The sequence below is a fragment of the Colossoma macropomum genome, unplaced genomic scaffold (genome assembly GCF_904425465.1).
Source record: "Colossoma macropomum unplaced genomic scaffold, Colossoma_macropomum, whole genome shotgun sequence".
In the NCBI taxonomy this organism is placed as follows: domain Eukaryota; kingdom Metazoa; phylum Chordata; class Actinopteri; order Characiformes; family Serrasalmidae; genus Colossoma; species Colossoma macropomum.
Window position 1 is genome coordinate 28,463,403 of NW_023494807.1, and position 272,682 is coordinate 28,736,084.

The 272,682-nt window shown below is 39.7% G+C and overlaps 8 protein-coding genes and 1 non-coding gene across 10 annotated transcripts; 4 read left to right on the top strand and 5 right to left on the bottom strand.

The window, feature by feature from the left end:
- Positions 1-21,069: 21,069 nt before the first annotated feature.
- On the bottom strand, positions 21,070-22,900 carry LOC118796903 (somatostatin-like). The gene is made up of 2 exons (XM_036556052.1): positions 22,716-22,900; positions 21,070-21,288 (listed from the first exon to the last, which is right to left on the bottom strand). Exons 1-2 carry the CDS (start codon positions 22,842-22,844, stop codon positions 21,070-21,072), a joined length of 348 nt encoding a protein of 115 aa, XP_036411945.1. The 5' UTR covers positions 22,845-22,900.
- Positions 22,901-29,556: 6,656 nt separating this feature from the next.
- On the top strand, positions 29,557-37,870 carry cwc25 (CWC25 spliceosome associated protein homolog). 2 transcript variants are annotated; one of them, XM_036555910.1, is made up of 9 exons: positions 29,557-29,721; positions 30,898-31,070; positions 31,608-31,844; positions 32,234-32,303; positions 32,398-32,543; positions 33,017-33,083; positions 33,782-33,984; positions 34,995-35,159; positions 37,364-37,870. In XM_036555910.1, exons 1-9 carry the CDS (start codon positions 29,704-29,706, stop codon positions 37,476-37,478), a joined length of 1,194 nt encoding a protein of 397 aa, XP_036411803.1. In that variant the 5' UTR covers positions 29,557-29,703; the 3' UTR covers positions 37,479-37,870. The 2 variants fall into 2 exon arrangements, with proteins under 2 accessions (XP_036411803.1, XP_036411804.1); XM_036555911.1 differs by having other exon boundaries at positions 33,020-33,083.
- Positions 37,871-38,503: 633 nt separating this feature from the next.
- Positions 38,504-40,480, bottom strand: sst2 (somatostatin 2). The gene is made up of 2 exons (XM_036555921.1): positions 40,284-40,480; positions 38,504-38,901 (listed from the first exon to the last, which is right to left on the bottom strand). Exons 1-2 carry the CDS (start codon positions 40,419-40,421, stop codon positions 38,722-38,724), a joined length of 318 nt encoding a protein of 105 aa, XP_036411814.1. The 5' UTR covers positions 40,422-40,480; the 3' UTR covers positions 38,504-38,721.
- A 3,570-nt stretch (positions 40,481-44,050) lies between these two features.
- Positions 44,051-112,104, bottom strand: LOC118796904 (collagen alpha-3(IV) chain-like). The gene is made up of 51 exons (XM_036556054.1): positions 112,000-112,104; positions 105,537-105,593; positions 93,896-93,985; positions 93,257-93,301; positions 92,676-92,720; positions 91,358-91,420; positions 91,212-91,262; positions 89,893-89,919; positions 89,725-89,793; positions 89,181-89,243; positions 88,039-88,074; positions 87,904-87,951; positions 84,677-84,751; positions 84,452-84,496; positions 83,193-83,376; positions 82,798-82,828; positions 79,904-79,945; positions 78,161-78,240; positions 75,031-75,066; positions 74,721-74,897; positions 72,979-73,065; positions 71,267-71,353; positions 71,086-71,156; positions 68,746-68,934; positions 67,622-67,793; positions 67,449-67,532; positions 66,684-66,788; positions 64,790-64,884; positions 63,346-63,496; positions 63,075-63,185; positions 62,582-62,746; positions 62,387-62,473; positions 61,478-61,606; positions 60,016-60,114; positions 59,823-59,915; positions 59,204-59,343; positions 58,191-58,317; positions 57,998-58,078; positions 57,257-57,355; positions 57,032-57,079; positions 55,166-55,348; positions 54,732-54,862; positions 53,249-53,321; positions 52,548-52,622; positions 51,081-51,206; positions 50,564-50,659; positions 50,264-50,473; positions 48,472-48,649; positions 47,272-47,386; positions 45,842-46,014; positions 44,051-44,732 (listed from the first exon to the last, which is right to left on the bottom strand). Exons 1-51 carry the CDS (start codon positions 112,075-112,077, stop codon positions 44,654-44,656), a joined length of 5,001 nt encoding a protein of 1,666 aa, XP_036411947.1. The 5' UTR covers positions 112,078-112,104; the 3' UTR covers positions 44,051-44,653.
- A 213-nt stretch (positions 112,105-112,317) lies between these two features.
- LOC118796798 (collagen alpha-4(IV) chain-like) lies at positions 112,318-173,204 on the top strand. Its single transcript, XM_036555908.1, is given in 50 exon segments — positions 112,318-112,425; positions 122,693-122,845; positions 124,645-124,687; positions 127,419-127,490; positions 129,141-129,275; positions 129,488-129,532; positions 131,108-131,224; positions 131,300-131,362; positions 133,220-133,255; positions 133,879-133,941; positions 134,080-134,115; positions 134,234-134,275; positions 135,814-135,894; positions 135,978-136,022; positions 137,733-137,795; positions 138,885-138,929; positions 139,118-139,171; positions 139,255-139,306; positions 140,454-140,558; positions 142,885-143,049; positions 144,973-145,059; positions 145,143-145,288; positions 146,996-147,068; positions 147,162-147,268; positions 147,605-147,751; positions 147,753-147,789; positions 151,232-151,300; positions 151,404-151,511; positions 151,589-151,807; positions 152,843-153,004; positions 153,086-153,253; positions 153,369-153,512; positions 156,448-156,549; positions 157,145-157,326; positions 157,424-157,487; positions 159,605-159,679; positions 159,787-159,795; positions 163,322-163,429; positions 164,111-164,215; positions 164,383-164,454; positions 164,672-164,800; positions 165,101-165,208; positions 167,405-167,560; positions 167,659-167,766; positions 169,955-170,092; positions 170,186-170,302; positions 170,407-170,462; positions 170,464-170,596; positions 171,933-172,216; positions 172,816-173,204. Coding segments are annotated over 49 exon segments (5,010 nt in total). The 5' UTR covers positions 112,318-112,425; positions 122,693-122,798; the 3' UTR covers positions 173,104-173,204.
- Positions 173,205-175,767: 2,563 nt separating this feature from the next.
- On the bottom strand, positions 175,768-204,600 carry nyap2b (neuronal tyrosine-phosphorylated phosphoinositide-3-kinase adaptor 2b). The gene is made up of 7 exons (XM_036556299.1): positions 204,467-204,600; positions 196,520-196,719; positions 184,502-184,797; positions 179,784-180,890; positions 176,375-177,304; positions 176,108-176,205; positions 175,768-176,005 (listed from the first exon to the last, which is right to left on the bottom strand). Exons 2-7 carry the CDS (start codon positions 196,696-196,698, stop codon positions 175,775-175,777), a joined length of 2,841 nt encoding a protein of 946 aa, XP_036412192.1. The 5' UTR covers positions 196,699-196,719; positions 204,467-204,600; the 3' UTR covers positions 175,768-175,774.
- Positions 204,601-214,718: 10,118 nt separating this feature from the next.
- On the bottom strand, positions 214,719-214,791 carry trnav-aac. The gene has a single exon. It is a non-coding gene; the product is annotated as a tRNA-Val (tRNA).
- Positions 214,792-215,053: 262 nt separating this feature from the next.
- Positions 215,054-227,073, top strand: mffb (mitochondrial fission factor b). Its single transcript, XM_036556551.1, has 7 exons — positions 215,054-215,283; positions 217,674-217,880; positions 217,982-218,157; positions 219,964-220,052; positions 220,741-220,905; positions 224,574-224,658; positions 225,504-227,073. The coding sequence occupies exons 2-7, from the start codon at positions 217,685-217,687 to the stop codon at positions 225,633-225,635; spliced, it is 843 nt and encodes a 280-aa protein (XP_036412444.1). The 5' UTR covers positions 215,054-215,283; positions 217,674-217,684; the 3' UTR covers positions 225,636-227,073.
- Positions 227,074-228,861: 1,788 nt separating this feature from the next.
- Positions 228,862-240,013, top strand: bpnt2 (3'(2'), 5'-bisphosphate nucleotidase 2). The gene is made up of 5 exons (XM_036556364.1): positions 228,862-229,283; positions 231,447-231,606; positions 232,096-232,191; positions 234,819-234,980; positions 237,340-240,013. The coding sequence occupies exons 1-5, from the start codon at positions 228,945-228,947 to the stop codon at positions 237,606-237,608; spliced, it is 1,026 nt and encodes a 341-aa protein (XP_036412257.1). The 5' UTR covers positions 228,862-228,944; the 3' UTR covers positions 237,609-240,013.
- The last annotated feature ends 32,669 nt before the right edge of the window (positions 240,014-272,682 follow it).

Genomic DNA, 272,682 nt, shown 5'->3' on the forward strand with positions numbered 1-272,682 from the left:
ACTGGCCATGTTATTAGAAACACCTACCTTGTGCTTTCACTAACTGGCCCCTTTATTAGAAACACCTACCTTGTACTTCCACTCGCTGGCCATTTTATTGGAAACACCTACCTTGTACTTCCATTCAGTGGCCACTTTATTAGAAACACCTACCTTGTGCTTTCATTAACTGGCCCCTTTATTAGAAACACCTGTATATATATTGTGGCATGCGCCCGCCCCCTGGGCCCCAACGATGACGGCCGCAAGGGCCAGCAAGAAGGCAGGGCCCGAACATCGAGCGGTGACGAACACCGGCGAGGATGGCGGGGTGAGAGCCGCGAGTGGGTGGGGGACGGATCGCAAAGCCCGTGCTCCGAGTGACGGCGGGAGGAGGAGGAGGAGGAGGAGGACGACGACGGTGCCGGCCACAAGAGGCACGAGGGCAAGGAGCGAGTCCCGACCTCCGCCGCCCAGGCCCCGCCCCCTGTTACACAGCAAGGCCGCATAATTACACCTCACGTTCGACCCGGGCAGCCGAGGGGGACGGGACGAGCAGCAGGAACAACAGGACGGAGGATCAAGCTGAAAAGCTTCCTTTAAAAAAAAAGACTGAAAAGTCTGTGGCTAGAGGTCACTGAAAAGTGGCCAGCAAAGTGTATCTTTTGGTTTTGGTTTGTTTAAGTTTGTGTTGTTTGTTTGAACTTAGAATTAAAAATATGGCTGCTGCAACGCTGAACCCTGCCTCCAGCGTCCTCCTTGAGCCCGGGGTGGCACATGCCGTGCTACAATATATATATATATATATATATATATTATAAAGGCAAGGCAGAGGATCTCTCTCCTCAGGAAGCTGAGGAGGTTTAACACCAGCAAACATTCTTTGATCATGGTCTACAGGTCACTTGTAGAGAGTGTTCTCAGTTTGCGTGCTGGTACGGGGGCCTCTCAATTAAGCAAAGACACAAACTGGCCCAGGTGGTCAAACAGGCCAGTAAGATCATTGGAGACAAACAACTGTCACTCCAGAGCTCATACATCCAATCCATAACCAAAAAGGCAACCCAGGTCTACAAGGACCCTGCTCACCCCTTCACCCATTCATCATTCCAGTTGCAGCCAACAGGCAGGATATTTAAGGTCCCACCAGCCAGAAAGAATGGGTACAAGAAATCATTTGTGAGCATTCTGAATAAGGACATAAGAAATACCCTCCTACATAGTTGATGTGCATTGTTGCTGTAAGTTTTTTTAAGTGTTTTAAGTATGTGTCTATGTATTAATGTGCCAGATTGACAAAGACAAATGTCCATTTCTTGCAAATTTAATGGACAATAAAATTTTCTTATCATAGATAGATAGATAGATAGATAGATAGATAGGTAAAATTTATACTGGTCATATGCCCAACACTGTAGTTAATATGGTGCCACCCTAATCCTAACCTCATGTAACTTGCTAGCTTCAATGTCACAAAAAATACCATGACCACCAACAAAGGTAGCTTAGTTGGGGCCCTTCAAACATTTGTGCCCAGAGGGCCTAAAACTTAATGAACCAGGGCTGACTGAATTATGTAGAAATTTTGAAAAATCAGTGGAATTCCCCTTTTAAGTACAGTTCCTGTCATTAGGCCCTAAAGCAGCCTAAACCCCACCCTCTAACTCACCCTACTCAGAAATAAACACAGTGTGGCAAAGGTTGCATTTTCCTAGATGAAGGCGCACATGGTGGCGGGCAGACTGAATGGAAACTGGCCGCTGAAAGCAATGCTCCCCTCGGCCAAAAATACTACAGCCACAGCTGCCAAGTTCGACTATAGCACCATGGACCATGAACCACAGTGAACCATTCAGATAAAACCCACTGCAGAACAAATCAGCACCTTATTTGCCAAGTTACAAAAAAACGGGGACAGTTTTTGCTGCAACTGACTCGGCGATAAAAGTTTTATGGCAATAAAATGTTACAAGGAGCTGTAATAAAAAACTGCATAATTCAGGAGGTTGTTGCAGTGAGGCGGGTGTCGCTCTGGCCTCTCCGAAGCGTTTCTGATCAGCACTGTGTGAACTCCAATTCTTCTGCACAGAGACAGTGGTCTGAAGTCATTGTCTCGTGTCCTCTGCTTGTCTTTCAGTCTGTTCTTTCAGCGGATCAGTGACGGCGACCTGAGCAGAAGATAAATTAGATCTCCGAATTTCCAATCCCCCTCTCCAAAAAAGGTCACAGACAGACGGGCAGCGAGAACAAGAAAGTCTGCTAAATAATTGCTGCTTTTGAAATCTATTATTTATTGATTTGCTTTCTTTTCTGCTTTGATGCTTGATTGAACCCGGCATGTTAGCTTCAGTCTGTGGGTTAGACGACTGAGAATGATTTCATCTTCGTGAAGAGTTTGGAACTGAGATGATTTGGCATTCTGCTTAGGAAAAAGCAGACTTCATTACACTTTCATGTGGCATACATAATGTCCTCATAAGGCATTTATAAGCATCTGTGTACACAGATCAGGCATAACATTATGACCACCTCCTTGCTTCTATGCTCATTGTCCATTTTATCAGCTCCACTTACTATATAGGTGCACTTTGTAGTTCTACAGTTACAGACTGCAGTCCATCTGTTTCTCTGCATACTTTGTTAGCCCCCTTTTACCCTGTTCTTCAGTGGTCAGGACCCCCTTGGATGTAAGCAATGTGGTTTTCACCAAGCCTGACGTTGTTGAGTAAATTGAGATGCAAGTCAACTTTCGCAACTTTATTAATGTCTTAAATTACTTTCAAAGCGCCCATATCATGGAAGACCCTTCACTTTTTTAAAAATAGGTTTAATGTAGTGTGTAAACATTGGCAAAGTTTCATTCCTGAATCCATACAGTCCACATATGGAAACTAAGCAGCAAAAACAGTCCAATTGCTTTTGTGATGACACTAAAATCAATATATTTACATAATAGTTATTTCCAGAAGATTAACAACTAAATATAATTTTTCAGTGAGTCACTCTTTACCTTTATTGCAGCTGCCATTGTTTTCAGGAGACTCACTTTCAGTTCCTCAAAGAATCTGCAGACACACCTCCTAAGTTCAGTCTTAGAGGCTGGTTGATCATTTTCTGAAGTAATCAAACACATTCAGTGGTGTTGAGGTCTGGACTCTGGGGTGGTCAGTCCATTGTTCAGCTTCTTTGTTTGATGTGTCCGTCTCCTTTTCTCAGTAAGGTTCTTCTTGACCGCTGCACATCCTTTCAGACCCACAGCGCTGAGTCGTCTTCTCACAGTGGAAGGATGGACAGAAACACCTGTGGATGTTTTCAGATCTGAAGCAGCTTGATTTTCTCCTCTCTCTCAAAGATGAAAGCTTTCAGTGCTGTTTATCTGATGGGGGCAGTTTTGGTGTCTACCGGGTCTTCCAGGTGGTTGTTAGGAGCCCCATTTTCTCTGGAGCTTTTAATCAGTTTTTGAACTCCAGTTTTGGAAACTCCTGTTTTTTCCTTTGACTTTCTCCTTCATTGTGCCAGTGGATTATTTTGTCTAATCTCCTCAGAAACATCTCTTGAAAAATGAATAACTTGTACTTCATGGCTGTTTTGACTGGAGCTGGAAATTGAGCAAATGAAGGGTTGTCTCTGACTTGTAGGTATCATGTTATCATTTTAGCTAGTTTGAAGAACACAGTTAGGTTCTCCTGGATGCCTCCAGTCATCACATGGAATTTGTTACATTTCATCAGTTGCACACCTGATTTAATTTAATGAAATATTGATTCATCAAAACAATTGTTGGACACTTAATAACTACAAATGAGCTGCCATGAGGAGAAATTTGTCCTGTTGTGTTAATGTTATTAGTTTAAATGTGTTTTAGTTCTAATTAATAGCTTTTTAATTCTAAGTTCCTCAGGTGCCTAAAAGATTTTCTAAGTAATACACACACACACACACACACACACACACACACACGCACACACACACAACACACACACACACACGCACACACACACAACACACACACATATATATATATATATATATATATATATAGAGAGAGAGAGAGAGAGAGAGAGAGACAGAGAGAGAGAGAGACAGAGAGAGAGAGAGAGAGAGACAGAGTTGCTGTCATTAGAAAACCTTGTATTTACAGAACTTCACAGCAGAGGAAAAAACATTCTTAACATTTCATAGAATGCTGAAATTATTATTTTATCCTGGTAATTTTGGACCTTTCCTGGTGGCCATTCATTAAGAAATTTTGACACACAGTAAAAGGTCACGACAGCATCAATATACAGGGTGAAAGAAAAAGATTCATCCAATTTCAAAATGATTTATTTCACTTATAAATCATTTCAGAACAATGCAGTAAACTGTAAATGGTTTAGTTGTGCTCAGTATGAACCTCCTCCAGCTGTACAGACAACATCAACACCATAGTCAGATTCATCCCGTACTCGATTGAGCATGTCGGGTGTCGCTGCACTCACGGCTCTTTCAGTGTGATTTCGGAGATCATCCAGTGTTGTGGAACCAACGACGAACGCTCTGAGCTGTTGGAGCTTCACTGCCCACGAAAATCACACTGCACAGTTATTACAGATTCACTCTTATTGAAGTGGAGAACGCAAAACGCTTTCTGCTCAGAGGTCTCATCTCCTTGCAGGCTGAAGGGAGCCATCTTCCAGTGACAGTCAGAAACACTATCACCCCCTCGTTCAATTGGATTGTGATTGGTTCCTAGACGCCTCACGATTGTAAAAATAGGCACTTTGAAATTGGACTAATCTTTTTGAATCATCCTGTATAATAAGTTCATATGGCTGCATCTTAATTAACAGCCAAGCTAAAAAGCTTTTAGCCTGCATTTAAAAAATCATTCTGTGAACTTCTTCACACATTAATTGATAAATTGTTCCATGAATGTTTTTTACAATGGATTTTATCCTCCTGTATCCTCTGTTTGTTGTGGACTCTTGGTATCACTAACACATTTAAGCAACCTGTTCTGAGTAAAGAAATCTTTCACCAGTCTTTTAGATCTCTACGTCTGCTTCCTCGCCCCGAGGCTAATCGGCTGGTGAATGTGAGAACGTCCCTGGACCGCAGTGTCCTGACTTTCAGATTATTAACATAACTGAGGTGTATTAGGCCAAAGCACGGCCTAAATCATGACCCACTTTACACAGCATGAGACAAATAAGCCTGTGTGTTTAGGAAAACCCAGTAAGAAACCTCCACCAGATGCCAACACTGTGGGTAAGAACTTCAGCAGAACATTTGAAACATGAAATTTGCTTTTCATTTAAGCTTCATTATAGATATTTAGGTAAAGGTGGTGAATAGATTCACTGAAAATAGAAACCAAAGACATTCTGAGTTGTAATATTGTTACCTACAACTTAAATCCTAATAAGATGATGTGACTGGCCTACATTTGCATGTCTGAACTCCTGCCTGTGATGATGGCAGATTAGAGTTACTGTCTGAAGGCTTTTCTGACTGCTAAGTGAAGCTCTGTTAGGATCTTTAAAGCATTCACTCCTCCTGCTGGTGAGGAGGAGAAACTGAACACACACACAGAAACAGTCATGAGACTCGGATTATTCATTTTAGTCATTTTCATGGTTTTATTTCCACAGTTTTCATTATATATTGTGGCATAATATTCTATTCTTTACAACAAATATAGTTAAATGAACATATTAAATCTGTTAAACTCTAACAATTTGACCTCATGTCACATGACTGTTTCTGAGTGTGTTTAATTTGAGTTTGTTGAAACGTTGATGCTGAACATTTCTTCCTGTAATGGTATGATGGTCTCTAACACTGCAGCTGGACTCGGGAGCAGAAACAGCGCTAAGCGGCTGCGCTGTGGCTTCATCTCTATTAAATATAATCATTAAAAAGTGCAGTTTAGTAATGAGCATCTCTGTCCATTACCACATCAATCGAACACAACATTTATTTTGTTTGCACACGAATAAAAACAATGTGCAAACAATAAAAAGAAAACAAGCACAATTAAAAGAAAACGGGAGAATGAATTAAGAAATCATGATCACGAATCAAAAAAAACGTACCCACGAATTAAAGAAAATGTGAGCGCAATTAAAAGATAGTGAGAGAACGAATTTTACTCATGGGAACAAATTAAGAAATCGTGACCACTATTAAAACAAACATGCACTCGAACTAATTTTCATTTTAACCTCCGTCCTCTCCGGGGCTCCATAGCTCCAGACCACTGTTGCTCCCAAAATCCTCCAAGCAGGAGTCCAGTACAACACAGATGCTACGCTTATCACTTGCAAACATATCCACTACTAAGGAGTTTGATCATCCTTCAAAACAGCTCAGTAACACTGAGATCAATAACTGACCATCACATTGATTTATCAGTCTACTCAGGTTTTAGCAGAGCTCAGTAACACTGAGATCAATAACTGACCATCACATTGATTTATCAGTCTACTCAGGTTTTAGCAGAGCTCAGTAACACTGAGATTAATAACTGATCATCACATTGATTTATCAGTCTACTCAGGCTTTAGCTGATCATCACATTGATTTATCAGTCTACTCAGGCTTTAGCAGAGCTCAGTAACACTGAGATTAATAACTGATCATCACATTGATTTATCAGTTTACTCAGACTTTAGCAGGAACTTCAGTGTTTGTAAAGAAGCCGCTAATTGAGGTCCTCTTTAGAATTCATCAACAAGCATGTTTGCTATGGTTCTGAAACAGTTAATAAACAAGTATTGGTTGTATTTCTTTTGAAGATATTCTAAAATCATTCTTCTAAAAGTGTAAGTACAGATACAGATATTTCTGTATTCTGAATACTTATTCTCAATGCTTATATTCCATTACATCCCAACCCTGCATAACTGACATTCTTCATCGTGAGTCTGGGCCTCATTCATGTTTGTACATTCCACATTTACATTCATGACATAAGAGATGCTCTTTGACTCTGTTATGTCTGTTAGCGACCTGTATGCTATTCACACACAGCCAGACGAATCAGAACATATTTATGGAGAGAATTTCTGCAGGTTATGCAGTGCATGTAGTTGAGACATGCCTTCTAGTGCTGCCCCTCAGTGCAGCCCAGCCGGTACAAGTGTCGCTAGGCTGGGTGTGATTTTATTAGCGTGGGGGCGTTAAAAGGTCACCCTCATTCAGACAGGCCCTGGCACTGACCGCTGAGTGCTAATAAAAGCAGCGAGCCCCAGTGGTCCCCTTAAAGTCTCACTCCGCTGCAACATGCAGGTTCAACACTTAGTTCAGTGCCAAATACACAGGGAAAGTTTTGTTTTATTAAAAAAAATGAGGGGAAACAGGAGAAAAATGTCTTTCAGTGTTTCTACGGAAGCTATCATAATTTCATCAAGCTAACCAGCTTCTCTGGGAAGGGCAATTCTGATGTCATCTGAGTCGAGGCTGCTGATTGGATGAACATGAATCCAGGGAAATCTATAAAACAGTTATTACTCATATGAAGAAGAGAATCAAGATAACGCAAGTGAGCATCACAAGAGGAGGGAAAAGGACCATTAACTGAAATTTAATCATCTTCCAGATACTGAAATAAAGGTGAGAGAGCTGAATGTAAATAATGAACATTTTCATATAATAACTTCTTGATATAGTAAATTCTTATGATGTAATATTTTACATTCTAAAATTCTTTTATTTATAAGATATATATATTTTTCAGTTTTTGGCATAATTTGAAAATCCTTGTTGCCCTTTACATTGTTTGTAAATTTCATGATGAATTGACCAAAAGATTGGTCTGTTTGTTATGAAATTTTGACAAATTTTTGAGTGCACAGTATGAACCACACCTGGTATTTTCAAATTATGTAAAAAACCTAAAAAAAAACAATGTTCTGACAGTTATGATATCAGTGTTGTGCAAAAATCTTTCATCCTCACTTTTGTTGTTTTTTTACTTTCTTGCATAATTTGAAAACTCTCGTTACTTTTTGCACCGTGTTAAATTTTCACAATGAACTGACCAATAGAAATCGTCCAAAATTTGCTTGGAAAATATTATCTTACATTACATTAACTAAAATTACCATTTTGGAGATATATAGTTTTGTTCCAGCGACAATCTACAAAGGTCATTTCATCAGTAGTTGGTAAACTTGGTAACACTGTAGGGTAGTGTTCATAAGACAACATGACACCTGTGTAACAACTGACAAATGCTTATGTAAGCATTTTTAAAAGCTTATATTCCAACAAGCATCAGTTGTCGTAACAATTTCTGGGGTGAAAGTGACTAAAGAAGCCTTTATGGCAACTGATGCTTGTTGGAATAAAACTTTGTAAATGTTAATGTAGGTTTATGTCAGTTGTCATAAAACATGGGCAGGTGTTGTGTAGCTGTGTGAATGCTGCCCTTCAGGAAAGTGTTAGCATGAACTTTTAGTTTGCTGTCATGTTGTTATAAATAAAAAAAAACCCACTAAATTTATATACTGAGAGCTCATCACTAATCTAATAACGCTAACTTCTTTTTTTGCTTTAAAGGAATTTTTAAACATTTTAAACTTTCAAGGAAAACCAATACACCAAGCATTTATTTATTTATTTATTTATTTGTTTGTTTGTTTGTTTGTTTGTTTGTTTGTTTGTTTATTGCTGCCCTTTAATAAAGTGTTACCATGAACTTTTAGTTTGCTGTCATGTTGTTATAAATGAAAAATCTACACTAAATTTATATACTAAGAGCTCATCACTAATCTAATAACACTTTTTAAACTTTTTTTTTACTATTTTTTTTACATATTTTAAACTTTCAAGGAAAACCAATACACCAAGCATTTATTTATTTATTTATTTATTTATTTATTTATTTATTGCTGCCCTTTAGTAAAGTGTTACCATGAACCTTTAGTTTGATGTCATGTAGTTATAAATAAAAAGCACATGAAATTTATATACTAAGAGGTCATCACTAATGTAATAACACTTCTTTTTTTTTACTTTTTGTTTGCTTTAAAATGAATTTTTAGATATTTTAAAGTTTCAAGGAAAACGTATACACCAGGTACTTTTTTATTTATCTATTTATTTATCTATTTATTTATCTATTTATTTAGTTATTTAATGCTGCCCTTGAGAAGAGTGTTACCAGAAGCTTTTAGTTCGATGTCATGTTGTTATAAATGAGAAAACTACACTAAATTTATATACTAAGAGGTCATCACTAATGTAATAAAACGTTTTAAACTTTTTTTTACTATAAAAGGAATTTTTTTACATATTTTAAAGTTTCAAGGAAAACCAATATACCAAGTATTCATTTATTTATTTAGTTAGTTAGTTAGTTAGATAGTTGTTGGTTTGATGTCATGTTGTTATTTACATTTAAAAAATCTAAAAAAAAATAGATACAATTTTATTATTAGTAATTTATTTATTTATTTATTATTATTACTTCTCTTTTTCTGGGTTTTTTTCTTTGTTTTGTTTTGTTTTTGTTTTTTTGTTTTAATACATTTTCAGGTATTTTAAAGTTTCAAGGAAAACCAATACACCAAGTGTCTATCTATCTATCTATCTATCTATCTATCTATCTATCTATCTATCTATCTATTTTATTTTTACCTAGAACTTTTACATTGGAAATTTAAGAACATATTTTTTCTTTCTGGCAGTTGAGTCTTTGTAAGATCTACTAAATTGTGGATCTGTCTCATCATTTCATCTGTGGTTTGGTATTTTACTGTTTAATTGTTTTGTTAATTCGTTCATTCATTCATTATTCATTTATTCATTCATTCAATTTTTTATTCTGCTTTTAGTTTGAAATTACTTTGACTTAGTTTTAAATTCCCTGATTTGGCCTAAAATGTTATTTTAGCCAAAAAATTAGTGCACATTTATGCAATATTATAATATGAACTATAATCCATTCTAACGGTCCAACAGTAATGCAGCTGAAACCACATAGTTATTTTATATGTATTTCTGCATGGTCAGTGTCAGTTTTATTAGTAAGACCCCGTGTGTGTCTGAGCCCACCTAATTGAATTTCCAGCGCCTTTTTTTAAAGCAGCATTTTCCTGTAAACTATTCCTGGTGTGGGGTCAGTCAGAGTTGAGCTGATTAGCGCTGCGTCTTCTGCCAGGATGAGCGTTTGATAAATCCAGCGATGCCGCTCTGATGATTGCGCTGATCTGCCTGCTATGGGCCGGTCCCTCACAGGGGGATTCTCCTGGGGAACATGGTGCCCCCCTGTTCAGAAATAGCCGAATTATTTCCATCTCTTTGACCTTTTTAATGAAGATGAGACGCCAGGGTTCGGACACATGTGACTGTCTGGGCAGAGCAGGGCTAATCCCGTCAAAAAGTGTCCTCACGCAAAGGGATGTGTCTTAGTGTCCAGTCATGTCCAGTGACGCGTTCACCTGTCGTATTTGTCATTTTTGTGGCTGTCAGAACAAAAACCTCATATCTCTATGAATCATAACTGTCCAGAAGAAGGAAAAAACATACTTAACCTTAAATGGACATCAATGCAAAGTTTAAACAAGGAGCTGGTGTTTTTAAATGATATAAAAAAAAAACAACAGAAATTAAGATTTTGTTCTGACAGTGACGATACAGTGATCAGGCATAACATTATGACCACCTCCTTGTTTCTACACTCATTGTCCACTTTATCAGCTCCACTTACTATATAGGTGCACTTTGTAGTTCTACAGTTACAGACTGTAGTCCATCTGTTTCTCTGCATACTTTGTTAGCCCCCTTTTACCCTGTTCTTCAGTGGTCAGGACCCCCATGGACCCTCACAGAGCACGTACTATTTGGGTGGTGGATCATTCTCAGCACTGCAGTAACACTGACGTGGTGGTGGTGTGTTAGTGTGTGTTGTGCTGGTCTGAGTGGATCAGACACAGCAGTGCTGCTGGAGTTTTTAAACACCTCAGTGTCACTGCTGGACTAAGAATAGTCCACCAACCAAAATTATCCAGACAACAGCGTCCTGTGGGCAGCATCCTGTGACCACTGATGAAGGACTAGAGGATGACCAACACAAACTGTGCAGCAGCAGATGAGCTATCGTCTCTGACTTTACATCTACAAGGTGGACTGACAAGGTGGGAGTGTCTAATAGAGTGGACAGTGAGTGGACACTGTGTTTAAAAACTCCAGCAGCACTGCTATGTCTGATCTACTCGTACCAGCACAACACACACTAACACACCACCACCACGTCAGTTTTACTGCAGTGCTGAGAATGACCCACCACCCAAATAGTACCTGCTCTGTGAGGGTCCATGAGGGTCCTGACCACTGAAGAACAGGGTAAAAGGGGGCTAACAAAGTATGCAGAGAAACAGATGGACTACCGTCTGTAACTGTAGAACTACAAAGTGCACCTATATAGTAAGTGGAGCTGATAAAATGGACAATGAGCGCAGAAACAAGGAGGTGGTCATAATGTTATGCCTGATCGGCATATATGTACACACTCCAAACTATATGTTTAGATGTTTTTTTTTCAATGTTTAAATAATTAAAAATATTTTTAAATGATAAACAATTATATGATTATCTATTTACAAATGTTTTCAGTCTTGAGATTTGATCAGCACATTTGAAGTATGAGGCATTTTTGATGTTGTATAGCTTTCTCAGTCATTTTAGTCATTCTGCACACATCCAGCATTTCTTCATGTTTACAGTGTAAAAATTTTACATACATAAAAATTGTACATATGTAAAAACTGAAAAGACCTCAGGACGATTAAACATTAAACAACAATTAAAAATAAAAAAACACTGTTTCTGTTTTCACCGCAACACATTGACTTATGTGATCCCACTGCTAAGCAGAGGCATAGCTATAGGGGTTGGGGGCCTGTGGGGGTCTAGGCCCTCTCACCTGGAAGCCACGTCCCTCCAGATTTTTTTGACTCCTAAAAACAAAAAAAGCCAGTGATGCCACTGAAAATGTTACAAAATGTACAGGAGGGATGCAAAAGCACTGAGTTCTCGCATTCTGGTGTCTTTTTTCCACTTTAAACAAATAAAACTGAGCACACGACTGTAAAAACTATTTTACACAGCCACTATGACTTCAACAGAATAAGACAGTAAGGCACGGAGCAAAGCTGAGCTGTCCTAGTTCCTACTGTAGACTCCTACTAGTGAACTAGGTAAGTAGTAATTGACAATAATAAAGAAAATAAAGCCAAAAACACAACAAGACGAACCCCCCACACGTCTACTGCTAGTGCTGTAAGAACCTGATTAATTAGCCTCTGTGGTCGTTAATGCTTCCTAGCTGGGCTTCTCGACTTGTAACCATACCCACGCAAATGAAATTCACAAAATGTAGAGAAAAACGAATTAAAAAAATTATTTTATGGCCATCATTGATGAATTAATGAGTGGTCCCAGGCCTATTGTACATAATATTATGAAATATGGATCATTGTACTGAATCCACTTTTCCATTTCACCTAAGTCCATTTTAAATGAGCCCCGGCCCAGAGAAGGCAGCAGCGTTTCTGGATTCTGTTTATATAGGCTCAAGAGCAAAAAATAGCCATTCTCGCATAATGATGCTTTAATGCCTTCGGTTCAGAGTCCTTGTAAATATCTAAGGTCTAAATACATCATTGTTTTTTTACATACTTGGAATTAATTCAGTGGATTGGTCCATATATGTATCTGCATGGGTTTTATTTTATTAACAACACTTTGATTACGTCTATATGCTACGTGTGTTTTTCAGATGCGTGTTGCAGAGTGTGTGTTACTGTCCATTGTCTTCATGGTCAGCCCGCCACACTGCAGCTCCTCTACCATCCAGCAGCAGGTAACAGAGAGGACACCAGTTCATCTAGATAGAGGATGATTCTAATCAGTAAAAAACCTCCTGAGTTACAACAAAGTCACAGATAAGTGTCAATCTGTAAGATCTGATCAGATATCAGTAATGAATTTCAGAACAATCCGGACGTGTTTGATGGCCTTCTGCACTAGAACTGGCTCTGGGAAAGTTTGGAATGTGGTTTATACAGCAGTTAGTTCCGGCCATGCAAGCTGATTGGTTGAGTAGCGTTCTAACATTTTTTCACAAACACTGTGTCACTCTGCTGAGATGCCATTGCTAAGCAACGACTTTGACAGGTGCAGGAGACGCTCAAGCCATTTGAATGTTTTCACTCCTTCTTTGAGCACAAACAGAAAATAGGCACTTTTAAGATCACATTTGACCGACAGCCGATTTGGTCAGACTCTGAAGATGAGACTACACTAAATTCCCAAACTGTCATCACCACTGAGCAGCTTTTCAATCGGCAGCTGTGACAGAAGAACAGCTAAACAACCTGGAATCAACCAGAAATGAACCCAACACCATTCGCCAAACTAAATGGGCTGTAAGATGCTTTACAGACTGGCTGGAACAAAACAACATTAATATTGATCTCGCAAAAATTGACAAAACTGAGCTAAACTTGATATTGCAGCAGTTTTATGGCTCAGTCTGATTTGATCAGACTCTGAAGATCAGACTACACGTTTGGCGAATGGTACTCGGTTCATTTCTGGCTAATTCCAGGTTGTTCTGGTGTTCTTCAGTGGTGATAACAGTGTTCTATTGCTTAAGTATAAAATCCCAAACATAACAATGAGCAGGTTTGGGTACATCATATTTTAGGACAATAGATCAACTCAGATTAACTCCACATGCTTTTTACACTTGATGTCAGACTGTTTCATTTTCTAAACCAGTGGATTTTAAGTCATTTCAGAAGAAGTGGGTAGAGTAATTTAAGCCCATAGTCAAGTAAAAGTGTTGTGAAGGAGTACCTTCAGGAGTAATATTAGCCCAGCAAAAAACAAGTAGAAAAAAGCCATTTAAGGAGTGAATCCTGCATATTGGCTCAAAAATCACAAACCTTCCTACATCAAACTTGTCAGATCTGAACAATGAGGCCTTTTTAAGAAAAGCTTTTATAATAATACAAGACTCCAATCATCCACTGCATCCTCTCTTCACTCCCATCCAGCCATAGACAGATCCAGCCTGTAAAAAAACCTGTTTTACAAAAGGCTTGATTCCCTCATCCATATCAGCTCTTATACTACACATTTTTTGTATTGTATTTTGCTCTGAGGTCTACCTACAATGCTTGTGTGGTTTTATGCATCAAAAACAGTCAAAGGTCATTTGTATATGAAAAAATTTCAACCTCTGTTTATTTCTTATTTCTATTTATGTAAATGAGCTCTGTTCTGATTGGTTGCCCTATCGCCCTATACGGTTTTATAGCTTCAGAGTGAATGGGCGGGGCTAAACTGCTGCCAATCAGGCAGATATACTGTCCTATGCAAATGTTTACCCCGGTCAATTTACATTTTGTAAGTCAAAACAAGTTAACACATATTTAGCTGCACAGTTCTTGTTTATTTGCTGTGAAATAAACATAAAAAATATGAAATGTGTCAAAACTGCAGAAGTGTGTTCTCTGTAGAGGACGTGTAAACGTATTTTCACTTAGAAAATCAACAAAACATGTCGTTTGACCAAGGCCGCCCAAATCAATCAATCAATCAATCAATCAATCTATGTGTGTTTGTATGTATCTATCTATGTTTCTGTCTGTCTGTCTGTCTTTCTGTCTGTCTGTCTGTCTGTCTTTCTGTCTATCTATCTATCTATCTATCTATCTATGTTTCTGTCTGTCTATGTATCTGTCTGTCTGTCTGTCTATCTATCTGTCTGTCTTTCTATCTATCTATCTATCTATCTATCTATCTATCTATCTATCTATCTATCTGTCTGTCTGTCTGTCTGTCTGTCTGTTTTTCTGTCTGCCTGTCTATCTGTCCATCTGTCTGTCTGTTTATCTATCTGTCTGTCTGTCTTTCTATCTATCTGTCTGTCTGTTTATCTATCTGTCTGTCTGTCTGTCTTTCTATCTATCTATCTATCTATCTATCTATCTGTCTATCTGTCTATCTGTTTATCTGTCTGTCTGTCTGTCTGTCTGTCTGACTGTTAGGCTCCAAAGTGAAAGGTGTAAGCAACCGTAAATCATTTTTAAAGCTGAACCAACCCAATAGAATGACCTTAAACCCAACAATTAAAAACAAATGTAACTGAGAAAAAGCAGATTCTATTCCTCACTAATACACTTTATACTTTAATATACTGAAATCTGAAAAATATTGTCCTTTTTTTCATGTCCCCAGAGAACAGCATGTAATATGAAAAAAGCTGACATTAAACCGCAGCAGGAGTATTGTAAGGAATATTGTAAGGCCTCCTCTCTCCAGTGTTTCTCTGTGTCTCCTCAGAATCGAACAGCACTCCCTGTCAGTGCGGCGCTTCTGGCTGATGCCACTGCGGAGCGGTGTGGTGATGCAGACAACAACACAAAAGTGCAGCAGGCCCAAAAGCGGCTGAAGGGCTTTCCTGGGGGCAGGACCCCTCTGGACCCCCTCTCTGTCAGCCCTGTCAAACCAAAAAAAGAACGGCCAAGGTACTACCGCTGTCAAACAACCTTCAAAATCATGCTTACAGAACGTCCATTCACTTGTGATTTTTCTGCAAAAAACCATCATACAGTACACAGTGGAGAACCTGGACTATCAGGACCGCAGCTTCAGGTTATGCCATACATGTCAAGGTTCAAATCACCAGTTTTTATCATAACTTAATTTTATTATAATGTTAGTCTCACTTTTATTTTTAGCCATTTTTTTTAATCATCAACAGCTCTGTTCATCATTCTAGGCACAGCTAACAATTCTTAGTTTTTACAGCTTACAATCCTTTTCTACAGTCATTTGCAACAAAATTGGTTTTATATTATTAGAAACATTGATGTCAAATGTTTGTACTGAGGAGTAGATCAGAGGAGGCTGCAAGTCATGTATCTGCTGATGGATCACACAGTATCTAATTAAGGTGCTATGCTACCAGACGTTATGTTATGATAACAGAGTGAGACAGCCGCAGCTGATCCGTCAGAATAATTCCCTCGAGAGAAAACATTTCCATACAAGTTCAGTCATCTGCCATGAATAGATCAGACAACCACCCTGAGCTGTAAATTAAAAAACAGATCAAATTAATATGTATTCATTTTCTTATATGAATCACTGCTGTTGGAACAACTCATATCTCCAAAATGGCAACTTTACAGGAGAAGGAAAAAACATACTTTACTTATAATGTAATGGAACCAGACTTTTCTCCAAGTCATTTTGGGCCGTTTACTTTGGTCCATTCATCGTTAAATTTACACACAATGTAAAGACCAACAGGCATTTTTAAATTATGACAAAAACGTAAAAAATGACAAAAATGGAGATACAAGGTTTTGTTCCGACAGCAGCAATATATTTACCTATCTCTATTAATAATATGCACCATATATATGTATGTATATAAGTAAGTATAACTATACATAACTTAAATAAGGCATTTTTCTGCAAATTTTAGTGTGCAATTTTTATTTATTTGCTGGCTTTCACATAAAATGTAAAATGTTCCATAACTTTCACATAGATCACATTGTTTTGTTCAGCAAATTTCAGTAAATTCATCATTATCATTGCTGTCAGAACAAAACCTTGAATCTCCATCGTTCTTGTTCTGCAAACGAGTTCACAACATCTCAACTACTTTTTGGGAAAAAAAGTCTTGTTACTTTTTCACTGTATTGATGTTTGTTTGCATTTATTCTAATGAGATTGTGATTTTACAGGCAAAAACCAACTTAACGCCACACTTAATACACACTTAATAATAAAGGTAAATTGTTTTAAATCATGTGTTTGGGTGCCTACAACCCTTGCACATTATGTTCCATATGTAGGGGAGAGTGGGGCACAACCTAACACATTTTGTTTTTTCTGAAATAATTTTAAAATATTTAAGCTGGAATAATCATGTTTTTATACAAGCAACATATACATCTCTGCTACAAATGAACACTTAAACTTTGTTTCTAGCTCCTACAGTTCATGTACAATTCCACCCAAAATGAGGGGAAGTGCAGTGATATGGTTTAGCCCATGGGTGAGTTCACTGTAACAGGCAGAGGGTCAGTTTAACACTTACTAGAAATTTCTGGTGGATTAGTGCAAACAAAGTTAATTCACTGTAATTCTATAAGAAACAAATGTATTTTATATATAACTGTACTGCATTATATCTTATCTATCTATAAAACAGGCAGACAGATCAATTGGTAGATACACACATCAAATTATATATAAACACTGATATGAGACTGTGTGTCAAACAATGACAGATTCATTTCTTGACCTGTTTGGACAGCAAATAAAAAATCACACATCAGTAAATATGGAACATTGTTTCTGAATAACTACAGCTTTACCAACTGTTAATATCAATTTTATTAATATACTTATTTACGACTGAAATACTGACATCTGAAAGACACAAATAAAGTAGACGAAAAACCCTGTTTTCAGATGTTTTCTCTCTTTCATTTTAAAATCTGTGTAAAGATATGGAATAAAAAGACAAAGTTTATTTTATTTGTCTTTGTTCACTAAAGGTGGCTTAGTTGTAGTGCAGTGTTAGAACTAACCCGCAGTATGGAGGCTGTACTTAAGCCTAACTAGCACTTGCTGTGAGCTTGTCAGCTGCTTCAAAACAGTGCTACGTTGTTGGAAACAAGATGGTGATTAAAGTAATGTAAGGTTGTATTTTGTGATTTACACAAACAGCTCAGTAACCGAAAAAACTTCTGTTGAAAAAAAAAAGATTACATGCCCTGAAAACACTCTTTGGCACAGATCTCATTAAAACATTGATGAATCACTCTGAATTTTGGTGGGAGACCATGGCTTGGAAGTGTGGTGATGTGGTCAGAAGCACAGCCTCCTTGACCTCGTATAACAACGTAAACAGTCTGTGTTAAATTGTCCCCCGCGTTAGGCTGTTCCCCGCGCTCCTCTATTATGGATTACTATTTAACCTAACCCAAAAAACTCTTTCTGCATTTTCAGTTTTGAAAAATAAAACAATGAGTTTTTGTTTAAAAAAGGGTTTTTATGAAACAGAACCTACCTACCATCTATGTCCATAAAAGATATGAACAACAGCCTGAACAGTTGTGATTGAGACTATATTAACATGTGAAAGAAATAATGCAACAACAACAATTTGGTTCAACCACATTCCTTCTAAAACCCTGCTAAGCTGCGTTCTCTCCCACGCAGGCGGATCAAACCGTCTCAGAAAAGACGACCGGCAGCAGGTTCACTTGACCAGATCCCAACCATCCAAGGTGGTTCAGTCACACCGGTCAGATCTGGAGACAGCAGCTCTGCAGACCAGGCTGAAAACAACAGAAGCAGCAGCCGGGAGAAGCTGGAGCCAACTCAGCGCTCGGTGACCACAGAGAGAAGCCTCTCAGACCACGTCAGAATTAGACTTCCCAAAGTGAGCTCCAGAACTGGCTTTGGTCTTCCAATCGATCGCATTGGGCACGGACGGCTGCCCAGCGGACGAAGATAGAAACATTTTTACCACAAACTTTCTTCAAGGTTCGGTCAAAAGGCTAATTTACACAATCCTCTCTCTTACCCCAAATATAGCCGATCAACCCAGACACAATCTGTTCTGAAGTTTGCTTGTTTGATTTGGAACTGAAGCTAATACAAGTAATAGAAGCCTACAGTACCATTAGCATCATGCTAACTGCATGAAATCATCGCACGCTTACCTTGAACCGTGCAGAACGGTTAAGCAATCTCTAATAGACTTGCTTGTGGTTTCTATCACTGTATGATACACTGTAATCTATAAAAATAGACAAAAGCACAAACAAAATTCAAGCTTCGATGTTGCTGATACTGTATTTAGTTAGCATGACATACTTTTGTCCATGTTGGTGGGCAACAGCGCATCATACAGAGTCAGAAACCACATAAACAAATCCATTAAAGTTTTCTTAACAACTGGACACGATGTGAGGAAAGAGATAATTTAGGTATGTTAGCAAGATGCTAATAGGTGTGGTCTAGCTTGTTAGCTACATTAGCCTAATAGCTTACGTTTACATTTACAGCATTTAGCAGACACTTTTATTCTAGCAATGTAAAAAGTGCTTTGTTGCCCTATCAGAATATCTAATTTCTAGCTAGTGCAAATAGGGTAGAGACTAAAGACAACCTTGAGCTAAGATGCCACCAGAAACAAGAGTCAATAAAAAAATAAACAGTATCTGATACCCAGATAAAAAATAAGACATTTCATGCAGCGTCTTGAAGGATGGTGGGTCAAGCCGGGCCATATTTATAACTCGAAGGACTCCAGGTGCAGATAAAGTTTTATCTATTGCCTGGCCCTTCTGGGTTTGTCCGACACATGAGGGCGCATGAGTCCACAGTGAATGGGCTCCTATGGAATCGCTCATTTTCTCAACGAAGAACAGCATAAAATATTTCAACACTGCTGTCATATTTTTGAGTGCTTTTCAACTCCAGTTATAAGACTTTCTAACAATGTCTTATATGCATTTATGACCTCAGTGAGCACAAACCACTTTACTCCGAAAATGAGCTGATCAGCTCACCAACCAATCAGCTCTCAGAAGCAGTAAGGCCAACCAAACAGCTCTCAGTAGCAGTAATGCAAGCCAGTCAGGTTTCAGTAGCAGTAGTGCCAGCCAATCAGCTCTTAGTAACAGTAAGGCCAACCTGTCAGCTCTCAGAAGCAGGAAGGTCAACTAATCAGCTCTTGGTAGCAGTAATGCCAGCCAATCAGCACCCAGTAGCAGTGAGGCCAACCAATCAGCTCTCAGAAGCAGTAATGTAAGCCAATCAGCTTTCAGTAGCAGTAGTGCCAGCCAATCAGCTCTTAGTAGCAGTAAGGCCAACCCGTCAGTTCTCAGAAGCAGGAAGGCCAACCAATCAGCTCTTGGTAGCAATAATGCCAGCCAATCAGCACCCAGTAGCAGTGAGGCCAACCAATCAGCTCTCAGAAGCAGTAAAGCCAACCAATCAGCTCTCAGAAGCAGTAAGGCCAACCAATCAGCTTTCAGTAGCAGTAGTGCCAGCCAATCAGCTCTTAGTAGCAGTAAGGCCAACCTGTCAGCTCTCAGAAACAGGAAGGCCAACTAATCAGCTCTTGGTAGCAGTAATACCAGCCAATCAGCACCCAGTAGCAGTGAGGCCAACCAATCAGCTCTTGGTAGCAATAATGCCAACTGATCAGTGCCATTAAATCAGATTTTAGTAGCAGTAATGCTAACCAGTTAGCACTCAGTAGCAGTAATGTTAGTGTCCCACTGCCCAAAACCTGTTTGCTAGAAAAACGGAAAGATACTGGTATGTTTTATTTGTTTTTTAGAATACATAATTTTATCTTTGTAAAATTGAAAACTCCCACATAAATGGCTAGAAACACATTTTTCCTTTTTTCAGCCGTTTAGCTCCACTTACCTGCATTCACTGAGAACTCACTTGCAGACGCCCTCTAGTGTTTGGCAGTCTATTTTCTTGTTATAATGGGAGAAATAGGAAGGGGCCAGGCTCCCCTGAATGTGGCTCTGCCGTTGCCATCAGGTAGGAAGGGGCTGGTCCAGGGTCTTCACATGTGAGCATCAAGCTTTTAAATCTGATTTGGGGTAAGGTGGGGGGGGGTGGGGGGGGGATTGGGAAGATTTGATTTTTGTCCAAAACACTGCTTTCAAATTCTCTCCAGAATATGTTTCTGTTTAAAGTGAATGTCTCCTTGTTAAGTTGCTAAGTGTTTGCAGTGGTAAATGTATGTGTAGATCTTGCCGTGATCCTGGTAGATAAAATCTCACTGAACACATGTGGGTTTAATGTGCTTTATTTGATGCAGAACTCACTCTCCAAAATCAGTTTCACAAATCATTTAAATAGCATTATGATAAAATTAAGAATGCTAACAAGCCCAAAAAGAAAGAAGGCAGAGTTTAATAGTTTTAAAGAAATGCAAACATAAATAAAACTGTGTCAACATTGTGGCAATATGAAAAATAAAGGCACCATTTAGAGGAAACCATGAAACCGTAATCAGGTGTCAGACCAAAAGGGTGGTCAGCAAGCTGTCCATGATTTCCAGTAGTAATTTCTACACCCAGGTTTGCGCTTTTTCTCCTCCGTTTTGGTGTTGAAAGTTGCGGCCTCCTCTTGTCGCTTCATGACGTCCCTCTCGTCTGATGAATGTTCTCTGAAGGGTGTGGCGCTCTCCAGTTTGTTTTGTTTTAAGGCTATGCGCCATATGACAAAATCTGGAAAAATGTAGCCGTCAGGTGCCTAAAAATCAAAACAGATCATTATTTTACACTTCTGAACAATCTAAGGGAGGATTATGTGTGAAAAACATACGCAAAAGTCATCAGATCACTAATTAACGTCTATGGGCCAGATTTACTAAGACAGGCCCTAATCAGACCGTCTACTTTGCGCTGGTGGGGCGGCCAGTTTAGCAGGTTATCTCCTGAATGTTTCCAATAGAGGTCAATGGCAGAGGTCAATCTGTCCATAAACTTCTAGTACACATGTGTTTAAAGAGCTCATGTACTTTTCCTTGCATTTCCAACCCCTTAACAAGCCTTGGGCCAGCTGGCAGGCCCAAAGTCTTATTACACACTTCTATAACCTAAGAATAGCTCCATTCGTTTGTATTGAGGTCCCTGTAGTTACTGAATAATAAGACTTTCTATGAAATAAATCTGGATTGTTTGATGTGGAATATAAACTTTGATGAATTTTCAAAACATATCACACCATCCCCAGTTCAGATATGTAGACTAGACTGCAGAAACAGCCACCTTGGAATTAAGTGTTTTTGTGATGTCACTCATTTACATATGTTCATCTATTCAACCTCCAGCAGTTTAGCCTCGCCCACTCACGCTTAGGTTATAAGGAGTGTTTCAGCCTTGATTTTGAGTGATGCACAATACAGGCCAGCCAATCAGAACAGAGCTCATTTGCATACACCAATCAGGCATAACATTATGAACGCCTCCTTGTTTCTACTCTCATTGTCCATTTTATCAGCTCCACTTACTATATAGGTGCACTTTGTAGTTCTACAGTTACAGACTGTAGTCCATCTGTTTCTCTGCATACTTTGTTAGCCCCCTTTTACCCTGTTCTTCAGTGGTCAGGACCCCCATGGACCCTCACAGAGCAGGTACTATTGGATGGTGGATCGTTCTCAGCACTGCAGTAACACTGATGTGGTGGTGGTGTGTTAGTGCGTGTTGTGCTGGTCTGAGTGGATCAGACACAGCAGTGCTGCTGGAGTTTTTAAACACTGTGTCCACTCACTGTCCACTCTATTAGACACTCCTACCTTGTCAGTCCACCTTGTAGATGTAAAGTCAGAGACGATAGCTCATCTGCTGCTGCACAGTTTGTGCTGGTCATCCTCTAGTCCTTCATCAATGGTCACAGGACGCTGCCCACTGGACGCTGTTGTCTGGATATTTTTGGTTGGTGGGCTATTCTCAGTCCAGCAGTGACACTGAGGGTTAGGGTTAGGTTTAAAAACTCCAGCAGCATCGCTGTGTCTGATCCACTCAGACCAGCACAACACACACTAACACACCACCACCACATCAGTGTAACTGCAGTACTGACAATGATCCACTACAGATGCAGCAGATACAGCTTAGGTAGAAATAATACTGCAGTTTTCCTTTAAAATTCCAGCAGTGACTTTAATGACTTACTTGTTCGTGGTCAGAAGCGATGCGCACTGCGTCCACATCTGGATTCAGCAGCAGACGTGAAGACTCTATCAGCGTACAGTCGACTGTCAGTGCCAGGCACACGAGCAGGAAGGCGCAGTGGAACAGCATTATTCCCGTCTTCTGCTGCACTACAGGTTCTGCCTAAAGAAGGGACTGTAAGTGTTGGTTCTAATTCAGAAGGTATGGGTGGTCTTTTATGCCCACCCTGACGTCATATGGGACATAATGGGGATCAGTCTCAATTTCCAAGAATTTCAGTCATCATTAATTTGTCCATAAAACTCTGGCGCATCACTTTTATTTACAAGCCTAGTTTCACGTGAAGTCATTAAGGAAAGAACACATAAAGCAGGGACCACTTGCCATAAAACATCTTGGGCCAGTATTAAGCCTAGTTTGGGACTAAATGTCCCAGTGCATTTGAAATTCATTTTAGTCTAAGATTCGCCTAAATCTGGTTCTGGGAAACTGGTCATTTCAGTGTTTATCGTAAGGGATGAATGTAAAGCTGTTCAGATAGTAAAAAACATAAAGGGTTAAAACATACAAACCTAAAATTGAATGTAAAATTAAAGCTTTTTTCACTTTCCACTTAAACATTTCACTGAAGCTCACTTAAAATAAAGAGAAACACTTAAAGAGCCCATGTCCAGCATTCTTATTGTATTTTCCTCCACTGTGCTGTGTGTCACTGTGAGGCTGAGAGGCTGGTCAGTTGATGATGGAGTGACGTGAACACACACACACCGTTTGTGGACGGTGAAGCGGAGGGAGATATATATATATATATATATATATATATATATTTATATTTATATACAGAGAGAGAGAGAGAGAGAGAGAGAGAGAGAGAAAATCAGGATTCCAGCAAATAATAAATCAACTTTCAGAAACAACAGAAAATTAAAATATTGCAGTACATTTTTTGACAAAATCTGTTTTTGTTTTGTTTTTGTTTTTTTTTGGCAACAAATCATTAACAATAAAATCCTGTCCCACCCACAACTATTTCCCACCTGAGTATCCTGTTTCACTTGAAAATATGTCACATTAATAAAGAAAAATGCGTTCTGATTTCTGTTTACTTCACGTTTACTTTGTTTTTTGCGAAGATTCTGCTCCTCATGTGGTTTAAATCTAGGGTCATTCAGTGTACAGTGACCTCATGCGAGTCCGCACGTCACCGGTACGTTACCAATGTTTGAATAAACGTATAAAGTGCTCACTCCTGAATACCTGCAAGACCTTATTTCCCATTATGAGCCACCACGATTACTCAGATCACAGAGTGCTGGCTTTTTATTAGTTCCCAGAATTCAGAAGGTTTCATCTGGGGGAAGAGCCTTTTCTTATAAAGCCCCCAAACTCTGGAATGATCTTCCAGAAAATGTTCGGGACTCAGACTCAGTCGCAATCTTCAAATCTAGGCTGAAAACTCACTTGTTTAGTTCAGCTTTTGGTAGTTAATGTTCCCCCTTAGGTAAAGGCAGCAGATCCAGGGGTCCATGGACGCAGGGAATTATAGTAAACTGAGACGCTGGTGCTGTCGTCCCGCCGCTCGCACGCGATCACTCAGGTTTGTGGACGGTGGAGCGGAGGGATATATATATATATATAGAGAGAGAGAGAGAGAGAGAGAGAGAAAATCAGGATTCCAGCAAATAATAAATCAACTTTCAGAAACTACAGAAAATTTAAATATTGCAGTACATTTTTTGACAAAATCTGTTTTTGTTTTGTTTTTTTTTGGCAACAAATCATTAACAATAAAATCCTGTCCCACCCACAACTATTTCCCACCTGAGTATCCTGTTTCACTTGAAAATATGTCACATTAATAAAGAAAAATGCGTTCTGATTTCCGTTTACTTCACGTTTACTTTGTTTTTTGCGAAGATTCTGCTCCTCATGTGGTTTGTTATCATTTTCTTAATGATGATGGTAAATAAAGTGAGGCATCTTAAATTTTACAACGTCCTACATCATAGGTGGGTCTAGCCCTTTTTTAGGAGTCCCAGCACCCCTACATTGAGTCCCAGCACCGCTAAAAAATAAGAGTAAAAAGTCGTTCTTTAAAAAAAAAACGTAAGTGTGACTTTGTGGTGCTGTGGCTCCAGTCAGTAGCGCAGACGAGGATTTCTTATCACTCAGCGCCAAACATTACAGTCATTAGCAGCAGGCCTCATTTCTGAGTACTGAATAACAGATCACTGTTTATGTTGTTATCCTTAGCTATCTGGTGTTTTTTTATTCAACAAGCTGATGTTGCAGGTTGTCATTCAATGACTGTCCACTGTTTGAATTCGAGTGAGAGAAGCTGGCTGCTGTATCATTGGTAGGCCTATGTGTTCATATTAAAGCCAAGGTGCCACACTAGGACTGTCTGTATCTGTATCAGCTAATTAATGTTACAGAATGATAGAAGATATGATGAGAAAAAAAATGTCTGGTTTCATTGATCCTAGAATCGCCCCTGCCCTACATGCACCTCTCTGCCATGAATGAAATTAAAGAATATGTATTAAGCCTAAAACTATTGCACAACAATGTCTCAGACATCATGCAGCGCATTCATAACCAGTTCATGTAATCATTTTCTGTGAGGGAGCTTTTAGAGGTGGATGTCTGGTTCCTATCACCACCACTGTGAACAATTCTGACTCGGTAAGTTTCTCTAAAACAAAGTGTTTCACACCAAACCACTCTGAATGACCTCATATCTTAGCCATTTAGTTCTGCAGAAATATAGAAAAATCAGTGGACTTCCCCTTTAACATCATAAAACTGAAAGCAGGGCAGTGATGCAGAATGATGAGAACAGCTGGCCCTAAAAACAAAAACAGACCGACAGAGTAAATCACGCCACATTTCCATTTCGCAAACTCTTCTAAGTAAACGACGCAGTGATGTGTTCCTAAGGTGAGCTTAGTGTTGACATTTCAACCTCATAAAGTCTGTGCTAACATTTACAACAGCAGGGCTCGAACTGGACTAAACCTAGGGTCATTCAGTGTACAGTGACCTCATGTCCACACGTCACCGGTACATTACCAATGAGTGACCTGAATGTTTGAGCAAGATACACTGTATGGCCTAAAGTATGTGGACATGTGACCATCACACCTATATGAGCTTGATGGACACCTCAATCCCAAAACCATGGAGTTGCCCTCCTTTGCGGGTCATAACAGCCTCCGCTCTTCTGGGAAGCTTAACACAAGATTTTGGGCTGTGTCTGTGGGCATTTGTGAGGTCAGGCACTGATGTTGGACGAGATAGCCTGGCTCACAATCAAAGTTCCAGTTCATCCCGAAGGTGTTCAGTGGGGATATGGTCAGGGCTCTGTGCAGGCCACTGGAGTTCCTCCACACCAAACTTTTTGGAGTCTTTATGGAGCTCGCTTTGTACACAGAGGCTCAGTCATGCTGGAACAGGAAAGGCTCTTCCCCAAACTGCTGACACAAAGCTGGAAGCATAGAATTACCTAAAATGTCTTTGTGTGCTGTTGCATCGACATCACCTTTCACTGGAACTAAGGGGCCCAAACCCCAACAAACAGCCCCAGTCCATTATCCCCCCTCCACCAAACTTTACTGTTGGCACTATGCATCCTGGCAGGTAGAGTTCTCCTGGCATCCACCAAACCCAGACTTGTCCATGAGACTGCCAGATAGTGAAGCATGATTTATCACTCCAGAGAACACATTTCCACTGCTCCAGAGGCCAGTGGCGGCGTTCTTTACACCCCTCCAGCCACGCTTGGCTTTGCACATAGTGATCTTAGGCTTGTGTTCTGCTGCTCGGCTATGGAAACCCATTTCGTGAAGCTCCTGATGAACAGTTCTTGTGCTGATGTTGCTTCCAGAGGCTGTTTGGAACTCTGTAGTGATCGATGCAACAGAGGGTAGATGATTTGTATGCACTACGCGCTTCAGCCCTCAGCATCCCCTCCCTGTGAGTTTGTGTGCTCTTCGTGGTTGAGCTGTTGTTGCTCCTAGACGCTTCTGTTTCACAGTAATAGCACTTACAGTTGACTAGGGCAGATCTAGCAGAGCAGGTATTTCATGAAATGGCTTATGGCAAAGCTCCTGTGACAGTGCTATGTGTAAAGTCACAGGCAATCTGATTGAATACATTCCTATTATTGATTAAGAGTGAGGTGTTTATGCTCACTCTACTCAACAATCTGATGGAATATCTCTATTTACATCCACACAACAAGTAATTATAAGTAAAATAAAATTATGCACATGCATTGAGAACCACTTAGTGTAGATGTTCCCATGACAACAAGCATCACGTGAGTCCAGTCAGAGTGAGATGAGCAGCAGTGAGCAGTGCTTGTGTTTTTAAATTACTCAGGAAAACGTCCTTCACATGTCTTTATTAAGAAGGCCGAGAGGAAGACGTCGAGACACATAAGCTGGACGTCCGTCCCACCGCCGTCTTTTAAAGATCAGAGCATAAACTTCGTCTCCTCTGCAGACCAGTTTCTGCTCCACCATGTTGAACGGTATAAACTTTCTTGCTACTTGCTATGACGTGACGAACATGATCAGAATGGACTTAAACTTTCTGACTGGGAATGTATTCAGATACAGGCATGTACATGGTTATTATTCTTCTGCTTAACTGATTATTTACAGGATTACCCACCTCGTTCAATCGGATAGAAACTGTATTCCGAATGGCCTCAATCAGACTAGTGTATTCCCACTGAGGTGTTTACATGGACGTATTCTGTTCTTATTGAGCTATTAGTCAGATTACTAACGGATTATCAGGCTGCATGTAAACGTGGCTACTGAGCGCTTCAGTGCCCATTTTACTGCCAATGTTTGTCTATGGAGACTGCATGGCTATGTGCTTGATTTTGTACACCTGCTAGCAGTGAGTTTGGCTGAAACAGCTGAACTCAATAATTAGGAGAGGCGTCCAAGCAGCCTACGCATCGGCTACACATGGTCGTTTTAGGGTCTGACATGTTTTGTTGATTTTCTAAGTGAAAATAAGTTCACACATCCTCTACAGGGGACACTCTTAAACTGACATTTCTTATCTTAGCATTAATGCTAATTACTTATTGTTATTACTATTACTTATTATTATTTGTATTATTACTAATTACTTATTATTATTAATTAATGAATTATGCAGCTGGTACGTCTTAGAAGTTCTGAACACACAAGGTTGCTTTAAGGTTGTTAATATTTGTCCAATGGCACTAAAGGGACCACAGATTTAAGAAGACTTTCAGCATTATGACTGACAGAGTTGGTCCAAACTGTCCTTCTCACCTGTTCTGAACACAAAAGCGTGGACAGGAATCACTGCGCACTTATTTGTACGCCCACCGGGGGGCGATATGCAACGTTATCTTCATTCTCACCAACTGTATAACGCAGAAGAAGGAGCTGTGCACCGTGGTGCGCTAATATACGTCCCCGCACAATCCTGCATCCCTTGGCTTCTTGTCGAATGTGATTGGATGTGTCGGGGGCAACGTTCCTGGATGCCGCGTTGCCTGTTGTTCTGAGGCGATACGTCTGCGCGTCCGCCATGTTGGAGCGGTCACGATCCGCTTGTGAACAGATTCACTTGTATTGAGAGATGAAGAGTCTCAGGTTTAAATCAGCCACAACGTCCTTATTACTCAACCGATTTTCACCACATTTGTTTTGTTATAATCCTCAGACACAGAGTAATCTAGGCTGCACGGATCTGCTCTCAGTAGCTTTTATTTATTTAATAACTGATCGTGCTAATTATCCATCCGGACCAGCAGGAAAGTATTCAGTCTGCACCTGACTTTAAAAACAGAGTTTAGCACTCCGGTAAAAACACAATAAGCAAATCCACCAATGTGTGAATCACTTCTAATCTTTATAAACATTAAAAATAAAATAAACCCAATAAAACACAGCAAGAAGGACGAAGCTTTAGTTAGCTTCCTCTCAGCCAGCTTCTTCGAGTTTTCCCGTTCCACCTTAAATGGTGCAGCAGTAACTTTCTGGTGCCTGAAGCTGCACCATTTAAGGTGGAACAGGGAAAATTCAAACAAGATGCTGGCAAATAAGAAGCTGATTTCAGGTTAGTGTAAGACGGTGCTAACGTTAATTTGTTATGAATATCTACACGGATTAAGGAATGCTATAATTTACCTACAAAGCAGTAACCATCATTGTAAATAAATAACTACTGCATAAAGTTAAGATCTCCTGAATAGACCATTAAATGAAATGAGCTTAATATAAAAACAGAGGAAAAACAATCACATCAACAGGTTCTCTGTGCTTCACCAACCACACAGCCATATCTACACATAAACATCATACAGACATGAGCGTGGATCACTGCGTTCCCTCCGTTAAATAACAATAATCATATCTTGCTTTCTGACAGCAATATTCTTGAAACAGTGTAATTTTGGACAGTATTTTTCTTAAACTGCTGCTCTGTAATGGTACTGAATGCAAGCCAGCAGTGACGTTGACCGCCCTAAAATGGCGGCGCCGTTGACGCTCCTGGCTGGGCCCATCTAGGTATGTATATCTATGGTATGAGGGGGGGGATTGTTAAACTAGCTCTGGCAAGTTAGAACCATGAGTATAGAAACTTCAGAAATGTATAACTATTTAAAAGCATTTTAACCTTTTGAATCTCATCCCATTACACCTTCATTCAGTTCAATTCAAGTAGCATTTGGAGTAGTACATTTAGAGGAATACCAGTTTGGCGTTCACTGCTTTAAATCAGGCAGACGCCGCAGATACCACATGGGTCCTTGGGGTGCAGGCTGCGGAGGGATGCGCTTGTTGATGCAGCACCGCTGGTGTACGTCCGCTAACACTTTCACAACAGAGATGGCGGCTGTGTGAAGGAAATCGACCGTCGCTTTGGGCTTTTTCTGAGTATTTTAGTACACAGTTTATTTTATATCGCATCTTCGTTAACCGTCTTCGTCAGTATGGGAGGCGGTGATCTGGTAAGAACCGAACTAACTGAGCTTTCTGAGGTTTTTGTCCACTCTAAGGCCCACATTTGGGGTGCTAGCTGCGTTAGCTGTGTAGCATTTCCATGTTTTCATGTTTCTGTAAAGCAAAAAATGGGTTTTTTAAAACCCATTCGAGGTTTTTAAAAGCAAGACCCGAAGGGAAAATATGGAAGCCCGTTTTCGCCACTGGAAAAAATACATTTAGTAGGTCATAATAATGAGGAAGTTTTCAGTAATTATGACTTTGTGTCTCATAACAATAAGGAAATCTTTCATAATTGTGAGATACCAAGTGATAATTATGAGAAAATAAGTCAAAATTAACAGATACTAAGTCATAATTACGGAAAACATCTCATTATTACGACTTAGTATCTCATAATAATGAGATTCAGTCCCAGTAATTAAGATTTAATGTCACAGTTACGATTTAGCATTTCGGTCATTACGACTTAGTATCTCGCAATAACGATTTAACATCTAATAATTATGACTTACTGTCTCAAATTTTCAGAAAACATAATACTAGCATATGAATACTAAATAAAAGTGGCCCAAGTACTGATACCTGTGGAACGCCATAGATGACAGTAGTTGGAGTTGGCTGGGTTCAATTAATCTCTCACTATCTAGTTACTCAGTTAAGACTTACTAAGACAGGGTCAGTAACACTCCCGTGACTGTGTAGGCGCTCAAGAAAGGTTGGGTACGCTGTTTCAGATGCTGCTGTGTGGGCTAACAGAATAGGAATGCATAAACAAACACAGTCAGCCTTAAGAGGGGGGAACGCTGATGACCCTTACAAGCTCAGTTACCTTACATTTAAGCTTACGGGGGGCTTAATCTCTTTAGAGCACCTATTTTACCCTCATAAAAGATTTGGAACTGAACTGATGGGTTGAGCTGTGTGTGTTCAAGCTGGAAAACACTGCAGCAGTAGCACTGAGAAACACATCACTGTACTATGCAGCTGGATATTGTCCAGCCCAGCTTTCCCTACGTTTGACCACTTTTAATCAGGTCTAATATATATGATCAGATGTAATTCATGATAACAGGGTGATTTGGGAATATTCAGGCTTTTCTTCTGTAAACTGTTCTGTTGAAACGTGTCATCATGGCTGGAGTTTGGAGGTTCAGCACTGTTATTTTCTTCTGTCTGTTCAGAACTTGAAGAAAAGTTGGCATCCGCAAACGCTGAAGAACATCGAGCGGGTGTGGAAAGCGGAGCAGAGACACGAAGCCGAAAGGAAGAAGATCGAAGAGCTGCAGAAGGAGCTGAAAGAGGAACGAGCTCGAGAGGAAATCACCAAATACGCTCAGGAGACGGGCGCTTTAAAGTGTGTGGTATCTCGTTGCACCTCATTCGTATGCAGTGTCATTTATTGAAATTTAAGACATCAGGATAACTGTAGACAGTAACTGCTGTCAGTTTGTCAGACTTATGCTCAACACATAAAAAATACTACTTTGAATTTGCTTGATTGAAACGTGCAAATCGTTTTTACACCAGTAAAATATGTTACATCATCACAGACGTTGTCAAAAGTAAGTAAACTCAAAGGTAGAGTCGTGTTCATGTAATATGTTTTATTCATGTGGAAATTGTGTACACGTTCAAGTATGTTTAATGTGTCACAGCCCATTTTCTTTTCCACCAAATTGGTCAATTTCTATTTTATTATTAGTATTATATACGTTTTTTAACCTAAAGCTCACATTGTGTGGGCAAAATGAACACATGAAACACAATATCACATTACTAAAACAAAAGCAAAAGGGTTTTGTTGCGTTTATTATCTCTTTTCAGAACCCATCAGTTTAATATTTTCTCTTTTGCCCTGAAAGGTGTCCAGTAATCTACTTTGACATTTCAGAAAGAAAGATGAACGTCTGGACTGGATGTATCAGGGCCCAGCGGGACAGATCTCCCGTGAGGAGTACCTCCTGGGCCGTCCCGTTGATAAGCAGATCATGCAGCAGTATGAGGAGCCAGAGAGCGGCCCTTCCACCGAGACTGGTCTTCTGCCCGGCTCTATATTCAACCCCAGCACCTCAGTCTCCAGCCTGGACATGGCTGCTAAGATCAGGGAAGATCCGCTTTTCGAGATCCGGTGAGTTTCTAGGAATTTTTTTTTCTTTACTCTTCACATTTATCCAACATGTGTGCATTTTTAAAATGTACAATTTGAGACTAGATTTGCCAAGATTAGCATTACATATATATTACATTTACTTCTTTAGGGTTAAAAATGCAGTAAAACTGATAAAATACAGATATTTTCTCATGCAGTAACCTGGGGTCACGTAAACATTCAGCTCTTCTGAAGTACATTAAATACATCATCAAATATCAGTGAGAAAACATCAGCTAAATTGAAACATCTGTCTGATGATGTTTAAATATTTTGAACACTTAGCTGCCCATACTGATATGGTTCTGATATTGTGCATCCCTAAAAACTGGTGCATTAAGGTGAATGACTCTTTCACCCTTTTTCAGGAAACGAGAGGAGGACAAAAAGAGAAGCATTCTCACAAATCCTGTTAAAATGAAAGAAATCCAAAAAATGGTAAGACATCTGAAAGCGTGTCAGAACATACTGCACTGTTTACTGCACTTTATTAACACCAAGTGTGATATTAATTCGCCTTTGTGCTCCACAGTTGCGTCATAATCTGGAAAAGGAAAAAGAGAAGAAGAAGAAGAGGAAGAAGGACAAGAAGGAGAAGAGGGAAGAGAAGGAAAGGAAGAAAGATAAGAAACACAAAAGGAGGAGTTCCAGCTCTGATGAGGAAGACAGAAAGCACAGGTAGGAATAGAAATAAAACTACAACATTGTTATGTTTGTATTCGAACACCACATTAGTTACGTCACCTCATGTCACACATCACACACTGCTAGTTACTGTGCACCTTAAGCGTCTCTCCAGCAGCACTGCTGTGTCTGATCCACTCAGACCAGTGCAACACACACTAACCGGCAGTGTTACTGCAGTGCTGAGAATGATCCACCACCCAAATAGTACCTGCTCTGTGAGGGTCCATGGGGGTCCTGACCACTGAAGAACAGGGTAAAAGGGGGCTAACAAAGTATGCAGAGAAACAGATGGACTACAGTCTGTAACTGTACAACTACAAAGTGCACCTATGTAGTAAGGGGAGCTGATAAAATGGACAATGAGTGTAGAAACAAGGAGGTGGTCACAATGTTATGCCTGATGGGTGTATAAGTAAAACTAATTATATGAAACTTATTGAAACCATTTTTTATGTTTGTTCCAGCAGATCAAAGGAAGAAAATGGAGTTGGAAGTTTTCATTCACACCAGAAATCTGGCTATGGACTCCAGGTGTGTCTTTAAATCAATTTTTCCTTTTTAATTGATTGCTAATGACAACTGGGTCTTTTTAGTAATTTAACTCATGGAATAAATAGTCACAATAATTTGATATTCTATAATAATAATAATAATAATAATATGATATTTGATCATTTGAAATATCTCTATAGTTATTGTGTGCTGATGGTTTCCTTTGCCAGTGGAAAAATATAATATAATATGCAACATTAACATTAATAACAAGTTATTTACACCCTTCGGCTTATATGTACTGGTGCTTGCTAGGAACGTGATAAATTTGTCTGCCCCACAAAATATATCATTTCATAGCAATATGTCAGTTTGCGCTTATATGTGTTGGTTTGTGTGTATGTTATTTAAATGTCGGATTATTGTGACAAATTATTTATCATTACTATATATATATATATATAAATCTATCGCTGTTGTTGGAAGAAAACCTTGTATCTCCAAAATGGTAACTTTACAGGAGATGGGAAAACACCTGCTTTACTCTTAATGTAAGTCAATGGAACCAGACTCCGCCCCCCCAAGTCATTTTGGTCCGTTTCTTTTGGTCCATTCTTCATGAAATTTACACACAATGTAAAGAGCAACAGGTCTTTTCAAAATGTGTCAACAACTGAAAAACAACAAATAGATCTTAAGCACTGAACAGCACTGATGTTTTATTTGATTTGTTGCAGTTACCAGCAAGCAGATCTCACCGTTCATCAGACTCGAACCATGCAGATCACCATAGAGACAGGAGCCGCTCTCCGCTGCGTCACAGAGAGGACAAGAACAACCATTCGTCTTATGAATCAGACAAAAGGTCCAAACCCAAAGCCCCCAGCCCCCCCACACAGAGAGACCGCTACCGCAGACCCCAGAACACCAACTACAGCAAGTAAGTCTGTGCACCCTCTTACGAACGAAGCTGCGTCTGACAGGATCAGCTTTCAAGACACAACTTACACCTATTCATCATTAGGTACTCTATGTGCTCTGTATAGCGATTGTTTAAGATACTTTGGGGAGAGTAGGACACAATCTAACACCTTTTGTGTTTTTTTGTTTATTCATTTTATAAGTATTTGAGCACAGTTATTGTTTTTATACATCTCTGCTGAAAGCGCAAACTTTTTTAATAAACAGTTCAGCCGAAAGCAGAGTGAGTGCAAATGTTATGAACTTGCCCTGTAGGTGCTCAGGAGTTAATTGTAACAGGTGCTTGCTGCAAAACACACTTACCTCAGTACAGTTATATATTGTTTTGAACCACATGAGCTTTACAGCCTATATACATAAATAAAAAAACATGTTAATCAAAGGAAATATGATTTATTGAAAAATGGCCAAACCCTGGAAAATTTATTTTGACCACAAAGTACATTTTTGAAGAATTTGTTCATAAAAACATCCAAAAAGCTACAAAAACAAACAAAAAAAAGTTTTGGGTTTTTTTATGGGAGGAATATGGACTTTTGTCATTGTTTGTTTTGGGGGTCTTAGTTGTAACACCCTGTTAAACTAACCCCACTCACTGTGTGGAGGCAGTACTAGCTTAGCTAGCTCAGTGAATTGTTTATATTCTTATGTTACAGACAACAAAAGAGTGAATAAAGTAATGAAGGTGTGAATTCTGTGACTTACGCACATAACTTAGTAATCAAAAACACTCATGATGAGGGGGAAGTTAATGCTTCACAGTACTGTAACGATAAAGAGTACTGAGTGAAATGGCTTTGGACTCTGAAATATGCAAAGATAAAAAATAGTAGTTTGTTGATTGTTGTGTGATGCTGGCTAACTGGCCCTGAGAACAGTGTGTGGCATAAAATAATCACAGTGTGGCAAAAATACATTAGCATGCAGCGTCTGTCCTCTTTCTTAACTTGGAACTGTCTTTTCTCTCAGGCGTCTCTCAGCTGAAGAGCTGGAGAAGAAGAGGAAAGAGATGCTGGGCTTTGCTCGTGAAAGAGAGGAGGAGAGAGAGAGCAACGTGAAGAGGTACAAACGACAAGACGAACAGGAGAGAACCCGGGATGATGCGAGACATGGCCACCATGCCAGCTTCATACAGTGAGTGTCAATTCAGTTAATCAGATGTGCTTTAAACTAGGGCTGGGCAGCATGACTGTAGTGACAAAACTGTGTCATAATATGTTCTTCTGAACACATTCTAGATATCGTCAGTACTTCTAGAACACCACTGCCTGAGTCGTAAAAGTGTATAGTGTATAATAACTATGTAATAGCAAGTTACTGATTGTATGTGATTCCACTGTGGTCTCATTCTGTACAGTCACTGCCTGTATCTGTATGTCCAAATGACACCTGCTCCTCCAGCGTTTCTTCTGAAATGAAGGGTATTAATAGGGAGTTTGGCCCTCTTTGCTGCAGTAACAGCCTCTACTCTTCTGGAATGGTTTTACAACAGATGTTGGAACATTGCTGTGAGGATTTGATTGAGCATTAGTGAGGTCAGGTACTGATGTTGGGTGATCAGTTCTGGCTCACTCCAACTCATCCCAAAGGTAGTGGATAGAGCTTACAGGTCCACTCCTCCACAGCCCAATGCTGGGAGACTTTATACCCCTTTAGCCCATGCTTGGCATTAGGCCTGGTCACCTTAGACTCATAGAGTGTCCTACTGTATGGGCCACTGCTGTACTGTGGAGATTATACAAGATGTGTGCACAGCTGAACACCTGTGTCAGCAATGAGTGCACATTAAAATAGCTGACTTAACTAACTGCATGTCTGGATACTTTTGGACATATAGTGTTTTTTTGTGGTCGTTTGATTTTAAATGTTTTTTCCATACATTGCATTTTAAATAATCATTATGCACATAGCGTTTTATCTTTAAACTTTATGTATATGTACATATACATGTACACATACTCATATTTGTTCTGATATTGGGTTGTCCTGACCTTTTTTGGGTGAAATGACATAGCACATTATAACAACTATATATGACAATATATCGTTATCATGATAAATTATGTCACAACACAATACAATATGCCTTCCTGAACATATCGTCTATATCGTCCGTACTTGTAGATACTGACCACCTGCATGTTTCTTAATAAAGAGAGCAAAGTTAGTCGCGTTTACCTGGATTTAGTGCGACGCAGTGTGCCAGATATTGAATAAAAGTCATTGTGTTCACAGTTTTGATAGTATTTTTTAAATGTAGAACTACTGGTTCCTTTTTCTCTGTTCCAACTGATCAGATGTCCGAAAAAATATTGTGACATATCGTGTATTGTGAAAATTTCTTGAAGTATCGTGATATTATATTTTTACCATCTCGGCCAGCTCTACTTTGTAGCTTATGTGTATCACAGTGACAGTGCTGATGATGGGACAGCTTCTCCAGGGTATATTTTGGTTTTTCCATCTGAATTTACCTGACCAAATCATAAGGCAAATTATTCAGTAACTGCATGAAATAAACGTAAATTTTTATTTTATTATTTTTTGTAAAAGCTCCCCTCAAAATAACAGAACATGTGTTTTATGATCATACACATGTTGCTATATGCTTACAATTTACTGCTGAAAGCCAAAAATCTTAGACGCTCTTTGTATTGTTTTATAAAAATAATGTTTACAGAGCAGATCACTGAAGAGACGCCATCTGTTCATAGTTTACAGCCCAGATTTGTGGAAAAATGGGTCGACTTTCAGTAGACAAAAAAAGTTGTGAGTTCAGCTTCTTTTATTATAAGGGTTTAAAATCACATCACCCATCTATTTGACTGGAAAGAAGACAGTTACAGCTCTCATACGACCCCCACCTTTAGAATGTAGCTTATGAAATATGAAAGTTATGAAGAATATGACAAAGTGCGTTTTGGAACCAGCGGTGGTCTCAAGGAGTTGAAGAGGTTAAATCTTAAAAATGATCAAATGAAACTCACTTTAAGGTCCCCAGAAAATGCAGTTTTGTTCAACCATTTTGACCTACCAGCATTTTGTCACTGTGACATGGGATGAGATATAAAGCTCGTCATTTCAGTTATGACGATACCTAATGTCAAATTTGGCAAAATTTTATGACAAATGACTCCCATTGGAGTAAGGGTTTAGAAAAGTTTATGTATGTCTATGTCAGCATGTTTGTCAGTTGTCATCAAAGGTTTATGTAGGTGTTGTGTAGCCTTATAACCACGACCCTATGGTAAAGTGTTATGGATTATTTCTTTTGTATGGTTTAAATTATGATTTTTGGGATACTTTAAATGTCTTTTATGTTGCCTTTCTTTATACAGCAACATGAAGCTGGAAAGTGCTGCCACTTCATCAGTGGAGGACCGAGTCAAAAGAAACATTCACTCCATTCAGAGGACCTCTGCCTCCCTGGAGAAAAACTTCATGAGAAGATGAGCGCAGAGAGAGAAGGACACCTACCACTATTCCAGTTTCTCTGGTTTCTCTAAATAAAAGAGGGCCAGTTTATTATTCTGTATATAGAATTTGTTGTAGGCAAGCCCTACCTAACCTCATACTGATCTGAAGATGCCTCCCCTGACAGAGAACAGATAACAGATGTGTGATCACCAGCGCTGATGTATTTACAATGTACAGCATTTTAAATGTCTTTCTTTTCAATTTCATTAAATTAGATATAATGTGCTCAATGGCCTATTGTACAGTAATGATATACACCGATCAGGCATAACATTATGGCCACCTCCTTGTGACCACTGATGAAGTATTATAGAATGACCAACACAAACTGCAGCTGCAGATGAGCTATCGTTTCTGACTTTACATCTACAAGGTGGACTGACAAGGTGGGAGTGTCTAATAGAGTGGACAGTGAGTGGACACAGTGTTTAAAAACTCCAGCAGCACTGCTGTGTCTGATCCACTCGTTCCAGCACAACACACACTAACACACCACCACCACGTCAGTGTCACTGCAGTGCTGAGAATGATCCACCACCCAAATAGTACATGCTCTGTGAGGGTCCATGGGGGTCCTGACCACTGAAGAACAGGGTAAAAGAGGGCTAACAAGGTATGCAGAGAAACAGATGGACTACAGTCTGTAACTGTAGAACTACAAAGTGCACCTATATAGTAAGTGGAGCTGATAAAATGGACAATGAGTCTAGAAACAAGGAGGCGGTCATAATGTTATACCTGATCTGTGTATATTAGCCTAGTGTTTTTGGTGATTACCTTTCAACTGTCTTTTCTGTGAATTTTGTATTTTTAATGAGGTCAAGACGTAAGAACTTTTATTTTATTTCTTTGTTAATACAAATGCTATGCATTTGCTTTACTGAATTGTCTTATTACAAATACACAGCTAGCCGTAACTCCGGCTTGGCCTCATTCTTTGCAAATTGATGATTTCATTCAGATGATCAGAGTAGACCAGATTTTAGCACACAAGACAGAGCGATTTGTTGATGCTGTATTCACTTTATTTCAAGCATTTTGTGCTTTAGAGCAGGATAATACTGAGGCCTAGGAACATTAGTCCTACAGTTGCTACAATTACAGAGGCTCAGCTGTGCTACATGTCAGCCTGTTTCAGGGATGGAGGCTGAAGGGGAGGGAAAGAGAGTGTGATTGGCAGCATATTGACAGAGGAAATGCCTCTGGGTCCTGGCTGTGGTCAGCAGGCTGTCCTGGACTTCCAGAAGTAGTTCATGCAGTTGACTGGTTTGGCCGTCACGGTGTTGTCTCTCCGTACCAGCTCCATCCTGCTCTGAGGGGGGTCCTCTGCCTGCACAGGGGCCAACTCGGCGTTGCTGAGCATCCACTGGAGCTCAGGGATGCTGAATCTCTCAGGTATCTGCATGTTCAAAAGAGAAACAACCCAAAATGAAGCATTTAATCATCGCTACATCTGTAAAAATGCCTGTTTGCCTCCTACAGGTGCTGCAGAAGTGTTTAGAGCAGAGTTTCCCAGTTTAAAGGTTAGGAAAACCCCCTTCTGATGATGTTTGTTGAAGGTGGGAAGAACTGCTGATTTTTGTGCTAACCGGCTAAGGAATATTACTGAAAGGAAGCCAAATGTCACATTAGTATTTATAAGTTTATAGTCTAGGGTTGAAAGATGAATCAGTTTTATATTGAAATTGCAATTTAAGAGAGTGCAGTTTTCAAATTGCAAGAGCTGCTAATTGTTTGTCATAGCCTACATTGACCTACATTCACTTAAGTTTTAAGTGGGGAAATTTAACCTAGTAACGACGCTTATGAACTGCCTGTAGACCAGTTAGACCAGTCAGAGGCAACCAAACCTACATGTGTTGTGACATCACAACCGCAACTAACAGCCAGTCTGGCAAACTACATTGAGGGATCAAGCCTTAAGTCAGAAAAAGTGGATATTCTGGTCGAAAAAAACAGGCCTGAACCTCAATTTGTTAAAAAATAATAATAATTTAAATTAAAAAGAGGAGGTGGGGGGGCAGAGTCAATGAACATTGTGTGCACCAGTGGTCATGTGACATTCACATAATGCATGCTGGGTATTGCAGAGAAATTGATGAAAACACCCAAAAAAGAATACGATGTCATGAATTCTATGAAACCACCAAAACTGAAGGATGTTGTAAAAACTCTAGTTTTAGGCCATCAGAGAAGTGTAAAATTTCTTTGAATTCATATTAGTGGTATGAAAAGAAGTCTACAGCAATAGAAGATTAAATATAGTTAATAATAAAGGTGTAGGTCTTTAACTGCACAATTATTAGATTCAATCATAATGCTTTCCGAAATTATTTAGTGTATCAAATCTCAGATTTCACCGTGATTTCGGTTTAGAGATATATTTAGAAGCGCAAAGAATACTCAGAGAACTCAGATGTAGTTGTAGGAACTATTTACACAGTAGTGGAATAATAAAGACTAAATTTTACATTGAATTTTATGTTTATTTTGAGTGCATGCCTTATTGAATATCTATGTAATGGATACTGATCATCTAAAAGTGGTGCACTTGATGAATGACCACCTACCAAGTCTCTAAATCAGGCGTGCCTATCCCTGATCAGGTGGGTCTGGAGGCCCAGCAGAGTTTGGCGATTTAGCTGCTTGAACATACCCGATCCTACTCCAGCAGTTAGTCACCAGGGTTAGTAGGTGTCTTTGAGCAGGAAACTCACCAAGCTGTGCTGTAAAATGTATGAGATAACTAAAGAAACTCATGTTCTTGTTTGTGGCTCTTACCTCTTCTCCACCTGGACCACCACGAGCGCCTTCCAGAGCAGAATTCAAAACCATGTGAGACCGGCCACATGATATGACGCCCACGGCCACGAGTAGGCACATCAGGGAAAGAGAGAGACGGATTGATGAGGAGGACATTTCTTCTGTCTGTAGCAAAGAGCTGGTGGAGATTTCAGTCTTGGCAGAGCCCCTCGGGTGCTGTTCCTCGTCTGTCTCCGCTCACCAGGCCCAGCATTTATACTGCTGCTCAAACGAAATCATTTTCGCCTGGAGAAGTTTTACAACACAGGCCCTTAAAGTAAACCATAAAGCTCTGCTGGACTTCAGTGGGTTACCAATCAAGGTTTCATCATTTTTCCATCGTCAGCCACTTTTCTAGTGGTTTCCCCAGGCGTATCTAATGGCTCATTTTCCACAACCCAAACAAAGTGTGCGGGCCACCCTAATAAACTGCTAACAGCAGTCCATCGCATTACAGTGTTGCCACGGTGACCTCTGTGCTGACCTTTCCAACTCATTAGGTATAGACGGCCCCTATGTGAGCATAATTTCTTTGTGGTTTCCCGTGTCCTAATAGGTCCTGATGTAATTTGGAATTCTATTTTTTTGTCTTATATCTATGGGACAGTGACTGTGACAGCGGTGAATGACTTCACTGGAACTAATGAGCTTTTTTAATGGCTTTATTGCTCATCTTGCTTTGTCCTCACAGCAACTCTTGGGTTGAAAGTGTTCAGGCTGTTAAATAGAATTGAATTGCAAGAAAATAATGTGGAACATGAGATATACTCAAAGGAAAAATATAATTGAATATTTTTGTTACAGGTTTTAGCAATTAAAGTTCCACTGAACACCTTTAGGTTAAGTTAGAGTGACAAAGCTCTGTTGAACGTTTTCGGGACGTGTAGGAGTGTAGAAGTTCCACCGAACGCCATTTGGATGGGCTGGAGTGATGAAACACCATTAAACAAACTTGAGGTGAGTTGGAGTGATGAAGTACCATTTAACACCTTTGGGATGAGTTGAAGTGATGAAGCAGCTTTGAGATGAGTTGGGGCAATGAATCTCCATCTAACACCTTTGGGATGAGTGAAGATCTAGTTGAGTGATGAAGCTCCATTGAACACCCTTGGGATACGTTGAAGGTTTGAATCTCCATTGAACACCTTTGGGATAAGTTGAAGGATTGAATCTCCATTGAACAGAATAGTTTGAATAGTTTGAGTCCGAGTGATGAAGCACCATTGAACACCTTTGGGATGAGTTGCAGTGATGAAGCTCCAGTGAACACCTTTGGGATGAGTTGCAGTGATGAAGCTCCAGTGAACACCTTAAAGATTAGCTGGAGTGATGAAGTTACTTTACATTTGGGATTATTTGGAGTGATGAAGCACCATCAAACATGTTTGGGATGAGTTGCAGTGATGATTAACACCTTAAGGATTAGCTGGAATGATGAAGTTACTTTACCTTTGGGATTATTTGGAGTGATGAAGCACCATCAAACATGTTTGGGATGAGTTGGAGTGATGTACCATTTAACAGCTTAGTGATTAGTTGAGAATGATGAAGTACCATTAAACATCTTGGGAATAAGTTGGAGTATTGTATCTTCATTGACCACCTTTAGGTTACGTTAGAGTAATGAAGCACAATTGAACACCTTTGGGTTGAGTTGGAGTGATAAAACATCATTAAACAAACTTTTAAGATACCTTGGAGTGATGAAGCTCCATTAAACACCTTTAGGATGAGCTGGAGTGGTGAATCTCCATTGAACATCTTGGGGAAGAGTTGGAGAGATGAAGCACTATCGAACACCTTTGGGATGAGTGAAGATCCACTTGAGTGATTAAGCTCCATCGAACACTTTTGGGATGGGTTGGAGTGATGAAACATCATTAAACAAACTTTTAAGATAACTTGGAGTGATGAAGTGCCATTTAACACCTTTGAGTGGTGTGATGGAGTGATGAACCTCCATTGAACACCTTTGGGATGAATGATGATCCAGTTGAGTGATGAAGCTTCATTGAACACTGGGATGAGTTGGAGTGATGAAGCACCATTGAATACATTCGGGATGAGTTGGAGTGATGAAGCACCAATTAACATCTTTGGGATAAGTTGGAGTGATGAAGCTCCATTGAACATCTTTGGGATGAGTTGGAGTGATGAAGCTCCATTCAGTACCTTTGGTATGAGTTGCGGTGATGAAGCTTCATTCAGTTCCTTTTGGGATGACTTTGAGTGGCGATTCAGTTTTGATGCAGACATCAGTACCTAATACTCTTGTGGCTAAAAGCAATCAAATCCTCATAGCAATATTTCAACATCTAGTGTAAAACCTTCTCAGAAGAGTAGAGGCTGTTACTGCAGCAAAGGAATACTAATTCTCTGTAAATACTCTTGATTTCAGAAGAAACGCTGGAGGAGCAGGTGTCACATGTCATCTAATAGCTTTCTGTGATGGAGTTTTTAGAGGCATTCAGACGTCACCACCACTGTGACCAATTCTGACCCTGTAAGCTTCTCTAGAGCGGAGCGTTTCACACCAAACCACTCACGGCAGTTGTCTTTAAGCATGACGGAGATGTTAGATCGAATCTGAGGAGTAGTTTGTTGTGACATTCATTGATTTGTAGAACATCATCACAACCTCTTCATATAACCATACGACCATGTGTTCAGTGAAACTTCAACCCAGACAGTATTTCTGATCCTTTTATTTGCAGAAAGAATGAAAACATTTACAGTTAAAAGATACACTTTATATCACCTGAACACCCAGACATCAGCAGAGTGGCATAAGAATGAAGAACCCAGCTCAAGGTGTCAGTTTAAACTGAGGGATACAAGATTAGCTCATGTGTCTACCTATGTGGAAATTTAGCAGATACTCCACAATGCCTTATAGCAGGGTTTCTCAACCTGTGGGCCATGAAGCACCCTCTAGCGGTCTGAGGGCCTGTACTCTGGGGAGGCAGTAGTTCGTACTGGGCCAGTAACGTCACTTTAAGTCATTAAAAGTGGAAAAATGATTAACTTTATAATTAAAAATCTAAGAATCAGACGTTTTCAAACAGCTGAAGCGGCAAAACCTGCAGGTCTCGGTCTGCTTCCAACAAACCCTGGTTCAGTTGGAAAAGCGTTCTGTGATCCAACGAGGGAATTCGTTAATAGAGCACTTTCCTTTTCATCTAGTGCAGTCAGTACAATCTGCCCGTTTCAGTGGCTGACTCTTTACAGACTCTTATCTGCCCTCATGTCGTTCCTACAACTCAAACAACAGCCTTTAAAAATAGCTAAAATCCGCGTTTGATTTCGGTTCATCGACTGATTAGCTAATGACAAAGCCTGGATATCAAGTATGATTTAATATTGTTGATTGTGACCACGCTAATCCAAAAGCACAGTGAGAGAAGTGTGGTTTGGCTATTTCAAATGAGTCACAAAAATACACAAAACTAAAGAGACATCCCGAGACCAAACAATATGAAATATTATAGCTGTCATTTTGGTTTCTGTGATTGAACCGGTCTGATCTTTTTCAGGCCCTGGTTCTCAGGTTTTCAGTGTCGGCACTTAAGCAAAGAAAAAGAAAATTGCTTTTTAATGCAGAGGTTTATTTTAGTTTTCCTGTGGGTTCGTGTGCATAAACAGGAGGGTTTTGGGGTGGAAAAGGTCGAGAACCCCTGCCTTATAGCCATATGCAAAAGTTTGAACACCCCTGATCAAATGACGTGTTGTTGACTGTATAAGTGAAGATAAGTTAACACATCCTTTACAGGGAATAAACTTAAATATGGCATTTTTCTGCTTATTTTAGTGCACAGTTTCTAAGGATTGCTGAGTTTAACATATTGGAACTGTTGCACAGGTTACATGAGCTAAAATCAGGAAATAAACTGTAACTGTGCATTAAAGGATGTGTGAAAACCAACCAAGCGTCATTTGATCAGGGGCGCCCAAACTTTTGCATACGACTTTATCTTGATACCCTAGTACTATATTAGCGGTAGCATGTATAACGCTGTTAGATCGTGTTTACTAAATGTACTCAGTCCAGCCATACAATAAATTGTGCAGTAAAAACATACCTGGGTGTGGGAAACAGATGTAAATGTAAAATATTTATTTGCATTGTTTAAATCTTGTTGGGACACAGTTACATAGAAACTTAGAAGTGGAGACGGGAAACATCAGGCAGAAGAGTTTAATCAGGTGCTGGAATGAGCAAAGCACACATGGCACGCTTCTCTACAGAATTCATGTTAACTTTAAATGCAGAATGTCCTGCTTATAAAGTCAAAATGTAACACACCAAAAATATCTCAGCAGCTTGCAGGCTGGTTTTAAGTGTGCAGGTTTCATGCTTTCATGCAGACACGACAGCGACTGATGACCCTCGTCACTGCAGGGCCTTTCACGGTTTCGGGCACGGGCTTACTGTGAGAGAACACCCAGACAGAAACAGACATTTAACATTTAATAAAATAAGTAGAAAATAAATCAGTTCATTATTTAATTATGCCACACATTTCCATTCAATCGAACAGTAGCGTAAGCATATATACACCGATCAGGCCTAACATTATGACCACCTCCTTGTTTCTACGCCCGTTGTCCATTTTATCAGCTCCACTTACTATATAGGTGCACTTTGTAGTTCTACAGTTACAGACTGTAGTCCATCTGTTTCTCTGCATACTTTGTTAGCCCCCTTTTACCCTGTTCTTCAGTGACAGGACCCCCATGGACCCTCACAGAGCAGGTACTATTTGGGTGGTGGATCATTCTCAGCGCCGCAGTAACACAGATGTGGTGGTGGTGTGAAACAGATGGACTACAGTCTGTGATTGTAGAACTACAAAGTGCACCTATATAGTAAGTGGAGCTGATAAAATGGACAATGAGAGCAGAAACAAGGAGGAGGTCATAATGTTATGCCTGATCGGTGTATAATATGTTATATAATCACACTGCTAAACATTGCTTTATAAGGACCTGTGGAGTTCCTGATTATCATTCAAGTTGCAAACAAATCACTAAAATTTTAATCCATTCATTTCGTTAAGCCAGTAACCATGATAGCCATACAATAAAGATACATTCACTAGATTCACTAGAAAGAGGCCCCGAATTTTCTGTAATAACTCTCGCTAGGATGAAGCAATCTGAACGAAACAACATGCAACATGCTCCTCAGTATATGGAGCTTCTAACAAGCTGGGAGGCGCCTGTGTCGGAGCGATGAGGTAGGCGCCGGACAGCCGCCACAACGTTTAACCTCCCTTTGCAACTTCCGGGTGCAGAACCCGTACCCCTTCGTGTGTCTGGCAGAAAATTGAGATCACTTCCAGCATCGCATGTAATGCAGTCGATTACACACACGTCAAGGTATGTAGTGTATTGTTTTGGTTCAGATTGCTTCATCCTAACGGGAGTTACAACAGAATATTTGGGGCCTCTTTCGAGTGAATCTCCCTATATTATTGCCAACTGTTTGGTTATAGTTCAGCACGAACCATGTTTTCAGGAGAACCGAATGAGCTCACCTGAACATCCGTTCTGCATCGAGGGAGGCCAGCCAGTAACTGTAGGAGTCTGGGTAGTAGTTACATGTTCCACGGCCGTGACACTCGATGAAGGGAACCTGTCGGAAGTGCTCTAAGCAGGAACCAGGAGAGATCAGGGGCTGCCCAGAGCCCTGAGCACCTGCACCAGTTTGCTGAAATATAGAGGATTTTGAATTGAACATGCTTCCCTGATGGGAAAAACTCAGAGTGGCAGCCCATCACAACAGCAAACACATTCAAAGATGAGGAATACGTGTGTATGTCCTTCCGTCTTCTGTAAAGTTTACTAAAATTAATTTCATTTAAGCTTTAATTTAATCAGACAGTCATCAAGACTGTGTTCTTCTTTACTATGGTGGCCTGGCAAACAGCAGAAGCTACTGGAGGGGCAGAATCTACTTGAGGGGTCTACTTGAGTCAACACTAGTGAGAAAGAAATGATATACAATATAAAATAGCAACATTATGCATTTGAAGATCAGTAAAGGAAAACCAATGATTGCTATTTTATTTTTATTATTAATATTTTTAAAGTGCATTAAGCCAATTTTAGACTAATAAATATCAAAATGCATTTCTCTCTTAATCCATGAATTGGTGCCGCTTCTCTCTGGTCAGACCAAGGTTTCTGTCAGAGGTGTGGTCACTGGTCATTGGTCAATGGTTATTAGTACAAGTGTAAATACACATGCATATATTTAACAGTAGAATTGTATAGGACTCTTATTGTGGTTGCATTAAAGAAGACAGAATTCTGACATATGCTGTACATATTTCATTAATATTTCGGTCTAAATTAGAATATTAGCCAAGTTAGTCGTGGCTAAATTAGTGGCAGTGTGTGGTATTCATGCTGCGTCAGCTTTTCTATGAATAGTTTTATTTAATGCAGCTCTTTATTTTTGCTTTTACCAATGTAATCATCAGTCTGAGCTGATTTCATCTAGCTTATGTTAGGTAACCAGCCCCAGTGTGTGGTGGGTGATGCAAATCTGTAAGCAGATGAAAATATGAATACTATATTATTATTATTATCATCATCATCATTATTATTATTATCATAATAATAAAAAAAAGTGCAGGCCAGATTTGAGGATAAATTGTAAGCATATAACGAGCCATATGACGATGCCCCCTACATCCCCCTTCACCAGTATGCTGGTAGTTTGAGACCCCTGATATAGACAATCCATGTAGATAATCCATGTTTTCTTCTCTTATGATGGTCTCAGTAAATAGCTGTAAAAGTTGAATCAGGAGACGTTAGAGATGTGGAAGGCGTACGTGTCCTGAATGGTGGCACTGTCCCATATTAATGAACAGCTGTGTACTGTAAACTTTTCCATATTATAAATCCTCCTGTATCTCCTACATAATATACACTATTGATAAGAAAGCCTGGCTCGTACCATAGCAAAGGAGTAGCCCGTCCAGAGTGAAAGCCAGCCTTGGGGACACTGAGGTGTCTGTGTGGTTTGGCTGTGGATGGCGATGGTGTTGGTTGAGCTCTCACACACTGAACACCTGGCAAACAAATAAAACATAACTCAGTATTGTGATGGACTGACCTGAAGGTGGTGATACAAATACACTGACTTTGAAATATTATAGTTATAATAAATGTTATATGGTGGCCTCTTGTTCCTGTTCCTCCTTAAGTGGTGCAGCAGTTACGTTTTGGTGCCTCAGGCACCATTTAAGGTGGAACGGGAAAATTCTAACAAGAAGCTGGCGAATGAGAAGCGACTTCAGCCTCATATAAAGTCGAACGTTGAGAGACAAGAAACTGTTCTACTTTTAAGGAAAAGTTTCCTGCCAGAGATGTGAGAAAAGCAGTTATAGCTGAGCTAAAGCTTAAAGCAGAGCAAAATAAGTCTGAGTTTTCGTTTATATTATATTTTTTTAGTCTATACTAGGACATCAGCACATACTGAGACATATTTTCAGCCAAGATGGTAAAACATTACTTCAATAAAATGGACATACAATGCTGAGGCTCCCAAGAGGGTTTAGTTTTTGTTGAAAGGACAAAACGGCTCTTAACATTTGGGTTGCCGACCCCTGGGCTAAAGTGTGGGTTCATTTTTGGCCAAAACAAATATCATGCACGATTTTCAAATGTAAAAACCCAACAAATGGCTTGATGTGGTTGTCACTTATTTTCTTCACAGTAGTTTTAAAATGCAATGTTCTACCTATTTTGGAGATCCGACAACTGAAATGCATTTTTTCTTTGGTAACATTGATAGAATAAATTTCAGTGTGGAGTGTGAATACTTTTCATAGCGGGGGGGGTCTCACCCTTCCCCTTTCACCCCTCATTACTCACTAGCAGCTTAACACAGAGTCACAACAGTGTCCTAGTTGTCCAAAGTTACCAGGAAAAACATTTTATTTGATTATATTAAGTAGAAATATCAATTTCCACTAGGGGACCTGCAGAAAGAGGCCACAACACAACTGATTCCAAAGAAACAGAATCGAATCATGGTGAAATTTGAGATTTCATGATGTATTTTTACAACTATCTTTTCCAAAAGTATCACAATTGAACAAAATCTTTATGAGGTCACCCTAAATCTCCAGTAATGTGCTTCGTAATGATGCACCTGCTGATGTATTTGGCCAGAACGTCCCCCCTGATTGGACCCATGTTCATGGGCATGGGCTCCTCGGTGCTCAGCCAGTAGGAATAGTCGTTACGGGAGGCGTAGCGGCAGGTGTCCTCTGTGTCGCAGAAGAGGAAGGGCATGGTGGAGAAGCGAGGCAGGCAGCTCCCCAGAGTACCTGAGCAAAACAACATCAGACAGTGACACCATGTTCACAGACTGACAGCTTTGCTTTAGGTGCCTTCTACAGACAAGAAGGGGAAAGAATGACGAAGGAGGATGGAGTAGGTTTAACCCTTAGATATCTAGACTCAAGCAGGGGACTTCTGCTTCTGTTGTTTTGCTGTCTGAGCAGTGGTGGACAGTAACTAAGTAAATGTAATTCGTTACTGTACTTAAGTAGTTTTTTGTGTATCTGTACTTTACTGAAGTATTTCCATTTTGGGCGACTTCTTACTTTCACTCCACTACATTTCAAAGACAAATATCTTACTTTTTACTCCACTACAAAACGAAAGACTCCATGTCAAAACAAAAGAAGCGAAAAGTAAGAACACCAATCAGGGCACAGCGCGCACTTAGTTTTGAGCTTGTTTTGACCTGTTGGACATACCGACCCCGTGCAGCACACAGTTCAACATCAGTGCAGCAGCGTAAAATTGTGGGAGTGTCTATTCAACATAAATGATGAACTAACCTAACTTTGTGTAAATAGACCACAATATAGAAATATGTACACATATGCAGTTGTGACTGACGTGTCTTTTTTCTGAATTTATACAAACACTTTCATTTTATACTAAATTTGTTTTGGCTAGTTTATGTTTATGAACAGAGACCTACAGATGCAGTTTAGTAAAGGAACTTAAACTTGTAACTAAGTTGCAAATAAACCTTAAACTGAAACTTTGCTTGTTTGCAGAAAGTTATTTCAGAGCCACTCAGTTCTGCCTAATGGAAACTGTTTGCCTTCAGTGTTTTGTGCTTATAATAATTTTAATAGACATCAGCATCACTAATTAATGACATTCTATTACAAGACTGGTTTACCAAGAGTGACACTGGAGTATTTTCACCTAAAATGAGTTGATGAAGCGAGTCTTGTTATAAAAATGATAATAGGACATCAGAGTCATAATTAATCTTTTAGTACTTTTACTTTTGATACTTAAGTACATCTGAAGGCAAATACTTTTGTACTTTTACTCAAGTGGAGGTCTAAAGGGAGGAACTTCTACTTTTACTGGAGTAATATTTTACCTTGGGTATCTCTACTTTAACTCAAGTACATGATTTGTGTGCTTCGTCCACCACTGATTCTGAGTATCAGTGTTGTGTTTTCAGCTTGTATCAAAACTGTAGTTTTTGAGTGCTGTATCTCGGGATGAACAATGATTCCAAATCCCTTGTCTAACATCCCATGTAGAAACCATGAAATAGATCCACACGCCTTTTTTTTCCCACTGTTTATTTGTCAAAAACCGATTATTTTCAGATTAAATGTTTGCTGCCACTTTTCAGGACTCTCAGAAAGAGAGAGATGTCCAGAAGAGGCCTGCAGCCTTTCTAAATAAAAAGCGCTCACATACATTTTTGTGACCAATAAATCAAAATTTACATGACAGCTGTTTTTTGCATCATTACATAAAGCATTTTTACTGCAGTTTGATGGAAACAAGCTTTTCCATTTAATTGCCAGTTTGCAAAGAAAGTCAGTGGAAGCGTAGCTACTGTGGAACACATGACTGCTGGAACTGGACCTGTTTATATGTGGATGGTGTGTGTGTGTTACCTAGATCCTGTCCATTAGCTTGCTCATTCCCACTGATGAAGAGCAGGGAGTATCCTGAGTAGATAAGCGTGGTGCCCCTTGGGCAGGTGGGCACCAGGATGCTCTGGCTGTGTCTGGTCAGCAGGAAGCTGTCAAGAGATCCTTCAACTACTTCTCCTGGAGGTCCATGAATGCCCTTAGGCCCTTGCTGCCCGACACCACCAACCGGCCCTAAAAACAGTTTAAATAGTTACCATCCTGTTAACATTCACATTCAATTACGTTTACAAGATTTATGAAGTTTGAAGGCTGTGGGTGTACCAGAATTCCCAGGTACTCCTTTATCTCCTTTCCGTCCAGGAAAACCTGGAAAACCAGGAACAGACCTCCCTGGAAAGCCTTTGGGACCTTGAACACCTGTTAAACATACAAATAAACAGGCCACACAACTCAACACACAAAAGTATTTGCTTTTGTGTTGCTACACTATTTAAATACAACTACATAATTGCATAATTCATTAAACTTTTACATGAATTACATGTTCATTTAATGTACATATGTGAAAAGAAATGATAAACATTTGGCAAAGACATAAAGGATGGGATTCATTATGTAACACAAGTTGCACAGTAATAACGTCTCAACTAATTCAAATTCAAATCTTAATGAAATTTCTGCTCTTCTACGCACAAAAATACATGTAGTTTGGATTAAAAGTTCAGAATAATTCATATCAAATTACGCAATGCTTTTGTTTTTGCTCACGATACCTGCAACTTCCGTTTGTTAATCCGAGAACTGATGTAGTCAGAAATATGAAAAGTTGTCACCACACCTGCAGGCCCTGATGGTCCAGGTGGTCCAATATATCCAGGTAAGCCTCGGATTCCAGGGCTTCCATCTGGCCCCCGGTCCCCGGGCACGCTCACGTAGGGCTGTGGAAGGCTAGGTCCCTCTGCACCTAAAGGAGACCACAAAACAAAAACACTAGGATGCCAGACTGTATGTACTGTAACATAATATGGCTGGAACAAAATGGAAACTATTAATCTACAGTACTGTGCAAAAGTCCTTTCATTGGTTTAATTTACAGTCAAAACAGCCATTATATATATATATATATATATATATATATATATTAGGGGTGCAGGAAAAACTCGATTCTTAGATGCATCGCGATGCGGACGTGAACGATTCTGAATCGATTCATTCAACGTCAAAAATCGATTTTCTAAATATTTAATTTATAACGTAATGTTGACGGAACGCAAAAGGCTGAACTGGAAGTGGGAAAGTGCAGCGCCCGGGCAGTCTGTGGCAGCACATAACAAAAACACTACTGGAGGAGCGAGAAATTCAACCGGCTCCCTCTGCATTAAAGCCAGGTTAGGTCAGGAGTCACAACACAAATGTTAAGAAGAGCCATTTTGCCTTTCAACGAAGTCAAACCACCTTGGGAGCCACAACATTTAATGTCCAGTATGTGTTAATGTCCTAGTATGGGCTAAAAATATAAACGAGAGCGCAGATTTACTTCGCTCTGCTTTAAGCTTTAGCTTTAGCCGCTTTCCTCCCATCTCTGCCAGAAAACCTCAAAACTAGAAGAGTTTCTTGTAAAATGTCTCAGCATGCGGCTGTTTTACGAGGCTGAAGTCGCTTCTCATTCGCCAGTTTCTCGTTCTAATTTTCCTGTTCCACCTTAAATTCTGCCCCCACTCAAATTCTGCCCCCACTCTCTACAACGAGACCAAAAGGGTGGCTGTAACGCGCTGCGTGGACACCCATTGCCACTGGGTCTTATTTCAGGGCAACAGCGCATTTTATCGCAGATGAGTGGCAGCAGCGTCTCTGAATGAGAGCCTTCTAGTTCACTTGCCACATCACTTCCATTTGATTTATTAATTAAAGATATTTTAGATATTTAAAGCAAAGTATTTGTAATGATCCGTAATGCATTTACATTATGGATCATTACAAATACTTTGCTTTAAAACTACCAAGTCCTCAGACAGTAGGAAGATAGAAATCATGTATAGAGAAAAAAGATGCATCGATAATCGTTTTATAATCGCATCGCAGCCCTCTGAATCGTAATTGAATCGAATCGTGAGGTGCCTAAAGATTCCCACCCCTAATATATATATATATATATATATATATATATATATATATATATATACACCATGTAAAATGTAAAATACATCTGGTAAATGGTAAATGATAATAAAAGAAGTTACTCCACTCAGTTATCAAGTTTGACAGTTTGTGATCTGACAAAATGTTGCTGTTTGTGGGTGTTAACCTGGTGGTCCAGGGGGTCCTTTAGGTCCAGGTAAACCCTTGTGGCCAGGGTTATAGTTCGGGTCTCCAGTCTCACCTCATCATAAGACAAAACACAAACATAAACACAAACAAGCTGCTTCTTTATCCTCGACATATCAACATATCACCATTTCATCAAGATGCCTGAAAATTGCTGAATGTCTCCACATTAAAACAACCAAACTGTAAATGAACCTTTAAAACCTATGAAACTATGACCCAGCACCAACAACTGTGTGTAACTGATGGGAGTTTCAAGAACATTCTCCCCCATTCACACTGTTCTAGAGTGTTGTCCACATTCACACTGTTCTACAATGTTCTACACATTCACAATGTTCTAGGATGTTCTCCACACTCACAGTGTTCTACAATGTTCTTCCTTATTCACTCCACAGCCACGCTCTTCCACAACATTCTACCATTCACACTGTTCTAGAACATCTTCTCTGCAATCACATCATTCTAGAATGTTCTACAACGTCCTCCGCACTCACAGTGTTCAAGAATGCAGTGCCACATCACAATATTCTCGAATTTTCTCCTTCATTTACACTGTGAATGCACTCGAATGCTGGGTGACAGACGAAGTATGTTTGGTCAGCGTATTCCAGCCTTTAGAAGGAGCTTTACCAATATAGAAGGTTTTAGTATGTGAGTTATGTAACAGCAGTTGCTCACCTTGTAACCCAGGAAGTCCAGGTGGCCCAGGGTTCCCTCGCACCCCAGGACTGCCCCGTCCACCAACAGGTCCCTGTGCAAAGTTAGACATGGTAAAATGAGAATCAGGTACTGTGAGCATCACTAGTTTCCTTTAAGAAAAGGGAAGCAACCCACATACACAAAGAATCGAATCTGAGCTGATCAGATCTGAAAACATCCCCAGGTGTTTCTGTCCATCCTTCCACTGTGAGAGGACGACTCAGCGTCAACAAGCTGGCAAGAATCAAGCTAGCAAGACGAAAATGTGCACTAGAACACTTAAACTAGACATTTGAGATGTGGAGTGAAGTTTTATGGACTAAATAATCCAAATTTGTAGTTGGGAATACTTGAATCATAAGAAGCAGAAAATGCAACCAACTTCTAAGACTGAAATGTGGAGATGTGGAAAAATATGCCTGCAGACTTCTTTGAAAAACTGAAAGAGAATCTCCAGAAAACAACAGAAGCAAAAGTGGCCACATTAAATACAGAAAAATGTATATATTATATTTAATTGTTGAGGCTTCTGTATAATTTTATTGAACATTTTTATGTATCTGCTTTTTCCCTCATGCAAAAAATTAACAACTTGTATTTAATGGTTGTTTGGACCGGAAATTAAATAAATGAAAGGCGGTCTTTGGGATAGTACTGTGCCTTGGTCGTCTGATACTCAATGGGCAAAAAACTGGTGTCCTTCACACACTTTTCGATAATCTCTCCCAACTGAACACAATTCTGCAGTATGGAATTAAAAACAAAACAGAGAACTCATATCAGCCCTATTTTGAAAGAACTACACTGACTGTATCAATATATGTATTATATATCGAGACAGGTTTTAAAGTTCTGCTCCAAGTTTTTAAGGCTCTAAATGACCTTAAAGCACCGCTTACATCACTGAGTGTCTGTCTGTTTATGTTCCAGCACGAGATCTTAGATCTGCAGATACTGACCTTCTGAACACCTTCTGTAAAATACAGAAAACATGGAGAGGCTCGTTCAGTTATTCTGCTTCTAAACTGTGGAGCTCAGTTCACCTTTTATTAGACAGTCAAACTCAGTGCTCACTGTTAAGAAACATTTTAAAACGCATCTCTTTAATTTAGCATTATTTAACATTCTATGTCTCTTTGGTATTTATCTTTTTTATTTGATCTGTGTCACTTTGTTATATGATTTTAAATTAATATTCATAATTTCTTCTATTACTGCTAAGCTTTATCACCTGTATGTAATACATAGCACTTTGAGCTGCCACTGGTATGAAAACTGTTCTATATATAAATGTATTATTATTATTATTATTATTACTATTATTATTATTATTATTATTATTATTATTAACTGTCCACTCTGATTGACCTAAACTCTGTAGAATAGAGCTGACCAGTACAGACTCAGCCAGTCTGAGAACTGGGGCTAAAATCTGGGTAAAAATCATTCAAGAACAATTTACCTGATCCCCCAAGGTTCCGTGGTCTCCCCTACCTCCAATACGACCTGGAGGACCTGGCAGCCCCCTGTCCCCTTTGTCTCCTTTGTATCCTGGCAGAGGTGGCCCTAGAGGGCCCCTGGAGCCCTGTGGCCCTGTGAATAAAATGTAAATTACATTTATGTTTTGGTAACTTGTACATTGAAAAAAACAATTCATTGTATTTACATAATTAAAATGTGTCTTTGGTTTGCCCACAAATACATTACGTCAGTGAGCTTGCTGACCTTCAGCTTATGTGCTTTGGCAAGAATCGTGCTGAATCAACACATTTTGCGTACTGCGTGGCAAGCTAAACAAACTGAGGTCCTAGAAGGACATTATTTTGTTCCACTGTAATCTTTTACATAGATGGGATGAGAACAAGTTCTTCTTGGCTCTTGACTTGACCTCCTCACCTGGATCTCCAGGTCTGCCTAGAAGTCCAGGTTCTCCTTTCCTCCCACTGAAACATTCTCCTGCAGCACCAGGGTAACCACGTATACCAGGAGGTCCTGGAAGCCCAGAGTATCCTTTACTTCCCGCAGTTCCATAACCTGGAGTACCAGGAAGTCCAGGAAGTCCCTGATCTCCTTTAGGACCTGATGATGTGATACAGTACAAATAAACCTAGTATTCTGACATCACAGACAGAAGCACATTCCACTGAAGCCACTGCTGATGACAAAGTGTTGTAATTTGATGTTAAGTATGTCTCAAACTCACTAAAGCATAGAAACTCTATTACTACTAGTTTCTAGTACAGCAAAATAAAAGTAACAATCTCAGCCTCTACAGGTTAATACATGTAACAAGAATCCAAGAACAGAATAAAGGCAAATTCTTTATTTCTAAATGTCGGTATAATAAAATGATTAAGGTATAAACACTGTCATTCAGAGTGGTCTTATGGAAATGTTCTATTCCAAAGACACTCACCAAGTCATAACCGTTCACAGTGGTGGTGATAGGAACCAGACGTCTGAAGCATTTAATGCCTCTAAAAGCTCCCTGACAGAAACTTATTACATTAAATAATTACAAACATGCTCCCGCATCCGTAGACATTGATTTATTATAGCTTTGAGATGTTTAAAACACATGGAAAACAAATAAAAAAATCATGGTGAAGACATACATGCAGGGCGCTGTAAGGCAAACCAGTCTTTAAAACTATTTTTTTCAGATTTATGACTATTTTACCTTCATCAAAGTTACATATGAAAACTCAGAAGACACCTGAAGGTTCGCTGGTGGTTTTGGATAGTAAATAAAATGGCTATATTTGTGTTGTAGTCATGGTGACTCCTGGTTCCTATCACCACCACTGTAAAGACATCTGAGTCAGTAAGTTTCTCTACAGTGAATTATTTCACATCAGACCTCTCTGAATGAAGTTGTTTACATCTCAAACACTGAATAATGGAGAAATTTTGGAAAATCACCTCGATAATGCCATCACCGACAAAACTCATGAAATAATCATCAAATAATTATTTCTTCGTGATTTAACATCAGTGGACGTCGGATGTTTAATGTGACGTGTTCGAGCACTGTCAGAAATTTTCATAATGTGGTCTCATAATGTGACTGCCGTATGTCACATATCTAAAAGTCAACCAAAAGGGAGCTTACTTTATATTTTAGCTCACATACATTAACCTGGACCAGCCTTCAGGTCACTTACACAGTGACCCACCTAGAAAAGGCAATGACTGTGTAATGGACAGACAAATCTGGAGAATAGACCACGAACTCTGCTTTATAGCTGTTTAATATGTTTTTCTTCAGACAAAACTTTCAATATTTTGTCAAGTGCTTTTTAGATGTGAAGCACCTCATGGAACTGATTTGTAACTCACTCAGTCACTCACATTTAGCAGGCTAAAGACTTTCCACAGGGGGCGCCATTAGCACATAAATAGCTTTTTATATTGTTATGACACTTGAGCCACAATATAATATAATTCAAAACCAATTTTTAAAGATGTGTGCTAAGGGAAGTATTATATGATATTTTGCAATATATTGTGATCGGTTACTTTCAATCGTAAATTATATAAATTACATGGAAGGATTTAATATGTATGATTATTATTATATTAACTATTAAATACAAAATAAAATATGGATTCCTGGGCCTCCAAAGATCAATACTATTTCTAAAAACAAAATATTGTGATAGTATGTTGTATCAATCTTTTGTCTATTAGCTGAGAGTACTCTATACTAGCTGCAGATCTACTGTAACGTCTATTTTCCATTGTAAAAATGCAGTTAGTCACCTGGGTGTCCCTTGTCTCCTTTTCTGCCTGGAAAACCCCCTATAATCACTGAAAAGAATGTAACACAGGCTTATAACAGAGGCTCATAAGAAATACATTACACTGTAAACATCTTGAAACTTTTAGTAATTTCCATATAACTCACTCACTGCAAGGCCAGTGCAGATATTCAGCAGGTTTAACCAGTTAATAATATTAACAATAGCAATAAAAGCAGGCTTCTACCTGTGTCTCCCTTTGCTCCCGGTGGTCCAGGAATGCCATCCCTCCCTTGGTTGCCTTTCTCACCTACAGGTCCTTGAAAACCAGGAGGACCAGGAGGCCCTGAGGCAGGAAGCAGAGTTCATATCTCTCATTCAAATTTCCATACTGATAGAAGGTTGATTGACATTCTACATTTTCTTTTCTTTTCCCATCAACCATTGTGTGGTTTTACAAACCAAGAGCAATTATTAGAATTAAACAGGCTGTTTTTGTTACTGTGCCTTTAAGATCAATATATGTTAAATGACCTCTGATTGGCTGCCCTGTTCAAAAAGGCTGAAAATGCAGCGGTAAAAAAAAATTCTGCAGCTTCATTCAGATTTGTGATGCTTTGGAAGGCTGTAATGAGCCATTTGCGGTCTGCAGGAACAACACTCCACATCACTTTAGCAAGAATGGGGGTCATATTAATGTGCTCATGGTTGTGACATCACAACCACTACAAACTCCAATTGGACTGTTTTTGCAGTTTCTATATAAGGTCAAGAGTGAACTGTACTGTGTGTCTATATTAATTAAACTCTTTCAAACTGCAAGCAGATATATGTTTTCCATTATGTGACCCCTTTAAAATGCCCAAAATACCTTTTAGCTGGACGAAAGTGTGTCAGCTGCAAAAGGCCAGCTTCAGGAAATTGATTTAAGTGGTATATACAGATTACTAAAAGTTAAGCTGCCCTCCTAAAGCATATAAAAAAATACCCTGTGGTCCTTGTAACCCTGTAAGTCCAGGAGGCCCAGGGGGACCAAAAGAGCCTGGTGGACCAGGTGGGCCTGGGGGTCCTGAGACAGAAATATAAGAGAAATAAGGGAAGATAGAAGGTGAATCATACGAAGTACAGTTATCCTAACAAAATATGCACTACAAATATCCACTACAACTAAATCAATTCACCTTGAAATCCAGGGGCTCCGATGTCTCCTGTAGGTCCTCTTGGGCCATAGTTACCTGGTTGACCAGGAGGTCCAGGATTTCCCTTCTCTCCTTTATGTGCCATACTACCTTTAATTCCGGGTTCTCCCTGTAACGACAGAAAAACACATGCACTCTCTAAACTACTACTGTAATGAGCTGTAGAACATGTGTTGAATAGTGGTCCGCAAATAAGTGAATGCAGGCCCATTATGTATGCCTTTTACATCCTACATATAAAGAAATCTGATATATGGCCATATATCCACATGTATCATAAAGGGTTGGGCACATAATTCCAAATATATAGTCATATATGTAATGTAAATACACTCTCCACACACTTTATTAGGAACACCTTCTTGTTATTGCACTCATTGTCCATTTTATCAGCTCCACTGACCGTATAGGAGCACTTCATATTTCTACAATTACAGGCTGTAGTCCGTCTGTTTCTCTGCATACTTTGTTACCCTGTTCTTCAGTGGTCAGGACCCCCATGGACCCTCACAGAGCAGGTACTATTTGGGTGGTGGATCATTCTCAGTGCTGCAGTAACACTGACGTGGTGGTGGTGTGTTAGTGTGTGTTGCGCTGGTCTGAATGGATCAGACACAGCAGTGCTGCTGGAGTTTTTAAACACTGTGTCCACTCACTGTCCACTCTATTAGACACTCCCACCTTGTCAGTCCACCTTGCAGATGTAAAGTCAGAGACGATAGCTCATCTGCTGCTGCACAGTTTGTGTTGGTCATCCTCTAGTCCTTCATCAGTGGTCACAGGACGCTGCCCACAGGACGCTGTTGGCTGGATATTTTTGGTTGGTGGACTATTCTCAGTCCAGCAGCGACACTGAGGTGTTTAAAAACTCCAGCAGCACTGCTGTGTCTGTGCCTATAATATGATAAAAACCCCTTTCCCTACCAGACAATGACAAGCTTGAGTTTGTGCCTGCTGCAAAAATGTGGACCAAAGTTATAGAAAATATGTTGTACCGTTTGCCCTCTTTGGCCAGGGGGACCCAGAGCACCTGGACCTCGATCTCCTTTAACTCCCTTCACTCCTGGTGCACCAGGTTCTCCTGAAGGCCCTGGGATTCCAGGAAAACCTGGCTCTCCCTTACTCCCCTGAGAACCCTTATCAAAGAAGATATGCCACCAGTTAAATACAGTGAATGTTAATGGACCCTGTAAAAATGTGTAATTGATTTTATTTGTTTTATTCAACAATACAATACATAAATACAATACTCAATATTTAAAGTTTATAAGGAAGTTACTAAATTATTAATAATAAATGGTAATAATCTATTTACAGTATTATCTTTCATCTGCCTAAAGATTTGATCATCACTTTTCAAATGCGAGGCAGAAAACTTTTTTTTATTATAATTTTAATTGTTTTAGAATTCTCCACAGCTCTTTTCATAATTTCATTTTCTACAGCGTCCAATAATTATTCGAAATCTATTTATGACAACCAGCATCATATCAGAATCATTTTATATGCATCTCCAACAAAATTGTTTTTATATTCATGAAAATAGTTACCATCAACTTTTGAACAGTACTGTATGTGTGTGTATGTGTTACTGTGCTTGTAAAAGACTCTAACCTGGGAAGCCTATGTGTCCAGGATCTCCTCTAGGTCCAGCTGAGCCTGGTGCACCAGGAACATAGCTGTCCTCACCTCTATCACCAACAGGGCCTGGGAAACAAGCACTCACAACTGATGACCTCAGAGAAACCAAGAGTTTTGAACAGTAGCATGATGTTCCCTCGCATATAAAGCACAGAAACATGCACACCTTGTCGTCCAGGCTGCCCAGGTATCCCATCTGTTCCATCAGCTCCTCTAGATCCTATAGGTCCTGGATCTCCTCTTTCACCATGTAAACCATCTGGGCCTATTAAAGGTCAATACAAAATAGCTTTTTACAATCAAGGACGTTCTGAGAACAGACAGACTTGCTTCTAGTAAAGAAATACTATCAAACAAGCAGCACATGATTGAAATGTATCTAAAAATGTATCTGTATTTATTTTTTCTATCCATTTTCCCCTAATTTAACCGTGGCCAACTCCAGCCCCTAGCTAGATGCTTCCAAGCTCAGAGGGTAAAGGCTAGCACAAGTTTCCTTTCAAGACACAAGAAAGTCCACCACATCTTTTCAAACTGCTGCAAATACAACTTCATTGGACAGCTTAGCAGGCTTGGAGAAGACCATGAGCATCGATAAGGAGTTTTATAGAGGTGTTCAGTGGGTGAGGTCACAGCTTTGTGCAGACTACTGGAGTCCCTCCACACCAAACCCGTCAAACCATGTCTTATTGCATCTCGCTTTGCGCACAGGGGCTCAGTCATGCTGGAACAAAAAAGGGTCTTCCCCAAACTGTTGCCGCAAAATTGGAAGCATATAATTGGGTAAAATGACTTTGAATGCTGTAGCAATAACATCACCCTTCACTGGATTTAAGGGGCCCAAACTCTGAAAAACAGCCCCAGCCCATTATCCCCCCTCCACCAAACTTTACTGTTAGTACTACGCATTCTGGTAGGTAGCCTTCCCCCGGCATCCGCCATTCCCAGCTTCGTGGCTGAGTTGTTGATCCATTCTTCTGCCAGTGTTTGTCTAAGGAGATTGCATGGCTATGTACTTGATTTTATACACCTATTAGCAATGGATGTGGCTGAAACACCTGAACTCAATAATTAAGAGTGGTGTCCACACACTTTTGGCCATATTGTGCATTTCAACACTACTATGTTAATAACGAAAAATTTTTTCAAGTAATTTTTTAGTATTTCTAACAGTCCATTCACCATTATTAGTCAGAGACAAACTCCAAGATATAAGCAGTGGATTGTCAGAAGAGATGTTTAAGTGTTGGCCTGATCATCAGGAGATAACCTGGAAACCCAGAGATAAAGAGAATAATCTCTTTCTGGGAACGTAGGATGGTCCTCCCTCTCCCCATCACTGAACGCAATGCTAGCCGACATGGACGTCTCTTAGCTGACATGACGGAATTTTCAGTTAGTCTTCTCCAAGTTGTGTTGTCCCATAATTTTACATTACCAGCATTTTGAAAAGGTGAGGCGGAGCTTAACGTGCCTCAGAAGAAGCAGATGTCTGTCTTTACCCTCCTAGTTTTGTAGCATTGCGTGATAGGGGTACTAGTAGGTGGAACTGGACATGAATAAATTGGGGAAACAACTGGGCAAAATATAACATCTCCTTGTAGAATGGAACACAAATACTACTTAACCTGGTGGTCCAGGATCTCCTGGAGGTCCAGGTTCATTTCCTGAAGGACCTGGCAGCCCACTTTCTCCAGCATCTCCAGGAACACCATGGGGACCTCTTGGACCTTTCACTCCAGCCACACCCTGAAATCCTGTCACAAACAAATTAAACTCTAAAAGGTGTTTGTATTTAAAGAATGCTATCACTAGAGGTGTGGACTCGAGTCACGAATTTGATGACTTTAGACTCGAGAAAATCGTGAAAGACTTGAGACTCGACTTTGACTTCAACACCAGTGACTCGGACTCTGACTTGGTCTTTGAAGACTCAAAGTGGAAGAAACATGGAGAGTCTGACCCGATTTTTCACAGTCGATTATTTTTCATGTGAATGAATTCGTTTCCTGCCGTAAATTGAGTAAACAGCAACGTCGTCAAATGTCTTTTCCTCTGCTTACTCAAAGATTAGGACTATTGACTTGGGACTCGACTCAAGACTTGCCTATATTGACTCGGGACTTGAAACGAGGCTTGACTATCTTGACTTGGAACCTGACTCGGGACTTGAGTGTGAAGACTTGAGACCTACTTGTTACTTGCAACTTAGTGACATGTTCCCACCTCTGGCTATCACTAATACCCATGGATCACAAGGAAACAGTGGCTGTAGAATAATGGAGCAGCTACTTTCCCTCCTCTGTCCAAAATTCTGTTTATCAAAGGCACCGTAAGGTTAATTCATGTTGACTTTTTCAAACTTTAACCACCACCATCCAGTGCTTCACACTGATAAAAATGCCTTTAAAATGTTCTAAAACCAGACAATACATATCAACCAAATTGCTTTTAAAACATTGTAAGGCTCACAGGTCTCATTGGATAATTGTTCAATACAACAAGTGTGTGTATGGCCATTTGTATTAGTGCCTGACCTTTAGGTCCAGGGGGTCCAGGTGGTCCACTGGCACCACGTGGGCCACTAGATGATGTCCCTGGTAATCCTGGATCTCCAGGGGGTCCTGGAAAAATAAAACAGAAAATCACAATCTCAAGACAAGTTCTGTCAAAAATGAAAGTATTTAGTGTTTTGTTTAAAGTATGCAATTGCATGTTCCACTGGGCATAACCTGGCGTTCCAGGACGTCCAGGTGACCCTTTGAAACCCTGTCCTCCAGGAATCCCAGGTGGTCCCTGCACTGAAGCTCCAGGTGGTCCAGGATATCCAGCAGGACCAGGCAGAGCGAAACCTGGGACACCAGGACTCCCCTGAATGCCTTTCAGTCCACTTGGTCCTGAAAATTGTGATAAACATCATTCTGTAATTTAACTAATTACCGTCGAGATCTGTGATTTAAATCCAGTATAAATCTGCAGTGTGTGAGGTTTTTACAGTCTGACAGTAATAAATGTGGAGTGATTTTAATCCAGAATGAATCTGTAGCATGTGTAATTCTTACAGTCTGACAATAATAATTGTGAAGTGAACGGTCTTCTGTTATTAAACCCAAAGCTTTAACATTGCACGATCTCCCCTGGGAAAACTAATACAGCTTAAATAGGGTTTAAAACAGATATTTTCTACAAAGATTAAAATTGTGTTGGTAAGAAGCATGGACTAACCTTGGGGTCCTGGTTCACCTGGGGGTCCTGGTAGACCTGCTGGACCTGTCGTTGCCCTGCAGTCACCTGGTGGGCCTGGTAGACCATGATCACCCATTGCACCTTTATTTCCTGTTTCAGAATCACAAGGTAAGTATGGTCACTAATCCAAAAATATGGACAAGGTGGTTGGGGGGAATTATTAAGTAGGGGCAATAAGAGGGAATTAAGCATTGAAGAGTATATGAGTGATAAACGGTTTGAATTGGTAAAATACTTGTTGCTTGTTTACCTTTTGGGCCAAGTCCCCCTGGTGCTCCAGGTGGCCCAGGCAGTCCAGGCAAACCAGCGAGACCTGTGTCTCCTTGAGGACCTACAACACCTTGCTCTCCTGGAAGCCCTGCAGGACCTTTTGGTCCTGGTGGTCCATATCCAGCTTCACCCTAGCAGAGATATGTTTTCATAGTCTAGTCTTTAATCCTGTATAGCTGAACAGTAGTAAATGCACAGTTGCATTAAGTGATATACACTATATTGCTGAAAGTATTCACTCGCCTGCCTTTACACGGATATGAACTTGAGTGAGATCCCATTCTTAATCCATAGGGTTTAATATGATGTCGGCCCACCCTTTGCAGCTATAACAGCTTCAACTCTTCTGGGAAGGCTTTCCACAAGGTTTAGGAGTGTGTTTATGGGAATTGTTGACCATTCGTCCAGAAGCGCATTGGTGAGGTCAGACACTGATGTTGGACGAGAAGGTCTGGCTTGCAGTCTCCACTCTATTTCATCCCAAACGTGTTCTACCAGGTTGAGGTTAGGAGTCTGTGCAGGTCAGTCCAGTTCTTCCACACCAAACTCGCTCATCCATGTCTTTGTGGAGTTTGCTTTGTGCACTGGTGCACAGTCATGTTGGAACAGGAAGGGGCCGTCCCCAAACTGTTCCCACAAAGTTGGGAGCATGAAATTGTCCAAAATCTCTTGGTGCTGAAGCATTAAGAGTTTCTTTCACTGGAACAAAGGGGCCAAGCCCAACTCCTGAAAAACAACCCCACACCATAATCCCCCCTCCACCAAACTTTACATTTGGCACAATGCAGTCAGACAAGTACCGTTCTCCGTTCTCAGACCCGTCCATCGGATTGCCAGACGGAGAAGTGTGATTCGTCACTCCAGAGAACACGTCTCCACTGCTCTAGAGTCCAGTGGCGGCGCTTTACACCACTGCATTCAGCGCTTTGCACTGCGCTTGGTGATATAAGGCTTAGATGCAGCTGCTCGGCCGTGGAAACCCATTCCATGAAGCTCTCTACGCTGTTCTTGAGCTAATCTGAAGGCCACATGAGGTTTGGAGGTCTGTAGCGATTGACTCTGCAAAAAGTTGGTGACCTCTGTAGAAGCAGTCTGCATGCCTAGGTGCTTGGTATTATACACCTGTGGCCATGGAAGTGATCGGAACACCTGAATTCAATGATTTGGATGGGTGAGTGAATACTTTTGGCAATATAGTGTACGTTGCTCGTGCTTGAGGTGACCAGTAACACTTTTAAAATACTACTTTACAGGTGTGATTATTCACAAACTTATTTATTTACACTACTCTTTAACAACATATAAGATGCTACTGACATCAGGATCAAATCTATGTAGACACCATATTGGTCATACGCATAACAGTTACTTCTTTACATTTCTGTAAACATAAGAAATGTGAACTTTGCTGTATTTGTTCTGACCTTTGACCCTGGTACTCCTGGAGGTCCAATTGATCCAGGTTGCCCATTTAAGCCTATTCCAGGAACACCTGGAGGTCCAGGCTGACCCTTGTTACCTATGGGAATGCACACCACATATTTGCAAATAGCAACTTTTATTCATTTTATTCAGTGCTGAGCAAAAGTCAGAGACCACCCTCTCTGGTGGTAGCTCTCCGTTCTGTGTGCACGCTGGAAAAAATCGGTGTTCATACATAGCCCTGGCTTTGTAAGTGGGAGATAAAGAAAGTGTCTCAGACCAAGCCACACAACACTATTCCAGCCAATCAGCAACAGGGGGCCGAGAAACAGCCAAAGAGGAGAAAATCTGAAGAACCAAGCTTGAGAAAGAAGTACTTAGATCAGAAGTACTTAGATTAAGAAGTACTTAAATCCAGGCTAAAGTTTCCTATTCGGCTTCCTATTCGCATTTTCCCATTAAACCTTAAATGGTGCACCAGTTACATTCTGGCGCCTAAGGCACCTGAATGTAACTGCTGCATCATTTAAGGTGGAACGGAAAATTCAAACAAGGAGCTAAGGCACGTGAATTTAGCCTGGAAAGGTGGAACTGTGCAATGTTTGCAAAGGATTTTATGGCCACAAAGACCTAAAATAACATGTCTGCTAGCTCAGCGTCGTTTGCCTTGGCAATGCGTGTCCATGAATTTGAGATGAAGGGAGTGGAGTATTTGTTTTGCTGTTGAGTTCAAATATCAACAATCATTCTCCAGAATCATATACTGTGCCTTTAAGTTATACATTTGTCAGGAGATATTTCTGAGGAGATTAGATATAAAATAATCCACATCCTTGTGCACAAGGAGGGAGAATGTCAAAGGAAAATAAGTGAAGAAACAGACGTTTCTAAAACTGCAAAAAAATATGCACTCCTAACAACCGTGCAAGATCTGGTAGACCACCAAAACTGTCCCCATCAGATAAACAGTACTTCAGCAAGCCTCCTGAAAAGAATGGAAGCTGTAATAATGAAAGAGTAGACACATTAAGTACTGAAAATTTATATTATATTTAGTCACTGAGGCTTCTGTGTAATTTTCCGTTAGACGTGTTTTCTTTTTTCTGATGCAAAAAATGAATAACCTGTATTTTTTTAATGGAAAGTAAACAACTGTAGGGTGGTTTCTGAACTTTGCATTGTACTATATATTTGGTGTCCATCAGGAGTGTTTATGTGTCGCGCATGTAACGAACTCTCAGGGAGAGTCGGACTCCATTTCCCAGAATACTCTGGGAGATCATGTGACAGAGAGACTTGCCGAGTCGGAGTCAGAGAAAGACTCCAATGCCCACAAGTCACTCAAGGATCACGTGACTTCAGACAATGTTTTATGCACCTGTCAACGATTAAAGTCTCCTGAGTATTAACCTGTTTCACCTGTGCTTTTATCATGTGATCTGTTTAGCTTAGTATTTAAGCCCGGGCTGTAGGTAGAGTCAGTGCGAAGTATTGTTTCCCAGAGAACTTACTGAGCGTTTCTTTCTATCTGTATATTTCTGATTATCCGACCTTTGCTTCGTTCTTTGAATTTGCCTCTTGCCTGCCCCTTTTGTACCATTGCCCTGTGTTTTTTGAACTTGCCTGCCTGTTTTTCGACCACGTCTTTTGCCTTGTCCCTTTGGTTTTGTTCGCCTGTTGTTATGATCACCATTGTGATCATACTCCGCTTTGTGGTTTTGATCCCTGCCTGTGTATTGACAACAAGCCTGCTTAGCGATCATAAAACCTTTTTTAGTCTGGATACTGCTGTTTGGTTACATTATGTACCACTGTGTCCTTTAAGAACTGTTGATCAATGTGCTACTTTTAATATTATTATTTGTAAATTAAAGTGAAATTTGAGTACATGCACACCTTTGATTCCTGGTGGTCCAAAATTTCCAGAACAACAAATGCCACTATCTCCCTTTGGACCTCGTAGACCTGGACTTCCTTTACTGCCGGGCCACCCTTGACTGCCTGTGAACGATGCAGAAGGCTAGTCAGTTTTTACATATTACTTTGTTAGCTGACAGTTTGTCAGTTGAACATGTTACACCAACTAGAACTTTTGAAACAACAAGAAATAGCTTTGAAACCAATATGTGGTGTAGCATCACAGCCTTAGCAATATCAAATCAATTATTCAATGAAAAAATTGAACTTACACAATTTCCCCCTTACCCTACATGAAATCGATCAGCGAAGATGTTTGCTGTCGAAAGTTCGCTCCTTTGTTTTTGCTCTGGAGTTACAAGGCTAATGTAGCTAACAGGCCACGTAAAGTCTGAATTTTGTCCATACTTTTATCCAGCTTCACACACAACAGCATTTCACATGGTGTCATAAACCACATTATCAAGTCTATTAGAGATTACCTAACAACTCCACACAGTTTGAGGCAAGTGATGATTTAGGCATGCAGTTAGCATGCGGCTATGAGCTTCCATTTTTATGTTAGCTACATTAGCCTTGTAGCACCAGTGCAAAACTTAATAAGCAAACTTCAGACACCAAATATTCATCTGCTGATCAACTACATCTGATGTAAGGGGGAAATTCTGCAAATGTCAAACTCTGTTTCTTTAAGTTCAGAAAATTATGACCGTTCCATGCTAATGCTCTTGTCCCGGCACTTACCTTGTCGTCCAGGTGGCCCTGGAAGGCCCTTCTGCCCTTTAGGGCCTGGACTCCCACTCCAGCTACTAGGCTCCCCTTTCTGACCTAATGAAGAAGCGCAGAAGTTGTACAAGGGCAGTTGATATAAAATGAATGTTAGCAATGACTGTAGAATTCAAGCTTATGTTCCTTGCCTGGAGATCCAGGTGGACCACTGAGGCCATGCACTCCGCGGCTGCCTTTCGGTCCAGGAGACCCAGGCAGTCCATATTCTGGAGGTCCTGGTGGCCCAATCGGCCCTGGGTGTCCTTGAAGCCCTGGGGACCCAGGAGGCCCTGGATCTCCCCTGATACCAACTGTCGAATCCTAATCACAAATATTTCATCATCTGCGCTTTGGCTTCTATTATAAGTTTGTTTCGAGTCAACAGAGTCAAGGGAAAAATGATTGTCTAAAGTAAGTGATAATATGTGGCAGAGATTAGGCAGAAAAACGCTGAAGTATTCCTTTAAGATGACCTGCTTGACGAAGTTCTTTAACAGCTACTGAAGTCTAGTAGGTGTGAAGGGGCGTTCACCCAATTTTTTATTTACAGAAGTCAGAGACCACCATTCATTTATTTAATTTCCAGTCAAAACGGCCATTCAGTACAAGTTATTATAGATAAGAGACATTTCTGAGGATATTCTATTTAAGATAGTTGCATAATGAAGGAGAAAGTCAAAGGAAAAAAACCTGAAGTTCAACAAATGCTTAAAAGCTGCAGAGTAAATGGGACTCCTAACAACCACCTGGAAGACCTGGTGGACACCAAAACTGTCCCCATCAGATAAACAGCACTTAAAGCTTTCATCTTTGAGAGAGAGGAGAAAATCAAGCTGCTTCAGATCTGAAAACATCCACAGGTGTTTCTGTCCATCCTTCCACTGTGAGAAGACGACTCGGCGCTGTGGGTCTGAAAGGATGTGTAGCTGTCAAGAAGAACCTTACTGAGAAAAGGAGACGGACACATCAAACAAAGAAGCTGAACAACGGACTGACCACCCCAGAGTCCAAACCTCAACACCACTGAATGTGTTCGATTACTTCAGAAAATGATCAACCAGCTTCTGACTGAACTATTATCTATACAGTTTTAGCTTTTTCTAATACTGAACAATTAATAACTTGTACTCAGTGGCCATTTTGTCATGATATTAAATAATTGATGGGTAGTCTCTGACTTTTGCACAGTACTTTTACTGTAGTTGGTAAAAGTGGACAATGCAAATGTTTATCCAAACAATTCAAAATACAAAATAACTCTTTAACCACATACTGAATCGCCCTTAGGCCCGGGTGGTCCCTTAAGCCCAGGGGGTCCAGGTGGGCCATGGTGACCAGGGAGTCCAGATGGACCTGGCAGCCCTGGAGATCCTTTATTCCCCTTTTCTCCCTCATCACAGAACCTTCCATCACTGCCTTTAGCTCCTGGTTCACCCTGAGATCCAGGTAGGCCTGGAGTGCCCTTCATGAAAAGGTAAAGTCATCACAACCAAATATGAAGAAACGCTTTATTTATCAAATTGATTATCTACTATCTGAGTAACTATAGTTCTTATTAAAAAATAAATTAATGTTTTCAATGATGTAAACCGAATGTTGTTGCAGATACATGTATAAAATGATGCTAATATGACACTAGTACTCTATAATGATAGCCTAAATAATGCAAGACTAGGTTTAAATTATTGATGTAATAATATAAATCAATGAATTACACATTGATGAACAGAGCGGCAGACGATAATAACACAACCGAGAAAGCTTTACAGCACTGAGCATGAAATAATAATATAATTACAATGCAGAATTTGTGTGGTGATGGTCAAATCTTGAAGCAGATAACTTCACAAGAAGCTACTATCAATGAATATGTACACTATAATAATAATAATAATAATAATAATAATGATAATAATGCCCTGCGATGGACTGGCGACCTGTCCAGGGTGTATCCTGCCTTCCGCCCAATGACAGCTCGGATAGGCTCCAGCACCCCACCGCTACCCAGAAGGATAAGCAGTTTAGATGATGGATGGATGGATGGATGGATAATAATAATAATAATAATATTAATAATAATAATAATAGTAACTTAATAACTTTATTTATCTGCCCAGTTTTCATACTGGTGGCAGGTCAAAATGCTTGATAGACAGGTAATACGATTTTACAATAGTAGAAAAAATACAGTTGAGTTTGATTTCTTGTGTTATAGTTATTGTTACGTATCTACAAACTCAATTCCAAAAACTTGGCACGGTGTGTGAAATGCTAAAAACAGAAAGCAGTGATTAGTAAATTCTGCTTGAAAACAGTACAAAAACAAGCTATTTTTAAATGTTTATATATTTTACCCTATGATCTTTATTGTTTTTGTGCAAATATATGCTCATTCCAAATATGATGCCTGCAACACATCCCAAAGAAGTTGTTAATAAGCATTTTTTTTGTTGTTTTTCTTCAGTTATACAAGTTTTCAGCTTCACACAACTGTATGGGGCATTATTGATGTATTTTGCAATATAAAATGCACGATATGTTTTCAATATGAGACAGGCAGGTCAGTCTAGCACGCACGCTCTGATTATGCAGCCATGCTGTTGTAACACGCAGAATGTTTCTGGTCTTGTCCTGCTGAAACAAGCATGGACGTCCCTGAAAAAGACGGCATCTAGAAGGCAGCATACGTTGCTCCAAAATGTGTATATATCTTTCAGCATCAGGGTGCATTCACAGATGTGCAAGTTACTCATTAATATCCCCTCATACCATGACAGACGCTGGCTTTTAATCTTTACACTGGCAACAATCTGGATGGTCCTTTTCTTCGCTGGCCTGGAGACCACAATGTCCATTATTTCCATAAACAGTCTGAAAGGTGGACTCATCAGACCACAGTATATGTTTTTCCACTGTTACTACAGAATGTTATAAATAAAGGCTGTCCTTAAGCTGTTGGATTATCTGCTGATGCGGATGAAGTGGTAAGCCTCAACCCTTCATTTTTAAAAAGGCACCCTTTCCTGAATGCTCCTTTATACCCAAACATGATGACATCAACTCTTTTAAAATGTTTTCTAAACCTTTAACAACATTCCTAGTTTTAAATTTTCCCTGTCCCAACTTTTTTTGGAACGTGTTGCAGGTATGAATTTCAGAATGTATTTACAAAAACATTTAGATTAATAATTAATAAGATACTAAGATAAGATAATGAGACAAAGTGTTAAATATCTTTAGTTTGGATTTGAGGTTTATGGAAAAAATATTAAAATATTAAATAAATAAAGTTAAAAAAGAGAGGTACAATTTTAATAATAAGAGATTTCAATTAAAGAGATTCCAACATATAAGGATCAATATTTCATTTTTTTCTTAATTTAGTTGGAGAAAGTTTTGTGACATCCACTAAGAAACTTCTGACACAACCAGTAACAGAGACTTGATTTTCAAAAGGAATGGAAATTTGTACTTGCCTGTCATCAACATAGCTATAAATTTTTCTTTAATATTTAATATTTATCGTTTATCATTTAAGAACGTCTTGTTGACAGCTACTGTATTGGATACAATAGTAGTATATTAACGTCATCATCAGTCATCAGTACTGTACCTGAAAGCCTGGTGAACCCGGGAGTCCTTTAAAGCCCATATCTCCCTTTGGTCCAGGTGGAGCATTTGCACCTAAAAGGGTAAAATAACATTACGGTAACCTGCATTCAATCTCAACATTCTCCAAATAAACGTTAACGTTTGCATCCTGTTGTAGCTGTAGGTCATGAATGTACTCTTACCAGGAATACCAAGTGGGCCTGGTGGTCCTGGTGGTCCTGGTAGTCCTTGGCAAGAAGGACAGTCATAACAGGGCTCCCCCTTTTGGCCTTCAATGAAAAAAATAACATTAACGAAAAACACTAAACCCACCACTAACATACAGTTGTACACAAAGGTCAGTGCGCTCCTCTTCAAATTACACGGTTTTTGTTGATTTTTTATGTGAAAATAAGTAACACATCCTCTACAGAGAAACACTTCTGCACACTTTAATGCACAATTACTGTTTATTTGCTGAATTAAACATATGCCATAATTTAAACTTTATATTTTATTTTTTTCCCAATATGTTAAAAAAATGTCCACTAAAATTTGCATAAAATGTCATATTTACATTAGTTCAGTATAGAGGATGTGTTAACTTCCATTCACTTAGAAAATCAACAAAACATATACACAGATCAGGCATAACATTATGACCACCTCCTTGTTTCTACGCTCATTGTCCATTTTATCAGCTCCACTTACTATATAGGTGCACTTTGTAGTTCTACAGTTACAGACTGTAGTCCATCTGTTTCTCTGCATACTTTGTTAGCCCCCTTTTACCCTGTTGTTGGTTAGGACCCCCATGAACCCTCACAGAGCAGGTACTATTGGGGTGGTGGATCATTCTCAGCACTGCAGTAACACTGACGTGGTGGTGGTGTGTTAGTGTGTGTTGTGCTGGTATGAGTGGAGCAGACACAGCAGTGCTGCTGGAGTTTTTAAACACCTCAGTGGCACTGCTGGACTGAGAATAGTCCACCAACCAAAAATATCCAGCCAACAGCGTCCTGTGGGCAGCGTCCTGTGACCACTGATGAAGGACTAGAGGATGACCAACACAAACTGTGCAGCAGCAGATGAGCTATCGTCTTTGACCTTACATCTACAAGGTGGACTGACAAGGTAGGAGTGTCTAATAGAGTGGACAGTGAGTGGACACAGTGTTTAAAAACTCCAGCAGTACTGCTGTGTCTGATCCACTCAGACCAGCACAACACACACTAATGCCACCACCACCACGTCAGTGTTACTGCAGTGCTGAGAATAATCCACCACCCAAATAGTACCTGCTCTGTGAGGGTCCATGGGGGTCCTGACCACTGAAGAACAGGGTAAAAACTACACATAATGTAAAGAATAACTGGTGTTTTCAAACTATTTAAAAACAAAACAAACAAAAAAAAAAGAAAAAAATGGACATACAAGGTTTTGTTTTAATGGCAACAATGTAAAAAACACAGTTCTTTCTCCTAAGAAGGATGTCAAGGATGGTTTCATGACAAGATGAGACCTTCAGTTTAAAATATTAGAGAAAAATAAAGCATAACAAATAAAACATTTTGTGTTTTATTTTTTCCCAATATGTTAATTTCAGCATATAAACAGTAATTGTGCATTCAGATGTGCAGACTTTAGAGGATATGTTAACGTCATTTGACCATGGGTGCCCAAACTTTTGCATATGACTACACAAGCTGAATTCTGTATTAATATGTCAAGCTATCATGTTGTTTGGCAACCATAGTCTATGGCTGACTAACTACATCACTTTTTGGAAGAACTGTTTATTGGCCTGTTACTGATAATAAATGAATTAACGCATTGGCGACGGTAAAATCACCGTAACGTACGCCATTCTGTGCTTTATTGCTTTAATAGAATTTCATCGTGACAGTTTGCATACCCTTCACTCCATAATTGCCTTTATCTCCAGGAAGACCCATAATACCCTTGATTCCTTTCAGACCTGGAGGCCCCTGTTTGACATAATCTGTAAATGGGGAACATCAGTGAAGAAAGAGGCACAGATACCCCTAATAAATTAATAAAACATGACAATCATATAAACTGAGGCATGCTTGAAAATGAACAAAGATGTACAGAACACTGTAGTGGCATTTACTAATATAATAAAAAAAATCATATATTATATTTTATACACATTATTATATTTACCCTCTTTGATCATCCATATAACACCTCTTCTGAAATTTCTACATTAGTTTTCACTCATAGCTCATTGAAATAATCATTGAAAAACTGCAGATTCTAAACTTTCAATCCATACCACATTTGTGTTTGTGAGTAGAAGAGCGTTTTATCATGATTTGAGTTTGATGAAGTTATTGTTTTGTGTATAGTTATTTTGTGAAAAGAAAAAAAAAACATCCTTTACAAATATTTGTCATGATCTTGAAAAATAACAAAACAAAAAAAGAAAATTGTGGTCCCACTTTATGTTGTGTCTCTAATAACTGTGTAGTTACATGTGAACAACATATGCAACAACAATGTAACTACTGATGATTTAGTCACTGTTACAGTTGCCTCATGTAATTACACAAGTGTATCTTAATAGTTGTAACAGCCTATTCTTTCATGTAATTACACAAAGGTAATAATACAAATGTAATTACATTTGTAATCAGACTGGAACGACATTTTTTTAGAAGTTTTTTTTTTTCCAGCAGTAAAAGGAAATATCTAATAATGTGCATTAAGGCATTATTTACACTGTATCTGCCAGCTTTCCTAACATGTAGCTAGCATTTATTGCTAGTGCTGCGACACTGTAACCAGTTTCAGCTTTAAACCATTCTGTAATGTGATGGTACAGCAGACGACCCCTTATCTTAACATGTAACTGTTATGACATTAAATGTGTTGCATTACCTCCAAAGCAATGTTTATATTACCACTCCATTATTACACAGTAACTATATAACAACTACACAGGAACTGTCCACTTATTATAAAGTAAAACTTTAACACTGCACTGCAGGAAAGTTCCTATTTAGAAGATACACTTGTGTAATTACATGAGGCAAAAGTGAAGTTGATACACATGTGTAATTACATAGGCTGTACTTCTGTAATCTTCTGTAATCCATCTGTAACATTGACTAAATCATCAGTAGTTACAGTGTTGTTGCATATGGTATTCATGTGTAACTACACAGTTATTAGGGACGGTTAATATAAAGTGGGACCAAAATTGCTGATTCAAAATGTCAAAACATCAAATCTAAATGAAATTCATGTAACATAAAACACACAATATTATTTATGTATTGTACATTAAGTGTGTTTCAAAGCCGCAATAATAACCCTAAACCTCTAAGAGTTGAACGTATTTCTTCAGTGTTCTATAGGGCAGCATTTTTCCCTCAGCTTAATATGTTTGACAGAATTCATAGCTTTACACACACAGCTAGTTCCTCAGACCTTCAAGATACATCATCAGAAGGAGGGTTTCCTAGTCTTTAAACTGGAAATTTTCACTCTAGAAACTACTGTGGCACCACTGTAGATACATAACCATGTTCACTCCAGACGTAGTGACTGTTATAGTTTTCATTTTGGTTGGAGTGCCCCTTGAAATGCAAATGGCAACCAAAAGTGGCATGAGTAGCAAAGTTTTAAAACCTGAAGGCGACAATGTGCCTATGGGTCCTGGCTCTCCAGGGGGCCCTGGGGGTCCTGGAGGTCCATCTACACCAGGAGGTCCAAACTGATGTGGGCCTGGGTCACCCCTCTCTCCTTTGGGCCCTGTTAGTCCTGGTGGCCCGCTTGGGCCTGGAGGTCCAGGGACAGAATGATTACCTACAAATACAAACAAAAAACAATTTATCATCTATTTATGTTTGGTAATGACTGTGTCTGATTATTTTATAAGCTTTAGAAGATGTTAGGGGCAACCACCATGAACTAGAGGTAGAATTTACAGTTCATCTACCTGGTACGCCTGGAGGTCCAGGAAACCCTGGGACACCTTCAAAAGATAAAATGAATTGAAATCACCTAATAAACACTGGCAAATTAGACATCGCCTTCTATTTCAGTATCAATGTGACATAAAAAAAAAAAATCATAAGAATTTAAGAGTTTAATGTACATTTTTAAAAATATTTATAGAACCCCATTTTCAAAAAAGTCAGGATGCTGTGAAAAATGTAAATAAAAACAAAATGCAATGATGTGCAAATCATTTAAACCCTATATTTCATTGAAAATAGTACAAAGACAACATATCAAATGTTGAAATTTTATTGTTTTATTTTTTAAATATATGCCCATTTTGAATTTGATGCCAGCAACAAGTTATAAAAAAGTTGGGACGAGGGCATCAAAAGGCTGGTAAAGTTGTGTAATGCTTAAAAAAACACCTGGTTGTTAATTGGCAAAAGGTCAATAACATGATTGGGTATAAAAAGAGCATCTCAGTGAGGCGGAGTCTTTCAGAAGTAAAGATGAGGAGGGTTCACCACTCTGTGAAAGACGATCAAATAGTGCAACAATTCAGGAATAACGTTTCTCAACATAAAATAGCAAAGAACTTTTGCTTTTCATCATCTACGGTACATAATAACATTAAAAGATTCAGAGAATCTGCAGAAATCTCTGTATGTAAGGGACGAGGCCAAAAAAACAGTATTTGCTGGCCGCGATCTTTGGGCCCTCAGGCAACAATGCATTAAAAACAGACATGATTCTGTAGTGAAATCACTGCATGGGCTCAGAAACACTGCTGAAAAACACCGTCTAGGAAAACAGTTAGTCGCTGCATCCACAAATGCTAATTAAAACTCTTAAACGCAAAGAAGAAACTGTATATAAACAGGATCCAGGAATGCTGACACCTTCTCTGGGCCTGAGGCCATTTAAAATGGACTGAGGTGAAGTGGAAAAGCGTCCTGTGATCTGACAAATTAACAATTGAAATTCTTTATGGAAATCATGGACACTGTGTCCTCTGGGCTAAAGACCACTCAGCTTGTTATCAGTGCACAGTTCAAAAGCCAGTATTCATGATGGTACAGGGGGGCATTAGAGCACATGGCATGGATGAAGTACACATCTGTGAAAGCACCATTAATGCTGAACAATATATACATGTTTTGGCAGCATATGCTGCCATCCAGACAACGTCTTTTTCAGGAAAGGCCTTGTTTATTTCAGCAAGACAATGTCAAACCACATTCTGCATGTATTACAACATTGCATTGAAAGAGTCCGGGCGCTAAACTGACCTACCTGCAGTTCAGACCTGTCACCACTGATAGCATTTGGCACATTATAAAATGAAAAATGTGAAAAAGGAGCAGCTGAAATCCTATGTTAAGCAAAAATGGGAAAACATTTCACTTTCAAAACTACAGCAGTGTCTCCTCAGTTCCCAAACGCTTACAAAGCGTTGTTAAAAGAAGAGGTGATGAAACACAGTGGTAAACAGGCCCCCGTCCCAACTTTTTTGGAAGGTTTTGTTGGCATCAATTTCAAAATGGACATATATTTTTCAAAAAACAATCAAATTTCTCAGTTTCAACATTTGATTTGTTGTCTTTGTACTATTTTCAGGGAAATATAGTATGTGGTATAAATGATTTGCACATCATTGCATTTTGTTTTTATCTACATTTTGCACAGGAACCCAACTTTTTTGGAAATGGGGTTGTAAAAATGAACATAACCTAATGACTCATAACACATTATAACATTTTTTTTCTACACCAGCTCCTCTTAACATTGTATTAACATTTCATGGTGAGTTGACCAACAGAAATCTAATTGCATTAATATTTATTATAGTTCAGTAAAGTTAAAGGGGAATTCCACTGACTTTTCTAAAGTTCTGCAAAATTAAATGGTTGAGATGTAAACAGAGTCATTCAGAGCGGTTTGGTGTGAAACGCTCTGTTCTAGAAAAACTTACCTAGTCAGAATTGTTCACAGTGGTGGTGATAGGAACCAGACGTCCACCTCTAAAAGCTCCCTCACAGAAAGTTATTACATGAAATGGTTATGCATATACTGCCTGATGTCCGCGACATTGTTTTAAGATAGTTTCGAGATTTTTTTGACCTTAGTTGTGTTTTTGTTTTTTTTAACATTTGGTAACGGTGGAGAGGTACACGTAGTGTGTTGTACAGCAAAGTAAGCCCCTAAGACAGGGTGTTGTCAACCCAAATACTAAGAACAACCATTTTGTCCTTTCAACAATAATCAAACCACCTTCTAAGCCACAACATTTTATGTCCACTTTACTACCTTGGCTGTAAATACGTCTCAGTATGTGCTAAAGTCCAAGTATAGGATAAATATATATAAAATAAATGAAAACGCAGACTTACTTTACTCTGCTTTAAGCTTGAGCTCAGCTATAGCCACTTTTCCTGCATCTCCAGCAGGAAACATTTCCACACAGGTGGAATAGTTTCTTGTAAAATGTCTTTTAATGTTCGGTTTTTTACGAGGCTGAAGTCTCGTTTGGCCAATTCTTGTTCGAATTTTCCTGTTCCACTTTAAATGGTGCCTGAGGCACCAGAACGTAGCTGCTGCACCATTTAAGGTGGAATGGGACAATTCAAACAAGAAGCTGGTGAACGAGAAGCTGACTTCAGCCTCGCAACTTTTTAGTGTTTGACGTTTTTTTGCCGCAGATTAAACGTATCAGGAAACCGGCTGAGTGCTTACTGACAACAAGACTGTTGTCTGCGTTGCTATGTGACCAGCAGTCTGGGCGCCAACCTCCAAGGTAAAAGGGTGAATTAGCAGTGATACATTAACTCCAAGATTTTTTGTTTATTTTTTCACGTTTACTGATGTTGGTTCTCTGGTGGTTTTGGATAGTAAATAAAATGGCTATATTTGTGTTGTAGCTATGGTGACCCCTGGTTCCTATCACCAAAAGAATACAGTTAGAAGAACACAGGTTTAGTTCCTGACATCTCACTGAACTCACTGAGCGATTGCATGGATGTGTTAATTTCCATCACCTGATTTAATTTAATGAAGCATTGATAAGATAAATTATTTGGTGGTAACAGTTAACACTGTATTTCCTCATTAGTATTAGCTGCACTCACCAAGGGCTCCCAGGCACTCCAGGCAGCCCTGTAGGACCAGGTAGCCCCTGATATCCTTTGTGTGGGAAATACCCGCTAACCTGCAGAATGACAAATGAGTGTGGAGGAATGTTGTAGTAAGGTGTGTGTAGTTGGTGCAGGGCTTTTGAGTGTTTGTCTCTCAACATGATGGACTTTTGTTTAATGATATGTAAGATTTGGTGACACTGTACTTGAACCCTGCTACATAACATTGATATTATCATACCATATCATGTCATGGCATATGGCTGTCTTGAGCTGTGATGACAGATTATGTCCTGTATTATAACAGCGTCATGTAGGGCTGGGCATTATGATGATATTTTATCATTATCATGATACAGTATGTCACAATATGCTTTTCTGAATATTTTGTGGATATCGTCAGTACTAAAAGAACACTAACGACATGTTTCTTTACAAAGTGAGCATAATTAGGCTAGTTTGATTAACATTGAATAAAATTCATTGTACACTATAAGGGTACTATGCACATACATTTTACAAATATACATACAAATATACCCCCAAAGGTATAACAGTGGTTTTAGGGTCCAATTGTGCACCTTAAAGAAGTTTTTCCAGGTGAAAAGTACGTATTTGTACCATTTTCATAACCAAATGTTTTAAAACAGAACAATAAAATAAAAGTCCTGCAGACGAGACGGGGTGTGTGGAGTCAGTACAACTTACAAAATATCATTTCAGTGGATTATGGTACAGTTATGTTCCCTGACTAAATGTACTGAGCGTAAGGGTCCAGCCTGCGCCGCTGGCCGCCAGCAGAGGTGCTATAACTTCAGGGAACTCCAATTCCCAGAAGCCCTCGGGCTGATTAGGCCCAACCTGACACACCTGTGGACTCCTCTACTTAAGGCTGTGGCACACAGCAGCACTTTGTCACACCTTTGTAGAGGGGTGACCGGTACGATATGCAGCCCAGGTGGGTATTTAAACAAAATGAAAAGAATCAGTACATCTGTGGTTCGAGCCTGGCTCTGGGTCACCTCAACCCCAACGTGCCAAATTCACACTCCATTGCCTCAGTAAATTTATTTAACACCCTTCTTCAAGGGTTTTCATCTTTGCACTTGGGTTCTTTGCACAGTGGGTCCATCCCGTAACACTGAGATGTAACCTTGAGGGTTCCACCTCAATGACAAGAGGGTTACTGCCCCAGTGACAGTTTCATACCTTTATTTCTGAGAGTGTAGTCTTAGGTTTAATATTATCATTATTATTATTATTTAATTTTTTTATATGTGGCCTTACAGGTTCTATTTTGTCTGTATCAACTTATTAAATCTCAGAAAAACTAAATATCACAATGCTTATTGTGTATCGTGAAAATGTCTTGGAGGATTGTGATATTATATTGTTGCCATATCGCCCAACCCTTAGAGTCATGTTACCATTACTGGTAATTATCAAGACAGATATCTTAACATACGGCTAGTTAGAGCAGGAAAAATTATAACATAAGCTATCATAACATCACAAATTGTGGCTCATGTCAGTGTCACTGCTGTGCTGAGAACGGACCACCACCCAAGTAACATCTGGACAGCAGTCCTGTGGTGAGCCCTTTCCATTGATTGTAACTGTATACACACTAACTGCACCTGTATGGTGGGCGTTTCTGATAAAATGGCCATTGAGCATGAGTATTTCATGTGGTGTTTCTGTTATTCCCCTGTAATAAATAATAGATGCTTCACAGACCTCTCCAGGAGGACCCATTGGACCCCTGTCACCCTTCTCTCCCTGGAAAAGATGAGAGGGTTGAGTACAACACACACACATGATATTCAGCTGCATATTCTGAGATTAAATATGCATTTAAAACATGGCTCCACAATAAATCATATTTTTATCATTATAGCAACATGAGTGTCCATGATAAACACACATTGTTAATGGCTGTCAAGACATAACGGCTTAAGTTACCTCAGCACCAACCTGATGTGACTGGATTGGTGGCAGCATAGTGTTACTGTTAATAACAACCATTATTAGAACCAAACAAGTTCTCTTCCGCACTGGGATTAAATGCTGAACTCCTGTATAACCATTCAGCTAACAATCGATTACAAAACACATACAGCTCAAAAACTACTCTATACTAATCTACTAACCCATGAAAATACTTCAAACGTGATGATTATATACATACACTATATTGCCAAAAGTATTCGCTCGTCTGCCTTCACACGCATATGAACTTGAGTGAGATCCCACTCTTAATCCATAGGGTTTAATATGATGTTGGCCCACCCTTTGCAGCTATAACAGCTTCAACTCTTCTGGGAAGGCTTCCCACAAGGTTTAGGAGTGTGTTTATGGGAATTTTTGACCATTCTTCCAGAAGTGCATTTGTGAGGTCAGACACTGATGTTGGATGAGAAGGCCTGGCTCGCAGTCTCCGCTCTAATTCATCCCAAAGGTGTTCTACTGGGTTGAGGTCAGGACTCTGTGCAGGCCAGTCAAGTTCTTATCCACCAAACTCGCTCGTCCATGTCTTTATGGACCTTGCTTTGTGCACTGTTTTACATTCATGTAGCAACAGGAAGGGGCCGTCCCCAAACTGTTCCCACAAAGTTGGGAGCATGAAATTGTCCAAAATCTCTTGGTGCTGAAGCATTAAGAGTTCCTTTCACTGGAACTAAGGGGCCGAGCCTAACTCCTGAAAAACAACCCCACACCAAAAACCCCCCGCCACCAAACTTTACACTTGGCACAATGCAGTCAGACAAGTACCGTTCTCCTGGCAACCGCCAAACCCAGACTCGTCCATCGGATTGCCAGACGGAGAAGCGTGATTCATCACTCCAGAGAACACGTCTCCACTGCTGTAGAGTCCAGTGGAGGCGCTTTACACCACTGCATTCGACGCTTTGCATTACACTTGGTGATGGAAGGCTTGGATGCAGCTGCTCGGCCATGGAAACCTATTCCATGAAGCTCTCTATGCTGTTCTTGAGCTAATCTGAAGGCCACATGAAGTTTGGAGGTCTGTACCGACTGACTCTGCAGAAAGTTGGCGACCTCTGCGCACTATGCGCCTCAGCATTCGCTGACCCCGCTCTGTCATTTTACGTGGACTACCACTTCGTGGCTGAGTTGCTGTCGTTCCCAATCGTTTCCACTTTGTTATAATACCACTGACAGTTGACTGTAGAATATTTAGTAGTGAGGAAATTTCACGACTGGACTTGTTGCACAGGTGGCATCCTATCACGGTACCACGCTGGAATTCACTGAGCTCCTGAGAGCGACCCATTCTTTCACTAATGTTTGTAGAAGCAGTCTGCAGGCCTAGGTGCTTGGTATCATACACCTGTGGCCATGGAAGTGATTGGAACACCTGAATTCAATGAATTGGACGGGTGAGTGAATACTTTTGGCAATATAGTGTATATAATTGTTTTTGTAGGCATACGCTAGCATCCAAAAATTTGGGATCACTGTTTTCAATAGATTGTATAAAAAATGTTGCAGATAAATGTATTACATGATTCAGTTATGATGCTTCTACTCTACAACTTCACAGATTTCAAATAATCATTAGGAAGCTGTGAACAATTAAGATATTTCAGAGCAAATGACAAACAGAGCTGGAGATCATTTTAAAATGACTGAAAAAGTTGCAAAACATGAAGCATAAATTCGTTATGCAAAGTGCTTCATGTTTGAAACATGGTGATCAGGCAGATAACATCAATAAATTCCTATAAATAGATAATTATAATATTTAGCATTTAATGGCTTTTTTTATTAAATGTGCCACCAAAAACTTGAAATATTGAAAAAAACATCATAAATTATCTTCTACTGTTTAGCTTATAGTATTTCAAGACACTGTATAAGTTAGTATCAGACAATATAATAGCAATTATTAATATGGCAAAAGATTGCAAACCTTTGAATGCCAGTGTACATAAAAAAACATATATACATTTATTCGTTTTTTGTAGCCTGTTCAGAGAATGTTGAGTCTTTTTCAGCCTCATATTGCATAGAAATATGCTCGCACGTCTGCAGCTTTTAATATTTCATTATTTAATTGTCAATTGTTAATTGTTAAACAAATGCTTTTATAAATGTTGCATTTTTATTATTTTCCTAAAGGAAAGGTTAGTTAGGTTTGTTTACACTGTCTGTACTAGTGGCACAACCACTTACACTATATGAAATATAATTCATCGCTTCTCGTATTGTTATCATGACATCTAACAGCTTTACTGAGCCTCAGATTTTATGTCCACATCGTGCAGCCCTAATTTAACGTATTCACAGGTGTTCTACCTTCAGTCCAGAAGTGTTAAGCATCATTTATCATTATAAAAATGGTTTTTGAAAGCATTGGGAAAATTGTGTACATGTATCTGTTGATCTCTTTGCACTGACCTTGGCTCCTAAAGGGCCAGAAAAATATCCTGGAGGTCCAAGATGTCCTTTTTCACCCTTAAGATTAATAAACACATATTAACATATTCAGTTACGATACTTAAACAACTATAAAGAGCAATAAAAGGTCAAATTTCTCTCCTATTTCCAGTGTGAGACTGAGCTATTTAACCACACATCTTTTATGATCTTACCCCCCCCATCTTTACCAAAGGTGCTGACACTCCCCCACACCCAAATCTATAGATTCAGCAAATAATTAAAAACATTACCGTTAATCCTCTGACTCCAGGGTCTCCGTCCTTCCCAATTTTTCCCTAAATGTAAAACATTCAATACTCAATTCAGTAAGTGCTCCTCATTTCAAACAGCGTGTAATGTGGCTGATTACAGTACATGGTTACAGCAGCTACACAGTGTTGAACTGCAGCTCTATGACTAATGCAATAACTTATTACTTGCTTTCATCTACAGCAGTTACACTACAGCAAAGAGACACAGACAAACAAAAATATTGCTACAGTAAACCTTCCTTAATCTATTTTAATCGCAAAATACTTCAAAATTACAGCATAAGAAATGTTAATTTATAGTATTCATGCACTGAATTTAATAAGCATTGCAATTATATTGGATGATCTGTGGCAGTTTGTTTGTAATCTGCACATACAGCTTTGTAGGAGTGTTTGAAAAGAAATATGAAAACATTTTAAGTCAGTATTAACCTCAGGACCACTGTCACCCCTTTCCCCCTTCTCCCTTTTCTGCCAGGAAGAGCCAGGAGTTCCCTACAGACAAGAAAAATAACAGCACATTACATAAAGAAAAAAACAGGACTGCAACTATCAAATATTTTAATTTTCAAATATTCAATCGGATATTATCTCAGATATTCCAATATTCTTTAAGATAAAAGCTCAAGACATTTCACCTTAATGACTGAATGAAAAAAAAACATTATTATTGATCATTAATACTACTAACAATAATAATAATAATAATATTTGTTGATGTTGTTTTTGTATGCCTACACATACTATATATATATATATATATATATATATATATATATATAGTATAAATTATTTTTCCAAATCATATATATATATATATATATATATATATATATATATATATATATATATATGATTTGGAAATATAATATTAATATAAAATTATAAAATTGGAAAAAATAATATTAATACATTAATATGAATTTATTTAAGAATGTTTTTTCCTCCTCCTGAAAAGTTACTATTTTGGAGATATGAGGTTTTGATCCAACATTGATGATATGCTTCTTAATTGGAATCCTGTCCAATCTGGCAACACTGGTTGCTGGTACTGTTTGAGGGTATCACTGATTTCTGGTGTAGGAAATGGCGTCTTTTTAACCATTGTCTTAAATAAATTAAAACAACTTTTGTGCAACCAGCGTTGCCAGATTGGACAGAATCCTCAGTTTAGCATGCTACTTGCAATTTAAAATAGCAAAACTATTTTTTAATATTTTTAAATCAAATTTATCAAATATTATTTAATATTTGTTACAGCCCTAAAATAAAAATGAACACAATAACAGTCATGCTTAGTTAACAGGAATACCTGCTATTTAAAATGGCAGTAAATGGGGGAAAGCTGAATCACGCACAAACATCAGCCATACAGGTTTAGGGCCCTATGCAGTCTGAATATTTTTCTTAAATTTGTTTACCATTTTCAATTTTTTTTCATCAAAATTATCATTTTTTATTATTTGTTGGAGCCTTAGAAAAAAAAAAACAAACACAATAACAAGACTGCATAAATAAATGAATATTATATCTAAATATCTAAGATAAATATCTTTGTGAAAATACTCACAGGTCTACCAGGACAGCCTCTATCGCCTGGATCTCCAGCATCACCCTGGTAAATACATGTTTATTAGTTTTCTATTAATTTATCAGGGTTATATGTGCAGACAGTGTAGATATAGTGAAAAATGCACCAATATGAACCCTGCCAAAGTAAAACTACTATCTGTCCTAGTTTGTAGGTAATAGTATTTTGCTTTGCATGGTGTAGAACAAATGACTCACATCTTACCTTTAAATTTTTAGTGCCAGTTGCATAAAGTTTTGTTCCTTTTGGGCCAGGTATCCCGGGAGGTCCTTGATCTCCCTAAACACATACAGTACTGAGCCATGACATAAAAGTATGATAACAAGAACTCTAAAACAGCAGTGAAGGGTAGGCAGAACAGACCACCGCAAAGCAACAGCGAGCAGAATACAGAGGCTAAGCAAGTGACAGACAATATTCAGCTGAAGGCAATCAAATACAAATAACTGAAACATGTACGCTACTCTATCAAAGGTACTGGGACACCTCTCTAATTACACAAGAAACCATCCTCTAAAAATCTGTTTCATTTCGAAAAGGTTGTATGTGAACTGGAAAGTATTCCACATTATGAAAGTGGTAGATTCTGAAATTTAGGAGAGGGATGACATTCCAAAATGAACCATGTTCAGTATCTTGAGGACACGTAGCTTGCACTGAGAAAGAAGACTTGTTTGTTCTAAATGGGATTAAGTCAGAAGCAGCATCTGGCTGTGCTTAGACAACACACAGCATGGTTATGACATGACAACCCACACACAAGAAGCAGCACACAAGCTTAATCACAAATAAAGACTCGCTTCACTCAACAACATCAGTCTCTGGAGCTACAGTAAATGGTCCTCTGGAGCTACTGTAAACTGACCTATGGAGCAAATGTAAACTGTCTTAAGGGGCTACAGTAAACTCTCCTATGCAATCATGGAAATGATCCTATGGAGCGAAAACAAACTGGCCTATAGAGCAACAGTAAACTGTCTTATGCAACAGTGGTACACTGTCCTATGGCGCAATGATAATCTGTCCTATGCAGCAACAGTAAAAAGTCCTATGGAACAGCAGTAAACTGCCCTATGCAACAATGGCACACTGTCCTACGGAGCGACGGTAATCTTTCCTATGCAGCAACAGTAAAACGTCTTATACAGCAACAGAAAACTGTCTAATGAAATAATGGTAAGGTGTCTTATGGAGCTGCGATAATCTGTCCTATGCAGCAACAATAAAAGGTCCTAGTAACAGTAAACCGTCTTATGGTGCAACGGTAAACTGTTCTACGGAGCAACGAAAAACCATTTCATTCAGTAATAGTTAATGGTCCTATGGAGCAACAGTAAACCATTCCATGAAGCTACGGTAATGTGTCATATACAGCAACAGTAAAGGTCTTATGGAGCAATGGTAAACTGTACTATGGTGCAACTATTAACTATCCTATGGGGAACAGTAAACTGTCCTAGGAGCAACATTAAACCATCCCATTCAGCAACGTTAAACCATCCCATTCAGCAATGGTAAATGGTCCTATGGAACAAAGGTAAACTGAATCTGCAGTAATCTGTCCTATGCAACAACAAAATTCCTATGGCATAACTATAAACTGTCCTAAAGGGAACAGTAAACTGTCCTATGGAGCACTGGTAAACTGCACCATGGTACACTGTCCTTTGGATCAACAGTAAACTATAGTATGGTGTAACGGTAATCTGTCCTATGGAGCAACAGCAAACTGTCCTATGCAACAATGGTAAACTGTCCTATGGAGCAACCTAAAAAACCTTCCCATTTAGTAAAGGTTGATGGTTCTATGGAGCAACAGTAAATGATCCTATGTAAAAACAGTAAACCACATCATGGAGCTAACAGTAAAGGCCTTATGGAGAGATGGTAAATTGCCTTATGGTGCAACTATAAACTGTCCTATGGGGAACAGTAAACTGTCCTATATAGCAACAGTAAACCATCCCATTCAGCAATAGTAAGTGGAAAAATCGTAAATGGTCCTATGGAACGATCCTATGCAACAATGGTAAACTGTCCCATGAAACTACAGTAATCTGTCCTATGCAACAACAGCAAAAGTCCTATGGTGCAAATATAGACTATCCTGTGGAGCAATGGTAAACTGTACCATGACACTGTCCTCACTGTCTTTACTCATCAACAGGAAACTGTAATGGTAAACTATCCTATGGAGCAAACTGTCCTTTGTGTAATGGTAAACCGTCATATGGAGCAACAGTGATCTGTTTTAAGAAGCAATGAATCACAGTACACCGTTCAATTCAGATGGACGAGTGTGGGTGTGGAGAATGCCTGGAAAAGCGCTCCTACTAGAGCATGCAGTAGTGTAGTGGTGTTCTGATACAGGGTTGGTTTCCCAGACAGGGACTAAGGCTCGTCCTGGACTGTAAGTTTCAGTGCAGAATCTCCTTTTAGAACGCTAATCCATGCAAGATTAGACCTAAAACTAGGCTTAATCCCTGTCCAGGAAAAAACGACCCAAAGGGTGGACTGGCCATGACTTTACTAGTTATAAAGCCAGAAATCATGAACCATTATTATGGACAACTCTGCATGTCACACTACTGTGTAGCATGGATTAGGTCCACAAATGTTCCAGCAAGGCAATGGTCCTCATTCACCAACCATTCTTAAGAAGAAAACCTACTTATACAGTTTCCACAAAGATTCTGATATTCACCAATGTTTTCTTATTTGAGATTTGTTCTTAAGTAAGAACAAAATCTACACACACTTTTTATTAGGACCTTTCTTAGGAACAAATTTAAGAAAAAAACTTAGAAGATACTGGTGAATGAGGCGGACGGCACGGTGGCGCAGTGGGTAGCGCTGTCACCTCACAGCAAGAAGGACCTGGGTTCGATTCCCGGCCGGGTGACCAGGGTCGTTTCTGTGTGGAGTTTGCATGTTCTCCCCGTGTCTGTGTGGGTTTCCTCCGGGTGCTCCGGTTTCCTCCCACAGTCCAAAAACATGCAGTCAGGCCAATTGGACATGCTAAATTGCCCCTAGGTGTGAATGTGTATGTCTGTCTGTCTGCCCTGCGATGGACTGGCGACCTGTCCAGGGTGTATCCTGCCTTCCGCCCAATGGGATAGGCTCCAGCACCCCACCGCGACCCAGAAGGATAAGCGGTTTAGATGATGGATGGATGGATGGAGAATGAGGCCCAATGTCCTTTGTAATAATGCAGCTGCCAAAGATGGGCCTGTACATTTTTAATTTTTGCACTAACTCAACAGAAATACATGTCCCAGTACTTTTGGTAAGTGGGTACTAAGCGTAGCTATGTTAGAAGACTATATTTGAAAGAGTTCTTTTAACATAATGTGGTATCATGAAGTTTGTCTATATGAAAAGGAACATTAGCAGGCAGGGTGATGAAAGGTTAGAATATGATGAGGCTTGACCTTCTGACCAGGAGGTCCTGGAACACCAGATCGCCGTCCCTCTGTACCCTAAACATACATATACACATATACACACGTTCACATATTATAATGGTAAACAGTTTCAATTTTATTATTACGGTACTGAAAGCATACCTTTAGTCCTGGAGGTCCAGGAGGTCCTCTAGGCCCCTACAGAAACCGAGGCAACAACTCAGACAGCATACTTAGTACCAACTTGTGCTGAAAAAAGGTTGATCTACATATCTACACATCAAAAGACAGCAATAAACATTTACACCATGAGTCTGAATATTACTAGTAATATGTGTAGAAAAATATTATGAAATTTACATAATCGAAACTAATTTTCCTCCTAAAGAGTTTGAAGCACTATGTAAAAAAAGTTTCAAAACATATCATTCCCTACTTAGTCCATACAGCCTAAATATGGAAACCATGCTACAAAACCAGCTCATTTGATTTCATTATTTCTGTGATGTCACGAGAACCTACATATTCATATATTGCTGCTGTTGGAACAAAACCTTGTATGTTCAGTTTCTGTTGTTTTTCAGTTTTTCACATATTTGGAAAATGCCTTTAGACTTTTACATTGTATGTAAATTTCATGATGAATGGACCAAGAGAAACGGCCCAAAATGACTTAGAAAAAAGTCTGGTTCCATTGACTTACATTAAAAGTAAACTAGGTTATTTCTGTCTCCTTTAAAGTTACCATTTTGGAGATACGAGGTTTTGTTCTGACAACAGCGACATTATTTAGCCTACAGCAGTTTAGCTCCGCCCATTTACCCTGAAGTTATGAGAAGTGTTTCAGCCTGGAATGCTCTTTGAATGAGGCACAATACAGAACAGCCAGTCAGAATGCAGCTAATTTGCATATATCAGACACAGTAACAAAAACAGACTGTTTAATTCTAAGTGATAAAGAGAGGTTGGGAAACGGTCACGTAAAAAATGAATTATGACTACTTTTGGTACACAAAACCACACAAACATTATAAGTGGACCCCAAGGGAAAAAATAAAACACAAGAGCAATGTAGGATATGGGCCTTTAAATATATTGTACAGTTACATTTTATGGTACTGCAGCTACTGCATAAATGGTTTACAGTTCCAAATCTATTAAGAAGTGAAATATTTCAATTTGATGCTTTAATTATTTTGACTGTTCAAGTATTACCAAACGAACACGAATATGGATTCTCTTTGTTATCTGAATGCTGCTCTTTTGTCTGTGTTGTCTTGTTTACATTAGGCAAAGAAACTCACATCAGTTCCTCTGAAACCTTCAGACCCTGCCAATCCATCATGGCCAGGTGCACCTTGTAGTCCCTGTGAGACAGCAAAACCTTTCGTTTGTTTCATTTTTTCTACAATGGTTAAAAGCTACAGACCACCCGCAAGACCTGGTAGACCATCAAAACTGCCCCCATCAGATAAACAGCACTTTGAGCTTCCTTCTTTGAGAGAAAGGAGAAAATCAAGCTCTGAAAACATCCACAGGTGTTTCTGTCCATCCTTCCACTGTGAGAAGACGACTCAGCGCTGTGGGTCTGAAAGGATGTGTAGCTGTTCAAGAAGAACCTCACTGAGAAAAGGAGACGGACACATCAAACAAAGAAGCTGAACGATGGACTGACCACCCCAGAGTCCAGACCTCAACATCACTGAATGCGTTTGATTACTTCCGAAAGTGATCGACCAACTTTGGAGGTATGTCTGGAGAATGGAACTGCACAGTCTTGTATATTTTGCACTTCCTATGTAAAGAGAGAGATACAGAGATATTTGAGAAACAAGGAGAATTGCATACTTGAGCACCATCACGTCCAGGAGGTCCAGGGGGTCCTTTTAGACCCGGAACTGATGGACCAGAGTCACCCTATCACACAACACAAATAAGAAGAAGGAAAATGCGTTTGGGACTGTGATGATCAAAGTGATGATGATGATGATGATGACGACATGAGAAGGAACTCACCTTTGGCCCAGGTAAGCCAGGAGCTCCCTAGAAAAAAATGAAAATGCCACCTGTCACCTTTATGTGTGAATATTCCATGATGAACAGCCTGATAGAAATATTTCAGAATAACTTTACACATTTTTATTGTATGGTATAATGAAGTTACCCTTTCAGTGATACTGAACATGCCATATTATAAAACCGTTCTTAGTAGTAGTTCCGGTCCTAAAATCCGTTCGAAGCCGTTGTAAAATCCACAATATATCGCGGCTATGACCGCCTCACAGCAGCTGAACTCTGTATCACTGCGCCACAGCATGAAAAACCCTTCTGCTGTTAGTGGATTAATCTTTGACCTAACGCTGATCGCACGGAAGTAATTTTGTTTAAACTGAGGGGCTGAAAACTTATTTTCTTAGCTAGAACTCAGCTGGTCAGCTAGCCAACAGGGTAAAAGATAGCAAACATGCTAAACCACTCCAACATTAATATCACAGGCTTGAATTAAAGTACTTACGATATGATTCACTAAAAACAGCTATATAAAAGTCTAAAGAATGTCACCTGAATGTCTTACACACTTCAAATGTCCGTGTTTCAGTCAGAAGTAGCATCAAACCCAGGCTGAACCCCAAACGGCTCCGTACTCCCTAGCTGAACAGTGTGCTGTGTAACATTAAATTTAGAAATTCTAGCTTCTGCTGTAGAGTATGAATGTGGATGAATCCAAAATGACCATTTTTAGTGATATTTTGCATTGTTGGGTTGCAGGAGTCAGTATTTAAATTCCTATGTAGCTAGTGCACTATGTAGGGAGCAGGGAGGGGTTTGAGATTCAGCCCCAGCCTGAGAAAATTGGCTCCGTCAGACTGGCAGAAGACTCAGGGTGGTAATTTGGTGACCAAAAAGTACTTAGAATCTGAAAGTATTTGCATTAAACAGTGCTGTGTTATCATATGTTCACTGTTATACGAAAAATTGTTTAAAAATCACTAAATGTCTGCAGTTTACAGTGACGGGCAAACGAACGATCTTCTCCTCATTCAGTGGTCAATGGTTGCTTATCAACGATACTGTACTCTAAAGGAACTACATTTCTTGGCGGAATGCTTGTTTATGTCGATTATTATTAATAATGACTAAAATAATTATTTAAAACATTGTGTATTTTAACATATTTTATTTTGGCCTCCATTTTATAAAAGCTATAAGCCACTCGAATCAGTGCGTCACTGCGATTTTACACCCTTCGCCGTGATAGAATCTCAGTAACCCACAGCCTTTTGTGGCTTGTTGCTTTAATAATTGATACAGCCTTAATCAAGATGCTTTCTTACTTTCGGTCCATAGCCAGGAGGGCCGGGAAAGCCGGGTTCACCTACGTCTCCCTGTGTCCAGAAACAGATCATAATTAGTACTGTACATTCAAACGCATTTAATGTATTATAATTCAAGGACAACGTTGTTAATACTGAATTCATACCTTTGTGCCGTTGCACCCCGGGCTACCAGGTGGACCAACAGGACCTTGATTTCCTGGAATGCCCTGAAGAAAGAAAAAAACAAAAAAATGGCACAAACACTCATGTCGTCATGTACAGCTGTGTGCAAAAGTTTTGGCGCCCCTGGTCAAATGACGTTTGTTGATTTTATAAGTGAAAATAAGTGAACACATCCCCTACAGAGAACACACTTCTGCACAATTTAATACACAATTATGGTTTATTTGCTGAATTTAACAAATAGTGGTCTCACCCTGCTTGCAGGTGAGGGTATATATGCTTCAACAAGGTTGTGGGTTCTAATAAAGAGCGATGACAAACCACAACAGCACATTCAGTGCAAAGGAGTTTATTTAGTGAAAGATGTGGAGAAAAAAAAAAACAAAAATGTTGAAAAAGGGGGGAAAAAGAAGAAAATAAAACAAAAACTATTTACAGAATATATTTATGAAATGTGAGGAAGCAACATTTTCCCTCAAAATACATTGGTTCAACAATCAATCAATCAATCATCAATCAATCAATCAATCAATCAATCAATCAATCAATCAATACCTCCTCCCTTTACACAGAAATGGGGTGCTCATAAAAAGATTTCCACCAGTCTACCCAACCCAGCACATACCAGTCCTTCTCCTCTGCAGGGGGAGACAATAATGACCATAGACAATAACTGATTTGTCCCCCCCCCCCAAATGGATCACTCCAATAGGGTCCTAATGAGCATGTTTGAAGTTGCCCAGGCATTTTTTAAGGACAGCTAAAACTACACTTGGGCCTTTTCCCAGACCAGGAAGGTAAAGTGGAGCCCATGTAAGTATTGTAAGTTATAAATCTGCTGCTAGTATAATGATAAAAAGCCCAGTGTCATACTTTAACTGTAAAAGGTGACATTATGTACCAAGCTAGCAAAATGTGGTACTGCAGTGAGAAGTAAACAGCAGCATTAGCTGATAAAATGATGAGGGAAAGTTTATGAACTACGGTAAAACTAGAGCAGGGGCCGAACGCGACTGAAATAAGGGGGAGTATTTAAGGAAATAAGTTTAACTACAGAAACTAGTTTGTTATTCATCAAGTGGACAAAATAAAACAAAGTGGTTTGTGCAAAAGTTATCATTTAACATCATTAAAATATTTTTTCTAATATGTTAAACTCACATTTAATTTGCTCTCTGTAGAGAATGTGTTCACCTATTATCCCTCTCAGAAAAAATTAACAAACTTTTGCATATGACTGTATGATGCCAGTATGAGCAGCAGTAAAATTGCACTGGCAGAACTCTGCTGTAACCTTACCGGCAAACCTGGAGCTCCAAGGAAACCTAGATTTCCAACAGGGCCCTAAAAAACACAAGACTTTCAACACAAATGCTCAAAACAGTCACTTATTTCAGTTTTAGCGTAGCTGCTCTTTTCATTGTGTGAGCAATTCACGATGAATAAGCCAATAGAAATGGTTAAAGCAAAATATCATTACATTAATGTACATTAAAGTTAACTCCTATTCAGAGGTGCCATAAACTGCAACCCCTTGTTTTGGAGCTCATCAGCTGAACTATGCATTTTTAAAATAACATTAATGGAATATAATTGTATGATGGAAATGTGTACGAGTTACAAAACCAGCAGGGAACTGGATTTTCATTGTCGTAGGTGAGCAAGAACATCCACATTTCTAAGTGTTTTATTGTGTTTAAGCAATTAAAGCAATTTATTTTTGATTATTTATGCACAAGTGCACATTCATTCAAGTGCACTCATTTACTTTGTGCACACAGAAACAGACAGGCCATCAGATAAACACACTTGCACGCTCGCTTCGTCTCTCTCTCACACAAACATCTACAATGTTTATAACAAAAACACTGAAATATTACCCTGCCTCCTTTTGATCCTGGGGCACCCACAGGACCAGCATTTCCCTTAAACAAGAAAAATCCATTTTTAAAATTCAATTTAATAATCAGATGAAATATTTTGAAGCACTATTACACATGCCTCAAAAGCTTACATTTACATTACCATGTATTGAGGGTATATATAATTTACTGGTTGTTAGGGCTGCGCTATATAGACAAAATACCATATTATGATTATATTGCTACATATTGTGATGTGCTTTTAAATACATTATAATAGTAACACATTAATGAATCTTTGATGTGGGCAAAGATCAGACACCTACAGAAACTCACCTAAGCAGTCGGAAAAAAAGGGTACTGTACAGGTAGATTTTAGTTCCCCAAGACAAATATACCTTTAGGATACAGCAGTAGTGGCAGGCTGGACCACCCCACCCAGTCTCCCACCCACCCCAGAAGTGGGTCAAGACCACCCCCGTCCAACTTTTTATTTTTTTTTTTAAGAAAAATAAGTAAAAAGCCTGGAGTCAAGACAGTGTGTGGAGTCAGTACAAAGGCCAATGTTGTAATAATAATTCTCAATATATTGTGCGGCCCTATCAGATGCAGTGGTGAATAAACACCAAACAACTTAAGGTTTTTACAGCGTTTTACCTTTTCACCTGGAGGACCTTGATGACCCTCAGCTCCAGCATAGCCCTTTAATCCAGGAGGCCCAGGGTCACCAGGATATCCTTTTTCACCCTGTAGGAAATCAGCGACTGAGACAATCACTTGATGGAGGTAGTTTCAGCTGTATGAGAGATGAATGTACATAAAGAATGTAAAAACAGCTACAGATGTTGAACTATGTCTCCTGAGGAGAACATACTGAAGGACACTCAAAGGACACAAAATAAAATATCTAACCACTGCTACATCTGCAAACCTGTCTATTCACAACCTACACGTGCTGCATTAGTCTCTAGAGTAAGATTTTACAGTTTAACAATTAGGAAAAGCCAATTCTGATAATGAAGGTGGGATGAACTTTTTAAAAACTGCTTTGGGTTTTTTTTGGGGAGGTTGAGGCTTTATGTTTTGAAGCTCTTTTGTATATGTATATACTTGTAGCAACTGTCTTCAAATTATCATTACAATAGAGAGAATGGATGAATCAAATGACTGGAGGACAACAAGCTAAAAGCTACAGTTGCAAGGTGGCTATCTCAATACCTGACTTCTTTTCTTGGACTGAGAGTAAAAAACTCATCTCTGGCATCTCTACTTCTAAACAGCAATTCTATCTTTATTTTGAAGATTTTTCAGTTATGACTGAAGTAAGAGTTACAGTAATGCTAGCTGTATTTATTAGCCTATAGCTCAGTGGCTAGGCTAGCAGTCAGGACTGGTTGACACCACAGGGGTTCACAAAGGTTGTTTGATGTAGTTCTGTAATGCATGCTGGGTAGTGTAGTGAGAACACTGAAGAACAAAAACATGGAAATGGAAAAGCATGAATTTTGTCAAACTGATGCGGCTGAGGGTTATGAGGCTGCATTACAGTGTTCTGTACAACACTACAAATAACTAGACAGCTGTAGTTTTAGGCAAATGAAGGAAGGACTGAAGGAAGGACTGAAGGAAGGACTGAAGGAAGGCATTACTTTATGGATCCCGAAGGGGAAATTGCTGTGTTTCGGTAGCAATACATATAATTGCACATAAACTTGCATATACTAAGAAAATAAATACAAATAAAATAGACAGAAGTCAAAGTATAAGAAAGTAGGAATAAGTATATTTGCATATTTGCATATATGACAGATTTGTTGTATTTGCATGATAGCAGGCACTGAGTAGTGTGAGGTAAACTAAAAGCACAATGAGTATAGACATAACTAGAAGTTGCAGCAATATTACAGTGTAAAGTGCACAGTGAAATGTCATTACAGTAGTAGTTATGATGTATTGCACAGTGTGTATTAACAGTAGAGGTGATACAGTGATGAGGTTCAGCTCAGTTCAGACAGCAGGAGATCAGTACCGTCTCTGCAGTAAGGAGACTCGTTGTAGAGCCGTATAGCAATGGATGAGAAAGATCTCTCACAGCGCTCTCTAACACAGCACAGCTGTAATGGTCTGCCACTGAATGTGTTCTCCGTTTTTCCAGTGTAGCATGCAGGGGGTGTGAGGTGTTGTCCAAGATGGCTAACAGCTTGTTGAACATCCTTTGTTCTGCCACAACCAGAATGCCCCTTTAATTTCGAGTAAGTAATAAAGGTTACCCCTTGTCTCAGTCCTTACTGAAATACCATCATAAAAGTTCTGAGCCGTGTGTGTTAGCACACACTCCATTCCAGAGAAGGTAGAAATCTGCTTCACACACTGTGCACAACTTTACTTTAAAAGTCTAAAGCTGTTTAGATGTCGTGATGGAGATGGTCAGGCATTTTACATCATAAATACTATTCATCTGACCACGCTACTTTTTTCCATTGCTCAGAGGTCATACTCTTAACATCAGGTCACGTGTTAATGTGTTATTGAATACAAACAGCTTCTGAACGTCAGACCCACCATAAATTCCAGCTTGGTGAAGCTCAGAACGTACCATTTTTGGGATGTGGTCACAGAAAAGCTGATTCAATTCTGTGGTCATTTTTGAGGTTGTAGCTTTGTGACCTTGTTACCACTGCTCCTGCTTTCCTGTTTGTCTATATTTGGCATTTAATGCCAAGATTTTAAGGTTGTTCTCTTTAAAGGGGAATTCCACCAATGTTTCCAAATTTCTGAATAATTCAGTGTTCAAAGGTAAACAGTCATTCAGAGTGGTTTGCTCTGAAATGTTTCTTTGTAGAAAAGCATACTGACTCAGATTTCTCCATATAATGGTAAAACAGTGGTAAACCTGAAAAAGTAAGCATTTCAGGTCCTATTTTTCCTTAGTATGTCCTCTCTGCTATGAATAGATTGGAAAAGCTGTTTTAGGTCAAAAATATCATAATTGTTTCACATCAAGCCAATCTGAATGACTTTGCATCTTAACCATGAAATTATGCACAATTTTTTTTGAAATATTGGTAGAATTCCCATTTAACACATTTACCAGTTTGGGGTGGAGCACAGGATGTACTGGACACCCTGCTGGCCAAAGCTGAAAATTCTTTAACGCACCAAATTAGCATAACATAAAAGAATAAAATGTTTGAAGAATAATATCTGTGTATTTAACGTTGTAGAATGGTGTGTTTATGGGAAAATTAGTTTGCAAAGTAGTTTGATTATTTACCTAAATAACTATAAAACAACAGCACCAAACAGACACTGCCTATTTGCCCGGTGCCACTAGCCACACATTTGGGCCAGTAAAAATGCAGAGCCTGTGGCCTGAATGGCCTCTCGCCTTTGAGATTATTTTCCCTTTTATTAAACCAATAGACCAGTTGAATTTTCCCACATTTGCAAACATCCACAAATTATAAAACAATTACTTTTTACCCTCCTGTGTGAGATCCAGAGGCTGTCTGATCAGACGCTAAGTGAACTGCATCAAATCAGATTTTGTTGGAATCTGCCAACTGTAGCGTTTTTATTACCACCACGACTAACGTGATGACCACATGACCACAGTGTGCTGGATGTTTTTGGTTGGCTGCTCAAATTTTGCTCTTTTATGGCTCAAAAGACTCAAAGATGATCCTTCTAAAGCTCTTTAGGAGAAATAGCATTAGACAAAAAGGAGACATGAGATACTTCTGTCCCACATTAACATTATTATCATAGCAGAAAGATCTTAGTGTTGGATGAGTTGTTGAGTTCCTGTTTTTAGTTTAGCTGCAGATAAACATGAGTGTAATTATCTCAGCAAATCTCAGCACAGTGGCCCTTATCCAAGGGTCCAAGACCCCCTAATTAACTTCTTGGGTACCCTTATTGTCTCAAAATCAAAATTCTTGATAGGTCCCTGAAAATACAATAATGATGACTTCAAGCTGTCCATTAGAGAAAAACAGACGCTCAAACACAAATTCAGGGAAAGGTCATTGTTCAGCTGCTTCACCCACAATCAGTGAGCTTCTGTCTTTGGTATTCTTAACTAACTAGAGCTGCAGCACTGCTCTGCCTCAGGGTGGCGCTGTAGCAGATTGTTTCGCATAGTTGGTCCTTCACACCCTAGCAACGCTAACTATGCCCAGGTTACCTCTGAAAAACTTTAGTTTGTCTCAGTGTATGTGTAAATCAGAGAACATGCACAATTCCCCAAGAGATTGGTGTAAAAAATGAACTGCTACTCATTTCTTAAACTGAAAAGAGGAGCGGTATAAGATGTCTTAATGCGAGGAGGAGCATATTACCAAACTAGAAAAGAGCATTTGCAGAAGTAGAATTGGTAAACCTAATACTTTGTTACCATTAAAGCAGGCAACAGCGCCACCATGGCCAAAAAAAAGCCAAAAAGAGTTTATATTATGTTTACATCACGTCTTATTCTGTGAACTGACTGGCTGGTTGCAAAGCAGAAATCTGACAGTTGCCTGACTCATGTAGACCTGCAGTTTTCCCATTATCTGATTACCCAAGGTTCTGTAAACACAAACAAATTTCTCACAAAATCTGTTTTTTCTGCAGTTATCAGTTTAAGTGTATGTAAACACGCTTATTATTTTCTTGAGAACTCAAGAGAACATACGATATTACTAAGCCTTTTTTCTAGGCAGCAGCAGAGGTTTAAACAAATACTTAGGCCCAATCTCATTTCACCCCTCGCCTCTACCACTGAGCCCTTAGCCCTCTGTTTTGCACATTTATGTCCAGGGGTAGGGTGTCCCGATTCTTGTAGACATAGAGGGGTAGGGTGAAGTGTTAGTTTTTCAGAGACTCACTCCAAACAGAGTTATGAGAAAGAAAAACTGGCAAGATGGCTGAACAAAAGACCAAAGAAACCCACAAATGTGAACTTTCTCCGTTAACAAATTATGGTAGCCATTATATTAACTTAGTTTAATGATGTTTCAATGTGGGCGGCACGGTGGCGCAGTGGGTAGCGCTGTCGCCTCACAGCAAGAAGGGCCTGGGTTCGATTCCCGGCTGGGCGACCAGGGTCCTTTCTGTGTGGAGTTTGCATGTTCTCCCCGTGTCTGCGTGGGTTTCCTCTGGGTACTCCGGTTTCCTCCCACAGTCCAAAGACATGCAGTCAGGCCAATTGGAAATGCTGAATTGCCCCTAGGTGTGAATGTGTGTGTGATTGTATATGTATGTCTGTCTGTCTGCCCTGCGATGGACTGGCGACCTGTCCAGGGTGTATCCTGCCTTCCGCCCAATGACAGCTGGGATAGGCTCCAGCACCCCACCGCGACCCAGAAGGGTAAGCGGTTTAGATGATGTATGTATGTATGTTTCAATGTATTATGGTCCCTTTCTTCATAACAAGCATACAAAATCGCTAATCCTATGCTAACATCTCAGTAACTAGCGAACTAAATTTCCTGTTCCACCTTAAATAGTCCAGCAGTTCTGACACCTGAAGCGCCAGAATGTAACCATTTAAGGTGGAACGGGAAAATTCAAAAGAGAAGCTGGCGAAAAAAAAATCGCTTCAGCTTTTTATCACTGAAGAATTAGGGGTGGGTGATAATGAATCATTTTCACATCCCCCCCTCTTTGAAGGCATATGATGCCCTAAATGTAACTAAAGCCCAGCAGTGAGGAGCTGAACTTTACCCTCCTCTGCTGTCACTGCAGACTGGCAGGGTCGCCTACACAGCAGCACTAGTAGCTGTTAATGAAGTGATGCTCTTTTTTATTTGAGGGTCCCATTTCAGAGGGAAGATTTCAACCACTACACATTGTGTTTCAGTTCTGAGGGGCAAGGTGACACTCGAAAACAAGGGGTAGGGGTAAAAATAAGAAATGGGACTGGGCCTTAGACGTCTTTGTCTTTCCATTTGATCTTGTTGTCTAAGAGGAACCACAGTATTACGGAGATATTTGCTTTTTATTTTACTTTCCTATGGTAGGTGTTTCTGATTATGGCCAATGAGTGTCGCTATTTAATGTGGTGTTTATTTAATTTTATCATTTTGAAAACCGCCTGTAGATTTTACAGCTTTATCAGTTTATTTTATGACCACTAGATGTCATCCAGTCACAGCATGCAAGAAGCTCTGCAAATTAAAATCTGTCATACCTGCAGCAGCCAGAAGAGGGAGACATTTATCACTATACATAATGATGTGTTAATTGATGATGCTTTGCTCAAAAACAAAAATCAGTTCTCAGAAATGTCTGATGGATGATGGCACAGTTTGACAGTGAGGTAATGAATTTGCTTAGGGCTGTAAAATGCATTGCTGCATCATAATGGTGGTGATTAAACTGCAGTTCCTCAAAGGTTAGAATTTACAATCAATTATAATAATATTCAATAACGTATGTGCTCATTTTTAGGCCAAAATTCTTGGGCTGTTTTTTAAATTAAAAGCTCAACATATTGTTTTTATTGTCTACATTTCATTACTGTGTATCAAGATACATTTTGGTGAAATTTGGATTAAAGAATGAAGAGAACTAAAAAATGAAACAATCTTTTTGTGGTCAGATATTTACACCTGATTTTTTAGAATCTGCATAAATCAGTCATTGAGATGTAAACAGTCATTCAGAGTGGTTTGGTGTGCAATGGTTGATTGTAGAGACTGATTTCTTTACAGTGGTGGTGATAGTCATGGCGACCCCTGGTTCCTACAACGCAAATATAGCCATTTTATTTACTCTTCAAGACCAACATCTGCTATAAACCAATCAGGCATAACATTATGACCACCTCCTTGTTTCTACACTCATTGTCCACTTTATCAGCTCCACTTACTATATAGGTGCACTTTGTAGTTCTACAGTTACAGACTGTAGTCCATCTGTTTCTCTGCATACTTTGTTAGCCCCTTTCACCCTGTTCTTCAGTGGTCAGGACCCCCATGGACCCTCACAGAGCAGGTACTATTTGGGTGGTGGATCATTCTCAGCACTGCAGTAACACTAATGTGGTGGTTGTGTGTTAGTGTGTGTTGTGCTGGTCTGAGTGGAACAGACACAGCATTGCTGCTGGAGTTTTTAAACACTGTGTCCACTCACTGTCCACTCTATTAGACACTCCTACCTAGTCAGTCCACCTTGTAGATGTAAAGTCAGGACAATGGACAATGAGCTATCAGGCTGTGTATTCATCACCATTTCATGTAGTTACTTTCTGTTTCTGGGAGCATTAAACTCTTCAGACGTCTGGTTCCTATCACCACCACTGTGAACAGTTCTGACTCAGTAAGTTTCTCTAGAACAGAGCATTTCACACCAAACCACTCTGAATGACTTTGTTTACATCTAAACCAATTAATTATGCAGAAATTTAGAAAAATCAGTGGAATTCCTCTTTAATGCCTTTAGTAGCATTATTCTTTGACCAATAAAAAAGTGATGCACTGAATTTACCTAATGCAAATCTGAACAGCATTTCCACATACAGTCAGAGACCACCCTTCATTTATTTGTTTTTCAGAAATGGCCATTAAGTACAAGTTATGCATTTGTCAGCATCAGGAAAAAAGCAGAAAACACAATTGACCGAAATTAACCAGAAACCTCAACAACAAAATATAATAAATAATAAATATCAGTGTTAATGTGTCACTCTTTACCTTTATTACAGCTTCTATTCTTTTCAGGCGTCCCACATTCAGTTTTTCAAAGAAATCTGCAGACACACCTCCAAAGTTCAGTCTTAGAAGTTGGCTCTATTTTCTGCTTTTCACAATCCAAAAAGTCCCAAACACATTAAGTGATGTCGAGGTCGGGACTTTTTTCCACTTATTTTCCTTCGGATGTCTCCTTTCTTATGCAAGTGGATTATGTCATATTTAATCTCCTCAGAAACATCTGCTGAAAAATGTTTGTGTGTTTTCCCTGAATATGAAATAAAACAAAGGCGGTCTCTGACTTTTGCACAGTACTGTAAATAAATATGACATATACTATATGTCCAAACGTTTGTGGACACCCTTTCTTGTTAGTGAATTCAGCTCACTGCTGGTCACTCACTGCTGACATGGGAGTTCAATGCACACATAGCTTGTATAGTTTCCACAGAAAAGCACTGACAATAGAATAGGATGCTCTGGAGCAGCCACACATGAGCCTAAGGTCACCATGTCCAATGCCGAGCATGGGCTAGAGGGGTATGAAGCCCCCCGGTAGTGTGCTGTGAAGCAGCGGAATTGTGTTCTCTACAGTAACAGGGCACCAACCAGTACCTTTGGGATGAGTTGAAGTGATCCAGAACTGACCATCCAACATCAGTACCTGAAATCACTAGTGCTCCCGCTGCTAAAAGCAATCAAATCTTCACAGCAATGTTCCAACATCTAGTGTAAAGCCTTCCCTGAAGTGTAGAGACAGTTACTGCAGCAGAGGGGGCAAACTCCTTTTGTAATACTCTTGTATTTGGAGGAAACATTGGATATATTTAAAAATATTTTGGCCATCTAGTGTATCATTATTGTCAAAAGTACGTAAGCAAACTGAAAAACAAACTGTGCTGATCTAATTTTATATTTTATGTAACTGCACAGTTTATTCAAGAGGAATTGATGTAAACATTTGCCTGAAATCAAAAGCAGCCCTTCTGTGAGTGTAATAAATTTCTAGACAGTTCTGAGTGGTCCACTTGTGGTGGGAGTTTTCAGGACAGATGTGCGTCCCTTCACCTTTGCAGACTAGTCGCAGCACTGTGTGTGATAAGGGCAGCGCTGCGGTGGGAAATGACTGCAATTAAATTCAAATAAATAAAGCATGTTTATAAAACAGAAGAGAGTTCCAGTAGATCGCCATCTACTTTCCCTTGGAAGTGAAGCCATAACAGGATGTGCTTGAGTTCAAGGCCCTCAGGACCCCACTGTTTTCACAGCACACAGCCTGAAGGTCCACCAAAACTGGAAATGAAAGTTTACGAATGTGAAAAGATCTAAAGACACTTTTCTGCAGGTTTAGAGCATGTAGTGTAAACTGGTGGTGGTGGGGGCCAATAGAAGAAGTGATACAATAGAAGTTTGTCAAAAATGATTTTGCATGACACAGACTTCCATTGCTTGTTAGCTTCATTAGCCTTGTAGTGCCAGTGCAAAACTGAAGAAGCAAACTTCAGATACCAAGCATGTTTTGCCTGATCGACTATATTTGGGGAAAAATATAAAACTTGCAAATATGTTTTGTGAACTATTCCTTTAATAGAGTAGTGCTGCTGGTACAACAGGAAAATCAAAATCTTCTTCAAAGAGCACAACTGATTTGTTTATTACATTACATTATTTTTATTCCATTATTTCTTAATCCAGTAATTCAATTAAAAAAAATCTAATTTCTGCTGTGAGCCATATTTTCATAGAGATCCATACGTGATACAACCGATACGTTCATGGGACGTCACCTACAAGACGGATGGTTTACACTTGTGTACTCTTGTTAGGACATGCTACTGGTATTTATTATAAAGTACTACATTTTCATATTAATTAACTAAAAACAAAAAATACGATTTTTTACATTTGTTACATACACACACACATTATCCGTCTGGGTCAATTCTAGGGGCAATTTAGCGTGTCCAGTTGGCCTGACTGCATGTCTTTGGACTGTGGGAGGAAACCCACGTAGACACTGGGAGAACACGCGAACTCCACACAGAAAGGACCCTGGTGGTCCCTTCTTGCTGTGAGGCAACAGTGCTACCCATTGTGCCACTGTGCCGCCCTGTGTTACACACAACTTACTATAATTACATACAATACAAATGCTAAAAAAAAGAGTTCACTCTGTTGTTGGTTAATCAGTTTTCTCTCATTGGTGTCACTTAACAAATGCATTCACTGAGTAAATCAGGGTCAGCTGTGTTTCAGTGAAATACAGATTCACTTGATCAGTGTTTGTTTGGTCATCGTAACCTTATTGAGTAAAACTCATCATCTGTCCAGCAGGTGATCCAGCAGGTTCCTGTCAGAACAAGAAGTGAGTGCACGTTTCTGTTTGTGTATGATGTTGATAAACACTGAGGGGTTCAGCGATGATTGTAAGAGTGGCCCTTGTGTTCAAGATTTTAGATCAAACTACATGCTTTCTAGAGATGCATCAGTAGTGCATATTTTTTAATGCCAAGTCCAACACCATACTGAGTAACCAATTTAGAATAAAGCACTCATTAGTGCAAATGAGTGCAATGTACCTTACCAATTAAACTATTCAAGTCAAGCTGATTCTAAATTATGCTACATTAATTACCTTGGACTTCAGTGGAGAAGAGCGGCTTTTGTTGAATGTCGGAAAAGTGCTTCTATACAGCTGTAAAGTACTCTTCATAGTTTTGTATAGTGTGTGAAAAACCCCCTGGTATTCAGGGGGTCCCGTGTTGGCTGGCTGCTAACTCGCTCTCCATAGTGGCGCTGATGCTTCAGTGGCAACAAAATGTTTGGTTTAGCAGTTCTACTTCTGGAAATGCTATTTTCTTGCATGGTAATGTGCTCTTCCACACAATAACTGAGATCTTACACATCTCCTCTTTTGTCTTTGGTTTGAGAAATGAGCAACAAATCACACTTTCCACCAATAGTTACAGTTGCTAGGCCATGAAGGACCAGCTGGGTGGACCATTTTGCTACAGTGCCACCCTGAGGCAGACCAGTGCTGCATCTCTACTTAGCTAACAGTATGAAAGCTCACTGATTGTGGGTAAAACAGCTAAACAATGACCCTTCTCTTAATTTTGAGACATTCAGGGGGCCCAAGAATTGAATTAGGGGGTCCCAGATCCTCCAGGACCCCATGTATTTCATCCCTTAGTTTTGTTCTCATGCTCTTCATCTGTCTCTTTCAACAACACTCTCTGTGGCACAGTGACAGCAGGAACCACGTCTAAGGCTAACGCATCCGAGGAGCTCATGCTTCAAGTTTTACGTCTTGTTTTGATTGGCTGGTTGAACTGTAGCTAAATGTTCTTAAACACCAGATATACACTTGTACTCTAGTTCTTTGGTGACTCACACAACGCAGCCTCTACAGATGCCTCTGTCTACAAACAATTTCAAATAAAGCTGCTTCTGTCAAAATAACACGATAACACACAGAGTACTGAGCAAACACACTGAGAAACTGAGCTACAGCAGCTCTGCTGACTTGTGCCACACTGTGCATTGAAACTAAAGCCAGGCGGTGATGTACATGGTAGGACAATATAGTCTCTCTACAGCCTATTTTACAAAGACAATATACAGTCCTAAAGTTTATACCTTGCAATTCTATTCTGTCAACCAGAGTAAAGCCAGCATATACAGACTTTGCTAGCAAATATTGACTTTTTTGCCTCCATTTTGCTAGCCTACGTGCCTCCACTTGTATTTTAGAAGTGGTTGTTATGGTATTTGTGTGGGTTTATAAATGGGCTAAAATCACACAGTGTATTCCTGACAAGAAAAAGAATGTTTTAAGTGCCCAATGACTTTGTGTCTGACCTCCACAGCCTCAGCAGCACTTCCTGGTGTGAGCTGACCCTCATTCACTGGCAGCTTGAGTCGTTTGTTCATTAAGACGAAAGCATACACTCGGCTCACATCACATGGTAGCAGCTGGTATTGGATGTTAGTATCGCTGCATTCAGTTTTAGGAGGTTGAGTATGAGTAACTGAGCACAGTATTGGGCCGATACCTGAGACCAACATCAGTATCAATGCATCCCTAATGCTTTTCATGTCATTTTTCAAAAGCAGATTAATGCTGCAGCCCACATTAAAATAAAAGTATCAACGCAAACAGCTCTTTAATTCAATGTAAACACTTTTAAGAGATGTCTTTAGGTGAGAGTAGGAGAATCTGAGTTGAAAAACTCCATTCGCTCAGCTGTCATGAACGCAGCGTCAGACCACAAGGTCCGAGGCGGCTTAACGACTAGGGACTGTCCACTGCAAACACAAAAACTAGATAGCTTTTGAATAAATAATGAAAAATGAATGAAATAAAGGCTCCTCAGCCCACACCCTGCTTATCTATTTCCAGTATGTCGTTGTATATTCTATAATCTGTGTTATATTATGTAGGGTCATAAGTAGGTCATACTGTACGCTAAACCAAGGCCTGGATGCGGTTTGAGCAGGATGAGCAGATATTTTAGGGATGTATTTTTACAAGAACAATTCGGGCTACTTTGATGACTATTTTGAGTGAGTGTTTTGAGTGTTTGTTAGCTGCATTAGCTTTGTAAGATTTGCATTCTACTCACCTTTTGACCTTTTATTCCTTCACAGTGACATCTGGATTTGCTGTTACACACACATCTCTGAAACGAGAACATTCAGATTTAAACAATATGATTATCACATGCAGTAAGGTAAATGTGCAATATGTGTGAAATTCAAAGTGTACACAATGCTGCTGGGTCTCATGACAGACTAATCAAAGACGCACAACCACATGATATGATTCTAGTGGTGTTAGCCACTGCGCTCTCTGACCATAGCTACATTCTCATCCACTTTCTGCACTAACCGTAAGCAACAAAATGAAAATGTTTAAGAAAAATGCAATTTTCCTGCCCAGCAGCTTCCATCAACCTCACTTCTAGCGATAAAAATGCTTTACATAATGGCATTTTGCTAATCTATTAGTCTGACAGTGAGTTTTAGTGCATGTTAAAATGTAAGTAATTGAGCTATATAATATCGTTACTTGGGCCTGTGCCTATCAATGTTGTTTTAAACTAAAAATATCATAATATTATACTCTACTGATGTTTTCTACCACCTCTAGCAGTCACATTAACTTAAACCGTGATTAGAAACTCTCACTTCAGAAAGCAAGGTCTCAATTGGTGAATATTCCATGTTAAACTACAACCATTGTAAAATTACCAAGCTATAAGATAAAGCAATGGAATTAAAGTACTACACTCCATTTGTACAAAAATATAATTTTTACAAATATTTTAATAATTCAATTTCAAAATAAAGTGTAGTTGTAATGGGCTGGGATATTTAAAAATGCTGTTTTAAGTCATTTGTAAGGGGCACTTTATGCCTGTTTACCCCCTTACCAAGCCATGGGCCCAAAGTTTTATTAGACACTTCTATAACCTAAGAAAAGCTCCATTAGTTTGCACTGAAGTCCCTGTACTAAATAATAAGCCTTAGTATGTAATAAGCCTGGAATGTTAAGGGGTTAAATGTCTCACATTCACTTTACATACATAATTGCAAATGTTATTTCAGTGGAACACAAATGGCCCCAGTCACAGAATCATCCAGCTAACAACATGACATCATACATGTCGGTATTATCTCAATATCCTTTTTTCACCCTGATTTCCCTTTCAGTATTTTCTGCTGATATCAGACCAACAGTGCTACCTGGTATCAGATCAGTGCCGTCTATAACGTTAACCAAAGTACATTATTTTAAATGTATCACATGATAAATACTCCAGCCAAAGACTAAACTCATGGAGGCAGTGCATCCTAATGCATTGTAAACTCCTATAAGCAACCACATACAACAACATATACAACACTGCCTAACATCTGCCTTACTGGTCTCTCCCCAGCTGTTTATTCTTGTGTGTCAACACAGAAAAGACCACCAGGACTGAAGCAGAAGCATGCACAAGCTTAAGAACGTCCAGAAAAGCATTTCTGTGTGCACCATGTCTGTCACATACATTAATTATATAAATGATCTCAGAACCTCTACACTTTATTTATCCTGCATTGTTTACTGTATACCATATGCTACTCTCTGCCTCTGTTCCACTCCAAAAACAAAACATTTCCTCCTTTACCATACAGACAGGCTTATTATTCACATATTAATCTTAAGATTAGCTATTCAATAACTACTATTATTCAGTAACCACCATGAAGTATTAAGTGTCAATTATGAATTTTTAGGTACTATGTAAGTACTATAAATTATTTAGTAACCACTATGGATTATGTATTATTTATTTAATATTTAATTCATTAATTTATTTATTTAATATTTAATATACTATGTGTTCTTTAATTACTACTGTGAATTATTCTGTAAATACTATGAATTATTTAGTGTCTGCTATAAATTCTGTAATTGCAATAATTTATTAAGTTACTACTATGAATTATTCAGTAATCACTAGAAATTATTCTGTAAATACTATGAATTATTCAGTAACCACCATGAATCATTCTGTATGTACTAAGTATTAAGTGTCAATTATGAATTTTTAGGTACTATGTAAGTACTATGAATTATTTAGTAACCACTATGGATTATGTATTATTTAATATTTAATTCATTAATTAATTTATTTAATATTTAATATAATGTGTTCTTTAATTACTACTGTGAATTATTCTGTAAATACTATGAATTATTCAGTGTCTACTATGAATTCTGTAATTGCAATAAATTATTAAGTTACTACTATAAATTATTCAGTAATCACTAGAAATTATTCTGTAAATACTATGAATTATTCAGTAACCACTATGAATTTTTCAATATCTACTGCATGGTATTCAATTACCACTGTAAATTATTCAGTGTCTACTATAAATTCTGTAATTGTAATAAATTATTAAGTTACTACTATAAATTATTCAGTAATCACTAGAAATTATTCTGTAAATACTATGAATTATTCAGTAACCACCATGAATCATTCTGTATGTACTAAGTATTAAGTGTCAATTATGAATTTTTAAGTACTATGTAAGTACTATGAATTATTTAGTAACCACTATGGATTATTTATTATTTATTTAATTTATTTAATTAATTAATTAATTTATTTAATATTTAATATAATATGTGTTCTTTAATTACTACTGTGAATTATTCTGTAAATACTATGAATTATTTAGTGTCTTCTATAAATTCTGTAATTGCAATAAATTATTAAGTTACTACTATAAATTATTCAGTAATCACTAGAAATTATTCTGTAAATACTATGAATTATTCAGTAACCACTATGAATTATTCAATATCTACTTCATGTTATTCAATTACCACTGTAAATTATTCAGTGTCTACTACAAATTATTCAGTAATTATTATGAATTATTCAGTAAATACTACAAATGATTCAGTAACTTCTGTGAACTATTCAGTACCCACTATACAGTATTTAGTAACTACTATAAATAATTCAGTATCCACTATATATTGTTCACTATTCAGTATGAATTATTCCATCAACTAATATGAATTATTCCATTAACTATTATGAATTATTCATCTTAATCACAAATTATTCCATAACTACTAAGAAACTAATGTGAAAGTTCTGACCTTTAGTTTATAGGGTTAACAGAGTATATTTAGCTATTAAAATGATAAATAATTGCGACTCAATCTGCACATTACTGTTTCAGAGTGCTATACTGTGGAGATTTTATACTTACAGGTCAAAAGTTATCACTTGAGGTTTTCTATAGCAGCGTTTCTCAGCCCTGGTCCTGGAGGCCTACAGTCCTTCACACTTAGATGCTTTTCCTGCTTTAACACAGTCACTTTAAATCAATCATGGACTGTAAACAAGCTGATTGGTTGGATCAGGTGTGTTGGAACCCTGGATCCAGGGTTAAGAAGCTGCTCTATACTACCAAAATATAATTATGTTAGTAATACAGTTACAGCAATATATTCATTAAAACACAGCAGGGTTAGGCCCTTTACTGATTACTGCTTTGGAGCACTGCTTAGAGTTGCATAACGTTGCATTCATGTCTCTTTGCCATCCATAATCAGACCTAATACATATCAAATATCAATAACAAATGCCTTATTATTAATATAGTAAGACAGAATGTGTTTCTGTGCAATTTTGTCGGCTTTCTGCGCAACAAGAAGTTGACAAAAGCTTCTTCATATGTGTCATATGCTATAAAAATGCCAAAAAAAAAGAGTTGTCTTGGCTTGTAGAGTCACTTTATAATATTCATATTCTGTACAAAAGTAATGTTTTGTTAGGTCTCCAAACAGCAACCCAGTGGTCAGAAAACCTAATTGTGACAGGCACTGTGTTTGGAATGGTTCACTTGTTAACTCACACAGCGTTTAGTTACAAGTGTACTGACAGGAAAATGACCACAGGCCGGCTGAAAAATGTATCATTACAACATGGACAAAACACTACATGGTGCGCTATTTCTGTAGTATGAAGTGATTTCCAATGAGGCTCATGGAATTTAGAAAACCCTCCCAGTACAACTTGCCCACAATGCCTCACAACACCCAGTACATCACTGCATGCAGCACTGACTTCACTTAATGGTTCATAAAACTCTAAATCACATATGTAACTCTAAATCATGTATGTAAGGCTGAACAATTGGGGGGTAATAACTAATTGCAATATTTTCTGACCAATATTGTGTTGGTTTGCTACAAATTAAACTACAGGCCTTTTTTCCCTATAAAGACCGGCACATCCATTTTTTCAGATTTGAGGCCTGATTGCTGAATGTAGTGAACCAGCCTGCCAGTTCACAAGCTTCGTTATTAAGGTTAAATTTAAACTTATTAAGGCAATGTTGAATAATGTAGGATATCACAGAGATTTTGTTCTGACAGCAGCTCTTGCAATTTGAAGATTGCGCTCTTTCAAATTGTGATTTTATTATTATATATATATATATATATATATATGTGTGTGTGTGTGTGTGTGTGTGTGTGTGTGTGTGTGTATGTATGATATATACATATATATACGTATGTATGTATCGCTGCTGTCAGAACAAAACCTCGTATCTCCATTTTTATTGTTTTTCAGTTTTTGACATGATTTGAAAATACCTGCTCCTCTTTACACTGTGTGTAAATTTCATGAAGAATTAAATTATTATTAAATTACATTAGACATTTAGAGCAGGTGGCCAAAGCACACAGCAGCACTGGACATTCGACTTGCAGCAGGTGGCCAAAGGTGACAAAACACCTGTTCAGGTTCTTCCTCACGAAGAAATTCCACACGTTCCAGACATGAAAACTTTTTACCTTAACTTTCCAGGCTTTTTACTTCACTTTTGTAAAGATCATTTTGTATGCAATGGCAATGAGATTTGCACATCTAATACTAAACATTTACAAACTGTTGACTCTTCAAGCTGATTTAGAATCTTGATTCAGTGAAAAACGCTTTGAATTGACATGATTCAGATGTGTCAAGTGGTTGCAAATGAACCAAATGTGCCACATCAATACAATTCCTGCTAAAAAAAAATAACAAACTACAAATAAATACTATGAATTATTCAGTAACTACTATGAATTATTCAATATCTACTGCATGGTATTCAATTACCACTGTAAATTATTCAGTGTCTGCTATAAATTCTGTATTTGTAATAAATTATTAAGTTACTACTATAAATTATTCAGTAATCACTAGAAATTATTCTGTAAATACTATGAATTATTCAGTAACCACTATGAATTATTCAATTCTACTTCATGTTATTCAATTACCACTGTAAATTATTCAGTGTGTACTACAAATTATTCAGTAAATATTATGATTTATTCAGTAAATACTACAAATGATTCAGTAACTTCTGTGAACTATTCAGTACCCACTATAAAGTATTTAGTAACTACTATAAATAATTCAGTATCCACTATATATTGTTTACTATTCAGTATGTAATATTCCATCAACTAATATGAATTATTCCATTAACTATTATGAATTATTCATCTTAATCACGAATTATTCCATAACTACTAAGAAACTAATGTGAAAGTTCTGACCTTTAGAGTTTATAGGGTTAACACAGTATACTCAGCTATTAAAATGATAAAATAATTGCGACTCAATCTGCACATTACTGTTTCAGAGTGCTATACTGTGGAGATTTTATACTTACAGGTCAAAAGTTATCACTTGAGGTTTTCTATAGCAGCGTTTCTCAGCCCTGGTCCTGGAGGCCTACAGTCCTTCACACTTAGATGCTTTTCCTGCTTTGTTCAGGTTCTTCCTCACGAAGAAATTCCACACGTTCCAGACATGAAAACTTTTTACCTTAACTTTCCAGGCTTTTTACATTCACTTTTGTAAAGATCATTTTGTATGCAATGGCAATGAGATTTGCACATCTAATACTAAACATTTACAAACTGTTCACTCTTCAAGCTGATTTAGAATCTCGATTCAGTGAGAAACGCTTTGAATTGACATGATTCAGATGTGTCAAGTGGTTGCAAATGAACCAAATGTGCCACCTCAATACAATTCCTGCTATAATAACCACAAGAAAGAAATTGATTTAATGTGTTACTGTTATGATTTTATGTCAGCTGAGACATTTGAATTATGAACCATTATGAATCATTTTCAGTGGATTTTTTTATTTTACTACACTCTCTAGGGTTCAAGCGTTCTTTAGTAAAGGAAATGGTTCAATATAGAACCATCTGCAGCACATTCACCGTCAATCTGAAGAAGACTTTCAAAGATCATGCAAAGAAAGGGTTCTTTGAGTGTTCATGGTTCTTTATAGACCCATTTTCTTTAAGAACCATCCTTTTTAACAGTGTACCGTAATACTCTGACTACAGAATATCTATCCTTTCTCCACTTCCTGGATTCTTCCAGTCCGTTTTCTCTATTCCCAGACTATCCCTGGCCTCCACGCTTCTCCAGACATGCAGAAAGAGCTAATATTACACAAATACTATCAAAGTTCTGTCTGAGACAGTTTAAATCTCACCTCCTTTGCTCTAGCAGGCCACAGCACTACTGAGCTGAGGAGCGTTAGGAGCATCCAGGCTGACCTCACCATCACCATCCTCCTCTCCTGAAGCTCCTGGACCCCTCACACCACTCCAGTATGTGTTTCTGCATCAAGTTCGTCTCTCATTCTGTCCTTTGTGGAACCAGCTACCCTCCTGCTGTACAGTGAGGACTCTTCCCTGCACAGTTTTGGTGGAAATACAGACAGAACCGCGTTTTTCAGGCTCGTGTAGCAGATAATGAGCGCGTGAAGCTCCTATTAGCACTGCCCACTGTTAAGCCCACTCAGGACCAGTGCAAAGCGACTGCAGCTTCTCTCTGAGCTTCTAAACTCCAGAAAGTATGTTCTTTAGACTGTGAGAGCTGCTAAGTTCCCTCAGAGCCTGGAGCTTCAAAAAAGCAGGTAAGAGCTCATTTCCCTGCGTTCTGCTGGTGCTTTAGCTAAAACACTCGTATAGGTGGTTCTTTAAGGGTTCTTTCTGTTTAGAACCATGAATTCTATAACCATTTCAAGCTTAAACGGTTCTTAGCATTGTGAAATGGCTCTTCAGATTGATGGAGGATGTGTTGAACGCGCTTCCATACAGAACCTTTTTGAAAATGGCTCTATGTAGCACCAAAATGGGTTCTTCTACTGTTACTAGCTTGACGTCGTAGCGGTAGAAGAACCCTTTTTGGTGCTCTATAGAACACCTCAATAGAACATACATCGGCAGCTTCTCGTTCAACTTTTCCGGTCCACCTTAAATGGTGCAACTTGCATTCAGACGCGTGTACAGACGCCACAATGTACCACTGCAGCATTTAAGGTGGAACGGAGTCCAGCAGCTGGCGTCAGTCAGCCTCGTTCACGTTCTCAGTACAGGGGACTGCTGAGAGCTTTACAGTGCTGAAAAAAACATAGAACCCTTCCAGAGTTTTTGTTGGTTCCTGATGGTTTTGTATGTGTTTTGGTCTTTTTAATGGGTTGATATCACAGTGTAAAGGACTGTAGTGGTTTAACAGGTGACCAGTGCCTGATTCTGAATGCATCTAATGGTTTCCTAATGGGATCTAAAGGTGATCTACTGTGATAAAGTGGTCTCTACTGGAAAGCATTAGGGTAATTCTTATTAGAAATGCATCTGATGGTTTCCTAATGGGATCTAAAGGTGATCTACTGTGATAAAGTGGTCTCTACTGGAAAGCATTAGGGTAATTCTTATTAGAAATGCATCTAATGGTTTCTATGGGATCTAAAGGTGATCTACTGTGATAAAGTGGTCTCTACAGGAAAGCATTAGGGTAATTCTTATTAGAAATGCATCTAATGGTTTCCTAATGGGATCTAAAGGTGATCTACTGTGATACAGTGATCTCTACTGGAAAGCATTAGGGTAATTCTTATTAGAAAGCAAAAACATTACGTTTTAATGGTCCTTTTCCAGCAGGGTAGTGATGTTCATGTTGCAATAAATATGTGAATTTGTAGTTATGAGTAAGAAAGCATCAAGATTAAGTGACATTTCACATGTTTTTTGAGTTTTCAGAGGTGTAACGGTGCAAATTCAACCCCATATTCGATTCTGAGGTCAGTTATTGATATTTTGTGTTCTCCCTGCTGAAAAAACCCATAGAACCCATTGTGTCTGTTTGTTCCTGATGCTTTTGTGATGTGTTTTAGCTTTTTTAATGAATTGATATCACAGTGTAAAGTACGGAGCCCCGCTGGTGACATCCTGTATAAATGAAAAAAAAATGTGTGGCCACGACTTAATAAGCCGTGATCTCGTTCCCCACGCCCTACTAAGTCATGGCCACGACTTAATCATCTCATTCCCACGCCTTACTAATTCGTTGATAAGGTGTGGCCACGGATTATTTTTATTTATACCGGATCATCAGGGCTCCGTAGTAAAGGACTTAACAGGTGACTACGGAAATCCCTACGGAGAGGCCCTGAGTTGTTGCCATAATTTTCTGGATTGTTATCTTGAGATCACAAGATAATTAACTCATTATCTAAAGATAACAATTTTTGTTATGTCAAGAGAACAACATAACTAACTTGTTATCTCAAGATAACAACTTTGTCATCTTGAGATCACAAGATAATTACCTGGTTATCGCAAGAGAACTATATTATCTTAAGATCACAAAATAATTAACTCATTATTTCAAGGTAACAACTTTTGTTATGTCGAGATAACAACATAACTTACTTGTTATTTTCAAGATAACAATTCAGAAAATTCTAAGCGCCTTTTGGCCTCTCTGGACTTCCGTAGCTGACCAGAGGCTGATTCTAAATGCATCTGATGGTTTCCTAATGGGATCTAAAGGTGTTCTGCAGGAAACTATTGATCGCTATTAGTAATCATAAAGCCAGTTCCCATTAGAAAACAAAACCATGAGGTTTAAATCCTTATGGTTTCTAATGGTCCTTTTTTAAGCAGGGTAGTGTTGTTCATGTTGCAATAAATATGTGAATTGACCTGAATAAATAGGTCAGCATTAAGATCAAGTGACATTTGGGCACTTTCCCAGATAACAAGCATATATCAACCTGCTGGCTTTATAAGGTCAGCACCTCTCTGAATGTTTGCCACTGCTGGTCCACCCTCAGACCACCCACATCACTGTCCCGCATACAAGCTCCTTTTATTTTAGTCTTTTATTTTAGAAAATAAACTAAAACAAATACTACAAACAGAGAAAAAATGACTAAGCCTAATATAAAATGATTTAATTGAAAACGTTGTTGTTGACACAGTGCTAGATACAATTATTTTGCTGCTGTCAGAACAAAACCTTGTATCTCCATTTTTGACGTTTTTCAGTTTTTGACATAATTTGAAAATGCCTGTTGTCCTTTACATTGTTTGTAAATTTCATGATGAGTGGACCAAAGGAAATGGCCCAAAACGACTTTCGAAAAAAGTCTGGTTCCATTGACTTCCATTAAAGGTAAAGAAGGTTTGTTCCTTCTCCTGTAAAGTTACCATTTTGGACATACAAGGTTTTGTTCCAACAACAGCAATTTACTAAACTAATTTACAAAGTTTAACTAAACGAAGGAAGGAAAAATAAGTAAATAGGACTGTGAGTGGAAAATGAGCGATAATAAGTGGAATTTTGTCTAATTCACAGATGGGCCGCCCAGAAAACGCTGAGCAAAATGCCATTGGACCACCAGCTTTGCCATCAGCGGGCCAACGGTGGCCCACTGTCCTCTTGCTATTAGGGTTTTTTCATTTTTAGAGGTGTAACAGTACAAATTCAATACGATATTCGAGTCTTCGGTCAATTATCGATATTGTGTGTTCTCCCTGCTAAAAATCCCTAGACACGATAAAGTGTCTTTTTTTGCTTTCTAATGGGAACTGGCTTAATGGTTTTCATTAGAGGCCACTAGTTTCCTGTAGAAGACTTTTAGCTCCCATTAGGAAACCATCAAATGCATTTAGAATCAATTGGTCACTGGTTAAGCCATTAGAATCCTTTCCATTGTGATGTCCATATCATCACATTAAAAAAGCCAAAACACATTACAAAAGCATCACATCACAAAAGATTCACCAGTGTTCCCAGAGATCTCAATCTGTAGATAATGGCTCCAACTATGGGCCAGTGATGTCCATAAACATTATCCCACCCTTTCCAGGCTGATATATTTTAGCAGTTTTCTTTTTTCTGATCTATTTTGGATTTTCTTTCGAACATTGCTAGTGTGCATGTAAAGACTACACCACATCCATGGTAAACCTTAGTATGAATGAGATTAGCCTTCAGCAGGGCTCCGTTCACATTTGGTTCATTTGTTGCTTAAGTAACTCAGGGGGCATTTACGCTTTCACAAGCTGGTTGACTCGGCTCCATAAATAAGTGAAATAACAAGTGTTTTGTGTTTGATGAGGTTCTTTTTGTCTAATATTTCATTTTGTTAAAACATATTCACCGCAACAAATATGCACTAATAGAGAAAATCAAGAGCTAACACTTTTTCACAGCACCGCAAATCTCAAATGCCTTACTACCATTCAGCTGTGATAGAATTTGTTTATCCTGGCATTTCTTTTTTTTTTCTTCTTCTTTTTCAGTTTTTACCCAATTTGGTCATCTCCAGTTCCACCCACTAGTTAGGACTAGAGTGTAAGAGTGTCTGTTGGTTCCTGATGCTTTTGTAATGTGTTTTGGCTTTTTTAATGCGATGACAACACAATGGAAAGGATTCTAATGGCTTAACGGGTGACCAATTGATTCTAAATGCATTTGATGGTTTCCTAATGGGAGCTAAAAGTGTTCTACAGGAAACTCGCGGCCTCTAATAAAAACCATTAAGCCAGTTCCCATTAGAAAGCAAAACCATTAGGTTTTAATCTTAATGGTTTCTAACAGGACTTTTTCAGCAGGGTTTCTTTCAACAGAGCTCTAATGCTATAGAAATTGATTTGGCTAAGATATATACAGTTTAAAAAAAAGATCTATGAAAAAAACAAAAATCTGAACTGCCTCTTTTAAAACCGCCTCATACAGTCAGCAGGTTTTCAGTTATTTTCTAAGTATAGAGGGAATTGTGTCAAGATTGTTGTCTGCGGTCTTTTGTGTGCTACAAATGCAGCAGATTAGGTTAGAGAATAGGTTGAAAAATGCTGGGGTGTCCCTTTAATTATCTGTATCAGGTGTGATTAGTTAGGATTTAAACCAAACTCCATGGAGCAGTTGGCCTGCAGACACAGGCTTTGGCCCTTTACTGTTTACTACTTTACTCTCTGTGACTTTATGATCGTGTCTCGTTGCCATTCAGGACAGTAAGTAATCCCCCTGCCTTAAAATGAATAACTTATTTCCTGACCTTTAGCAACAATAACTGCAGCCAGCATAATGTGTTACCTGCTTTTCACATTAATGTGAGGGTAGTTTGAGCCTGCACTTCTTTGCAGAATCAGTTTAATTTGGATATATTGGTCCATTTCCACTTTGGACTGGACATCCATAAACATCATCCCAAAAGGTTTAGCCTTTTTTGCAAACGTAAGACAGGTACTGATGTTTTTTGGTTATCAGTGTGTTCTGCCTTGATGCCCTTTTTTGCTCTGTCCCTTTCTTACTGTGGAATCATGCACACTGACCTTAGCTGAGGCTAGAGAGACTTGCAGTTCCTTGAACATTCTCTAATGGTTTGCCTCTGTGCCCTTAGGCAACTTTTGGCAAGCCGGTCACTCTTGGGAAGATTCACCAATGTTCCCAGAGATCTCAATCTGTAGATAATGGTTCCAACTATGGGCCAGTGATGTCCATAAACATTATCCCACCCTTTCCAGGCTGATATATTTTAGTAGTGTTCTTTTTTCTGAGCTATTTTGGATTTTCTTTCGAACATTGCTAGTGTGCATGTAAAGACTTTGTGGTGACTACACCACATCCATGGTAAACTTCAATATGAATGAGATTAGCCTTCAGCAGGGCTGGCTCCGTTCACATTTGGTTCATTTGTTGCTTAAGTAACTCAAGGGGCATTTACGCTTTCACAAGCTGGTTGACTCAGCTCCATAAATAAGTGAAATAACAAGTGTTTTGTGTTTGATGAGGTTCTTTTTATCTAATATTTCATTTTGTTAAAACATATTCACCGCAACAAATATGCACTAATAGAGAAAATCAAGAGCTAACACTTTTTCACAGCACCGCAAATCTCAAATGCCTTACTACCATTCAGCTGTGATAGAATTTGTTTTTCCTGGCATTTCTTTTTTTTTTCTTCTTCTTTTTCAGTTTTTACCCAATTTGGTCATCTCCAGTTCCACCCACTAGTTAGGACTCCCCCAATCACAAAATACCATCAACGCTAGCTCTCTAGGACTCTAGGACTCTAGGACTCCCGACTACGGGTGGCTGTAGCATCACCAGGGACCGAAATCGCGACCTCCTGATGATAGGGCCAACGCTTAGACGGTCGCGCCACTTGGGAGCCCCTTCTCTGGACATTCCCAACTTTGTGTACTTTGTGGAAGCTGACAAAGTGTACGAGAAGTTGTACAAGAAATCCTGTCAGTGTATCGAAATTAGGCCTGTCATCCTTGTTTATTTTAGCAGTCTAGTCATTATTTTTGATGATCGAGTCAATTATGACAGCAAATGTTGCATTTTACTTAATGAATGTGAAATGCATACAAATGTATGCACATTCATGAGATCCTGCTGGTGTGGGTTGCCTCTCTTAGTGATGCACACAAATGCAATTTCAGCGCTAATAGCACCCCCTTGTGGAGAATGTTCATCCTGCCAAACATGGCTTTTAATGACCTGTGGAGTCCCTGTTTATGGTTCAAACTACAATCACTGTAATCAAGCTGATTTATCGAGAATGTAAACTTTGCTTGATTTAATTGTGTAACTGTAACAGACCTAATCAAAATTTATTAATGTCACTGATCAATGATATGCTGACCGAGTTGTCAGAATGAGCCAACGTTACCCTCACAAACATCACTAAAGCTCATCATGTGACATTAGTAACATTAATTACTGCAATAGAATTAGCCATGTCAGTTTCTGTTGTTTAGATGTTTTTAACAGCTACTTCAAAATCTGTTGAACGTTCGGCAGCTCGTCCTGTCACAGACTCAAATGCCCTCCGCTCATCCTGGAAACCTGTTCACACAGATCTTGTCTAGTGAACTACCACATTAAAATTTTAGACTGATTAACTGATCTACATATTTATTATTAACAAGCATAAACAAACAATTGCCAAACAAAATGACATATTTTTCTGTTGTGGTAATTTAGTTGGTGAACAGAATTTCAGATTTTTTTTAAAACACTGGGCCTCATTCTCCAATATCTTCCTAAGTCAAAGATCCTAAGAAAAAGTCTGTGTCAGATACATGATGTGTTCTTAAAGTGCAGAATTGTTCTCACCTTTGGGCTCTTGAATGTGTGTAGATTCTGTTCTTACCTAAGAACAAATCCCAAATAAGAAAATATTAGTGAAGGTCAGAATCTTCGTGAAAACTGCATAAGTGGGTTTTAAGAAGAAATTTCTTACTAACAGTGACAAAAGCTCAAATCCACCTGAGAGTCGTCTGAACACAAGCTTCTGTGGAAGTAATAAGATTTTAAAAAATCATAATTTTTTTTGTACAAAGGCCTTAAAATTTGAACTGTGCTTAAATTCGAACAGTGACCTAGAAATCTGAATCTTCACCATTTTTTCTTTTACTACTCATAACTTTTCTTTGCCATATTTTTTTAAAATTCTAAAACTTTGTCGTCTATTTGCAGAAATAAATGCAAATAATCCTAGATCTTTAAAGTGGTCTCAGACTTTTTGACCCAATAATTTATCTATTTGCTCTACAATGAGATTATAAAGCAATATAACCTCCAGGCTGGACTGCTGTAACACCATTTTAGCTGGATGCTCCAATACATTACTAAGTAAGCTCCAACTGGTCCAGAATGCAGCTGCTAGAATCCTTACAGGGACCAAAAAATTTGACCATATATCCCCAATCCTGTTGTCATTACACTGGCTACCTGTTAAATTTCGTGTAGAGTATAAGATCTTTCTCTTAACGTATAAATCATTAAATGGCCGCACAGTATCTTAGTGAATTAATTTAGTCAACCGACAGTTCCTAGAGTTAGAAAATACACAGCAGGTGGTCAAGCTTTTCCCTACGTAGCCCCAAAATTGTGGAATCATCTCCCGACCTCTGTTCGGGACTCAGACACACTCTCTACCTTTAAAACTAGACTTATCTCCTATAATAATGTTCGCAGACTTTTAAATTGTATTTTTACTTTTCAGAAAAGGGCTGTAGATGGGATGGTGATTTCATTAGATGCGGAAAAGGCATTTGATAGCATAGAGTGGACATACCTTAAATACACTTTACATAAATTTGGATTAGGTGGAAATTTTATTAAGTCAATCAATTTAGCAATAGAGCCATTAGCTGAGGCAATAAGAACAGATCTTAACATGGTTTGAATCCCATTATATGCTGATGATATTTCGATTTTTCTCTCTAAACCACACATATATATCAGTCCCTAGCCTCATTAGTATTATTTCCAAATTTGGTCTTTTTTCAGGTTATAAAATCAATTCAAGTCCATAGCTATGCCCATGGGTAGCTTAAAACACATGCCACAAAATCCATCACCTTTTCCTTTTCAATGGTCAGAGACAGGCTTTACATATGTAGGAGTATTCATAACCCCTAAATTTAATCAGATGTTCAAAACAAACTTCACTCCGTTGCTGGATCGTATCAAACTAGATGTGGAGAGATGGCATGCTCTCCCTATCTCTTGGATAGGCCGTATAGCATTGATCAAAATGAATGTCCTCCCAAGACTGCTTTACCCTATACAGATGATTCCAGTCCTTTTCCCAAGCAAGTCTCTTAAAACTCTAGATAAGTGGTTCAGTTCCTTTATATGGGCTAAGAAGAGGCAACGACTGAAAATGGCAGTTTAACATCTTCCCGACGTGAGAGGGGGTTTTGACTTCCCGAATAATAAAAAATATCAGCTATGTGCTTACTTACATTTTATATATGATTGGATACATGAAGACAACTCTTCTTTGTGGTTTGATATCGAAAATTCACAAACAAAATATCCCTTACGAAACTTGCTGTTTCTTAGAAACTTTAAGTCAGTAAGAAGCTCCTGTGAGAATCCCATTGGAATTAACACTGGTAAAGCATGGAGAGTTATTATGCATCTGGATAGATCCAAGCTGACTTCTGTTTATACTCCTACATGTGATAATCCTGACTTTCTTCCGAGTGTTACAGATTCTCATTTCCGTTTTTGGGCATCGAGGGTTTTTTCTCGCTTGAGGGATATATTTGAAGGGTCCACACTGATGTCATTCAGTCAGATATCTGATAAATATGCCATTCACAAACGTGACATCTTTCGCTTTTTTCAGATAAGGGACTTTGTAAGAAAGGACACAACGCTTCACCTAGATATGCAACCCTCGCAGATAGAGAGACAGCTTTTTCTGCCCAAACAGAATAGATCTACTAGCTTCTTTTATAATATATTAAGAGAATATTCCGACGCTAACACTCATTATTTGAGGAAGGTTTGGGAAACTGAACTTGATATAGAGATAGAGGAGGATGTGTGGAACAAGGTTTGGAAGAACGCAAACTCTATCAGTATAAGTAATAAAGCAAAAGCTATCCAGTTTAAAATCTTACACAGAGCGCATACATCTCCAAGTCACCGTAGTAAATTTAAAGAGGGTTTTTCTCCTATGTGTCCTAAATGTAAAGTGGAGGTGGGTAGCCTCACCCATTGTCTGTGGACTTGTTACAGAATTAAAAAAAATTTGGGGGGAGATCGCACAGGAACTGTACAAGATTTTCGGAACCGATGTAAGGATAGACCCATTGTTTTTATTGCTTGGGTTGCCAAATAATTATATTTCTGACAACTTTAAGAAAAAACTCTGCAATGTTTTAACATTCTGTGCAAGGAAATGTATTTTATTACAATGGATAACAGATAAAATACTCTATAGTAAGCTGGCACAGAGCTGATTTGGAACATGTATCTCTAGATTACTTCACACACCTGTTACGTTCAAAAACAAATGTCTTCTACGATACTTGGGAACCTTTTCTGCTGTATATTGGGTCAGATCTCTCAAGTATTCTGGTGAGAGCACTTGTATAGTTTACTGTGGCATTTTGATATGTTGGTCAGCATAAATATTTGTGTATGTAAGCTGGGGTTGTGGTTTTTTTTTGTTTTGTTTATTTTTTTTTGGTTTGTTTGTTTTTTGTTACGTGTGTATGGTGTATGCTTGTCATGCTGAGAAAAATTTAATAAACATAATATAAAAAATAAATAAATAAAAACTAGACTTATCTGGTTGCACAAGCATTTTGCTAATATTAGTTGTTGCACTATTAACTCACTAATATCTAGTAAAAAAATATCTATAAACGGACCTGTCCTGTTAATCAATTTCTCTCTCTCTCTCTCTCTCTCTCGCTCTCTCTCTCTCTCGCTTTCCCTCCCTTTATTTGAGCCCCTGAGCGACGTCTGCCTGAGTCGCCACATGGGAGCCACCAGAGCTGCTAGAGTCATCAGAGCTCCATGTCTGTTGGCTGATCTGCACCGTTTTGACCACCATGAATTTTCATGCTGTACAAAGCTGTGCAAACCTCACCTGCATGAACTGACCCTCCTGATGCTGCTGCTGCTGCTGCATAAACTCAAACTAATCTAATTAACCATCGCTCCACCTGTTTTCCCCGTTTTGTATTCTAATATTTTATACTAACACTGTTTGCTTTCCGGTGTTGACCAGAGGAGGATGGGTTCCCCTTTTGAGTCTTGGTTCCTCTCAAGGTTCCTTCCTCTTGCTCTTAGGGAGTTTTTCCTTGCCGCTGTCGCCATTGGCAACGCTCATGGGGGCTCGGACCTGGATTTTTCTGTAAAGCTGCTTTGTGACAACACCTGTTGTAAAAAGCGCTATATAAATAAACTTAGACTTGATTTGACTTAAAGCACTACATCTAATAGCCTAAAAAAAAAGACAAGCTTTGTCTTAGACTTGCCTCATTACTATGGCTGAATCATTTAAATTGAAGTATTTTATATAACTCTAGATTTGTTATTCTGTTATTCTATATTATGTGTGTTTTTGGATACAGCTGTTCTTCACTGGTGTCCGGCTGAAACACTGATGCAAGGAGACGCTCACCTATCAAAGAAGGAAGGAATTAGGAGAGAGAGAGGTTCAGCCATTCAGCCTAAACTATGAGGCTGTTGACCTTTGGGGTTAGATGGCTAATCCTCACTGTCTGGTAAGTCCTACACACTTACTGTATGTACTGTAAATCAGAACTGTAGACTTAATGCATCTGTTTATTGTGAGTGTGTAAACAAATACATCATCCGGGTCATTATGAGGGCAAGTAAGTTTATGGAAAAAATGATTATTTATACAAAAATTAGCATCAACTGGCAATAAATTAAGCTACAGACATATTAGGCTTTTTATATGTATTTTAAGTGAATATTTTACAGTCTAATTTATAATAAACAAGTTCTTTTCAGTGAATGTCCATCCATATCCATAAACACATTGGCTACTTTGTTAACTTAACATTATTGTGAATGCAGACCTGTGAAAGTCACGTTGGCTGGCCTGTTGGCCTTTTTAATATTAGGAGAAATCAGATTGGAAAAATTTAACAAATTTTGCAGATCCATTAAAGGGCTCATATCACTGAAAATCCAATTTTCCTCATGGTTTTGAAATAAAAGAGCTTGATGTGGTACATAGACATTTTAAACCGTACTATTGACTCCCCAGTCCATAAAATCTACACATTAAAGCTGCAAAAACTGACGTTTTTGAATTTACTGTTTTTGTGATGTCACAAAAGCCAGCATATTTACATACTCCAATCAGGCATAACATTATGACCACCTCCTTGTTTCTACGCTCTTTGTCCACTTTATCAGCTCCACTTACTATATAGGTGCACTTTGTAGTTCTACAGTTACAGACTGTAGTCCATCTGTTTCTCTGCATACTTTGTTAGCCCCCTTTTACCCTGTTCTTCAGTGGTCAGGACCCCCATGGACCCTCACAGAGCAGGTACTATTTGTGTGGTGGATCATTCTCAGCACTGCAGTAACACTGACGTGGTGGTGGTCCACTCTGTTACACACTCCCACAGCAGCACTGCTGTGTCTGATCCACTCATGTAATGCGTGTTTCTTCACCTTTTTCTCCTCCTTCCTACCTCTCTGATTGGCTGTTTGAATTCCTCATTGAGTAAATCTCTGACCATCTCACACTGCAGGACTTGTGAACGTTTTGAGTCGTAAATATCAAACAGGTTTGATCATATCGGAGGGCCTTTGATCACTTCAGAGTTCGATCGGAGGGCTAATGATTCACTCGCTGCTCCTCTCACACTACCAGATCATCTGCGCCATCAGTCGCTTACAAACGCTTCAGACTTTGGACATTTGTTACAAGGGGCGTATCGGGGTTTAAATCGGGCAAAATTCATGGAGTTTAGGCCCAGCCTTAGAGCAGTTTAGCCCCGCCCACTCACCAAGAAGTTCTAAGAATTTTTCATCCTGGGCTGCTTTTTGAATGATACAGGGCAGCCAATCAGAGGAGAGCTTACTTACATATATATCAGCCTTAAAGGCACAGTAACAAAAACAGCCTGTTTAATTCTAAAGGATAAAGAGAGGTCAGCTAAAAATGAGTTCTGAATGCCTGGTATATTAAAACATCGCACATGTAATGAGTGGACTATTACTAAACTAAAATACAAGATAAATGCAGGATATGGGCCCTTTAATGCCAGATATAATAAGGCATATTACTAGTACTATGAGATCTGGATGATCTTGTCATAATACAGTCAACTGGTTTTACTGCTAACTGCTAATCAGTAATTTTGATCTTTATTAGAGGAGAGCTGAGTTACTTTTTGCATGTGTGTCCATAAAGTTTACTGTTGTTGAGGGTCAGTAAACTGCTTAGCTCTGTGCTACATTCCTGCGTCTTCAAGCGCAATAATCTTGTGTCAAACAGCAGTGAAAGAAAATGAATGAATGTTTTGATTTTCTGAGGCAGGTGGGTTTCTCTGCTGTATGTTTCAGAGCAGCAGGTCAGTGCGGTGAGTATTCTCTCCTTTATGACGTAAAAAAACATTTATGACGCCTTTTTGCCATGTCGTCCTGCATTATTTCAAAATAAAAAAAAACAAAAAGAATAGTTTGCTGACATGGTCACCAAATAAGTGAACACAGTGCACCATTCAGTGTCAAAGCATCTATCTAACAACTGCTAAATGTTAAACAATGTTGCTCAGGTAGCAGCTGGGTAGCATTAGCTTTGCTACTATAATAACAGCTTTGCTTACCAAAGAATGTGTTGGATTCTGGCTAACTAAAGCACTGACACCGCTTAGATGATAAGGATTCATATCTGAGGGAGTGAATAATGGTGTAACGCTGCTGAAGAGAGAGAAAGGGCAAAATTAAACCTGTTCTGTGGGGTTTGAATCTGTAGCCTGATCCACTAACTTAACTTTAGCTTAGCCAGCAGGACAGGCTTGATTCTGACTAACTGCTGCTCTGCTCAAACAAGTTGAGCAGAAGTCAAGTGACTGATGTTGGAGTGACAGAAAGCCAAAATGAAGCCTGTTCTGTGGTGTTTGTGAGCGTTTTGTTGCGTTTTGGCTAAGCTAATGATGGTTGGGTTAGAAACTTTAACACTGCTCTGTGTTTCACTGCCTCCAAAAGTCCTGCAAAATTAGACAGTCATGAAATTACCAAATTTTAACCACAGATACACAAAAAAGACCAAAGATACAAGCAGAAAACATTCAGCAACACTTTGTTTGTTTTAATTTTATTGCAAGTCCTCAACTAACATCATACAAATGTAGCATATACATTTCGCATAAATCCATAGATGGATTTGTGGATGGTCATGTTAACAGCTGCAGTGATCTACATGAGTGGTTTTGTGTCAGCATATGATTATTATATTTGTTATAACTATTTTGTGAACACACACACACACACACACACACACACACACACACACACACACACACTGCATTGTATCACATTACATACAAAACCTTGTAATCTCCAAAACATTCTTAAGTTGTAAGGAAGTTAATGAAAATCAAATAGATTTTTAGCTTTGTTAAGCATATATATATATATATATATATATATATACACACACACACACACACACACATATATATATATATATATAAAATACCTAGGTGTATGTTACCCTCATTTGTGTAAATGTGTGAGTGTTCTTCATTATGAGTACAAAATCTTATAATTTTTTATTTTTTGTCAAAATTTGAAATGCCTTTTATATTGCGTCATGATTTCCTAATGAATATACCAATAGAAATACTCCAGAATTATTTGGAATAAATTCTTTTGACATTGACCTCTATTAAAGGTTAAGAGTTTTTTTTCTTCTCCTGTAAAGTTACCATTTTGGAGATATGAGGTTTATAAATGATATATAAAATCAGAGTGACTGTGTATCTGCACACTGGTTAGCGTCTCTCGATTAGCGTCTCTCGATTAGTGATGTAGTGGTGTTAGTGTGATTTCATGCATGTCGTTAGCAGTTTCTGGATGCATTACTGGAACATCACCACCAGCTGTGCACGGAGGAGTGTCTTCGTCTCTGAAACAGATCCAGAGTATCCAAATATTTGCCAAACATTTTGGTGAACATTCTCAATGTTTATGAGAGCACGCTGGGGGAGGAATGTGGTGCAGGAATTTGGTGTAAAATCAGGACTGATAGGCCGGTTCTTAATGTTCTCACTGAAGTGTTTTATCATCGCAGGTGTGAAATCGGACGTTTTCCCACAAAACTGTCAGGTTACCACTTACTTCTGTCTGTTAGGGTTAGAGAACATACAAAGACTTCCCCCGTCAACAGCCTACTGACCGTGTGGGTGAATCAAAAGATCAAGGGCGATGTGTGGGCCGCCACTTGTTAAGCAATACTATCAGGCTTTTAGGGTTATATCCAGAAACAGCTTTAAACTGCACCGAACATGAATATACTTACATATAAAAGACATTACATCAACACAGTCATTGCTGGAAATATATCATGATTGTAGTAAGAAAACTTTATATTTATAAAATGATGACCTTTCAAGAGAAGGAAAAACATTTTTAAAGGGTCCATATCTTGCATTTTTTTCTCGAATTTTTATATAATTTTTGTCGAAGACCATTGATGATGTTTGTGTGGTTTTGTGTATCAAAAATAGTAATAATTAATAAACAAGCTGCTTGTGTTACAGCTCCTTTGAGACTGAAATATGTAAACAAGCTCGGTTGTGATTGGCTATTCTGTATTGTGCTTCATGCAAAAAGCAGTTTGGATTTAAACACTTCTTATGGCTTCAAGACGAAGGCGGAGCTAAGCTGCTGTAGGCTAAGTAGATGGAAATATGCAAATGATTTGGCTTTTCATGACTTCACAAAAACAATGAATTCAAAACAGGCAACTTTTTGCAGCTTAATTTCCATAAATGAACTGCAGAGTGAATGGTAGGTTCTAAAACATTGACATTGTTTCCAAAAATTAAGGAGGAAAATTCAGTTTTACATGATGTGGATCATTTAACTTAAATGTATGTTAATGTGTTGAGATTTTATTCCATGTAATTCCAATGAAAAACAACCATTCTGATGTTTAGTGAAATCAAAATGTTAAGGCAACCAGGTTATTTACTGGTTTTAAGGTAAAACACAAAATGATTTTTACAGTGATTGCAGGTCTGGATGACTCTTGCTCTTTCGTGCTCTCTTTCTCAAGCTTTTCCTTATTTGGTTTATATTTTTCAGGGTGAAGCTCTGGAGCCGTGTAATGGCAGAGACTGTTCAGTGTGCAGGTGCCATCCAGCTAAAGGAGCACGGGTATGAACATACTCTCATACGGATCATGGGCCCAATCCCATTTCACCCCTCACCCCTACCACTTAGCCCTACCCCTCCATTTTGCGCGTTTACATCTAGGGGTAGGGTGTCCCAATTCTTGTTGAGATAGAGGGGTAGGGCGAAGTATTAGGGCTACATGGCCCTCCAAACAGGTTTTTCAGAGACTCCAAACAGAGTGATATGAGGAAAAAAGAAAAACTGGCAAAATGGCTGTGCGAGCGACCAAAGAAACCCACAAATGTGAGAATTTTCTCTGTTAAAAATTATGATAACCACTGTATTATCTTAGTTTAATGTCGTTTCAGTGTATTATGGTCCTTTTCCTCATAACAAGCTTAAAAATCACTAATAATGTGCTAATGTCTCAGTAGCTAACTGGCTAAATTTCCCGTTCCACCTTAAATGGTGCAGCATTCAGGCGCCAGAATGTAACTGAAGGATTAGAGGTGGGCAATAATAAATAATTGCCCTCCCCCCTTTGAAGGCATATGATTCCCTTAATGTAACTAAAGCCCAGCAGTGAGGAGCTGAACTTTACCCTCCTCTGCTGTCACTGCAGACGGGCAGGGTCACCTACAGAGCAGCGCTAGTAGCCTGTTAAAGTAATGCCCTTTTTTATTTGAGGGTCCCATTTCATAGGGGAAGATTTCAACCACTACCCTTTGTAACTCAGTTCCAAGGAGCAAGATGACGCTCGAAAACAAGGGGTAGGGGTTAAAATAAGACATAGGATTGGGCCATGCTCTTGTACTCAATGTACAAAGCGATTTGTGTTGAGTTGCAAGTAACAAAAGTCTCAAATCATGACACTCGAGCTCTGTGTTGAGTCCCGAGTCAGGTCTCAAGTCAAGACAGTCGAGTTCCGAGTCTGTATGCACAAGTCTTAAGTAAAGTCCCAAGTCCTAATCAAGTCAGTCTGCATATGAATTCTGAGTAACGTTACTCATGCCCACACCTCACTACTAGCTGTTTATCTGTCTTACCTAATAGAAACCATATAAATGTTTTAAAGGAGTTTATTCTGTTTTGTGACTAAATTAGTGTATGTGGTCAAATTTCAGTAGCGTTAGATTACTAAGTAGACATTTTAGTGAAACAATGTACACTTTTCTGTGTAAATTAGTTGATAATGGCACTTCTTTTTAGCTTGTCCTTAACCTGGCAACCTGCGTTGACTTCGAGTCTGGGTAGGAGGGGTGGGGGCAGACAACTCTCTCCAATATTTTGAATTTGGACTGCAGTACCCATTTTAAACACTGGTTGTCAGTATTACATATTGTTCCTTTAAATCAGTTAATCAAATTGTTTTTAGTTATACCCTCATGTTCCTTAAAGCAAGACTGCTAAAGCAAGTTATTCTCACTCTGTGCTTATGCTGTAAAAAGTACAGTAATATAAAAAGTGGTTACTCTACACTACAGTGTGTGATGTATTTAGAGCTTCTAAAGGCCTAGAGTGACTTTTTTTGGTCATGATTGTATTCATATTCAGCGTAATTCATCCATGTTCAATCATTTGACTCATTTGAACCATTTTTTCCTGGCAGGCTGTTTATTTTTGTTCTCTGTAATGCATTCAATATGAGAGATTTGGTTCTAACAGGGCTGATTGCTCTTCTGCTTTGTACAGGGGGCTCCTGGCAGTCTGGGCATTCAGGGCCCTCAGGGTGAGTCAGGGCCACGTGGACCACCAGGACAGCCAGGGGAAAAGGGCAGACGGGGAAACCAGGGAGAGCCTGGGCTGGAGGGGCCTCCGGGAGACAGAGTAAGAGAGTCAATTACAATAACCAGTTATCACAGACAATAATGTTCTGTAGGGAATAAAGGGACAGTCCACCGATTTTTCAATATTTCTTTAAAATTCAATCAATGAGATGAAATTAGTCATTCAGAATGGTTTGATGCTGATTTTTCTGGTTAATTGTAGGGAAACATTGTTGAGTAACTGTTGCTAACCGTTGATCTTTCTTTCCTGAGGGGAGCACTGGTGTTCCGGGTTTTTCCGGAGCAAATGGTGTCGATGTAAGTATCAACAGTATCCATCATCGACAAAATCAACACAGGCTCTATATGAACACAATGAATATGAGCTCTTCCTGCTGTTCTCTGCATAATGTACAAACTAATTACAAGGGTTGTCGCTATTGATTATATTAGTAAATAAGATATCTACCAATTATTTTGACGATTAATCAAGTAATAAGTTTAATTAAGCTTTAAAAAGGTCAAACAATAAAAATGGACTTACATGAACAATAACGAACCCTGTATAGCCTCAATCACTGTGTCTGCTGCCATTATTAAAAGGAGACTTTAGGAGACTCAGACTTTAGTAAATTGAACGGAATATGTAATCAGCTGCAAAAATATCTCCACCAACTTTTTGTAAAAGTATATATATTGTGGCAAAACATGTATATAAATGTATATAAACGTGTGCGTCCATCAGGCTCAGTTTCTTACCGTAGGAGAGAACAGGAGGAGCATTTAAAAATCATGGCCGCTCAAAAAAACCCTGTATCTCCAAAATGGTAACTCTGCAAGCACTCTTAGTATTTAGTTAATATAAAGAGATTTTATTTCAAACACTTTTGGAACATTTCTCTTGGTCCATTCATGATAAAATGTAAGGCTGCTGTATTGAAATGATGTGGAAAATAATTCATTAAAGAGCCCATATCATGGAAATACCTATTTTTCTCACTTTTTTTAAGTAAAACTTTGCTAAAGTTTCAAAACATACTGGTCACTCTGCCTTGATCGGATGCCCACTGCTCGCCAGCCTTCTGGACCAGCTTGACCACCTTTGAACTTCATGCTGTACAACGCTGTGCAAACCTCACCCTCATGAACAGACCCTTCCAGTGATGCTGCTGCTGCTGCATAAACTCAACCTAATCCAATTTACCGTTGCTCCACCTGTTTTTCCCCGTTTTGTACTATAATACTTAATACTGACACTGTTTGCTATCCGGTGTTGACCAGAGGAGGATGGGTTCCCCTTTTGAGTCTTGGTCCCTCTCAAGGTTTCTTCCTCTTACTCTTAGGGAGTTCTTCCATGCCAGTGTTGCCACTAGCTTGCTCATGGGGGTTTGGACCCGGATTTCTTTCTTCAATGCTGATTTTTCTGTAAAGCTGCTTTGTGACAATGCCTGTTGTAAAAAGCGCTATATAAATAAACTTTGCTTGCTTGCTGCTATCGCTGTTTAGCCTTGCCCTTTCGTGTTGAGGTTATAAGGAGTGTTTCAGATTGCACTGCTTTATGAATGATGCACATTACAGGACGGCCAATCAGAGCAGAGCTTATTGACATGTACCAGTCTTAACAGCACCATGACAAAAAACAGCCTGTTTAATTCTAAGGGATACGGAAACATTAGTAAAGGTTAATGTGGAAATGAATTATGACTGTTTTTGGTACATAAAACTACACAAATGTCATAAGTTGATATGAGGGAACAAATAAAATGCAAGAAAAATGTGGGACATGGGCCCTTTAAGAAGGTCATGGCAGCCCAACTAATACTAGTACTATATCTAACAAAGTGTATCATGTTAAGTGTGTGTGTGTGTATGATGTGCATGTGTGTGTGTTAGGGACATGTTGGTGCTGGAGGTCTTCCGGGCCCACCTGGTCTAGATGGCTGTAATGGGACTCGTGGGGATCCTGGCTTTCCTGGGCTGCCCGGGATTAATGGAATACCTGGACCTCAGGTGAGTATATTTGCATTTTTTACTTAATTACTGTAAATCCAGCAGTATAATTTACCTTACCTTTCACCTGCTTAGGGCCAGCCTGGTCCTAAAGGAATGAAGGGGGAGCCAACACTTGTATCCAAAGGAGGACCTCCAGTACGTTGAGTTCAATCTATGAATTTCACTTGTTTTTAACAGGTTATATTCTTCTTAAGATCTGCCTGAGTTGATGTACAGAAGTACTTGTACTTGCATGCAACTTTAGTTGCTTGAAACCTACATGAAACAAAATTGCACTTGGGTTGCATAGTATGAAGTCTCCTGCAACTGACTTTAAAATAAGTGAATTGCAGGATGTTTCATGAAACAACCAGGATGTTGCAGGATGTTTCATGAAACAACCAATCAAAACACAGATCGCAGATTGCGTGTCGCGTGACCACTTTGAATGACATGGTTTCAAATGATTGAATTCACTGGATTAATTTAATAAATCAAAAAATTGATTCAGTGGGTGGTTGAAAATGAGATCCCAATCAGCTTTACGTAAGGTTGGTAGTTTGATTTCAACTATATAAGGTCTATATAAAGTCAAATCACTTGACTTTATATAGCGAGAACAATTCTTTGTATTAAAAAATATTGAGTTGATAATTTGGCTAACTAGTGCAGTGATCATGTGTTGCACGAGACTTGTTGTTTTTGAATTGCTTCGTGTAACTGCCAAGATTAAGTTGCCACCAAAATTAAGTTGCATGCAACTTACAGCATGCAACTAGTTGCATGAAAGTTTCACAGTTTAAAGCCAGCCTTAAGGATACCTGTGTGACTGCAGAAATAAATAGCTCAGTATTTCATATCTGCAGCCACACAGGTCTCCTTAATAGAACTTGTCCGTGATTAATAATTGAACAAAATCTGTAATAAAATTCACATTTGATATTTATGTAAATTCACAAGCAAGTAGAGATATATAGATTACTTGTACTTAAGAATATTTTGTCAGGAGTATTTCTAATTTTGCTACAGAGGGATTATACTTCATCCACCCCTGGTTATTAATGCATGCCTGTAATCTGCCGGACTCTATCTAAAGTCCTTCTTATCCAAACTTCTCTAATCCTTATGTTTTGGAGGGATTTTACAAGACTGTAACTGTCTGTCACTGAACAACAATTTAGCCATGATTAAAAAGAAAATTCCACCAACTTTTTCCAAATTTCTACATACTTTAATTTTTAATTCATTCAGAGTGATTTGATGTGAAATGATAAATTGTAGAGAACTTTGTGGTGGTCACAATGGTGGTGATAGGAACGAGGGATGACTACAACACACATGTAGGCATGTTATTTACTATCCAAAACCACCAGTGAACCTACACACGTCTTTTGAGTTTTTCTATGTAGTGTTGATGGTGGTAAAATAGTGCTAACCTTAAAAAAAACTCTCCACCATGAATGGATTTTAATATGTTAGACAAGAATCTTCTCAAAACTTTCATAAAACAGTGTCTCAGACATCAGGCAGTGTATTCATAACTATTTCATGTAATAACTTTCTGTGAGGGAGCTTTTAGGTCTGTTTCCTATCACCACCACTGTGAACAATTCCGACTCTGTAAGTTTCTCTAAAATGGAGCATTTCACAACAAATCACTCGGAATGACTCTGTTTACGTCTCTGTCATTTAATTATACAGACGTTTTTGAAATCTCAGTTTAGTATGATTCGGTTGAAGTGAACGCCCGCAGAATGTCTAAAAAGCTTGAGGATAAAAAACACAACACACAGTCCTTGGAAGTGGTTTGTGGAGTCTTCGCCACATTGGTTTTAAACACTGAGTGACATTAATTCTCTACCAGCTACAGAAGACATGCAGAATGAGGGCTAAATCATTCCAAACTGTTTTCATGACAAATAGCCATATTAAATTCTACTGTTTAATTATGTAATGTGTAATAAATGTGAGATTTAAAAAAACTGTATTCCTACATCTGTGATCTTCTAACAGGGAAACCCTGGTCTACCTGGTTCTCCTGGCCTACCTGTAAGTTTCTGTTTCATCCTTTCCAAGACTTCAGGTCATGATATAAAAATTATTAAAATGTTAAATCATGGTATTAATAAAATCTAATCAAAGCTTATATTTACCTTAAAATTAATTTGACTTTTTCCCACATTATTTCACCACACAAATGTCATAAATCTAAAAGTATAATAATGTAAGTAAATGTAAACATGTATTTTAATAATAATAAAACTATTTAAAAAGTACTAAAAAGTCATGGTCATATTATTATTATTATTATTATTAGTAGTAGTAGTAGTAGTAGTAGTAGTAGTATTAAATTCTTTTTAAATAAACATTTGACAGTAATATAGTGGATTATTGTGTTATTAAAAACATAATTAAAGTCTGTATTCACCCTATTTTACGCCCACATAATTTCACCACAAATCTGATAAATATAAAAAATAATAATATAAATAAATGCAATATAAAATTAAAATAAAATACATAAAATATGTAAAAATATTCATAGTCAAATCAGTATTTTAAATATCAGCTTGTAAATTCAGAATGCAAATGCCACATTGTTTATGAATAGTAATTAATTATTATATTATCTTTCTGTGCATTTACTCTATACTGTGTATTCTCTTTTTTAGGGATTTCCTGGCATTGATGGGCTCCCCGGAGTTAGGGGTTGGCCTGGTCCAGCTGGCTTTATTGTGAGATGAGATTTTCACACATTCTTATTTTCCCCGCCTGACAACAGTTTCATAATTTAAGATGTTTGCTTCCATTTTCCAGGGAAGTAGTGAAACATTAATATGATATGACGCTATTTTCTGTCCTACCTTCAACAGGGTCCTGCTGGTCCTCCAGGGTTACAAGGACCACCTGTAAGTGTATCTGAATGTCAGTGGAGTGAACTCTGTCAAACATATAAAGTACATTTAACAAAAAACTGTGTTAAATAAACACACAAACACGCTTGTAACACGGTGACTTTGTTTTCAGGGTGATAGCAGTCTGTCACTTCCAGGACCAAAAGGGGAAGAGGTGAGCAAACTGGAATCACCACGAGACTGAAATCAGGCGTGTACGTGATGTTTCAGGCATGCAAATAAACGATAAATGATTTTTTTTTTGTCCAACTATTCCTTTAAACCTTTAAATGGTCAGAGCCCACTGGTGGGCCCAAAGTTTTATTACACACGTCTGTAATCTAAGAATAGCTCAGCCAGCTTGCGTTGAAGTCCCTGTATCATCATCATCATCATCATCATCATTAACCGCTTAGTCCAGATAGGGTCGCGGTAGCAGTTGGAAGAGCAGAGAATCCCAGGCGACCCTGTCCCCCGCAACTTCCTCCAGCTCATTCCCGGGGACCCCAAGCTGCTCCCAGGCCAACTTGGAGATAAAATCCCTCCAGCGGGTCCTAGGACAACCCCGGGGTCTTGTCCCAGTAGGTGGTCGTGCCTAGTACATTTCCAGCGGGAGGCGTCCAGGAGGCATCCGGATCCGATGCCTGAACCACCTCAACTGGCTCCTCTCAATGTGGAAGAGTAGTAGCCACCCTGGGAAGAAAGCTCATTTCCGCCGCTTGTATTTGCGATCTCATTCTTTCGGCCATTACCCACAGCTCATGACCGAAGGTGGGGGTTGGGAGGTAGACTGACCGGTAAACAGAGAGCTTCACCTTATGGCTCAACTCCCTCTTTACCACAGTCCGGTACAGTGACCGCATTACTGCTGCCACCTGTCCCAGCCTGCGGCCAATGTCACGATCCCTCTTCTCATCACTCGTGAACAAGACCCCAAGATACTTAAACTCCTCCACCTGGGGCAGGTCCTGTCCCCTTTTAGTGGGCATTCCATCCTGAAGTCCCTGTGGTTACTGAATAATAAGCCTTAGTATGTAATAAACCTGGGATTTTAAGGGGTTAACTACATTGGAACAGATGGGCTCTGATACTGTATGTAGTAAGTTCTAATACACAGCAACAGTGGAGTAGTGAAGGTTTGTCAGAACAGGCCTCTTTATTCATGTTAAACTGGACCTGTTTAGGCAGGCTGTAAACACTAGGTGGCACTGCAGGCCTGGAACTTCTATTTCTTGGGTGTGCTGTTTCAGAAAAGGAATGATCCAGCCACCAGGTGGCGCTCAGAAACCAGGCATGTGATTAAAATGGATAAATGGTGTGTAGAGTTCAGTCAGGGGTGCTGCAATAAAGAAAACAGCAGATTGCGCAGTGCAGGGGGCTTCAGGGTTGAGATTGTGAACAAGTGCTATTATTTATTATTACTCTATTATTATTTATCATTTATTTAATAAAATATGTAGGGTTACTTGGGGAAAGAGTAAGCGGTTCAGAAAATGTGTGTGTGTGTGTGTGTGTACTTGGGGAAGAAGCCCCATAGGGTAATATGTCCCACCTTCTTAATTTGTCTCCTGATTAAATATATTTATGCGTATACACATCTTACATAACATTCAGTGTTTACATTTCATAGGCAATGTCTATCAGTTGCTCGCTCACTAAAGCACTACTAAGAACACAACACAGAGTTTAATCATCCTTTGTTCTGTCTTCTAGGGAGATCTTGGACCTCAAGGTCCTCCTGGTCCATATGAGGTGGTGGAGCCCCCTGAGGATCACCTCATTAAAGGAGCGAAGGTAAATGTGGTCCAGACATCATCAACTCAACAGGACATCATTAAAATAATAATCAAGTGTTCACTTGATGATTTTCACTCCAGGGGGAGAAGGGGGATAACGGAGCCTGCGGGCCAGATGGACCAGATGTGAGTACATTTGTCTCTCTGTGTGTGTGTGTGTGTGTGTGTGTGTGTGTGCGTGTGTGTGTGTGTGTTGGGGTGTAAATCTGTGACTTCACAGCAGTTTGTTTCAATTATGATTCTGTAGGAAACACTTCAGTGCAGGTCTGTCACGATTATTAAATAATCATCATGTAAATTGAGTACATTTTCATCATTTGGGTTGAGGCAAATAAATGTAAATAAAAGAAAGCAGAAAATTAATTTAATTGATGTTAAATTTAATTAACATTTATTGAGACACATCATGGGTCTTATTAGTAAGTGTCACAAAGTGTGACTGGTGCAAAACGCCACTATTATGAAGCTCTAAAAGCTATTTGAGTGCAAGTCCACACAACGCCATTTTAGGGCCACTGTTAAAAAAATTAAAATAATAGACTTAGAGAAGTCGTATTTTCTAGAATAAAATTTTAATATTTTGAAGAAAAAGTTATAGTATTTCGAGAATACATACATACATACATACATACATCATCTAAACTGCTTATCCTTCTGGGTCGCGGTGGGGTGCTGGAGCCCATCCCAGCTGTCACTGGGCGGAAGGCAGGACACACCCTGGACAGGTCGCCAGTCCATCGCAGGGCAATTTCGAGAATAAAGTCGAAATAGAATTATGACATTAAGTGAGAGATTATCAGGAAAAGTCACAATATTGTGGCCAAAGGGTTTGCAAAAGGAAGGTATCAACTTCCTTGTGTTAAAATAACGGACGTTCAGGAGTTGGTAGAGTTATTCTTTTGTTCCAGTTTCACCAATAAAGAAATACCCAGTCTCCTGGCACAGCACCAGACTGTTATTAGTATAAGAAATTGCTGAAACGGCTGGAATGGCTGAATAAACTGTGTTTATTTAGAATAAAGAACCAGACAGACTTGCAGGAAACTGTCTCTATAGTTGAAGGAGAACTCGCAGGCAGTGGTCGTGTACAAGCCTACTGGTGGTTACATCTTCGTGCCGTTCGAAGAAGGCATGTGGTTTCACATGAGAGTGATAATCAAAATAATTGGTTGCCGTCTTCGTAGTCACCACTACAACAACCAAAGGCCCCAACACGACATGGCGATCCCCCTACAATTAGCCCACTTTATTCTCCAAATAAAAAGTTTATTCTTGTAACTTTATGACTTTATTCTTGAAATATTATGACTTTACCCTACAAAATACAACCGATTATGCCTTTTTCTCAAAATATTACGATTTTATTCCAAAAATTCAACTTTATTCTCCAAGTCTTTTATTTTTAACAATGGCCCTAGTTATGACTAGTGCTATATCACCTTTAGAGGGAGACAGTGAGTTGTATTTGTTTATTTGATGTTTGTTAATAATGACTTTAAAGGATGTTTGTTTACTTGAGCTGTGTCTATTGTTATCTGGGAAATACTAAGTGTTGACAGCTAGCAAGCATGATGCAACAGGTCACTTTAGGCTTGCACTGCAGTTGTATACAGTGAAAAAAAATGATTACATTGTTAATTGCAATTATTTATGGCAGTTAACCATCAGCTATCATTATTTGGTGATTGTAACAGGCCTAATTAAGTCATTGAGTACAAGTTAATTCAAATTGATGCATCAGTGCATTTTTACACTCCCAATTTTGTGGTGGTAGTGTGTTTTCATGTGTGAGTGAATGACAAAAATGCCAAGCTCTTATATTTATCTTATCTTAAGGGGATTGCAACAGGTCCTGGGGTGAAAGGAGAAAAGGGAATTCCAGGACTGCCTGGCCCTCGGGTGAGAGAATCATCTGCATGATTGTGCCATCTGGAACAAGCCAGTGGAGAAGAATCTGATACAGTTGCAGTGAATCCTAAAACTGGGAAAGCTGCTAGGTGCTAGCATTACGTTGCAGTGTCTCTTTTCCGTCAAGGCAGGTGTGGTTAAGCTGTCTTTGTGCTGGATTTGGCGTTTTTTTTCCTGCTCACTGCTCATGCATGAGAGAAACATTGCCCGCTTTATATTCATTAATCTTACAGCGTATTTTACTTTATAGATCTTAAACGTCTGAACGTCTCTAATTCACGGCTATTACTGAACATAAAACTAGTTTATGCTGCATATACATTTCCTGTAGGTATAGACTTGAAACAGCTGCCCAATCACAAGTCATAAAAGGGCCAATGTAAATAATGGCTTGGATAACATGAGACTAATTGTATTCATGTATAAGCTGTGCGAGTTTGTGATACAGGCCGGCTTTATCACTCTTAACTCTGCATTTACACTGCTCAGGTACGTCAACATACATCAGAGCATCCTCTGTCTTCAGCTGGCTGCATGTGTGCGTTACAAAGGAGTTTCCTGCAAAATATAACTGAAATGTAGTCTTGCTAAGTCAATATTTATGTAATTAACACTTGAATTTTATTTACAATCAGACAGTCAATGTATTATGCATCAATAAACTAATATTTCCCAAAATGTTAATGAGGTTAAACTCATAAGCTTGTAGGTCATTGATTACCACTTGCAGTCATTTCTACAGAGACAATTTACGCCAATACCACCTGGCTCCGGATTGATTTGCATAAAGTTCAGCTCTACTCATTTCGATGCACCACGTTCCCCAAACCGGACACATCGGAAGCATCATGCACAATGCACCCGCGTCAGACAATTCCAGCACTTCCCCTTGAAAACAAATGGGATACGTTGCGATGTATTAACATGCCGGACTGTAAGGGGATTTTATTTATGCTTCACATTGTGCCTAACACCCCTTACCTGTGATAAAATCACTGTAAAGCATGGCCTCTCATGGCTCACTGCTTTATCATAACTTTCTTTATTCCCATTTTCTGTTATTTCTCTGCTTATCCCCAGGGTCTCCCAGGTATTGATGGCTTGACGGGACTTCCAGGTTTACAGGTTACGATCAATATTCTTTCTATTGTTGTCTAGGATGCACAAAACTGAATTACTTTTACAGTAATCAGAGAACTGTAATGACATCTAACTTGACTTTATACAGCAGTATGAACCCAGCATTTAAAGTAGCAGCATTTTATTTCACAATGTCATTTTAAGTGCTGAAGCAACTCTTGTTCATTTCCTAGGGACTTCATGGGGACCCAGGTGCGCCTGGTCACCGTGGTCATCCTGGTCTGAAGGTAAGTCAGCACCAGTAATAATCAGACCTCTATATTTAAACACATGGAGTCAGCTGTGATTTTTGCCCTGGGCTTTTCTGCAGGGTGAAAGAGGAGATGCAGGTTTGAAAGGTCCTCCAGGTGATGGCATTCCAGGTGAGAAACCCTAATCACTGGACTTTTGCAATTATATATAGAACCTAGAACAGGGATCAGCAACCCAAGTGTTAAGAAAAGCCATTTTGTCCTTTCTGCAAAAATTAAACCACCTTGGGAGCCGCAACATTTCATGTCCATTTTACATCTTGGCTGTGAATATGTCTCAGTATGGGGTAATGTAATAGAATAGGCTGTAAAGTCTAATAAAAACAGAAATGCAGACTTACTTTGCTCTGCTTTAAGCTTTAGCTCAGCTTTAGCTGCTTTTCTCACATCTCTGGCAGGAAACCTTTCCACAAAAGTAGAATAATTCATTGTAAAATGTCTCTCAGTGTTCAACTTTTTATGAGGCTGAAGTCGCTTCTCACTCACCAGCTTCTTGTTCGAATCGTCCCTTTCCACCTCACATGGTGCCTGAGGCGCCTGAATATAACTACTGCACTATTTAAGGTGGAATGGGAAAGTTCGAACAAGAAGCTAACAAACGAGAAACTGACTTCAGCCCCGTGACTTTTTAGTGTTTGACAGTTTCTCATTGCAGATTAAACGTATCAGAAAACCAGCTGGAGTGATTATAAACACAAATAAGTCCATTCGTCTCCAAATTATCGATGTTCATCTAAAATCTCTCTCTTTGCCGTTTCATTAGCTACTAGCTAGACGAGACTGTTGTCTGCATTTCTTTGGTGACCAGCAGTCTGCACGCTGGCCTTCAGGGTTAAAGGGTGAAATAGCAGTTAAACATTAATTTAACTCCAGTGTTTAAGATCATTTATTGCTAAAACTGTGTTAAAAGATCAGCAGAGCTTTATTTTACTGCAAAGGAGGATTATTTTATTTATTTCTAATTCTGCTGTGGAGCCGCAACAGGGCAGTAAAAGATCCGCATGCGGTTCTGGAGCTGCATGTTGCCGACCCCTGAGCTAGAAAAAGGTTGCATATTTGCTGAAGAAATTGAATAATTTTACTAGATAAACCAGCCAGAAAGACTTGTCTAAAATATCTCTATAATATGTCTGATATATCTCTAAAATGTAGTAGTAGAGAAATGCAAACACTGAATTTTTCAGTTGTAGTTTACAATTTTATATGCAGTTTGTTCTGTTCAGCTATTGTTTGATTAATTGTTTCACATTTGTCCTAGGTTACCCAGGTGACCCAGGGCCACGTGGACCATCAGGGCCCCCAGGGGATTTGGGACTGATGGGAAACCGAGGAAGCCCTGGATACCCAGGACACACCCTCCTAGGTTAATCTTCTACCATCTATTCCTTTGAAAAGTGACTAGACCACCTTAACGTTGATGGTCCTTATTCCAAATGTAGCCAAGTCAAAAAAGGCGACATGTTTGGAGTGTCCATTTTTAGGTAACTGAGTGTCTAAGGGCGCTTCACACCTACTTTGTTTGGTATTTGTTTGGACACTCCATGTGTACTCAGGTCTGCACTCCAATTGAATCGCAGTCTGCCAAAAATCGCAGGCCTTGGTTCGCTTCCAAGTAAGCCCTGTTTCTGTTCGCTGCTGATGGGAATTTATTTTTATGATGTTCCACACCAGAAGAGGAGAGTTTAACACCAGAGCATGCTTTTTCTCTTGCTTGTCAGTTCTCTACTGTCTGCAAAATCGACATGTTTAAAATTTCACTGATGTCGGGACAAATACTTGTATCTCCGTTTTTGTCGTTTTTCAGTTTTTGACATAATTTGAAAAGGCCTTTTGCCCTTTACACTGTGTGTTAATTTCACGATGAATGGACCAAAAGAATCGGCCCAAAACGGCTTGGAGAAAAGTCTGGTTCCATTGACTTACTTTAAAAGTAAAGTAGGATTTTTCCTTCTCCTGTAAAGTTCTCATTTTGGAGATACAAGGTTTTGTTCCAACAGCAGTGATTTGACTCTTGATACATGCTGCATTGTTTTTGCAATATGAGCTGCTTCTAATAACGGTAGTTGAGCAATAGCACTTCATTAGAGTTTGTCAAATAGACTGCATCCTGATTGGTTGAATTCAATTTGACATGTAATTAAACCAACCAAATATAAAGAAGTAGAGGATAAGAAAGGTTGATTTTTTATTTATTTAATTATATCTATATCTATATTTATCTATCTATCTAACTATCTGTCTATATATACATATATATATATGTACATACATGTGTATGTACTTTTTTTTTAAATGCAATATAGTCGGCATGACCCAACTGAGCCAAACAGACAAACAGTAAACTGTGAAGCATCACTATGATGATATTATTATTACAAATTATTTACATACTTTAAATCATGGATGCCTATCTGCCTACCAACGTAGAGCTGACGTTGGGTAAACGGTTCGGATTTTGACTTTGACTTGTAATTCCTTAACATTTATTATCCTACAGTTCAATACAACCAAATATAGACTGACGCTCTGACAGCGATATTTGCTGTGTGACTGTGAAAACGTTTGGCCAACACAGTCTTGCTATCTGGGAAGCAAAGCTAATATTTTTCTTTGTCAAGTATAAAAATATGAAAATCACTCATTCTGTGGGGGCTAGCATAAATGCTGATAGTATTATTGTTAGCTTCCAGAACTGTAACTGTAAGGCTGGGTCAGACAAACGCAGATGCGAAGAGATGGATTTTTAATTAAAAAAAATAAGAAAATCTGAATTCACACCGTTAATACAGGCCAAGATCAATACCAAAAAACATCCACACAAAAACATGAGGCTAAGAGCAAAAAACAGGAACAGTCCGATATCAAACAGGGGAAAAAACAGCAAACCAAAATACAAAATGGCAGAGCAAGGAATCAAAGTCAAAAAATACAGGCAGAGGTCAAAACCACAAAAGAGACAAACCAGAAATGACCGCTCAGTAATGCACAGGAACACTAGGGCAGTGTTTCACAAAGAGAGACTGGAGTTCAAACAGTATTTAAAGAGTCTATAAAATTACAAGCAGCTGGTGCTTGTCATCATTCATGCCAGCTAGATCTCTGAAATGGCTCATGATTGGTGGATGGCTCTGATGTGTCAGTCAAATGGTCCATTGTGGCACTCTGGGAACTGGAGTTTTGTGAGAGGTCAGACTCTGACCCGACCGAGCCGGAGGGAAACATCCTATGTCAGCTTAGTGAAGTCTTTACAGAGTAATAACTCTGAAAATAGCAGTCGACACATCAACGTTATACCATCATAGTTAACATTTTGGTGCACCTATTGTAGAAGTAATAGTGCTTGGTGACTTTATCCTCACCTGGAAAAGCAAAGTGTTTGCTAAATTGTTGTTGGCTTCAGCTGCAGTGTTAGCAAAGAAAGAGGAGAACACTCTCAAGTACCATAAGGTCCTGTTGGTACCACTCTTGAGTGGACCTTGAGTAGAACCTCCAGTACTGGACTGATGCCAGTGTAAAAATCACCGTTCCAGTTTTCTCTTGCCAAAGGTTCTAGTACTTGCAGTGGAAAAATGTTATGTGTGCTCATTGTTCTTCATTAGTGTAGTCACATTCTCTGCCTCCTATCCACTCCTAAACTTCCCCCTCTTTTCTTCACCTCCTTTTTTCCGTCATGATGTTCACTGTTGCAGGTCGAACTGGCCCTCCTGGGCCCCAGGGTTCTCAGGGACCTCAGGGGTTTAAGGGAGATCCGGGTTTGTCAAACGTTACTGAATTAGAACCAGGACGTCCAGGGCCACCCGGGCCGCCTGGGCCCGCTGGGATAAAAGGAGATAGAGGCCCACCTGGTCTATCAGGTATGATTTTTTTCATTTTTATTTCAAATGTTGCAGTATTTTTCCATTTGGTTGTGCATAACGAATGTAATACTTTCAATATAGTATAGATAAACGTAAAGCATGTCAGAATGTCATAATTGCACTATGCATAAATATTTACCCAGACATTTACTGTACAAGTTTACTCTGCATACTTCTCTATTTACATATGCTGCTCTCACTGTACACACAACCTACATTTGCGTTCTCTCCACTTACTCTGTATACAACGATCAGGCATAACATTATGACCACCTCCTTGTTTATACGCTAACTGTCCATTTTATCAGCTCCACTTACTATATAGCTGCACTTTGTAGTTCTACAGTTACAGACTGTAGTCCATCTGTTTCTCTGCATACTTTGTTAGGCCCCTTTTACCCTGTTCTTCAGTGGTCAGGACCCCCATGGACCCTCACAGAGCAGGCACTATTTGGGTGGTGGATCATTCTCAGCACTGCAGTAACACTGATGTGGTGGTGGTGTTAGTGTTAGTGTGTGTTGCGCTGGTATGAGTGGACACAGCAGTGCTACTGGAGTTTTTAAACACTGTGTCCACTTACTGTCCACTCTATTATCTTGTTGGTCCACCTTGTAGATGTAAAGTCAGAGACGATAGCTCATCTGCTGCTGCACAGTTTGTGTTGGTCATCCTCTAGTCCTTCATCAGTGGTCACAGGACGCTGCCCACAGGACGCTGTTGGCTGGATTTTTTTGGTTGGTGGACTATTCTCAGTCCAGCAGTGACACTGAGGTGTTTAAAAACTCCATCAGCACTGCTATGTCTGATCCACTCAGACCAGCACAACACACACTAACACACCACCACCACGGCAGTGTTACTGCAGTGCTGAGAATGAACAGGGTAAAAGGGGGCTAACAAAGTACGCAAAGAAACAGATGGACTACAGTCTGTAACTGTAGAACTACAAAGTGCACCTATATAGTAAGTGGAGCTGATAAAATGGACAATGAGTGCAGAAACAAGGAGGTGGTCATAATGTTATGCCTGATCATTGTATATGTATATTATGCATATCTATATTTTTTACTACTCTTCCGTTCTTCATGCTTTATATGTAAATAATACTGTATTTTGCACTTCTGCATTTCATTGGCTCTGTACCTGTGCTCTGCACAATGACAATAAAGTTTAATCTAATCTAATCTAATCTAATCTATCTGATTTTAAACTGCATGATGATACACCCCTTGGACTCATCCAAGCATCTTTCATTCACCATTTTTCTCGGAACCCACTGTCACTGATCAAAACTAGGCATCTGTATGCAGCCTATCAGAGTACAGGGGGTGAAGAGGGGGTGGGGCTTATGCTCTGCATGTACCCACACCATATAATAGTACATAATTAGAGCTCTATAGAATCAAGACATTTTTTAAGATGTAAAATAACTGAAAATCTAATCGAATCTTGACCCCAGAATTAAAAATTGAGCAGGCTCATCCAGCACGTACATCTCTCAAAAGCTTATTTTATGTACATTATGCCTTATGCTACACAATGTGCAACAATTACTAATTGTATCTATGCCCTTGCATTTACATGGTACTCCCTTATTGTGTTTAGCCATGATTATATCAGATGGGCTACAGCACATCAGAGAAATTTCTGTCATGTAATGAAAGTTCTTGAATTTGAATCTGGTAATTTATTATAAGTAATTCACTTTTTCTGAGACATCTCTTCACCTTTTTCTGTTTTCTTACTGTGTTCACTCTCCATTTCCCTTACGGTCTTACATCAAAATCTCAGAAATTCATAGTGAGGTGTTTTATACTCTATATGTAACATTATTTACAGACAAATATTTGGATCAAGTAAATTCCATACATCACTTTTTTTCACTGTTTTGACATCCCATGGTTTTTGTGTTTCTGAAGGTCATTGCCTCCCTGGTCCTGTGGGACTGCCCGGGGATAGAGGAGACAGAGGATTTCCTGGGGAACGAGGACTTAAAGGGCAAAAAGGTGTGTATTTGTGTGTGTTTTACCTTTAAAGATTAGAGATTGTCTTAGTGAACACATGATTTAATGCCTACTCATTTTTTCAGGTGACAATTACTGCACCTCTGGTGGATCAGCACAGCCTGGCCCTATCGGCCCACCTGGACCTCCAGGATATAACGGGCTTCCTGGGGCTGCAGGACAGAAGGGTGAGCCAGGGCCAGAAGGAGACCCAGGTCTGAACGGCCCTCCTGTAAGTGAACCCACAAAGATCTTTCCTTTGAGGAATCCAGAATGCAGTGCATACAGTACTGTTCAGAAGTCAGAGACCACTTTTCATTTATTTAATTTCCAATAAAAATGAGCATTAAGTACAAGTTATTCATTTCAATATTTGGGAAAAAAAGCAGAAAACATATTCAATAGAAAATGGCACAGAAACAACCAAATATAATCTCACTTATTTCAGTGTTTAGTGCAGGGGTCTGCAACATGTGGCTCTTTTAGTGCCCTGTTGTGGCTGTTGTGTAGCAGAAATAGATGTTTAGGTGAAAATAAAATAATCCTCCTCTGCAGTAAAATAAAGCCCTGCTGATTGTTCTAACACAGTTTTAACAATAAATGGTCTGGAGTTAATGTACAACTGCTATTTCTCCCTATTTAACCCTGACGGTTGGTGTGCAGACTGCTGGTCACTATAACAACGCAGACAACAGTCTCGTCTAGCTAGTAGCTAACAAAAAGGCAAAGATTTAAGATGAACATCGATAATTTTGAAGACGAATGCACTTACTTGCGTTTATAATCACTCCAGCTGGTTTCCTGATACGTTTAATCTGCAACGAGAAACTGTCAAACACTAAAAAGTCACAAGGCTGAAGTCGCTTCTCATTCGCCAGATTCCTGTTCATATTTTCCCATTTCACCTTAAATGGTGCAGCAGTTACATTCTGGTGCCTCTAGCACCATTTAAGGTGGAACGGGAAAATTAGAACAAGAAGCTGGAGAATGAGAAGCAATGAAAGTACGCTGGTCGCCCGTCCGGGGAATCGAACCCAGGCCCTTCTTCCTATGAGGCAGAAGTGCCACTATGCCGCCCACATAAATAAATAAATAAATAAATAAATATAAAAAAGATTTATTAATTCTATATAAATATAAATTTATATTTATTTCTTATTAGCCTTGATAAAGAAGGTGAGGTGAGGTAATCCTGGCTGTTTTTCAGCTTTTCGGTATATAAAAATGTACTTGCAGTTCAGATGTAAGTAGCTGTTTGTGTTTAATTTTTTATTTTGCCCCATAGTGAACGGTGTTTTTGTAATTTCTTTATTTTGCTATTTGCTTAAAGGAAAGGTTAGTTAGATTTCTGTTTACACGCACTATTCTAAAAAGAATCTATTGCTTCTTATATTGCCATTATACGGAGCCCCGCTGGTGACATCCTGTATAAATAAAAATATACAGGATGTGGCCACGACTTAGTAAGGCATGGGAATGAGATGATTAAGTTGTGGCCACGACTTAGTAAAGCGTGGGAACGAGATCCTAATGTGTGGCCACGACTTAGTAAGCCGTGATCTCGTTCCCACGCTTTACTAAGTCGTGGCCACATCCTGTATATTTTTATTTTATACCATATTTAAATGTCACCACATTTTGAATGGAAATTAATAACTGAAATGGTGGTCTGACTTTCATGCAGTAATGTATTTCAGATATGTGTTTTAATATTGCCAATTTTTTTTGCCAACAAAAAAGTAGTTTCACCACAAGTCACAAATAACAGCTACTGTTGTTGCCTTGCGACCAGTGATTAGTATAATGATACAGTTATGGTCAAAAAAAAATGTGCTGTTGTAAAATATTATAACACGCATAGAACAGTTTTCAGCCCATCAGACTGTGTGGTGGGAGCTAACTGTGGCGTAATGCTAATTATGAAACCATTAATCTCCAGGGAAGGCAAGGTCTACCTGGTCCTCGGGGTTTCAAAGGTCAGAAAGGAGACCCTTATTTTTCAAGTGTAAGAGGTAAGATTTAGTTTAGGTCAACCAGTTGATTGTATTTTATTTCACATTGAAATATTGTGCTGTTAATTTGTATTTTGGTTCTACTTTACAAAGGCATAAAGGGAGATCAGGGCGATCCTGGGCCCGCTGGTCCATCAGGTGCTAGTGGTCGACAAGGCCTTCCAGGACAAACTGGTGTGGTTGGAGAACCAGGACCACCAGTGAGTCCATGATTAAACACTAGCCATACACGAGTTGCCGGTTTATTAGATACAGCTACCTTGTACATACGTTTATTGGCCATTTTATCAGAAACACCTGCCACATACAGTAGGTATGCCATATTAGTGGCAAAATGGTCCCTTTCCATTGAGGGACAGGGTAAAGGGGGGTAATAAATTGTGTAGCTACAATCTGTGACTGTAAGCATGAGGAATGAGGATTTTTCATGTACTGTACGTTGGCAGGGCAACAACAAGTACAACTACAGTTTTAGTAAATTGGTGGCAGCTTTTGAGCGATTGTACTTGTTTGTCAAATGCTGTTCCTTCTGCTAGGGAGATGGTTATCCAGGTCTCAAAGGATTCAAAGGATACCCCGGTGCTGCAGGGCTTAAAGGACTCACAGGGCCTGCAGGTCCTCAAGGCCTAGGTGTTCCAGGGCAAAGGGGGCCACCCGGGCCACCAGGAGACCAGGGCCCTGAAGGGCCCACCTGGATTTCCTGGGCCTCCAGGTCCTCGAGGTACATTTGCACACACACTGAGAAAAACTCACTGAGAGTTGTGTTGTCTTAGGAGTGTATCAGTGTATCAGTGGGCTGGCCCAAACAGCATTTTACAGTCTTACAAGTACTCGAAATACTCATTCTCAAAATCAAGTACCTGAAATACAATTTATCACCCATAATTTTAAGTATGTTCATTACAGAAGTTCAGAATGTTTCCAGTGGGTGACAACAATGGATTAATGGTCAGGCTGAAGCCCAGCAACTGTTCATAATCGGATTTCTGCAGTTATCTGATTGTTCAAATGGAATGTAAACAGCACACTCTGTTTTCTTAGATCGGAGTAAGGTCTAGAAATCTGATAAAGCGATCTGGATTTTAGCTCAGTAATCAGATTTCTCAGTGCATGTAAACTCTTACTATGATTTCTTTCGGATTTCTCAGTCTGTGCATGCGCAAAAACAGATGGTGGTACCGGAAAATAAGTGAGCAGTGTTGCCACGAGACGCAGCAAAACACTTTTAGAGCGGCGCTGAAACCAAATACATGCTTGACAGATCTTCCAGATGATGTATGTTCATTTTTCAGGTATAATGACAATGTTTTTTAAAAAAGAGTTTTACATTACGTTTACGTCACGTCTTCTTCTGTGAGTTTATTGACTGGTTGTAAAGCAGAAATCTGATTACTGTCTGACTCATGCAGACCTGGAGTTTTCCCATTATCTGATTACTCAAGCGCATGTAAACACATTGATCGGATTACTGACAAAATCTGAGTCAGTTCTACAAATTGAATAGCGTTTATAGAATAGAGTCTAGAAGCAAAGTGTGCACTAAAAAAAAATATTGTCTTAATTATCACAGTTTTAGATTCAGTTCTTGTTTTTAGTCTCACTCTTTTATTTATCAAGTTATTTTATTTGGTTAGTTTCTTTATCATGGAAAGCAGCACTGAAGGTGATACACAGTCTGGCTAGAGTGGCTCAAGTTAGCTTCACCCCCGCACCACGGTCGTCTGCGTGAGAGCGATTATGACAGCAGCAGCACCTGTGTTCTCTTCCTCATCCACTGCCAGAACTCACCACAACAAACAAGGTTGAGGCTCTGAGCTCTGAGCCCAGTCTGAGCTCTGACGTATGTGTGTGAGACGACGCGTAGCAAAATGTGCTGTGACACACAATGATATACACTCCCAGTCTTTGTTATTGTTTTACAGACTTTGTTTTCCTAAACTCATTTATTAACAGAACTGTTACAACCCTGCAGGCAAATCTAGGAGACGGTGGGGTCAGTAACATATGATTTAAAATGTGAAGCTTGGAGCACGAACCAGGAAGGAACAAGACACAAATTGGTTTCTGTTTCTTTTACCATTTAATGCATGCTAGGGTAATGTTACAGTCAATCACACCAGGACCACAGTGAGACTTCCAAGAATATGATTATTTACACTATTAACCAGTGGTGGACTAAGTACACAAATCATGTACTTGAGTTAAAGTAGAGAGACCCAAGGTAAAATATTACTCCAGTAAAAGTAGAAGTTCCTCCCTTTAGACCTCCACTTGAGTAAAAGTACCTCCAAATATACTTAAGTATCAAAAGTAAAAGTACTAAAAGATTAATTATGACTCTAATGTCCTATTATCATTTTTATAACAAGACTCGCTTCATTAACTCATTTTAGGTGAAAATACTCCAGTGTCTCTCTTGGTAAACCAGTCTTTTAATAGAATGTCATTAATTAGTGACGCTGATGTCTTTTAAAATTATCATAAGCACAAAACATTAAAGGCAAACAATTTCCATCAGGTAGAACTGAGTGGCTCTGAAATAACTTTCTGCAAACAAGCAAAGTTTCAGTTTAAGGTTTATTTGCAACTTAGTTACAAGTTTAAGTTTAATAAAAACTTGCTTTAAACTCAGATTCACAAATGAGTTTCCTTTACTAAACTGCATCTGTAGGTCTCTGTTCATAAACATAAACTAGCCAAAATGAATTTACTATAAAATGAAATGTGTTTGTATAAATTCAGAAAAAAGACGCGTCAGTCACAACTGCATATGTATACATATTTCTATATTGTGGTCTATTTACACAAAGTTAGGTTAGTTCATCATTTATGTTGAATAGACACTCCCAAAATGTTATGCTGCTGCACTGATGTTGAACTGTGTGCTGCACTGGGTCGGTATGTCCAACAGGTCAAAACAAGCTCAAAACAAAGTGCGCGCTGTGCCTGATTGGTGTTCTTGCCTTGCGCTTCTTTCGTTTTGACATGTTACGTTTTTATACACACATAAGCCAAAAGGAACGACAGATTTCTCATAATGTAGTGGAGTAAAAAGTAAGATATTTGACTTTGAAATGTAGTGGAGTGAAAGTAAAAAGTAACCCAAAATGGAAATACTTCAGTAAAGTACAGATACACGAAAAAACTACTTAAGTACAGTAACGAATTTACTTAGTTACTGTCCACCACTGCTATTAACAACATTTACAACATAGCAGTTATACTTGCTTCTTGAGTTAACAAGATTCTGGACCCGAACGGTGCTAAAGGAAAAAAATCATCAAAACAAACAAAAAGAAAAAAATTACCCTAGCTCTTTAGTTTAAGTTCTCACCTAACAGCAAATTGAAATAGCTATCTACACTGATCTTACATACACCAAAAACATAAATAGAAGGATTGGTGCCCACCCCTTACCTAATGTGTCTATACATTGGACTGCTACATTGAGTAAAACGTATGAGCGCTCCCATCTAGCCTGTCCAGAACCCCAAGAAAGCACCGCAGTGTATGAGAGAGAGATAGAATAGACAGATGTAAAGCAGCAAGGCAGTAAAGCTAGGGTGATTCAAGAACTCGAGGCATAAAGGTGCAAAGCTGACATACTCAAGACAAATCAGCAAACTGGCTTGACAGAGTTAGCGCAGATACTGAAATAGTGAAAGAGTGCAAAGCTTATGCATCTGTGTCTGTAAACAGCAAAGACCAGAAGCACACTAAACAGCTATGGGCACAAGGAAAATGCAGGCCTCTCAACAAGCTTTTAAGATTCAGGTCCCTCCTCCAGCGCGCGATGATTGGTCATCGAATGGTAGACATCCAGCCTCTAATGACGATTGACACCGTGGCCAACCTATAACAGAGATAGGAACCAGACATGGGAGGAGACATACAGGACAAACAGAGGGAGAGAGAGAGAGAATGAGCCTCACGAGGAAGCAAATAGTGCGTGATTAATACATTTAACTGTAGGCACATTGTGAGCGCCTATTGCACATATCAAATTTTTGTTTCAAATGTTTCAAGCAAGAAGATGTAAATTATCAATAATTATTATAAACCCATAAGATCCATATTCCAAATTCATATTTCACTATTGATGTTAACTCGAGTGGTTTCTCATGATCGTTTATCTGAGTGCATGTTTTACGTTTGTGCTTTAGGGGATTCGGTTCAGTGTATTCCGGGCAACCCTAGCCCAGAAGGCCCGCCAGGCGACCCTGGAGACCCAGGTTGACTTCTGTGCTTCACAAAAAAATCCTTTGCAATCATTTGCATTTGCTAGTTTCATACAGTGCATTGGTGGTAAAATTACAAGTCTTCTGTGATAACTAGGACCCCCTGGGCCACCGGGACCACCTGGATATGGAGGCTCTCCTGGTCTACCAGGACCAAAAGGCGAAAAAGGAGATGATGGAGACAGTAGGGGGTATGGACGTCCAGGTAAGCTGGAATCCCATGCATTTATCTGTTTAGATACTATAGTTTCTGATTACTGATAGCAGTTTATGCCCTTATAGGTTTTCCAGGATTACCAGGTGATCCAGGTGATCCAGGTCCTCCTGGACGTAGCTTTAGCGGTGCAAGGGGATCACCAGGGCCGCAAGGACGTCCAGGGTTAAAGGGGCCTCCAGGAGATTCCCTCCCAGGCAGGTCAGGCCCTCCTGGACAAACAGGATTTCCTGGAAACCCTGGTCCAAAGGGCACGCGGGGTCAACGAGGTCCTGATGGATTAAGCGGTACATGTATATCATAATATTTTCTCTACCTTTCTCTGTATTTGACAGGCTTAAATGCTTTCCCAATCACTTATTCTGTTCATTGTAGTGCTTAATTCCAAACTTGACCATCAGCTGCCACTACAAATGTTATTTCTTAATTTTTTTTTCAATTGCATTTATATTCAAATTACATTATATATTGGCAGGTTTGAGTCTTAATTTCCAGCATTGTTACTTTTGCTTCAGTGCTTAACAATGACAATACATGGAAACACTACATGGCTCATTCCAAAACCTTGGGTACTGATGAGGAGTTGTCCCTCCTTTATGTCTATAACGGCCTCCATTCTTCTGGGAAGGCTTTCCACAAGATTTTGGAGTGTGTCTTTGGGAATTTCAGTCAAAAGAGGATTTGTAAGGTCAGGCACTGATGTTGGACAAAAGATCTGGCTTGCAGTCCACGTTCTAATTCATCCCAAAGGTGTTCCGTGGGGTTGAGGTCAGGGCTCTGTGCAGGCCACTGGAGTACCTCCACACTAAACTCATCAAACCATGTCTTCATGGAGCTCAATGTGTGCACAGGACCCCGCTGTGTGAGTTTGTGTGGTCTGCAGCTTCGTGGCTGAGCTGCTGTTGCTCCTAAATGCTTCTATTTCACAGTAATAGCACTTACAGTTGACCAGGGCAGACCTATCAGTCATTTCACAAGCTGGCGTGCAGCAGAGGTTTCATCCTATGACAGTGTCATGTTTAAAATTAATGATCTCTTCAGTACGACTGTGCTACTGCCTGTGTTTTTTTTTATGGGGACTGCATGGCTATTTTCTTGATTTCATATACATATTAGTAATAAGTGTGGCTAAAACACCCAAACTCAGTAATTAGGAGGAGTGTCCATATGCTTTTGGCCATGTAGTTTATGTGTATTTTTAATAGATTTCTTCCTCTTGTTTGATTGAAGTACAATGGATGAATAATTCCTGAAAAATGACCTCATGTTTTAATTTTCACTGGTGATAAAATCTAAGGATTAACTTCTTGTATTTTGTGCAGGGCAACCTGGAAATCCTGGACATGTGATAGAATGTGATAGACAGCCTGGAGACGTTGGGGACCCAGGTCCACCTGGACTACCAGGGGTTAGCCCTACTTTTTGTAGTGGTGAGCAAGGCCCCCCAGGTCCCCAAGGACGTCCAGGCCTGACTGGGCTGCTGGGTAAGACACTAAGAACACTAAGAATTTGCTGCAGTTTCAAATGACAGTCACATCACTTACTGGCACTGTGATTCCTACAAGGCATCAATGGCGTTAAAGGAGAAAAGGGACTGGCTGGTTTTCCTGGAACTGGACTGAAGGGACCTCAAGGACAGCCTGGTCCACCTGGTCCTCCTGGTGCCCCTGGACCTCCTGGCTTAATAGGAGCACCTGGTGAACCAGGGCTGTTTGGGCTTTCTGGATCAAAAGGTAAGAACTGGTTTTCATGTTAAAAAATACTGCTGTATTCAGTATCTTAATTCTTTATGATTAAATCCATGACTGTGCACATGTTTTGAAATGCATGCACAAATCTGTTCTGAAGGAATTAGAGGACATCCTGGGTTAGCTGGATTAATAGGATTACCTGGAGACCCAGGTTTTCCAGGGCCACCAGGTAGACCAGGAGTGAGAGGTGATGAGGGTGAAACTGGTGTGACAGGAGACGTGGGCTACAAGGGAGTCAAAGGTACTAATGTTTGCACCGTTTTTACCTTAGTATTAACAGAAGGCTGTTTAACTCTTTAAGTCCTGTGCAAAAATGGGTGTTAATCTTCCCCCCTTTGAGCTCGGTCTTCCAATATCTGTGCAATGTAAAAAAACATGACGTATCTATTTAAATTCTGATAAAACAAATCAGTAATAAGCATAGTGATCCAAATTGTGTTCTAAGTGAGCACATATGCTCACTCTGAAACATTGCACTGCATGCAACAATAAAAGGCCACTTTTATCCATCTTTTATATAGTGATGAGAAACACAGTAGTACACAGAAAGCTCCAATTCCATATCGCGGCTGTCAGAAAACCTTGTTTTCCAAAAGAAATGGCCCAAAATGACTGGGGAAAAAAGTCTGGTTCCATTGACTTACATTAAAAGTAAAGTAGGTTTTTTCCTTCTCCTGTAAAGTTACCATTTTGAAGATACAAGGTTTTGTTCCGATGACAGTGATATGCTGATCCATTTTACTATGTCTCATAATTTATCTGGCAATTTGAATGAGTTAAAGAGTCTCAGTGTCTCTCAGTGTATCACCTGGGAGACTTGATGGCCATTTTATCAGAAACACCTACCATACAGGTGCACTTTGTAGGTTTATAGTTGAAGACTGTAGCTCATCAGTTGTTGCACAGATTGTCCGCCCCTAACCTGTTCATTAATCGACAGGGACCACTGTTTGACCACGGCTGACCTGATATTTTTTAAATGATCCTACAAAAACGGCACAATAACAGTTGAGAAGTGCAGCCTCCTCGGCTGCATCCTTGGCTTTGAGATACGGCTCGAGAATAAAACTAATCTTTTTCCATGCACAATTTGACAGTTTGTGTTCATCATCTAATCCTTCCCCTATGGTCAGTTTCTGACCATGCAGCCACTGTTGTTGCGCTAGTATAAACTCCAGTTAATTAACTCTGCTGTGCTTGATGCATTTGTACCAGTTTAGCCCCTGCTAATGTGACACCAGAATTTAAGTGCAAGTTGCCCAATAATACCCACATACCTTGACAGACTTTGACCCAGAGATCACAATGTCCATTATTTCCATAAACAGTTTTAAAGGTTGACTGGTCAGACCACAGTACACGTTTCCACTGTGCGTTAGCCTGAGCTCAAAGAAGTTGGCAGCATTTTTAGAATTTGTTCATATATGGCTTCCAGTGTGCACAGTACAGTCTTAATTTGCATGCTGTTATTTAATGCAGTGCAGGGGTCAAAGGTCTCTGGCATTAAGTTGTAGAGTCTCCTTTGATTTTATTATGCACTGTAGATGGTAAAATATCTAAAATCTTTACAATTTTTCCCTGAAGAACATCATGTTTTAACACTTAGATTTTCTGCTGATGCATTTTTTATATGATGAGCCTCGACCCATCCTTGCTCTTAAATGACTAGGCCTTTCCTACATGCTCCTTTTGTATCCAAGCATGGTTACATCACCCGTATAAGATGTTTTTTTTGAACATTTCACAATGTTCCTAGTTTTTAATTGCCCCAGTCCCAACTTGTTTGGAATGTGTATCAGGCATTAATTTCAGAATAAGTAATACTTTACCGTAGGGCAGGGTTACAAAGGCTACATGACACCTACATAAGCGCTTCATGACAACTGACACAAACATACATAAACGTTTATAAACACTTATTCCAAAAGGCGTTAACTGTCGTAAAGACTGCTTTTGTCAACTTTGATGTCAAGTTGACATAACACCTGTCAAGAGTCAGTGTCATGGTACTTGTATAAGGATCATAAAAATATTATAAACTGTAAAATAGAACTTACTTAAGGGCCAGAGACAATATACATAAGTGTCATTACAGTGTTATGATATTTGATTAAAGATTCATAAAAATTATTTTGTCATTTAGCAGATTCTCTTAACCAGCACAAAAAGTGCAAACAGTGGGAGCAAAAGCACACCAAAATCCTATAGACTGAGACTGCAGGAATCTATATCCTAAAAGACAAGCCATACCATATAGTTAAATATGGTAAAATACATATACTATATATATATATATATATATATATATATATATATATATAAAACACAAGTCTAGATATTGAGTTAAGAGTACGCGATTGTTCAGACGATGACTGTTTTCATTGATGAATGCCAGGTTTAATTGCCCAAAATCAGTGCCCAACCTACTACTGCTCTTGTGTAGACCTTGAAGTTCTCACTTTTGGTCAGTTTTACCAACTGCCTCCTTCTGTCAAGCTGTGTCACATCATCAGCACTGTGTCACCCTGACATACCAAAACCAAAGAAAAAGAGCTACAAAGTCAGTTGTCATAACATGCTATGTCATTTCACCTCAGAAAATGTCATGACACAACTTAATATCACCAAAAATATGTCTCTTGATGTGATTGTTATTTCAACTTGACATCAAAGTTGACAAAAGCAGTCTTTATGACAGCTGATGCCTTTTGGAACAAGTGTTTACAAATGTTTATGTATGTTTCTGTCAGTTGTCATGAAGCGCTTATGTAGGCATCATGTAGCTTTCGTAACCCTGCCCTACAGCAAAGTGTTACCAAATATTGAATATCTTATCTTCATACTATTTTTGTTCAAACACAGATCAAAGTAGATCTATACATCACTGCTTTCTATTTATATTGGTATTTTACTTAGTGTCCCAACCTTTTGGAATTGGGTTGGTTAGTGGTGGTCCTATGGTGGTCATTTTTCACTAATGGACAAGATAAAGGGTGGCTTTATTGTGCAACATAAGATGGGATACAGTCTGTAACTGTATACCAACAAAAGAATAACACAAGTGATAAAATGACCAGTGAAAGTAGATACAACATAATAAACTGGCAACACGTACCATAACTTTGAGCTATGTACCATGAAATGATCTTGAATTGTGCTGTGGTTAACTTGCTCAGGTAGCAAAGGATATCCAGGACCTCCAGGCCTCTTAAATTCCATAAAAGGCATTAAGGGATTACCTGGGCCCAATGGAAGACCAGGATTCACAGGACCTAGAGGTACATGGGCTTATTAATACATTGCTTATATTTTGAGGGATTGTATATTGACATTCACTGAAAGTGACATGCACTTTATACCCATTATTAAAGGAAAGGTTCACCAGAAAACAAATTTACACAGTTTTCATCTTACCTTAGGTATATTCACTTGGCCAAGACATTTTGCTAGGTGAAGCTTACTTCTTTAGTTTTGCACTGGAGTGATGAGGCTAATGTATGTAACAAGCAAGAAAGTTTGTCACCCAAAACCATTTTGGGTGGCATAGACTTCTATTGTATAAGCAAACTGCAAAACTAAAAAAAACACGTTTAGACATCAAACATGTTTTGGCCCATTGACTGCATTTTGTGGTAAAGGGAAAAATTGTAAGTTGGATTTTTTGTTGAACCAAACCTTTAAATGTAACCAACATCATCAAAAAGTTTTAATGATTCATTATAAAGCTAAACCACTATCAAAATATATTCTTGTGTCATGTCACTGAATCAATGAAATGTGTGTCCATATTTTGATCTAGTATGTACTCATTATGTACTTAGTTACATTCAGAAATAGAGAAATCATATTTTCTGTCAAACTCCTGATCAACAGGTCCTAAAGGTTCACCTGGATTACCTGGTGAACATGGTCTGGATGGACTGAATGGTGGCCCTGGGTTTCAGAAAGGCTTCCCTGGCTTACCTGGAAGAAGTGGCCCTCAGGGACCGCCAGGTCCACCTGGGCCCAAAGGATATCCAGGAGCCATAGGATTCCCAGGACATTTTGGAGATCTGGTAAACCCTGCTCTGGCTCTTATGTTAGGCAATGGATGCCTGTAGGGACTGTAAACATGAAATCGAGGTCAACACAACACAATATTTTTCCATACAGGGTGGTCCAGGTCTTCCTGGACTAAATGGTGCACCAGGCAATCGAGGGCTACCAGGCATCAAAGGTAAGACTGTCGTGGTCAGTGTTGGGCAGAATATTTTGGAAAAAGTAGTGATGGCTGAAAACCGAATACACTGTCCTAAATGTAACAGATTCCATTTAAAAACATGTAATTCTTCTGTTAACCCCTTAACAGGCCAAGCTTTATTACACACTTCTATAACCTAAGAAAAGCTCAGCCAGTTTGCATTGAAGTCCCTGTAGTTACTGAATTGTACGCCATAGGCCCAGTCCCATTTCTTATTTTGACCCCTACCCCTTGTTTTCAAGTGTCACCTTGCCCCTTGGAACTGAGTTACAAGGGGTTGTGGTTGAAATCTTTCCTACAAAATGGGGAAATAAAAAGAACATTACTTCATTAACAGCTACTAGCGCTGCTCTGTAGGCGACCCTGCCAGTCTGCAGTGACAGCAGAGGAGAGTAAAGTTCAGCTCCTCACATATGCCTTCAAAGAGGGGGGCAATTGTTTATTATCACCCACCTCTAATTCTTCAGTGATATGAAGCTGAAGTCAGCCATTCGCCAGCTTTTCATATAAATTTTCCCATTCCACCTTAAATGGAGCAGCAGTTCTGATGCCTGAGGCACCAGAATGTAACTGCCATACCATTTAAGGTGGAACAGGAAATTTAGCCAGCTTGCTGCCGAGACATCCGCATACTATTAGCATATCACATACATCGAAACAACATTAAACTAAGATAATACAATGGTTATCATCATTTTTAACAGAGACAATTCCCACATTTGTGGGAATCCAAGCCATTTGTTTTTTTCTCATAACACTCCTTTTGGTGTGTGCCTCTGAAAAACCTCAGTGAACATGCGAAATAGATGGCTAAGAGCTAAGTGGTAGGGCCAAGGGGGGAAATGGGATTGGGCCTTATGTAATAAGCCTGGAGTGTTAAAGGGTTAATATGCTTAATGAAAAATTTACTTGTTTAAATAAAATTACAAAACTCTCAGTGTTATTTTGGCTCGCTTCCTCAGTCCACTGCTGCTCCAATGACCCCCAGAAGCAATTTGCCAATAACAAGATCCTGCAGATTTAATATATATAAAAGGGGTAGCTATTTGATTATCGGTTAATGATGTATGTAACTTGCCACAAAATGCATGCACAAGTCCTGTACAACACTGATGCTAAGCTCAGCAAAGTTTAACAAAAAGGCAGTTTTTTTCTGTAACTTTTTAAAACTATGTTTAGTCACAAAGTCATGTCACCTCACATCACAGCATCAATTCAGCACGGCATCAGGAGGTTGTAAAATCTCACACATTAGAATTTTCTGAACTTAAGGGGTATGAAACAATGTAAACTTTGTAAAATAAGTAAATGCTGTTTTCACAGTGCTACATTGACTTGCAGCATTTTCTAATAAGTTTGTATTTAATTGTTTTTTTTACACAAGAATTTTCACCCAGATTTAGATCCTGCATTTAAAAGATACCCTGAAGTACAGAAAATCCACCTGTCCAGACAACAATACACCACTGGGTGGCAGTAATCTAAAACTGCTTGTGATGTGATCAACACCTTGATTTTAAAATGACATTAGGACAATATCTAAAAATAATCTTCCTCTTAAAACGGTACAGGGAGATTCACTCAAAAGAGGCCCTGAATATTCTGTTGTAACTCCCTTTAGGATGAAGAAATCTGAACCAAAGAAATACACTACATACCTTGACGTATGTGTAATCGATTGTATTACATACGATGCTGGAAGTGATCTCCGTTTTCTGCCAGACACATTTCGACGCGGCGTTCCATGTTCCTGAACATATCGCCAAGCATAAAAGAGGTTAAACGTACCTCATCGCTCCAACACAGGGGCATCTCAGCTTGTTCGAAGCTCCATATACTGAGGAGCACATTGCACGTTGTTTTTGTTCAGATTGCTTCGTCCTATCGAGAGTTATTACAGAATATTCAGGGCCTCTTTCGAGTGAATCTCCCTGTATTATCTATTATATCAACACCTATGTCATTGTCACTCCTCTCTCAAACACCCCCCGTCCACTGCAGCTGAGGGCTTAGCCTTATTGAAGCTTTTTTTTTTAGATTTCCCATCTGTGTTGTAGTTGTTGATACATTACCTAACAAACTGTTTTTCCCAGGTGATGAAGGAGACTCTGTGGGATATCCAGGTCCACCTGGACCAAAGGGCTTTAAGGGTGTCAGTGGACCAAGCGGTCAGATTTCTTTCTTTCTTCATTTGTTTCTAAAGATTGAATTCATAAGTCCTGTGTTCAATGAAAACTGATGTATTTATCTTCTCTTTATGTATGTCCTTTTTCAGAATGTGATGGTGAGCATGGTTTTCCTGGACATGGTACAGGATGCGTGTCTATATATTTGCAAAAGTTTGCACACCCCTGTCAAATGACGTTTTGTGTTTAGAAGTTAACACACCCTCTACAGAGAACACACTTTAGTATGTAAACAAAATATATGCTGTAACTTTTGCACAGGCCACATTTTATGTGCACACACATTATCTAAGCCGCTTATCCTCCTGGGATGCGAGGGGGTGCTATGAATCAATCCCAGCGGTCATTGGGCGGAAGGCAGGGAGAGGCACTGGACAGGACGTCAGTCCATCACAGCGCAGACACACAGACATATGTGCTCATGCTCACATTCACACTTAGAGGCAATTTAGTATCTCCAATCTGCCTGACTGCATGTCTTTGGACTGTGGGACCCACGCAGACACAGAGAGAACATGCAAACTCCACACAGAAAGGACCCTGGTCGCCCGGCTGGGGAATCAAACCCAGGCTCTACTTGCTGTGAGACAATAGCGCTACATTTTATGTTTTGTTTTTTCCCAAAATGTTAAATTCAGTAAATAACAATCATTTTGCATTAAAATGCACATGTTCTCTGTAGAGGTGTGTTCACTTATTTTCACAGAAAATTAACAAAACGTAATTTCACCCAAACTTTTGCATACAACTGTAAATATACACTTTTAATCAAGCCTGAGTTTTCATACTTTCATACTACTGTTAGTTTACTAATAACAACTATTATGACTATTGCTACTACTGCTACTACTACTACTCAATAATAATAATTAGCAGTTAAAGTTAATGTATTTATAAGTAATGCTATAAATTATTAACATTACTACCATTTATATATATATATATATATATATATATATATATATATATATGTATGTATATATATATATATATACATACCGATCAGGCATAACATTATGACCACCTCCTTGTTTCTATGCTCACTGTCCATTTTATCAGCTCCACTTACTATATAGGTGCACTTTGTAGTTCTACAGTTACAGACTGTAGTCCATCTGTTTCTCTGCTTACTTTGTTAGCCCCCTTTTACCTTGTTCTTCAGTGGTCAGGACCCCCATGGACCCTCACAGAGCAGGTACTATTTGGGTGGTGGATCATTCTTAGCACTGCAGTAACACTGCCATGGTGGTGTGTTAGTTTTTAAACACCGTGTCCACTCACTGTCCACTCTATTAGACACTCCTACCTTGTCAGTCCACCTTGTAGATGTAAAGTCAGAGACGATAGCTCATCTGCTGCTGCGCAGTTTGTGTTGGTCATCCTCTAGTCCTTCATCAGTGGTCACAGGACGCTGCCCACAGGACGCTGTTGTCTGGATATTTTTGGTTGGTGGACTATTCTCAGTCCAGCAGTGACACTGAGGTGCTTAAAAACTCCAGCAGCACTGCTGTGTCTGATCCACTCAGACCAGCCCAACACACACTAACACACCACCACCACGTCAGTTTTACTGCAGTGCTGAGAATGATCCACCACCCAAATAGTACCTGCTCTGTGAGGGTCCATGGGGATCCTGACCACTGAAGAACAGGGTAAAAGGGGGCTAACAAAGTATGCAGAGAAACAGATGGACTACAGTCTGTGACTGTAGAACTACAAAGTGCACCTATATAGTAAGTGGAACTGATAAAATGGACAATGAGCATAGAAACAAGGAGGTGGTCATAATGTTACGCCTGATCGGTGTATATATATGTTTATGCTTTGTTACATCTGTAGTTCCAGCCTGATGCTCAGCTGATTGTGCGCTGTTGCTGTGACTGTGACTGAATTTGTTTAGCACAGAAGGACGTTGAGTCTTAAGGATGCCTTCAGTAGACTGGGCTGGACAGTGTTTGCAGTGGAACTGTGGATAAATCACCAAAACAGCAAGCTAACAAAACGCTAGCAAAATGGAGCTCTGTTTCTCCTTGAAACAAGATGTAGTGTATCAGCATGAGAACGAGAGGCTGCGTTTGCAAAGGAGTTGAAACATGATGCCGAACTTACCGAAACTGAAAATTGGAATCTGCGTTCATGTGACTTTCATGTTCAGGGTCATGTTTTTCATTTCATATGATGAAAATAATGTTATTGAATTACTGAAAGTGATTAATACAACCCTGTTTCCAAAAAAAAGTAGTTTCAGTTGAACATGGGCGTGTATTTTTACAAAAACAAAATAATTTCTCAATTTCAACATTTGATGTGTTGTCTTTGTACTATTTTCAATTAAATATAGGGTTTAAATGATGTCCACATAAATGCATTCATTTTTATTTACATTTTGCACAGCGACCCAACTTTTTTGGAAACGGGGTTGAACATTCTCATGAAGCTTATTTTTGTCTACTCTTCAATCTGTAACAAAAAGCATTGTTTTTAAAATGGGCAAATCCTTCTCTAGGGTACTTAAAATCCTTCTCTAGGGTACTTAATTGCGTTTGCCTTACTTAAGTAAGACAAATGCAATTAATCATGATTAACCACACAAAATAATGGGATTAATCACAATTAATTGTTTTAATTATTTTACAGCCTTAATTATAGTAAGGTGAAAAAAATACTCTAGGTGCTGGGAAACATATTAATAGTCCTAGCATTATAGCTTCCAAGCTAGCTAACATAGCACTGGCAAATTACAAAGTTATGATTCTAAAAATAGCAACACATCAAAAAGCTGCTATTCCAGTTTACATTGTACATTTATTGGTCAGTTACTAGTGCTTGGTGGCTTGGTGGTGAGTCAGAAAAGCATATTAAACTTTTTCTTTAATTCGGTTCATTTTGACAAGTGTGAATGCTCCAACTGTACTCGGTTCTGTGCCAAACAACAGGTTTGGTCCGCTTCCAAGTGAATCCTGGTTCAGTTCGCTGCTGGTGGGAAAGCATTTTTATGATGGTCCATACAAAATGAGGGAATTGGACATCAGAGCATGTTCTTTTCATCTTCTCACAGCACGTCAGTGCAACACATCTGTCCAGTTTACATTGTGGTGTGTTTATTGGTTAGTTACTAGTGCTTGGTGGCTTTTTCTTCACCCTTCAACTGTTAAAAATGGTTAAATAATGCCTCTCGCACAGCAAGATGAAGGAAAAATATGCCACCTGCTGTTGTCTCAGGTGACTCTTGCACAATGGGAGTCAGAGACAGAATGACTCAGTCAGTGAGTCAGTTACTGACTCAGGTAAGAGACAGCGACTCTGGTTAGCGGTTAGGTTAGCCCAGATAACAGTCCAGCAATAGATTCAGTATCACAGTTGAGTTTAATGCAGACGTTCAGTGAAAAATCATCCCATCTAGTCAAGATGCGTTTGGTGTCTGTAATTTTGCTTCTTTAGCACCAGAGCTTTGAGGCTAATATAGCAAACAAGTAATTTAAGTTTATACCCACCAATTAGCAGTGTGCAAACTGCGCACCTTAACTGTCACACATTTAAAGTGAAAGCAAAATTGTATGAATTAGATTTTTCACTTAACTGTTTCTTTAATTGAGTTTTTTATGTTATGTCTTCCCCTCACAGCTGAGGTTGGAGCCCCAGGGGATCCAGGGGATCGAGGACTCCAGGGGCCACAGGGATTGCCTGGTACCTGTGGTTCTCCTGGACCACCTGGACTGCGTGGTCCTCCAGGTAATTTCCTACAGGGTTTTGTAAATATCGTAACTCTGAAAATCGTGCATAATACATCTCCCTAACTCATTTAGGATGAACTCTTATTCTCTCTCTCTCTCTCTCTCTCTCTCTCTCTCCCTCTCTCTGTCTCTCTCTGTCTCTGTCTGTCTGAAATCTCTCTCTGTCTCTCTCTCTCTCCCCCTTTATTTGAGCCCCTGAGCGACGTCTGTCTGAGTCGCCACATGGGAGCCACCAGAGCTGCTAGAGTCACCAGAGCTCCATCTCCCTTGGCTGATCTGCACCGTTCTGACCACCATGAAGTTTATGCTGTACAAAGCTGTGCAAACCTCACCTGCATGAACTGACCCTCCTGATGCTGCTGCATAAACTCAAACTATCTAATTAACCATCGCTCCACCTGTTTTTCCCCGTTTTGTATTCTAATATTTTACACTGATGCTGTTTCCTGTCCGGTGTCAACCAGCAGAGGATGGGTTCCCCTTTTGAGTCTTGATTCCTTTCAAGGTTCCTTCCTCTTGCTCTTAAGGAGTTTTTCCTTGTCACTGTCGCCATTGGCGACACTCATGGGGGCTCAGACCCGGATTTTTCTGTAAAGCTGCTTTGTGACAACACCTGTTTGTAAAAAGCACTATATAAATAAACTTAGACTTGACTGGATGCCTGTGTTTCTGTGTGCAGGAAATGTGGGTCCACCAGGTTTTTCACATTTTGGGCTTCCAGGTCCTCCAGGACCTTCAGGACCACCAGGACATAAAGGTTATCCAGGTCCACCAGGTCTGAAAGGTAGTTAAGCAAAACAAGCAAACATTCGAGCATGATGGTGTGAAGGGCGTCCATGTTCCTCTTTCTGGCTCTGATTACATTGGGGTTTTACTGTAAAAGGGCATGTTCACCTATTTAGTTTGCATTCCATTCCTGCTTGGATTACAGTGGATTCCTTTTTTTTCCAGGATTTCCGGGACCTCCAGGCCTCCAGGGCCTCAATGGTCTCCCTGGTCCTAAAGGGGAGAAAGGCTGTAGAGGTGAGAATAATCACACCAGAAGTACTCAAACCTTAAATCCAAACCTGACTGTACAGTCAGTGTAACTGGTTGGCCATTTTGTCATCAAATCTGACCCTTACATAAAATTAGTATCTGGACCTTGGAAGCTTGATTTGAGTACTTCTAATCTGGATGGCAGCATTATCATATTTGCTGTGTAAATAAATATGGCTGATTTGTAATATTTCATTCCCAGGTCCCGATATGGAAGGTCCTCCTGGGATACAAGGTGATCCTGGAAACCAGGGACTGTCTGGTTCCCCAGGAAATCCAGGAATCTCCCATCCAGGACAGAAAGGCTTGAAAGGCCAGCCTGGAGACCCAGGTCTCAACAAATTGCTGCCATGCTTACTTTTATTGTTTGAATTAGGGCTGAGTTGTGTATCAAATGTTCATCACAATATTTCCTTTTTATCTCAATTTTGATCATGTAAAACAGGTAAAAAAAGACCCCGTAGTGCTTGGGTCATTTGCACTTTGGTGTTCCAGGTCCTACAGGACCTACTATAGAACACTCCGTGTAAGAAGAGTACTAAAAGCTTTGAGTACAGTTTGATGATGGTGCCAATTTGTTTTTATTCTGTAACATCTGCTTAATTTGATAAATATATTTTTTTTTCTTTAGGTCCCCAAGGCCTCTATGGTCCACCTGGTGTCCAAGGCAGAAACTGTGACATATCGATTCCAGGAGACACTGGGGACCCAGGCCCAACTGGACTCAGCGGACCTCCAGGTTTGTGGAATTTTGACTGGTTGTTTTTGTGGGTCGTTTATCTATTTTTTTATTGTATGTAAAAGTTTGCTGTGCTGAGACACTCCTTCTTGTTTTTTCTCTACTTCTACTTCTTCCTCTACTACTTCTTTCTCTTCTTTATTCTTCTTCTATTGATATTTTTCAGTCATAGATGTGAAAATGTGAAGCCCAAAACAAGTCGTAGAGCTGCTAGAACCTAAGCTATGTATGGTAGACTTAAACCATTTTAATTATTACCCTGCAAGCCAAAATAGTTTTTACATGTAAATATTTGAAGTTTTTAAATTGCATCTTAATTATGGAGTTTAACTGCTTGCAGAATGACTAAACTGATCGGAAATATTAAAGTTCCACTTATTATGTTTGTGTCCTAATGTATTTTTACATGACCATTTTGCAGCCTCTCTTAATGCCTTAAATAAAACAGGATGTTGTTGTCACTGTGCCTGTAGGAGCCACATTAGGCTTATGTGTAATTTTGTCTTTGTAAATAAATTACCTAATAAAATAACAAAGTGCGTTCTTGGGAACACTAGGGGGCGAGCAGTGCTAGGTGACAGGTCAGGTGACAAGTCAGGCACTTATAGTCGCAGGAAACAGAATGGGTAGAATCTCAGGTGGCAGGAACATGCGGTTCTTACCGTAGTTGTTGTATCAAACAAAGCCTTGACTGGATTATAGTACTGCAGTGCAAGTTTTGCCATGTTCATCACTGGTGACAATAATTTATCATCTCTGGTAAAAGAGTTTGTTTCTATAGAGAAATGTCTCAGTAAACAGGTACACCACCCAACAGTACGATTTAGTTTGGACATTTGTTTACTGGATGCACGGAAAGTAACATTCTACCCACCCGCACAAGTGACTAAGGCTGCGTTTACACAGCAGGTAAAAGTGGCCCGAAACCGATTTTTTTCTTCATATGTGACAGAGATGTGCTGTCTGTGTCGGTGTGAACAACAAAAACCACATTGATTCTGACATTTTCAATTCCGATTTGAGAAGCTTTCATATGTGGTACTGAAATCCAATCCGTATCCGATCTGCAGCAATGCGACTCATTCTGAACAGTCAGATCAGAATTTATGCGTTTTTTTACGTCAATCCATCTCAACATTCGTCAGAATTTTGCGCTGCTGAGACTCATAAACATTTGGGTTGATATTTCTGTACAAAAATTAGAAGAGACTCATCCTAAACCCTCAATGTTTGAAGAGATTTTGAAAAAAAATGGCTGAACGCGGCTGTAGGAGAACGAGGCAGCAGCATTAAAGGACAGTTAAAGTCTGAAAGCAAAGTTTAAAGAACCCGAGGATGCAAACCAAAGAAGTGGCCGTGGACGAATAACGTGCCCTTTTTACGGCGAGCTCGAACACATTCTGGGTGATGAGCCCAGCTGTCAGTCAGTGAAGCTTCATGATGGCTCCTGTGATGCTGGCGAAGATGAAGCTGAACCCTCCGGGAGCGACTGGCGTTCATTAGCAGTCATGATTGTTTACCTCTGGATGAGCCACGTGAAGCAACGTGAAGAATTGTTCTTTTGCGCATGCGGGTCGGTTTTGGGAGCGTGATCTGTTCAGATAGATAATGTGAACAGCCAAACAAAAAAATCAGATTTGGTGAGAAAATCAGATTTGGGCCACTTTTACCTGCTGTGTGAACGTGGCCTAAGAAATTGGTTCTCTGATAGTCACTACAGTGTCTTTAAGACTAATATATATGTAAGTGAGCTCTGTTCTGTGTTGTGCCTCATTCAAAAAGCAAGCTGGGCTGAAACACTCCATATAACTTCAGTGTGAGTGGGCAGTGCAAAACTGCTGTAGGCTGAATAGGTGGATACATGTAAATGTGTTGGTTTTCATGACATCACAAAAGCAGTGAATTCAAAATGGACGGTTTTTGCAGCTTTGTCGTCATATTTGGACTGTATGGACTGGGCAGTGTGAATGGTGCATTTTGAAACAGTAGCAGTATTTATATACTACATTAAGCTCTTTAATTAAAAAAAAAAATTAGTTTTCAGTGATATAGGCCCTTTAACTCGGTGGAATCCGTTACATGATGTGTGATTGCCAGGCCCTGGGGGGTTTGACCCGGCCATATGTTGTTAAACGATGCAACAACACGGTAGTAACTTTTTCCTCAACTGTTCTTCATACTATTATTTCGTCTTAGGTCCACCAGGTGAAATTGGTCCTCCAGGTTTGATTTTCCCTCACCCAGGAGACCAAGGGGATGTGGGACCACCTGGGCCCCCAGGGACAAAGGGCTTGAGAGGTACAGAGGGGCCCTCAGGAGTTACTGGGTTCAGTGGACCTCCAGGACCCAAAGGTAAGTAATCTGTAGCAGTATGCAAATAAAGCCAAAAACATGTCTGCGATCATTCTCGTGTGCCGTTATGGTGCACTTCACTTCAATTCTTCTTTCAGGGCTGCAAGGATTGCCTGGTTCAAGAGGCCCCCCAGGACCAGCAGGTCTTGAAGGCAGAGCTGGGTTTCCAGGGCTCAAGGGAGATAAAGGGATAACAGGGAGTAAGGGTAAGCATTCAAAATAGGTCATTTTACATTCTGTTTATACCACATAATTATTTTAATGTCATTATATAATAAGTGGTTTATACAATTAATTAACTTGTAGATTCAATCTAGGCAAGGTAGGTTTATTTATATAGCACCTTTCAGACACTGCTGTCATTTAAAGTGCTTTACAAATGAGAAAAATGAATCAGAAAAATCTACATTCAGTACAGATAGACCTATGTTTCAAAGTCAAAATCTTCAACATAAAAATGTAAAAACAAAATATTTTCTTTTCACAAACAGTACTATACATGTAAAAATGTTTTAATCAAATTCAGATAAAATCTTTCAGCAGATGAGCAATAATTTCAGCAAGTGAGCAATAATTCATATAAAATTACAACATGCTTTAAGATCACTTGTCAGCAGATACCATATTATGTGTTATGATATTATATCACGGTATTATGTCTTTGCCATCTCAATTTTTTTTTTTGTAATGAGGACCACAAATTTAAATTGTTACAGATTTGGTGTAGCAATTTGAATAGACAAAATAAGCTCTGTTAGAATGTAATTCAATTACAATAACTAATAACTAATAGGTTCCCAAATGTTCACAGAGTTTCACAAAATCTAATAAAGCTTCCACAAAATTTACAAGCAAAGCAAAGTGAAGAGTTGTGTGCCAGCCTGTCTGGACAGGTGTTCTTTCAGGTCATGTCAAAGGGGAGAGAGCCCTGATCGTTGGCTTTGCAACCTCTTATACATTAGTGCGCCCCTGTGTGGTCAGTCACAGACCTGCGTCATCAGGGGAAAACGAGGGAAAACACACAAAATGGCCACAGAGACACAAAGAAAAACTATTTCAACCAGAGGTTGTTACAAATGGCTTTCAGATCTCAGCAAATACTGGCACCTGCACCAAACAATGCATACTATGTCTGACCAATAACCACTGAGGTGTGCACAATTCCGTCCTGCATTTGAGTGTAGAAGCCAGAATTTCCTATACTTGACATAACATAGCACACTTTTTTGTGGCTTTGTGGAGTAATACAGAATTTGAAACAGAAAACGAGAAGCTGTCAAACACTAAAAAGTCGCAAAGATGAAGTCAGTTTCTCGTTTGAATTTTCCCATTCCACCTTAAATGGTGCCTGAGGCGCCAGAATGTAACTGTGGCACCAAATTCGAACGAGAAACTGACTTCATCTTCATGACTTCGAGCAAGGAGCTGGTGAATAAGAAGCTGACTTCAGCTTCGCAAAAAGTCGAACGTTGAGAGATGTTTTACGAGAAACTGTTCCATTTTTGAGGAAAATTTTCCTGCCAGAGATGTGAGAAAAGCTGCTATAGCTGAGCTAAAGCTTAAAGCAGAGCAAACTAAGTCTGCATTTCTGTTTATATTTTTTAGCCTATACTGGCACATACTGAGACATATTTACAGCCAAGATGGTAGAATGGACATCAAATATTGAGGCTCCTGAATTTGGGTTGGCGACCCCTGTCTTCACCGATCAGATTTTAGGAATGTATAGGAATGTATTATGTGTGAATTTTTATTTATTTTTATTTTTTTTTGATTTTTACCCAATTTTCTCCCCAAATTTAGTCGCCTCCAATTCCACCCACTAGTTAGGACTCCCCCAATCACACAATACCATCAACACTTGGTGGGTGAACGCAGGCTTCCTCCGAGACCTGTGAAGCACCACAGCATCTCGAACTGCTGCTCACACAACGTCATTGGACAGCTGAACGCGCTCGGAGAAAAGCACCAACCGCCAGATCTGCTACGTCAGCAAACAGACACCTGCGCTGACTAGCTTCGCGTTAAGTGATGGGGGGAGAAGGAGGGGCCATCCTACCCACCCAGAGAGCGAGGCCAATTGTGCTCTCTTGGACTCCTGGCTACAGATGGCTGTAGCATCACCAGGGATCGAACTTGCGATCTCCTGATGATAGGATCAACGCTTAGACAGTTGCGCCACTCAGGAGCCCTTATGCGTGAATTCTGGCATCTGCATTGAAGTGTTTTTGTAATACCATATATTAGCAAGTTCATGTATAGGACAGAAAGGACGAGTACATTTTCCACCATTACACTTTATATAGCACTGTTTCGCTCACGCTGAGTGGACTCCTGTGTGCCTTATTGTATGAGTCATTCCAAGTATATGTCATTTCCTCTATGGCCTTCTAGGGGCCCAAGGTACACCTGGAAGAGTTATCATTGGCCCTCCCAAACCAACCAATAAGGGACCACAAGGAAAGCCAGGATCACCTGGGCCATCTGGATTCAAAGGAACATCTGGCCTCCCAGGAAATCCAGGACCCATAGGTAAGGTCATTTGTCTTCACTCCCTCCAACTCAGCTATCCATCTTTCAGTGGGTGTGTGTGGCTGAATCTGCATGATGTTGTGGTCTCTTTAGGACCTAAAGGTCTGATGGGCAGTCCTGGTCCACCTGGGCAGTTAGGAGCTGCAGGAATTCCAGGTCCTCCTGGGGATGCTGGTGAGCCTGGACATCAAGGACTTGTTGGACCACAAGGTATAAGCTAAATGCACAACTGTATGAAAAATTAACCCTTTAAGATTTATAACATCTGAGAAGTAATTAGCAGCATCCTTTTCTCTTTATCACCTCTTTTCCAGGCCCTCCAGGCCCTAAGGGAGATCCTGGATTCCCAGGCAATGGGACCATCAGCAATGTCTGGGTTTCTCCTAGTGATCCACAGTCAGTCTGAGGCAATACCTGAGTGTCCAGCAGGCATGCCCCTCCTTTGGATTGGTTACAGCCTTCTTTATCTGGAGGGTCAGGAGAGAGCCTACACGCAAGACCTGGGTAATATTTCACACTAGAGTATAGCTATTTGTGGTGTGTACACAAGGAATTGAATCAATAAGTTAACTAATATATTCACTAGTGGGTGCTGGGCAGCTGTCGAGGACATTTCCTAAATTTGTAGTGAAATATGTCAGCAGAAAAAAATAATTAACGTGCAAGATGAGCGTTGAGAAGTACACAAAGCCCACAAAACCAAAAGCACTTAATTTGTGTTGAAATTCAATTGTTAGAGAGGCAGATTTTAACACTTAACATCACAAAGAAGCAACACTTTGACAAGAAAGGGCCATTTGAGTGACATGAAAACCATCTAATCACAGACAGCTGTTTTTACGTGAAGTGCAACGCAAACAGACCCGCATGAAACAAATGAGTATATCTTCTTTGTTCGGTACTAATGCTTCAAATGAACCTTTTTCGATGAATGAACGATAACGTGTTAAGACAGGATGCCGTGAACTTTGCAACCTTTTGGAATCCAGTGTCTTGATCTCACTCTGAAAGACTCATTGTTGTTAAGGTACCTCTGAGTGCAGAGAGTCTAAGGCTGAAACAAACTGAAATACGTAGAGATTACATCAGTCCGATCCTTTCACCACTCCATTTCCCATTCTGCCTCATATTCATTCAAGGAATATCAACCTTAAAATGCAGCATCTGCCACTCACCCTAGGAGAGAGCTGCTAACAAAATACTTTTCATCAGGGATGCACATTTGGTGGTATAGGATAGGAATAATAATAGGAATATCATACAAATTCATATAGCATTACAAATATATTAGCAAAATGCTCCAATCATTGTAATTATAACAATAATTTAGAAGAAAAATGACTATTAATGAATGTTATGTCATCATAGCACAGTAAAGGAGCACCAACTGTCCCTGGAATTGTTTTCAGAACTTGACAGCTCTATAATAATTAATATCTTACAGCTCTTTATAGTTATATCTCTGAATTCCAAGTAATTTTGGGCCATTTCTTTTGGTCCAGTCATCATTTAACTTCGCCCATAATGTAAAGGACAACAGTCATTTTCAAATTATGTCAAAAACCCATAAAAACGAGATACGAGAAAAAAACAAAAATGGAGATACGAGAGCTCCAAAAGTGCTTGGGGAAAAAATCTAGTTCCATTAACTTAAGAATGTTTTTTTCCTTCTTCTGTAAAGTTACCATTTTGGAAATCAGCAGTATACATATGTGCACTTAAGTGTACATAATGCATATACTTACTCATACCTAAATGTAGTTTTGGTCACTTGTATAGGCCCCATCTTGCATATTGTCTATATGGACATAATGACTCTTTTCCCGCTCTTTTTGTTCAGGCCAAGCAGGCTCATGCCTGCATATCTTCAGCACCATGCCCTTCTCCTACTGTAACTCTGCTGCCTGTCGCTACGCCAGTCGCAATGACAAGTCCTACTGGCTGACCACCAACAAACCTGTGCCCATGATGCCCGTGTTAGACGAAGAGATCCGCCAGTACATCAGCCGCTGTGTTGTGTGTGAGGCGCCCGCTCCTGCAGTGGCAGTCCATAACCAAGACTCCAACGTGCCCAGCTGCCCGCCTGGCTGGAGCAGTTTATGGATAGGTTACTCTTTCCTCATGGTGAGCATGTCCTTGCTGTCATGTGCAGGTGTGTACTTGTATTGGTGTAATTGTGAGGCCCAAATGTCTGGGCCTAATCATTTTAAAGGCATATATTATAGTAATATAATATTATATATATAATAGTTCAAGTGCTTAGGGCTAGGATTAAATTCAGGGACATTTCTAGGGTTAATTTGTTACAGTATAACTGCTCTCATATATTTTTAAAAGAAACGTGTCCTGTCTGTATATAAAAACACCTACCTTTTTAGAATCAGTAAAATGGTGCTAAAATGATAAAGTACTTTTTTTTACAAAAAAATTTGAAATTTTGAAAACTGGCACAAAAGGAAAACTTTATTTTTGTTTCCTGAGGTTAAGATTAAAGTTAGGTTTAGAAAATTTTTATTGTCTACAGATATGTACTTATATGATACATATGGGGCATATTTTATGACATGTAACTTCTTAAATATGTATAATTTATATGAAAATGTAAGTATGCGTGTGTGTATATATATATATATATATATATATATATATGTGTATATATATGTATATATGTGTGTGTGTGTAGATATATATATATATATATATATTTATGACTGTTCTCCCAGCACACTGGATCTGGCGATGAAGGTGGCGGTCAGTCTCTGACCTCTCCTGGAAGCTGTCTGAAGGACTTCAGGACGCAGCCCTTTGTGGAATGCCAAGGCCTGCGTGGCACGTGCCATTACTTTGCCAACATCTACAGCTTTTGGCTGACTCGCGTGAGCTACGAGGAGGAATTTGGTACGGCCCTGCAGGGGGCAACGCTGAAGGCTGCAGACCAGCAGCGGAACCGCATCAGCCGATGTCACGTCTGCATGAGGCAGCGACAAATCATACAGCTGAGGTCGCCATGATGGGACAGTTCATACTGGAACTTCTACAGGTTGTGGGTTTCCCTTAAATATCTACATGTGATCCCTAAGATAGCCGAGGCTTACTGCTTATAATTGCTGTGAATTTAAATCTTCTGAATTGATGAATATCAGACATTTTTATACTCCAAAAAAGTAAAGTATTTTCACATTTTTATCTCTAATAGTAGCTCTTGTCCTGAACTCAATATTTACACAATTTATGAAGAAGTACATAGGCATTCAAAAGTTTGGGATCAATGTTTTTAATAGCATTTTTAAAAAATGATGCAGATAAATGTATGAAATCATTCTATTATGATGCTCTTACTCTACAACCTCACAGATTTTAAGTAATAATTAGGAAGCTATGAATAATTGACGTCTTAGACATGTCGAAATGACAAACAGAACTGTAGAAGATTCTGAAATGACTGAAAAAGTCACAAAACATATGAAGCATTTAATTTAATTCATCATTTAATAGCTTATTTATTAAATGTGCTACCAAAAACTTGAAGCATTGAGTAAAATTGTCTTCTGAAGTCTAGCTTATAGTATTTTAAGACACTGGGTAAGTTATTGTTGGATGATATAACAGCAATTATTAATATGGTAAGTGACTTTTGAATGCTATTGTATATGAAGCCCTTGTCCAGGCCTGCAGGACAAAGACTGGACAATCCAAAGGATGTTAGCCTGTTGTAAACCTGCAGAGAGACTTTTTATTTTTAGAGTAGAAAGACTCATATCTCCATAGCAGTTTGAAATTCATATTTATTTCTCTCAAAAAGACCCTTGTGACAATCAGCATACTTCTTTTTATCTCAAACATTACTATACAGATAAGAGAACACTCAGTGCAATAAGACAAAGGACGTAGTCTTTCTACCTGTCACAGTGCACATTTTACATACAGAGAGATTGTACATCATTACATTTCATTAACCTGCACCTCCTGGGCACAAGAGAGTGAATGTCAAACAATCATTTAATAGGTGACCTGCGTACAATGTAGCTTGGCACACATACAGACACACACAAGTATGAAAACATACTCAGAATTTCCATGTCTTTTTCTACTGTATACTCAATGCTACACCAGCTACTGTGTTTTTACTCTATTTGGTCTGTTTTTTGAATCAGCTCTTAAGGAAAGCACCAAAAACTGACCATAAGCATAAACACCATTTCCAAATGCCAGAATACCTGCAAACTAGTGACCGGTGCACTGGTTGCTTGCGTTAGGCCTGCTAGGCTACAGTATTTGTTACCTTTCACCCCAGTGTGACCCAGTCACAGTGAGCGCCGATCTCCAAGGCAACACATTTGCACAGGCGTTACTTTTTCCCTACGTGGAGTTCATAGCGAGAATAAAGCGGGGGGAGGGACATGGACTTCGCTCCAGGATCCAAAATACTTTGGCAATGCAGGTGTTGCATTCATCGTGCAAATGAATGACCCACTTGAACTAATCTGAACGGTTGAGGTAGAGGGAGGGTGGCAGATATCCAGCCAAATAATGTAGAAGATTATGGGAGTGCATTTCTTTTTCTTTACTGCCCCTTTTTTAATGCAACCACAGCCCCTATTACTGGGTCATGTAGCCATGGTTGCTAAGTCCTTAGTGCTCCCGCTGAGGGCCATTGGTCATTGGTTTCAAATACCCAAACAGGGCTGATTGTGTCCATCACAAATCAATCAAATGACAGTTTTAGCAACTTACCGACAAATAATGACACAGTCATCCAGTGCAGGACCACAGCAAAAATGACTCCTCCAAAAACCCTTCCATTTAACAAGCATGTACACAACTTTTAAATTATGTTAAAAATACTTTAATATTCCAGATTGTCATTAATCTCTGGGCAACTATCCTCATAGTGCATGGTAGAGGATTCTCACCAGCTCTTGCCAGCTATTGCCACAGACCCAAGAAAGAGGGAACACCCTCAAGATTACAACACTACAGAACAAAAATATGTCCTTTATAAAAGAGCTCTTTTTCTTCATCACTCTGTCTCTCTTACCTTCCATTACCCTTTCATAAACTTCCTTTCTGCTTCTCTCAGGTTGTGCTGTTTTTCCCACTTACATACTGAAACCCTCCATTTTTAATTATGTACTAACCAAAGCTCAAGCAATAAAATGTTAATGAAAAAGAATTCTGATTGTTGAGAGTAATCCATCTATTTGAGTTCTTGAATAATTGCACATTCTATGAAATTAAAAGTGTGGCAAGGCAGCAGTAAAAGCTAGCCCTAGTCCAATTTCACATCCAATGTTAAAATACACTTCATTCATGGCAACTTACCATGGAACCTTAATTTTGAGAGGTCTGAAAGATAAAGGCCTGTGAACGTTGATGATACAATGAGATTCGTTTTTGTATTGCAATGTAAAAAAAAAAAATAGAAAAGAACAAACTTTGTATTGTGCTAACTCTACGTACTCTTTGCAAAGATATTCCATATTGTTTAGAAAATATCTGTTAATGCTAGGTCATTTACAAGGAATCACAATACAAAAATATCAGATATAAACATTGATTCGAAAACCTGACGATCTGCACACTCAGAAGTATTGCTATGTTAATCCCACTGCCAGGAGCACTATAATCGGCCGCTCTGCATTAGGCGGAGCGAGGCTAAGTCCTGAAGTGCTCAGCAACCATTCAGATTGCTGTGTCCCAAAAGACAGTGGTCTGGTTCGGGTATGGTGGTGGCCCATACTTCTTCGCCCCGTTGGCCTTCTTCCAATTGGTCACAGCCGGCAGGGTCTCCTTCTTGCAGGGGCTCCGTTCAGGGAGCCGCTGACGGGACCTGATCTCACGGCACAGACGCTGTTTTCTTTCAATCATTTCCAGCATGGTGCTGTCACCATATACCCATGGCATGGGTGGCATCTGCAGAAGAGGAGAAACAGGGATAACAGGGTCATTCGCAACATGAACTTTTGGCAGCAAATTCCAAATCTAACCCTGCAAAGATGTAAAGTTTAATGGTACCTCTTGGGCTTCTGGGGGTTGTCTCTGAGGTGTCCCCAGTGGTGATGGTGCAGTTGGTGTGGACGGGGAGCGGCCCACCTTTGGAACTGTCCTCAGTTCTGTAAGTAGAGATTGAAATCTTTCACCACAAGCAACAAGATCGAGTTGCTTGTGCACAAGTTGAAAAAGCAGCCCAACCATTGTTAAGATTTATTTGTGTTGAGGTACATCAAGTGGAATAATCTACGGTGGCTATCATGAGCAAAGGACACCAAATACAGGACTTACCAGAGTTACCCAAAGTCGTCGTGGGACTCACAGGGGAGCGTCCAGACCGGTTGGACAAATTAGACGGAAGTCCAGACCTTGCATCCCTATCGTGTGCTTTGGGTGACTCTGTGCTGAAGCTGCTTTTGTCTTTACTGTCATGTCGGGTCAAGGCATCTGTCGTGTGCATCCCCCTATCTTTACAGTCTCTTTTGTGTATCAAGTCTGTCCCATTACCGTTCCATTCCTTGCTATCTCGTCCGCAGTCTGCAGCATAGTTGCTACCTTGACGAGAGTCTAAACCATTCTTTCCACCTTCTTTGCTGTTGCGTCGGCACTCCAGGCCATTCCTGCTCAAATCCTTACTGTCATGCCTGGGTAACAGTTCGTAACTTCGGTCTCTGCTGTCACATCGTTCCAGACCATTCCTAGAAAGATCTTTGCTGTCTTGCCTGGGTAGGAGATCTGGACCATTACAGCTTCTGTCCTTACTATTTCGTCTGGGTAAAGGTTCCATGCTACTGCAGCCCCTGTCTTTGCTGTCATGTCGTGATACAGTCTCAGTGGTGCTGCATCCCCTGTCTTTGCTGTCCTGTCTAGGAAGCAGCTCTGGACCACTGCAGCTCCTGTCCTTGCTGTCGCGTCTTGGTAATGGTTCTGCATTATTACAGCCTCTGTCCTTGCTATCACGTCTCAGTAGTGGCTCTCCATTACTGCATCCCCTGTCCTTGCTGTCATGTCTCGGTAATGGCTCTGCATTGCTGCAGCCTCTGTCCTTGCTGTCTCGTCTCAGGAGGGCCTCAGTGCCGTTAGCCTCTCGGTCTTTGCTCTCACGCCGATGCGAGGATTTGCTGCTGCGCTCCTTGTCCCTTTTAGACTCCTTGCTGTGATGGCTCCTCTCCTTGTGCTCCCGTTTGGACTCTGAGCTGTGGCACCTCCCTTTGGCTTCACCTTTAGGAGAACAGTAGCAAGTCAGCTTACATACATTCATGTTACATTTCTGTAGTTCCACAAATGCTTAACAAATTATTCCCTTACTCCAGTGGTTCCCAGTCCTGTTCCTTTAGTACCCTTTCTGTTTTTCATGCTGTAACACACCTGATCCAACTAACTGGCTAATAACAAGGCCTTCCTGAGTTGAAGTGGGTGCATGACAGCAGGGAAAACAAGATTGGGGTACTCCAGAACTAGGATTTTGAACCACTGGCTCATTCAAAACAAAATTTAAGAGGAATGTTTCAGCCATTGTTGTATTAACGGCAGTTGGCCACTTGGTGTCACTATGCTACTGCAGATGATCAGAGCTTGTTTTTCTGCGCAACTTTATTTTGCAATTGTCTCTGTGAATTCATTGTCTCTGTATTTGGTTCTGCAGCTGCTGATGGCACGGTGGTGGCATGTAAAGAATTTTTCCAAGATTTCTTTACCGCTAAATCCTTACACTGCCTCAAAATAGCACATTCCTCTTATAATATCAAGGCTCTCGTGATAGATTTCTGTTGATGAATGTACGTTACTTGTTACTTCTTCTCTCCACTGTCTGAGGGTTTCACTGGGAAACTTCACATCATTCGCACTTGCCATTACAGTTTAATTTACGGTCCTATCCTTGCTAGGCAGCATTGATTGGTGGGTGGATAAATAGGTCAAAGACAATGTGTTTTCCACCCACAACCAGGACAGATGATGTTTGTGAGCATTCTGAGCCAAATGCGTCACTCCATGAGATTGAATAAAGGTGCAACACATGTGCAAACTACCATATAAAAATGTGATCAGTAAACAATGCCCATGGCAACAGAGGTAAATCACATGACTACAAGATAAGACCTACATGCCACATGGCTACTAGGCAGCACCAACAAAACCACTGAAACAATGTTGTGTGGCCTAGATGCTTCACAGCAACGTGTGAAAGTCAAACCAGACAATTCTGAGCAGCCGCAAAACTACTAATTAACACCGCTCTAATTGCATGGGCTGAAAGCGCTTGTAGTGAAAAAAGCACTGTTGTTTTTCTGGAGCAGAGCACATGTCTGTACAGGTAGTGCAGTGCTCTCTGTTGCTGCCTGTTTTTTCCACCGAGAGCTTCCAGCTTCACACATTCGCTGCAACAGGGCGGCCGTGACCTGCATCCTGATTGGTCTGCCGCTCCTCAGAGGGAGAATCTGCAGGGAGTTCCCTTCCTCTGTTACCAGGATGAGCACTCAGCTTGCCAGCAAGAGCGTGTGCATCACTTCATGTGCTACAACACTGCATCTAACCCGGGCAGTTTCATTGATGAGCGCTTCATCTACTCATAGCTCAAGGAGAGCGAATAAGCCGTTTTAAAAGCGGTTTTGTTGAGTTGACCTTTTTTGTAGAGAAGCATCCGTGGGGGTCATTGCTCAAGAGATGCAGTCAATAACAACTGACAGTTCACATCTCATCACTCTCACACAAGCGCACAGTCACGAAAGCTATAATGCAGGGAGAAGGCAATGTACCTTTTTAATACTGCTTTCGGTCTTATATAAATAACATTAATGACAATCAAGTTTAATTAGTCTAGTCTTACCCTAGAGATAAAATACCTTTGTATAGATACCCTTATTGCAAGAACATCTAACTCCTTTTTCATTGGTAACATATAGTCAACTTTTAAAATTTTCTATAAAAATAGAACAAACGATTCCCTTCAAAAATAACTTCTGTATTCCATATTTCACTGCATCTACATACAAACAGTGCAATAACTACGACAAACTTTCTATCAAGCCATATACAAATCAAGTACCACCACGTGATTTTAGGAATTTGTCTCCATAATTAAACCTTTCATTATATCTCCACCAACATCGTAAACATTGCTTTTGGCAGGGAGCCTTTGTAGGAGTGTAGTAGCCGGTGTTTAAACACTGTTTACATATTTAAAAGTTATACACTGCTGTGGCTTAATACTTCTGTAGCACAGCCATGGAGTTATACAGGCTGCTGTAGCCCCTAATCTCCACGGATTAAATCATATGATCTGTACTAGCCTGTTTGCAGCACTCAGATTAAGCCAGCTTGCAGAGGAAGCAGGTCAAAAGTCCCACAGCAAGTAATGATGGAAGTCACAGTACCTGCCTTGGACCCTTTGACCTCCATTAGAAGTTGAGATTTGTTGGATTTCCACTTACTAGAACCTGTACCATATATGGATTTATGCCCACTGAAGAACATTGTTATATCTTGCTTAGGTTTTAACTACCCTAATTAGTTAGTATGTAAGCACTCTTAGATTAATTTGACCATCAGTTGCAATGATTTTCACTCTAAGTGTACACAGCACTTCGCGACTCAGCTGTTTATCACATTAACAGCGTGTTTAGCCTCCTATTGATTGACTCATCGATTGCGAGGCACGTTTCTCATTTCGGACTTTATTGACAGAAAGAGAGAAACTCACTCTCGCCCGGCTCCTTGCTCTTCCTGCCGCTGGAGTTTTTCTTCAGCATGTTCCTGCCGGTGGTGAAGAGGTTGGTGAGTTCATCCAGCGGGCTGGTGGGCGTCCGCGAGCGTCCTGAGGAGACATTCTGCATGGAGCCATGAAGGCGTCCCGATTGGTCCTGGGGCGGAGAGCCCTTGCCGTGGGGTGTTGCTGAGGCGCTTCGTGGCAGGGCAGGTCCTGAGAAAGGCCCGTCGAAGGCTGGGGCCCTCATGAGGCTAAGCGGAGTGAGGCAGCGGCCCATGCTGACTGGAGAAGGGCAGGCTGAGTGGCTCCGCTGGTAGTTCTGGGAACTGCCCGAACTCCTGTAGAGCGTACATGGCAAAGGAGGTGCCGAGGAACGTCCTGAGACCGTGATGGTTGGAGTTGCGGTTAGTTCCCTTTCTGCACGCCTTATGTGCGAGGTGGAGGCAGAGCTGAGTGGTTCCAGTGAGGAGGAGGAAGTAGGCGACTTGCCATAGGAGGAAGCATTCTCCAACATCGGCAACTTGGCCATGTCCAGAGGAGTAAGTGGGGATTCGTCTGAATTGGGTGAACACTGTGCTGGGGCTGGGGGGAAGACAAGTAAAGGAGGCCGGTGGGTCAGCAAGTTGGGGAAAGGTGCAGGAATGTCGCAAAGGGGTGTCCCCCGAGGTGTAGAACATCGGCTCAGGGGGTTATGGGTGTCTATATCAGACGGACAAGGTGTGGCACATTGTGACCGGCAACTGGAAAGATCCCAACGCGAATCAAACTCATCCAAGACTGGGTACTTCATTTCCTCATAGACGGCCTCACCCGGTTCCTCATCTTCATTGCGATTGGGCGGATCTCGGCCTACAGTGCCAGACATCTCAATATAAACAGGCTCTTCAGAGTCCGAGTCCTGCTGTGGGCTCTGGGGCTGTGGATGAGGAGGAGAAGGAGAGGAAGCCTTGACCTCCCTTGAGTGGGACATTGGGGGCGAACCTCTTGAGGCAGCATTACGGACGTAGGACTCGTCGAACGAGGTGCTCAGCTGAGTGTTAGGATTCCTCTTGGGCTTTGGAGGTGGGACCCTCCTGCAGTCCTCACCACAGCCTTGCATTGCTGAGTGAGAAGGAAACAAGGAAGAAAAAGAGCAGATATTAGGATCAGCCAGAGATGAAAGTTTTTATCGAGCCAGATTTCTGGGCAAGGTTTGAACCTTATTAGGGCATTTTTTCTAACCTTATTAAGCGTTTATTAGGCTTGTTCTTCACTGATTGTGCAACAGATTTGGGAATAAGTCTGGTTCTTTCAGTCAAAGCACTCACATCATTCGCTTTAGTGTCAAAGGCAGCAATGTGTGTGCTATGTTTAGTGTCCACAGAGGCACTAAACTGTATTGGATGCCCCATTATATGTATAGTCTAAAACAGACCTTGCCCAATATTTTTAAACAATCAGAAACCATATAAAGGCTTTTATTTGCTGCACATTTGAGAGGCTTTTTTAAACTTTCAGGGCATTTTTGCCCATTAGCCCAGGTTAATTTTGCTAGCATCAGCACTGTAACATTGGCATTGAAATCATCTTCTACACTTCTTTTAAGAGCCTGAAAATTATATGACTGATACTGGCATATGACCAATGCTTAGTTTCTTTTTGATTTCAGAAGAAAATCTGACCATATCTGCAGTCCACTGGAGATTCTGTTCATTTTAAATTATTTAGGTACCAGATGGTCTAAGCACATCCTTTATTCCAACACCATCATCAAAAACACATGCACACTTAATGACTTGGGTATTACATGCATAATAATGTTATGCTTGTGTGTTGGCATGTATAGCCTACACATAGAACCTTGCCTAACTGGACCCACAGGTATTGCTATGCGTAACTCACATACATGGTGAGATTCTGCACCCCCTCTTTTCAGAGATATGAACAGTTTTCTGATGTTTTTTCTCTTAGCTCATCAGCTCATCCTCTAGCATAAGTCAGCTCAAGTGCTAGAGGAAGAAAAACACTTCACTGTGCTAAGTAGGGTGACCCATTCGTTCGGAATTTGATATCTTTGATTTACTGCATCAATGACCAAGTTGATCAAATAGAATCTCTTCCTCGTCCAGAAGAAAATGAAGACATGGTGGGTGCAGATAAAGACAGAGAGAGGTGTGAAACTGCATTGCACCCAGATTAAAGACATTTTTCATGCGCCGCATGTGAGTCAGAATGTGCCCCTGCGCATGCCTGGGCTTTAGACGGTATAGATGTGTTAATTATGTGAAAGGGGATGGTGGATCTTGAGATCATTTCTGCAAGCACCCATTCTCCCTCTCTCTCTCTCCCTCTCTCTCTCTCGGTCCCTCCCCCTCTCCCTCTCTCCACTAGCGGATGTGTTTACCCTCGCCCTCTCCTCCAGGGGAACTAAATCTAGGTCAATCGCTCCTCCTGAATGAATCCTGTGCGGCCTGGCCCCTCCTCCTCCCTCCTCTTACCCTCGTCATCCACACCCCCCCAACCTTCGCAACACGCAACGCAACTCTCCTCTCAATGAGGAACATCCCCCACTCTCCACTTCCCATTGGACGAGAGTCTGCAGAGCTGGCCCGCTAATCCGTTCCCCATTGGTTGCCACGGCATTCTGACTTCCCGTCAGCTCGCTGACAATTGGTCGAGGCTGACGGCTGATGCTGGGATTGGAGGAGCAGCAGGGGGTCTCTGTTTCCGTGGGCTTGGTTGCCGTGGCATTGAGGAAGATCAGCGTGCCCACTGCTATCCCCATCCAATCTGAACCTCAGCAACTACAGCAACATATTAGCATATCCACTGACTTAATGCTTTCACAGCCTGCACTCGAAAGCTCTGACTTTCCAAAAGCTCTGAATCTTCTTGGAATGCTCTGAGCTGCACAATATATTGTTTATTAATCGATGTTGCGATATTGGCCCTTGCAATAAGGTCGTTATGGACAAATGATGCATCTAATGCATCTTGACCAAGTTCTAAAGGAGTGTTTCTATGAGCATTTTTGATAAATTACTCTTGTAATCTCTCAAAAGATAATTATTTTTGCAGGCCATGCCACATTGTTGAGTCTCTAGTGTATTTCTAAAGTATTGCAAGACATAAAGCTATATTTAGCAATTTCAGTACTACCATTTTGTCCATATAACATGCTCTAATTCGAACTCTACAGAACCTTTTCATCATGTACAAGCCATGTTAATCTTTTTATGCAGATGAGCACTGCTATGATATTTTTATTGCATTTAAACACCACAGACTTTAGATATGACAGATTATTACTAATCGTTTTCACATTTTTTTTGTTGTTGTTGTTTGTTTTTCTAGTCCTTTTTGTCATACAGACAATATCTAGAATCCAATAACTTGCTCTGAAATCAAATAACTCGCTCCAGTAACTTGATTAGTGCGAGTCCCAGGCATCCCTGCTGTGAAAATAACATTTTAAAAAGTAGAGCAGAGCAGTGTGAGGCTGTATTAAAGACAGAATGTGGTGCTCTTGTTTATAATCTGCATGAGAATGCAGGGCAGAACAATGAGAATATAGTCCTGCAGAAGATATGCGAACAAACTCTGTGACCTTCACCCTCAATTCATAGATGCAGCGACGTTCACAACAACCCCACCGCCTACTACTCCTATTTGACATGAGAAAATGCGAGCGAACTCGATTTGCGCCAGCGGCAAGCGATGCCCTCATTCATAACTCGCCACTTAATAACTTAACAACTTGCCTCATTCATAGCTTGGCACAGGGACCAGTGTAGATCCTTTAAAAGATCCAGCAGGCGACGTTGCACGTTAACATGCGCCTGCACATTAGCATAGATAGTAGGTTAAGTAGGTGCATGCAAACCTACTATCATAGTTATATTTGTTCTGCATTTCTGAAGTTACTGGATTTTCTACAAGGACTTTATGAAACAATAGCTGCATTCCTGCAGCCGAGGTAGGGCGGATCTGAGGTAGGACTGTCCTCTGAAGGCTTCTCCTTAGTAGCCTATTGGTCACACAAATGGATCAGTCCTAACGAGGCTGCCTGGTGACGTCATCAGAAAGGTCCCGCCTCTTGCAATTGCAGCGCAAAACTTGCAAATGTAACTGGTGAGAGAAAACTGAGCCCGTTGCATTGTGTTTGTTGCTTTTTCATTTCTTTACGGAAATGGAGGAGATGTTCTAATGCGGAACGATAAACTACATAATATACAAATACTTCTAAATAAAATACAATATATGGACGATATATGATATATGGGCGAATGTTTTAATTAATCAGTCATTTTACACTTTATAAGGTAATGAAAATGATATCGAGGACGTGAACAACTTCAATTTTAAAACAAGCTCTGCTCGAACGGCTTCGTTTTTTGTTGTTTTCGTGGTGCTGTTTTTTTTTCCTTCACGTCGTTCATGCACAGAGAACTGTGGGTAACTGAAGGCATAGAAGGATACATCTGTTGCATCCTCGAAATCACTCAGAACATAGGCTGTGTACTAAGGATCCTTCACTTTGGAATGGCCTTCTATAACATAGCCTAGAAGCGTAGAAATGCAGCCTACCTCGGCTGCAGCCTGGGCTTTGGAACGCAGCTCTTGTCTAGCTCACCATATTTTAGCCTGACTCAGTAATGCTACATCTTTTAGTTTTTACAAAAATATCTTACAAAGTGCGGCTTCTAATTCTCTGTTTAAGGGGTTTAACTCACCGTCACACTTGTCAGAGTCTCCGCCCCTGCAGGTGGAGGTGCTGAGGTCTACAGCCTCAGAGGAGATGCTGAGCTTGGTGTTGGGGTCGCGGCGGGGTTTGGGAGGGGGTTGCTTGCGGGATGTGGGGCTTCCCTCCTCTTCCCCGCCCCCTACAGAGTGCAGGGACTGGGAGCGGACGGCGAAGCCCGCACTGCACAGCTGGGGTTGCTGGGGGGACACGCGTTCGGCTGGAGCTGGCATGCTCACGGAGGCCATACGCAGGTGCTTAACCTCCGCTGGAACCTCCTCGCCTGTCCTAGAGAGAGACAGAGACAGAGAATAAGACAATATGATGTTATTGTCAGGTTTTGTCAGCCCTCGAAAGGCCTCTTCTTACATTACACACTCGTGTCTATTTGAAACAATAGGTAGAATCTTTCAATCCATACCACGTTTGTGTTTACAAGTGAAAGAGGAGATATTTTATTGTGATTATAATAACTGATTGTTGTGCTTAGTCAGGGTTTTCATTTATTTTTTGGCATTAAACAAACAGGATAAAGTCGGCTAGCTCATTTTTGTGAAGTGGCACCACATCTTTTCAAACTGCCGCTACTGCAGCTTCACTGGAGTTTAGCACGCTTGGAGGAGAACACTAACCACCAGTTCTGTTTGCATCAGCTAAAACACGTCCATGTTGGCTAGCATCACGAGAGTGATGGGGGAGAGGGAGGACCATCCCACCCACCCAGAGAGAGAAAGAGACGACAGTTAGTCTTGGACTGCCACTTACAGATTGGCTGTGGCATCATTGGGTATCCAACTTGCGATCTCCCGATAGGCTTCAGAAGCCCCTAATAAAGGTGGTATTAGAATAATACTGCACTAATTTCTTGTATGTGTGAAGCCCACTCCAGACAACATATATCATAAAAAAAGGCATCTTGGAATGAAACCCTTCTTGCATCCTTGCATTGATTACAAAAGACATGCTTTTTTATAGTAGTCAAGGAACTGCTTTGTAGCAGTGGCTGTAAATGAACTGGACTGTGGCCCTTATTCATTAAAGTTGCGTATCGTAAAATGAGCACATGCAAATTTCACCAATATTGCACTGTACTTTTATTTTATACTTCTGACACCAGCTAAAAACAGACAGTATAAAACAGTGCAGAAGCACAGTCTCACATACTGCAGTGTGTTTAAATATGCTATATTAGGAAAATAATCATAATCACTTCATTCTACTGTCTCAAAAGCGGCAAGACATTATGTTTATTTCACATTTTATTCTTTCTAGTTGTTGCAATTTTAACCCTATGAAGTTTGGTCATTAGGGGGAACGGTGCGACCTCACACCCCGCCTACTAGCACAACCTTTGGCTCATAAGATGCTGAATGCTGTCGCTTTATTTGCTCCCTACTGAAACTACTGCACGAATTAGGACGTGCTTTATGTAAATGGTGTATGAGGTGCTGGTAGGCTGGCACTTGCAATACATGCACTGTACAGTGTTGTAGGGATTTTACCAGTTAACGTAAATATGATATACACGCCTGATATACACGTTTCTTTAACACCCTGAACACACATTGTTCTTTACAGCCCAGTTATTCTTTATAGAATTACATTCCTTAATGCTTTTATGAGTCGATGTCCTTGCCATCACTGAGAGAACAACTCTGCTGTCCTGCAGGCCAGGCGCACTGTCAAGGCCACACACTGCCCCCCCAGTCTACAGCTCTAAACTCAGCCCGGTCATCCGCTTAAAGCAATCGATTCACGCTGTGCCGGGGCCTTTCACTCCGCTTTTGTCTCTGTGAGTGCGGCCCACAGCTGGGGTTAAACACAAATCAATGCCTCTGACCAGGCCATTCTCCCAGATGAGTAATTCCAGCATGCACTTCATTAGCAATGAGCTCATGATGATAAACAAACATGCACATACAGGTGCGCACACATAAACAAAGAGATGCTTGCATGCAGTTTCTTAAACCACACATGAATGCACTATTGCACAGATGTAAAATACAGGACTTCGGGTGATGCACAAAGTCTGTATCAAAACATTGACTTAAAATCTCATAATAATGACTCATTTTCTAGAAACGTTAACTGAGCATCTCAAAATAATAACTTATTTCTCAAGATTTTGAGACACCATGTCAAAATATAAGTTATTTTTCTGCAATAATTATTCAATATATGTCATTACGAGACACTAAGTCTTTATTTTAATATAGTAAGTCATGAATTTAATATAGTAAGTCATTATTGTGATATAGTAATTCATTTTTTTGGCATAGTCGATATTTTGAGAGAATACGTCATTATTTCGATATAGTAAGTCATTATTTTCATGTAGTAAGTCATTATTGTGGTATATTAAGTCAATATTTTGACATAGTAAGACGATATTTTGAGAAAATTAGTCATTATTTTGACATAGCAAGTCATTATTTTGATATAGTAAGTTGATATTTTGAGGAAATTTGTCATTTTGATATAGTAAGTCATTTTGATATGGTATGTCATTTTTTTGACAGTTGATCTTTTGAGAAAATTAGTAATTATTTTGAGAAAATAAGTCAATATTTGGGTATAGTAAGTCATTATTTTGACATAGTAAGTCACTGTTCTGGGAAAATAAGTCATTATGCTGACACTGAAAGTCACAATTTTGAGAAAATAAGTAATTATTACGAGATACTAAGCATTATTTTGACATAGTCATTATTCCAACATAACAAGTCAATATTTTGATATATAGCTGCCAAAAAACAGAAGGATAAATATCTTTTTTTGTCCTCTACCTGGCAGGAATGGGCTTCCATAGCTACCAGAGTCAGCAGTCAGAAATACGAGCGTTGCTCATGTTAGCACAAGAAGCACCTGGCAACCTCAAAGGCAGCCGCTTCCTTTTATTACCTGAGCATAAGTGACTCTCACACACACACACACACAGACATACACACACCCGGCCCCACAGCTGCTGAACAGCAGGAGTCTGGAGAGAAGGGTTCATTGGTCAGGGGTTTAACTTTGCCTAGCAACAGGGTACCCACGCAAAGCAGACACAAAATCTGCTACTGCTGCTGCTCCACGCACACACACACACACACACACACACACACGCTCCTGATGAGGCTCCACACACACACGTGATGGCTGAGGCATTAAGCCCTCATTAGCAGAGAGAGCGGGGTGCTGGAGCAGCTGTCTGCACTGCATGGTCCTGATCACGCCCAGAAACGACAACCAGAAACTCTGCCAGAAACTCTCCACACAGGCTCCTCTCCAACACGGCCTCCGCCGCTTTCTGCCACCTCAGCCTCTCCTACTGTCTCACCAGCAGAGTGAATGAAGAGTGAATAGAGGGTGGAGATTAAGCTGCATCAGTCCGTTATAATGATGTTCAGTTATATTCATTCACTCACTGTTTACACCAAAATGAAGTTCTCAGGCCAGTTTTAGACATTCACAAAAAAGCTTGGTGTACTGAAGGGGCTTTATTTATCTATGTCTGTTCACCTATCTGTCTATCTGTCTATCTATATGTCCAACTATTTACATATCCATCTGTCTGTCTGTCTGTCTGTCTGTGTTTTCTATCGACCTATCTATCTATCCATCTATCTATCCATCTATCTATCCATCTATCTATCTATCTATCTATCTATCTATCTATCTATCTATCCGTCTGTCTGTCTATTTGTCTGTCTAGTCTGTATTTTATCTGTACTGCTTTGTTATCTGTCTGCCTGTCTCTGTTTATCTGTCTGTCTCTCTGTCTATCTTTATATCTTTCTTTTTATCTACCTGTCTATGTATCAATCTGTCTGTCTATCTTTCTGTCTGTCTGTCTGTGTGTCTGTCTGTATATCTATCTGTCTGTCTGTCTGTTTGTCTTTCTGTCTGTCTGTTTGTCTTTCTGTCTAGTCTGTATTTTATCTGTACTGTTTTTGACTGTATTTTGTAGTACTGTGTAAATCAGTGGTCACCAGCTCTGGTCCTGTGGATCCACTTTCCAGTTCCAACCACTGTCTGCTACACCTGCTCCAGCTAATTAACTTCGTCGGAAGTCTCTGATTGGCTGGATTAAATGCATCAGCATTAGGTTATGTTCGATGCAGGTTGGAACTAAACTCTGCAGGAAAGTAGATCTCCAGGAGGAGGGTTGGTGACCACTGAGCTAAATAGTCAATGGTGTGTAATACATAAACGAGGTCTGTTCTGATTGGCTGCCCTGTATTGAGCCTCATTCAGGAAGCAGTCCAGGCTGAAACACTCCTTTTAACTTCAGCTTATATGGGCGGAGCTAAACTGCTAAATAGGTGGATATATATAAATGTGTTGGTTTTTGTGACATCACAAAAATAGTTTGATTCAAAACAAACTGTTTTGCAGCTTAGTTTTCATAGATGGACTGGGGGGTGTTTCCGCTTTGAAATTCATACTTTTTGAAATGTTAGATGACTCATTAAAAGAGATTCATTTTTATTACTGAACTGTTTGATGTATAAGCACACTATAAAAGTATATAAAAAGTATATAAATATCAAGATCAAACAGCGGAGCATTTGGGTGATCTATTACAGATAACAGTTCAGCTGGCTAGAGCCTGTGGACAATAAAACAGGCCACTAGCAGCAACGGATAAGATAAGAGGGCAGGCTGCGGACCGCCAGACTGCCACTTTGGCACAGGTGCATGTGACAGGCTGTGAGTGTTTTATTTATAAGACGTCTGCCTGTCCTCTGCCCAGTAAAGCAGCGAGGGGCTGCAGAACAGGTGCAGCGGCGGGCACAGGACAGCGCAGCCTGCGGTCAGTGTTCCTGCACACTCCTGTCCCAGCTCTGGCACTCATAAACAACAAAACAAAGGCGAGCATCCAGACTGGGAGGGGATCTGACCCGAAAATGCAGAAAAGACCTCCATTCAAGTGGCATAAATAATGTAATCGAAGGGAAACAAATTCCTCCTCAGTCTCGTCTCATAAAGTCAAGCTGAAAATCTTCCTCTCTTCTCAACACTTTCATTCAGTCATTTTCATTAAAATGTCTTAATCTATATGAAAACACCAGCTGCTGTTAATCTTGTGTGAATATTTTAAGATGAATGGACCAATAGAAATGCTCCAAAATCTTATTGCATTAAACTACCACTGATCTTTCAACATTTCTGCATAATGAAATGGTAAAGATGTAAATAAAGTCATTCAGAGTGGTTTGGTGTGAAATTATCTGTTGTAGAGAAACTTACAGGGTCAGAATTGTTCACAGTGGTGGTGATAGGAACCAGACGTCCACCTTTAAAACTCCCTCACAGAAAGCTATTACATGAAATGGTTATGAATTCACTGTCTGATGTCTAAAACAGTTTTATGACAGTTTTTAGGCCTAAAACATAATTTTTTAAACATGTTAATGGTGCAGGGGTTGAAGGAGGGCCATTGTGAGGCAAAATAGTCCCCAAAGAAAACAATCTTTTTGAGATTTATCACTATTTTACCATCATAAATGTTACATATAAAAGCTCAGAAGACTCGTGTAGGTTCACTGGTGGTTTTGGATAGTAAATAAAATGTCTATATTTGTGTTGTAGTCATAGTGACCCCTGGTTCCTATCACCACCACTGTAAAGAAATCAGAGTCTCTACAATCAACCATTTCACACCAAACTACTCTGAATGACTTTGTTTACATCTCAACAGGTAAATTATGCAGAAATACTGAAGATATTTGCTTTTCAAAACGTTCTTCCTATAAAGTTATTATTTTGGTTGTATGTTTTATGTTGTTTATGTAAATTGACCTTGGATATGAGAAAGCCATTATATAAATTGAAGTTATTATTATTATTATTATTATTATTATGAATATAATGAACTATATCTGCTTTATTTGGTTTGAAAAGCCAGATTTACTCACTGTTGTTAAGGTTTGCACTATAAATTGTCAATTGCAGTACCAGCCTTCACAATAGGAGTACTGCAGAAGTCAATATGCAAATGAACCCCTGTTTTACAGTGTGCTGTGAGCATCCTGACCAATCACACATGCTTTTTTGGGTGTTTAGATGAATCACATGAAACAACAATCATAAATAATTTTGCTAGATGTTATTAATGCAGGCCAGTGTTTAACCACATCACATCAAGGGTTCAGCAATGTGTTTTACATATACTGCAATTGCATTCACTGAAAAAAGTGATGCATTCAATTCATTAAATCAGTTCCACATAAATAAAATATAATACCTCAACACAATTATCCTCAAAAAGAAACTGATAGATAATAACTGTGTTGATGAAGTGTGTTTTGTTCATGTGGGACTGATATATACGTTTGATTCAGTGCAGCTCTTCGTCGGTGTGCTGTGACTGTACAGTGCTTTGAAGCAGTTTTTGGAAAGAAGCACGTGACCGTGTGCATGGGTAAAATCTCCACACGCTCCTGGAGACACCATCATCCGTCCAATGAGACGGCGGAGAGCGAGAGAAGACCCGCCTCCATCCAGCAAACGGAGTGATCTGATTGGCTGGTGGCTGCTCCAGCTGTCACCAGGCAGAACACATCTCCAGCTAGCAGTGCTCTTCACACTTAAGCTCTTTCTGACAGGTTCTCTCTCTCTCTCTCTCTCTCTCTCTCTCTCTCTCACTCATACACACACACACATACACAGACATTTCTCTCTCTCTGTCTCTCTCTCTCACACTCACACACACACTTCTCTCTCTCATATACACACGTGCATCTCTCTCTCTCACTCACACACTCTCTCATATACACAAATGCATTTCTCACATTTCTGTCTCTTTTGCATCCACACACATTCTCTCTCTCTCACACACACATTTCTCTCAGCCTCACTCGCGTCTCTCTTTTTCTCCTCTCTCTTTCTCATGCTCTCTTTTTCCTTACTCTCTCTCTCACTCTCTCTCTCTACTACTCTCATCACCCCTCTATTGATCTTCCCCTTTCTCCCTTCTCAATCTCTCTTCCTCAATTTCTCTCTTTTTCTCTTTTTTCTCACGCTCTCCCTCCCTCCCCCGCTCTGTTTTGTCTTTCTCTATCTCTCCCTCTTTTTCTCTCTCTTAATCTGGCTCCTTCTCTTTCTCTCTCTGTTTTTCTTCTCTCTTTCCTTCTCTCTTTCTTGCCCTCTGTCATTCTTTCACTCCCTATATCTCTCTGTCTCTCTCTATGTCTCTCTCTCTCTCTCTCTCTCTCTCTCTCTCTCCCCATCAGTTCCTGTAAAAATGGGTCGTCTCATTGACCCACTTATATGCTTCATGAAAAACCCATTTTTTTTCCTCCTTCGAGCCGCTACGTATGAATATTTTACAGCAGCAACAGCTGAGAAGAAGAGCGGGAGAGTTAGTGGAGTGTGAGATCACTCAGAAATCCAGCATGTGAGCACATTCTGCAGAGAGAGAGAGAGAGAGAGAGAGAGAGAGAGAGACGTCCTCAAACAGGCCAGAGAGCGAGCGTGGATGTTAAGAGAGAGGATTGTCCTCCTATTGGTCCGTTCATCCTGAAATGATCACACACGTAAAGAGCAGCTGTTGATTTCAAATGATGCAAAAAAAAACCCAAGATGTGTCATTTATTCCCGGCAAGCGTCATCATTCAGGATGAAATGAGATATGAGAATTCTAGGCTGATCCTGATATCAAATATTTTACATATACAATCGTGTGCAAAAGTTTGGGCACCCCTGGTCAATTTACTAGTGAAAATAAATGAACACATTAAACACAGAACACACTTCTACACACTCTAATGCACAATTACGGTTTGTTTGCTGAGTTAAACATAGTGGAAAACTAAAATCCATAGTGGAAAAAAACATAAAATGTGGCCTGTGCAAAAGTTCTGGCACATTTTACACTGTATGTTTTCCATTTTGTATAACATGTTCTCTGTAGAGGATGTGTTTTTACTGATTTTCACAACAAAATATATAGTTTGGAATCCAAACTTTTGACTGAGGCTGTATATTTGCATTCATAAAGTGTAAAATTTGGGACATCTATCTGGATTAGCATTACAGAGAAATTTATATTTTTGTTTTATTTAGGGTTATAAATGCAGTAAAATGTATCTGGGTCATTCTATGGAAACGTCCATTTTCATGTCCCTAGTGTTTACAATACATTACACCCTAAAACATGTTCGGGTTACAATTTATTTACATTTTAAAACAAAACAATAAGTTATTTTAACAATTACAACTTCTTGAGCCTCAATTTAGTAATATTGTTTTTTAAATCAGTTATACAGAAATCCAAACACCACAGAAAAGCTCATCCTCACAGTCATGTGTAAAGGGTGAGGCCATATTTTGAAGTAAAAAAAAACATGTTTTTTGCCATTTTAACTACAATAATCGATACATGACTATGAAATATATGATTTAAACGACATAAAGCAAACAAATAAATATTATAAAATGTATAATGAAAGTTGTGGTCCCCAGGAGTCGTGTCACTGGTGTTACTGCGTAACAAAAAATCTCTTATTTTGAAATAAGAATCACACTGATGACATCACTCGACTTCCTTTCACCTGTTTTCTGAGGATCTATGAAGAAAAGCACATGGTGAGTCCACTGTGTCTCTCAGTTATCAGAGATTTTCTCATTTAGCTCATGATTTCATATGAAGCTTTTAGCTGAAGTCACTGGTGTGACCGACTTTATTCTGAGGTAACTGTGAAAAAATAGAATACAAATGGATTAAATTACATATTTTGGTGGATATTCCATAATTGACAACATCTGGTTTGATGCTTTGTAGCAGCCATTTTGTAAAATGCATTTTTCATTAAAAATGTCTCTGGTGTCACCTTTCTTATGTGTAACACCAATGACGATCGGTAACACCAGTGACTCCTATGGATAGATAAAAAAAGTGGACGTTTCTGTAGAATGACCCAGTTAAACTTGATATTTATATATACCGAGCTTTTATTCCAAGTGATTTGTGGAGCATTTCTATTGGTCCATTCATCATAAAGCGTTCAGTGTGGCTGAGGTTTTATGACAGTGATATTGAAAATACTACATTCTCTGGAAATGTTGTTCTGATGCTGAGTTCATCCTGGTTCCATTCTGTAGAATCAGCAGAAAAAGAACCTCCACCCCCAAATTTACATTTATTATCCCGTTATTAATATCAAGCCTTATTATTCAGCAACTGTTATGCATTATTTAGCAACTACTGTGAAGTGTAGGTTTGTATGTTATGTAATAAGGCCTATAGAGTTTAATGGGTTAAAGGACTTGTTCCTCATTAAGGGCAGGTTTCTGGAAGACGTAAACAGTAAAAGCCTGCAGATGAGTTGCCGCTGCGTTCTGCCTGCGGTGGCGAGTTCACTGCGGTTAGGGAGGATTCCTCGAAAGCGCAGGGTTACGTCATCATCACACAGCTGAGCCAAGCACAGCGAGGAAGGTGCATTAAGGAGAGCGCGACTAGAGTTACTTTAAGAGGACAGACCGATGTGCTTTACGCCAATTACAGCTGCTCTGTGTTAGTGTGCTTCACTGGAACTGCTTGGGCAACAGTTAGACTCACTATACACAGTTTTTAAAGGGGGATTCCGCCAGTTTGCCCAGCATAATTCAATTATAGAGGTGTAAACAAAGTCATTCAGAGTGGTTTGATGTGAAATGCTTGATTGTAGAGACTCTTTACAGTGGTGGTGATAGGAACCAGGGGTCACCATGACTACAACACAAATATAGCCATTTTATTTACTATCAAAACCACCAGTGAACCTGCACGAGTCTTCTATGTGATATTTATGATGATAAAATATTGATACATTTGAAAGAGACTGGTTTTCTTTGGGGACTATTTTGCATCACAACACCCTACATGTACACCCCACCATCAGTGGGTTATAGGCCAAAAAAACATGTTGTAAGGCATGTAGAACATGTTTCAGCCACATATTCAGGCAGCATATTCATAACCATTTTGTCTAATAACTTTCTGTGAGGAACCTTTTAGAGGCCAGACGTCTGGTTCCTATCACCAAGCCACTGAATTGACATCTCAACCATTGAATTATGCAGAAATTTTGAAAAAAATGGTGGCATTCCCCTTCTATTGTCACAATATATCAACCTCTTTATAACAGCAATTCATTTGCTGTTGATTTCAGCCCAGAAATGTTACTTGTCCAGGAAAACAATACCACAATAGTTATAAAAAGGCTCCACACTGTGAGAAATAAAGGTGCTGTGCAGGTACATTTTTTGTTCATCAGGGTACAAACAGTGTAAATGTTCCCTCAAAGGTACAACAGTGGTTTTAAGGTCTAATTGTGCACCTAAAATAAGTTTTTTTTCAGGTGAAAAGTTCGTATTTGTACCTTTTCATAACCGAATGTTTTAAAACAGATCAAAAAAATAAAAGTCTGGAGACGAGACAGGGTGTGTGGAGTCAGTACAGCTTAGAAAATACCATTTCAGTGGATTATGGTACAGTTATGTTCCCTGACTAAAGGTACTGAGATGTACCCTTGAGGGTCCCACCCCAGGGACAAGACAGGTCCTGCCCCAGTGACAGTTTCGTACCTTTTTTTCTGAGAGTTTCAGTGTGAAGTTTAAATAGAATTATAACAGTGTTAAAGCACTGAGCTTGAAACAATCCAGATAAGGGCACATTTTAGCAAGCGCTTCTGCATTTGCACAAGTAGACAGTCATTTAATAGTTTTCTGCTGACAACTTCAAGACTTTTTACCATTTTTTTAAAAAACAATATCTTATAAAATTTCCTATAACATGATTATACTGTGAAATCCTACCTACAGGCTAAAGTGTTTCTTTGAGCCTCGTTATAGTTCATGTCAATACAGTGCAGAGAAAGTGTCTCGTTGCTGATTGTGAAATTATACGTCCCTTTCAGCACCACCTTGGCTTTCACCGCCAAGGACACGAGTCGTGAACGAGAACGAGGCCTAAATATGTCCAACTCTGAAAAATGAATCAACCTCCAAGGTGAGGTGAACACACTCTCGCTCGCCGTCCACACCGTGGCACCGTGCCAAAGCCAGAGGGAAACAGTGTGAGGAAGTGAGGGGATCTCCATCAGGACCTGCTAGCGTCCAGTTGGTCAGATATGTATGCGCGAAATGCATATCGCTGCTGTCGGAACAAAACCTTGTAGCTCTATTTTTGTCGTTTTTCAGTTTTTGACATAATTTGAAAACGACTGTCGCCCTTCACACTGTAAATTTCATGCTGAGCGGACGAAAAGAAGCAGCCCAAAATGACAGGGGAAAAAGTCTGGTTCCATTGCCTCACATTAAAAGTAAAGTAGGTTTTTTCTTTCTCCTGTAAAGTTACCATTTTGGAGATACGAGGTTTTGTTCTGAGAACAGTGATATGAAGCCTTATGCATTTAAAACTTATTTCAGTATAACTTAGTTCACAATCATTGTGGATTTACAGCTCTCGTTGTCATCCTGTAATCTTTTTTCATCTATTAATTATTTGGAATATGAAGCCAGAGAGTCTTAGGATCATACTAGAATACTTTTATAAATGTATCTGCTTAAAACTATTGAGAACATTGATTCTGAACTGAACTGCAGTGTATGTGTGCTCTCACCATGTGAGCACTCCTGTACCCCACAGTCTAAAAAATGATGGTTCTTTAAGGGTCTTCAGTTAAACAAATGGTGCTATATAGAACCATGAACTCTCAAAGAACTCATTGCTGTTTTAAAGAGTTCTTTGCATCACTAAACGGTTCTTCAGATACCGAAAAGGGCTCTTCTGTTGTTTCAATGTCAAACCTGTAACAATAGAAGAACCCTTTTTGGTGCTATATAGAACCCTTTTCAAAAAGGTTCTGTATAGAACCATATAAAACACATTCTCCATCGGTCTGATGAACCCATTTATAACGCAAAAGGTCCTTTAAGTGCTCGTGGTTCCATATAGTACCATGGAACCCTTAAAGAACTACCATTTTTAAGTGTTTAGTGTATGCTATTGTATGTTGGTCTGCAAAGCTCACACACTGACCTTTTAACAGCTTCTTCCTGCTTTCTCTTCTTATCGTTTTTCTCCTGAATGCTGGTCCTGCTCTTCTCATTCCACACGTGGTCCAGGTTCTGAGTGACCAGGCCGTTATACGCTCTCAGACCGCTGTCTTCAACATACTGGAAAAATAGCAACGTTTCTTCCTCTTTGGCGCTCATCATGGTTCATACTGACTGGACATTCTGCAAATACAACATGCATCAGTTAATATATAATAATATACACACACATATATATTAATACTCATATACTATATACTTTTACATGTATAAGACCACCCTAAACACATATTTAACAGAAAGGATTATTCAGATCTGAAGCAGCTTGATTTTCTCCTCTCTCACACAGATGAAAGGTTTAAGTGCTGTTTATCTGACGGGGGCAGTTTTGGTGTCTACCAGGTCTTCCAGGTGGTTGCTAGGAGCCCCATTATCCAGCATTATCCATTATAAATGAAATGAATGGGTGGTCTCTCACTTTTGCACAGTACTGTAGCACTTCCACTCACCACTTTATTGAAAACCCACACCTAGTATGTCCGTTAATTGGCCAATGTAATGGGAAACTCCAACCTTATAGGTCCTAACACCTATAAACTCCAACCTTATAGGTGTTAGGTAGCCTGTAATTGTAGGTGTACAATTACAGGCTACCTAACACAAACTGTGCATCACCAGATGAGCTACAGTCTGTAACTGTGCACCAGCAAGGTGGAGCTACAACAGAGGGGTTTCTAATAAAGTGGCCAGTCAGAGCATAAGTAATAAACACTGTCACTTCCTCTGCTGGGCACAGTGTTGCGGTAATAGTTGCGTCATTATGACCACCAGAAGTTGCATCATCCTCTCTTGGGGCGCACACAGTCACAGTTAGGGAAAAACAGCAGCAGTGCATGCAGATCAAGCCTCCCTGCGGTAAAACGCAGTGCTGGAACAAAGAAACTCTCTCCTGAGTGAGAAAGTGAGCTGATAAGAGGCAGGCACAGTTCTGATCCCTCCGAGACTCGTGTTCTTTCTTCGTCCTAGAAGTGACTCTCGCTAACCCATTTGTGTGCGCGGTGTGATTGTTTCTGAACTATTTTAGCTGGGCCCGTGGTGGATTGGCGTGTGCATACGTGAGTATTCTGGGTCAATGAGATTCTTCTGTCAGCACAGGCTCGTTCTCACGCTCGGGGTGATGGGCTTCGGAGTGGTCACTCATACAAAGAGGCCGTTTAGGAGTTGGACTGCTTGTTTATAACTTATAAGGCATTGTTTGGTGTAAGAGTTTAATGTAGTAAGCTCCCCAGACAAAGTATTATGTTTAAGGTGGGGACTAATTTTTTGTCCGGGGATAAAAATCGCTTCACTTCCAGGCAAGAATAGCTTCTAATGGTCAATGCAGGTCCTTCACAACCAATTTCTGAAAGAACACTCACAGTGTCAGTCTTTTGGCCACAATTCTGACAAAAATTTCCTGTAGACTGGGATTTTTGCCATTGCCGGTCGGCCCGTATGCTTTGATACACCTGCAAATTCAGCTACTTCCTTCACACTGTGGCCTTTGACGCCTAATCACTCCGTTTTGCCAATCATTAACATCTGCTTTGCGACCCATTTTCAACACATCGAATGAGACATTCACTGCACTGTACCACCTTTTCTCAATCTATGAATCCTGTCACACACCCCACAGGTATCTATAGCCTGATCATTGTCGTGCAACACCATCTGCAGGAGCCTGAGGTTACTACCACCTTAAACACGCAAGGTTATGTAAGCATTGTTAAAGTTTCAGAATGAACCCCAGTCCATACAGGCCATATATGGAACCTATGCTGCAAAAGCAACCTGTTTTGAATCCATTATTTTGGGGAAGTACATTTACATATACACATCAGTTCAGCCAACAGCCACGCCCATTCATGCTGAAATTTTAAGGAATGTTTCAGGCCAGACTGACGATACAGGGCAGCCAAACATATAATTTACAGTACTGTGCAAAAGGAAGAGCACTCTTCATTTATTCCATTTCCAGTCAAAACACCCATTAAATGCAAGTTATGAATTTTTCAGGAGATATTTCTGAAGAGATTAGATATAAAATATTACACTTGTGCAAGAAAGGAGAAAGACAAAGGTGGAAAAAACAGGAGTTTCCAAAACTGGAGTCCAAAAATGATTAAAAAAAACAGAAAATGTGGCTCCTAACAACCACCTGGAAGACCTGGTAGACACCAAAACTGCCCCCATCAGATAAACAGCACTTAAAGCTTTCATCTTTAAAAGAGAGGAGAAAATCAAGCTGCTTCAGATCTGAAAACATCCACAGGTGTTTCTGTCCATCCTTCCACTGTGAGAAGACGACTCAGCGCTGTGGGTCTGAAAGGATGTGTAGCTGTCAAGAAGAACCTCACCGAGAAAAGGAGACGGACACATCAAACAAAGAAGCTGAACAATGGACTGACCACCCCAGAGTCCAGACCTCAACACCACTGAATGTGTTTGATTACTTCAGAAAATGATCAACCAGCTTCTAAGACTGAACTTTAAAGGTGTATCTGCAGATTTCTTTGAGGAACTGGAAGTGGGTCTCTTGAAAAGAATGGAAGCTGTAATAAAGCTAAAGAGTGGACACACCAAATACTGATATTGTGATAATGTCTTTAGTTGTTGAGGCTTCTGTTAAATATATGCTTTCTGCCTCCACTTAATGGACGTTTTGACTGGAGTTAAATGAATGAAGGGTGGTCTCTGACTTTTGCACAGTAATGTATATTACATCAACCCATTTGTCTTTCAGTTAACTTAGCATTGGTCATAACTGTGTTGATGTTATATATTTTATTCCTGTAGAAAACATGCACAGTGCATTTCTCTCTATGAGCACGAGTGTTTGCAGCACTGCAGTTATGAGCAGTTTCAATAAACTGCAGCGTCCAGTTTTAAGCTTTCTGCCCCGCATGTGTTTGTGTTTACGTGTTTATTCTCACTCATATATGTGTCGTGCAGCAGTGCGGAGTGTGTGTGTGGGCGTGGAAGCGTGATACACATCTGCAGTGTGGAGGGAGAGCCGTTATGTAGGTCAGTGTGTGCAGAGCGGCCCGAGACTGCGAGCATGCTTGTTTATGTGCGAGAGGGGGGATGGAGGAGGGGGCAACGAGGGCAGCCAGATGGGAATTACACGGCCATCTCTGAGACCAGCAACTGTGCAGCATCTTCTACATCCCTTATCTGCGATTAACCCTTTAAACTGCAGTTAGACACGTAAAGACTTATTACTCTGTATCTACTATGAATTATTCAGTATGCTATGAAATTTTCAGTAATTACTATGAATGATTTAGTATCTACTATGAATTACTCAGTATCTACTATGAGTTATTCAGTACCTACTATACGTTGTTCAGTACCTACTATAAATTACTCAGTATTTACTGTGAATTATTGAGTATCTACTATGAAGTATTCACTAACTTCTACAAATTATTTAGTATTTGAATTATTCAGTATCTGAATTATTCTGTATCTATTTTAAATTATTAACTACTATGAATGGACATGTAATTCCCATCTGGCTATCTACTATGAACTATTCAGTATCTGAGTCATTTAGAGCCCATTGTAAATAATTCTGCATCTACTTTAAATTATTCAGTATCTACTTTGAATCATTCAGTACTCACTATAAATTATGTGGTATCGGAGTCCTTTAATCCTTACTATACATTATTCAGTACCTACTATGTATTATTAAGTATCTTCTATGAATTATTCAGTACTTACTATGAAATGTTCTTTAACTACTATGAATTATTCAGTACCTAATACAAATTATTCTGTAATTACTATGAATTATGTATTACCTACTATGAATTATTCAGTATCTACTGTAAATTAATCAGTATCTGCTATGAAATATTCAGCACATACTATAATTATTCAGTATATAATATGAATTATTCAGCATCTACTATGAATTATTCCGTAGCTACTATTCAGTAACTACTATACATTGTTTAGTAACTACTATGAAATTAATGTGTAGGTTATGAGAGTAGATTGAAGACTGGACTCACATATGGACCCATACATTTACCTCTTTAATGCTCTGGTCCTCCCTCCTATAACTTAAGAATAATTTAAATTTGCCTTGCTTTCCATATAATCACTGACTAATGAGCAATGAGGAATTTAAAAGATAAACAGTTTGATTAAAGTCAAATATATTCTTTGATTAGAATAAAGCAAATCAAAATAACAGCTTGGAGTTTAAACGGTTTACCGATTTAATGGCCAGGTTGTGCCAGAGGCTCTGTGCATCTATGACAATATTTTGCCATTACTAAAATTATAGTAATTGTAATTCACATGTAATTACTGAATAATAAGCTTAGGATGCAAAAGCCATGTTAATTCAAGTGGTTAATGTGGGAACAAATAGCTGAGTTGTGGTCAAACGTGGGTGAGAATGTTTATGCTTGGGGTCTTTTACTGCTTTTATACTCGAACAAGACAGTAGGAGCTCATATGGCATCGATCTCATTACTAAATAATTTACTACACATCAGTTACATAGTAGTTACTGAATAATAAGCCACAAGATTAAAAACTGAATAATAAGCCTACATTCTTAGCAAAAAAGATTCTATATAGTACCAAAAATATTCTTCGATATGTAACAATACTGGAACTCTTTTTGGTTCCACATTCTTAAAAGGTTCTTAAAACCCCTTAAAATCCCAGGTTTATTACATACTAAGGCTTATTATTCAGTAACTACAGGGACTTCAGTTCAAACTAGCTGAGCTGTTCTTAAGTTATAGAATTGTGTAATAAAACTTTGGGTCCCTGGTCATTTAAGGGGTGCAAGAACCATATTTAACATCATTTTCCATCATAGAGCATTTTAACCATGCAAAGAACCATTTAAACATTCTCAGCGTTCTTGGTTCTATGTATTACCATTGCTTTTCATGGTGTTCATGGTTCTATGTATTACCATTGCTTTTATCAAAGAACCTTTGAAAGAAGTGTTTTAAATACGTTTTTTTCTTTTAAAAGTTGTATTTTCATAACAAAATAGTGTTGTAAAATTATAAAAACTCAAACTGAATTTCTTCATGTGTACAGTTTTGTCTTTTTGGTGCTCGGTCCACCACAAACAGCACGTTGGTCCCTCAGAACAAAAAGACTGGTCAACCCAGTGTGGAGTTTAAGGGGTTAACTTGACTGCACTGAAAGAAATGATACATTGACTTTACTTGATTCAAATTTGCACATAATTTCCATGTGAATAATGTAAATGAGCAATTGTTCATATAATAATTAGCACTGTTTGTTCATGTGCGCACATTTGAATCAGGGAAACGCAGTGCATCCCTTTTTCCAGTGTGTGATGGTGTTAGAAAGTCACTGTTCCGGCGCCCTCCTGACGGCTGCCTGACTTTAAGCCCCGGAGACGTTTGCTCTCATTAATCCTGTAAGCCAGCCGCTCCGCAGCCGCGGAAAACCAGCCTGTTTATCGCTCCTTGCAAAAGCTCTGCACCTTTTCCCTCCTCTCTCTTCCAGGCTCCTCTCTCTCTCCTTCTACTTTATTACCTCGCCTAACCCTCCCTCTGCTCTGCGCTCCACTTCACCTGCAGCGCTCAGCTCTCCGGGTGCAGCGTAGAGTTTCTAAAATTGGAGAAGGTGACTTGCAAGGCATGTAGCTAAGCAACAGCAAGCCAAGGAGTGACAAAGACTGTGGGAAGTGGACGGAACGAGCAAGAACGTGGCCCAAAGGTGAAGGATTGAGGTCCAGAGGCCAGCCAAAGAGCTGCGTATCTGGACAAAGTTGGTGGACGCTCCTAAAAGTGGAGGTTCCTAAACGGTTCTTGGCTTAGGAACAACATTTAATTGGTGGATCTTCTTTACACTTCAGTTCTTCACACTTGCACATCTGATTTACCAAGTGGTTCTTTAAAGAAGCGAGCCTTTGAAAGGTTCTTTAGGGCCGTGGTTCTCAAACGAGTCCTCAGGGATCCCACGATGGACACATTTTGTGGACCATTTGAGGACCAGCTTCAAAGTTCTTTAAAGGTTCTTTAGTAAAGACAGTGGTTAAACACTAAAGGAATGTTCTGGGACACCATAGAAGAACCACTTCACTAAAGAACCTTTCAATTGTGGGTGTGTTGGTAAACTGAACCTTTTCAACGTTTTAAAGAACCTACTCATGATGCAAAGGTTCTGGGAAGGTTCCTTTGGTAAAGAACCTTGGCATTATTTAAAAGTTCTTTAAACTTTTAAAAGGTTCTTCACACTCACAGATCTCTTTTTCAAACATGGTTCTGTGGGGAACAGATGGCATTGCAAAGAGCCCTTTGTGGAACCTTATTTTTTTAAGTGTTCATAGAACCCGTGAACCTCATTTAATGCATAAATGGTTCTTTGCAGGTTTTTCACTATGACGTAAAACCTGTTGTATACGGTTCTGTAAAGAACCTTTTTAAGAATCATTCTATGTAGCACTTAAATGGGTTCCACTATTACTACAAGTCGTGTATGTGTTTTGTGCACAGGTCTTGTTGCTGCCACCGAAAGGTTCCATTGCTTCTATTCAAAGGTTCTTTAGGGAAGCAAAAGTGGTTCTTCTCTTTTAAGAACATATGCCACAAAGGCTTTCTTTGAATGATGCAAGAGAACCATGCTTCACGTGACTGTGAGGAACCTTTTAAAGACTTTCCAAATCATCACATCATGTAGATGTTCTTTACAAACTTTCTAGAACATTTACATAATGTGAGGGTCCTCTTTATAAACATTTTTCACACCAACAAATCTCATTTTTATATAATGATTCTCTAAAGAACCATCTTTTGAAAGGTTCTTTAGGAAACCAAAAGTGGTTCATTTACAGCATTGTGTAAAGAACCCTTTCCTGGCACTTTTCTTTTTAAGAGTGTTCTGTGGCATTGCTCCAAAGAACCTTTTACAACCACCTGAGTCAACTCAGCGGTTGATGACCAGGTTTAGTAGCTAAAACCTGTGCTGGACTGAGAGGTGACCAACCACGTTCTAGATAGAATTCACAGTATATTGAGGAATCTGTTAATAGAAGAGTTCTGCAAGTGAAGCATGAAGTTACACTTAAAACTGAAGGTGACAAGGGTTCTTTGGAGAAATGCTACGGAAGAACCACTTAAGGTCCTTTTTATTTGTGTGGCTACAATTGAAATTTTTAAAGAACGCTTGTTTGAACAGTCCTTCAGGGAACCGAATGTGGTTCTGCTATTTGAAAAACCTGTTTTGGCACCTTTTTTAAGAAGTACGATTGGCTAACAATGTCCAGCTACAAGTATACTCATAGCAAAAAGGGTTCTATGTACCACCAAAAAACATTCTAGAACTTGTAGTAAACCTTGCTGAAGATGTATAGAACCATTTCTTTAAAAAAAAAAACTGTTCTCTAAGGAACCATATACGATACCCCCCCTACAAATGGTTCTTCAAGGTTTCTTTAGTAAAGGCAGTGGGTCTATATAGAACCTTGAACACTGCAAGAACCATTTGAATACATAAATGGTTCCTTGCATGGTTAAATGGTTCAAAACCTGCTGTATATGGTTCTTAAACAAACTGGAAAAAAAATGGTTCTTAATAGCACCAAAAAGTGTTCCACTACTGCTACATGTCAAAGAACTTTTTTGTGGTACTATATAGAAACATTTATGCATGCAAGTAGTTGTTGTGGTTGTACATATAACCACTGTATTTACTAAAGAACCCTGGAAGAACCGCTTTTTTATTAAGGTGGTATATAAATTTCAATTGCTTAGCAGCAGTAATGCAAAGCAACATCGATTCAGAACAGCAGGCACATCGTAAACACTTAAAAACTTGAAAGTAAAGTTCCTCCAGTGTTCTTTTGCAGTATATTGGCGGTTCTGAGAAGACGTTTAGCACTTACTGCTGGCTGTGGTGCACACCTGTCCAGGTGAAATCCACTGCAACCTCACAAGCTGGGACGATGCATGGAAAAAATCCTGAGAATCCAACTCTAGTCCTGCAAGAAGAACACTGGCCATTGTAAAGTCACAGAGCTGACCATAGAAATCCTTGGGCTTCAGGGACCAAGTGGACCAGGGATGCAGCCCAGGGCTGAAGTTACCCAGCCTGTAGCCCCTTCTCCTGGGCAGCTGGAGACCCTAGAGTTCCCTGGGTCTGTGCAAAACTTAATGCAAGTCCAGGAGATGCTTCCTTCTTCATCTGACCCACCTACACCAGGCTGGACGTCGGAGCACCATCTGAGAAACCTAAAAGCATCTTATTCCACTTCCTTTCCTGCAAAGCACAAGTCGTGCTGAAGCTCGGAAAGCAAGAAAGATCTTAGAACAGAGGAAAAAACAAGCTCCCAAAAGAAAGTCCACATGCATCTGTTTCTAAACAAAATATCCCTCTGCGTGCGAGAGCTGGGCATCTCGTTCTAGGATGCTCCTCTACGTGTGGATGCCACAACAGATTAACTCGAGCACCAAAAACACAAAGAACACGCCTCTGTCCCTCCTCCTTTTCCTTCTCTCCTCCCTCCCTCCCACTCTCGGCTCCTCCGCTCATTCGCCGTTTGCTGCTCTGCTGCCTTCAGCACCGCGGACAGCTCCCTCTAAGCTCTGTTGTTGTTGTGAACAGGCTGTGGGCTGTAGTAAAAGAGGCGGAGCCAAGCTCATATGTCAATCATAGGCCGGTGGGCGTGCCCCTGGCTGATAAACACTGCCAGGGTGTGACCTCATTAGGCTTTGGCAAGTGCGAGCCAGAGCCACTCCCAATCTCCTCAACTAGTAAACAAGACCGCCAGCGAACACACACACACACTGACAGGCACACATACATTCTCTTTCCTCCTTTTCCCCTCACTCTCCAACCAAAACACAAGCTTTTTTGTTTGTTTTTGTCTCTCTTGTTGTGTTGCTGCATTTTTGTGCTTCCGGAAAACGACAATGGAGTTCAATTAATAATTCAAGGCTTCACTGGGACACAGTGAAAAGGCCAGGAACGCATCATGTGTCATCAAAACTGTTTTCTTTAGATGAAGATAAAGGGAAACACATAAAAGAGAGGAGGAAAAAAAGACAAAACAGAGCGTGTGAGGTTTGTTTATGTGACGGATGGCGCTCGGCACAAGGCGAGAGGCGGACAGGGGGCTTGTTCTGATGGATTATCACTGTCGACACAAAGGGATAAGGGGGGCAGTGATCTGTTGTTTTGCACAAGTCCCTCACTGCCCCCACTCCTTTTTTCTATACACTTTCCCCCTCCCTCCCTCCCTCCCTCCCTTCCTCCCTCCATCCCTCCATTTGTGGGTCTGTTCCTGAACAAGCACCCAGCAGAGAGGAATAAAAGGAGGGGGCTGAACTGTGTCAGCAGCCAAAAAGGATCTGTTTACTCACACTGAGGAGGCGTTGGTGCTTCTGAAAACATTACACAGCTTAATGTGACCCCTCTCGAGATGAATTGAGGGGGGGGCAGTTTCACATTCACGGTCAAGGGTGAACATCCCCTGCGTGTTTTGCTGAGCGCGCACAAAGTGGCTCACAAAGGCTAGCATGACCTCTCACCTTTTGCTTTGTGCTGACCTCAAAGGAACAGTTAGAGTTGGTGACAAAGGTCAGTGCACCAAGTTAACAAGCCCCAGGGGTCAACGAAGAGCTGAGAGAAAAAGGGGGCTAGTATACAGGCAGCGTTAACAGTTTTTAAACACCTCAGTGTCACTGCTGGACTGAGAATAGTCCACCAACCAAAAATATCCAGCCAACAGCGTCCTGTGGGCAGCGTCCTGTGACCACCGATGAAGGACTAGAGGATGACCAACACAAACTGTGCAGCAGCAGATGAGCTATTATCTCTGGCTTTACATCTACAAGGTGGACTGACAAGGTAGGAGTGTCTACTAGAGTGGACAGTGAGTGGACACAGTGTTTAAAAACTCCAGCAGCACTGCTGTGTCTGATCCACTCGTACCAGCACAACACACACTAACACACCACCACGTCAGTGTTACTGCAGTGCTGAGAATGATCCACCACCCAAAAAGCTGCTCTGTGAGGGTCCATGGGGGTCCCGACCACTGAAGAACAGGGTAAAAGGGGGCTAACAAAGTATGCAGAGAAACAGATGGACTACAGTCTGTAACTGTAGAACTACAAAGTGCACCTATATAGTAAGTGGAGCTGATAAAATGGACATTGAGCATAGAAACAAGGAGGTGGTCATAATGTTATGCCTGATCAGTCTATGTATATGCTATTTTCCCTCTGACTGAAACATATTGGTCAGGCAACCGCTCACATTCAAAACATGACTGGTTGATCCGCTATCAGTTCCTATGGTAGTCCATAATCTGAGACCTCACTGTCAGGTTTTGGTTGGAAACAAAAGGCTTACACTCGTAAAACTTCCAGTAAAAATAGAAAAATTAAAATAAAAAAACTGGTATCTGGGCAGCTACAGTCAAGTTCGCTCTCCCATTGATTAGGACTTCAGGAGCTGAACCGAAGGCCTTACACACTACATTCTGAAAAAGATGGCTCTTTAAGGGTTCATTAGTAAAGAAAATAGTTCTATGTAGCACCATGAACACTCAAAGAACACTTTGCATGATAGAAGGGTTCTTTGCATCTTGAAACGGTTCTTCAGATTAATGGACAATGTGCTGTACATGGTTCTTCTACTGTTACGATGTCAAGCTTGTAACAATGGAAAAAACATTTTTGGGTGCTTTATAGAACCAACATAATTAGGAAGTGACAGTTACAAAGTCACCTTAAAATAGGACCAATTTTTGCGGAAAAAAAAAAAACCTTTTGGAAGTTCTAGATACGTCACTCACTGTCCATGTGAACAGTAGTCTAACCAGGTTTGAGTCAGTTAGAAATGGTAAACTGCAGCAGCTCTGTTTCCTTGTCTGGTCTGTTTAGGATGTTATATGTTATACAAGTGTGACTCGCCAAGACAATATGTACTGTAAAAGTTACTGTAAATCTAATACAAGGTAAAATATATGTTAATGTCAGTTACAAGTTTCAAATAAAACATATGGACTGTCTTTTACAAGCTTCAGATATTTGTGTTTAATGCAGAACAGTCAAATGTTCAATGCTCCAACATTAGCTTGATGCTAACATATTACTAGAAATCCCATAGGGGAGCTATAGACAGAGTTTTATCATAAAAATGTTTTTTGTGTGTTTCAGGACTGAGTTTTGATATTTATGGACCAAACTAAAGGCCTAGCTGTGATAGTCACAGTTCACCACTAGATTTAGCCATTCGGTTAGCACAGCGCTGATTTGTGCACATAAGCTTTTGTTACCTGTTAGCTACTCTAGCCTCATAGCTCCAGTGCAAAACATGTCTTGGCCGACTACGTTTGTGTTAAGGGGGGAAATGTGTGTAAATTAGATTTTTAGCCAAGCCGTCTCTGAGTTAACTAGATTTGAGACTGCCTGGTTGCTGTCTGCAGAATGAGGTCATTGAGTGGTGGTCTGCTTTTTTTTCTTTTCTTTTTTTTTATCATCTTCCATGCACAGATAGGTGTGGACCATGCAGACCAGTGGATGAAGAGAGGCCATTTAAAAGATGACAGGCTCTCATTAAACTTTCACAGCACCTTATTTCCACATCCATGGCTCGCCCACCAAAGTGGGACACCAGTTATGTTACCTTTACCCCACCCAGACCACTCAGACTGGCATTCTAGGTCATACATGTTATCCATTTTACTCACAAAAGAACTCACAAAAACAAGTGCACCAATGCCACCAATGCACCAATGCCACAAATGCAGGTTGCAATGTGTACACATAACATAATGAATGGATCAATAGAAATGAATGTACATTAACAGACTTTATAGTTAAAGGGGAATTCCACTCATTTTTCTAAATTTCTGCATAATTAAATGGTTAAGATGTAGACAAAGCCATTCAGGGTGGTTTGGTGTGAAATGCTCTGTTTTAGAGAAACTTACTGAGTCAGAACTGTTCACAGTGGTGGTGATAGGAACTAGACGTCCACCTCTAAAAGCTCCCTCACAGAGAGTTATGTCTGATGTCTGAAACAATAGTTTTTACAATAGTTTTGGCCTAAAATGTATTTTGTGATATGCATTCATAGTGGAGATGTACATGCAGGACATTGTAAAGCAAAATAAAGTGCACACAGTACTTATCTTTTAAGGTTTACCACTGTTTTACCCTCATCAACACTACATATCGCTGCTGTCGGAAGAAAACTTCGTATCTCCAAAATGGCAACTTTACAGGAGAAGATTAAAACCTACTTTACTTTTAATGTAAGTCAATGGAACCAGACTTTTTTCCAAGTCATTTTGGGTCATTTCTTTTAGCCCATTCACCATGAAATTTACATATGATGTAAAGGGCAACAAGCATTTTCAAATTATGTCAAAAACCTCAAAAGTGGAGATACAAGGTTTTTTTCCGACAACAGCGATATAAAAAATTGCTTTAATAAATAAAATGGCTACATTTGTGTGACCCCTGGTTCCTATCACCATCATTGTAAAGAAATCAGATTCCGATTGTTTTTCTACAATGAACTATTTCACATCAAACCACTCTGAATGACTCCTATAGAAGAAAGAAGTTTGTATATCCTGGATATACGACATTTCATTATAACAGTGAGAATTTGTGGCTCTGAGAGAAGAACTCATGGTTCAGTGTTCATAGTTAGGAGCCAGAAACTGTTCCAGTGGCTTAAACATAAAAATACCTGTGTAAAATGACACATACAAGGTGTTAAAACACCTCGTTAACACATTAACATGAACATGCACCCTCCCCACCCCCACGGCCATGAGTTGACACGTCTGCTCTAGAAGGCGAACCCCACAGCGGAGGTGAAAACAGGGGGCTAGTACCATAATCCCCTGAAACAGTCAGGGTGGCCAAGTGGAGCCAGGGGTTTTAACCCACTGTAAGCCATTAAATCCAGTTTTCAGGGGCGCAAATGATGCACTAATGCCACCGCAGACAAAATGCTGCCGTGTGATTTGCGCTCCCTAAAAGCAACCCAGAGCCGACTACACTCTCAAAAAAAGGTACTAAACTGTCACTGGGGTGGTGCCCTCAATGGTACATCTCAGTACCTTTAGTCAGGGAACATAACTGTACCATAATCCACTGAAATGATATTCTCTAAACTGTACTGACCCGACACACCCCGGCTCGCCTCCAGGCTTTTATTTTACTGTTCTGTTTTAAAACATTCGGTTATGAAAAGGTACAAATAAGAACTTTTCACCTGGAAAAACGTATTTAAGGTTCACAATCGGACCTTAAAACCACTGTTGTACCTTTGAGGGAACACTTACATTGTTTGTACCTTGATGAATGAAAAATATACCTGCACAGAACTTTTATTTCTAATGGTGTACCAAAATCTTGCTCTGCGGCTTTTTTCTTTGAGAGCAGAGACAGCAAGCGTGCTCAGATCGGTCAGGTCTGTCATTAGTCTACGGAACTCAAGACCTGTTTATCTAAAAAACTCTAAAAAGTACACAGCATAGCTATAAGTAGTATTTATAAATAACAAAGTCAAACCACATATGCAAGTCTATTTGAGATTACCTAACAACTCCACATGGTTTGAGGTGGGTGTGTGATGATTTAGGTATGTAGTTAGCATAATGCTAATCTGGATGCTATAAGTGCACTACTGTGCTAGCTATATTAGCCTTGTAGCTCCAGTGCAAAACTGAACCACTTTCAGACACCAAATATGTCCTGGTTAATCAACTACATTCTGGGCTAAGGGAAAACTGTGTAAATATTAAAGAAAATACAGTTTTTTCACAAATCAAAGTAATTAATTTATGGCTGAGATATGCGTATGTGAGTCCAGTCTCAAGATAGCAAGATGATAGCGGGCCACTGTTAGCCCGCTAACTGCAAAGCTGGCAGCCCACTGGCTTTTTGTTCAGCCTAATGGTGGTTAAGCAGAATATTAGACAAAATGCCACTTTTCATCCCTCATTTTCCACTCACAGCCCAATTTACTTGTTATTCCTTTATTTCTTTCTTCCATGTAGCCGGTTACAGAGCTGTAACCAATCTAGCACAGTGTCAACAACATTTTCAACAAAATAATTGTATATTAGGACTAAACATTCATTTTTTCCCTCAGTAGTTTTTTTTTAATAATTGTCTTAGTTTATTTTCCAAAATAAAAGTCTATATGCATTTAAAATCTGCAGGACAATGCATTATGCAGGACAGTAATCTGGGTTGTCTGAGGGTGGACCAGCAGTGGTATACAGTCAGCAGGGTGCTGACTTTATCAAGCCAGGAGACCGATATATGGTTACTTTCTGGGTTTAGTAGAGAATTGTCGTTTATTAGCAGCATGCATTGTGTTGTAAAGTAAACCCTGTTAAAAACCTGTCAGGTTTGATAAAAAGATTCAAATTCTGAGCTCTTTATTATAGAAAAACCTTCAGAACTGGAGCGCTAACACAGTAAATGCGGTGTTTAAAGGAAAAAGGCCACTTAAAATGGTTATTCAGTCTGCAGTCTGTACAGCAGGTCAGCTAGCCAGTGTAATAGCAAATCCAGCTGGCATTTTAGCAGGTTTTAAAAGAATCTGACCTGTAATTTGCTAAAACCTCAGCTAATCTAGCTGACAACTTCAGCTATATTAGCCCTAGTTAGCATACATGCTATCCAAACTACATGCTAGCCAACCATTTCAAGTTGTTTCTCTTTGCTTTAAACTCTAAATTTTGCTGTATGTAGCATTTTGTTCTGTCCATCAGACTAAACAATTTTCTGTAATAAAAGACTCGTTATTTGAAGTTGTTTTCTTTACTAAAGAGCCCTTGAAGAACCATCATTTTTATATATGTAGTTTTTAATAATTGTCTTAGCTTTTTTCCAAAATAAAAGTCTGTGTGCGTTTAAAATCAGTTTGAGGAGATTAAAAACTAGTTACACAGGACAGTAATTTGGGTGGTCCGAGGGTGGACCAGCAGTGGCATACAGTCAGCGGGGTGTCGACCTTGTTAAGCCAGCAGACTGATATATGGTTGCTATCTGGGTTTGTAGAGAATTTTAGTTTATTAGCAGCATGCAGTGCATTGTAAAGCAAACTGTGGTAGTTTTGCTGAGGCCATGCACAGCCATTACTGCTATGCTGTTCTCATGCAGATCGCAGCAGCGTCAGGTTCGAAGCAACTTCAAATAATGAGCTCTTTATTATAGAAAAACCTGAAAGACTCATTATTTGAAGTGGTTTTATACCTGACGCTGCTGTGATCTGCATGAGAACAGCAGCATTGCACACGGCTTTAGCGCAACTACCAAGAACGGTTCACTGCAGTTACCAAGTCCTGATTTAATCAGCTTTGTTGGTGACTGGATTCCTCTTTTCTGCCTCAAGGTAACCAGAGGTGAAGATTTTTACGTTTTTGAGTTCTTCAAAATAACCCTATCTACTAATAAATGCTACTGCTAGTGGAAATCTACTTTTTCTTACTTACTTTCTTTTTAATCATTCACATAGAACTACTGCTTTAACAGTTAATCATCATTTCAGTTCTTGGCCTTTATGTGGAGTTTGTGTGATTAAACAGTCATACTTCATTTTTACATGATCATTTTCCAGCCTCTCTTTATCACCTAGCATTAAAACAGGCTGTTTCTGTTAGGCTGCTATATGTAAATGAGCTCTGTCCTGATTGGCTGCCCTGAAATGTGTTGCTTTCACAAAGCAGTCCAAGCTGGAACACTCATTGTAGCTTTAAAGTAAATAGGTGGGGTTGACCTGATATATGTAAATGCTTTTGCCTTGTTTTTTTGTGACATCACAAAAGCATAAATTTTAAAACAGACAGTTTTTGCAGCTTAGTTTCTGAATATGCGCTGGGGAGTTAAAGGTATGTTTTAAAACTTACAGGGCTGATCTACTACATCAAACTCAGTCAGAAAAAGTAAGGAAAGTTCAGTTTTCAATGATACAGGCTCTTTAACCGCATTTCAGGATGTCTAGCTTTTTCCCCTGAAAGCAACACTGTGAGTGAGCTCTGACCAGTCAGGTGGGTAATGTGTACTGGACAGGCCACTAAGGTTTAGCAGAGCGCCGTACAGCCCCTGATCGATGTGATGCAGAGTGATTGAGGAGATAACAGTAAGTGACAACCTGTGAGGGTGAAGATGCCTCCCAGGAATGCCATACTGTTCTGGCCCTTTGTGACCTTGTTGGAGGATAGCTCCTCTTGTGTGATGTTGCTATTAATAGTTAATGGTAGTGTGAATGGAAAGACCTCTCACTGACAAACATCGGAGCGCCACATGTCTGATTTGTACATGATGACCTGGATTACCCAGAACCTCACCGCCTTACTGAGGACATGCATGGACTGAAACCACGAGAGCTTTTAGGCCGGCCTCCACTGACCAGAATCAGCGTTTTAGGTCACTGTAGTTTGTAACCTACCAGAGGACGTCCAGAGGAATTCCCTACCAGCATCACAGCAGCGCGCTTGCACATCTGTCCATGTGGAGGCTTCAGTAGTGAGCTTGCGCCATCTGCTGGCTGCAACTGTCATTACTAAAAAGGATGAATTCTAGGCCCACAGCCGCGCTGAAAAAACAGCACAGACCTGAATGAATTCTATGCTTGTCTAAGCTGGTCTGTGCTGGTTTATGCTGGTCTAGTGCTGGTCTGGTGCTGGTTTAGAATACCAGCATCCAAAACACAACATATGCTGTTTTGCTGGTGACCAGCCAGGCTGGTCTATGCTGTTTTTTTTTTACTAACAGGGAGTTAAATTCCCAGAGAACTTGTAGAGAGGAGAATTCCCACTCTGCAATGTCTTCTGGGTTTCTCAAACACTAGAGGGCGCTCCTAAGTGAGTCCAAAATGAATGGGTTTAGATGGAGCATTTAAGCAAAACCATAGTTTATAAATGCTTAAAGATTTTTAATATAAAGAATGCAATCATTTCCTGAACACTTAATAGCATTAAACATTTTAACTTTTAAACTCGAGTTATAGTTTAAAACGGCGCCTCATGTACATCCATGACATCTGTGAGACCAAACAGCCAATGAGCTGCTCCGCTCGCCAACCAATCAGCATTTAGTAGCAGTAATGTTAGTGCCCTGCTGCCCAAAACCTGTTTGCTGCAGAAAAAGGAAACATACAGGTGAGTTTTCTTTGCTTTTTTAGTGAAATACGTCCTTCTACTTTCTAAAATTAAAGGAAAGTTTTGGGCGAGTGATTAGAATTAGATTAGATTATGTTTTAAGCCGTTTAACTCTACTCACCCATATTCATTGAGGACTTGCTCACGGGCGCTTTCATGCGTTGTGCAGTCATGTTTTTGATATAACAGGGGAAATAGGAAGTGGCCAGGCTCCTCATAAACCGGCTCTGAAGTACCTTCAACAGCATGCTTTAGTGGTTAGTCTTCAATGGTCGGTAATAACTAATTACATTTACTAAGTTCCTCATACGTCATCACTTTTTTTTCTAAGTATGAATAAATTTCAAATTAACCAAATGTATAAGGAATATACTTTTTCTTGGTTACCATTACTGACCACAAATGCATCTGGAACCAGTCCCAGAACACCTTTTACCATTAGGAAAATGCTGTAAATACTGTCAGTGATGACCCTGCTGACACAAAAAAAATAAATAAATAAAAAAAAAATCACAGAAACCATTAAAAGTTTCTGTTGGTTTCTGGTGGTGTCCAATAGTCACTAATGGTCTTTAGTGTTTTCCTGATAGGTTGATATCCCAGTGTTAAAGGATTCTAATGGTTTATTCAGTGTTCTGGGACTGATTCCAGATGTATCTGATAGTTTCCTAATGGGATCTAAAGGTGTCCTCCAGGAAACTTAGTGACCTCTAATGGTAAACATTAAGCCAATTCCCATTAGTAGGCAAAACTATCAGGTTTGAATCTATATAGTTCTAATGGTCTTTTCAGCACTGTAGTATTTATTGTTCTCCATATATACTGCCTGGTGTATGTCCTGCACTCGTTTCACGTTGTCGTTTATGTGCTCTCTATTTAGTCCTCTGTAATGTTGCTTTGTGTGTTTGAGGCCTGAGTAATATACTGAGGAATGACAATAAGGTGAAATTTAATTTCTCAACTCAATTCTTGTAGCAATATGAAAAATGTTATCGCTTGTTCCCGCCCGGTTTCGAACCGAGGACCTTTCGCGTGTTAGGCGAACGTGATAACCACTACACTACGGGAACTGAGCTGCAATGTATGCCGGGTGAAAGTAACTTCAAGGGGCTCCATTACATGTGACCACGTGTACTTGCATATGGACAAATTCTAGTAGCTGAAATATTGTTTACATCAAACAGCACGTTCACTTTACGGATTTATGCACACTTAACGTTACACTAAATTTTGTACAGGCTGTCCGTAAATGTACACGCGGTTAGCACTATTGGTTTGGAACACAGCGGAGGCTAGAAAGGCGCCCTATGTAGGACACAACCGCGCAGATTGGAACGCGACCACGGCCCATTTCATGAACATGCAGCGGACAGACGAGCAGTGAGAAGGAGCGGTTTAGTCCTCACACCTCGAATAAAAGAGGTTTATACCAGCAGACAGCGCATACAATTAAAGGATACGTCTGACCAGCTTATCTGGTTTCTGCAAATCAAACCGGACAGTGCACTTCGACATGTGAAAACGAAAGAGAAACGGACGGACAGCGCCGACGGATGAACAAGGTTAGTTAACTACGCAGCTTATATGGCATTTAATGTTGACTGTAGAGGCCAAACCTGACATTCGTATAAGATTAATCAAAATATTTTGGTAATATTTTTTTCATTCAGCTGTTTTTAGGAGAGGGATGGTTATCAGTTTGAATTAGCCAGCTAAGTTAGCACGAAGCTGAAGTCAGCTTCTTATTCGCCAGCTTCTTGTTCGAATTATCCCGTTCCACCTTAAATGGTGCAGCAGTTACAGTCAGGCGCCTCGTGCGCTACATTGAAACTGCTGCACCATTTAAGGTGGAACGGGAAAATCTGAACAAGAAGCTGGCGAATAGGAAGCCAACTATTAGTTAGCTAGCTAAGGTTCTGCCAGCAGGTGCTGTAGATAAAACCGCGGCTGTAAAAACAAGAAAACACGTTAAGCTTTAATGTGTTTAGTGTTTTTGTCCCAGTTGTTGGCGATATTTTAGTGTTGTAGCGTAAAAATCGACAAAATGTCAAAAAATACAGTATACGAATAAGTCAATGTCATAACCTACACCCTAAAAAAGATGGTTCTCCAAGGGTTCTTTAGTAAGGGCAATGGTAATGAGTACTATACAGAACGATTTGCATGCTCAAAATCAGTTTAGGGGTGGGCGATATATCAAAATATTTTGTCTTAATATCTGAAGGCATTTTCACGATACACCATATGCATCACGATATTAACAGACAAAATAAACTATAGTGTCACATATACTATAATAATAATAATAATAATAATAATAGTAATAATAATAATCTTTTACAAACTGCACTGCAGTTAATCCAGTTAAACAGGCCTAACTGTAATCACTTTGTAATGAAATATGTATATCCACAATATGCTCAGAGAAGCATGTTGACATAATTGATCACAATAATGTGAAACACATCGCCATATTGCCCACCTCTGCTTCATATTGGTGGAGAATGTGTTGTCTGTCATTCTTGTTTAAAATCTTGGATATATGTGTTGTATAGAACCTTTTTGAGGTTCTGCTATTGTTATGATGTCAAGCTTGTAACAAAAGAGGAACCCTATTTAGTGCTATATAGAACTGTATAAAACACATTCTCCATCAGTCTGAAGAAGCACCATGCAAAGAATATATATATATATATATATATATATATATATATATACACACACACACGCATATATATATATATGTATATATATATATATATATATATATATATATATAAATAAAGCAGCCTACATAGAACCATTTCATGCTTAAATTGTTCTTTGCATGGTGCTTCTTCAGACTGATGGAGAATGTGTTTTATACAGTGTGTGTGTGTGTGTGTGTGTATATGTGTATATATATATATATATATATACACATACATACGTACATACATACATCATCTAACCCGCTTATCCTTCTGGGTCGCGTTGGGGTGCTGGAACCTATCCCAGCTGTCATTGGGCGGAAGGCAGGATAGGGCATTTTATATATATATATATATATATATATTATATATATATATATATATCTTGATAGCTGTACAGACACTCCAGATCCAGATGCCCAGATGCTCTGCACTTATACTGTGATATCTGTTGATTTTTGTTTTGTCATGTTGACTGTACTGATCTGTTCATCTGAATCACACAGAGATGCCTGTCCTATTTAATTCTGCATTAATACTATTAAAGGGACACTCCAGCCAAAAAGAAAACTGTAACCATCAACATCTGTTGTAAACATGCTTATTGCGTTCTACAGTGGTGCCGCAGTAGTTTCTAGAGCAAGATTTTCTGGTTTAAAGACTAGGAAAACCCCCTTCTGATGATGTATCTTGAAGACTGATAGGTTTTTTTGAAAAACTACAGGTGCTTTTGGGGATTTTTGGGGTATGCTTTTTTGAAATTTTCCTTTCTACACTGTTATCAAGGTATAAACAATGTAAATGTACCCTCAAAGGTACAACAGTGGTTTTAAGGTCCAGTCGTGCACCTTAAATAAGCAGGTGAAAAGTACATATTTGTATCTTTTCATAACTGATTGTTTTAAAACAGAAAAATAAAATAAAGTCCTGGAGACGAGACGGGGTGTGTGGAGTCAGTACAACCTAGAAAATATCATTTCAGTGGATTATGGTACAGTTATGTTCCCTGACTAAAGGTACTGAGATGTACCCTTGAGGTGACCATTTTGTATCTGTTTTTCTGATAGCTGGTGAACACAGAAGGAAGCCAGAAAATTAATGTTACTGCAGCCATATAACTTTAAGCAGCCTACTCTCTGAATTTAATCTAATATATTCTTACTGGTCAGTTATAATACTGTCAAATATACCATTTCAAGCAAATTGTCCTGTAGGCATGTTGTTCTGTTTATAAGACTGTTTTGTACATGTGCGTCTCGCAGCTGTGGGGAAAATGAGTGAGGTCGACATGGCCGAGATAAACCGCATCCAGTATGAGCTGGAGTACACGGAGGGCATCAGCCAGCAGATGAGGATCCCTGACAGGCTCAAAATCGGACCCAACCCCTCCGAGGACCATCCTGGGGCTCTGCTGGATGTGTCCCATGGTGCTACCATGATGCACGTTCCTGAGAGGATTGTAGTGACAGGTATTACTATGTCAGGTCACAGCTTGGTGACTTCTATATCAGACATTTCCGAACTGATCTGATCGGCTAGCTTGTTGATTGTATCATTTCTCTCTCTCAAGGAGATGGGAATGATGCTCACTTTAGCACACCCAGAGATTTGGACCTGATTCAGTCCACCCCAATGGAGTCTGTGGAGCTGAAGGCCCCTCCTCAGGTCCTCACCCTCAAAGACCAGCCCCTGGATTTTCTGGAACCAGAACAGCCAATGGGACCACCAGCTCAGCTGAAAGAGGAGGTAGTGAAAGAAAGAGATGCTGAAATTATGAACGTATATTTGTTGGAGGCTTCGGGCCGAATCTGTTCTTGTAGTTTCCTTGTCAACTCGTAAAGTCGGAACATTGTCTAACTGCCAGAGAACCTCGATCATTCTTCGATATCTCATTGAAAAACTTAACATCTTTTAGTTTTTATTAGAGATGAAAGATTAATCGTATTTTTATCAATACTGTAATTTAAAAGAGTGCAATTTTCAAATCGCAAGAGTTGCAATTTTAATTCTGGCCCACATTATTAAGAGTGTTGCCCTAATTAGGGAACATTAACTTAATGTCAGAGCTTTTGAACTGCATGAAGATGAGTTTGACCAATCAGAAGCAACCAAACATCTGTATGCTGTGACATCACAACCATAACTAACTGGCAGTCTGGCATGTTCAGTGTTCAAGCCTAAACCAGAAAAGTGGATGTTCTGGTCTTCTTGGCCAAAATAACAGGCCTGGATTTCAGTTGACAGAAAGTAATTACAATTTATATCACAGTCGCGATATTGATCAGTAAAATCGCAATTCGATTTTTTCCCCAAATTGTTCAGCCCTAAGTTTTATCCAGTATCATGTTTTCAGTGTTTGTACTGGTCTGTCATAAGTGCTTGCAAGGTGTTTACAAACATCATCGTTGAACTTAGTTTTATGAGCCTACAGATTATTGTTTATAACCCTACATTGTTCATTTTTATCTGATACTGATAAACAGAATTATTGCCTTTACTCTGTCAACCACTGCTTAATGCTACTGCTAATCAAGTCATTCAAGTGCCGTTTATGACTTTGGCAGCTAGTGCAACTTCCTCGTGTTTACAAGTTTACAAGGACTGTTCAAACGCAGAACTAGTATTAATGATTTATTTCGTGTGCCAGCTGTTCCATATTTGTAAGGCTGAACCAAACAAAGGATGAATCATTTCAGCTTCAGCTTCATTAACTCATGTGTTCATATTTGAAATATTCCAGTAAGAGTCCTTGGGCAAGACCTTTGCGTACCTGTGTAAAATGATCAAATTGTAAGTCGCTCTGGATAAGGGCGTCTGCCAAATGCTGTAAATGAAATATTAAATTTCCTTTGGCTCGTATGTTCTCTGAACTTGTCTAAGCACAAACCTGAAAAAATCAAATCGATCAACCCAGATGGCGAAAATAAACTTTTATCACTTAAATTATTATATAAAATCCAGTCATTTGGACTTGGATGTTCATCCAAGGTATAAATATACAAAACGTCATCACTTTAGGCCAGGGTTCTCCAAAAGTTTTGTTTTGGGGGGGGTGAAGTGTAATGTTTATAGTGGGCTGAGGACCAAAAACACAACATAGCTAGCTAGCACCTTGTTATCCTTGCGTTTTTGCATGTTCCTAAACCACAAGGAGAGACTGCTTTCTTTAAATACTTCAAGATCTAAATATGAGGCACACAGCTTTGCCTTTAAATTCAGTAGTTCAAACGTTCTTTACCCCGTAGGTCTCTAAATATCTTCTTGTCCGTGTACCTTCGCTGCCTGTTACATTGTAATATTATAACATTACACCAAATCCGGTGTTACTAAAATACTTCAAAAATACAGTTTTAGAGAAAAAAAGAAACTAAAAAAATAAGAATTTGTAAAAAACAAAAACAAACTCTCATTCTCCGGAGCTCTGGGCAGGAGGATAGGCAATTTCTGACAGGTCAAATCAAACATGGCCAGCTAAGTGGCCAACTTTGGCAAGGAAATAAAGCATTTTTATTAATGTAAAGTTTATGTAATCTCTGCCCTCTCTCTACAAAGGTCCAGTCTCACACAAGGTCGCGGCGTGATCGTAGTGTCAGTGAGAACTCAGCTGTCCGTCACAACGGCCAAATCAACAAATATGAAGGGTGAGTAAAAGCACATACATACTAAAAGTTGAATTTATTGCTGCATAATTTAGTGGTTGAGCCATTTTATTTACTATCCAAAACCACCAGTGAACCACATGAGTTTTTATATGTAATAATGCTGATTCTGGTAAAATAGTGATAAAATAGTGGTAAATCTGAAAAAGGGAACTGGTTTGCTTCACGGTGACCTGCATGGACCTCTGCATTAAGTTTTAAATTAAAAACAAAAACAAAAAAAATAGTTTAGGCCAAAACCTTCTCAAAACTATTATAAAACAATGTGTCTGACATCAGGGGTGTTCATTTCATCACAATATTTTCATTACCTGAATTTTCAAACTTTATGTGTAATTAAATGATTATAAACAAAGTCATGTGAACAGAGTCGTTCAGAGTGGTTTGGTGTGGAATTCTCTGTTCAGGAGAAAACGATCGACTCAGAGTTGTTCACAGTGGTGGTGATAGGAACCAGATGCCTGAGTTTAATGCCTCTAAAAGCTCCTTAGAGAAAGTTATCATAAGTTATCATAAGAAGTGAACGACAGTTGTGCCTTTGAAAAGGGGTTTGGAATGTTTAGTTTTAATCATTATTAAAGAGTATTATAATGAATAGCAGTCACACCTCTGCTCCACATTGCTCTTGGAGTTTTAACATATTATTCATGCTCCTGTTTCTGCTGGTCAGTGCGAGTCCATCTCCAAGCGCTCCAATCCGTGCTTGTCCCCCCCTCATCAGCCCTGAGGACTGCCACAACTTGTACAGCGCGAGTGGCGTCCTTTCCTACATCCAGTGCACCACGCGCCGAGCCTACGAGCAAGTCCTGAACATGCTGGATGACCGTCACCACAGGTGAGCTCCTTATGCAGCTTATCAGCTGACCCCTTCCTGAGGGATGCTTAATATTGAATAGAGATATGTTTCCCAGCATTAATATTGAATGGATATGTTTCTCCCAGTGCACGTAATGAATAGAGAGATACTTCTCTCAGTGTGGATCATCTTTATCAGTTCATTCTTCACATCTCTTTGGCGATTCAGTCATTCTAGATAGAACGATATAAGATTAAAAACTGAAAAATACCTTATAGAAACAGCTAAGCTGATCAGCTAGCCCAGATTAGCTAGCTCTGGAGCCGCATGCGACCCTTTACTGCCCTGTTGCGGCTCCACAGCAGAATTAGATTTTAGGTAAAAAGAAAATAATCCTCCTTTACAGTAAAATAAAGCTCTGCTGATCGTTCAACACAGTTTAACAGTAAATGGTCTAAAACGCTGGAGTTAATGTAGAACTGCTAATTCACCCTTTAACCCTGAAGATCGGTGCAGACTGCTGGTCACCATAGCAACGCAAATAACAATTTTGTTACATTCTGGCGTCTCAGGTACCATTTAAGATGGAACAGAAAAATTTGAACTTTTGAGAGACATTTTACAAGAAATTACTCCACTTTTGAGGAAAAGTTTCCTGCCGGAGATGTGAGAAAAGCAGCTATAGCTGAGCTAAAGCTTAAAGCAGAGCAAAGTAAGTCTGCGTTTTCGTTTATATTTATATTTTGTAGCCTGTACTAGTACGTCAGCACATACTGAGACATATTTACTGCCAGGTGGTTTGATTTTTGTTGAAAGAATAAAATGGCTCTTCTTAACATTTGGGTTGCGACCCCTGAGTTAGTATTTCTGTTGGTCTCTCAGCTCTGCTGTGTCTAAACGAGTGACTGAGGACAGCATCTTCACCTGAATGTGAATGTGTAATTTATTTGTTTAAATACTTTTTGCCATTTTAATAACTTTCACTAATTTATTTCGTCTTTCAAAGAAAAGAGGTGACTTACGAAATCATAGGAGGAGCATGGCAGAGTTTAGTCTTTAGCTAAGATTACCTGGATATGTCATGGTATTTTCGAGCCTAATATCACATCCATTGTTAAGTAATTATCAACGTTTTCTAGTTTTATGATAAAATGTTGCGTTTAAAATTAGGGCTGCAATGATTAGTCGACATAATCAACAACGACGATTATAAAAATTTGTCGACTTAGAGTTTCAGTGTCAACGCATGATTAATTTGTAACTACAGGAAGTTCTGGGGCGGTATCGCTTTCATTGGCATGACTGCATTCTGTGCTAATGAAAAGAACATATTGAATGATGGCGCGGCGTAGATATGTATTTCAGCGAAAATAAACCATTTAAACCAGTCGAATGCAAATACTGCAAAGCAGAGTTGTCATTTCACAGCAGCACTACGGTGATGCATGAGCGTCTGAAACGCAAGCGGCCGTGATGTCTGATTCACACATACTGCGTCTGCATGGCGTGACCGACGCGGCAAGTCTTGTTTTTCATTTCAGCGCCAATGGCTGCACATGCGAAGTGGCAGAGTCCCAGACGCTGCACTGAAGCAGCGTGGTGTTCAGAGAATAGACCGGGTGCTGATTTTTTCCAGATACACAAAATGAGCCATGAAAATCAATGAAAATTAAACAGAAAACCGTATACAAACTAAAAAATTTTATTCTTGACTAAATATGAGTTAAACATTCCGTGCTGCAAACAGATTTCCCGGTTGGCCTACCAGGCTTGAAACTTTTTCCCTATCAAGTCAGAACACTGTCCAGGACAAACATATATAGTTGTTGGTTTAGTGTAGCAGGTAACACCTCTGCCTTCTATGCTGTAGACTGGGGTTTAATCCCCACCCTACACTATACTAATAAGAGTCCTTGGGCAAGACTCCTAACACTACCTTGGATTACCTGTGTTAAAGATCTTGAAATTTTAAGTCACTCTGGATAACAGCATCTGCCAAATGCCATAAATGTAAATATACCATGTACTTATATAAATGATATTTTTGTTGAGCAGAGTGACTGATGTGGCCATTAACCCATTTGGAATAAGGAATGTCTGTATAACTTCCACAAACACTGAATGTATGATAGTCCAGCGTGTTCAAGCTGTAGCGCTCATGCTGCTGCGTCACTCACGCCATGCAGAGGCAGCATGTGTGAATCAGGCCTAACGCTGCTCCGGAAGAGTAAAAATGTTTTCCACCACTTCGTTCTTTAGCCGACTAATGTTAGTAGTTATGTTGTCTAATGCGTAGGAGCATCACCTCAAAAAAGAGAGCCAGCCTTGCGCCAGAGCACATCAGTATGCTCCCCTTCCTGCACTGCAATTTAAAGCTTTTGTAAACTGTTGCTAATAGTTATTTTGGACTGGAAGAAGTTTTTTTTTTTTTCATTTGAAGCCTTATGTGAACCTTTGGACTTCCAGACCCAGCAAGATGCTATTTTTTACTTTTAAGAAAAGATGGAGGGCATGACGGAAATAATCATCGACTAATCAAGTAGTTGAAAAAATAATCGACATATTAGTCGACTACCAAAATAATCATTAGTTGTAGCCCTATTTAAAAAGGCATAACAAAACATAACTAATGAATACTCAAGTATTCAAGTTAATTGGGCCAGCCCTACCAAAAATATACATACATACATCATCATCTAAACCGCTTATCCTTCTGGGTCGCGGTGGGGCGCTGGAGCCTATCCCAGCTGTCATTGGGCGGAAGGCAGGATACACCCTGGACAGGTCGCCAGTCCATCGCAGGGCAGCCAGACAGACAGACACACACCGTCACACCTAGGAGCAATTTAGCATGCCCAATCAGCCTGACTGTATGTCGTTGGACTGTGGGAGGAAACCCACGCAGACATGGGGAGAACATGCAAACTCCCCACAGAAACGACCCTGGTCACCCGGCCGGGAATTGAACCCAGGCCGTTCTTGCTGTGAGGCGACAGCGCTACCCACTGCGCCACCATGCCGCCCGGCTACCAAAAATATGTTAACTATAAATATTATAGTCCCAACAGCCTCTCTTCCACTTAGTAAGGGCTTTTTAATTGCTGATTAGTTTGATAATTTGATCATTGGAGCAGGGAAACTGTAAAATATGCCAGTCACGGGTGCTACAGGAGCAGTGCTTTTAAAGAGAGGAAGCAGTGAAGGTTGTGCTCTGAGTCTGGGGGGTAAGTGAGGCTGAGCTACGGTGGACAGGTCAGATTTTCCCTGGAGCACAGAGAGAGTTGGGAGCAGAGTGGCTGAAAAATGCTCTAAGCAGCGACTGGGGACTATTGCAGTTGCGCTGTTCTGTTTGCATGCATTGCTGTGATGCTATCATTACATATTTATCATGTCATGGAAGACTGAGAGGCAGTTAAAGTGATGGTCTGATGAAACATCAAACATACACAAATTCTTTTATCCTGAACAAAATCAAGGTTTTTTTTTTTTGTCAAATGATCACTTTAATTGAATTAAGTACTTTATTATATGGCTCTGGGAAGGCAGTCAGTTCTGTCAAACGTAAAGTTAATGGTGCACACATGCTGCAGAATTTATAAAATTATTAATGATAAAATGAAAAAAAACAAAAAAAACATTTACATAGTCTATATAGAGGCACATTATATGCTTAAATATACCATGTTGCTTTGCTTATGTCATTGCAGAACTGCTCTTGCGACTTTGGATGCTAGTCTGGAGAGCACTCCAGATGATGCCTCTTTAGTGGATGCTGCAGGCCTGAGACGACAGGTACTGAATCACTCCTCAAATACCACTCTGTAATAGGACCAAATGAACTGAAACACTGATCTGTAATCAGGTTCATCTGAAGTGAATCCCTCCCCAAACACCACTCTATAATCAGATTCATCTGTATTATAAAAAATGAAGGAAAGAAAAGATTGATCTGAACTGAATCACTCCTGAAGTGGCACTCTGTAATCACATTCATTTAAACTGAATCACTCATGAAACACCACTCTGTCATTTGATTCATCTGAACTGAATCATTCCTGAAATAGCACTCTGTTATCAGATTCATCTGAACTGAATCCCTCAAGCAACACCACTCTTGTCATCTGATTCTTTGGAACTGAATCACTCCTGAAATGACACTCTATTATCAGATAAATCTGAACTGAATCACTCCTGAAATGGCACTCTATAATCAGATAAATCTGAACTGAATCACTCCTGAAATGGCACTCTATAATCAGATAAATCTGAATTGAATCCTCCGCAAACACCAGCCTGTAATCAGTTTTATCTGAACTGAATCACTCCTAAAATGCCACTCTATAATCAGATTAATCTGAATTGAATCAATCCTCAAAAACTGATCAAATCAAATCTGCAACCTGGTTAATCTGTATTGAATCATTCTGCAAATCGTTCTCTAATCGTTTCTTTAAATGAGTCACTCTCCAGCCTTGCAACAGTAGCTTAAAAACACATTTTTGGGCAGAGCTTGAATAGGTCAATTGATTCACTCCTCAGTCAGCTTTATAATCAAAATTGATTTGAACTGAATCATATCTTTCTGAACTGAATCTATGTTTTTCTGTTTTTTTTTGTTGTTTTTTTTTACTGAACAGATCATAAAGCTGAACCGAAGGCTTCAGCTGCTGGAGCAGGAGAATAAAGAGAGAGCCAAGCGGGAGATGGTCATGTACTCACTTACTGTGGCATTCTGGCTGGTCAACACATGGATATGGCTCCGTCGCTGACCACTGTAGCTAAAGCTTCGTTTGGTAAGCCTCTCAGGCTGCGTCTGGACGGGCTGTTAAATGAGAATTTTGCACATATCTACAGCACTGTGCGAAAGTCAGAGTCACCCTTCCTGTATTTAGTTTCCAATCAAAACAGCCATTAAGTACAAGTTATTCATCAGGAAAAAAGCCAAAAGCACATTTAACAGAAAATTACTCAGAAGCCTCAACAAGTAAATATAATATCCATTTTTCTGCATCTAGTGTGTCACTCCTTACCTTCATCACAGCTCCCATTCTTTTAGTTTTTCAAAGAAATCTGCAGGGATATTTTTCACACCTGCAGTTCAGTCTTAGAAGTTGGTTGCATTTTCTGCTCCTTGTATTGGGTTGATGTTGAGGTCTGGACCCTGGGGTGGTCAGTCTACAGTTCTGAGAACACCAGTGGCTTTTTTTCTTTGATTTGCATATGTCCTTCTTTTTGTCTATTTCCTTTTTTAGTAGCAGCTTCTTGATGGCTACACATCACAATTTCTTTGCATCCAGTTTCGGAAACTCCTGTATTTTCACTTATTTTCATTTGACTTTCTTCTTCCTTATGCAGGTGGGTCGTTTTATATCTAATCTCCTCAGAAACATCTGAAAAATGAATAAATTGTACTTAATGGTCGTTTTGACTGGAAATTAAACAAATGAAGGGTGGTCTCTGACTTTTGCAGAGTAATATACATCCAGTACAATTCAATCAGCTCTTTTTGAACATATTTACATATGTTCATATTCATAGACTTGCAGTCGTGTGCCAGTATCTATGTCTAATCAAGTAAGTCTGATTAGGTAAAACATAAGACATACATTTGACCCTCTTCAATAAATGCACATAAACTTCCTAATAACATTTAAATTTAAAGTATTTTTCAACATTCATAACTCAGGTCAGCTTTACTAGCCGCAGGCAAAGACGTTCTGGTCGACTTCAGTTTAAGCCAAATGTCCATCGACCCTGTGTACCATAGATGGTGTAACTATGTTCATTGTGCGTTTTCCTCCTTAATTCCCGTTTCTAGTGAATCATTGACCAGCATGAGTCTGTTGTAAATGTTGTAACATATGAGCAGAGTTTCAGCATGATGTTGTGTAAAGAGGAGCATGCGTTAAATAATACAGTCATTCCACCGAGACTAAGTATTTTGTGAATACCTGAATGTTTGTGTTGATGTTTGAACTCACAGCCTCATTATTTATTTACTTTAACATATGTGAATCTTTCGGCTACCTCTCAGCTAAATATGGGGTAGAAATATAACGATGCTCATTATTACTGTATGCCTCAGTGTTGTGGGCCACAGCAGCTCTGTTCTTCGGAGTAATCATGCCTTATGAACAATAATCATTCTTTCACAATCTTCAGTTCTTGGTATTACGTTTGTAAAATAAAACAGACATGGTGACTTCAGTTTTTGGCACCTTTGCATTTATTATTCATGTTATATGTAGATGTAAGCCCTTTTTTTGGGGGGGGGGGTGGATTTCATGGACAGCAGAAAGGCTCTTGGGCAATTTATGCAAAATAAAGATGGCAAGGCAACAAATGGATAAATAATGTAATGCTTTTTCAAGCTTATAAAGTAGATAAACTATTAAAGGGCCACTTCAGCCAAAATGGAAAATGTAACCATCGCTACATCTGTTGTGAACATGGCCTGCACACCTCCTACAGTTCTGCCACAGTGGTCTCGAAAGAGAGGTTTTCTGGTTTAAAGACTGATAAAACCCCCTTCTGATGATGTATCTTGAAGGTGGGAGGAACTTCTGAAAAACTACAAGCCCTAAAAAGGTGGGATGGAATTTATTTATTTGTTTGTTTGTTTGGCTTGCTGGCTAATGCAGAAGGAAGCCAGATAGCTAACATTACTGCTAGAAAAGCCAAATATCACATCTGCAGTCATTACCCTCTACATCTTTATCATCATGGGGGGGTTCCAAATGGTTGTATAACACATTTGTGCAGTGCATTCTGGGTATTGTAGTGTGCAAGCATTGACAGATGAAAACACAAGAAGGATACAAATTTGGGTAATCAGTCAAACCAGCAGGGCTGATGGATGCTGTGCTAGTTTGGGGCTGGAATGCCTCTTTAAGTAATAATGTGTCTTAGCCTCTTTAACTCTTGAGACCACCGGTGGTTCCAAAACGCACTTCGTCATATTCTTCATAACTTTCATATTTCATAAGCTACATTCTAAAGATAGGGGTCATATGAGAGCTGTAACTGTCTTCTTTCAAGTCAAATAGATGGGTGATGTGATTTTAAACCCTTATAATAAAAGAAGCTGAACTCACAATTTTTTATTTCTACTGAAAGTCAACCCATTTTTCCACAAATCTGGGCTATAAACTATAAACAGATGGCATCTCTTCAGTGATCTGCTCTGTAAACATTATTTTTTATAAAATAATACAAAGAACGTCTAAGATTTTTGTCTTTCAGCAGTAAATTGTAAGAATATAGCAGTATGTGTGATCATAAAACACATTTTCTGTTAATTTGACGGGAGCTTTTACCAAAAAAAAAAAAAGAAAAACAATAAATCAATAAAATAAAACTTTACATTTATTTCATGCAGTTACCGAATAATTTGCCTTATGACTTGGTCATGAAAATTCAGATGGAAAACCCAAAATATACCCTGGAGGATAAGAGGTTAGAGTTCTCATAGGGGTACTTAGAGTTGGCCTAGGCTGGTGCGGAGCTGGTAGGTTCTAAACAGCTATCAAGTTCTTGGTTCGAGACACAGCCGGCACTAAATTTACCGTTGAAATTCCGACAGAAAAAATGGCGGAAGTAGCGCACTATGTAGTGCACTAGTTCTTCGCGATTCGGAACACAGCCTGGGTTTCCGACCTGGAAGGAGAAGCATTAGTGTGTATGTGAATGAGAGCGAGAGCGGCGTCATCCACCGCGGACGTGGAACCGGGCTGAGCTTCTCCGACACAAACACAGCGTCTGTCTGTCTGTTCCTCTCAAAGTCGGACAGTTTCAGGGTGTTTTAAGCATCGGCGGTCTCTGACAGCGCTTTGAGGGGACCCTTCGGACCGGCGAGTCGGCGTAAGTTAGTGGAAATCGCGTTACTGCAGAGCAGCAGCGCTTTTTCGGTCATCAGTCCAGCGTTAGCCACCGTTAGCAGCTAACAGTGGAGCTAAAGCGCTGTGGTTCGGGCTCCGTTTCACAAATATCAAAACAATGCGCGGAGCAGCTACCCGGTGAGTGAACGTGTCCGTCGGGTTAGTGTAGTTTAAGGGACTGGAGATCCAGCAGCTGCCGCTATGGCACCGATGGGCATCCGGCTGTCGCCGCTCGGAGTGGCCGTGTTCTGTCTTCTCGGGCTCGGCGTGATTTACCACCTGTACGCCGGGGTCCTCTCCAGCAGACTCGCCGCCTTCAGGCAGAAGAGGACGGTGGATCTCCGGGAGCTCCTGGCTCTGTCCATAGAGGCCGCGGTGCAGGGAGGGAGAGAGGTGAAGCGCATCCGACTGGAGGACGCCCTGGAGGAGAGATCTAAAGGGAAGACCAAAGAAGGGGCCAGCGAGAAGCTGACGCTTGGAGACCTCAACTCGCACAGGAAGATGTATTACCTGATAAAAAACACCTACCCTTACTTGCAGGTGAGGTGGGAGAGGATAGAGGGGGGTCGAGGGAGTGAGAAGTCCAGCAGTCGTGATTCCAGCAGCAGAAATTTCTAAATAATCAAGGCTTAGAATCAGAATCACTTTATAGTGCCAAGTAAGTTACACATGTAAGGGATTTGACTTGGTGAGTGCAGACATGTTTGACATGTAACTGACTTAACAGACAAGATAAAACAAGGTTTATTTAAGGGACAGATAGAGTAAAATTTCAGTAAACAGAATGAAGCAGGGGTGTGGCTGCAGGTTGTCAGTCCAAACATACACGAGCTCACCTGATTCCACGTGTTTAATCAGTTAGTCTTCAAACACCTGATCAGGTGAGCTCCTGCTTTGCGGGTAAGACTGGACACCCCTGGAAAAGGTGTGGTAAAGGGCCTATGTGAAAGGAGCTAAAGCAGGGGTGCCTAACTCTGGTCCTGGAGGGCCAGTGTCCTGCACATTTCAGAGATTTACCTGCTCAAACACACCTGATTACCCTCACCTGTTAACTGCCAGGTTTATTGGGTGTGTTTTAGTGGAAGAACTACCAAACTGTGCTGGACACCAGCCCTCCAGGACCTGAGTTGTGCACTGCTGAGCTAAAGAGAAGTATGAATATCTATACATATACAGCTCTGAGTAGATGTACACCAATCAGGCATAACATTATTCCTTGTTTCTACACTCATTGTCCATGTTATCAGCTCCACTTACTATATAGGTGCACTTTGTAGTTCTACAGTTACAGACTGTAGTCCATCTGTTTCTCTGCATACTTTGTTAGCCCCCTTTTACCCTGTTCTTCAGTGGTCAGGACCCCCATGGACCCTCACAGAGCAGGTGCTGTTTGGGTGGTGGATCATTCTCAGCACTGCAGTGACACTGACGTGGTGGTGGTGTTGTGCTGGTCTGAGTGGATCAGACACAGCAGTGCTGCTGGAACTTTTAAACACCTCAGTGTCACTGCTGGACTGAGAATAGTCCACCAACCAAAATATCCAGACAACAGCGTCCTGTGGGCAGCGTCCTGTGACCACTGATGAAGGACTAGAGGAATGACCAACACAAACTGCAGTAGCAGATGAGCTATCGTCTCTGACTTTGCATCTACAAGGTGGACTGACAAGGTAGGAGTGTCTAATAGAGTGGACAGTGAGTGGACACGGTGTTTAAAAACTCCAGCGGCACTGCTGTGTCTGATCCACTCGTACCAGTGTGACACACACTAACACACCACCACCACGTCAGTGTTACTGCAGTGCTGAGAATGACCCACCACCCAAATAGTACCTGCTCTGTGAGTGTCCATGGGGGTCCTGACCACTGAAGAACAGGGTAAAAGGGGGCTAACAAAGTATGCAGAGAAACAGATGGACTACAGTCTGTAACTGTAGAACTACAAAGTGCACCTATATAGTAAGCGGAGCTGATAAAATGGACAATGAGCACAGAAACAAGGAGGTGGTCATAATGTTATGCCTGATTGGTGTATAGTGCACTACCTTTGTGTAGAAGTCCAAATTTCATAACTCTCGTAGTGCCCTATGTAGGGAGTAAGTAGCCGTTTGGGACACAGCTGTAGTGTTTAAGTGTTTCTAAACATGTTACGCACTGCCTTTTGTGCCCTTGTAATAAAGCGCAACGTACTGTAGATGCTCAGCCTCTCGAGCTCTGTGTGACATCATATCCGGGTCTGAGAGTGAGGTACTGTGGCTCTGCTGTTGGACCCTTCTCAGGCTGGCTTACAGCATTACTTTAAGTGGAAATCCACTCGTTCTAACCAGTTTTCTGTGGTTGTTGATAAATAAACTGGTTATATTTGCATTGCAGAGTTTGCAAACCCATGTTTTTGTCACCACCGCTGTGTAGAAATCCATCAAACCCCTTTAAAAGACCGTTTACATCTCAACCACAGAATTGCGCAGACATTTTGCAAAATCTCTGGACGCAGCGATGCACTAGCATAACTAGTAGCTCTTCATTTTGGTTCCTTTTTCCCCCTAAACACTTGCATACTTTACTTACATTCGTTTGTGTGGACAGTGCATACTAGTGACCATCGACTATGGTCAGTAATAAGCTGTTAGGAAGCTACTAAAGCTAATAATGAGCTATTTTTGATGTGCTTTCATTCAGATGTCCTTTGTGCCTCTTTGTTAGGTGAACTCAGAAGAGCATGATAACTCTGATGGAGAAGCCACCATATGGACCCGCAACATCCCTTCTGAGATCCTGAATAAGATCCCGGAGGGTAAACTGGTGCCCGCAGAGAGTGTGACTGTGTGGATTGATCCGCTGGACGCCACTCAGGAATACACAGGTATGTTTACTCAAAGCACAGCATATGTTGGAGCCTTCATTTAGTAAAGTAATCAGCAGATTTTGCTCTGTTTAAGTGCAAAATAGATCAGTGATGGTTGCAATTCTTCAGGTTTTCTCAACACAAAGAGTCCATCATCAGTTTGATGTTGTGCTAATTGTTTTTTTTTAATTAATTTTTTTGTAATAAAATTTTTAATATATCATTTTATAGATAAATTATATTTAGATATAATTGTATTAATTATTTAAGGAAGTAACCTAAAGAACTTCATTAAAGTTCACAAAGGTTTAGTGATTGAAGTGTCCAAATACTTTTGGGGCCACTGTATATTTGTATATCACAGATGTACCAGTAAAGTGATCCATCTATTAAAGTATGGGACTAAAAACACTCTTCTATTGAAAACTGCTACACATACCTCTGTCAGGGTGTGTCCGGCTATAATGGACTGCATTCTTTGTTCTTTGTTTATTGTTTTTTTGCCAGAAAACCTGCGGAAATACGTGACGACTATGGTGTGTGTGGCTGTAGATGGAGATCCTATTATAGGCGTGATCCACAAACCCTTCACTGGGTTTACAGGTGTGTCTGTTTAAATGCTTAAACAAACAGCTGAGCAGATTAACACTTTGACAATAACAGTAATGTTAAAGCTCATAATGAACTTGTAGTTCATAGTGATGTTTGTTTAAAGGAATTCTCCGGTATAGAGATACTAGTTTTTCTTTTTTTTTCTTTTCCATAACTGATATTGAAACCTTGAGGGGATACTGATCTGATGGTTTTTCCTTAAAGCCTACTAAGCTTTAAAATGAGCTCATTTTTACTGAAGCACTTCACTGAAGATGTTCTAAAGGTTTTTTCCCTGTTCCTGCAAGATTTCATCCCGTTCCTGCTCGCTCCCGCAGATAATTGCAATCATTTGTCCCGCTTCCACCCGCAATCGAAAGGTTTTGGCCCTCTCCTGCCTACCCAGTTCCGTCAGGGTGTACTAACATTCAATAGTTGACATAGTTTATTCACAAATGTGTTATTCTCTGCTATAACAACATACGTTTCATTTACACTTGTTTTAAATGCGGTCAAAATCCGTCTTCGATCACCTCTGAATGTGGTTTGGGTGATCTGATCGTAATCCACTCTCAGTGAATCCTGGGGTTGTTGACACCTGGCATTTCATGCGGTCAAGTGAAATCCAAAAGTGGATGTGAATGCAGGGTGTAAACTGGCCCCACATCAATGGCTGGTCTTTTGGAGTTAGCCACAGCCCAACCTGGACACCAGAGTGCTTCTGGTTACTCTCATACCACCTAAGGAGCCACCTGGCTTGGTGAGCTGCATCAGGCATCGCTGCACAGGTGCCAGAATGTAACTGCTTCTTCATTTGGTGGAACAGAAAATTTGAATTAAAAAAAAAAAACACTGTAGAAATGAAGATTTAGCACTGTTTTTGCTGGGACTGTGTGGACAGTGTTAGGTAGCAATATTGACATATCGCTGTTGTCAGAAGAAAACCTCATATCTCTATTTTTGACATTTTTCAGTTTTTGACATAATTTGAAAATGCCTGTTGCCCTTTACACTGTATGTAAATTTTATGAAGAATGGACCAAACGAAATGGCCCAAGATTACTTGAAGAAAGGTCTGGTTCCATTGACTTACCTTAATTTTAATGTATGTTTTTTCCTTTTCCTGTAAAGTTACCATTTTGGAGATACAAGGTTTTCTTCTGACAACAGCGACATGTTTAACTATGTATTGTTCAGTCTTCTTTTTCATCCCAGAATAATAATCCGGTGTTAACGTTCCAAAAAAGATATGCTTAAAGCATCTGAAATGTTTTTATCTGACAAAACATACACTATATGGACAAAAGTATTGGGACACCTACAGAAGCTTTTATGAATCCCATCCAAAATCCATAGACATTAATATGAAGTTGGTCCCCCGTTTGCAGCTCTAACAGCTTCCACTCTTCTGGGAAGGTTTCTACAAGATTTTGAAGTGTGTCTGTGGTATTTTTCGCCCATTCATCCGGAAGAGCATTTGTGAGGTCAGACGCTGATGTTGGACGAGAGGGCCTGACTCACAATCTCCGTTCTAGTTCATTTCCAAAGGTGTTCAGTGGGATTGAGGTCAGGGCTCTGTGAGGGCCAGTCAGGTTCTTTCACATAAAGCTCACCTAACTATGCCTTTATGGACCTTGCTTTGTGGTCCTGAAGGTCAAATTGCCGTTTCGAAAGCATATTTGTAATGACTGATAAAATCTGACAAAAAGGTCATAAATAGTTAGTAGTGTTTGGCCCAGTAACAAAAAAAAAACATGAATTTTCAGCCCACAACAAGGGTGGGCTTTCCCCGACTCGCATTCCAGCAAGCTGATTGACACCATGACACCATGTTGAGCATTACAAGCTTTCTCATTTATATTTCAACTATAGCCACCGGTCTCCTTCTTTACAACGTCTCTAGTGTGTCACATTTAAGTTGAAAAAAACTGTCATTGTCTCCTGTGTGCATACAAAACAGCATACATCATCCATAGCTGATCATCAGTATCGAGGATGCCTTCTCTCTAGTCTTATCCAACGTGGAGGATAAGTTTGTCAGTCTTGGCTCGTTTTGATCACCCAGAGATGTGTATTGGGGCAGTCGTGGGCTGGAGGTTAGGGAACCAGCCCTGTGACTGGAAGGTCGCCAGTTCAATCCCCTGAGCCAACAGTATGTGACCGAAGTGCCCTTGAGCAAGGCACCTAACTCCCAACTGTTCCCTAGGCGCCGCGGATAGGGCTGCCCACTGCTCTGGGCAAGTGTGCTCACTGCCCCCTAGTGTGTGTGTGTTCACTAGTGTGTATGTGGGTGTTTCACAGCACGGATGGGTTAAATGTGGAGGTGAAATTTCCCTGTTGTGGGACTAATAAGGGTCACTTAATAAATAAATAAACAAAAAGTATATCACTCCACACAAAGATTACCACAAACTGAATGTGAAAAAGAGGTTTCCACTCTTGTGTTGAACTATTTGTGTTTAACTGTTTTCCTATACACCTGTTTTCTTGGAAGTACAGGAAAATGCTTCAGTTATTTTCTGTGGTAATCAACTGTATGATACAGATATGCTGGATAGAGATTACGTTTAGAAAAAATCTGGAGTATTCCTTTAAGCAGCGTTTCCTCTTGTAACTCAACTGTCCCTTCTTTTCCTCAGCTTGGGGCATGGTGGGTGGGGCGGCAAACGTGAACCGCCGTGACTCCTACAACGCAAACAACCCCAAAGTAATAGTGTCCCGCTCGCACGCAGGCAAAGTAAAAGGCTTCGTCCAGCAGGCTTTTGGGAACAACACTGAAATCATACCAGCAGGGGGCGCAGGTACTTCATGTTCACATTCTGGATTTGGTTAAGTTCATATGTTCAAAATCTAACTTTGAATTTATCTTAAATTCAGTTCAGCTGAACAGAGTTCGTTCAGCTTTCTAAGCTCTTGTACTACATCTGTTTAATGAAAGATATTTAGTGTAACTTGCAGCATTACAGTTCAGTGGCATTTATAGTGGCTACTCTCAGATCAGACTCATTTAAGATATTTGGGCTTGGTAAAAAGGGTAATATTTCTAGTGTGATATACATAAAGTATATTGTTCACACTGTTTACACAGTTAACACCAAACGTAGTTGAAAAGCTTTGCCTCAAACCATGTGGAGTTGTGAAATAAACTCAAATAGACTTGCTTATCATTGATCGTATCTCTAAAAAATAAGAGAAGCAAAAAACAAAATTCTTACATTTAGGATGTTATTGTCATTTGATTTTAATCTAGGTCATTTTGGACCGTCTCCGATTTTGTCAGACTTCATTAATTGTGACCACTGCTATAGCTAATAGGATGGTGTGGTCACTATGGTATCCCCCTGCTGAGCTGGTCTGCTTGGCATCCTAGATCATGGTTGTGTTGGCTATAAAATACAGTTGTATGCAAAGGTCTGAACACCCTGGTCAAATGAGATTTTGTTGGCTTTCTAAATGAAGATGTGTTAACACATCATCTACAGAGAACACACTTAGATGTGGCATCTTTTTTTGCAAATTGTGGTGCACAGTCTTTAATTATCTACTGAGTTTAACATATTATAAACAGAATTATAAAGTTGAAATATAAACAGAAAACATAAAATGCCATAACATTTGCACAGGCCACATTTTATGTATTATTTTTTTCCACAGTATGTTCAGCAAGTTCAGTAGTTGGGCATTAAAATGTGCAGAAGTGTGCTCTCTGTAGAGGATCTGTGACTTATTTTCACTTAGAAAATCGACATGTCTTTTGACCAGAGATGCCCAAACTTTTGCATGTGTTTGTAAGATCTCGAACAAAATAAGGTGTTAAATAAGCTGAAGTTACACCAAGAAGCTATCACTGCTCTAATCAAGATCTGATTACTTTAGGGCGGGCCGGCTTGGCAGAGGGAACCACCACAGTCACCACAGCTATGTTCTTATAAACGTAAAGCTCTTATTAAACATTTCCTTTTACAAAGCATCACCTGACTGTTTTGGCATGAAGGCATGCCTGTTAACTATGAACCAAAAGGAGCATTTCTATTATTGAGGAGTAATTCATTTTTATTATTGAGACCATGAGAAGCAGAAAATACTAAACCAACTTCTAAGACTGAACTTAGGAGGTGTGGAAAAATATCCCTGCAGATTTCTTTGAAAAACCTGAAAGTAAGTTTCCTGAAAAGAACAGAAGTTGTAATAAAGACAAAAAGCGGACACACTTAATACTGAAAGAGTTATATTTGTTTAATTGGGATTTTCTGTTAAATGTAAACGAATAACTTATTGGCCACTTTGACTGCAAATTTAAATAAATTAAGAGTGGTCTCTGACTTATGCACAATATTGTACACCAACAGGCAACTTCATTAAGGACACCTCCTTGTTTCTGTACCCTTTGTCCATTTTATCAGCTACGCACTCTAATTACAGACTGTAGACCATCTGTTTCTCTGCATACTTTGTTACCCTGTTCTTCAGTGGTCAGGACCCCCATGGACCCTCACAGAGCAGGTACTATTTGGATGGTGGATCATTCTCAGCACTGCAGTGACACTGATGTGGTGGTGGTGGTGTGTTAGTGTGTGTTGTGCTGGTCTGAGTGGATCAGACACAGCAGTGCTGCTGGAGTTTTTAAACACCTCAGTGTCACTGCTGGACTGAGAATAGTCCACCAACCAAAAATATCCAGACAACAGTGTCCTGTGGGCAGCGTCCTGTGACCACTGATGAAGGACTAGAGGATGACCAACACAAACTGTGCAGCAGCAGATGAGCTATCGTCTCTGACTTTACATCTACAAGGTGGACCGACAAGGTAGGAGTGTCTAATAGAGTGGACAGTGAGTGGACACAGTGTTTGAAAACTCCAGCAGCACTGCTGTGTCTGATCCGCTCATACCAGCACAACACACACTAACACACCACCATCACGTCAGTGCTGAGAATGATCCACCACCCGAATAGTACCTGCTCTGTGAGGGTCCATGGGGGTCCTGACCACTGAAGAACAGGGTAACAAAGTATGCAGAGAAACAGATGGACTACAGTCTGTAATTGTAGAACTACAAAGTGCATCTATATGATAAGTGGAGCTGACAAAATGGACAATGAACTGGCCAGTCGGTGTATATTAAACGTATTTAAACATGAGTATCCTTCTTTTCACAGGATATAAAGTGCTTGCTCTTCTGGACGTTTCTGATGAAGAGTACGAGAAGGCAGACATGTACATCCACGTGACGTACATTAAGAAGTGGGACATATGTGCCGGAAACGCCATTTTAAAGGCTCTGGGTGGTCATATGACCACTCTAAAAGGAGAAGACATCGACTACTCTGGCTCTGAGAAGAATACAGGTGGCTTGCTGGCCAGCATTTACATAGACCACAAAGCTTTAGTGAACAGACTACCACCGTGGGATGAGAACAAATACTGAGCGGCCGGTCCTGAACGCTTTGGCTTTGGACTTGTGTTAAATGATGAAGAACCTGTTGAAGCACAAGGTTAAGGTGACTGGCCCGACGGCAGCCGCTCAGCCCTACCCAGGATAATGTAAGAGAGCCGAGCGAGTAGCGCAGCTTTTCTATGTTGAAGGAAGAGTGCCTTTGGCTGCGATGGATAATGGATTCGGTTGTGTGCGCTTAACGTTTAAAATGTTTAACGGTGGAAGAATTTCTCTTGAAGGAGTCTTTAATATTTGATGATACAACGTAAAAAGAGCAGGGTCTCGGTTAAGGCCGTGTTATTAATTATTCATCTCCATGTTCAACACAAATCTTAGTTTGATCTCCGTTTGGTAAGTTCTCGCTTTAAGTGTAATGCATTGGGGGTTTAAAGTGATGGTTTGATGCAAAAATTTGTGAGCTTTCCCCTTTAATCTACATAGTTGATCAGCAAGGATGTGTTTGGTGTCATCAAACAGAACTGGGTGAACTGGGGGGCAAATCCATGTAAATAAAATAAAGCAGAAAATTCGTACAAAAACAACAGGCCCTAACTTCTGACTTGTGCTATAACACCTCCAGAGGGCAGCAGTGAGTAGTGTTTAAATATAGGAGTAGTTTGGCGAAACAAAATGTCCATGATTTCCTACTTACCCCAAATGCAGTCGATCAGCCAAGACTTCTTTGGCTTCTTTAGTACAGAACCACAGTGGCCGACAAGACCCTATTCATAGTACAGTTAAAACACTGCAAACTCATAAATGCGCTGCAAACACAGAAAACACTCATCAGAATCACTGAACCTGAACTACATCTCACACACGTGCTGCACATACAGAAAATACTTTCATCAGCATGACTACATCGGAGCTACACCTTACAAACGCGCTGGAAATAAAAAAGAAAAAACAGGTGCAACTTCAGAAAAGCCAGTCACAACACAACAGAACTGTTTCTGGAAGACTCAGAGGGGACGGAATATCTATGATGGAAAGGCGCTGCCAGAAGTAGATTAGACCACAGACGCTCGGACTCTCACATCCTGTGTTCATGCCTAACCTGACTGGCTGGTTTGCTGTCTGACATGTCACAGCTGTGCTGTGTTAGTGATCCGGTGTTACTAGTTGAACATTTACAGTTACTCTCTACAGCTAATTTCCATCACGATACAGTGATTCAGTAATCGATCAATCAATCAATAAATAAATGTTAACTTACTTTTACCAGTTAGTTTTTCTGCCCCGTATCATTTGAGAGTCTGAATGACTCCATCCTCTCTGAGTGTCCTCCAGAAGCACCTCTGTTGTGTTGTGACCGGCTTATCAGCGTTTCTGACGTTGCGTGTGTTTCTGTGTTTGCAGCGCGTTTATGAAATGTAGCGTCGTCATTTTGATGAAAGTGCTTTCTGAGTTTGCAGAGTGTCCACGACTTTTCACCGCATTTATGAAACGCAGCTCCCATGTTGTCATTTTGATGAAAGTGTTTTCCACATTCGCAGCTCTTTTTTTTAATTTGCTTTATTTGTTTGTTGGGTCTTCTCAGTATAGAACAGAAGATATGAGGCTAACGTTGCTAACAAACTCTGGAAGTCAGTAGCCACCCAAACTGTTAAGCTGTAAATTCGTCCCCAGAATTTCTCACCTGTTCAAACCACTTCTGGGCAGCCATTTGGGAAAACTGTAATCTCTTCTTTGCTGAATACAATTTGGTACCATTCCATGCAAGATGACCAAAGATGGTTAATTCACAACACAGATGCACTGCAGCGTTACTCACAAAATCAAAATAATAATATTAATAATAATAATCACTTCATTGAGGTGTGAGGTATCAGTGATGATGTTCTGGACTACATCGATTTCTTTGTTCTCTTTTTGCAAAATGGAACGCAGCACCTCATTTTTGTAGGTTTATCATTATTTGATATGCAGTTACAGTAAGTAAGCCTTAACTATTACTGTGCTAACATTACGTACCTGCGTTTTACAACACGTCCCTGTGCTCCAGTCTTAAGTTTGAACAGGACCAGAAGGCAGAACGTTATGTGGATGATAATGTAGTTTATGTATCTTATCACTGTTAGTTTGAACCAAGTACATAAAGCTTCTGGCGTGCATTTGTGGAAACGATTTTGGTGACTGTTTGCTTCCAGTGTTTGTTAGCACTGTTAGCATCGCAGCTCCAGTTCTAGACTAAAGAGGCAAAACTTGGACGGCAAATGTCGTGGCTGATGGGCTGCATCTGGGTTAAGGGGAAAATCATAAAAGTTTGATTTATCTGCAAACTGTCTCTTTAATGTTTGTTAAAAAACAAGCCAGCGGTGAGTGATTTATGTTTATTTGATGTTTGTTAATAACTAATCAGTCAGTTTGGCCACTTCAGACTTGTACTTGCATACGGTGAACAAAAAAAACCTAATTAAGTTGTTAATCATCAGCTAAAACTTAATGACTGTGACAGGCCTAGATTTAGGCATGCAGTTTGCGTGATGCTAATTGGTGATTCTATTAGCTTTCGTCACTTGTCAGCTACATTAGCCTCATAGTTTAGAGTTTATGAGGAGCCTGGCCACTTCCTATTTCCCCCGTTATAGCAAAAACAGGACCACAAAACAGCAGAGGGCGCCCGTGAGCGAGTCCTCAATGAATGGGAGTAAATGGAGCTAAATGGCTAAAAGACAAACAGTTAAAATAGTTTCTAATCACTCGCCCAGAACGTTCCTTTAATTTTAGAAAGTAGGAGGATGTACTTCACTAAAAAAGCAAAGAAAACTCACCTGTATGTTTCCTTTATTCTACAGTGCTGATTGGTTGGCGAGCGGAGCAGCTCATTGGCTGTTCGTTCTCACTGACGTCATGAGGCGCTGTTTTAAACTCCCATAACTCGAGTTTAAAAGCATTTAAAAATATCAAATTAAAATGTTTTATGCTGTTCAGTGTTCAGGAACTGATTGTATTCTTCTATATTAAAAATGTTTAAACATTTAGAAGCTATGATTTTGCTCAAATTCTCCGTCTTAACCCATTCATTTTGGACTCGCTCAGGAGCGCCCTCTAGCGTTTGACCTGGAAGACATTACAAAGTGACGGTTCTCCTCTCTGCAAGTTCTCTGGTAAAACTAAAGAAGCGGATTTCAGGCAACAAACGTGTCTTCACTGATCAACTACATTTGAGTTAAGGGGGGAAAATGTGTCAATTTATTTATTTTTGGCCAAACTGTTGCTTTAAGGAAGGGTCTGTTAATCGACGATTGAATGAAAAGATTGTTGTTGTTTTTTTGTTTTTTTTTATCATTATTATTATTATTATTATCATTGTTATTCTTATTATTACTGTGAAATGAGCTACACTCGTGTGCATGGCACTACTCCTCAATTTGAACAACCATCTCTGCAGGGGTGGGAGCGAATCTCGCCCGCTCTTATCAAGCACTCTGTCATCCTAGTTTATACACTGACTCCTGAATCGCTGTAGATGAAATGGATTTCTCAGAAATTATGATAGTGATGATAATAATCTGATATTTTTTTTTCTTTTTTGAGGGCATAGGGTTTGAATAAGGGTGTTTGTGTTTTTTTTCCTGTGTGTGTGACGTTTTGTTTAGGTAACGAAACCGCACACTGGACAGATTGTTAATGTAGCGCTTATAATCCTCACTGTGATGACTAACTCCACCGTATGACTGAGTTTTTTTCAGAGTTTTTGTATGCGTGTTTGTACGTGTGCATGGCTCATGCTTCCGTGGCTCGTGCATCTGTTCCTGCAAGTGCTGTGCATGAGGATGGACTGTAAATATTTGCAGGTACTTTGAGTTTTCACCATTTAAACACCTGCATGTGCCCCTTTAGACGACTGAGGCATGTTTGTGTGATCGGTGTCATTGTGCTACTTTTAATTTAATTTTAGTTTTCAGTTACAATAAAGAGCAAACTGTCTTTTTCTGCGGAAGGAACTATCAAGGTGGTGTTTTGCCTTGTTGAACTGTCGCAACATATTTTTGGCGAAGGACATCAAGTGAAAATGGTAAAATAAATTGTACTATATTCTGTATCCCGATGAGTGGCGGTAAATCTGCACATACAGACTGAAGTGTGCTTTTCACTGATTCACTGAATTAACATCAATTTGAAATAGAAACTCTTCACCACTAGATGGCAGAGTAGTCTCAGATGTTTTTCTTTCCAAAGAAGTGTTCATGTATGATTTCCATGAAAAACACATGCACTCGCTGGCCACTTCATCCAGAGCTCTAGCTTGTTGCGTTAGCCATCCTCCATCACTTAAGCGGTGCTCACAGAGCTGCACTTGGCTGGATATTTTTGGGTGGTGGACCACTCTCAACCTAGCAGCGTTCATGTCAGTGTGCTGAAACACAAACTGACCAGTGATGATAAATTGTGCAACAACAGGTGGGCTACAGTCTGTAATTATACATCTGCAGTAATAAAATGCTTACAGACTTCAAGCATCTATATAATGGACCTATATAGTGTTTTCAATAAAGTGGCCAATGAGTGGAAGTACAAGGTAGGTGTTCCTACTAATGTGGCCAGTGAGTAGAACTACGATTTTGGGGTTTCCAATAAAGTGGCCAGTGAGTGGAAGTACAATTTTGGGGTTTCCAGTAAAGTGGCCGGTGAGTGGACCTACGATTTCGGGGGTTTCCAATAAAGTGGCCAGTGAGTGGAAGTATGATGTGAGGGTTTCCAATAAAGTGGCCTGTGTGTGGAAGTGCGACATGGGTTTTCCAGCCAAGTGGCCGGTGAGCGGAAGTACGAGTTGGGGGTTTCCAATTAAGTGGCCGGTGAGCGGAAGTATGAGTTGGGGGTTTCCAATTAAGTGGCCGGTCAGCGGAAGTACGAGTTGGTTTCCAATTAAGTGGCCGGTGAGCGGAAGTACGAGTTGGGGGTTTCCAATTAAGTGGCCGGTGAGCGGAAGTACAAGTTGGGGGTTTCCAATTAAGTGGCCGGTGAGCGGAAGTACGAGTTGGTTTCCAATTAAGTGGCCGGTGAGCGGAAGTACGAGTTGGGGGTTTCCAATTAAGTGGCCGGTGAGCGGAAGTACGAGTTGGTTTCCAATTAAGTGGCCGGTGAGCGGAAGTACGAGTTGGGGGTTTCCAATTAAGTGGCCGGTGAGCGGAAGTACGAGTTGGGGGTTTCCAATTAAGTGGCCGGTGAGCGGAAGTACGAGTTGGGGGTTTCCAATTAAGTGGCCGGTGAGCGGAAGTACGCAGACAAAACAAACTAAAAAGAGCTAATCGGTTTTCTGTCGTTACTAAATACAGCAAAAGTGTTGAAAGTACTGTTTTTGGTAATTGGCTGAATGGTACAGATGCTGCAGACTGAGATTAGGTTGAGAAACACAGGAGAGTTCCTTCATAGGACCATCAGTTGAAACATTCTTTGGGGAAGCAATTCTGGTTCTTTGACGGCATCGCTGCACTGAATCCTCTCTGGCACCTGTCAGTTCGAAACCTCTCACTCACTTGGAACAAACAACCATTATCTCACATTTGCTCTGAAGGTCATTCTCGTAGCTTAATCGGATTTTCCAATAAGTTTTGAATGTACAAATCACTTCCACAAAAAGGTGAATGATGTGAGTATCATTTATCCTTTATTCTGAAGTTGCAGAGGAATGGCCACTGATTTAAGCCAGCAGATCGCTGCTTTGTCCTCGAGAGCCTAATGGGTGGTATAACACCATCTGCAAACTGTCCCCTTGGACCTTCATTATAAATAATTCAATTTAAATTAAAGCTTCTGCTGGGAATTCAGAGGGAAACGGCTGCACGACACAATGACGTTCACACTGCTTTATTGCAGCTTAGACAGCCAGCCCAGCTTGCCTGCATTACTTTTTGCTAGTCACGCTTTAGCATTTCTCCAGATGCCCCCAATTTAAACAGCATAATGTGATTTTCGTCTCTAAGTGTGATTTTCTCATTGAGGGCCTAAAATCTACAGCCTTTTATTAGGGCTTTGGACCTAGAATGTCAAAAGCAAATGCACAGGGACAGGAATTAGCTTAAATGAACAAAATTAAAAATTTAAAATGATTATTCAAACTACAGAAATGACTCATCAGCTGATATGTGGCTGGTATAGTGCAGTGTGTAACACCTTTGCCCTCCATGCCGTGGACTGGGATTCGATTCCCCACCTGGGAAGCACCCTTTCCTTTACCCACACATATTGTAAGGTCACTCTGGATAAGATCGTCTGCCAAATGCCAGAAATGTAAAGGAGGACAACTAGCTAGAAGCTAAAGTTGGCAAGGTAGCTATCATGGTATCTGGATGTCTTACTAGAGCCAGTTTATGAGGGGCCTGGCCTCTTCCTATTTCCCCCGTTATATCAAAAACAGGACTGCAAAATGAAGAAGGGAGCGCCCGCAAGCGAGTCCTCAATGAATGGGGGGGTGAATGGAGCTAAACGGCTAAAAACGAAAAGTTAAAATAGTTTCTAATCACTTGCTGAGAACTTTCATTTTAAAAAGTAGGATGTATTGACGCTAACATTACTGCTACTGAGCGCTGATTGGTTAGCGAGTGGAGCAGCTCATTGGCTGTTCACGCTCACTGACGTCATGGACGTACATGAGGCGCCGTTTTAAACTCATTTTGAACTCGAGTTCATAAGCGCTCAAAGATACAAAAACAGTGTTAAAATGTTTTATGCTACTCTGTGTTTACAAAAACGAATGTATTATTTTATATTAAAGCTGTTTAAGCATTTCTAAACTGTTTTTGCCCAAATGCTCCATCTTAACCCATTAATTTTGGACTCGCTCGGGAGCGCCCCCTAGTGTTTGAGAAACCTGGAAGACATTACAGAGTGGTAATTCTCCTTTCTACAAGTTCTCTGGTCTTACCTAAGTTTGGCCTCTTTTCTCAGCCTGAAAGGGTAGAAAATTTGTCTGTGGTGTCTGAATAAAGACAGAATCTCTGTGTTTTTTTTTTATTTTAATTTTTAATGATTTGGTTTGATGACTGAGGTAGGAGTTACACTAATGCCAGCTTGGTTGTGTTAATGAGCCTATAGCTCAGTGGCTAGGCTAGCTGAGGTACAGAGTACTGAATAACAGAACAAGTAAAATATTAAACTCTTATTTTAGGCTGGAATGCTGGGATAAAAGAGATTAGTATACAGTAGGGATTAGCATACAAATGTCTGGGAGCTCTGCCAAGAACTGACTTATTTAATAATTTATAAAAAGCAACATTGTATTCATTTGATACTTATTATTCAAGGATGCATTATTTAAAATTAATAACAATCATTTTATTCAAGCTGTTTGAGAAATGCTTTTTTGGAGCACAGTTGCCAAACCCAGCTCCACTGAAGATCTTTGGGAAGAAAATAGGGAGAAGGTGAAACTGAAGAAAGTCTCTGGGCTCTTAAAAACATCTGGAATGACATGGATTCTCTAATTCTGGAGGAACCTGTAGAACCAATGTCGTCCCAAATCAAAACGGACGTTTCTTACCTTATTTCCTGCTCCTGTGGTCTGATTCACTGAGCAGGATTTCTTGCTTAGCAAGCTAACTTTAAGCTTTGTTCAGTCTAACTGGATTTTCTCTCTCACGACAGTGGATCACTGATTACTGGGTTACATCACCATGGCAACTTATGCTGCGCAGCTAACCTGCTCCAGGGCCGGTTAAAGTTGGGATTTCGTTTTATAAACAGCTCTTGGACCAATCAGGAGTTGCGTCTGACCAAACAGGGACTGTAGAGGTGGACCTCTTTCTCCTTCTTTGACAAATAAGCCACTCTTCCTCGTTTCACACAACTGACGGTTCATTATAAACGCCAGCCTGAGTTTCTAAACCTGGATTAACAGAAAAGGCTGTTAGCCAGTGTTGTAAAACAAGTTAAGCGTGGTTCCGTTTGTTGGCTGAAAACTTCAGGAACTTTCAGCTAACAAACTGAAACTGAAACTTTAGGAAACTTGTTGAGTGGCGCAACCGTCTTAAGCATTGGCCCTATCATCAGGAGGTCATGAGTTCAATCCATAAACCAATTTGGCTTCGCCCTCTGGGTGGGTAGGATGCCTCCCCTGTCTGTCCTACCACCCAGTGTGATGACAGCTGGCGTGGGCGTCTGTTAGTTGACGTAACAGCACTGGTGGTTGCCGCTCGCCTCCAAGCGTGTTCAGCTGTCTAGTGATGTTGCAGTCCAGTTTGAAAAGATGCGGAGGAAGGTCACAGGTCTCGGAGGAAGCCTGTGCTAGCTTTTGCCCTCCTAGCTCTGGTGACATCGTATAATCGCGGGAGTCCTAACTAGTGGGTGGAATTGGATGTGTCTAAGTTCGGGAGAAAATTGGGGGAAAAAAAGTGTAATAACTTTTGCCCTGCTCCTAAAACTTTTTCTGTTTTTGATGACATCACTGTGCACAAGTGGGTGGGGCAAAATAATATTAACCAATAATATCATGCTTCACCTCCCCCTCCCTCCACCTCCACCTATCATGTAAAGAAAAAGCCCAGCTAGTACTGAAGGACAGTGACTTGTCTCAGTTTCATTGGACAAATGAGTTCACCACCAGGAGGCACCAAATGGTGATGACGTTGGGAACATTGAAATTTTCTCATGCTTTTAAGTGCAAATGAGGGTGTGCTTGTATCTGGAGGTGAATGATGACCCATTCATGTGGTTTTATGAGATGTAAACGAAAAAAAAAACATTGAGGTTGTGAGACGGCTGTTGTAGTTTAGCTAGAAGTCGGCTGGCACCTACAAATTTTGGCCTATTTTATGGGTGGTTTTGAACACATGCTTGAAAGGGCATTCTACAGCTAGCATTTAATATGTTATTTGACATGTTATGTAATATTCTGTATAGCGCAGAATTACATCCTTCAGCCTCATCAGCTCAACAAGATTCACAAATTTGTATCCTTTTCGAGCCTGTTTACACCCTTCTTCAGCAGGTGTTTCATGTATGGATCGTATCTGGATAAACTTCGGTCGGATTCTATTCATGCTTTTCTCTGAAATGCGTTCCCAGTGTGAACGATTGTACTTTTCACCTTTCCTGTGTAAAAAGCACATCAACACGTACGTCATTTCTGTTTCACTTTTGTTTACTCAGGAAGGCTCTTGGTTTTGATGCTAACTTCAGCTTCGTTTATCCTCCTTTTTTATCCATCTTTCGTTTCGTCCATCCTCCTTTCACCTGCAAGTCAGCACTCAGCAGACGCTTTTCCGCTCACGTAACTGTATATCGCTGTTGTCGGAAGAAAACCTTGTCATCTCTAAAATGGTAACTTTACAGGAGAAGGAAAAAAAAACGTACTTTGCTTTTATTGTAAGTCAATGGAACCAGACTTTTTTCCGAGTCATTTTGGGTCATTTCTTTTAGTCCATTAATCATGAAATTTGCAAAGAATGTAAAGGGTAACATGTTTTTTCAAATTATGTCAAAAACTGAAAAATGTCAAAAATGGAGATATGAGGTTTTCTTCCGACAACAGCGATATGTATAACATAAATGCATCCATTTACACTTGTGCTAAAAGCGGTCAAGATCCGTCTGTGACGCTTGTTAATGCAAAGTCTAAACAAGCCCTTTGTTTTCGTTCATCAGTCGTTCACTACAATACCCAGCATGCATTACGCAAATGTCATACAACCATTCAGAACCCTACCCCTACAAAGAAATCCTAACAGTTAGCACACAGTTTGTCAGTTCAACCTAAAAGAAAAAAAAATGTGGTAGCAAGTAAAAATATAATAGATGGTGATGATAAATAACATTTTAGACATTTTTCAGACATTTTATTCAAGGTAAATAAATATGTAAATAAGAAATACCAAACAATAATTCCATTGTTCCATTAAAAGTATTTTTGAGTTGAATAAAAGTTGTCTAGTTACCACATTAAGCAATTTTTTTCAGTTGAACTGACAAATCATTTCTTACACTGTTGCTACTGATGTGTTTGTAGTCTTGTGGTATTTGTAGTTCATCCTACCTTCAAAATACATCATAAGGGGATTTTTTGTAGTCTTTAACAAGAAAATCTCACTCTGGAGACTATTGCGGTAGCACTGTTGGGATGCAAATAGGCCTGCTTACAACACATATAGCAATGGTTACAATGTTCATTTTGGCCTTAGTGTCCCTTTAAATGTGTGTCAATTGTACATATCTAAAATATACATCATCCTCAGCATGTATTATATTTTTACAGCGTTATTTTCCGCTGTTGCCTCATTCGCTTTTTTCACAATGCACAAGCTGACTACAAAAAGTGATGGCAGTGCATTTTGTACTGCAGATCGCATTGTTTTACATCCATCCTATGTCATGTTATAAAGGAATAACAAAGAAAAGTGCTGAATAAACTCACAGCACCTGGTACATCTTTAAGTATACATTGTACTGACGCAGTGTGTCTAAGAAACCATCTTCAAAAGCAGACGGAGCGTCACGCTTTATGATTCAGAGGAGCTTCGCTCAGGATGATCACTATCCAGCACAGTAAAGATAATAGGTTTGAGAGACGCGGCAGACTGCCATCAACAATATGGAGCTCCGGGGGAGAGTGGTAAAAGCTGTTTACCTGAGAGAAGCTTCCCACAAACTGCGACTCTCCATGAGAACTGCAGATCAGGAGCATTTATGCCTGTTTTTTCCGAAGCTAAACGGTCAAATAAAGCAACAGGAACTACATGGATGCAGCTGCTGTCTGTTCACCACCTCTAGGCCTACATTTATACTCACTGGCCACTTTATTAGAAACCCACCCTTTGCTGGTGTGCAGTGTGCAATTGTAGCCCATTTGTTGATGGGTCATTCTACAGAAACGTCCACTTTTCTCTCTCTCCATAGGAGTCACTGGTGTTACTGATCCTCATTGGTGTTACACACCAAGAAATGTGACACCAGAGACGTTTTTAATGAAAAATGCATTTTACAAAAATGGCCACTACAGAGCATCAAACCACATGTTGTCAATCATGGAATATCCACTAAAATATGTAATTTAATCCATTTATATTCTATTTTTCCACAATTACCTTAGAATAAAGTCGGTCACACCAGTGACTTCAGCTAAAAGCTTCATATGAAATCATGAGCTAAATGAGAAAATCTCTGATAACTGAGAGACACAGTGGACTCACCATGTGCTTTTCTTCATAGATCCTCAGAAAAAAGGTAAAAGGAAGTCGAGTGATGTCGTCAGTGTGATTTTTATTTCAAAATAAGAGATTTTTTGTTACGCAGTAACACCAGTGACACGACTCCTGGGGACAACAACTTTCATTATATATTTTATAATATATATTTGTTTTCTTTATGTCATTAAATCATATATTTCAGTCATTTCATGTATAGATTATTGCAGTTAAAAGAGCAGAAAAACGTTTTTTTACCTCAAAATATGGCCTCAGCCTTCACACATGACTGTGAGGACGAGCTCTTCTGTGGTGCTTGGAGTTCTAGATAACTAATTTAAAAACCAATATTGCTAAATTGGTGGCTCAAGAAGTTGTGATTGCCTGCTGCCCTTTGCTTCCTTAGCCATTCTGGCTGGATTTTTTTTGGGTGGTGGACCTCTCAACCTAGCAGTGTCACTGCTGGTCCTGTGGTCAGAAACTGACCAATGATGAACGGGTAGAGGTGGGCTGATAAAAGGACCAGCAGCAGATGGTCTACAGTCTCTAACTGACCACTTATATTGGACCTATAAGAAAGGGGTTTCTAGTAAAGTGGCCATTGAGGGGAAGCACAAGGTAAGGGATGATCAAGTGGACAGAGCATGTATGAAATGTTTTTTATTGACAATTCTGACTCAGAACCACCTTTGTCCAGTGTCTGTTCAGTAGGTTGCATCACACATCATACAGAACTTGAGGTTTAGGTGAAGGCAAGGTCAACAGCGGGATATTAGGTCAACACAAGGTTAACCAATACATTGATTTTCACTGAGAACAGAAAGAAGTGACCCCTCTCGAGCTTTTGGGTCAATATTACAGGTAATGAGCAATGCTAGAAATATTACTGCTGCTTAGCTAAGCTCAGGGTAGCTCTGGTGCAGTGGTTAATGTTTAATAAAGTGCAGTAGCTAGCTGATGTTTAACGTGGTGCAACAGTTAGCTAATGTTTAATTATGGTGACCATATTTTAGTTTTTGGAGAAGAGGACAATAGGGGCAGGTGGCACCTAACTGTAGAAGGCAAATGAAAGCAATTTAGTCAATTTGGAAATTCTAGTCAGACCAGTTTTTTGGGTCTTAAAAAGAGGTCACGTCCTGAACAAAGAAGACACTAGCTAAATGTGCAGTACCTAGCTAATGATTAATATGCTGAAGAAACAAGCTAACTAATAAAGTTCAGTAGCTGGCTATTGTTTAAAATGCGCAGTAGTATAGATACACATACCCAGATGCCGCGTTGGGTCCAGCCAGGCACGTCAACGGCGCCGCCATTTTAGGGCGGTCAGCATCGCTGCTGGACTGCATTCAGTACCATTAGAGAGCAGCAGTTTAAGAAAGATACTGTCCAGAATTATACTATTTCAAGAATATTGACTCAGAAAGAGGCATAGGATTATATAATGGAGGGAACGCAGAGATCCACACTCATGTCTGTGTGGTGTTTATGTGTAGATATGGCCGTGTGGTTGGTGAAGCACAGAGAACCTGTTGATGTGGTTGTTTTTCCTCTGGTTTTCTATTAAGCTTACTTCATTTAATAGTCTATTCAGGAGATCTTAACTTTATGTAGTAGTGTTTATTTACAGTGATGTTTTTTTTTGCCCACCACCACCCCCCCTCTTTGGAGGACCAATGTTTTCTTTATTATTGTTACTACAAATTTTTTTTGTATATACTGTCATCGTGTAGAGGGAGGACAACAAACTGCAAACATACAAGCAAACAAAAATTGCAAGGGGGAATAAAGGAAAAAAAAGGATAGAAATTGGAAGAAAAAAAAACAAACAAACATATAGAACATGTAAAACAGAAAAAAAAAAACGGTAAAAAAAAACAGTAATTATAATATTTGTACCCTCAGACAATGAATTGAGCTATAGCTATTTATAATATCTGCCATATATATTTATGTGTGTGTGTGTGTGTGTGTGTGTGTGTGTGTGTGCGTGTGCGTTAATACGTGACCAGGAACATTCGGATAGAGGCACCACAGGTAGGTATAAAGCCGATGGAAGTTAAGGTGGTTGTAGAATGCTATTAAGTGTTGACCATGTTTTTCTGTATTCATGAGATTTGTTTTTGATAGATGCTGAATTTTTCTCCATAGCTATGTGTTCTATTAGAACGTTTTTCCATTGATTGATGGTAATCTTTTTCCCTGTTTTCCAGTTTGTCAGAATGGTCTTTTTAGTGATGGTTAACGCCACCAAAAGTGTTCTGTTTTCTTCCTTGTTTAGATGGACTGATGATGTGTCACCTAACAGACAGAGTGATGGGGATGGGGAGATGGGTTGTTTTAACAATGGAGTTATTTGATTCATAACAAGTTGCCAGAAGTACTTGATTGGTGTTCAATGCCACAAGGCATGTATGTAATTGTCAGGAGTGTTTAGTGAACAGTGTCTACAGATTTCAGAGTCTATTAATCCCATTTTACAGAGCCTTTGCCCAGTGTAGTGTACTCTGTGAATTACCTTATATTGTATGAGGTGGAGGTTAGTATTGTTAGTCATGCTAAATGTGTTTCCCAGAATGGTTGTCCAGAGGTCGGTAGAGGGAGTAACAAAGAGATCTTCTTCCCACTTTTTCCATGGTACATAAATTGTTTGGTCTAATTCAGATAGGAATTTATACATTTTAGATAATATTTTTTTTTGAGGAGGAGATATTTAGGAATTCTGTAATTGGTGGACTTCTAGTTTATCTTTTGGAGTTTAGTATGGATCTAAACTGATGATATGGGTTAAATGTGAAATGGTTACAAAGTTTTTATTCTGTAGAATGTGATATAGATGAGTAATACCTTTGTCTCTCCATTTGTGTAGAGTTGTTGTTTTTTTGGTGGCAGGGAAGTCGGGGTTGTGCCATATGGGTGAGTGTTTGGAGGGTGAAATTATAGTGTCAGTGTTCTTGTGCAGTTTCCACCAAGCTGTCAGTGTTGATGCTATCATTGGGTTTTTGAAACAGGGATGGCGTTTGAGTGTTGTACTAATGAACGGTAAGTCTGAGAGTTGTATTTCATTACTTGAAGCTTGCTCTACTGCTCTCCATCATTCATCTGTTTGACTAGGCTTTATCCATTTTTTTATGTATTGTAATTGATTTGCTAGGAAGTATTGTTGGAAATCGAGGGCTTCGAGGCCTCCCTGGGTTCTGTGCTTCTGTAATGTAACTAATTTGATCCTAGGTGCATTATTTTTCCAGTAAAATTTGGAGATAATAGAGTCTAAGGTTTTGAACCAGGTAGAGTGAGGTTGAATTGGAATCATTGAGAAAAAATAATTTACTTTTGGTAAATTGTAGATATCCTGCCAATAAGAGATAGTGGAAAGTTCATCCAGAGTTTGAGGTCATTGTTTATGAGAGTAATGGGTTAAAATTGAGTTTAGGCAGCTCTGACAGCTGGGAGGAAATTTTGATGCCCAGATATGTGACGTATTGGGTGCTCAAGGGGATAGGAAGAGATAAGTTCATGTTGATTGGTAGTATGGTAGATTTAGTCCAGTTAATAGAGTAATTGGAGATTTTGGAGTATGCAGAATGTCATCTGCATATAAACTGATTTTGTGTTCTATAGTTTGGGTTTGGATGCCTTTTATGTTTGTGTTTTGTCGTATAGCTGCTGCCAACGGTTCTATAAAGATTGAGAATAGGAGTTGTGAGAGGGGGCATCCTTGCCTAGTACCTCTGTGCAGTGTGAAATTTGGTGATATTAGTCCATTAGTATTGACTGTGGCCTTGGGTGCAGTGTAAAGAATTTTTATCCAATTAATAAATGATTCTCCGAACCCTATTTTGTGCAATGTGGTGAACAAGAATTTCCAATTGACTTTATCGAAAACTTTCTCTGCATCTAATGTAACTATTGCAGTTTCTGATTTGTGAATCGAAGTGTGGTGTATCAAGTTAAGTAGTCTGCGCATATTAGTGGTTGAATGTCTTCCTTTGATGAAGCCGGTCTGATCGGGGTGTATAAGTGATGGGATAACTGTTTCTAATCTAGTCGCCAAGGTCTTGCTTATAATTTTTATGTCTGTGTTAATGAGTGATATTGGACGGTAGCTGGAGGGTAGGGTGGGGTCTTTGTTAGGTTTGAGATGAAGAGAGATGGTTAAAGCTTTGTAGCGGTAAGTTATAGCATTCCTTAATCCGTGTAGATAATCATAATAGATTAATGTTAGCACCTTCTTACACCCATTCCACCTTAAATCGTGCAGCTTCCGGCACCAGAAAGTGACTGCGGCACAATTTAAGGTGGAACAGGAAATCTCGAACAAGAAGCTGGCGAATAGGATGCCAACTTTAGCTTCGTCCTTCTGTGTATTAAGATTAGAAGTGATTCACACATTGATGGATCTGCTGATGTGTGTGAGATCATGTTTCTCGCGCTAAACTCAGTTTTATCGTCAGGTGCAGACTGAATACTTTCCTGCCGGTCCGGACGGCTAATTAGCACATCAGTTATTAAAGAAATAAAAGCTACCGAGAGCGGTCAGTGCAGCCTAGATTAATCTGTGCCTGAGGATTATAACAAAACAAATTTGGTGGAAATCGGTAATAAGGAAGTTGTGGCTGATATAATTCTGAGACTCTTCGTCTCTCAATACAAGTGAATTTGTTCACAAGCGGATCTTGACCGCACCAACATGGCGGACGCGCAGACGTATCGCCTCAGATAGAGAATAACAGGCAATGCAGCATCTAGGTATGTATATCTATGTGCAGTAGCTATAGCTAATGTTTAAAATGCACAGTAATGTTTGATAAAACACAGTAGCTAGATAATGTTTGATTTGGTGCCAGATCTGAGTTGAAAAGACAATAAATTATTAAAAATGTTTGGTCTGGTGTTTAGGGATGCTCGATCAGAATCAGCCAAGATCGAAATTAGCAGATTTTTACTCCAAACTTGCAAGCTAATTTATTACTTTTGCAATTTATAATGAAAATAACATGAGCAGAGTGCCCTCGCACTGTGAATACTTGTGTGCATATTATAGAGCAAAAAATGTTATTTATGTGGCAAATTCGGCTGATGGAAAGTACTGAATATGTCAAGTGAAGTCAAATTTATTTATATAGCGCCTTTAACAACAGATGTTGTCACAAAGCAGCTTTACAGAGAATCCGGGTCCACGCCCCCAGTGAGCAAGGCTTGGCAACAGTGGCAAGGAAAAACTCCCTCAACAGGAGGAAGAAACCTCGAGAGGAACCAGACTCAAAAGGGGAACCCATCCTCCTCTGGTCGACACTGGATAACAGCACATGTGCAATATGTGCTAGTGTGTTCATTTAGCCCACACAGTTGGAGCTTAGGTTAAAAATTAAGGCTAATAAAACGGTCAGTCACCTATTTTGGCTGTAAAGAAATCGGAATCTGACATTTAGTTTCATATCCAAGCTAGAACCATCTGACTCAGATGAACCTTTTAAGCATCGGTTCTCCAAGAAACCTTTTTTTTTTTTAAAGGTGCTGTGAAGAACCAGCACTAGTGGTTCTTTGAAGAATCATTCATTCAAAGATTCTTTAGGAAGCTAAAAGTGGATCTTCTAGTGCACACAAAGAACCATTTTTTGGTTCCATTTTCCACCTTTATTTTTAAGTGTTGTTAGGAAAAAGCACTGGGCCTGTTTGCTCCTTTCATTCGTGACTGCATTTTTTATAATCTTCTCCTTTGAAGTGTAAACAGAGCTGGAGTTTGTAAGCAATTACTGCCTGGCAGTCAGGGGGCCAATAAAAAGGAGGAGGGCACCCACCAACACCTGTAGAAGTAATTATCTTCAAACGAGCGACTCTGCAAATTAAAATGTCTGTTTTGTCACCTTCGTGGTGGTTTCCACCTACACTCTTACCCCGAGAAAGACAGTGAGGCTAATTAAAATAGTGGCCAACCTTACGTGAATCATCAACAAAGGACTGGAGGATTTAATTAGCCTCCTTTATTTATCAGATACCGAGCAGTCACTCCAGAGTATTTAATATACGTCTCAGGATAAGGCCCAGCAATCAGGTGTTGCTGTAATAGCCTGTAAAAGTCTGTGTGCTGGGCCGAGTAAGTAATGAGCTCTAATATTGCCCTTAGGCCTCTATAATTCATTTTGAAGACTATCTCCCTGATAGGAGGGCAGACGTCCCAGCAAGTTTCAGAGTGCCGTGTTCATTGATCAGAGATATAAATGATACATGACAACATAGATTCATATATACTGTAAGTGCATTTATGGAAATTACTGATATCATTACATATATTTCTTTTAAGCAGCATAGATGTATTTTATGTATAGTAAGAAGAGTTTTCTTCTAATAAATGTTATTTGTTTTTGTTTATTTGTGTTATTTGATATAAATATAGTATAAACCCTTATGTGGTCATTTGGAAATACAAATATATGACATATATGGACCATTCTACTGAATTAGTTTAAACTGCGGTCCCCCAGCAAAACATATATATATAAATGAGCTCCTGAGACAAAGAATTAGTCACTTTACATGTTTAAGGTGGTGACAAATTTTTTGTGAGCTTTGTGAATAAAAATCGCTTCACTTCCAGGCAAGAACTGCTTCTAGAAGTCAACGCAGGTCCTTCTCAACCAATTTTTGAAAGAACACAGGTGAAACACGCCGGCGATCCCTGTCCATCAGTTTCATCTTTCGGCCACAATTCTCATGAGAATTTCCTGTTTTTTGCCGCTGCTGGTCGACCCGTATGACCGTATGCTTCAATACACCTGCAAATTCAGCTACTTCCTTCACGCTGTGACCTTCAGCTGCCCAAATGCAATCACACCTTTTTGCCAATCATTAACATCTGCTTTACAACCCATTTTCCACACATCAAATGAGACATTCACTGCACTGTACCACCTTTTCTCAATCTATGAATCCCATCACACACCCCACAGATATTTATAGCCCGATCATCCTGGTGCAACGCCATCTGCAAATGCCTGCAAGTTACTACCACGTTAAACACTCAAGGTGACTAACTTTTTGTCTGGGGAGTATATATATATATATATATATATATATATATATATATAGCATTTAGGATGTGTCTGTCTCAAAACCCCTAAATTTATACTTTTGAAAATAATACTGTGTTGTTTTATAAAATGTCCAAAAAATGTCTGTTTAAAGTGAAGTCAAAAGATTTAGATTTATTGTGGGATTAAATTTTAAATTCAATTTAAAAATGTCTCTTACATGTTTCTTCCAAAACACAGAGTTTTAGTGCATGGGTGGAGCCTTATTTTAGCCACGCCCCTGAATTTTAGAGCAGGAAGTGAGACTGCTGTCCCTCATGGCCACATGGTGAGCAGTTAGATCCCATTGTTTTGAAGTAAATGTGTTTAAAAAAGTGTAGCACATTAAGAACTGTCACCACCAAAACACTTTTTCTGCAATTCAGTACACTTTTTTGTGTTTTATTTTGATGATTTTATGTGTGTACAGCTGTTCAAAGCTGTGTTTGCTAGTCATGTACTAGCTAGCATTTTTGAGTTATGTAATAGTTACATTAGTAAAGTTTTGGTGGTGTTATGATTGTTTTGGCAGTTGCAAAATGTAATGTTGAACCATTTGTTTTACTAAAATGAACATATTTAAGGTACAGGGTCACTAAAAGCAAAAGGATTTTAGTCTGAAGTCCAAGTCAGTTAAAAGTCTGAAATGTATTTGGGTGACCATATGTCATATTTTGTATTTCATATAATAGAATAATAGAAGCCAACGGGCACCTTTTAAACATATAATGTCAGGTTCAGCATCTGCCCATTGGCTTCTATTATAAGTATGCTTAAGTCAATGGGTTTGCTGTTCTTTTCTAAGTGCAGGGAAACGTGTTGGAACTATTGTCTGTGGTAATCAACAGTATGTTACAGGTGCAGCAGATGGAGTTTAGGTTGAAGAACACTGGAGTATACCTTTTATTTTCAGTCAGGAAATGAAACTGGTGATAAGTAGCGCTGTAGGCTAATGGGGGATGCCGTGAAGGAGCTCAGGGAGTGTGGCTAGTCAAGAAAAGACATGAACAAAAGTTTCTCTCTAGCCCTCACTCCTCATCGCCCAAAGTCTTCCCTCTTCAGTTTACGCCATTATCAAAGTTCTAGCATAACAGTGGGGAGGCCACCGAGATGGGCACTTGATTCCTTGACAAAAATTGAACCTTGACAGAACTGTTTGAACTCCTTGACATCATTTCCAGGCTGTTAACCCCTTTCACCAAGTGCTTCAGTTTGACGGAAAGGACTTTAAAAGGAGCAAGTCTGAATACGGCTAGGCTACAAATAAGACTAGCGTTAAAAACTTAGCCTCTGTGTTGTCCAATGTCAAAGAAACTTTGTCCTGTGGCGCTAGTCACGCGCTAATCTGTACATTTCGCCTCCTAGCTTGCATGGGCCACCCCTGTGGCCAGCTTGAGGGCATTTTAATTCCATCATAATGTCTCTTCAAGTGTTAGTCTGCATGTCTGTCTTCCTCAGGCTTCAAGTAATTATCCCAACCATCTGCCTGCATCTCAGCCACAGATGGAGGGACCTTGACACCCCTGTGTTTCGCCCAAGAGACAAAAAGTCGCGCAACCTCGGTGAGATGACACATGACAACCTCTTTCTTTCTTTTTTTGTCTTTGGAAACCTCTAGAGTGACTCACAAGGTCGGCCAACAAAGCCAAGTGGGTGACAGCGCCAAAGCAGTGAAAGCAGCATTAATTTTTTAGTGTACAAAAATTCTTATGAAATTTTTTTAATTGGAAAAAAATGTGCTCTATTAATCACCGTATTAAATCAGCTGGTGTACATCCATTCATTCATAGCATACCTGAAATAATTCTTTCACACATCATGCTGCTTTAGTTTTCTTCAGCTTTGTGCACTTGTTGCAGTGACCGTGACTGAAACTTCGGTGGAAAAAGGTTTCATAAGCTGTTGTGAATGTTCATATCATGATGTGTCATGCTAGTGAAACATCAGAGCTAGCATTCTGTCAAGCTAGCACTGTGACATTCAGACAGAGAATTATAAAGGAGGAGACTGGTCACTGTTTGAAATATATATATGGGAAAGCTCATAACGCTCAACATGGCGTCTATTTACAGGGAAAGTCCCACTCTTCAGTAAAAAAGAGAGGCTTGCTGGTTAAGGCGCTAACAGAAAAGCACCGCCCCCCACCAATTGTGGAGATCTGCGTAAGATTTTTGTCGGATTTTACTAGTGAGTACAAATAATAATAATAATAATAATTTTAAGTGTGCACTGAGTTTGACTGTCTAATAAAAGGTGGAATTGAGCTCCACAGTTTAGAAGCAGAATAACTGAACGAGCCTCTCCATGTTTTCTGTATTTTACAGAAGGTGTTCAGAAGGTCAGTATCTGCAGATCTTAGATTACATGCTGGAACTTAAACAGACAGACACTCTGTGATGTAAGCGGTGCTTTAAGGTCATTTAGAGCCTTAAAAACTAGTAGCAGAACTTTAAATCCATCCTGAATGATACAGGCAGCCAGTGCAGCTCTTTTAAAATGGGAGTGATCTGATCTCTCTTTTTGTTTTTGTTAGGTTGCTGATGCATTTTGTGCGAGTTGTAAAGGATGTATTGTTTTCTTAGGAAGTCCAGTAAGAAGATCATTACAGTGATCAACTCTGCTTGTAACAAATGCATGAACAAGTTTCTCTGCGTCGCTCTGAGATAGAAAAGGCTGAGCTTTAGCAATAATTTCTTTAGTGACTGTGTTTACATGTGGGATAAAACAGAGTTCAGAGTCTAAAATCACACCCAGGTTTTGTACTGCAGGTTTGGTATATGAAGCTAAAGAGCCAAGTTTCTCATAAAGCATTTTTCTCAGAGTTTCTGTACCAACAATCAGTATTTCAATTTTTTCGTGATTTAATTGTAGAAAATTTTGTGACACCCACTGAGAAATATTTGACGCACAGGTAGTTAGTCTGTCTACAACAGAGTCTTGATCATCAGAAGGAATGGAAATGTATTCCATTGTGTGTCATCAGCATAGCCATGAAAATTTATATTATGCTTCCTAATGACATCGCCTAGAGGTAGCATGTACAGAGAGAAAAGCAAAGGCCCTAAAACTGAACCTTGAGGGACTCCACAAGAAATGGCAAATCTTTTTGACGAATGATTTCCAAGTGAAACCATGAATTGTCTCTTACCTAAATATAATTTAAACCATTCTAAAACTGTGCGAGAGGCCAAGCCAGCATTCAAGACACTGGATTAAAATCTTGTTAGCAATCTATAAAGAATCTTTAAAGAAAAATTCTACAAAGAATCTCTTTTTGGAAAAAGGTGTCGTGAAGAACCACGGAGCTCTTTGTGGAACCAGAGAGGTTTCTCTGTGGCACCAACCAAAAATAATTGTTAATGGTTTCTGTGGCTTCATTTTAAAGAACCATTTTTAGTTCCACTTATAGCTTAGAATGTACTGATGTTGTTGTGGCTCCACACTGCGATCTCATTTAAACTTAGCCACATTTAAATAGCAGTAATTGGCCCAAATTAAGCATGGAAAAAGCATGTAATGTAATCTGAAGGGCAAACAGTTGTGCACAGAGCAGTAAAAATGTTTTGACAGGACCTTTTCCCCTGAGGAAAAGACTGCATTCCATGCTAAACATCACAATTTTTAGCTTAAACCGCTAACAGAGCTGGACTAGATTGTTTTATTTCAAATGTTCAGCTTTCACTCCTTTCACCGCCTCTTCTCATGAAGGGCTATTCACTGTCCACTCTATAAATGGAACCTTCAGAGAATGGACCTGCTTATATCTGAAGTTATTATTCATCAAGTGCAATCGAGAATCAGCCACGTGAGCACATGAGTAACACTGTTAGCATTGCTTTAGCGCAGGAGTTATTGAACAGTATGTTGTGTAAAAAATGAGGCATGTTGGTTTAGTCATCTGACATTATATTTAAAAAAAAAAGCGTAGATAAACTGTTGCGTTTGCCGTGTTGAAAAATAAGCTTGAAACTGAAGTAAATGAACCATTTCAACACAATTAAACTGGCTATGCTAGATTGATACCTTCAGGCCCACCGTGTACTGTTCCAGTAGGTCTACAGCTCATTTCACAGAGGTAAATCTACTGTGAAGCAATGGGAAACCAGTCTCTGAAGTAAGTCTCATAAGAAGGTGGATCTTTTAGCTCATGTATTTGACAAAGCATCCCAAATTATGCTAAACTAACTGGGCTTCTTCATTATATCACTGATCCTTATGGCAATCAATTACATATTATGACTTCTTGCAAAGAGGTCTTTCTTGATGTATGGTTGGGCCATTTCTTCCTTCATAAATTACTGTACCACATTAATGTGACTAATTATTTAACCTTATAAATAATTCTCTTCTCTTTAGATTTTTTTCTACAGCACTGGGAAGGTTTCAATAAGCATAGCCTACAGGCACTGTAGTGCTTGGCAAGAGATACTGGATGAAATGGAGACCGAAATGTGGATAGCTGTGCACAGGGTTCTCTTTATTCACTTACAGGGCCAAAATCCGGCATTTTTCTTTGTATTTTACTTTTCCTTCGAGATCCATCCATGATATTTGTGTGAGTTTAGGAACCAAAAACAGTCAGACACTATATGGCCAAAAGTATGTGGAAATCTGACCATCACACATTGTACACCGATCAGGCATAACATTATGACCACCTCCTTGTTTCTACGCTCATTGTCCATTTTATCAGCTCCACTTACTATATAGGTGCACTTTGTAGTTCTACAGTTACAGACTGTAGTCCATCTGTTTCTCTGCATACTTTGTTAGCCCCCTTTTACCCTGTTCTTCAGTGGTCAGGACCCCCATGGACCCTCACAGAGCAAGTACTATTTGGGTGGTGGATCATTCTCAGCACTGCAGTAACACTGACGTGGTGGTGGTGGCGTTAGTGTGTGTTGTGCTGATACGAGTGGATCAGACACAGCAGTGCTGCTGGAGTTTTTTTAAACACTGTGTCCACTCACTGTCCACTCTATTAGACACTCCTATCTTGTCAGTCCACCTTGTAGATGTAAAGTCAGAGACGATAGCTCATCTGCTGCTGCACAGTTTGTGTTGGTCATCCTCTAGTCCTTCATCAGTGGTCACAGGACGCTGCCCACAGGACGCTGTTGGCTGGATATTTTTGGTTGGTGGACTATTCTCAGTCCAGCAGTGACACTGAGATGTTTAAAAACTCCAGCAGCACTGCTGTGTCTGATCCACTTGGACCAGCACAACACACACTAACACACCACCACCACGTTAGTTTCACTGCAGTGCTGAGAATGACCCACCACCCAAATAGCACCTGCTCTGTGAGGGTCCATGGGGGTTCTGACCACTGAAGAACAGGGTAAAGGGGGCTAACAAAGTATACAGAGAAACAGATGGACTATAGTCTGTAACTGTAGAACTACAAAGTGCACCTATATAGTAAGTGGAGCTGATAAAATGGACAATGAGCATAGAAACAAGGAGGTGGTCATGATGTTATGCCTGATCAGTGTAAGTGCATTGGTTTTTGTGGTTTTCATGACATCACAAAAATAGTTTTTGCAACTTAATTTCTGCATGTAAACTAAATGCACTGGAAAATGAAGTATGTTTTGAAAACGAAACAGTGTTAACACACTAAATCACCCCCTTTAATTACTGTCATGTCACCTCATGACTGTCCATGACATGGGCCCTTTAAATGTAACAACACATGATTCATGAACGCATGACAAAAATAGCCTGACCAGGTGTGGAAGGTGTGAGTGGTGGTTCTTTTGTGTTTGTGATTGTGCCAGGACTTGAAAATGGTCTATTGATGTATGAGTGACAGAGAGAGAGTGAGAGTGTGTGTGTGTGTGTGAGTGTGAGAGAGAGAGAGAGAGAGAGAGAGAGAGAGAGAAACTAGAAGAGCACTAGACACTTCCCAGTTTGTGTCAAAGCCTTCAGGCTGTGTCTGTGATGCAGTTCAGGGTGACACTGCCTGCCTGCCTGGACTTGTTCTCAGCACACCTGATCTGGGTAGGAAGAAAACATAACAGAAAAAGTGACACTATAGGACAAAAACAACTGCAAGTCTTGAGGCTGATGAGCTAACTGTAAAAAATGCATTAAAAGAAGACTCACTTAGATGAAAAAAGGTCAAAAAAGTCAAAAAATATAATGAAAAACTGAATTTTCCTCACTTTTTAAAATAATGTCATACGTATACACTGTTAAAGTTTCAGAATGTCATGTTATGGAAAAATTACACTGAAAAACAGCCTGTTTTGGAATTATATTTACATACAGTGAAAGTCAGAGACCACTCCATGTATTTAAATTCCAGTCGAAATGGCCGTTAGATACAATTTATTCTTCAAAAAGCAGAAACTATTTAACAGAAGCTTACACAGAAGACTCAACAACTAAATATGATATAAAAAATTTCAGTATTTAGTGAGTCCACTCTACCTTTATTACAGCATCCATTCTTTTCAGGAGACTCACTTTTAGTTTCTCAAAGAAATCTTTGAAATATATATATATATATAGAGAGAGAGACTCTGGGTGGTCAGTCCATTGTTCAGCTTCTTTGTTTGATGTGTCCGTCTCCTTTTCTCAGTGAGGTTCTTCTTGACAGCTACACATCCTTTCAGACCCATAGCGCTGAGTTACCTTCTCACAGTGGAAGGATGGACAGAAACACCTGTAGATTTTCTGTATATATACAGTTCTGTATGTCTGCTGTACTGTATATCTTTCATGAGGTCACAAAATCATTTACATATATCCACCTATTCAGTCTACTGCAGTTTAGCTACGGCCATTCATGCTGACGTTATACGTGTGGACTGCTTTTTGGCACAATACAAGGGAGCCAATCAGTACAGAGCTCATTTCCATATCTGTCTTAATGATACAATGGACACAGAGGTTGGAAATGGCCATGGAAAATGAATAATGAGTGCTTTTGTACATAAAAGCACATAAATGTCGTAAATGAACCTCAGAGAAAAAATAAAACACAGAAAAATGTAGGATAACATAAAATGCCTTTTATGTTAAGGTCACAAAATCTGTATATAAATCTGTCGGACTAAATGGAAATGTGTGGCATAGTAAAGTTCATTCAGGGATGTGTTTTTGACAGTGTGTGGTCTTCATGGTGGGAGGAAGGGGGGTGAAATGGCATGAATAATAGGCCGATATCAAGAAGGAAACTCCACATCAAAAGGCTGGATGCCAGGTGCTCATTTGGGTTGGCCTCAAGTAGGTCTTGACATTCACACTGTAATGGATGAAGAGGATGCAATGTGTTTATGCATGTGTGCATATGGCACAGTATGTGTATGCATATTGTGTCTTGAATATCTTTGCCATTTTGAGAGCAGTAAGACGAACCCCAGCAAAATCTGAACCATGAAGACTTCTAGGCTGACCTGTTACATACACTGTTAGAAATAAAGGTTCTATGCAGGTACATTTTTGTTTATCACAGTACAAACAGTGTAAATGTTCCCTCAAAGGTGCAACAGTGGTTTAAAGGTCTGATTGTGAACCTTAAATAAGTTTTTCCAGGTGAAAAGTTCGTATTTGTACCTTTTCATATCCGAATGTTTTAAAACAGAACAGTAAAATAAAAAGCCTGGAGACGAGACGGGGTGTGTGGAGTCAGTACAGCTTAGAACATATCATTTCAGTGGATTATGGTTCAGTTAAGTTCCCTGACTAAAGGTACTGAGTTGTACCCTTGAGGGTCCCACCCCAGTGACAAGAGTTGACAGTGACAGTTTTGTGACTTTATTTCTGAGAGTGTGTGCAACAGGATGAGCAAAAGGTATGGCAAATGAAAGACACTCATGTATGGGTTGAAATCAATGAAAGGATTCAGTCCCGTAAAGATTTATAGTGTGTACAAAGCAGCACATTACAGAAAAATTAGTACTGTTAATTTGCCATGTGAGGTAAAAGATCAAATAATATACATTATTTATATTATATACAACAAAATAATACATTCTTTTATTTTTTGCTAAAACTAAAGCTGTGCTGTGTTTGGGGGGTTTGGAGACCTCTCTGGTGGAAATGTGTAATTGCACGGAATTTGGACCCCTTCCCCAAGTGGATGAATCTGATGATTAAAAGAGAATTCAAAGAGAACTCAGTCTAAACTTGGTGAAGGCGTATCTTCTGAGGATGTGAGTGAATCATCTACTATTATCATCTTATTTTCATTAGTATAATGTTGATTTTGCATTTGAGACCTTAACATCAAGCCAGACCTTCTTTTTGAGTCTATGCGTGTGACGTTAATGCGTAAAGACGTATGACGTGGTGTGAAAAACTCCTGACTTTTAAGTGCTTATTTCAGGCTGTACAGGGTGACTCAGTGAAGTGCACACTTACCATATTTTAGTGTTTTTTATTTTACGATTCAGTAATGATACTTCTTTCCAGTTTAATAAAAAAATCTTACATAGTGCAGCTTTATGGCCACTGCAAACCAGTAGTGCAGCATAGTGTAGCATCGGGTAGCAGAGCACTGCTGTACTACACAGGATGTGTCACAGTAAGAGCATCAGGAACAAGTTCATTTTTACATCCTACTCCTATAAATTTAATGAAATTAAAAAAGCTTGACGAACTTGAAAAACTTGAAAAACTCACGACATGATTCGTCACGTTTGGCATCCATTCTCTACCTCTTCACAAATTGCCTGTTTTCAAGCTAAATGATATGAGGTGAAAAGTAGACTAGGCTAGTAATGTTAGCGGAGGTAACATTAGCTTTTATTTATCTCTCTCTGTAAATTTCAAGCCACGTGATCTTCTGTGGCCTTCTGTGGTCTCGACGTGGCTTTACTTAGCAGCACTTCAGATCATTCAATCTTGTTACATGCATCTGATGCAACTCACCAGCTAATTAAGGTTTTCAGTGTTAGAAGAGAGAACATGCTAATCTCTTCAGAGCTGCGGCCTGGCAGGAATTGAGTCTGACACATGTCCAATATAGTGAAGTGTGTAATATGGGAATACAGTGCGCCGCAGGCACAATCGGTGGTCTGCAGGAAGAGGGAGGGAGGGCGATGCTCAAGTACGGGAAACACGAGTGTGGTCATTACGAGGTCATTACGAGTCATAATCCCTTAACTCCTCTAAACTTGCTGGTGTGGGTGGGTGCTACTTTGTCCATTTTGTCGTTCCTCCCAGAGTGGCTGCGATCCCGTCTCCAAGGCCGTTCCCCCCGAGCCTCGCCGAGACATCTGAAGAGCGGAGCGGCACAGGAGGGGTGAGTCATGTCTCATTATTCTGAAGAATGTAACTTCAAAGCTGCCATGGCAGACAATACATTATAACCTCTATTCAACAGCCGTTCACGAGAGGCCTGCTCATAGCTGGAGTTATTATTCATCAAGTGCAATCTAGAAAATGATAGTCATTGTAAGTCCATAGATTCGACGAGTGAAGAGAGAACTGAATTGCACACCTTTTGATGAGTTTTAAGCTCGCTTAGTCTGTCAATAAACAATTATATTAGATGTCCATGACGACTGGACATGTAAATAGTGCTGCCAGTGCATTTGTTGTGTCAACAAGTCTAACAATCTTCATTTTTTACAGCAGCATCTCTGGCGGCTCTTAGTCTTACGATGTGCACCAAATGCTCGTTAAAGGCTTCAGGTAACATACTCAACCGAATCATAAATCAAGCTCGCTCCCCTGCTTTCCAGCAGAAGATGGATGGTGCCTATATGCTTTGTACACAAATCAATCTAGGTAAGTGCCCATTTAAGGTTTGCCTCTTCAGAGTGGTTGGGCTGTGGGTTTAATGGGCTAGAAAGTGGTCTTGAGAGTGACTTCTTTGAAAGACATAGCTGTACTTTCAGTATACAAACAATTATGATCTCCAGAGACGTAAGCATTCTTCCAGACGTCTGTGAAAATAGCAGCACTTCTTGAGTTATCTAAAGAACTTAGAGGCCCATCTGAGGCTCTTTCTCCAATTTCTGATGAAGCCATGGATGATTTTTAGCCCCAACCTCATAAATTATTTCAGATGAGAAAACTATTGAGACCGATATGAGTGTTTTAGGGTGTTCATTGGAGAAGGAGGACCTAGATCCTAACTTGAAAGCCTTGATAAATGCAGGCCTCAAACTCACTGAGTAACCTACTCAAGTAGAAAAGCAGCAGAAGGCCATGTTTTATGTTCCCCATAAAAGGCCAGTATAGCAAAAATATTCTGTCAGAAACCACCTTCCCATTTATTTCATTTCAGATCTTTTAGTATTTTATTTTTCTACTCTTTACTTTTGTGCACCTACTGCCACTTCAACTCTTCCATTCTTCCAAACTTTAAACCAGTTCCAGCTGCATCCTCCCAACAAAAGCTGCTCCCAAAGGAGTCACTGAGGTTGTTACCCATCAAAGAGACACTAACATTCACACAAGCAACTACCAAAACTCACCTCAGCGGCCACAAACGTTTCTCTCTTATGTGCATCTAAAATGACTAGATGTTTCTGAGGAGATTAGATATAAGAGTCTACGTGCATAAGGAAGGAGAAAGTTAAAGTAAAAAAAAACAGGTGTTTCTAAACTGGAGCTCTAAAAAGTTATTAAAGGCTACAGAGAAAAAGGGACTCCTAACATCCCCCGGAAGACCTGGTAGACACCAAAACTGCCCCCACTTAAAGCTTTCATCTTTGAGAGAGAGGAGAAAATCATGTCAACATAGACTACGTTCACATTACCAGGTTGAAGTGGCATAAATTTGCCCTAATGTGACTCAGATCTTATGTTTTCAGAGGTGTGCGGACATGCAAATCTGATCTTTTCAAATCCGACCTGAGCCACTTTCATATGTGGTCCCAGATCGGATACGTATCCGATTCATGGCCTTAATTTGCCCTTAATGTGACGCTCAGATAGGAATTCATGTGCTTATTTTCCACTGCGCGTGGCCATCATTCAGCATTACCATGGCAGCAGCGCCGAAACAAAAGAAAAGCAACACATCTCACCTTTTTCTCCTTCGTCTCGCTCTAATAATGAAGCTGAGAGCTGATCAGAGTTAATTATCTTCTCAGCGAAGCTCGTTCTACTCGTTAGTTTGTGCTGATGATGCTCGTGATTTATTCACGTGACGTTACTGAGTAGGATGTGCGCATGAGGGTCATTTCAGGACGCCTGTTCGTCACATTAATGACAGATTTGAATCTCTTACCTTAACGAGTGTGAACCATCGTGTCAGAGAGATCAGATTTGAGCAAAAAAATCGGATTTGAGCAATAAGGCTTGTAATGTGAACATAACCATAATTATACTCACCACATTATAGGCAAGGCAAGTTTATTTATACAGCACCTTTCATACACAGCTGTCATTCAAAGTGCTTTAGAAATGAGAAAATACAGTCAGAAAACACAGAGTTGATTAAAAAAGAAAACATAAATAGAAAACATAATTAAGAGCAGCATTAAAAACATAAAACACAAAACAAAATTAAAAAAGAAATGAGAAATTTAATTAGGATAATTAAATAATCAAATTTAAAGTTAGTTTAGGATTAAAAAAAAGTGCCGTTACAGAGGAAAAGGGTCTAGAAACAATAACAGTGTTTTAAACTAAGCTGAAAGCTGCTCATATAGGAATGTTTTGAGCCTGGATTTAAAGTGTCCAGTGTCGGGGCTCTTCTAATGCTCTCTGTCAACTGGTTCCATTTAAGAGCAGCACAATTGCTAAACGCTGCTTCTCCATGTTTAGTCTTCACCTTCAGCACGACTGACTGACCAGTTCCTAACGATGTGAGACTTCTGCTCGGCTCATATCACTGCAGTATATGAAATAAATGTGCTGGTCCTACACCGTTATAGTGCTACACACTGATCTTTAGCAAAAACTGTAGACAACTGGTGTAATTGGCAGCAGTGGGGTGACCTGTGCAACTGCAGATAGCCAATAAGCTAACATTGCATTATACGAACTTTTGGTTTGCATACTTTTGATGTTGACTTTTGTGATGAGGTCTCAGGTGAAGTTTCCTTCTGATGACTCTGCCATGCAGATCCGGTGTATACACCCAACAGTGCTCCACCAGTCCTGTGTCATCTAAACCTTCCTGCAGGTCCTTTGCTGCAATGTGGGGGTTTTGCTTTGCCTTTCTGGTGAGCATACAAGCAGCTCTATCCGAAAGATTTCCTGGTCTAACAGATCTCGTGTTGACTTTGGACAGTGGAAATTGCGAGCTGGAAGTGTTTTGATATGTTTTTATTTGTCTTCCCTGCTGTTTAGGCATCAATTAGCTTCATTTTCAGATCCTTAGCCAACCACTGAGAGGAGCCCATGGTTGTTAGCACACGGTTTGAAGAGTCAGAGAAGCTGGCTAACTTGTCTACCACAAACAGTAAAACCCACCAAAGTAAGGATAATGGTACAGTCGTCCTGAATGAATGCATGTCATACAGTCTCTCTTTCATATGTATTTAAAGGCTAATTTTGTACTCGAAATTTATCCATCCTGGAAGATTGGGATGTGATTGGGATGAGAGTTTTTATATGTATAATGTATATATATATTTATATTTTTTATATATATGTATTAATATATAGATATTTTATATGTTATATGTTGAAGATGGTAAAATAGTAGTAAATCTGAAAACCTCAGTTTTATTTGGGCACTATTTTACCTTTTAACTCCCTGCATGTGCCTCTCCACCATGAATGGACTTGGACAACTGAAGTGAATGTAATTTCACAAGCCGCCCTACTTTCCTTCGTTCTAAATAAAGTCAGACCTAAATGTTCGGAAATTGACCCCAAACTATAAACGATTACTTTTTTTTTACCTGCCATTGGAAATAAAAAGGCCAATTTTAAAGACTGGAGCAGTAACAAAACCACATTTTTTAATTTTATTTTTTTTTTATCTTGGCTGAAACGGATGGATAATTTGATGGCTGTGATTTTCCTATCAGTCATCATGGGAGGTTCTGTAATGGTGCCTCTTCACTAGCGAGAGAGAACAGTCTTCTCTCTCCCCCTCATACATATTAATTTAGCCGGGAGGGAAAAAAAATCGTGGATGAAAAAGGGTTTAGTCATTTCTGGCAGTGCAAAGCAAGCCGTGCAATTACACATTTCTACGTGAATAGAGCCATTTTCAAAGTAGATATTTAATGCAATCATTTTTAATAGAAGAATATGCAAATGGTTCTATTTGACATTTTCCCTTTAACACCCACTTCTCAAAGATGAGATTAATTCCGTGTGGGATTCAAACTTTCCTCCCTCGATTGAACAAAGATGCCCCGTAATTTTGGTTGCGCGTGTTTTTCGGAGAAGAACACAAGTGCTACAGAGATGACACCTGGGTTTTCCCCCTCTAAAAGGAAAATGATGGGTATTATTGGGTAGCATGACAGCTGCTAATATGGATTTGATTTGTTTTAATCACTAATTATGGGCCTTCGTAATTAGCGCCATGGTTTACACCAACACTCCAGCATTCAGCCCCACAGTTAACCTTCGAAATGTCACAGCGGCGTTGGAGGAGGTTGGCGTTCAGCTAAAGGTTGTCCTTTTTAGTTCCATTCTCCTGGAAAAGGTCATGCTAGGCTCGATCTGCTGGAATGAATCGAGGTTTGTGTGGTTTGAAGATGCTCAACAAACTTTATACTTCGCTACCTCAATGAAGCAGAGCACCAAAACAAGTTATTTAATTTGTAATTAAACAATAAAGCACAAATTGCAAATCTGCATAATCCAATGACTGTGATGTAAACAGTTATTCAGAGTGATTTGATGCGAAAAGCTCTGTTTTAGAGAAATTTACTGGCTGATTTCTGTACAGTGGTGGTGATACGAAGCAGGGGTCACGAATATAGCCATTTTATTTACTAACCAAAACCACCAGCGAACCTACACGTGTCTTCTGAGTTTTTATATGGAATGTTGATGATGGCAAAATATTGGAAAATCTGAAAAAAGAAGTTTTCTATAGGGACTATTTTGCCTTATAGTGCCCTGAATGTTCCTCCCCAGCAAGAATGGATTTTACATTTACATTTACATTTACATCATTTAGCAGACGCTCTTATCCAGAGCGACTTACAAAAAGTGCTTTGTCTATCCAGAGAAAGAATCTTCGCTAGCTACCGATAGGTTAGAGAGAAAGTCAGTCCTAAGCTCAGATACTGGTAGAATCAGAAGGTCATTGACACCTAGTGAAAAAGGGACAGAGTTAAACACAGAACAGTGCAATACGATAAAATACATAAGTGCTGTACAATACATTACAATCAATACTTAATTTAGTGCTCATTTAAGTGCTGAATAAACAGGTGTGTCTTCAGTCTGCATTTGAAGACAGCGAGAGACTCTGCTGTACGGACAGCCAGTGGGAGTTCGTTCCACCACCTGGGTGCCAGCACAGAGAACAGTCTAGTTGCTTGCCTTGTGGTTTGAGGGGGTTTTTTAATGAATGTCAGCTCAAAGTGTAGACTTTAGTTTGAGAGTGTTTGCATCCGAATCAGGTGAACTGTGTAGGAATTACAACCGTTTTTAAGCATAGCCCACCTTTTTTAGGGGCTCAAAAGTAAATTAACTACTGTCTGCTCAGTTGTTCCAGGGAGGACTTCACCAAAGTTAATACAGAGGATTTGCCATAAGATGCAAACTACTGGTAAGCCTCAAAAACAGGCAGGCCAGATATGCTAAAATAAAAACATCTAACAAAGCCTGTATTGTTCTGGAGCAACATCTTATGGACAGATAAAACTAAGAATGACTTTGTACATAATGATGTGAAGAGTGTGGAGAAACAAAAGAAACCGCTCATGATCCAAAGCATGGTGGAGGTAGTGCGATGGCATGGACTTGTATGGCTGCCACATCAACAGGTCTGCGCTGCCTTGATGAAGAGCTGGATGTGGTTTGAGGGGGTTGAAAGAAGTTTTTACAAAAACATGGGGATGTGTTTACAGAAAAGAATTGGGTGGCTATTGACTTCTGCTGTTTAGCCTTGTAGCTCCAATGCTAAACTAAACAAAATCTGGACACCAAACACGTCTTGTTCATTCAGCGTCTCATTTACAAACTTCACTGGAAGGTTCTTTAGAGAACCTAAAGCGGTTCTTATATAGCATCAGTCCAGAATAGCCTCTTTGGCACCTTTAGTTTTAAAGTGTACACACTTCTGAAAAGAGGAGTTCATAAAGTCGTGTGATATGGAAATATTGTGAATTTTATCGGCATCATGATTCGTTTGCCGTTTTGTGAAGCATCACTGAACAAACCTAAGCAACTTCTGCTCTTCACATCCAACTTGTTGGCGAGGAGGCAGACAGAGTAAGAGAGAGGAAGACAAACAGAAAGAGAGAGTGGGAAAACCAGGGCAAGCCCCATCTAAATCAACAGATGTCCCTCAGTGTGTCCACTGTCATTTCGGAGAATTACCTGCATCAGCGTCCAGTGGCTTTGATGAAAAATAATAATAATTATACCAATTGTCTACTCAGCCAGAGTAAACAAGGCTGGTAATGTATTTTGTGCCACGCGGGGTCCTCTCTGGAATGGCCGGGGCCACACTATCTGGGGCGCAGGGGTCCAGCGGAAAATTGGAGCGCCGCATTACAATTATGAAGCATCCCTTCATCAAAGCTGTGGGGAAATTAAATGTTTGTCCAGGGAAAGAAAAGGTTGCAGGGGTGATTCTAAGTGATACGGTATAGGAAGAGTTGCTGCTGAAGTTTTTTGACAGTGTCTTAAAATCAGTGTTATCTGTTATGTGTTGTATCTATCTATCTATCCATCCATCCATCCATCCATCCACCCACTGTAAGACACCAAAACTGTCCCTCTGAAGCAGAAAATCAAGCTCCTTCAGATCTGAAAACATCCACAGGTGTTTCTGTCCATCCTTCCACTGTGAGAAGACGACTCAGCGCTGTGGGTCTGAAAGGATGTGTGGCTGTCAAGAAGCTCTCAGTGAGAAAAGAAATGGACACAAAGTAAGAACATTTGCACTAGAACTGGACGTCTGAGATGTGAGAGAACGTTTTACGGACTGATGAGTCTAAATTTGGGATTATTTGGATTGTGAGAAGCAGAAAATACAACCTACTTTTAAGACTGAACTTTGGAGGTGTGAGGCGAGTTGTTGAGACTTCTGTATAATTTTCTATTAATATATTGATGTTCAAAGAAAATCTTCAAAATGGTAACTTTACAGGAGAAGGCAAATGTTTGATGCTAAAGTTTTAATGCAAAGAAAAAAATTTATTTAGAAAGAGAAGTAATTTTGGAGCATGTTTTATAGGAACCAATATAAAACATGCTCCAAAATTACTTCTCTTCTTACTTTCTTTTTTTTTAACAAAACATAGAGGAGTTGTCGTGTTCAAGTGATGTAGAAAGTAAAAATCATAAAAATTGGAGAAATGAACCTTATGAACTATATGTATCTCCATTTTCGTCGTTTTCAGTTTTTGACATAATTTGGACATACATATGGTCCTATATATTATGTGTAAATTTCTCAATGAGTGGACCAAAAGAAATGGCCCAAAATTACTTGGAAAAAAGTCTGGTTCCATTGACTTACATTAAAAGTAAAGTAGGTTTTTTCCTTCTCCTGTAAAGTTACCATTTTGGAGATACAAGATTTTGTTCTGACAGCAGCGATTGTATATATTTATATATATATATATATATATATATATATATATATATATATGTGTGTGTGTATGTGTATGTGTGTGTGTGTGTGTGTGTGTGTGTGTGTGTATATGTAGTACTGTGCAAAAGTTTTAAGCACCTCATTGAATTAGCAGAAGTAAATCAAACAGCTATGTATTTGGCCAGTAAACTTTATTTTATATACATTATTGTACAGTACGTAGCGATATA

Bases quoted from the DNA above. Each gene is read 5' to 3' on its own strand.
- LOC118796903 (XM_036556052.1), bottom strand. From the start codon at position 22,844: ATGCTGTTCCACTGCGCCTTCCTGCTCGTGTGCCTGGCACTGACAGTC. The intron at 21,289-22,715 runs GTAAGTCATTAA...TTTGATTTTTAG, and splicing joins TCGCTTCTGACCACGAACAA to GCACCTGACGGCTACATTTT.
- cwc25 (XM_036555910.1), top strand. The intron at 32,544-33,016 runs GTAGGAATAGAA...TGTTTGTTCCAG, and splicing joins GAGGAAGACAGAAAGCACAG to CAGATCAAAGGAAGAAAATG. The intron at 35,160-37,363 runs GTGAGTGTCAAT...TTCTTTATACAG, and splicing joins CACCATGCCAGCTTCATACA to CAACATGAAGCTGGAAAGTG.
- sst2 (XM_036555921.1), bottom strand. From the start codon at position 40,421: ATGTCCTCCTCATCAATCCGTCTCTCTCTTTCCCTGATGTGCCTACTC. The intron at 38,902-40,283 runs GTAAGAGCCACA...TTGAACATGCAG, and splicing joins GTGGTCCAGGTGGAGAAGAG to ATACCTGAGAGATTCAGCAT.
- LOC118796904 (XM_036556054.1), bottom strand. From the start codon at position 112,077: ATGGTGATGGTGAGGTCAGCCTGGATGCTCCTAACGCTCCTCAGCTCA. The intron at 71,157-71,266 runs GTAAGAGTACAT...TTACCCTTTTAG, and splicing joins AGGCCCACTTGGTATTCCTG to GTGCAAATGCTCCACCTGGA. The intron at 57,080-57,256 runs GTAGAAGCCTGC...CATTCTTTTCAG, and splicing joins GGGAGCAAAGGGAGACACAG to TGATTATAGGGGGTTTTCCA.
- nyap2b (XM_036556299.1), bottom strand. From the start codon at position 196,698: ATGATGAGCGCCAAAGAGGAAGAAACGTTGCTATTTTTCCAGTATGTT. The intron at 176,206-176,374 runs GTAAGTCCTGTA...CTCTACTTACAG, and splicing joins GACGACTTTGGGTAACTCTG to AACTGAGGACAGTTCCAAAG. The intron at 176,006-176,107 runs GTACCATTAAAC...CCTCTTCTGCAG, and splicing joins AACCCCCAGAAGCCCAAGAG to ATGCCACCCATGCCATGGGT.
- mffb (XM_036556551.1), top strand. From the start codon at position 217,685: ATGAGTGAGGTCGACATGGCCGAGATAAACCGCATCCAGTATGAGCTG. The intron at 217,881-217,981 runs GTATTACTATGT...CTCTCTCTCAAG, and splicing joins TGAGAGGATTGTAGTGACAG to GAGATGGGAATGATGCTCAC. The intron at 220,906-224,573 runs GTGAGCTCCTTA...ATGTCATTGCAG, and splicing joins CTGGATGACCGTCACCACAG to AACTGCTCTTGCGACTTTGG.
- bpnt2 (XM_036556364.1), top strand. From the start codon at position 228,945: ATGGCACCGATGGGCATCCGGCTGTCGCCGCTCGGAGTGGCCGTGTTC. The intron at 231,607-232,095 runs GTATGTTTACTC...TTTTTTTGCCAG, and splicing joins CGCCACTCAGGAATACACAG to AAAACCTGCGGAAATACGTG. The intron at 234,981-237,339 runs GTACTTCATGTT...TTCTTTTCACAG, and splicing joins CATACCAGCAGGGGGCGCAG to GATATAAAGTGCTTGCTCTT.